The 264703-nt window shown below is 36.7% G+C and overlaps 1 protein-coding gene across 2 annotated transcripts; it reads left to right on the plus strand.

Moving 5' to 3' along the window:
* Positions 1 to 31870: 31870 nt before the first annotated feature.
* Positions 31871 to 227043, plus strand: PTCHD4 (patched domain containing 4). 2 transcript variants are annotated; one of them, XM_030929184.1, is made up of 4 exons: positions 31871 to 32011; positions 32334 to 32745; positions 92503 to 92983; positions 225133 to 226845. In XM_030929184.1, exons 1-4 carry the CDS (start codon positions 32007 to 32009, stop codon positions 226764 to 226766), a joined length of 2532 nt encoding a protein of 843 aa, XP_030785044.1. In that variant the 5' UTR covers positions 31871 to 32006; the 3' UTR covers positions 226767 to 226845. The 2 variants fall into 2 exon arrangements, with proteins under 2 accessions (XP_030785044.1, XP_010360143.1); XM_010361841.1 differs by lacking the exon at positions 31871 to 32011 and having other exon boundaries at positions 32286 to 32745; positions 225133 to 227043.
* The last annotated feature ends 37660 nt before the right edge of the window (positions 227044 to 264703 follow it).

The following is a 264703-nucleotide window of genomic DNA, read 5'->3' on the forward strand; positions in this document are numbered from 1 at the left end:
ATGGGATGAAAGAGTTCTTTTCATCTTTTCCTCAGTACAACAAAATTGCAGGAAAGAATTTAGATGAACTTGGTTTTGATCACGTTACAACAGTTACTGTTGCTTGGGAATTGAGTCACCTTGACTGAAAAGAGAGGTTCTGTTAATGGGAGAATAAGGGAAGAAATTACATTGTAAGGGAAGACATCACATTTTCAGGAGGCCTCACTGATTCTGGGTCAATCTTGTTTACTGTTTAGACATCTTATAATCCATATCCATTATCTTAGTGACTTACATTAACATTTAGTACATATTTGAAGATATACCTATTTTTCTACATATATCTTGATTGGTTTTAGTATCTAGATCCAGTTCCAAATTCTACAGAAACTTCAGCATGGTTCACACCCCCTCATGCACATCCACTCACATCCACCTACCATGTTGATATCACCTGAATTGTAAAAGGTTCATACTGTTTTCAATTTTATGAGATATGTGCCAGTAATTATTTGCTTTCACTATGCTCTTCCTGTCCTGTTACATCTCAATAATAGTAATTTTTTTCTGGATTTGCCTTGCTGTTGAAAATTATCAGCCCAGCATGTGCTGTTGAGTTTCATTAATATGGCAAGTAACTGAAATTGCCTATGGGGAACTTCCAATGAAATTATCTGTAGAAAATCTACTTATAGTACACATTTGCTTGCATAGTAAACATGCACCTAAAAACTCTGGGGTTCATTAAATCTATGCATAAACAAATTCAGTTTTAACTTCTACATCAAAACACCTAATTCAGAAAACTCTATTCGCAGCATAGCCTAGAAGCTCAGGGAGGCCAAGGGGTTTGCTTCAGACATTCAGTGAGCTGTGACAGACTGACCATAGAGATGCTGCATTCTAAACCCCATATCATAATTATTTCCCCTTTGCTACAAATCCACAAGTACATTGCTTGTAGGATCATGAGGAAAATATGACTGAAAGTAAGTTTTTACCTGGATTCTGAAATAATGAGAGAATGTTCCTAGGATTTATATTCTACATCTTCACTTCAAAGGCTTTCTTTTTCAGCAAACCTGTCTCTCATCTGCATCTCATGTTGCTGTTATCCTGTGGAATTAATGTCCTGTACCCAGCTTATGGAGGACAAAAGAAGCAAGCAAATTTGATTATCTTCTATGAGGCAGGAAGTGCAAAGAGCCATGGTACCAAGTTCTAGAACAGAAATTCCTAAAGTGGTTGGATGGCCTGCTTCTTCAAGGCCTGTTACCACCCGTCCAGCATGCTAGCAACTGCTGGCCCTGGAAGCAGGTATTCCTTTAAGGGCTGGAATTGTGCAGGCTGGTGACCACTATCTGGAGATCCTGCAATTTGAAAAGCCCTCTCCAAGTGCACATTAGTAATCTGGATGAGGTCCACACCAGCTCTGCCAACCTCATTACTGCCAGGAAGGAAGCAGCTTCTCAAATGAAAGGAAGATAAATAAGCTTCTTTGTCATAGCAATTCCAGACAAAAATAGCTGAAATGTTATTTATATGAAGCAAATTACTGTAGAGGTTCTGAGCTTGTCATTTTAAGGAATCTGTGTCTAAGTACTTAAGTCTTCAAAAAAAAAAAAAAGTCAGATACAATATGCCGTGTATGGAGCAATTTCAAATGGCCCCGTTTTTTGGTATAATACTTAATTTTACTTTCAATTTTTAATTATAGCTTATATTCGATGATAATTCTTATTTCCATTATTTGAATCTTATTTTACCCATAGCCACTTAAACAGGACAGGGACATCTCTGCAGTTAACAGGACCAAGGAAACATTTTTGTTAAGAAGATTAGTCACTTTCTGCAAGCACTAAGTGGTAATAGATACTACCAAACATAAACATAATGATGGCAACAAAAATATCAATTCCATATTCATGAAACTCCAGGCAGGTGCGGTGGCTCACGCCTGTAATCCCAGTGCTTTGGGAGGCCGAGGTGGGTGGATCACTTGAGGTCAGGAGTTCAAGACCAGCCTGGCCAACATGGTGAAACCCTGCCTCTACTGAAAATACAAAAATTAGCCAGGCGTGGTGGTGAGTGCCTGTAATCCCAGCTACTCAGGAGGCTGAGGTGGGAGAATCACTTGAACCCGGGAGGTGGAGGTTTCAGTGAGCTGAAATCTCGCCACTGCACTCCAGCCCAGGTAACAGAACAAGACTCTGTCAAAAAAAAAAAAAAAAAAAAAAAAAAAAGAAGAAGAAGAAGAAAAGAAAAGAAATTCCAGTTACTTTCTTCCATCCTTGACTTATCTCATTATTTTTTCTTTGAAGTTCAAGTAACTCCTGTGTTTGCTACTTTGCACCTTGCATCAGAACTTCAGTTCTTCTTGTTGCAGTTGTTTTGTGTTGGGAAACCGTGATATTAATGATGCTTGAAGGTATCTTCAGGGGTTGTTTGCTCCTGGGCTTTTCCTGATGTCCAGGAATGCCAGTTTGGGTGGCTGTGACTGGCAAAACTAAAAGGGGATATGGGCCCTTCTTACTGAGGCCATGAGACCTGACAGGTAATCAAGGAACTCAACTACTAATCAAGAACTTAACTGATGGAAGTAACCTAGTCTCTGCTTTCTACTACCTTCTCTTTCTGAAATTGATGTTAAGGGACACCTGTACCCTCTCATTCTTGCTGCAAGGCTTGGCCAGGCTTATCCTATTTAACATACATTCAGAAAGGTGAGCTGTTACTATTTGTAGATGGACTGAACTTAACTTCTGTATTTACGACCGCTTTGATTTTTTCTTCCCCCAGCAAACCTAAACTGTACTATATCCCTCTGTTTGTTCTTACAATAGCTTCCTCTTAAGGGCCTATCTTCTTGTTTATATTATGTCCTCAGAAGACAGGGGCTTTGTCCTTCTCATTTCTAAGATGCTAGACACAGAGTAATTGGTCAGTGAAACCTTGCTGATTTAAACAATTCAAAGACCCAAAGTGCACTTTACAGAGGCATGTTGGATAACACCCCGAAATATTTCTTACTCTATTATTGACCATTCTTAGTGATTTATTAATTGTAAAAAAAAAAAAAAAAATGAGCATACTACTTGGAATTCTTTAGCTTTGCATTTAAATTTCAAATCTATCATTTATCTATGGTATGATCTACACTTCTTGAGTTTCAATCTCCTTGTCTTTCAGATGGGATAATGATGCCTCTTTTAGAAGATTTTCATAAGGATTAAACTAAGTGACATAAAACTGTTAAGCATTATATCTGTCATATACAAGATGAATTTCCCCCTCTTAACAATAAAAAGATTTGTCAATTATTTTTATATTTCTTTAATGTTATATTTTAAGTTAAAAGTATTAATAACCATTACTTTTTAAATTATGCTTGCCTTCTAAAGCACATTTAAATTTTATGAGCCTTTATTCTCCAGGTGAAAGCTAAATTTAGTCAATATTTTTCTAAGAAAAGAATTTTTGATCCATGGTAATACATTAATATTAAACTGTTAAATTAACAAATAAATATAATTATTACTTTACTATTTGTCATGTTTACCTAGATTTACATTGCAAAAATTATTTTAACAAGAAATAAAATTATGGTCATTTTTGGTTTTGTTCCTATATCAATGTTTGTGTATATAACTACAAAATTTTCAGTTGTAACAAATATTTAATCAACGTATTCTTTTTACACTGATTATTCTAGTGTATTAATTCTTACTTGTCTAAGGCAATATATATTTATTCTAGTCTTGTATTGATTATATACTTCAATGCAGAGGAATTCTTGTGGTTCCCTTATGTTTAAATTCTCCAAGGTAGCATAGAAGACCCATCACAATATTGCCCCATGCTGTTGCTGTCTTCAGATTCACCTTTCAACTCCATCTCACATTTAGTTTCTTCTTCAAGCACAATGGCACAATGAATTTCCCTTTCTTTCTTGCTTTCTTGCTTTCGACGTAGTCTTGCTCTCTGTTTTCCAGGCTGGAGTGCAGTGACACCATCTCAGCTCACTGCAACTTCTGCCTCCTGGGTTCAAGTGATTCTCCTGCCTCAGCCTCCTGAGTAGCTGGGATTACAGGTGCCCGCCACCACACCCAGATAATTTTTGTATTTTTAGTAAAGATGGGATTTTACCATGTCGTCCAGGCTGGTCTTGAACTCCTGACCTCAGGTGATCCACCAACCTTGGCCTCCCAAAATACTGGGATTACAGTCATGAGCCCCCACGCCCTGCCATGCACAAGGAATTTCAAGACATCCCCATGTACTGTGTGCCCTTATGTGTCTGTGCCTTCGCCGATTTCTTTTGTATTCAATCTCTACCCTCCTTTCTCTATCTGCTAAACGATTTCTTTTTCAAGAACTAATTGAAATGTCACTTCCTCCACCCTCAGATAATTAGTTCCTTCCTCCTCTGCACTTCTACAGTATTCTTCTCATAAAATTATTATAAAATTTAGGTTATCTTATAATTGATTTGTCTGCCTATCTATTAATATCTATCAGAAGCTTCTAGAGAAGAGACCATATCCTATTCATCATTGCTTCCCCATAGCCTGGCACAGTACCAACAAAAATATTGTAAATATGTCCAAATAAATCTGTCTTTTTTTTAAGTGTGTGAGGTGTGGCATAGATATTTTAACTCTTGTTATTCAGATGATAATATGAGGTTAGGTTCCAAAATCACAGAGTAAATCAAAGCCCTAGCTGACATCAGAGAGCAGGCATCCTGACAATGGATGCATTGTCTTTGGCTCTCTATCTATGAATTTCACTCACACTGTACATTTCATAGAAACACAACAGTTATATTTCTTTTTTATTATTATTTATTTATTTATTTATTTATTTATTTATTTATTTAGAGATGGAGTCTCGCTCTGTCGCCCAGGTTGGAGTGCAGTGGTGCAATGTCGGCTCACTGCAAGCTCCACCTCCTGGATTCACGGCACTCTCCTGCCTCGGCCTCCGGAGTAGCTGGGACTACAGTCTCCCGCCAACACACCACTCCCCGTTACTTTTTTGTGTAGTTTTAGTAGAGTCGGGGTTCACTGTGTTAGCCATGGTGGTCTCGATCTCCTGACCTCGTGAGCTGCCCACCTTGGCCTCCCAAAGTGCTGGGATTACAGGGGTGAGCCACAACGCCTGGCCTATATTTCTTTTTTAAAAGAATATCACTATGGAATAGGTTTTCCTGTTCCACAAGAAGAGGTATCCTGTGTCAGACAGGTATATCTTCGTAGGTCAAATCCAAGGAAGTGTTTGCCAAGACAGCTATATGTTTTCAGTGTAAATGGATTTTCTTTTATACATATTATTTCTTTAAAAAAACTTTATTTAGGTACACTTTATGCATGTGAAGTTATACTTCATAATTGGCATATAAGAAAATGGACATTATCGATAAAGTACATAATTTGGTAAGTTTTGACACATATATACCTCTATGAAATTATCAACACATCAAGATAATGAACATGTCCATAATCCCCCAAAATTTTCTTATGTCCGTTTATAATCTATCCTACATCTTTGTATACTACCCTGTCCCCAAAATGACAGTTCTTGCATTGATGTGTTTTCTGTCTCTATCAGTTTGCTTTTTCTAGAGTTTTACATAAATAGAATCATACAGTGTGTACTCTTATTGTTTGGCTTGCCATTTTTCACTCAATTTAATTATTTTGAGACTCATATATTCTGCTACACATATCAACAATAATCCTTAAAGTCACTTCTTCCTCTAACCTGCTATGATTTCAAGGAAGAGAAACCATATTTATCTGTTATCTTAAAATATCATTATATTTACTCACATTTATCATATTACCCCAGCTCTTCCTTATATTCTTAGTCCATCAATCACATTTCTTTCATTGTATTGTCCTTTGAGATATAATCTTTATTCAATCACATATCTTGGAAAGGAAGGATTTGAAAAGCTATCCTCAAGTATTTACAGAGGGAAAGTCATTTCTTGACTTGTCAAATCCATATATCTTCTAATGTTCTGTCAATGCTGCTCTCAGTTGATTGTATTACGCAGCATTCAGTGGGGCCTTTGCAGACTTCCTTATTTTCTAATTGATCTCAGTGTTTCTTCGTTTTATGTGTAATGTAACCCTATATCCTATTTCTTCCCCTTATCTATCAACCCAGCAGAAAATTATCCTAAAATTGTCCAAACAAGTTCCCTCAACTGGATTCTTCTCATCGTCACTACTCATGATTCATATCTTCATTTCCTTGCATCACTTCTTCACAAATTAGTCCTTTGGTTGCACCATAATACTGTCATTTGTCCCTGTAACTTTCTTTTTTGTGACTTGGTTTTTCAGAGAAAGAAAGAATAGGATGCTACTGGTAGAATACATTCCTTTTTATCTGAAATGCTCTTTCTCTTTCAGTTCCATTTTTACCAACCATTTTTTTTCTAGATTGACTTTGAAAATTTCTTTCTAAATCTTCTGAAATACATCCATTTTAAATATATGTCTCTTTTCTATGTGCTCCCATAACAATTCATATGTACCCCTATTACACATTTTATGTCATTAATTTTGTGGTAGGATGAAGTATGCATAAGACTATTTTCTTGCTTCTTGCAGGCTCTCAAATGACAGCTTTGAATCTTTGAAAATGCCTTGCATTCATGGGATGGTCAATAAATATTATTTCAGCAGCTTCATTGTCATTCTCCCTTCTCAAAGCAGATGTAAAAGCTTCCATGGTGACCTTCCCATCATCCCTATTCATGAACCAGTAGGTCTCTTTATAGTCAATTTCCTTCTTCTCCTCGCCATTGTTTCTTCCTTTAAACTTATAGATAATTAATATATGAAGGGGGAGAAAAGGAGTGACAATGTAGTAAGAGGTGATTATATCTAAGATTAAAAGTAGGCAGAGAGGTGGTCAGATTTAATAAAAATTCTTTTCCAGCAATTTCTCCCGTCCTATACCTTGAAATTACATGAGGAGAAGCAATATTATTTCTTCTGCTTAATGGCAGACTAATTTGATCTATTTTAAATTATCACCCATTCTTGACACATCATTTTACAAATCCACCTCTGTGTAGTCCCCGATACCTTTGTCCTGCTTGCAAAAAAAAAAAAAAAAAAAAAAAAAAAAAAGAAGAAAAGGAAAAGGAAAAACAGTGAACTTTCCCCCAAAGATAGGAAATAAAAGTTAAAAAGTTTAATTTCTATAATACTTTAAAATGCATTCTATGGCTTGGAGTGATTCACCTAACTGTCCTGAATTCACATTTTTAAAAAGAGAACTGCTTGAGCAAGTCACTTTACCTTTTGGGGATTTCAATTCTTCACCTGAAAAATGAAGGGGTTTGAAGTAGATGATCTCTGAAATTCCTTTTATCTTCAAGCATCCATAAATCTGTGACTCTATAATATGTGCCTTGCAGGAATCCTGCAAGAATTAATGCTTTTAAAATAATTTAAGACTCAAGGATGAAAGGTTTTATGCTAGTGCCAAAAACTATTTTTATCAAGTGAAGCATGCCAGGGAAGTCTGTTGTGCCTGGGGATAGCTGCTGTCAGTGGCATCCCCAGCACTGCCTGTGCCCAACACAGCCCCAGATAGTAAAAGAGAATAAAAAGAATTCCACAGATGGAGCCAGAAATCATAGTGAGTAGAGAACACAGACATTCCTAAAATTCAAACAAGATCATGATATGATAACATGATACGCTGATAATATGTTCATGCAGACACTAGTGCTTACAGGGAAGCGTTCATGAAAGGATCTTGCCTTGGTGGCCTCACTAAGACCCATTCCCATGCCAGGGAAGGGGAGTTGGTAACATTCCTGTGTATCTGCTTGCACAGCGTATTCCCCATGACTTTTTGTGCTAAAGCTGTCCTGTCCTGACCCTTTCTGCCCTATCAAAGCAAACCTGTTTGGTACCCCCATTTTGGTTACCTAAGTAACCATCTTATCTTGCCTGAGAGTAGTCGATGAGCTATCAAAAATTATAATTAATACATAGTCCAGAACTGAATAGCAGGTCTATGACTCATAACCAGTAGTTATTTCACCACAGCTTATTATCTTCATATTCTCTTGTCTTAATACCTCTCAATACTGGTTGATGGATGTGTAATGAATCCCCTAGCTGCATATTGAAAAAAGGCTTCAATGTTTAAATGCAAAATATAAAGTAGATAGTTTAACATTTGGCAAGGCCAGTGGAGAAGATATTGTAAATTAACACTGCAAGAGCTGTTATGAATTCCTCCACGCCATCTAGGGATAATAAATAAACCATGGCTAATAGACTTATCTCATCAGTGGATTCCTATTTTAATTTCTGCCTGGATTTCATTTTCCAAATATGGAATGGGAAAATTAGAATTAAAACCACTGAACTCAGAGAATCATTTTTGTTCAGGGTAGATGAACGCCAGCAAATTTAGGACAGAAGACAGATGTATGGAATGTATTAGAGTAAGATGTACTGTGAGATTTTATCTAGGTCTTTATTGTGTGTGTGTGTGTGTGTGTGTGTGTGTGTGTGTGTGTGTGTGTGTGTACTCTTAATCCGGAGATCTTAAAAAATAGAATTTCTCCTGGTGGCTCATGCCTGTAATGCTAGCACTTTGGGAGCCTGAGGCAGACGGATCATCAGAGGTCAGGAGTTCGAGACCAGCCTAACCAACATGGCAAAACCCGTCTCTACTAAAATTACAAAAAAAAAAAAAAAAAAGAAGAAGAAGAAAATTAGCTGGGCATGGTGGCATGGGCCTTTAATCCCAGCTACTTGGGAGGTTAAGGCAGGAGAATCGCTTGAACCCAGGAGTGGAGGTTGCAGTGAGCCAAGATTGTGCCACTACACTCCATCCTGGACAACAAAGCGAGACTCCATCAAAAAGAAAGCGGAAAGAAAGAGAGAGAGAGGGAAGGAGGGAGGGAGGGAGGGAGGGAGGGAGGGAGGAAGGAAGGAAGGAAGGAAGGAAGGAAGGAAGGAAGGAAGGAAGGAAGGAAGGAAGGAAGGAAGGAAGGAAGGAAGGAAGGGAAAACAGAAAAGAAAAAGAAAAGAAAATTTCTGCTTCAAAAGACCTTGAGTGTGGTCCAAGGTTCTGTACTCAGGTGATGCTGATGCTACCAGTCTGAGGACCACATATTAAATAGCAGTGCTCTACCTTTAGCATGCTTCAGAATTACCTGAAGAAATTCTAATTTTGCAGAGATTCTGATTCCGAAGTTCTGGGTGGGGTCTAAGCAACTATCTAACAAGCTCCCATGTATTTGATTGAGGTCCATATTTTGAATACTACTACCCTATACTATGAGCATTCCTTTTATAATTTCATTTTTATTATTACCTTTACTTGCCACTCAACAATGACAATAATGATGCTTTTTGTTTTAGGTTAAGGAGAGTAAAAGTCATAAAAAATTTAAAAGGTTAAAATGAGTGCCTAATATATACTAACACATAATGATTTTTGTTAATCTGTATGTTTCCTCACATTAGTAATCCTAAATGATGATAATTTTGCCAAGGTTTACGTTGCTATTGGTGACCATCAACCCAGAAGATATAAGTTATCAGAAATTGCTTACTGTGAAATTTTCAAATGAAATTTAATAGAAAAAGCGATTATGCTAGACACTCGTTTGTAAGTATGAGCCTGAAAACTTTGCTGCAAATTAAAGTTGTAAAAAATGGACTGTATTTAAATAATGTGGGAGCATGCTCTTTTAAAGGATGACTGAAGATGCTATTGTGAATTTACATCTGTCATGAATGAAGCAATCAAATCAAGACTGAAGTGAAACAGTTGATGAATATTACATGTGACTTCTTTTAATGATTTGAACATTTATGGAGCCCAGCTGCCTACCAATGCGCATTCTACATTATGATATATTGTCTGCATTATTGAATGGCCAGCCCTATGCGTGGTGATTTTAGGGGATTCAGAAGCCCTTCATACCCTGGTTTTCTCGTGGAATATTTATTTTACCCCTTCTGAGATTTTTTTCCCAGCCTAGTGTAGAAAAAAAATCATAGGCTTTGGAATTAGGCAGGTCTCAGTTAAAATCCTGGCACAGATAATGACAGAATAACCTCTATGATTCTGCTGCAAAATGGCACCAAAAATATCTGCCTGACAGTGTTGTTGTGAGCATTAGAAACAATATAAGTTAACTATCCTTTACTTAAATAAAACGCCCAGCAGGTAGCAGCTATTTTCTATGGAGGAGCAATGTTTTCATAAGCTTCCCTGAGAATGACCTTCCCTCCAGACAAATCCAATAATCATATAAAAATGACAAATGTTAATATAAAAATATTGATACAAAATACAGTAGATATGCAGTGACTCTAATAATTGCATGCATTTCTGAATGCATATTTACTTAATTTTTTTATAATTAAATTTCGAATTTCTAACATTAAATGCATCACCTACTCTGAGCTTTAAACAGACAATAATAAATTTTTATAACAGTGTAGATTCTGAATTGACTATATCAGATATTATATTAAGAACTAATACATGCTGCATATTCTACATCTACTGATAAGGACTGAAATTGGAGAAATAGTTCTGAGAAACTATAGAATATAGTGATGAACATTTAAAAACAAAATCAAACTGAGTCTTCAACTAAAAGAGACTTCTGAATCAAACAAGGCAGATGGAAAATATTAAAGAAAGAAAAGAATAGGATTTTTAGAAGAGGCAAAGTAATTACAGTTAGTTCAGAATGTGGACAAATGGCAAGCCCTAATCATTATGGTAGGCATAAGATGAGACACACATGAGACATAAAATTGTGATTCACAACTTTGGGAATAAGAATTTCAAATGCAATTGATAAACGCACTGAATGCTGTCACAATGAATAGGTTTTGCTCAACTGGTTGCGTGAGGTATCAATACTATTTAAAGAGCTGATTAAGTGGATTGGCATTTAAGAACAAAAAGCTACAAAATCATATACAAGATTGCAATTCAATAATGGGTCAATAAAGGTTAAAATTAAAACAATATACATTAGTTTTCAAAAGATTCATCATTGGACTCTAATCATATCTGAATATGATTATTAGTTGTCTTTACAACGACTATATGATTAAATGCATTAACGTGTTAATATTTTATTATTAGTAACTAAAATCTGTTAAAACAAAAATGTCTGTGTGGGTATAGCTATTGTGATTCTTCTTTATCTCATAGAGACAGAATAACAGGATTTCAACCTATTCCACTACTTAATTTGTGATCAAAATTTCCCAGAGTCTCAGAGTTCAATATTATGGAAAGTATTAAATAAAGAATACTTAGATTATTCCCAAAACCTTGTCTGCTTTAGAATAAAGACATTGTAAATTATTCTGCTATCACTACTATTTAATTGCTATTAGTCTTTTGGAAATTTCTGCCCTTGTTACTACTGATCTCACTCCATTATGGCACTGGTATACCTCTGTCTTCAACATGGGAAAGCTTGCATCAGAGTAATGATTACCCCCATTCCTATTTATTTATTTATTTGTTTTGAGATGGAGTTTCACTCTTGTTGTCTAGGCTGGAGTACAGTGGTGTGATTTTTGGCTCACTGCAACCTCCGCCTCCCGGGTTCAAGTGATTCTCTTGCCTCCGCCTCCTGAGTAACCTGTATTACAGGCGCCTGCCAGTACACTTAGCTAATTTTTTGTATTTTTAGGAGAGACACGGTTTCACTAGGTTGGCCAGGCTGCTCTCGAACTCCTGACCTCAGGTAATCCACCTGCCTCGGCCTCCCAGAGTGCTGGGATTACAGGAGTGAGCCACTGCACCGAGCCATCCCCCATTCCTTTAAACTAGAGATTTGGACAAAGTTTATGTGACAGGAGAAAAGAGAGCTAATTTTGACTGTGTGAAACATGTAAATTTTCACTGCACTAAAACCACAGTCTTTTAGTTCATCAAATGCTTAATGGTATTCCTACAAGATTTGTCAGACTTAGCTGGATTTTTGCTGATTTTCATATCACAGCTTTTAAAAGATAAGTCACCTTCAATAACTTTCACATTTACACAATCATCCAAACGTAGGAGCATTCATTTAATGCACAGCTTTTGTTTGCTCTATTCCATAGTCATCTTTAACACTATCGATTGACAGTCATTAAACAGAACCCAAAAGGTCAATTGCTTTTTATGAAGAAAGGAAATACTGTAAACTACAAATCACTTACGCATTTCAGAACTTAGGATTTTCATTAAATAGATTTCCTTAAACCAAATCAACCTATTTGTTGAGCATCTAAATTATGTTAAGAGAGAACAATTAATCAGTTCTGATTTAGGGGACCCACCCTTCCAAATGGGGCACACTAAAATGCTGTTAAATAAGACCTCTAAAAAACACAAAGAATATTGCCTTGTGTTTTATCAGATCAACAAAACACTACATGCTACCTTATAAAACTTACAGGAAATGGCAGGGAATCTATGATCCTGAATTCCCTTGTTGATGTTCTTGTAACCTAGCATGCCCACTCAAAATTTTATTTTGATTTTTGAAATAAAATTATGGCTACAGTCTTACTTTACTGCAGCCAATTGGGTTATATATTTTTAAATAACATTAATATTTTTACTGATAAGTTATTTGTTTTTATGTCAGTATGTTCTGTATACTACATGATTTAACTAAAATCTAACTGCTTAAGGACCACCATATAATAGTTCCATTAAGACTAAATATGCATAGATACAATGATTGACCCATGTCTTACTGGCCTAACTCAAAACTGATAACTGAAGGAAAGGAGAGCTCACACAATAGCAGGTTAATTCTTTTTGATAGGTATGACTTTTTTGATTTGCTTTGTCAGATTCCTATTTAGAATAAATATGCAGGCTTTGAAGAAAGATAATTCTGAATTTGAATCCAGGCTCTGCCATCTAGTGGTTATGAGACCTTAAGAAAATTATTTATCCTCTTGGAGCTTCAATTAGTTTATCTAGAACTCTATAACAATGATTACTGCCCACCTAGGACTTTTTTGAAGATTAAATAAGACAATGTATGCAAGGGTCCTGTCTCTTAGTAAGGGTCCCATGAATGTAAATTAGCATAATTAACATCATTAATATTAATAGCATCATTGTTACATTATAATTCCTTATTAGTAAATTATATAGTAGACAACTTGGTTTATGAAATTTGTTATTTTATTACTTAAAAGCATAAAGGTACTAGTTATAGTTATAGAGGAAAAAACAACTACCAAATATAAGACTCAGAGTGCTGGAGCTGCTGAAGATACTGGATAGACTGAAGATACTGGATAGACTGAAGATACTGGATAGACAAGAGGAGAAAAAAACTGAAAGATGGTCACAAGGAGTTGACATCAAATCCATTTCACATTTTTCTGGTCTGAGGCTAGACCTGTCCTTAAACAAATGCCATTTCACATTACTGCACAGACAAAGACCTAGGCATGGAAAAGAGGGGAGGATTGGTTGGTAGGTGATAGGAGTGGAATCAGCAGCAGTCTCTGTGTCTACCATGTCAGTGTTTTAAGTGCTAGGCTTCTCCAACTCTGCTGAAAGCCTGCTTTGGAACAAACAGTTCTTTTATATTTAATATATAAGTTTGAAAACAATAGTAACTAAAGACAGTATTAACGTGAAAAGATTCTTATTTGTCCATTTAGAAAAGGACAAGAATAACAAAACTGGTAGGACAGATTTTAACACTTGTGGGGTGATTAAAAAATACCTAGCAACCACAGAGCATCAAGGTGGAATTGTTTCATTTCTTTCTATGTATTGGATGTTTTCCTTGATAGACATGCTAACTGTATAACTTTATAAGTCTGAGTCTTTTTCCCCCATGAAAATAAGAAAAGCTAAGGGGGAAAATGCAAATGCCACTTTTTATTGACATAATTCTATTGTCTCCTACTCATAGACACAAAATGTTTAGTTCATTTGTAAGCAGACTTACTCTGAAAAATAAGTGAGTATCTCTTTTTCTTTTTGCCTCCGCAATCCCTGTTCTGCCCTGCTATTTTCCATTGATGTATATTAGGAAAAAAAAAAAAAAAAAAAAAAAAACAGAAATTGGTAATATTTCCTCGTATTTGAATTTTTTTATTTTTATTAAAGAATATTCTTCTAGTGCAGGAGTCTGCCACCTACAGCCCAAAGGCCAGATTCAGACTGCTACCTGTTTATTTATAATTTGTAAACTAAGAATGGGGTTTTCTTCTTTAAATTGTCAAGGTAAGAAAATAAGAAAAGAATAATAATTTTTTGCAAGTGAAAAATGTATGAAATGCAAATGTCAGTGTCCATAATTAAAGTTTTATTAGGACATAACCCTGCTCATTTGTTTATGCATTGTCAATGGCTGCTTTCATACCACTGCAGCAGAGTTGAGTATGTGACACAGACCACATTTTGCACTCTCATTGCTTTGCACTGCTATTTGGTTCACTGTAAATCATAGTGACACAATTACAATTCTACAACATTTCTGATGCTGTGAATATTGCTGTACCACATTTTTAAAATTTGTTGTTACAGGTCATGTCAAAACAAAAAAAAAATTAGACTCTGAATGTTGCAGTCTTATAGTACAATGGAGTGTTGATTATTTCATTGTCAAATTAGATGAAAAAAATTTGTTTTTTAAGCAAATATTATCATTACCAGACTAAGCAAGCATCACATCTCTAACTCAGAGATTAACAGCAATCTGAAAAAAAAAGAAAATTATAAATGGAATATCTTATCATGATAGAATTTCTTCAAAAAATAAAATGCAAAAATGAGGCCGCAACTGAATTTCTCAGCAGCTCACTTATCAGCCAAGCAAGGAAATTCTTTTGCTGATGTTGTATTATAAAATCATGAGTGATTGCAGCAACTGAAGAAATGTAGCTAGAGAAAGTAATTAGGACTATCAACTTTCTGGCAAGAACAGTTTCTCAAAGAACTGAAAGCCCTGTGAGTATATCAATAGTCAGCTAAAAGTGAAAAAGGCAAATGATCTTGAGAGGCTTTTCTTGACTCTTGATGATCAACTCATGTTATCAATACTAGTCAGTTGTTCCTTATTAGAGAAGTCAATGGTAAGTTGGAAGTGACTGGAAAATTAACCTCTATCAATATGCTTATACATGAGAATGTTCTCAAAAAAGCCAAGAAAACACTAATTAAGCACTACCTGAAGTGGAATCTGCTAAGATGTGTTATAACTGATGGTGATAAAAATATGTATGAAGCAGAAAATAACTTAATTTTTATAAATTTACAAAGCTTGTGAAAATGTAAGGTATTTAAACCCCTTGCTATGCATTTATTATTCATTAGCAAGTACTTCGCAGAAAATATTTGAATCTGTTGTGTGCTATAGAACCATATCATCAACAGTAAATTTCCTTCACTCTTGCAGACTTAACTATTGGGTGATTGTGAGCTCAGGGCCCAGACTAAATTTTTTTTTGAATGAGAAGTACTCTCTCTGGGTGCGGTGGTTCACGCCTGTAATCCCAGCACTTTGGGAGGCTGAGGCAGGTGGATTGCATGAGCTCAGGACTTTGAGACCAGCCTGGGCAACATGGTGAAACCCAGTCTCTACTAAGATACAAAAAATCAGTCAGGTGTGGCAGTGTGCACCTGTAGTTTCAGCTACTCAGGAGGCTGAGGCAGGAGAATTGCTTGAACCTGGGAGGTGGAGGTTGCAGTGAGCCAAGATTGTGTGCTGCACTCTGGCCTGGGTGACACTGGGAGACAGAGAGAGACTCCATCTCAAAAAAAAAAAAAAAAGAAGAAGAAGAAGAAGAAGAAGAAGAAGAAGAAGAAGAAGAAGAAGAAGAAGAAGAAGAAGAAGAAGAAGAAGAAGAAGTACTCTCAATCACTATTATAAAACACTGAGTAGTTTTGAAATTAGATTTTCTTATAGAATTAAAAGTGTTTCTTAATGAACATAAGAAACGCCAAATAGTGCTTATCTGTGAAATGTATATTTCAGTAGTCATTTACACAAAAACTGATATTGTTTGAGTCACAAATAATGTCAAATGCTCTATATGCATTGTGCTGCCAAACATTAGGACAATTAACTAGATGAATTGTCCTATTCATCTTACACAAATTAGTAGTGAGCTAAACTACAGTTCTGACCGAAAATACAGTTACAGCAACATTTTTGTGACTATGATGAAAGTGCAAAGGAATTTTCTTATTTCAAAATCCATTTAACTGCAACTGAGGAGTTTCCATCTAACATTCAATTGGAAGTGATTAACTGCAATGTAATCACATGTTAAAAGTCAAATATCAAGAGAAGTATCCAGTAGAATACAGAGATTCCTTTTATTTAAGATATAAAGAAATCCAATTAAATCATATGCTTGTAGATTGTTAACAGTAGTTGGCAGTACCTGTGTGAAAGACATTTCATAGATGAAACACACAAAATTTCATTCCAGGTCAACATTAAGAGACTAATATTTGCAATTAATTTTGATGGTTGAGAATTCTAAATTTGAACCCCGTCATAGGAGGATTTTTTTTTTTTAATACACTGCTATAGCAAATTACCACAAACTTAGTGGCTTACAACTCCCTTTTATTATCTCACAGATATTTAGCTCAAAAGTCTGAGTACAATGTGGCTCCTCTGAGTCCTCTGCTTAGAAGTCTCTTGAAACCAAAATCAAGGTATTAACGTAGCTGTCTTTCTTTCTGGAGACTCTGAGGATAATTCTACTTCTAAACTTGTTCAGATTTTAAATAAATTTGATTTCTTTTGGTTGTGTAACTGAGGCCCCCATTTCCTTGCCGACTGTCAACCAGGGGCTAATCTTGGCTCTTAGATACTCCAGACACCTTCTTTTTCATGCTTTCCATGTGGCCACTCCACCTCTGGCAAGCAAAGTCTCTCTCATGCTTCTAATCTCTCTAACTTATTTTGCTGCATCTCTCTGACTCTAGCTTCAGAAAGTTCTCTGCCTCAAAGTGCCCACCTGAATAATTCTGGCAAATCTTCCATTTTAACCCCCATAACCCTAATTATATCTGCAATGTCCCTTTAGTTATAGCATGTAGTCAAAGGCCACAAGGATTAAGATGTAGACATATGTCTTGGGCTATTATTCTGCCTACTATATCCAACTAAGCAAATGTGATTACTCAAAAAGAATTCCATTCTTCTTCTTAGTAGATTTATGTTACAAATATTATACTGTATTATTACTATTATATTTTGTTAATTAAATTATACTCTACTATTACTATTGGACTTTGTTAATTAAAATGTATGAAAATCTGTTTTTCTCTTGTTATATAGATACCCATATTATATTCTCTATTTTGTCTTTTGGCCCATAAGCCTAAAATATCTAGCTCTTTAGAGAAAAAGCTTGCCAATATCCTATCTAGTGAAAAAGTGTGTGTGTGTGTATATATATATATATATATATGCAGACTTTCTGGAATAAAATTTAAAACTATTTCTCCAAAACTGAAAAACAAAAACAAAAAATACTGTGCAAATATGCCAGTAATTATATTCCTTTTTTTCTCCCCTGGGTAACTATGTATATGCCTATATTTAGTAACAGTTTTATTTTAAATGACATTTACTAAGCATTATTTTAAAAGGCAGAAATACAGAACTAAGCCAAACACGTACCAATAAGAGGATGGTTAAATAAATGAGAGTAAATCTATTCTGCACTAAATTATATTATAATAAATATAAATATTTCATATCACCATTGGTTATATGCATTTCAATGTTTTTAATAATGTCTATTTCTTATATTTTAAGGAGAACTCTAGCTATTTTTATAAATCTAATTGACTTAATTTTGTGGGAACATAAAAGAAGTGATTAAAAACCTTTGGTCTAAAGTAGTTAATCCTGACATCAAGCTCTGTAAATATTGTGTAGGAATATGGAGAAATCCTCAAAAAGAAAGAGCTAAAGAAAATGGCAGGGATTGCATCTTGGGAATATAACTGAAAGTAGGAAGAAGTGGATAAAAGAGTCTTATTTTTAATCACAGGGCATGTGTGCTATTTGAATTATTTTGACAAAAGTATAAAATTACGGAATTATGCATTGTGTGTGGTTTAATCTGTTTAAGAAATATGTGATGAAGGCTGTCCTATCATCAGGAAATCATTCCAGTTCACAGATCAGAAATGACTGAGGAATTGAGAGTAGAGCTAATTACTAAGGTTGCTTCTTTTGACCAAATAGGCCAGAGCTTGAATAAAAGAAACATGGATTGAATGAATTTTTATAAGACCTAAGAAGAATATTTCATAAGCCACATTTTTCATTTTGACTCCCCTGTTCTGATGTCTTCATTCTTCATTTATTTCCTGACTCCTGAACTCTGCTGGCTACAAAAAGCTTTCCCTTCCTGCCCAGAAAAGAGAAATTCTTAAGCCAAACTGTTTTTTTTTTTTTTTTTTTTTTTTTTTTTTTTTTTTTTTTTGTGGCAAATTTGACATAGGCATTGGAATATTTCCCCTGGATTCACGAATAGGCAAGGTAGGAGAAAGTCAAGAAATAGACATTTATTCTTAAAAAGGACATATCCAAAATAGGCCAAGAACACAGAATATTTTTCCACTCCGCAGCCTGAATATCAGAATGAACAGGGCCTCTGGGTGGGCAGGCCTGACTTTAAATTTCAGTTAACTACCAAACTCTGAACCTCAGTCCTAGCATCTGTAATAATGGATAACAATTTCTATGCCACGGGTTTCTTTAGTAATGAATTACACAATAAATACAAGGTAAATAGCCTACTGTTTAGCATACAGTAAACTTTCAACATAGCTAAGTTTCTCTGCTGACTATCATAAATTTCTCACACACAACTACATCCTTCTTAATGTCTACAATCATATAATAGCAAAATATATCTATATACATTTATTTATAGCTATTAAATATAGGTAAAATAATTTCACTCTCCAGCAATTATGTACTTCCTTTGATGTCAGATAAGCATTTTGAAGGCAAGAAGCACATTTAATAATTATTTTATAACTTTGTATAATATGCGTACTAATTCTATTAATATATTTGAATAAATATATTTGATATTTCACTTAATCCTCATGCTAGTCTAAGAGGCGTGAGCTTTTATTATCCCACTTTACAGATGAGGAGGCTAAAGTTTAGAATGGTTAAGTAATCTGACCAACGTAACACCACTAGAAGGTGGCAGAAGATGGATTTGAGGGATTTGAACCTAGATTTGTCTGTATCCAGAGTCCATATATTTACCATGCTGTATTGCCATCATTCCTAAAACAGAGCAGAAATGTCAGTTTCACTGCTTTTATGTTTATTTTTAAAGTGAATTCAGGAGGTATGCTACCTGCTTTTAATGTACATATCCACATTTAATCTATCACCAAATTATATCTATTTTCACTTGTAAGTAACTCTCAAATTCTTTCATTTCACATCATCCTTGTGCTGTTACCTTCATCCAGGCTGTCTAAGTCATTGGCTCAAATAACTGTATTAGCCTCCTAAAAGGTCACTCAGCCTTCATTCTTGCAGTCTTCATTCCTTTCAACACTGTAGCAGAGATATACTATATCCTAAAACTCAAGACTATTCTTGTAACACTTCAGTGACTCCACATTGCTATGAAGAAACTCCCACTCTTCAATTTCACCCAATCCCAGTACTCTCCAATTCTAATACAATGTGTGCTCCATGAAAGTAGCAACCCTCTCCAGCTTCCATAGGAGCGTTTTATACATTTTGGTTTTTCAGTAAATCTTTGGTGAGTGCATTGAACAAATGTGGTTTCCATGCCTCTTTACATTCTTGTATTTGCCCACCATACCTTTGTCTTTTGCTACTTCTGCCCCTGAATTTACACTTCAGCTATAATGAATTTGTTTAGATCCAGAAAATCACCAAGAAGAGAAACAAGTATCAGAAACATACAATGCTAAAAACAAGAAAGATAAGCCCCAGACAATCCATTAATACCGGGATAGCTGAGGCTGGTGACCAGGCAGCTAGGAGGGCCAAACAAAGAGATATTTGGGAGCAAAAGGAGAATGTACACAAGACAAACAGGAATTGAGACCCACTTCATCAGCCACAAGGATCACACCTCAAGATTGAAGTTAGCCTGTTGTATCTTATCCTTAGTGACTTTTATATTTGTTTTATCTACTGTAGTTCTCATCCATACTTCTCTTACACTGGGAAAGCTATTCTAAATAAATTAAGTAGCTATTATGTGATTACGTGTCAGGCATTTTGCTAGAAATTAGGGTACAAGTCTAGAGAGTATTAGGAATTCTCCCCAGGAAGCCTACAGTCTATGTAAGAAGTAGACATGGATTACCTCAATGCAATAGAATGAAGACTACACAGGCCGGGGGCGGTGGCTCAAGCCTGTAATCCCAGCACTTTGGGAGGCTGAGGCGGGCGGATCACAAGGTCAGGAGATCGAGACCATCCTGGCTAACACGGTGAAACCCTGTCTCTACTAAAAAATACAAAAAACTAGCCGGGTGTGGTGGCGGGCGCCTGTAGTCCCAGCTACTCGGGAGGCTGAGGCAGGAGAATGGCGTGAACCTGGGAGGCGGAGCTTGCAGCAGTGAGCTGAGATCCGGCCACTGCACTCCAGCTTGGGCGACAGACCGAGACTCCGTCTCAAAAAAAAAAAAAAAAAAAAAAAAAGAATGAAGAATACACTAAATTTTACAGTTGCTCAGCAAAGAAGGGGCACTTTGCCAAAGATGAGGTCTCACAGAAAGACATTTCATCACAGTTTCTATAAATGTCTATTGATTTTGCCTATGTCAACAAGATAACTAAATCCCCAGATCGTCTCCATGTTTTCTGGAGACATGTCGGTATATATGTGTGGCATGCGAACAGTCATATAAAACTTGGATTTTTACTCATTTTGCTTACATTGCTTTGTTTGGCTAAAAGGCTGAATATATTTGCCAAGGTCATAGTAGAATTCTTCACTTTGTTTGACAGGCTGAAGACTACATTTTTGAATGTCAAACATAGTCTGAGTTTTTTTTATCTAATGTCATTTCGCTTATATTTTCTGAAGAAATTTGTTTTTTTCTAGCAAGAAATCTCTATTGGAAGCAAAGTCATCTGTTGATTCTGCTACACCAGCAGTTAGGCTCTTCAATCTCTTTCCTCTCAATTTCTACATCATTCTGAAGGGGAAAAAAAAAATCATCATAAGGGGCAGGGGTTTGAACTGTATAAGAGCAACCAGTTCTTTCCTATAATAATCCCAAATTGGCTATAAATTCTACCCAAATCTCTTCACCAATATACTATAATATTGAATGGGAAGTTATTCAGAAATCACAGTTGCAGCTCCTAGGAGCAGTGGTATATCAAGGGTTGCAATGGACGAGGAGAGGTGGAAGCACTCCACCCCAGGTATAGGCAATAATAGCATTGACTGTAGGAAAGTTAAAGAAATAATAAAACAGACTAAACACTGGTCTGCTTTTTATTGTCACAATGTATTTTTATTCTAAACAATGTTAGGGGTCAAACACTCCTCCCTACTAGATTAGAACACTCTCTCTGTGCCAAACCCTCCCTACAAAGTCCCCTTCTTACTGCCTATATCTCTCTTTCTCCTCTACCCTACTTGTCAAGGGATGCTATTACCAGAAGTAGGGAATATTGTACTCTTCTGTTGCTGTTCTCTTTACAGTGATATGAATGTTGATATCTGATAATATAATGATAAATACAGAGCCCCATTAAGGGACAACATCCCAATTGGTTCCCCATTAGATGCCTCTTTAATGGTGAGTGTGATGCCCACTTTTGCTCAAAAAAAGGCTTCATAAAATTCTTTAATTTGTCAAACTCTGATGGTAGAACTATCTTGTCAAGGAATGGGATTCATTTTCATGGTTAGGACTATGCAAGGTAATTAATGAGAAACTCATCCTTAGTAAGCAGGTTTCTCTCTGGGTACAGTAACACCACCAAAACCTCAGTTTGGTAACCAACAATCCAATTTTAATGTAAGCACACATTTTGGGGAAAAAATGCAGTTTCATGACAAACATTAAGAGAGAAATATATTCTGGTTCATCCAGAAGAAAGATACACATTTTTAGAGTACTTTGAAGAAGGCCTTGTTAAAAACATTTCAGAAAAAAAAGAGTTTCTGCTGGGAGAAAGGTAAAAAAGGAAGAAAAAAAATGAAAACAGGAATGAAGAAAAAGATGTAGAAAATCCTTCAGCTATGTTATAGATTAAAATTTACCAACTTGTATTACTATTGGATTTAAGAAGAAAATAAATCTAAAAGTGCTTTCAAAAATTTGTTGTACTTCCTCCCAAATTAGAAAACGTTTATTTAAATGATTAAAAATTGAATATGCACAAAGCAGCATGTCATCTTTGTGCATTGATCCAATAAGACTGCACCATACTGTAATTTGGCAAGCAGTATTTAATCTTCAGTCTAGCTATTCCTCTGTGGTCACAATATTCCAAGTATTTTTACGGCTTATATCTTTTTCCAGACCAATACCAAAGCTTGTGTTCTTGAGTGGTGGGCCACTCTCAATCTTTAATGGCTCTGTGTTTGATATTGTGCAAATACGTGAATCACCGGGGAAGACAGACAGAGACCTGGGTAGGGAATCAGAGGCTGCTCTTTGTTAAGATGTGGCAAACCTAGCAAAGGAATCCCAGGAAATCAAAGTCTAGAATATTATAAAATCACAGCTGGAGAAAAGTTAATCATCACCTTGTTAAATTCTATTACAGGCACACTTCGTATTATTGCACTTCACTTTATTGTGCTTTGCAGATATTGTTTTTTTTTTTTTTTTCTACAAACCTTCAATTTGTAGTAACCCTGCATTGAACAAATTTATTGGTGTCATTTTTTAAACAGTGTGTGCTCGCTTTGTGTCTAGATATCACACTTCAAACTTTTAAATTAATATTATATCTGTTATGATGATCTGTGATCAGTGGTCTTTGATGGTTCTATTGTAATTGTTTTGGGATGCCATAAACTGCACCCATACAAGATTGCAAACTTAAATTACTGTGTGTGTTCTGAATGTTCCACCAATGAGCTGATCCTTCATCTCTCTCTCTCTCTCTCTCTCTCTCTCTTTCTCATCAGGTCTGCCTATTCCCCTTAGATACAACAATATTGAAATTAGGCCAATTAATAATAACCCTAAATGGCCTCTAAGTATTCAAGAATGTGAAAGGAAGAGTTGAACATTTCTCACTTTAAATGAAAAGCTAGAAATGATTAAGCTTAGTGTGAAAGGCATGTCAAAAGTTGAGACAGTCAGGAATCTAGGCTGAGAGAAGTGAAGATGCTTCAAATAAAAACCTTGAAACTAGCAGAGGTTGCTTCATGAGGTTGAAGGAAAGAAGCCATCTCCATAAAAATACAAAGTGAATCAGCAAGTGCTAATAAAAAAGCTGTAGTAAGTTATCCAAAGATCTAGCTAAGGTAATGAATACAAGTGGATACACTAAACAACAAATTTTCAATGTAGACACAGCAGCTTTATATTAGAAGAAGATGCCATGTAAGCTAGAGAGGAGAAGTCAATGTCCTGCTTCAAAAGACAGACTGACTCTCTTGTAAGGAGTGGATATGTCTGGTGACACATTGATCATTCCCAAAATCCTAGGGACCTTAAGAATGATGCTAAATCTATTCCACCTGTACTAAATAAATGAAACAACAAAGCCGGGATAACAGCACATCTGTTTACGGCGCACTTTACTGAACATTTTAAGTCAGCTGTTCAGACCTATGATTTAGAAAAGAGTCCTTTCAAAATATTACTACTCACTTGTTAAAGCAGACTAAATATGGCCTGAGAAGGGCTCCATACTTCTATATTTGAGTGCTTGTGGATGAACTGTAACCTAGCTTAATAGACAAAATTGAAAACCTAACTTAATAGTATGCACCCATAACAATAGCTGGGCGTTGGACAATCCCAGCAGCCATACTTCAACCACTCGTAGACTGCTGAGTGTTAAAACTGCATTCAAATAAGGCTAACACAGAGCTGTAACAAATCTTGCTGTTTCCATATGTCACTTCCAATACCTGTATGTCACTTTACCTTTTTTTCTCTATAAATTTGTTCTGAGCACGAGGCATCCCTGGAAAATTTCTGTGAATGTGCCATGATTCTGGGGGCTGCCTAATTCATGAATCATTTATCACTCAATTAAACTCCTTTCAATTCAATTTGGATGAAGTTTTTCTTTTGTCACATTGAAAATGCACCTGGTTGCCCACCAGCTCTGATGGAGTCATACAAGAAGATGATCGTTGTTTTCGTGCCTACTAATACAACATCCATTCTTCAGCCCAGGAATCAAGAAGTAATTTTGACCCTCAAGTCTTATTATTTAAGAAATAAATTTTGTAAGGCCCTTATCTGCCTTAGATACTGATTTCTCTGAGGAATCTCGGCAAAGTAAACTGAAAACCTTCTGAAAAGAATTCACCATTCTGGATGCCATTAGAACATTTACAATTTATGGGAGGAGGGCAAAATATCATTATCAATAGGAGTTTGGAAGAAGTTGATTCCAACCCTTATGGATAACTTTGAGGAATTTAAGACTTCAGTGGAGAAAGCAACAGCAGATGTGGTAGAAATAGCAAAATAATTAGAATTAGAAGTGAAGCCTGAAGATGAGACTGAATTGCTGCGATCTCAATATAAAATTTTAATGGATGAAGAGTTGTTTCTTATAGATGAGCAAAGAAAGTGGTTTATTGAGATGGCATCTACTGGTGAAAGTGCTGTGAATGTAGTTGAAGTGACAACAAAATATTTAGAACATTACATAAATTTAGTTGATAAAGTAGTACAGGGTTTGAGAGGAATGACTCCAATCTTGAAAGAAGTTCCACAGTGGGTGAAATGCGATCAAACAACATTGCATGCTACAGATAAATCTTTCATGAAAGGAAAAGTCAAGAGATGTGGCAAACGTCATTATTGTCTTATTTGAAGAAATTTTTACAACAGCTCTAACCTTCAGCAACCACCACCCTGAGCAGTCAACTGCCATCAACGTCAAGGCACAACCTTCCACCAGCAAAAAGATTACAACTTGCTGAAATCTTAAATGACATTAGCATTTTCAGCATTAAAGGATTTCTTAATTAAGCTAGGTACATTTTTAGATGTAATGCTATTGACAACTAATAGACTACGATACGGAGTAAAGATAATTTTTATATGCACTGGGAAGTCAAAAAATTTGTGTGACTTGCTTTATCACAATAGTTGCTTTATTGTGATGGTCTGGAAATGAACCTGCAATTTTTCTGAGATACAAAACATTAACTGTACTTTGTTTTAGTTTGTACATATGAATCTAAGGTTTATTGACATGTCATGATTTGATCAAGGTGATATAGTGGTTAAGCAGTTAAGTGGTTAAACTAACTAGTAGAAAAAAAAAAAAAAAAAAAAACACAAAACTTGATTGTCTGAAATCTTCTCCAGAACTTCAACTACTTTCCACCATAGAAAAATACTACTTCTAGAGAAAATTCCATACTTATGATTCATTTACAAATGGGACAAAAGTGAGTGTCTACAGCCTTTCTTTTTTTACACTTTTAAACATATAGTTGGATATTTCACCATTAGAATAAGAATGGTGTTTATCGTAGGCTTCAAACAAACAACATGCAACAAAATAACAAGACTGAACCTATGAGTCATCTTTGATGTACCATCTTAAATAGGATGAATTTTAGGTTATCCATTAATGCAAATTCTATCTAAACTTCTTGTCACTTTAAGAAAAGATGTTTGCATGAACTCCTTAGGTCACTGAGTTTCATCTCAAAGATATAGTGAACAGAGATAGAAGATTTTCCAGGTGAATAATATATATGCTTATATTCTATTTAAATAAAGATAATTTAAATAAAGATATGCTTATATCCTATTTAAATAATTTTTTTAATATCAGATATTATTGGACTTCCTTCCTGTACCATTATAAAGCTTTTTAACATACATAAATTAAAAATCAGTAAGGCAATTCGTTTGCCAGATTATAGTTCTATTTTCCATTTAGAAAGCAGTCTCCAGAAGCAAATTTGCTTCATACAGAAAAACTCAGCATCAAGGTTACTGTTAGCTCTCCAAGACCCAAACATCCCCAACATCTTATCATGCTTCTTCCTAAAGAAACTGGTTTAAAATAAAACAAAGCAAAATAAACCCTGCATAAACTCCCCTATGACAATGTGCTCAGAGAGGAGGTTGGCCCCATTCCCAGCACCAGCGTGAGTCCAGATTGGCTTCAGCCAATTACCACATTATCATTCCTCTCACCAGTGATTGATTTAGACATGGGCATGGGAAATGAGACTTAAGAGAAAATCTATTGGAGGCCTTCTGGGAGAAGCTTCTTCACTCTTACAAGACACAAGAGCTGAGGCAGCTTCTTCCTGGGGATCTTGTCTGTCTGCGTGTGTTGCCTGTGGAGCAAGCATGAGCACAGAGCTCAAGCTGCGGGCATGGGCAAGGCCGAGAGGAAAAGGACCCGGGTCCTTAATGACACTCTTGAGTCTCTAAATTAACCGGCTCTATAACTGCTGTTCTTGTGGACATCTTGTTATGTGAGATAAGAAATGTCCTTATTATTCAAGCCAGTTGCAGCTGGATTCATCCAAAATGCTAAAGACCAAAATTGCCTCTAAAATGTAAAATGTTATCTCTCGGATATGCCCTTCTGCATACAAGAGGCCTGAGCCAAGCGATGAGGCTAATCCCTGGCAAACTCCTTAAATCCATCACAGAAGAAGGTCAAAGAGCATTTTCTTAAAACCCACAAGCTAGCATTGCTTGAGATGGCAGTGGCAGAACAAGCCTGATGTAAAATGACAAAAGGGGGTCAGATGATAGCCCTGAACTTATAATCAGGACTGAAGGTAAACAGGGCAAAAAATCCAGAAAGAGAGTGAGAGAGTTTCCTGCCTGATCATCAAGCTCATCTGCCCTTCTCCCTAGGCACACAGTTAAACTGCATGTTTCAGCCTCCCGGGAGGTTAAGTGCGAATCAGAGAGATGCATGAAAAAGTGATGTTTTTCATGCATTTCAGAAGAAGCCATCAAAACCTCCCAGGTGTGCTTCTTTGGGCCCTTTTCCCATTTGCAACTCATAGGCTAGGAAATGACCTCAGGAAGGACTTTGAAGTCATCAGTGGAAGGTGGATGAATGGCTTTGTGGAATCCAGGCCTGAGTTTGATTCCTTTCCTGGATGACCAGAAATATTCACAAGGGACTGCTAACCTTGAACAAGATACAACTTTGTTTTATTCCACTGAGCTTTGGAGGCTTAGCATGTTAGAATGGTTAGAATTCGTAGTTTTACAGCATTAATTAATATGGCAAACTTACTGAGTTTTTGTGAATACTGCTATGAGTGAATTGAACAAGTGAGTAAATGTAATCTATATTTATAAACAAACAGGATCAATTAATTAGGTGTCCTATTTAAAACACCTAGGAAGTAAATTATGGAATTGGCCTAGAGCTCAGCTATTCTGTGTCCAAGTCCTGTTTTCTCTGGCGTCCCATCCTGCAAAATACAAGCTAATAAGTCCCAACTTGATCCTAAGTCTTGAAAACTCATACTGATCAAGATATATCAGAAAATATGAATTCCGTTTGAACTAAATAGAACCAATTAATGTGTTGTTACTAATTGGTCCCTGAATGCACCACTTTTGCTTTATATTAAGCCCTATTTTAAATCAGATTTGCAATAATTACCATGTGATTGATATCCACTGATGTTTTAGTGAAAATTAACCTTCTGTGGGCTAATCTGGAATATTGCTAACATTTCCCTTCTTTGTAGCATATAACTTATCTTTCTAATGAATCCCTAATAGTATTTGGCATTGACTTTTCAGTGTAAAAACTGAGCAAACATGCTTTTCTTCCTTATTTTAAATGATTTTTCTTATAAAAAATGTATATTCTTGTTATAGAAAAACAATTTTTAAATCACTGATAGACCGACTTTTCAATGTAGAAATGGGAGGTTGCAGGAAAACAAGGGAAAGGGGCTACAATAATCTATGTAGCAATAGATGAGAATTGGAGTCATCAAACTCATAGTTAGCTTAATATAGATGCAGCTACTTATATAAAAACCATTACAGATACAAAAGACACACACACATAGATATAGATAAGTATACATCCATGTAATTTCCTTGCTCTGTCAGGAATTAGAAGCAATGATACCTCAAGAGCAACCAGCATATCTGGCACCTAGATCTTTGTTTGTAGTACCATTCTCCAATAAAACAAACAAAGGCTGCTTGGAGAAGTGGCTGATTCTAGGACTGGTATAGGACAGATACACAAGATGAGCCTGCGGCATTTTGTAGTACCAGGAAGTAGTCATACTCCTAGAAAGGAAGAAAATACCCCACAGTAACGGAATATCAAAGGGACACAGGAGGCGACTGAAAGAACGCCTTTCAGTGGCCAAAGCTGGAACAATTTAAGCAAGAAAGTAGTTTCGAATTATAGCCCGAAGTAAAAAAGAAATATCTGGAAATATCCATGAGTCCATGCCACTATAAATAAAAGACTGACTGGATGAATGAATGAATAAATAGAGAAAATAGACAAATATCTTGTGTATAAGATTTGCAAATTACATAGACTTCAACCTTAAGGAGGAAGGAGGTAGAGCATACCTCTCCACGCCTTAAGTGTAAGCTGTACATAGTGACTTCTGTCCAAAAAACACAGTATGGAGGATAGTAAAAAGATTAACTTTACAGTGGAGAAACCTGAAAAATGCTACTTCAGTTGAGTGATCAAGGTTCACATCAACAGTGATAAGTCACTTTGAAAGAGTACACCCTTGATATGATGTGATGAAAATGGCATTTTACCTTTCTGTTCTTCCTCCCAAAAACCTCCTAGCACCAGTCTAATCATGAGAAAAACATCAGACAATTCCCAATTGAGGGACATTCCACCAAATATCTGATCAATACTTCTCAAAACTGTCAAGTTCATCAACAAGGAAAGCCTGAGAAACTGTCATAGTCAAAAGTGTCTTAAAGAGACAAGACATTGAAAAGCAATGTGGTATCCAGGATAGGATCCTGGAACAGAAAAATAACATAAGGTAAAAAGCAAAGAAAACTAAATAAAGTATGAACTCATAATAACAATGTATTAATATTGGTTCATTAATTTTAAAAATTTACCAAATTAATGTAAGATGGTAATAATGGGGGAAACCGAGTGTAGGTTTTAAGGAAATTTTCTATACTATCTGCCAATTTTCTTTCATCTAAAGCTATTCTAAAATTAACAAATGCATTATTTTATAAATTTACCCACAATCCCATCATCTAGCAATAAACAGAAACATTCTAATGCACCCTTCATTTTATTCTCTATTTTTTATTTTGCAAAATGGTTTCATATTGTACATAATTCTTCAGTTAACATTCAGTGAATGTATTTTCATGCCATTATAATTCTACAACATGATTTATATTTATGTCAGAGTGGTTCATCTCAGATATATACCATACATTATTTAGTCAATTATACATTGATATCTTTATTCTTCCCTAATTCTATTAAATTTATTGAAGAAGGAAGTGTAGGAAATGAAGAGAATAAGAAAAAAGACAATAATACTGATGTATTTGTTTGTTGTGAAAAGAGAATAGGCTGCCTGATGCTGCCAAAGGAAATGCAGTGGGCTAAGAAGCAAGATAGCCAGAGACCAGTCTCAGCTTTACAGAGAACTCTGAGAGTGGCCTTGAAGTCACTTAATCTCTGCCATTTCTAGTGTCCTTATTTATAAAATGGACTTGATAAGTTATGCAACAATGTCCATTTCTAAAATCTATTACTGCCTATTTTGCATAAAGGCTATTAAAAATTTTAATGTAGAGGACATAACCAAGTATATTTAATGTAATAAAGAAGGTATAGAAAATGGATGATAGATACATTTCCTCTCTGCTGTACAGCCCAAAATTTCCCATCATGTGGCACTAATGGAATACATTATATAAAGTGATATAAAGATCTGACAGTTGGATGCAAAAGTGGCTCCACTGAAGGAGAGGAAAGACTAGTCTATGAATGTGGCAAAGAGATTGAGTTTGACTGAATAGAAGAAAAGGCAGTCTAACAATAGAATGGGCTTCCTAGAAAAGTTTTTGAATTTGGGAATGTTGTAACATGGGCCAGATGGAGAACTACCAGAGATAATATAGAAGCTATCCCTGCACTCAGTAGAAATTCAGACAGAATGGCCGCCAAAGTCACTTTCAATTTAGAAAGGGTGGAATTTTTATTTAATCTTATATACAACACCTTCTTTTAGACACTTGTCCTTAAGCATTGCCGCTGTTTCTGAGCTCTCTGCTGTGTCATTGGTCTCTTAACTGAAGAATCAATTCCAGTAGAAAAAAAAAATGTATCTATTATGACAAGGAGTCCTTTAGCTTGTTTATATGCATAGATGGGTCCCTTTCTACGTATCTTATGAAGAATGGGCACTTTCACTGTTGTTAAGAAAGTGTGCACAAAACATCTCTTGAAACTCAATCTTTTCTATGAAGTCATTCCAAAAAGAACAGAAACTTTGGAAAGCGAATCTCCAGTTCACAATTGCACTTTAGAGTTTGCCCCCAAAAATTTCTTCATATCCTTTCCAGAACATGAACTTCCAAAAACCCCAATACGTTACACACACACACACACACACACACACACACACACACACACACACTTATTAATATTAAAGTTTGTGAAGTTGATCTGATCTGAAGCTGAGAACTCATCTTCACACTTTTGGATGCTGAAGGAGGAATTGTATCTGGTGGGGGTTTTCTTTCTTATACGGTGAAGGACATTCACTGTTTTCTCCAAGTGACTCCAATAGGTTTCCCTCTACCCACCCAACTCTCTTTTTTTTCAGGCAAAACTACCTGGTGTGTGTCTGGAAGTGTCTGTTTCTGGAATTCGACTCACAGGGGGACAATGAGCCTAAACTAGATGACTTGAAACAGTCCTCATAGGTGAGGGGTGGAAGGAGACACTGGGAAAAGAGGACTGAAATCAGCTTTAGGAACTTTCTATTCTTTAATCTCAAGAATACAGAAAGTGAATGTAACGTGTTATGGGAAACCTCATATTGCCTGTAGATCTTCACTTTCAACACACACATATGCACACGCACACGCACATCCCAAGACACAGGCTACTGCTATTGGCAAATGCCTCCTCTCCAGCCAACAGAGGAAGGAAGGGATCCAGACAGACCCAACGCACCAGGGATAGATGGGGTCTCTGCAGCCCTCAGCTGCAGCGGACTGGGTCTGTGGAATCACAGCGAGGAAGGTGTTGCGAGGAAATCCCTTGCATGCTGCGTGGTGTGTTAAAAATGCAGCATCATCCTCTCTGCTCCTTTTCTTCGCTGAAAAGCAGAATTCGAGGGCACAGGGAAACTGGAGGGGCGAGAAGGTTGCCTCCTGGAGCCCTGGAGCTCTCTCCCTCCACGCCCCACTCCTTGGGCTCTAATTGTCCCTGCTCCAATGGGCCAGCAGCACCTTCACTATTTATTTCCTCTTCCATTCACTCCAGCGGGGAGGGAAGAGGGAACACAAAACTCTAAAAATAACTGTCAGCATCTTAAAAAAAAAAAAAAGCTTATCTGCCCCCCCACCCCCAACGTGCTCCCTCCCTTCTCCCTCCCCTCTCCCCCCGAGGCCCCCCCTTATGGGGCACATGTCTGCTTCTTACAACACCGAGGCACATGGTTCCAGTTAGGCACCGAACCCCACCAGGAGAGAGAGGAAATCCACATCTGTGGGACTCTCCATACGGAACCACCTCTAGCGAGGGGAGGCCAGGGGACTGCAGCACCGAGATGAAGGGCTAGACCCAGGGAACGCTGCTCATGCGGTGAGAGCCAGCGCGGGAGGCGGCGAGGGCGCGGGGAGGCCGGGGAGGGGGTGGACCCCGCGGCGCCCCCGCAGCGCCCGCCGCCCGCCCCCACGCGCGCTGTCGATATTTGCCCGCCTTGCTGCAACTTGCTGCAGTGTTTGAAAGAGTAGTAGGAGCGCATGGAGGTGGGGCCGGGGAAAGACCAGGCTGAGTGGTTGTGGGGTGAGCGCGGAGTGGGTGGGGAGGCGGCGGCGGTGGGGAGGGGGGGCTGGCCCCAGGGGGTGGGATGGGGGAGAGCGGGGTAGCCCGGCGCTTACACATGTCACATGTGCTTTTTAAGACGGCCGGGAGCGCCTGCGAGCTGGATCTGGTGGAGGATGCTGCGGCAGGTGCTTCGCAGAGGGCTCCAGTCGTTCTGCCACAGGCTGGGTTTGTGCGTGAGCCGGCACCCGGTCTTTTTCCTCACCGTGCCCGCAGTCCTGACCATCACCTTCGGCCTCAGCGCGCTCAACCGCTTCCAGCCCGAGGGCGACCTGGAGCGCCTGGTCGCTCCCAGCCACAGCCTGGCCAAGATCGAGCGCAGCCTGGCCAGCAGCCTTTTCCCCCTGGACCAGTCCAAAAGCCAGCTCTATTCGGACTTACACACCCCTGGGAGGTATGGCAGGGTGATCCTCCTCTCCCCACCCGGGGACAATATTTTGCTCCAGGCTGAGGGGATCCTGCAGACCCACCGAGCCGTGCTGGAAATGAAGGTGAACCACAAGGGCTATAATTATACTTTTTCCCATCTGTGTGTGTTGAGAAATCAGGATAAGAAATGCGTGCTGGATGATATTATTTCAGTGCTAGAGGATCTCAGGCAGGCTGCCGTCTCCAATAAGACAACAGCCAGGGTGCAAGTGAGGTATCCCAACACTAAATTAAAGGTATGCTCCTTCTGCATGCTTCTGCCAATTAAAGAGGCAGCACTTCATTTCTTGCCCTAAACAAGCAAAGAAAATGCAGAGGTCTCATCCTTAAGACTCAGAAGCTGATGCTTCTTTCATTTCTGGGGGGGGGAAAGATGGGCAACTGAGTGAAGAAAACAGGCAATGAATGGTATGACTAGATATTAAGAAATTCAAGGCCAAACAAAATAAATGCCAAAAAAGAAAAAAAGAAAAAAAAGAAAAATGAAAAAAAAAAAAAAAGTTGTTTCTGAGACCCTGCAATTACATCTTTGTTCAGGGTTAATAAATCAGTGAATGGAAGGGGGAGGGGGAATCCTGAACAATTTGTGGGATTTCTTTTCATTATGGGGCTCAATGTATTTCTTATTACTGATTACACATCCACCTGGTGTCATATCCACCTATTTACATCTTCAGCCTGGCTTGATGGTTAGCGTGTGGGGAGTTTGTGTTTTGGTGCTGTGTGATCGTGTGTCTGAAAGCAGTGAGTTATGAATGTAGTAGGGATTCCAGGAATGATGTGTAGTGTGTTTGCATAGCAAACGAAGCAGGAATTTTCTGTGTGTAAAAATAGAAATGTGCACCTAACTGATGCACTAGTTAACTGAGTCCAGTGATCTTCCTTTCCCATAAAAAATTCCAAATGAGAGCAAGATTATTACAACAGTTTAATAGCAATAGGAAAGAAAAAATCGCAGTCAGCAAAATTTACAAAAAACGGTCATTTCAGCATTAAATATATTGTGCTGTTTAGACTCTCAATTTAAATTTTGTCGCTCAAATGAGATTTCTAAACTAATTCTACACTGTCAAGATTGAGCTGCTGCAGGCAATGAGGCATGCAGTCTCCAGGTGACTGAAGTTTCAGGGACAAATGTGACTTCCAAAAGAGTCACTGCACCATTTGTCTGCTTGACCCTGTGCATGCCCAGAAGCTGCACAGCCAAGAACTCCCAAGACAGGTGTTTCCCAAGAAGAATAAATTTTTTTAATGTATGTGAGGATATGTGTGTGCATGTGTGGAGATAGTAGAATAAAAAGGACCCCAGTTTCAATAAATGAATGGCCTAATAATCACTCATTTGATATAGTCAGCATCTCTACATAATAAAAATAACTTTTTCAGGAGTTCTGAGAGAAAAACATCTTTTTCCTAAATTGGTGGAGAATTTAATGCACTTAGAAACTAGAAATTCCTCAGGAAACCTTATAACCTGCTTTTTTTTTTTTTTTTTTTTTTTTTTTTTTTTTTTTTTTTTTTTTTTTATTAACATGGTGTCCTCATTTAAATGGATCCAGAGGCTGACAAGGGTTTCAGCTTTACAAAGCTGAGCAACCGCTTGATGTTTAGTGAAACGAAACAGATGATTTACCAGCTTTAAATCTAGGTTAGGGTTTGCCTGCTTCAAACTTATTGATGGGAGCATGATGGATGTGTGGTTAGGCAGCATGCTTTTCATTTCCCGAATCCTTTGCCATCAACATTATTGCTTGCTAAAGAAAAGGATGTGGTGGAGAGGTAATCTTCCCAATCTATACTCTTTTAATTGAGTTATTTCCTATACCAAACACCTGGAGTAAAGAAAGATTTGAAACTTTTGTCATATTTAAGCTTCAGTTTGCTTTTCCTATGGAGTCAACTTTGCAGTTCATTAGTATGCATTATTGGTTGGGTGCTCTAGTGCTTGTATTCAGCAGTATCCTCCAGGTGTAAAATTTTTGTTCAATCAGCCACTGAGGAAATGTTGTTTATCTGGTAATATCATTATGCTATTTACAGTATAAAGTCCCTGAGGTATTCAATTTACTCATTTAATAATCGTTGGTTATGCTCTTATGATTTACTAAATGCTCTTCTAAGCATGTGAGACAGAGTTTGGGGCAAGAAAAGCAAAGTTCTCACTCTTGTGAGGCTTAACAGTAGTAGTCTGGGTGACAGAGGGAGACCCTGTCTCAAAAAAAAAAAAAAAGTAGATGTCAGTGTCCTCACCCAGAGTAACCTGCAAGCAGGAACTCTGCAATCTTTGAGTGCACCATTGATCCAACACCATGCTAGGCCTATAACAGGTGCTCCATGGAAACTTCATGCTATTTGGTGGTTGATATACATCTTAGTAGGAGTCAGAGGGTAATCACAAAAGAAGGAATCATTAATTACAAAAGTTAATATCATAACAGCATAAAAAGAACAGAAGTATTACACATTAGCTAAAGTTCTTATTCTGCAATATTCTAGTATCTATCAATGTTTCCTCAAATGTCTTGTCTTAACTTTCTCTACATGGCATCAGTGGGAGTCTTTCAACTACGTTTGGGTAAATTGGGCTTTTGAGATCTTCCGAGAGCAATGGGCCCTCTCAAGTGTTCAGACACAATCTCACACAATACAAAATGTAATATTTAAAATATAATATTAAGAGTACCATGGATGCCTAGAATCTTGTCAAAGGCTCTCCAGGGGCTCCCAGGATCAGGACTCCCTGGCAGAGAGCAAAATGACATGACCTTTTGTTTTAATTACATGTTATTTAAAAATGATTTTGGTTCCTGTGTTTCAAGGGCTCTCAAAGTATGCCTCAATGATGCTGATACACACTAAAGTGTGAGAACTCCTGGTGCACAAGATTTGAGGAAAATTTTTATATGTATATTTTTTAGCCCTCAAATTCATTTTGCTTTCTCCTGTTCTACTGGGCCACCACTCTTCCCAACTCTAACCAATATGAAAAATTTTAGTACTGAAAATGCTATTGGTAGGCAGAAAATTAGGAAATTGCAGAATAAATAGTGGTGGCTGCATAACATGAGTATGAATTGGCAATTACTTGACATTAAAGAAGCAGGTCAGTGCTTAGGGACAGGCTGAAGATGTGTAAACACTGACTGACAGACAGAAGTGGTCAGAAACCTTTGTTATGACAACAGAAGGTCATCCTCCAAATATTATGAAGACATCCAAAGAGTCCTGGACACAGAGAGGTTTAGAACTTCTGATAAACATGATTATGTTGACAAGGTGATCCAGACAAGCAGGGACACAGAAAGGTGCCTTCTATGGAATTCTAAACAGAGGCTTACATAAAGCTGGTATGAAAAAAGCAGCCATTAACTTAGAATACCACAGAAGAAATGGTACATATACACAATTTCAAAAGCTGTGTAGAAAAGATGCCAAAATCTAAAATCCCTACATCTATATGACATGACCTCTGCAATTATTCCCTTCATTATAATCTTTCTTTTATATTCCTCACTAGGCATACGAATCATATCATATATTGTTTCTGTACTATTCACTTTCCCCACCCCAACCTAATCTAGTTCTATGTAGATAGTATTCACGACAAATAGTCATTGGTTAATTTATTGATTAATTTGCACACTTATACTGCTATATCACAAAATTATCTTCACTTTTTATACTTTTGTGGCTTGCTTTTATTTTAAAGGTATTCTTTGCATTCTCCAGCTGTCTTTAAAGTGCTTTTGATCCAAATATTTAGGGGCTATTTTTTTTTCACCTATTAAAATATACACATCATACTATTGTATACGGTAATAGAAATGGGCAGACTGAATTTTTAAGTAAAATACTTATTATGTTGTTGAAGTCTACCTCTTGATTTAAGTGAGATAGGCATTCAGAATCTTTAAGCAAGGACTGTTCTGGACTCTAAGAAATGTTTTCATTATCGTTCAGGGAGGTCAGGTGCTTACAGGTAATATTTCCCTGTTTTTAGGTAGGCTATCATAACCTCACTTTTCCACCTGGCTAGTTTCATGAAAGCAACAATTCTCATATGTCCTCAGTTTTTTATGTTAGCTGCAGTAAAGACTTAAGTAAATATTTAAGCAGACAAATGTCTTTGGATATGGGTTTGATTCCAAGTCTAGATCCCAACATCCTGGCCAAAGTGAGAGAGAAATAAAACAAATCTATTTCCCTGAATCCTGCCATTCCCATTATATTCCATTAATAACCACACCTCTGAACAGATGTTAAAGTTAAGTCAGTATGTACTTCAATGTACCACATTTGAAATAAGAGCAAAGATAGACTTTCTTACTCCTTAACAGAAGACAATGTTTCTTTGGGTACATTTCGGGTGCATGCTCCAGGTTTGGAAGATGTTGCCATTAATTATTTAGCTCCAATATCAATGGAAAAGTAACTTAAGCCAACATGAAAAGTGAGAACCAGCAATCCTTAGGGAAATTTTCAAGCAAAGTTATGCTATGGACTGCTTTCTCTTATTCTAAAACCATATAAGTTATACATGTCCGGATCTTCTCTGATATTTTGATTTAAGCTTACCTTTCTGACTGAGTAAAACATCATTACCTTACTGAATCTTCAGTTTGTATCCTACATGGTGCTAGGTGTTTTAAACACACATGCTATTTGATTTTTACAAGTTTTTAAGTCAGGGGGATTATTTCTATTCCCATTTTATGAGAAAGAAAACTGAAGACCAGAAGCTTAAGTGACTTCCTTGAAGTCCCCAAGCTAGTCCTTGCTGGAGCTTGGATTTAAATCTAGGTCTGTCTGGTACTGAAGCTCATATTCTTAACCACAATACGTTATTAGATTCCATGACATCCTCCATCATTCTCTGTAACGACAACCCTTTATACTAAGAAAGAAGTAGGGCTCTAACTCCTGTCATCTGAAATCCATGATAAAATACCACTACTAATATTTCACACTATTTCCCTTACTTGCTCAGAGTGCCTGGCTCATAGGAAGGTGACAGAGTGAAGCTTCTAGTTTGGGCAAATTCTTACCATTCCCTTACTGTGGAGAGTTTAGCAAATTCTTCATTGGCACATGATTTCACCTTTAATATCATTTCCTATCAAGTCAGAACAAACCAAGGTAAGGTAAAAATCAGCTAAAAGTAGATTCCTGTAACCTAGCCCAAAGTTTTGAGCCGGTGGCTTATGTGCCAAAGAAGCTTGAGTACTCCTGGCTTCAAATGGCCTGAAAAAGTAAAATTGATGGGATAGCACAATATGCTCTAAATTGAGAAATATTCAGGAGACCTGGGTTCTATGAGACCCAGGTTTCTGTACTGGTTAGAACTCTGGGTTCTAACCTCAGTTCTTTAAGGATCAATTGTGTGACATTTGGCAAGTCTCATCACCGATGTAGGTGTCAGCTTCTTTCTCTGTGAAATGATAGAGTTAGGCCAGGGAGTCTCAGGATTCTTGTCAGCCAATCAAATTCTATGATTCTTAGGTACCATTCTACCACAGAGTAGATAATTATCATTATAGTGGATTTGGGTGTATAGTCTAGTATGTTTTTCTTCTGGAGTTAAGTAGATGTGCTTGCTTCCAGTTGAATAATGCTACTGAAAGACTTTTTTCATAGCACGCAACTGAATTATTGTACATATTTTTCCTGGCCATCCTATTGGGATAAGTTCTTTTATTAAATTTTTCTGAACACCGAAAGTGGGCTAAAGAATTGCTTGGCACTGGGGTCTAGCTTCTCCTCCTTGGTTTCATCAAGACCTTAAAACCAGATTTAAATCTGGTTTTAAATGTTTCATAAGTACTTTTTTAAGCTTCCTTTTATTTTCCTAAGTCAAGGATTAAGAGAGGGTTTAAAAAAAAAAAAAAAAGGACAGAAAAGGGTTCTCTCCATTCTTCTTCCCATTTCCTTATCTTCAGCTTTTCTGATGATAGTTTCCTTTAGTGGCTCAGGACCACTAAGGACTTGGGATGTCGGTGGAGAGTAGAAATCAAAGAGACATACACATCATGATGGAAGTGTATAAGGAGACTAAGATCATCCCCACCCCGCCAAAAATACCATACTTATTTCCCTGTCCTGACACCATAAGCAATAATACGCCCTAACTGTTTTTATTTTCTTAATTTTTTCTACTTTAAAAAATTCTATATTATAACTGAAGCAATATTTGTTTCATTTTTCAAAATATATTGTGTATGGAGAATATTTTGCATTTTAACCCATTAGCGATTACACTGTGATTTGACCACATTGCTTTTAAATCTGTTCTAGAATTGACCAACTTTTGCCCAGACCTGTTTCAGATACATCCAGACATATGCTCAATATAAATATTTTTAAAGAATAAATCTGAAATTTCCAACTGCCTAGATTTGCCCAAGACACCTTTCGATTGGACAGCAGATCTATTTCTTCCCTAACTTAGTTAAACAAATCACTCAAGTCTCCTCCACAGGGTGAAATCATGGACTCATTTCTCTAGAGTGTTTCTGCCAGTGTGCTGGTGGACAAGGGTACATTTATAACAGCTCTGGCATGCAGAAATATTTAGGCAATGGTTCTGACTTAAAAGCATGCCAAATTGCATTGTAAGCCACAAAATTAATTTCAGTTTGTTTTCTAAGACCAAAGTGTTTTGTATAGACCAGCAGCATGAGCACCAACTGGGAACTTCTTTGAAATTAAAACTCCTCAGGTCTTACAAAAGACCTACTTATCAGAATCTGCATTTCAACAAGCTCCCCAGGTGATTAACATGCCCCTTTGGGTTAGTGATTCCCAGATCTAAAACTCAAGGTTGACCTCAGCACTCCTAATTCATGATGTGATTTGGAAGACTCATATATTGTTGAGACTGAATATACCATAAGAAAATATGGTAATTGAGCCTCTCAACATATCATTTTTCATGGTGTTATCTTGGAAACACCAAAGAGATATCTGGAGAATTATCAAGAGGCTGTTCTACACTGAAAAACCCTCATCCCTATCACCTACAGTTGAGCCTGTCACCTGGTTAAGCTTTAAGCTGATTACAGTCGTTCGATATTTTCTAAAATGGTTGAAATTAAATCTAACCATCTCTTTTAAAAAAAAATCAGCAGCATTTTTCTCAAGTCCCTTTGCTGTTATTTCAAAGTAGTGGCAGCATTAAACCCTAGTTACTCTAATTATGTTAATATTATGTGAGAACACAAGATATAGGCACCATACATGGGAGTAAAAGTATTTGGGGGAAAATGAAACACAGAATTACAGAAGAGTGTACCTTTAAAGTGGCATTGTAATTTATGCTTTTTTCGGACAGGATTATTGTGGAAGAGCCTCTCACTGAAATCAACGCTCATTTTCTGTCATTGAGATGAATTCAGGGCCTCTGAAAGGTGCCTGATGAACAGCATTCAAAAATGAATGGGTTGTGTTTAGTTACAGGATTTGTGTTGAAACAGTCAATGTTTATCTTCTGGAGCTCCCCTCCCAACATGCAGAGGCATCACCTGGGATCTTCTAACTTTGCCGTTTCAAAGGCTGAAGGCAGGTCAGGCATGGTGGCTCATGCCTGCAATCCCAACACCTTGGGAGGCTGAGGTGGGCAGATCGTTTGAGTCCAGGAGTTCAAGACCAGCCTGGGCAGCATGGCGAAACCCCATCTCTATGGAAAAAATACAGAAATTAGCCAGGTGTGGAGGTACACACCTGTGGTCACAGCTACTTGAGAGGCAGAGGTAGGAGGATGCCTTCAGCTTGGCAGGCTGAGGTTGCAGTGAGCCTGGGCAAAAGAAGGAAACCCTGTCTCAAAACAAAACAAAAAGACTGAAGACAGAGCATAAGTTCTGGGTTCTAGAAAGCCAAAAAGGTATGTAAAGGGCTCTCATAGTTTCAGAAGGTTCTGAAAGATCAGGTGTTCATGACAGATGGAGGTTTGATTGGATTTTAATGGTTCATCCTCAAAGTTTACTCTTCCCTTTAAATTTGAGCTCCATTCTCTTACCTCAGCAGGTCTTTTAAAGACATGGAGAGTGAGAATGTTCAGTTCTGATTGTCAGTGCAGGTCTTACTAATGTGGGTAAGACAGACATCATGTGGGTAAGATTCAAAAGCCATTCACATACACATTCATTTAGGTAACTATTGAGTCTGCTAAGTCTCAGGCAATGTGTTGACCACGAGAGATTCAGTGAGAAACAAAACAGATGCGGTCCTTGCCCTCTGGGGGCTTGAGTCTTGTTAAAGAAAGCATACACACACAGAACCACATGGATAAATTCATAATTACAAATTATCATGGATGAAAAATACACGATGCTGTGAGAATAAAATACCAAGTTTGGGGGTAAAAAAACAGTTTTCTTGAGAAAGTGACTGTGAGCGGAGGGAGACCTGATGGGTGAGAGGGAGTTAACACACAGGGGTGAGTTAAGGGTAGAGACAAGAAACAATATGATGGAGAGGACGCAGTGCCCTAGAAGCACTGAAGGAAAGACACTGTGGATATAGGTTAAAGAGTGATGGTGGTGAGTGCTGAGGGTCATGTAATGAATTTCTTGAGAGTCAGCATAGGTAGCATCATTTAGGTTAGGATTTGTGCATCCAGATTGTGTTACATCTCAGCTCTACCCCCATTAACTCCATGACTTCAGGTACTTTTTGTTTGTTTGTTTGTTTGTTTGTTTGTTTGTTTGTTTGTTTGAGACAGTCTCACTCTGTTGCCCAGGCTGGAGTGCTGTGGCTCAATCTCAGCTCACTGCAACCTCTGCCTCCCAGGTTCAAACGATTCTCCTGCCTCAGCCTCCCAAGTAGCTGAGACTACAGGCACCCACCACCAAGCCCAGCTAATTTTTGCATTTTTAGTAGAGATGGGGTTTCAGCATGTTGCCCAGGATGGCCTCTATCTCTTGACTTTGTGATCCGCCCACTTTGGCCTCCCAAAGTGCTGGGATTACAGGCATGAGCCACTGCGCCCTGCCCATTTTTTAACTTCTTTGTAACACTTCCCTCATAGTAGCCCTTACCTCACAGTACTGAGTTATTAAATCAACTCATAATACCTTAGGCAGTGCTTCTCATACTCTAATAATCATCTAAGAATCTTATTAAAAATGCAGGTTCTTCTTCAGTAGGTCTGGAGTGGGGTGAGAGTCTGCATTTCAAGCAAGTTCCCGAGTGACACTGATGGTGCTGGTACATGATCCACACTCTGAGTAGGTATTGCCTAAGCAATACCTTAGGCAGTGCTTCTCATACTCTAATAATCATCTAAGAATCTTATTAAAAATGCAGATTCTTCTTCAGTAGGTCTGGAGTGGGGTGAGAGTCTGCATTTCAAGCAAGCTCCCGAGTGACACTGATGGTGCTGGTACATGGTCCACACTTTGAGTAGGAAGATTATAAGGTGCTTAGAACAGCACCTGGTTCATTATACATTCTTAACAAATGCTAGTGCGTCAAGTTATTGAGCATTGACCTTCTGCCCTTATCCGGAAGACATGGAATTACCTTCTTTTGAATTCATGATTAGATTTAAAAATCATTTTTGTTTCAACCCTCAAAGCTGAAAATCTTTCCTATTTTTGGTAGTCCTCATTAATTCCTTAGTAAGTGTAATAAGATGAACATAGACCCTTCTGCCTTTTGCACTGAAGAACTGGAGCTGCCTGCAGGTCATCATTCGGAATGTGACCTCTCTTTGCTAAGGACAGTAAAAAGTAGCAAAGGAAGATCTCTTGGACCCTTGTCTCAGTGTGCACTGCATCCGAAAGTATTTTCAAGGTTGAATTTTTATAGTATTCTCAATAGACCTAGCCTTGACCACTCTCTTCCCTCTTGGTTTTGTGATGTTATGGTTCTTCTATTCCTCTGATGGTTCTCTACCATTTACTGGCTTACTTTCTTTTCTATTCCCATAGGCATATTTTTTAATAAAATATTTTTTCTCAGAATCCATTCTCTTAATATTATCATTCAGGCCAAGCATCTGCTATTTGCTTCCATGTCTGTAACTCTTTCAATGGCATCTCTGTGTTGCTATTAACTCACACTCAGTGTCTCAGTCATCTATGATTAAGTTTCCCCCACTCAGTCAAAACATATAAACAGTAATATCTAATTAATCATTGGACCATAATCATTCTACAGCAGTAGTTCTCAAAGTGTAGTCCTTGGACCAGTAGCATTGACATCACCTGGGAACTTGTTAGAATTGCAGATTCTCGGACCTAATTCAGGATCTGCTGAAACACTGGGGGTAGCGCACCACAAGCCCTACAGGTGACTCTGATTCCAGTTAAAGTGTGATCAGTCTTGGCTGAGTATAGAAATCATTAGTGGAGCTTTAAAAATACTGATTTCATGGATCCCATCTAGAGAAATTCAGATTTAATTAACCTTGGGATGACCCACGCACTGTGACTTTTAAAACAGATTACCAATGCTCAGAACCGAAGTCTCTTTTTCAAACATATTTTCATTTTCATTCTTGACTGTCTCTACCTGAGGCCTTTATTGTCATTTGTCTATTTTATTTAAGTGACAATCTAATTTTTCTCACTATAATTTATCATGCTTAAACCTAGTCTATTTACAAGTTCTTATGAATCTCTTGATTATTCTCCTCCTTAACCAACTCTTACAAGCACTTCCCATTTCGGGAAGAAAAACTACAAACTCCTGACCGTTGAGAACTTCCCTTAGCTCAGCCTCCAAATTCCCTTGTAGTTTCAGTTATCATTACATCAAATGCTGCAACAAACAAAAACAATCACATCCTGAACTTTCCTAGCTTCTTATCATTATTCATACTGTTCCTTTTGCTTGGAATTTGTTGCACAGTCAAAATCATACATATATCTTAAAAGCTGAGGCCTTAAAGCCACTTTTTCCATAGAGCTTCTCTAAGTACTTCCAGAAGTAGAAAGCATTTTCATGTACTTGAGGTAGGTAGTTCCCTTAGTCTCCATCTAACTTGTATTATAAATATACAGTGAATCTCTACTAAAGTATAAGTGTATATGCCTAATGAACTAATAGAGCATTTAGCTTTCTCTGCATAAATTAATTTGCCTGGGAGGATATAACCAACAAGGAAGTCTGCAGGGCAAGTCCTTGAAAGAAGCTGTAAAGGAATCGAATCAAAACCCATTCTAGTCAGTCTGATATCCTATGATTTGTCCAAACCCTGCCTACAGAAGATATTGAAAGCCATTTTTATGAATGGTCCTGAGATACATGAGGCATGAGCAACAGCTTTGGGGTCAGAAAAAAAAAAAAAAAAAGACCACCAGAAGAGGGAGGGAGAGACTTTCTACCCACCTGTACACAGCATCCATGTGGCTTCAGCTAAGGAAAGGTTGCAGAGAGCATAACATGGCTTGGGCACCTGATGGGTTGCCAAATATAGCAAGTAAAAATACAGGACACTCAGTTAAATTTAAATTTCAGATTTTGTTTTAAATAACTTTTTGGTATAAGTATGTAATAAATATTGCATTCTTTACTTATCTGAAATTCAGATTTAACTGGGTGTGCTATATTTGATCTGACAAATATGGCACCATGAGAGTTTGCAGAATCACATCTGGAGACTTCAGCACAGACTTCGGCATCACATGGTCACCAGCACTTGCAGTTCTAACTCACAGCAGTGACCATCAGCCAGAAGGTTAAAGAGGAAGACCATGAAAGTTCTAGTAGATACTGCTGAAGCATATTCTATATTCTAAGGACCCCTAGAAATGCATAGGTGAAGGTTTGCAGGGGTCAGAGCTCCCATCATATTCAATAAGGATGCCAGCAAGTTAAATTTAGGTTACTCTTAATATGACCTCTTTTGTATACTCTGGCCTTGAGAAACCCAAGTTACATTTATTGTTTTAATATATCCAAGAAACTACACTCAATTAAATTTCACTGAATCCAAATGCCTTTTGTTTTATATTTAACTATGAGAAGATAGAAACTATATATACATCAGAAAAATTTGATTACTGAAAATAAGTGACAGGCACATATTAGTGAAAAGTTACAGACTGAAAATATTAACAGGCTAAAACCTGAACCCCTAGACAGTATAGGTTACCCTTTCTATATATGAAAAATTTCATTGAAAACAAAAGTGAAGCATGCTGTTAACATTTGTACTACAGCACTCATAAGTATATGTGTTATTTAGAGCCCTTCTTATTTTCCTCCAAAATTACGAAGCTTTTGAAAGCAGCCTTTTACAAAGCCTTTGAAGATAAGTATTGTATCTCATTTACGTTTATAGCCTTCTCCACATAATTTAAAAACAGTTTTGCATATAAGAAAGCCTTCAGTAAATGACGGATGAAATGAACTAAATGTAAATGTATTTGTTTAGGAAGGGAATTCTCATTTAGTGCTGATTCTGGTTGCCTGAATCTGTTTAATTCAACATTTACCATACTTTTCCACTAAGAGTGGGAAACATTGGATACCATCCTAATATTCCATATGTGGCTCTTGCATAGTACCCTTCCCTTATGGGAAAAGCCTAGCTTGTCATTTCTCCCTTCCTAGGAACTGAGTCTTTCTGTACGATTCAAAGTAGGGGACAATCTCTACAGGGCAAAGATCTGGGTAGGTGAGGCAGAGCCTGCATAACAGGGCATGAGGACAGGGAGAGTAGGGTGCCAGTAAGTGCCCCAGGAGACAGATACTAACCCTGCAAAAATGCCTCAGGGGAATGAGAGAAGTTCAGGGTTTGAACTAGTTTAATGACCCCATTTTATAGATAGAGCATACCTCTCTGAGGGAGTAGCACATAAAACTGATATTAGCAGCTTGGCTTTTATTTTCATTTCATTCTTTCAACCATTTTCACCTTGGGGATTGTTTTTAAGGAATTGGATACTTTCTAGGTTGTGAGTCTTTAGACTATTTTATTAGCTAATCACATCATATCAGAGTATCTCTTCCAAAGCAATGTTCAAATTTATATTTTTAGAGTTAATTTCTCTTAAAAAGTGGTTTATAAACTGATGTTATCTTACTCACTTTCCTCTTGATTGAAAAATATGTTGGTAATTAATAACTAACTTGATAAGAACTTCACACTCCCCATCTTTCCCTCTTAGTTCAATATCCTGTGAATTCATTGACTGGAAATTTATTTCCAATCTTTACCTATAAAATACACAGTCGTCATCATAGGGTGTGTGTCTTTTTTATCCTATTTATTTTTATTGTTTTATCATAAACTTATAAGCATCCATTGACAATCTGACTCACTTAGACTAAAACAACAAATGTTTTTACTGGGTGGATCCTGTTTCTTGACGGATTAATAGGGGAGCCAGTTATTGATCGAGTCTGTCTGTAAAAAAGTTTAAATAATGATGAAGTAATGCATAAGAAACAGACAAATCTATGAATCAAATATCTCCATTTACTTGCTGCATGACTTTGGATGTAACACTTAACATCTTTGTCTCTCAGCTTCTCTGGGTTCAAAAAAATGGTATTGTTAGTATCCACCCTACAGATTTTCAAAAATTTTAACACTAGGTAGTTTTTAAAACAAACTATAGCTAGTTTTTATTAATATAAACTAGAATCATAACATCACTGGAAGATTAGGAAACCATGTGATAAATCACTTACCATTCCCACACTAATTCTATAAAAAAAAATTTCCAGACTTTAACTATAAAATACACAGCTGTCATCATACGGTGCATTTTTTATCCTATTTATTTTCATTGTTTTATCATAAGCATATTTATAATCATTTTACTGGTTGCACAAAAGGTCATCAAGTAGTTGTGACATAATTTACTTAACCATTTATGTTATCTTTAGAATACTTCTGGGGCAGAGTTTTGGTACTGAAATTTACAATCCTTAACAGACATAAGGAAGAAAGTAAAACCTTCTGACTTGCTAATAGAAGCTGTAGGGAAAAATAATTCTTATATGATTTAGAATGTTGCTTTCATAAGTTTAAACTTTCATGTAAACTTAAGAAAGCAAAATATAAATATAGGCCAACAAGTTCCAGGGGAGCAGTTGTCTCAAGAAAAACCTTGGATAGAAATTAGGAGGACCTGAGTTATTTATAGGCCAATGCCAACACGCTGTAAATTGCTTTGTTAAGGACCACATCCAAGATTAAGCTTCTAAGAATACCTTGTGGTTTATCCTATTACGAAGTAATTTTTACTCCTTTTCACTTGGTATAGTTCAATGATTCTTCAAAGAAACACTTCAGGAACTTTCCAATTATGTAATGCCTGGGGCCCCTCTTAAGATCAATTGAATCAAAATATCTGGGGAAAGAACCCGAGCATTGGCATTTTTCAAGATCCTTGAACGATTCCAGTGGATAGCCAAATTGAGAAATACTGAAGAACCTGAAACCGAAGAAAGATCCCCCTATCCTACCTAGCTCTTTTGCAGACAGGATGAGAGGATAACGGAACACTATAAAATAGGACCCATGATGCTTCCCCTGAAACTCAGCTTCAGGCCAAGTTTGGAGTCTCAAGGGAGAGAACATCTGCCCTGACACCAGGCACCACAGTACCATTTTCCTGCCAGGTAAGTTGCCTCTAAGGGAGCTCTGTAGCTAAACGGAACAACTTTATCCTTTCCTGTACTTCCCTAATCTATAAATATTGGCTAGACATATGGTGTCTTAATCAATTTGCTATGCTTCTAAGATGTCCCGGATTGCTTATTATTGGGAAAATATGTCCCTAGACACTTTCAAAGGCATACTCATTTAACACATTAATGCAAGGAGATTCATTTTAAAAAGTAAATATGTAGACTCATGGTAAATATTTGTTATGTTGATGATAGGGTCAAAAGCAATACATTTTCATAGCTTAATGAAGTAAAATGCTAAAACTTAATATAGACTTATGATTTTTATTAAATTGTTATTAGCGCTCTGATTTCCATCAAGATAAACTAAATTCCTACACATACTGAGATGGTCAGTGTTTGTGACTTTGCAACTAATTTATTAATGTTATCTGTTGTTAATCTATACTTTTGAAAAGCATATAGTAAGAGATAAGCATATGTCAAATTAATGAAAGACAAAGTGAAATACTCTTTGACTTTTTAACTATCACATTTTGAATATTAAAAGCATGATATTAAAGAATTTTAATCAGGCTTAGCTTAAACAAGACTTACTTGACATTCTTCAGCCGAATTGCATGTTTTCTGTCTCTTCACCTGTGAACAAAATGTTATACTCTTATTCTAGATGTATTTACTAGTTTTAGCAAATGTGAGATCTCTAATTCATTCATATAAGCATCCTGGCTTTCCCAGTTCAGTGTGGCAAGTCAACTCATATTCAAACAGTACTAATATAATATCTAATTAAAGGAAAAGTATGTTCATTAAAGTGCAATGAATATTTAAAGTAGTTCCAGCTACACAGAAACTGTAATCATCCAAGTGCCCTTCTTGGGTCAGTAGAAAGCTTTTCCATTAGCAGACCAGTGGGTTCACAAATCATTTACTCCCTCTCTTATTATTTTTAAATGGCAATTATGAATCACTTAATACATAAGGTGAAAGGATGTTTTCCCAGTCAATATGAGTGATATAGTATACACCACTGGTCACTGGTAACTGGAAAGTTTACATTACAAAAGGAGAGCCAAACATTTGGTACCCCATCATCACCTTTATATTAAATCTCTATCTTTGATAGAAAGGCAAAAGCACTTTACATAGTTGAATCCGTATCTGCCTTATATTTTGCAATACCATATAAAATAGGGAATTAACTCCTCTTCTATTTACTGTTCTAACACATCTCTAAAGATTTTAACTTAAGCATCATATTTTGTGCATAGAGTTTTACAAGATGCATCTCCAAAAATTGTGGAGGGTTATCTCATCTACGCACTTCAGGAAGCTCTGTTGTATGTAAATTTCCTTACTAAGGATGACTTACTCACTATTTAACGTCTCTCCAGAAGGAAATTTTTTCTCATATCTATTTAAAACAAGTGATTGCTATTTGTTATTCTTCTAGCAAAGAAGAAGAACCTAAGTCATTGCTTTTATTTTCTTGAACTGTCCTTTACCTGTGACCTTGGAAATGATAATTATATTTTCTTAGCTTTCACCTCTCTGACAAAAAAATCTCTCACACATAGATCTCATTATCAACCTCCCACCCTTTTTGTTTTTAGCTCCTGAAACATTAAACTTTTAAGTTCAAGAAATTGATGCATCTCCTAAGTGTTAAACACATATGATGTGTTATTTATAAAGATATCCAGGTGTCTTCTTAACTTTCTCCTCCCTGTATTTGTCTTATTTCAATGAATACTTTTCTCAATAGAGATGTAGTCAATGCTTACATTGTTTCAGACACTGTGCCTGGCACTGGGGTTATAGAGATAAGTCACAGGCTTTCCTTTTCAGAAACGTACCATCTAGTCAGGAAAGAAGGCAGGTAAATAGGAAGTTAGCAACACAGTCAGGTAACTTGAAACTTGAATCTTAAAAGTTAGTCCAAAATGATCTAGAGTTCTAAATAATGCAGAATTGTTGTTACATCAGATTCAACCTCCTCAAGAGTGCTATAATTTTTTTAAAATGGGCTTTACCAGTTGGTGAAAATCTTTCAGAGCTGCTTATTTCAATTGGTAATAAATGTTTTCTTTTTCAAAATTTATTCATTAAAATTGAGGTCAATGGAGAGCTGCTGTCTGCAAGCAGGGAACTATTTTGCTATGATCAGTTACTCTGAAGGTTATGAAGTCAGCATAAAATCCCAATAATGCTATAGACTTAAAAAATGAATACAAAGCAGGAAAATTTTATGGGTATGGACCAAGAAATATCAAGATGAAAAAACCTGAGGGTTATTATTCATCCACAGGACCTGGCCAGAAGATTGTTGGATATTGGAACTTTCCATGACCCCAAAAATTATCTTCCCTTTGGTACTTTTTCCCTAGTGTGTAAGAACTGTTAAGGTAACTATGGGACTATTTAACAAGCAAAAGTGAAGAATATATATATTCTTATTCTTATAAAAGAATATATGACTTCTTTTATAAATCCTGAAGCATCCACAGCTAAGATGGTAAAATTATGAAGTAACTATAGCTAAGATGTTGAGCATTTTTAATAAGGACCAAGAGCAAAGAGTTAATTCCTACTTTTGTATTGGGTAATATCTGATTTAATAAAGATCTCTGACTTCATGCTTACTTGGATGATTTATCAGCATTTTTATTCCCATTAAACAAAGGGGGAGTGATTTTTATACCTTTAACAAAATGTCATGTTAAATCTTTCTGGAACAGGTTGGGTAAAAATAATCAACAAATGTTATCTTGCAGTTTACTGATTGAAAGGTTGTTTGATGTGTGTTCCTGAGAATTGATGTTCATCTACAAACTGTAGGACTCCAAGTCTCAGTGTTAAGAAATATAAAATGAAAATGTGCATTTTTCTCTTTTTTTCTTGAGGATTATTTTGTACTAGCAAAGTGAAGTATAGCATTACACAACTGTCCAATTAATTCAATTATCATTAATAGAAAATCTAGATATTGTTATCTGACTGTGCTAAGACAACACTTTTGTTTTAGTTGTCTCAGTAATTATTTGGCTCTGTATTTTGTTTACTTTAATGCAGACACAATAAGACTTCATGTTGGTAAGTCTCTTTCTTTAAATTTTTTGAAGACAGGGATAGGTCAAGTCTCATCTGATATGGATCTATGGGAGCAGTTCCACCCTGTAATGGTGATGTGTGCTCAATGGACCAAGTGCTCCATGTCATTTGGAACAGGACCTGTTCCAAATAATGTGCATGAATTTATTTGGTTGTCACCAACAGCCCTTAGAGCACTATATTATTCTCATTTTTACAGTAAGAAAACTGAGGCACAGATAGTTAAGTGACTTGTGAAAGTCTACTCAGATTGGATAGATCCAGTATTCTTACTACAACACCTACATTCTTACTCATTCCTAAAGCATTGACCAGCCATGTAGGTCCCTCAGTCTTTAGTTTCATTGTCCATAATATATCTAAAGTTGTTCTTGATCGTTTTCATGGGAAACTCAAGATTAAAAGTGGGAAAGGATTTACTGTGTCATAACATTCATTCTTACTTAGAACTAATGAAAGAATATTCCCCATAGCATTTTTTCCAGAAGCAATTTAGTCAGTTTTATTAAGTTCAATTTATGTGCACCTCATTTAATTGATCGAATTTCTGCCACTTTTCTTGGAATACTCATCTAAAGCTCTAATAAACCTGACTAATATCATGACACTTCTCTATTATAAAACTATTTCTCTTTATTATGATATTCTCTTATTACTTTTTCTATTAACAATGTAGAATGACCTTACATAATTCTTCTTTTTTTAATAAGTCATTTTGATACCTAGTTTTCATTAACAGGCTAGAAATCGAAAAATACAAATTGGCTTTGTAGAATAGAAGCTAACGTAAACAGAAACATATTTGATGTAGTTTTACATTGATGTCTTTCTGCCACAAATTTTGACTGGGGGAAACTGTCAAACTAAAAACCAGTGTTTTAATTATCTTGTTTAATAATGACTACTCTGAGAGTACCCAAAATATTTGAAGATATGGTGAATAAAGTGAATAAACATTTACGGAGTCCTTACTGATAGTAATAGATTGTGTGTTACCAAAGCAGTATGAAATAGTACCTCAACCAGCAAAGAATTTACGATGTAGTTGACATGTCACATATATACAGACAGTCTACAAGGCAGTAAATGCCTAATGAGGGATGCAAGCACTACTTGCTATGGATAGGAGTTTAGAGGAACAATGGATCACCTTTATCTTTCCCCAAGGCTTTTAGGATGAAATGAGATTTGAGCTCATTCCAAAAACAAAGGTGGGAATCAGGTGGAGAAATGCAAGAACACTTTGCACAAAAGAAGAGCCAGTCTTTAGAGCATGCCCACTTGGGTGGTAAATCAACAATTTTATCCTCATTAAACACATGAGTGCATTATTTTACTTTTGAGAGCTAGGCAAGATAGGCTAATTAAAGACACAGAAGGCCATCTTGGAACAGCCCAATGTAGGACCCTCAAGTATTTCAATATTTCAGAGAACTTGAAACATGTCTAAGTTCTCTAGGTCAGGGTTTCTTGATCTTGGCACTATTTGGGGCCAGATGATTCTTTGTTGTGAGATTGTCCTGTGCATTGTGGGATGTTTAGTAGCACTCCTGGCCTCTACTCTCTAGATACTAGTAGCATCCTCCTCCTCCCCCAAGTCGTGAAAAACAAAAATAAAGTCTTCAAACATTGCCAAATGTCCCCTGAGGCACAAAATTGCCTCCTGTTGAGAACCATTGCTCTGGATCTGTGAACATTGAGTGAAATAGTTCTCACAGATTTCTCTGCCCACGAGCCATTAAGAAAATCATCTTTGTACCTCACCTATTTCCTCATAGTGAATGTTGTCAACCACTTTCTTTAGTGGTCTCAGAATGTGTGCCTTCCATGTCAAAAGTACACAGGCCACTTGGCAGGAAGCCAGATTCTACTCTCTGGAGAATTTCTGGGATGCCCAGTGAAAGTCACTAAGAAACGCTCACTAAAATATATTCTCCACTGAGGAAAAACTCTCCAAGCTTGTTCATTTGTGAACATTGTAGTCCTATTTAGATTAGAAACCTATTTCAATTGTAAATCCTGTTGGTCTGGGAAGCTCAGCATTTAGGAGAGAACACAGCTGGTGCTTCCTGGATGTTAAATAATTCATCTTCCTCATTTTGGAGAGTCAGAAACAGCGAGCTGAGATGCTAAATCCTCAGTAATATTGCAAAACCTAGTCACTGGCACGAAGGAGGGAAAAGGCCTACTAAATCACAGAGGCCATTCTCCACAGCCTTAGGGGAAGCTGTAGAAAAAATGTTATTTGCTAACTTGACTTTTCCCCATTTTGGCAACATAGGGAAGATAGGTTGCCCTGAGAGAGTTTTGTGAAATTCAGTTAAACAAAATCAACCTGTTATAGGTATTTTGTATATTGTCAGACCTGTATCTCTCAGCAGACAGTTCATTTTTCAAGTGAAGTATTTTGACCTTTCTAAAAAATATTTTACCCAGAGATTAGAAGATAATCATGGAAAATGGGGAACTACCTGCTCAATTGCAGTTAGTAAAAAATAGATGACATTTGAGTGACTGCTTGATGATAAATATTTCCCATTAAAGTTTCAATTCTCACATTTGGCTATTTATTGCATAATCTATTTTAAGCCAAATTATCCTAGTACCTGCTTTAAGTGCATCTAGCATTTTCATATAACCCTGGAAACCACATTACATTCTCCAAAATGCTCAGCTTCTTCAACAGTGTTTCACAGTAGCTTATTACCCCTTTTTCAGATAACTAGTAATCTTAGAACTTCTATTTCTGTTACAAGAAAGAGATAATTTTTTTTACTAGAATGCTTATTTTATATCTTAAAGACACAATATCCATTTTCATATAAGACAGAATTCATATGTATACTATTACATTTGTATGCTCTTATCTTAGTCACATCAGGCTGCTATAACAAAAATACTCTAGACAGAATGACTTAGACAACAAAGATTTATTTCGCACAGTTGTGGAGTTTGAAAAATCAAGACCAAGGCACTATCAGATTCATGGTCTGGTGTGGGCCCCACTCCCTAGTGCATAGACTGCTCTTTTCTCTCTGTGTCCTTGCATGATAGAAGGGGCAACGGAGCCTTCCAGGGCTCTTTAATAAAAACACTAGTCACATTCGTGAGGACTCCACCCAGATGACCTAGTCACCTCCTAAAGGCCCCACCTTCAGATATCATCGCACTGGGGATTAGGATCCCAATATACTAATTTTGGGGAGAGATAAACAATCCATAGCAGCTCAGTTCAACCAAGTTGCATTGATTATAGGGTTCTCATGAGAATTTACAATGCTGAGTGATCTCAAAAATCATTATGTTTTGATATATGCTGCTTAACTGGTTGACTCCATGTGACATAAACAATCAAACACATTTTTTCATTGGTCCAATTATGTAGTTTTGCATTTAGGTCCACTGAGAGTAAATGCAGAGAAAAGTAAAAGGTAATAATAGAAGTCTACATGCAACCATTGTGGTTATCAAAGCAATGCAAGTTTCTAAGTGATAATTAGAGGGGGATTTTCTTGGGGTATATAAATAGATAAAAATTGAATTTCCTAACTAGAAGCTGGCCAGGACTGGTTTGTAACAGCTATATTCTCTTGAAAAAAACACTATAGTTGTTAGAACAAGAGAAGGGAAGGGAGAGAGTTCTACCAAATAAAATCTCAGTTTGGGTTCATTTATTAAACTTTATTCTCATCTCCTAAGAACAAAGGGGGAAAAAAAAAAAACATTCTGGTGATTGGACCCATGGGCCAGGCAACCCAATATTCAGGCTCTCATAGTGAATCCAAGACATTGCAAGTAATATTCAGTTTATGACAGTGGGGCCAGGGGAGGTGTTATGAGCATCCACACTATTTTTTCCTTCGTGATGTTTTCTTCAGAAAACATTTAGAAGTTAGGAATATAACCTGAGCTAATATAGCTTCTTAATAACACAGATTGCTTTAATATGCCCCAAAGAGGAACACTTAATTCAAACAAGCCTCCATTTTAATATGTTTCAAATATTTCTTCCTTGGGAAATTTTATTTTATGTGTATTTTCTTTCATTGGAAAGTCTACAAGTTGTATCATAAATCAGATGTTATACTGCATGACAAGATATGTATTATTAAACAAGTTGCAGGACCTCTTAAAAGTCAGAACAATTGAGAAAGCTGTTCCAAAATAATATTAGTAAGTTTAGAAGTGTATAGAATAAAAATTAAAATTGCTGAAGAAGTTTAAAATAAGGGTCCTTGGAAGTAATATAGATAATACAGTTCAAGCAGTCGTGTATAACTAACATGGAAAGGTAGAAAATAATCAATCCATCCTATTAATTGAATATATATTCATTCAATTTAAACTGAAATCATGGTGCTGAGACTACAGCACCATGTAGTCTCTAATTCTGTCAGAATCCTATTCAGAGAAGACTGGGAGAATTCACTCAAAAAGCTTCGCGGGAACAGTGCTTCCCCCAAAAGCTACTTCCATCTTCTGTTATTTTGTTTCTATAAAGGAGCAGCTCCAATAGGAATGAGTGATGTAAGAAGACTTAAATGTGGTCAAATGTCTGGGAATCAGTAGCCCAACAATATACAATGAAAAGATCTTAACCATGAAGTAATGGCATTTAAAAATTAGCTAAAGTAAACTCATTCAGACATAGCAAGTTTTAGGATTATTTTGTGATTTATTCTCCTAAGTAACTTACATTCATTTGTCCCCTGGTATTTACTCTCCCATTTTCCATTTTCACTGGATGTCTGAATGTCTAGTTCCAACGAATTGTTAAGTAAACAAGCTGGCACAGTCACAGCTATACCAAGACATGGCAAGTGCTAAGGATATAGCTAATATTCTTGATATGGATTTTAAATACACCTTGTTAAAATTTTGTTTAGCCATTCATTTATTCAACAAACATTTCAGTGAGAGTCCCCCATATACTTGAACCTATGCTGGACCCTGAGGGAATGAAGATGCGTTAAACTCAATCTCTGTCCTCAAAGCTGCAGAGCTGAGTGGGGGGAAAAAAAAAAAAAAAATATATATATATATATATATATATATCTGGAATCAGACCAACTTGGGATTGCATCCTGGCCTTGTTACTTTATAGCTGTGTGATATTGAATAAATGATGTTATCTCCAAGCCTTTGCTTTCTTATTTTAAAATGGGGATAATTATAGGAAATATCCTATACATCACTGGAAGGACTGAAATGAGACACGCTTTTCAGTGTCTACAACAAAATAAGAAATGAGTAAATATTAGCTCTTATGCTCTGAAGGGAAGAACAATAAATAAAAATAAATTCAACAAAACCACAGAGGTCTCTAAAATGGGAGTGCTAGATATCTCTTGTCACCTTAAGAAAAAGAAGAATGAAAATGAGCCATCTTTTGTGGGTAGAGGCATTGCTAGAATAATCAAAACCTGAGACTTTAGAAATCTTACTACTCAAACACTTCTAAATGTGATCAAGGAATTACTGTATTTCTCACCTCTGCTGTTAGAGAAGGGAATGGAATCAAACCACAGTAAAGGATTAGGCCAAAGAAAAATTTTCTGATTCTAAAGGTTGTTAGTAAAAATTAATAATTCCACAAAACATATTTTTAGAAGTACAGCATGCAGTTGTCTCTCCTGGATAATTTAGATGCAGGGCTGACTGGAGCCAGAGGGGTAAAATCTTGAGGATCTTCCTCTCCTCCCGTGATTGGTATAAGGATGATATGCAGAGTTGACAACTTATAATAAACCATTGTGGCAGAGATGGAAAGGCTGTCATAAAAGGTCTGGAGACATAGGTGACAGTTGTATTTCTATAAGAAATGGGGCATATTCTGTAATGTGTGGGATTGCATAATCTTTCAAAGGTTTGATGTGGAAACACTAAGATATAAATTCGGTTTGCAAATTCTGTCTAGAATTGCAACCTCTAAATCTTACGGTGCTATTCCATTGAAGCCCAATGGTATGAATGCTGTTTGACAGGATTTTGAGGACTTCATCATTTGGAATCCATGCCAAAAATATTTGGACATTTAAACCTCAAAATTCCTATCTTACTCATTTCAATAAGAGGAGTCTTAGCATGATAAAAAGTGGCAATGAATAAAATTGGAGCATACCAATACCTGTTTTTCATGCTCTAGGCCAAGTGTCAGTAAACTGCATAGACAAATGAGCATGGCTGTGCGCCATTAAGATTTTATTTAAAAGAAAAAACTGGCAAGGGCCAGGTTTGTTTGGTGGGCTGTACATTGCCAACCCCTGCTTTATATTAAAAAGCACAGTGTCACTCAATCATTTTTTCAAAATGATAGATAATGTTTTTCTTCTACTGAACAACAGATACTCGCAGTTCCAAGTTGGATTGTAAATTTGTTTTCTTTCTGTCTTCAAAATGTTGCATCTACAAATGCACTTTGACTGGAAGACTCAAATCTACAAAGAAAAAATAGACAAATATATTACACATTTCTATTACATACTTGCATTCAATTTGGGAGTAATTTGTGGACACTAAAAGACTGGATGAAGAGAATGTAGTAACAGATAACAGCAGAATACTCTCATGGTGTGTCAAAACTTTCTGACAGGAGGGAGTAGAAAATGTCAGATTCTTTCATAGAAAAAAAATCACCCAGCTCATGAAACTGCCTTAGGATGCAAGTACAAACATTAAAATATTAATGAAAATACACAAAACAGCAGTTTTCAACACCCCCCATCAGTCTCGGGAAATAACTTATAAAATAAGAATTTCACTGGGTCCTGTACTGAGGCTTAATTGGGAAAAACAAGGTTCCCATTTTTATTCCTTTCTCCTATTCTTCCCTTCAAACCTCCATAGTTTTTACGTTCTAATTCTCGTATACTGCAGGGAATTTTACTTTAGATTTTGGATCCAGGGTCTAAACCTGAAAACTCTCTGCTTCTGCCTCCAGGTTAAGTAGTATCTTGTCTTAAGATCTGCTAGAATTCTGTATAACTTTTACAGTGCATCTGATAAGCTTTATCCCCTCCACGAGGCAGACAGCCTCACTTTTATAGATACTTGGCATCTGGAAGCATGCTTTTAATTTTTGAATATTGCAATGAGCTTGGCACCTATTTTTGGTGGCATTTCTTAGAGACATTGTACATAGTCAGAACAGCAAGCACAGGCATTTGAATGTAAGGAGTGATAACATTTTTGGGTTTGAGACTGTATCCACGCTTCCCTGTTACAAAGAAAATGCATTATAGCAAATGACCTAAACTAAAAATAAAGACATTTGCAGAAAGGGCAAATGTACTTAAGGTGAAACTTTGAGACTATGATAAAAAATAGTGAGATAACAGAATCTTAACATCCTAAATTACAGTCTTGATTTTGAAAGTCTAAAAACACTGCCTCTCAGCATAAAAATAATTAGGTATTTTATAGGGAGTGAATAATACTTCTCTAGTAATTCTATGAGGTGTATGTCTCAGATGGACATCTGGATATTACTAATATTATAAATACCAAAGAGCACAGTTTGGAGAAGAAGGTCTGATTTGTTGAAAAACCATTCGGGGAAGTCTTAGAATCAACGTGGAAATTTATTGAAATACTTTTGTGTATTTCTCCATATTAAAGGTATGTTCATACCTTCTAGAAGTGAATACCTTTAATACATGGGTTTGTGTCTGTGTTTGAGCCTTTTTCAAATGCACTGTATTTCTCTCATTTCTCCCAGCTCTAATATTTGTTCCCCCATATTATCAACAGTCACTGATACTGTCTCTCTGTTCTGTACAGAGTGGAAATCCAACAGATTATTTTTGATACATTAGCTGGGGACTAGACCCAAGACCACAAAGATTCACCAGAAATCTGAGCAGACCTTGATTTGGCTCTTTCTTTTTGGCTACTATTCCTAGGGAAAAATTAAGCCAACGAGAGAAGTCAGGTAACTGTCTGAGGTGCTGGATTTTGTTGGCAGTAGTTTCTGATTAATCACTTTATTGATAGATGTAATATTTAGGGATCAGTTTTCAATATCAGATGTCTGCCTAGTGTTTTGACTAAAGCAAGACCTAGAAACTGCAGAATAGAAAGAACTGCAGGGTAGAAAAATAAGAAGAAAACTGCAATGCAGTGGCTTGGGAAAGTTGACCAAAGGATAGGTCAAGCAAACAGCATCTTGAATAACAAAACTGGGTCAGTGTCTTGCTTGGAAAGGGCATTCTGGTCCGTTTCTCTGTTCAGAATGCTGAACTGATATTTCTATCACACCTTTCGGCCTCTGTGAAAGACGTATTTTATTGGGAGCAGGGGACATTTTCACCAGACATAAATTGAAGCTTATGTATCCATTGCATTTCGCATGGAGGTGCACTGTATTATATTGTGTTGTATTGCATTTGCCTTTATATCCTCATTTTGAAGATTAAATAACTAATATTTCTGGAAGAAAGTGATTTCTCCAAGGACACAAAGCTGAGAAAGAATAGGCTTAAACATACATCTTTTGACTGCTTATGGTGTTTGCCTGTCTGCACACTGCCTGATAGAAAGCTATGTAGAAATCACCTGTTTTGGGGCTTGGATTTTGATTAAAAATTGCTCAACATGGGTAGTGACAGGAAGCAAAAGGATTAAAGAAAGGGTGAGGAATGGCACATAATCTTTCTCTTTTCTTGGAGTTAATCAATGTGAAGAGAACAAAGCATTTGTCTCTAACAGTGTATCACTGGCCTTTTGTAATATCTCCCAGCGTTCAGCTTGTGAACTTTAAAAGAGAGGAGGCTAATCTGTTTGTTTTTTGCAGTTATGACCTTGAGCGCCAAGATTCTAATTAATTTGTCAATATGTTTCTGTGCATGTCTTAAACTATAGCAGTCAGCAAAGAAATTTTGCAACGAGCAGCTCTTTCTTCCAGCAGTCCACTTTTAATTTTTTTACTAGTTATATAAACATTTACAAATAATTGCAGATAGCCTTTTAAAAGATAAGAAAATGAGAGTAAAAAAGAAAATAAAGATGTGACTACATGTATTCTAGCAATTATGGTTAAACTTCAAATTCAGATCAGTTTTCTGGATGTTAAGAGATCAAATTTTAAAAAAATGCGTGACCCTCTCAACAGGAAATAAGGGGGCTACTAGTTTGTCTTATTGCTGAATCTTGAAGAGTTGACATACTGGACAATAATCTCAATGACACCATTAGCAAGCACAGAGGAAATTTACATGTAACTGTGGTGATCAGTAACCTATGATAAAAATTGAGAGTGCAGCATTAAAACACTTTAAAGATAGAAGTTCTGTGAGAGGGCTAAATGATATAGTTAGATGTGTAGACCTCTCATGTTCAAACTGGTACTGAGGAGAGATTTTAACATAGTCTAGAGTCAACGGACAACATGTTCCTTAGGTAGTCTTTACCAAGTTTACTTTATTTAGATAAACATTTGGTTAGAGTTGGATTTCAGAGTGTTTGAAGTTGGGTTATTTGATAGGGAACTAAAGAGCTGATGTCCTATATTACTAAGTAAGGGAAGGTGAACATGGTCAGAAACTATAAGAGGTAGTAGCAGGCCTGATGTTTCTTTGTGAAAATTGAGAGTCTAGTTACATTCTCACCTGGGTGGAGGCCTGCTTTCTCTCAATTCTGTGGTCTGAGCCAGTTTGCTCACTCAACTGCACTTGTCACTGCTAAGTTTCTTTAGGAAACAAAGCTTATCTCACTGTAATCCAAAGAAACCAGTGAATATTATACCTAATGAATATTTAGATTTTAGTTAAAACATGATATTCAAAATGCAACTGCCATAATCATCACCATGGATTTATATATATTATGTATATGTCAATGATGCAATTTTGAAGACATCTCTGAATACGATAAAATACTTGGTACTTCAAATCCATGCTTCACCAAAATGAGATTTTACCTCTTTGTAGGTGCTGTACTGTGGCAGTGCGTTGGGTCAATAAGAAGATTAGTCTTGGACGTTAGACCAATCTTCTAGTTGACTTGTAGTCTTAACTCCATCCATTAAGAGATACGTTGCCTTGAACAACCTCTTGACTTCTCTCTGTAAAATGTGAATACTAATAGTATCCATTTCACAGAATTGTTGAGGCATTAAAACATAGGAAAGCACCATCTGGCATATAGTTGACACTTAATATATAGTTTTTACTTTTTCTGTTTCTTAATACCTCTACCATGCTCTAAAGTTGTTCATAAAATCTCCTTGTTTATAATATGGAACCATCCTTTTGGTCCCCAAATTTACAACTGATCATTTTAAACCTTCATTGTGGGAGCTAGAAAATAGGATGCATTAGACTTTTTTTTTTCCTTTCTTTCTGACTCCTCTGAGGCAAAAACTGACTTATAGTAGGTGTGTCACTGAGAGAGGGAGGAAATTGCCTCTGGATCATGGTGACTATACTTCCTGTGGCTCCACTTGTTATAAGGAAAAACCTAGGATGAATGCTTGCCAGGGATTCATTATTGCATTTCACAATAGAAGAAAAAAGTCACTATAAATAAAGATGGAAGAATATCAATAAAGTTGTAACAAGAATATGTAATAAGAGGAAAATCGGCCTTCTTGGATTGATAGACCAACCTTATTACCCAGTGTGGCATGGCCTTAGTAGTATGAGATTAACTCTTGCATGTACCTAAATTAAGAACTAGAATCATAGTGTCATAAAGTTTTAGGATTGGGAATGACCTTAAAAGTTGCCCATTCTCTTGCTGTTCAAAGTGACATCCACTAATTGGCAGCATCAGCATAACCTTGAGTTTTTTGAAATGCAGAGTCTTGGGCCCCGTCTCAGACTTACTGAATCAGAATCTGCATTTCCACAAGGCTCCCAGGTTTTTCTTCTGTACACGAAAGTCTGAGAAGAACTGGCCAGGACTATACTCATCCAATTTTTATATAAGCTTCAAATATGATATGTAAATATCACATATTCATCTGAGTCCTTGATAAAAATTGTTCATGGAAGCAATGAACAAGGTTGGGGACAGAGACCTTCAATATGCCTCTGAAAAACTCAAGCCTAATCTAAGTACATAAGTCCACATATTATTACACATTTCAAATTCATCTAATTGAATATCATCACTCAATGTATTTTTCTTTACCTTTTCCACAGTAATAACATGAGACATTTCCTCTAGCATTTTAATTGTGTAATATATCATACATACAGGAGAATACATAAAAGAAATAGGTATAGTTTAAAGGATAATTATGAAGCAAACACCCATGTAAACACCACCAGGGTTAAAACATAAATCACTGCCAGTAGCTCAGCATCTCTCTGGCATCTGTCCCCAGAAACATACTTTCACCTCCTCTCCAGTGGTAATAACCAAGGAAGTATGACTTTAGTGACCTTCTCTTTCCCTTATTTTCCTTTATAGTTTCTCCATGTAAGCACTGAATCCTAAATAAGATGACCCTGTTTTTCCCATTTTTGAACAATATATAAATGGAATTCTATAGTATGCGTTCCTCGCTGATTGGACTCAGCCTTCTATTTGTGCGATTTATCCATATTGATTTGCTCAGCCTTATTTGTTCCTTTCCTTTTATGTTATAGCATTTCATTGAGGGGTAATTTCACAATTTATCTATTCTAAAGTTTATGGGCATTTGCATTGTCTGCTCTTTGGGGCCATTGTAGATAATACTGCTATAAAAATGTTTGTGCCTGTCTCCTAGTGCACGTGTGCAAAAATTTGTCCAGGCTCCCCAGCTAAGAGAGTAATCCCAGAATCATGGAGTCTCTGCATCTTTACCTTTAATTTGATAATTCCAAAGGTTTCTCAAAGTGGTTCTGCCAATTTATATTCTCACCTACAGAATAAGTAAGAATCTTATCATTGTCAATCACAAACCTTTTCAGATGTTGTCTTGACGAAGTCCAGGTGCACTGGGTTCTCTATAATTCTTTGATAAATCAACCCGTGGCTCTATTTGAAAACAAAGGAAAATAGAAACCAGAGCTCACACCATCTTTTCATTATCCCAGTTTCTTGTGTTAATTTCTTACTCACCACTCTTTGAAATATCATGCCTTAAATCAACATCAATCTTTATAAACCCAGGTGAGAAATTAACTTTTTTTTTTTTTTTTTTTTTTTTTTTTTGGACAGAGTCTTGCTCTGTCGCCCAGGTTGGAATGCAGTGCCGTAATCTTGGCTCAAATGCAGTGCCGTGATCTTGGCTCACTGCAACCTTCGTCTCCCGAGTTCAAGCGATTCTTGTGTTGCAGCCTCCCAAGTAGCTGGGATTGCAGTAGGCACCACCATACCCAGCTATTTTTGTTTTTTTTTTTTTGGTAGAGATGGGGTTTCATCATGCTTGCCAGTCTGGTTTCAAACTTCTGACCTCAAGTGATCTGCCCACCTCAGCCTCCCAAAATGCTGGGATTACAGGCGTGAGCTGCCACACGCAGCCTCTAGAGATTCACTTTCTTCCTTTCCTTATAACCCAAATTACATTTATCCATCCCCAGGGTTCTGGTACTCCTCTGTTTTCTGTGGCTGCATCATCACTGCAGGCAGCTCAGTCTCCTCACATTCTCTTAGAAGAGTGGGTGGTAATTAACCCAGGTCAGGAAACATAGATAATTTAAAAGCATTATTCAACAATATTTTCATCATCTTCTATTCCTTACTCAGCTTCAATTCATTTTTTCCTAAGCTACCCCTTCATTTTCACTGAAAGAGGAAACAGAAACTAAGTACTAGTTTTAATCTTTATTTTTTCTTTTTGGTCAGCCACCAAGAGTGACATTACTAGGCCAAAACAGTGGGCTTATTTCTTGTCTGATTTTTTTTTTAATCTGAACAAAGATAAATCAAACCTCAACAATAACAAATAAAAGGAACTTTATTTTTTCTTTTAGCATTTGGTGGCTCATTTTAAAGTTAGCCTTCTGAACACTATTTTTATGGATTTGTGAAGGTCTTTTAAATTATCTGATTCTTTTTATTATTTTGACCTTCCCTTTTAAAAGTTAAGCTCATTGGAGAATCCTCTGTGCCACCTAATTTTCTATAAGCTCTTCCCCTTTTCTGCCCTCGATGGAATTACTTCTGTTTGCATAGCCTGAGTGATGTTTTTGAGACTTTTCAAATCTGTGATCTTTCTTTTTCTGTGATGAGTTACATGTCATAAATTCTGTCAACTTCTTTTCAACTTTTGAAGTCTTCCTTTCTAAAGTTCACAGTGCATGTCTGACTAAGCCTAAGCTTGATCAAAATGAGATTTAAAAAAGAAGAAAAGACACAAATCTGTGCATACTTCCTTTCTAATAAAACAGAACCTTGGCTTCTAGAGTTTATGTGCCTCTACACGTCTTCAGTGTAGCATGTCGTCTTTAAGTACAGTACTTCCCGCTTATCCACAAGGGATGCATTCCAAGATTCCAGTGGATGCATGAAACGTCAGACAGTACCAAACCCTGTATATACTGTTTTTCCCTACACATACATACATATGATAAAGTTTAATTTATATATGAGGCACAATAATAGATTGACAATAACTAATACTAAAACACAACAATGATAACAATATACTGTAGTAAAAGCTTTGTTAATATGCTCTCTCTCTCTCTCTCAAAATATCTTATACTATACTCATTCTTTTTCTTGTGATGATGTGAGATAATACAATGCCTACATGATGAGATGAAGTGAAGTGAATTGCACAGTTATTGTGACAGAGCCTTAGGCTACTACTGACCTTCTGTATTCCTAAGTCTGCATAACCATACTTTACTTGCAGTGAATGGCTTGGTGTCATTCATCTTCAGGGGATCCCTTGCTGAAGAACAACAAGTTGCCATCAATAGAATGCATTTTCTGTTCATGTCTTCCACTCACAAATTTAATGACTTCTCCATCTTAACTAATCCCTCATCATGCACAGTGGCAGTAACTTAGAGTGTGAGGTGCCACAGCAAAATTAACCTAATTTTCTTCCTTTCTTACAATTTCATGGATAGAAAATTGGTTCTTAACTGTAGATCTTAGAGACCTCAGCATATGACTTTCTTCTTTTCTTATTAAGTTAAGAACTTTCACCTATTCTCTTTAAGAAAGCACTTCGTGGGTTCCTTTTGGCATATTGGAGTTGCCAGCATCCCTACTCTTGTGTTTTGAGATATAATTAAGTAACAGTTCCTTGAACACAAGCACTGTGGTACTAATACAGAATTTCTTATAACTGTGGCAGCTACTAAATGACTAATGGGTAGAAAGTATCTACAGTGTGGTTTCTCTGGACAAAGGGAGGATTCACATCTGGGATTTTATGGTGTAGGACAGCATGAGATTTCATCACACTACTCAGGAGGCTATGCAACGTAAAACTTATGAATTAGTTCTTTCTGGAATGTTCCATTATAATACTTTCAAACCATAGTTGACCACAGGAAACTGAAACTGCACAATGTGAAACTGTGCATGAGGGGCACTACTGTAATTTTCTGCTTCCTCACCTTAGCATTTTTACCTTTTGTCCTGCCTTTGCATGACCTTAGTCTGGCTTGTTAGCATCACCTCTTTCTCTTTGCAAATTGTATTTCTCTTGAAACTCTTCTGTTAAGTATCTCTCTGCTTATACACACATACTTAATTTCTCAAAAATAAAAAAAAATCAAACTTTTTGCCATTTTCCTGGTGTGAAATTTGACCTAATACCACTGAGATGACATTGCAAGCACTGGAGGAAGTTCTAGAAAGGTGATTCTCAAGCTTGAGGTTGTGTCTGTTAAAAAAAAAAAAAAAAAAGTTATTAAATGACACCTTTAAAAAACACAAGGCAAGCTTTATTCAGGAGATGATCTTAGTAGGTACAGGGAGCACTGCAATGGGATTTTTCAGTGGGGGAGAGAGATAAGGCTCAACTCTGCATACAACCAATGAAAGTGGGAAATGGGGATTTATAGATGAGGAGCAGGATGGGCATTTATGTTTAGAAAACTACTAAGAGGAGGCCGGGCGCGGTGGCTCACGCCTGTAATCCCAGGACTTTGGGAGACCGAGGCGGGCAGATCGCGAGGTCAGGAGATGGAGACCATCCCGGCTAACACGGTGAAACACTGTCTCTACTAAAAATATGAAAAATTAGCCAGGCATGGTGGCGGGCACCTGTAGTCCCAGCTACTCCGAAGGCTGAGGCAGGAGAAGGGCGTGAACTTGAGAGACAGAGCTTGCAGTGAGCCGAGATCGCGCCACTGCACTCCAGCCTGAGCAACAGAGCGAGACCCCGTCTCAAAAAAAAAAAAAAAGAAAGAAAGAAAAAAGAAAGAAAATTACTAAGAGGAAACATCAGTGGCAAGGGAGATTCTGGCTAAATTGAACCGACAGAATTCCTGCTGAAGGCAGGCCAGGGTTATTAGATATCAGCTGGAGTATACTGCAGGATGAGGAACCTTATCAGATATTGAAAGTGATCAGATACTAAGGATAAAGGAATCTGTCTAAATTGACCTAGGAGGATTCTTGCTAAAATTGGACAATGCAAACATGAACATGGAAATCCAAAAGCCGAGGCTTGGTTAAAAAAGATCTCAGAAGAGCTTGAGTAGCGTTTCTTCAAGGAGAGAATCTTTGTCAGAACAGACTCAACTGAAAGTTTATTAAAACAGATATTGGTAAACCCTGTCCCCTGTTTCTGATTCATAATTTTTTAATATAATTTCTGATTCATAATTTCTGAATCATAATTCAGAAAACAGACAGTTCTACCAAGTTCTCAGGTGATGTTGAGGCTGTTGGTCCAGGGAAAACACTTTGAAAAACACTGCAATAGAGTGAAATATCAGAATCTTCTGGAAGATTGATTTTCCCAATTCATAGTGACCCAACTCATCTTTGTAATTTGTCATTATTTATAATAATAGAGTTTGAGCTGTTAGATGTATTATCACCTTCCAAGTAAGTGTTTCAATGGTATAGCATATGACTAGGAAAAATCATAATCTCTCAATGTATTTCTCTACAAAATGAAGAGAGCCTTACTCATCTACTACACAAATAATGAAAGCGGAAAATATAATTTCAGCATAAAAGTAAAGAAAAAGCATTTATATTTTGCATTTGATATACATTTTGGTATACAAGGATAATAGAGCATCAGGGTGAAGTGGTTCAACTCCTATGAGAAATATGTTCCCGCCCCTTTTTCGGAAGGGTGAAGTGAAAGCAGAATGTGTGCATCAGAAAATGATTCTGGAAAGGAAGGTACCACCCTGTCCCTGACAAGGTAGCTTAAGCTCAGATACCTGTATCCAGCATTTGATTATTAGTCACTTCTTTAAGACATTTTATCTCTTAATCATTTTTTAGGGAGTGAGGAGATTAAGGAGTGAAAGGTAAAATTTTCATTGACTGCAAAGAGAGTTTATTCTGATAAAATATGGTGCTTGTGGTAATTAGACCTTAAGCAATGGAAGTACTGGCAGATCTGGAAAATTCTGTAGTATGCCAAGGCTCAGGAGTAAAAAAAATAGCAGTGAAACAAAGAAAACCCTGAGTATACTCTGGGTGAATTTAACTCTCATTTAAATATCAACAATACTATCTCCAAGATCCATTTTATTGTTTTTCCACCCTCAGCCTTGTTCTATAAGATATTAACCAAATGGTCCATGGGTAATCTTCATTTTTTTCCAAGGAAATTAAGAGAATGCAGTAACAGTCAACTGCCAATCTTTACATCTAGCCACTAATTCTAATTCTTCATGTCAAGGCCCACACCCAAATGCCCCATTTATCAGGTTCAACCTGAGCAACCACATTTACTCACCCAGTAATGACTGTTCTTAGACATCTCCCTTTATCCAAATGGACCATCACTGAGACCTAAACCTGTCATTTTAAGTCAGTGTACCTGCATTTCTTGTAAAATAAAAATGACTATTATGTTTGTCACACAAAGGACACTGCACAGTTAATTTTAGTCAAAAGCTTATAGTATACCGAAGCATCCTGTTTTTCTCTAATATCCAGTGGCCCAGTATTTTCTACAAAATGTAGTATCCACTAGGGTCATAATTCTTCAAGGGATCCTTATGTTTGACTTTTCAAAATCTGTTTATTTAATGGATGGTTACTTCTGGGACTTGCTGAAGGTGCTTTCCAAGGTAACAGATTATTGCTCTGGACTGCCCTGCTCATGAGAAGCAAACAGCATCCAATTTAATTATTCATTAATTCCCTCCTGAATTAATATTCTTAAGAGTAATTTTCCATAAAATGTTGCTCCCAACCCTATTGTCTAACACAATATCATAGCACCTAATAGTAAAAATTTCAGGCCCGAGTGAGAAACAAACACGGGCTCTTGAACTCAGTGGAAAAGATGTTTGAGAGAAAGCAGAAACTATGTAAAAACACTCAGTGTTGGTCCAACTACCCTTTTGACGTTAAGAAATAATACTGATTACATGAATTTCATCCACCTGCCTGCAAATTTCATGTTTTGCTCTCTTCTATTGTCATGACTGGTATTATAAGTCTCCATGCACCTGGATGTAGAGTTTTCAGTAAGCATAATATTTCTTAATGCCTAGATTCACTGTGAAAAAGGCCAGACATATGGCCTGGGGCATTTTTTTGCAATGTGAGCATCACAAACTCCACATTAAGTTCATAAGAAAAAAGGGGAAAGCCTGTCTCACTCAATGGAGAGGTGCAGCCAGAGTGGCACTCCTGTCACTGAAATTGGATGGAGGCAGATGCTCACATGGTTGTTCTTAACAGTTAGGGATAAAAGAGCACATCAGGCTCCAAAAATTACCAGAAAGGATGAAAAAAGTACAAACTGTCACATTTTTTTCAGAGGTCCAGAGGGCTTCTCACTCTCAGCTTCTTGCAATCTCTACAAAAATAAATGTGAAAAATTCTTTAATTACAATATTCCAGCTCCACACAGTTCAGACTAATGGGATTTCCCATGATACTGGAAGGAGGCTGAGCAAAGTAACCTTTGAGAGATGATTTACTGTAGTGGCTACAAGTTGATTTCAAATTTTTGAGTTTCATGTATAAATTAGACCAATTCTTTTTATCATCATAACCCTGTTCTTTTCTGTTCAGAAAAGACACACAATTCTAAAAGAAATATTTTTAGCTGATAAGATACATACAACTCTTTGTTCAATAAGTAAATTTTGAGAGATACTTTAGTGTAGACAATTGCAAAACAAAGAAAACAAAATCAAACACTCATTCCACCTTCAAGGAGTTTCCAGCAAAAAGGTAGAGAAATAAAAATAATGAAAATACCATTTAATAATGACAAATGTCATTGGAGTGATTCAGAAACTACCTCGAGACATTAAAGGAAAGAGATTTCTTTCAGTTTAATGTTCTTGAAGATTATTATGTCCATTCTGACTTGGTATGCCACAGATAAAAAGTTCCCTTGCAAATAAATTGACAGAAAATTCTGAAATTTTCTCAGAAATACTGTGGCTTTAATGGACTTATTGAACAGCTTAAAAACATGTCCATTTTATTATTACCAGAAAATGTATTAATTTGTCAAAATATTCTTAATACAATATGTTATTGCTTTGTAAATAAGAGCTCATTTTTATAATTTGTTATTACTTAATTTCACTTCTATTTAAAGTGTTGCTGTGCCATATTAAGTTAGAATTTTGGAAATGTCCCTTCCCACTACATAAACACACACACACACACACACACACACACACAGAGAGAGAGAGAGAGAGAGAGAGAGCTATTTTTCTCCTTAAAATATACTGCTAACTCATCTGGCCTTGAATAATCAAGCTACTCTTTACAAATAATTCTTAGCATATTCAATGACCTAACCTAACACCTTTCTTTTTATGACTAGTTCCATCTTTACAGATGCCTGGCTATGAAACAGGAAATTTGTGAGGTCATCTCTAAGGATTTTCTTCATATTGCACACAGCAGAGAAGAATGTTTTTTTTTTTTTTTTTCATACTCACTTTCTTTTAACTAGTTTTTTAATATCTGATATAAATTTTCTACAATGTGTCATTGCTTTATGCTGAGCACATTATCCAAAGAAATGCCTGGTTTTGTGGAGAATAACCAAGTCAAGGACAAAGGGTACATCATTATATTAAAATGCAAATTTACCATTAAAAGGCAAATCCTTCATCTCAAAGGTTGAACAGGATGCAACTTCAACTTGACTGGTGGGAATTCAGTGTTCTAGGCATCGAAAACATATTCCAACTGAAGACTGTTCTTAGGATCTGAATCACTTTCATTTCAACAAATTAGAAAATATGAGTGCATTTTAAGCCCATGTCTTACAAAAAATCATTCTGAGATACTTAAACAAATGTCAGCAAATGGGTTGTCATTCATTAGAATTTCTCCTCTGCTTAATGTACTTTCCCATCCCTTGTTTAACGGATTTTTGGGGAAATGTTTCATCAATGGAGACTATACAAAAGGTGTTACTATTTTGCAGTACTGTTTGCCTCCCTGAATTTTCCCGATTGTGTTTTCCCTATTCCTATGGATTCTCCCCACGGCTTCTATTCTCACATTTTTCATTCTCTCCGGACAGGTATGGCTTTAGCCACGGCCTGTAAGCTGATACCTATGCCGTTTTTATCCTGTTAATGAAAAAATTATTCTTAACACTTGTTAAAGAAAGTAATTATTCTTTACTCAGAGGGGCACTATTATGATAGGTGCAGGGACCACTGCAGTGGGGTCTTGCAGTGGGGGAGAGAGATTGGGCCCAACACTGAGTACAGCATGGGCAGAAGGTAATTTACAGTCAAGGAGCAGGGTGTGGGTCAGTGGATGAAAAATTACTAACAGGCAAAATAGGGATAAGGGGACTTCTGGTTAAACTGATCTGATAGGATTCTTGCTGAAGGCAAACTAGGACGATTAGACATTACCTGGTGAATAGTGGCAGAGGAGAAACCAGATGTGATTAAAATTAGACTAGATATCAAGGGGCGGGAAATGGAGGGGTAATGTAAGGGTCTTGCTAAAACTGAATTTTACAAAGAAGTGCACAAACTAGCCTAGGAGAAGATTCAAGAACCTGACTAAAGTTTCCCTGAGCAAAGAACCTTTGTCAGTTTCCCCTTTTGTTCAAGAAAAGAGACATTCTCCTTTCCTTGGAACAACGTAAGTCCATTATTGTTGTCAGATCGTCTTATCCATTAAAGACTTTCTGAGTCACCTGTTGGGACTTCATAATAGAGAATATTTGCTGGATGATACAAGGAGTCAGCCATTTAATTAGGGATATTCCTATGAAAATAAAGAAAACCAAAGGTTAATAGTTAGAAACCCAGTTTCTGAGTTCAGAGGGCAGTCAGTAGAGAAGATTTCTAGATGTTAGGTTGGTATCACTGCAGTTTTTATCTTGTTAAAGAAAAACCTATTTTATTAGATGGTGGAGGATGATGGAGTGAGGATGCCAGTGACAACCTGAGAAATTTTCTGACTTGCAGTTTGAATTGTTCAGTGATGTTACTGGGTATTCTGGTGAATGTTCTGAGTGGCCTACACAGCAGCAGACATGAAAGTTGCCTACACATGATTTGTGATGGTGATTGACTTGTAGTTTATATCAAGTAATCCAGCTTCAGCTTGCAAAATCCTGGAAAAGAGCTTTTTCATTTTTAGTGGTGCTAAGTCAGGAAGGTAGGTGAAAAATTGGGAAGTTAGTTTCAAGAGTGGTAGCCAGATATTCAAGAAAAGTAGAATTCAGAATCTAGTCCTGTTTGTAGGTAAATAACAAAACCTTAAAGACAGTAAACAGGACTAAAATTTATTATCCGCAAAAGGGTGCTAAATTTTCCATTGAAACATAATTTTTCTCTCTTTAGTCACCCTTGTTTCTATCAAATATGATAAATTACAGTGAGACTAATGTATTTGCAAAATATGTCTTGTCTCATTAAACATGGCCTGATTATTTACATAAATCCAGAATAAGTGATCATTGACTACATAAACCTTTTTTTCTTATTTATTTATTTTTAGTTTGCTTGGTGGGTACTATTCATAAGGGATCTCAGATCAGACATTAAAATCCTCTCAAGGACAGAAAGCCAAGCCAGATTTCACTTATAGTACCTATAGATTTGGGTGACTTCTCTTCCTGAGGTCTCCAAGATGTTCTGACTTTCCTAAGCCTACCGGAAAGTAACATTCCTTACTCACTTGTAATGCTGGAACCCTGTAAGCCAAGTACCTTGGCTTTTCAAGGGACATTGCAAGCATTAGCTTCATAAAGTCAACCTTAGTTTCTTAAAACTCTGTGGTCATGTCTGATTTTAGGCATCATTTTCAAGTACGATATTCTAGTCAAAACCTTGGTAATGTAATCAGTGTTTCCAGTTATGTCCAGAAAAACAGATTCTGCTTGAACTTACGCAAATAACTATATTGCCATGAAAAATAAGGGCACTCAATAAGAGTTTCTGAATTCTGGGAAGATCAGATAGGGAGATAAAGCAATCGTTTCACCTTTTTTCTCAAAGGCATACTTTACTAAATGGCTACAGATTATAGAAACGTAAAAGAAAGGGATTATTTAAATCTAGAAAATTAACATTTAAAAACAACAAAATTTCCAACAGAAAAGTCATAGAAATTATAATCGTCCTCATCAGTTCTTTCAGTTTCGTATGATTAATTTTTGTTCTGCTTGATCTTGGGCTAGCAATTTTATCAATCCATCAGTTTTTTTCATTACTTGTGGAAATTTTTTCTCACTTCAGTGGCATGGTCTCAAAGTTATCAGAGATTTGTCTTTCATAGTACTGTATATGTCAGAGTTTTTTTATAAATCTCTTTGAAGATGAAGCATTTGGCTTAGAATTGATTACAAATGCTTTCAGAGAAAAATCAAAGTAAAAAACTATCTGTAGTGACCACGGATTTAAAATTGTTCAGATTAAGAATCTGATGAGAGTTTATTGATAAGGAAATTTGGTTATTTCTGTGGTGTGTAATATTTAAAATAATAACTGGAATTATGACTGATAGTATTATACCAGCATATATCAAGTTTATAGGAATTTCATGTAACTTCTGGAACACTTATTAATAACATGTACTCATACAAACATCATATAAAGAAGATTTAGCTTTATTCTTATTTGACAGTGCTTCCCATATAATTTATTATAACAAGTAAACTGAATTATTTTTAATATCTCATTTTACAGAGTGAAAGAGTAAATCCTTTGAGATTTTCTGGGGGCCACCTGAGAAATCTCAAAGTTAGTTTGAGGTAAAAAAGAACTTCATTTAGAATTTAATTTTTGGAAAGTTTATCAAAAATGTCAAAAACCTTAAATATTTGATTAGGTAAGTTGTCAGATTACTATGAAACAATATTTGGGTTATCTTAAATAATCAAGAACATGATAAAGGTTGACATAAAGCACAGGAAATTATTTTGCTAAGACACAAAATCTTTATTTTATAGGAAAATTATTTAAAGGGTAAAAAAAGCCCTTTAATTTCTTATTAAGAACAGACCAAAAAAAATCCAAAAATACTCGGTTACTTAGAGAAAAAAACAAATGGTAGTTTTGCACCAGTGCACTTTAGATATTGTCTTTAAAATTTTTTTCTTTCTTTAAACATAAATGAATCCATTTAAATTTTAGCCAGCTTGATCACACATAAATTCCTTTTTCAAGATTTCTTTTCCATAGACCTTCTACAACTTTTTTATATCCACTCAATTTTTGTCCCATATTTTTCCTCTTTATTATTCTTGAACAAGCAGTCATTCTACTTTAAAGCAAAATTACTCTCTTTTAACCTTAGCCAAATCAAATCTTTCATACCTCATAAATTTTCTCATAAAAAAAAAAAACATATCCTAGGCCAATCATGATGACTCATGCCTGTAATCTCAGCACTTTGGGAGGCCAAGATGGGCAGATCCCTTGAGGCTAGGCGTTCGAGACCAGTCTGACTAACAATGCGAAACCCTGTCCCTACAAAAAATTACAAAAATTAACCAGGTATAGTAGTGTGCATCTGTAATCTCAGCTACTGGGGAAGCTAAGGCACGAGAATCACTTGAACCTAGGGGGCTGGGGTTCTAGTGAGCAGAGACCGCACCACTGTACCCCAGTCTGGGCAATAGAGTGAGACTCTGTCTCAAAACAAAACAAAAATTCAGAACAGAAAAAAACACATCCTAGTTTCCTTGCCTGCTTTTTATATACAGTTACTTTCCTTCACCCTTATTATTTCTGGTAGTTTTGATTACACATATTGAGAGAAAATAAGGAAGTAGACAATTGTGAATTGTCTTTCCCATACTAGGAGTCTATAGCAACTTAGCAAATGTTATTAATATACCATTGCAAGTTTCTCATAGTCATACACTTCTTCATAGTACAATTCCTCATGTTTACCTCATGTTTACCAACAGAGCCAAATATATTTATCTTATCTATGCAATACAAAAACAAGGTGCCAAAAGTTTATGAACTTTAATTTATATTCAATAACAAACGTTCCAGTAGTTTATGTTAGGGATGATCTAGATTTATAATAAACATCTATTACTTAACTTAGCATGACTCTAAAGTTGAAAGTTACCAAAGAGATTTTGGAAACTGTTTTAAGGTAGACATATTATAACTTTACACAAAGCTACCCATCATCTCAAGTTATTTTCCTGTTATCTATTTTTAACCTTATTTGCCTAGTAAACCCAAACAGAATAAAAATGTATGTTTATGTTATAGTAATACTGACAATTTAGAAGATGTAATGTTTTCATTAATTCAATAATATTAAGTTAATCTTATTTATCAATATTTTACCAAAGTCATATGAACTGGAAAAACATTTGGGTGAGTTTTCATATTTCTGGAAGTTTGAGGAATATTTAATTTACATATGCACTTACTTATTTCTTAGCCAATTTGAATAGAACTTTCTTAAGGGATTCTATTAATTAATGTCATAATGTTATCTATATATAGAAGAAAACTATTACATGTACATAACATGTATACATACACACATATAAACATACATAAACATATAGACAGATGTAAACAAAAATCATATCACTTTCATTCAAAAATTTTAGCCAGGAATATGTACAACACAGTAATACAAAACTTACTGGTTTGTATAAAATAGTTGGCTCTCATCTTTTCTCCACTTTAGATTTTTATCTGAATTGTGTTTCTTACAAAAAAAAAAGGGGACAAATTGAGGTTATGTACTCAATAAGAGTGAAAGCTTTTTACCAATATTCATAAAGATTTTTAATATTTTCATTTGCCCTGATATGTAATCTTGTGGAGGCTATGGACTACCTTTTAGGCTGAGGGTACATCTAGCAGCTGTCTGGGTATCTCCAAAGCCCATCTGAGTGGATGAAAGATCCAATCTATTTCCAATTAGATGGTTTACTCTTTCAGTCTCAGGTGGTTGTTTTTGAGAGACCCTGAATCCCTTGAGAGCTTCCAGTGGAGCATAGGGGACCGAAAGCTCCAGTGAATGTAGGGAACTAAGGAACCGAAGTGTGAAGGGCAAAGTCTGGCAGGAATTGGCAGAGGAATGGAGGCAGAGATGGGTTTGAAGGGGATATACAGAAGGTGGTAAGAGGAAGGGGAGGAGAGAAGTTAATGGAAAGGGAAAGGACATAGAAGGATAACTCCCAAGAGATCTTAAGTTCCCCAAAGAGGCCACTGAAGTTCCCAACTTTCCCCTGCAAAATCATGTTAACAAGAAGGAGATGGACAAAGTTGCCAAAACATATAGTAAAGATTTGAGACGAAAGGCTTCAGTTGACTGAGAAGCTTCCATGAGGAAACCAGTATCAAATATAGAGAACAAAGAAACCTCACAGCCAGTCAGGAAGAAAGACTTTCAGCCCAGGGAGTCAGGGACTAATTCCCACTCAGAACAAGAAAACAAGAAGCCAGGAAGACTTTCCAGCCCAGGAGGTTTCTTTCAAAAGAAGCTCGCTACCAGAAAGAAATACTGACACACACATCTCATCAGACAGTTTCAAAGATTTTCAATGGTCACTATGCCAAATTCCTTAGGGTGATACACAAGACCTTTCTAATGTCTCCCTCAGGTTCATACTTATTGTCTGTTCTGGATGAGCAGTAGCTGTGAGGTCATGTTCAAATTGCTGTTGGAGAGAATGGTAGGAGTCATTGCCCTTTAAAACGAGGAAGATCTCTTTATTTTTCCAATTGAGTAGCCCTGTCCCTGAGTGCCATTCCATTCCTTCAGAACCTCTCTCAGTATTTTCTTGCAAACAGCTCCAATGAGGTCCAAGCAACCGCCAGCTCCAGTTCTGAGAAAGTATTATTTTGGGGGTGTCTATGTTATTATTGGTATTTTTAACAATGCATTGACACAGCAATACACATTTGAAAAGACTTATCCTAAATACCTGCTTATGTAACAAATTACAGGGCTATTGCTTCAGATAGCCCTGATCTTTCAGTCAAAGCAGACACCCACTTACCAAGTTAATTATTCTTCCACAAAGTACTTTCATGTAAGTGAAGAATGTTAGATTGTTTTCATTACATAATCTCTCTAAAGAAGAGAGTCTTTGCCCTTATTCATATGGTGTGACATAGTCACTTTGAATTCTCTGACTACTTGCAAAATTATAGGAAATTAATCTGTGTTGCAGTAAGGGAGAGTGACAGGCAATATTTTTAAGAACAATGGACCAAATTTTTGTATTTTTGTGCCTGTAGCTTTGTTTTTAACAGGTGCTGTCAAAAAATTAGCTTTTTCTCAAGTGTGTTAAATTGGGAGCAAAGTCTGTACCTTTTATTGTATTTGCATTTCCCACTGTGTATTTTTTTCTTGTCACTTTAACATTATCATGTCATTTTAATTAAGATATCTACTATCCATGGAAGATGAAATACATTGATTTTATCTTAATACTGCACTAGACACAGTGTTCTTGCCATTCTTGAGCAAACATCAGTGATGCCTGTGACATGTTACAGTGTATTATAAAGAATGTTTAATATCTATAGCAAGAATGAAATATTACATTGAAACATATATATTAAAGTTAGAGTTTGCTGCAAATTGTTTTGATGAAATTATATTTCTATGGCAATCCAGTAGAGTGTTCAAATAATGGGGCAGCAAAAACAAAATGAAACCATGTGAGTATAGAATCATGTCTGACTTTTGCATACTACCATTTTATACATGAAATGTAAAGATAGGTGATAAAATAGAGAAGCTTTGAGAAGCTCCTGCATGCCTGGATGCTTTTAATTATAGAAGGATCCTTCAATGGAGAAACTTCTGTACTGTGGAATTAGGAGGTTTGGTTCTTCCTTTCATCTCGCAATCTTGCCCTCAAAGAATGCCACAAAGCTGCAGCCACTCTTTCCACTATGGAGCTTGTCCCATCAGAAGCCCCATCTGTTTTGTGCCTGAAACAAAAGCAGGTGGCAATGCTCACACACGAAGCCTGACTCGAAGTCCCAAGGGATCATAGAATGCCCACAGTGAAGGAGGGTAAATTCTGTGAGCTCAGTTGTCGCAGCAAATTTGCCTTCACAAGGAATTGTTTTCCAGAGTAAAGAAAGCCTATGTCTAGGTGGTCATTTGAAGTATATAAGAAGGAAAATTGAACCAACTCTTTTAGGTTTCTCCTAAAAATACCAGACACAGTCTGCCTTTCAAAACTGTGTTGACTTAGGAGCAAGTTCTAGATTGTATAGAAAGTGGACCTCCTGGACTCGAACAGACACAGTTGGAATCTTTTGTTCATTTTAGCTAAATACACCTTACTTAGAGAGTCCTGGACACTTTCTATATTTATAATGTAAGCTGAGGGTTGATAGAATGTTGTATGTGTCAAGAGCCATGATTTGTTTTTATTTATTTTATTTAAGTTCAGTGAATCATTCAACCATAATTTTGTAATTAGGTAATAACTGTTGATGGAGCCCTACAAAATAACAGACGGGGTGCTATCGCTCATCAAATATCATCAAACATAATTCTTGTAATAAAGCTTATGAGCTAGACAGTCCCATTTTACAGCTGAAGAAAGAGGCTAAGAGAATCTAAGTAATTTTCCAAGGTCACAGCAGTAGTAAGTGCCCAAGTCAGCATGCAAACTCAAGTTCTCTGAACGTTAAAACCAAACCACTATTGCAAGCTACGTTGTCTGTGATGCCAAGGTGGTTTTGCCATCATTGCTATGGTAACCAGGTTATATGACCCTAGCATGAACTGTGGGTCTTTCCTCTGAAGACCTCTGAAGAGATCTCAGTCTATTTCTTAACACTTCATAAGAACAGTTTTGGGAGCATTCTCTATGGTAAAGTTTTGACCTTTTTTAAAAAAGGTAGTTATTTGTGAAGAAAAAATATTGACTGCTAAATTATGAGAAACTGAACTACTGAGACTAGGCCCTATTTGGGAACATTCAGAAGAAAATTAAAACCAACCTAAAAGAAGAGTGCAATTTCCATTGGAAGTCTTATCTCCAAACCCCATGAAATAGGAGGTAGGAGATATCAGAATGGATACAGCTAGGAGGGATATTTATATGTGATCGCAAGAAGCAGCATTCATGTTTATGTAGTGGTGGCAGTTAAACTCCCTAGGGCTGGAATGCGAGTTGTCTTGATTAAAATTGGCCTAATTTTGAATACCAGATTCACAAGTGATGACTGCTTTCATTATAAGGAGACTATCTATCTTAATATTTGTCTCTATTGCATAAAAATTTAAGTAAATCAATTGTCAAGGTCTTTTGGGGTTATCAGTCATATTTTCTTTGCTCATCATAACGTACTACCACCAGACTTATTAAGGTTACCATATTTTCAAAACAAAAATGGAAGGATATGATCAAATGAAAGATTTTAACTGTGAACATTATTAATTTAAAAATCTCACAAAAGTATAAAACTAAAAACACATGTAAAGAAGTCATCCATGATTGATCTCTTTCAAAAAATGAAATGGCATGAAATTTTACCTTCCTTATTAAAGCTGGTCCAAGCATAGTCAACATAGTTTAATGTGCTGCTGACTTATTTCCTTGCTTACAACATATTTAGCTTGATTGGGTCACTTCTCTCCTACATCAGGCAAGTATTTGTAAGTGGAATGCAAGCTAACTTTAACATTAGCCGTAAGACAACTGGAAAGGCAATGCTGTTTTTTCCTTTCAAGAAATTAAAAACAAAGAATTATTTTCTAAGTATATAATGATTTTTGGTTACTTTTTTGTGATAAGTTCAATTATCAGGTGAAACACATACACTTTGCTTTTGAGTTAATTTTTCATTCAGGTACCTTACAAATTTAAAAACAAAATTTAATTTACCTTCCAAAGGCATTGAGGTGCTCCCTTCCTAGGTATCCAAGAGTATGGAATTTAATACAAAGACTAGGCTATGCACTTGACTAAAATAATCACATCAGCCCAGAAAATGTTAACATGCTTACAAAAGCGAGCTGTTGCACCCTCATCTCCTAGTCTGAGAAAAGTAATATTTAACTTCCACATGGAGTGGAAGATAGGAGAGTACTTACTTTCTTGGCTTTATTAAAAGACTTTCAATTATTTTAATATCTTTGAAGCTGAATATCTTGGTTGTAGTAAGGAACAATTGTATGGACCTCATTAGAATGTATATCACACACTGTATTTTCAAAGAATGTCTGTCCTTTTGGGGATTAAAAATAAAAGGTAATTTAGCAAAGATAAAATGGACTTAAGCAAGTGTTATATTCTTTATCGAGTATTTTACTGACATTATTCAATAATTATCCCTCACTGTGGCTTTGAGGTAGTTATCTTTCAAATAAAGGAAGGAGAGAGATGGGAGAGGAAAGAGGAGGAAAACAGGGAGAAAGGGTTAGAGAGAGAAAGAGAGGGAGGGAGAGGGGAAAGAAGAGGAGAGAGAGAAAGGAGACAGAACAATAAAGAGGGAGGGAGGATTTTTCACATACGAAAACAATGAGATATTAAAATCTAAATAATATTCAGTAAAGATACAAGGGTGTCACTTTCGTTTTATCAAAAGATTAAGACACAACTAACTTCACTCCCAAATCTAAAAAAAAGCTACATTATTGATTTCACACTCTTTCTTATGTTCATTCTTGTACATTTCCTTGAGATGTGTGCCCCATATTTGTTTCCTTTGGCTTCAGAAAGGTGCCACCTTCATTCTCTATCTTCAGTGAACTTAGAAGTCTAGTTGGAGAGATAAAAAAGATACACAGAGAACAATAGTAAAAGACAATATGCATTAGTTATCAGAAGATGTTTCTTTGAGAATAAAAATTTGATACAACCTTAGACAGCAAAGCAAAATAGAAAAGTGGACTTCATATATGACAATACTATTTTCAAACTACATAAATCAATGGCGTATTTCCTAGAAGTTGTATTCAACTTCACATTCTAGACTTCTGCAATTACAACTACATGTATAATCCAAGAAAAAAAATAAACTAGCTTTCACTTAGCATGATACTTTATGCATAGCAAATACTCAAAAAATAATTATTGTTTGGTTGGTCAAATGATTTGGCCTTTGATTTGAAATTAAAGAAAACAAATGTGTGAGACGGAAAGGTACAAAGGAAAAGATTAAAAAGAACCTCCTGTGGGCCAGTGCAGAAGTCAATTTCAATACAAGGAGAGTGATATTGAGCCAACAAGGTCCCCATGATCTTTTCTTTGAAAAGAAAGCACCATTTAGCCAAGTGCAAGGCCAGATCAGCTCAGGAGTTAAGTGTGTGTTAGCACTTTTCCCTACCATTAGCAGCCAGGAATCTGTTGGTATTCACTTTTAGCTTCAAGCAAAATACTACTTTTATTATATCTCAATGGGCAAAACCACAGTCTTTCATGAAGCAGAAAAACTTGTTTCTACTGTAGTATGGATAGTATACTATCCATACTAAAGAAAATATAGATTTTTTACTATTTTTAAAAATAAGATTTTTTTTAAAAAAGACAGTACAAAATAACCTAACCAAGAAATCAGAAATGACCTATAATCCTATACCAAAAACAATTCAAGTTCAGTTAGACAGATTGCTTAGAACTTGAGCCTGGGCATAAGGGAATCCTGATTCTTGATCCTTCTTCCTGTCCCATTGCCTAAGTGAAATTTGACTGGACGTTTGGCTGGTCATCCCTCCCATTCCAATTTACCCTTTGTTCAGTTTTCTCAACACACTTTTTATTATTATTATTTTTTTTTTTTTGGTGAGTCAATCAAATTTTATAAAGATAGTATAAAATAACCTAATAAAGAAATCAGAACTGACCTATAATCCTATGCCAGAAACAAGCCAATGTATTTCCTTTGAATATTTATATATACACATTTATTGTTACATAGTGGAGATCATGCTGTAGTGTGTATAGTTTTGCAGGCCCAGCACGTATCTTCACTCTTCAGTAATGCCTTCTGTATTGTAAGTCTCTATGCTGCTTTATTCTCTTGGAATTTTATTTACGTGCTTTGTCTCTAAACAAAAATATAAACTCTTCAAAGAAAAAACTTTATCTTCCCTTTATTTGTCTTTATCTTGGTTTCAACATGCAGGATAGCAATGCACTTTCCCAGATATTCAGTACATGTATTATTAGTTAGGTGCAAAAAGTAATTGTGGTTTTTGCCAATAAAAGTAGCAAAAACCACAATTACTTTTGCAGCAACCTAATATTTGTTTTAATTGATTGAATTCATGAGAATCATTAGAATGAGTAGATCACTTTTAACAACTTTGATAATTTTAGAGAGAAAATTTTTTCCAAGAATCTCTCAGCGCTCTAGAAGCGGTAGTTCTTCGAAAAAAGCCCAGGGGTGGGAAAAATTTATTTTCAGAATAGTGTGCATTCCGTAAGATCTGAAAACCCTCTTTTCTAATCCTCCCATAATCAGTTAGGTAATTCTTGCCTTAGACAAAGCTGTAAGGAAGGAAAAAAAATGATGCCATGCCCTATCTCTAGTGCTCATATCCATCCTCAAGGCACACCTGGAGTTCATTTTTCACATTGCAGCGAAAGAGAGCTTTGGAATAAGCAAATTTCACAATCTTCACTACCAGTCTCCATCTCTGAGAAATCACTCTTCTCTTACCCTCCTTCATTATATGTTCAAGTAATTCTCCAAGTCTCAGGAATACGACATGCTTACTTACACAAAGGTCAGGTCTAGACCTTTGTGTATGCTGTTTCTTCTGCTTAGAAGACCATTTCTTTCCATGTCCACCAACCAAATCTTCCAGCTTTACTCAGAATGATACTTATGCTTCAGGACTCAGCTAAGATAACACCTTCTTTAGAAAGCCCCCTTAGTACCCACTAAGTTAAGTGATTCCTCCTCGGTACTCTCTTGTCATCTTGTGTTAATCACTGACACAGTACTTATATTTTTTTAAAATGCCTGCCTGCTTACTTCTTTCCCTCACCCCACACCATAGGCCCTTTGAAGACAGGCCCTGTAGCTGTCCACCACTCTATCCTCAAAGCAGTCTGGCACAGAGCATGTGCTCACTGAATCTTTCTTTAATGAATAAGCAATTGCCTCTTTCCTTGCCTCTTTCCACCTGTGCTGTGTGTCACATCCTTGGGTACCCCCACATATTCACACACTGGTGCCCCATGAAGGTACCTATAATGCCAAAGGTTCTTATCTTCCCTAACTTTCTTGTTTCCATGAGGATGTTTTGAGCTCTACTCTGAGTTTTGCCTCCGTAGTTTGTCAGTCTGATCTACTTTTCCAGTCAAAGGTGCTAATGTTCCAGATGTCATAGTCCCATAGCCTCCGGTTGTAAACTAGAGCCTTTTTAGAAGAGAATTTCTTAGTCCAAAAGAAAGGCAATAATGGCAGGACTTTTAATCTTTCTACTGAAGGGGGGACACTATACATAGGGATTTACTGCTTTCCTCAAATGCTCCTGTGTTAGTGGTGGCCAACTTCTCTTATGTAGGTCAACATCAGAGCTAAGTGCTGTTTGATATCGGAATGCTTGCTTTTAAGAATCGCTGTGATCTCTTTGTGAAAGCCTCATTCATGTAATAATAGTAATATTGCTTTTTATGGAAACTTTTGGGATAGAATCACTAATATAAGTTACAGAGAAACAAAGGTTATTTTTACATGGCTCACATTTAATGCAGATGTTAACTAGTTCTGCACATTGTTAATAGCTTTGTGCAAAGACTTTACATAAGAGAGAAATTAAAACCTATTTGAACTAGTATTTGATAAGCAAACAGCAGAGAGAATACTAGTAGACATCTGAAGATAAAATGAATTTTACTATCTAAGAAATAATTCATCCGGGCTACAGAGGTGATTTACATTGAGGTAAATTAGAGCAAATTCCTTATCCTTCTCCATTTGAGAAGAATTCTCTCCAGGGATTACTCAAAGACAAGGTAAACACATGACTTGGTCTAGCTTTAGAAGAAGATAAAATGCTTCTTGTTTCTATGGAAATGAACACTCATCAGTTTGTGTTTTCCCTTCCTTTTTATTTCTTTTTTTTTTCTCTTGGTGCAGATTTCTGCAGCATACTATGTAGTGTCTAATGGCTTTACCACCAACGAATCATTAACTATAGGGCAGATAAGACCTTTAGAGATAATATAAGCCACACTTTTTATTTTGGAGATGAGGGTGCTGGCATTCAGAAAAGCCAAACAGCATGTCCTCTGTCACCCGGCTGTATAGTAGCAGAACTAGAACTTGAAACCAGGTGTCTTGGCCCTGTGCCCTGTGTTCTTTCCACCATATTACAAATATTTGCTGGAAAATGTGGAATAATCTTAGCTGCATAAGTGAATAAACAGTATTATTCAAGCATTTTATTTATAACATATATTAATTGAAATAATAGCCAACTGTTTCTGAGCACTATTCTAAATACTTATTATATACCCACATATTCAATTTCTAATGCCTATATAATTCTTATTTAAACCAATAATAAAACTGACACAGAGCAAGCTTAAGACCCTTGCACATCTTGTCAGTGTTGAGTTTGGGACTCTAAGCAAGGCAGTGGACTCTTGGATCTGTGTACATAACCATTATATTGTAGTATCTGTTATTTATATGTATAATATATACATAAATTATCCAAATACATGGACAATTGTGTTAAGAATGTGGAGTCAGACACACGAATCAGGTGATTGGCTGTACTACTTAGTAGCAGTATAATATTTCTTTCATTGTATCCTCTCTCTTGGTCTCAATGTCCTTATTGGTGACTTGAGGCTATTGCAGTATAGCACTTCTTCATAGAGTGATTGGAAGAGTTGCCTAAGATAATGCGAATAGAATTCTTATGTCTTAGAACTGATTCTGCCACATGTGTTAAAAATTTCCACCAAGTCCCAGTTGAGTGATATGCTGGAGTTCTCTTTTAAATTTATTTCATATTCTGGATGGTTAGAATTTTTATTTTATTTTAGCAACACAGAAATCTTGTTTTTTTAATCTTCTCCTTTGAAAAACATGTGAACTACACCATGGCCTTTTCCTAGCTTACTAATGTGACAAAATAAATTGAATTTATTACTTATTTAGGGCATTTTAATGCTTTAAAGTCTTCAATATGAGAATGACTTTTGTTTCTTCTTTTAAAAATTAAATATCTTGAACAAACTAGGTATTTCTCATTTTTTCTCATTTCTACTAAATATGAAGTTCTGGTGTGGAAAATAAAGATAACCAACATTTTCATTTAATCTTAGTTTGTGTATATACTTGACTCTAGTAATAAAACAAAGATATATAAGTTAGAAAATAAATATGAGGAAAAATCTGATTAAAAAAGAAACAATATCATTCCTTTGGAAATGTCACCATCTACAAACACAGGAAGATTTTCTTTTCAGTGATAAGAGACAACTAACCATCTGAAACTTTCCAATAACTTTGCAGTGTCTGCCTCATGGAAAAATCAATGAAATCTGAATTGCAATTGTCTTGGACAAGAGCTATGCTGTCAAATTATCTTGCAGTCACAGAAAGTGTCTGAATGCCAACCTAGTATATAGAAGGAACAAATATTGTACTTTCTCCCCTGTAATTTCAAACCATCATTAAGTAATGTTTTTCTCTGCACTATTGTCTGTGACATTAATGTCTCCATCCTCTCTTATCACTTTAATAATTTTTTAATCTTCTCTCTGAGAGTTTAGTTTTCTCCTCTAGAGATATTGAAAGCTCTGCATTGAGCTTTCAATATCTGTAATTTTTTTTTTTTTTTTTTTTTTTTTTTTTTTTTTTTTTGAGACAGAGTCTTGCTCTGTCACCCAGGCTGGAGTGCAGTGGCCGGATCTCAGCTCACTGCAAGCTCCGCCTCCCGGGTTCACGCCATTCTCCTGCCTCAGCCTCCCGAGTAGCTGGGACTACAGGCGCCCGCCACCTCGCCCGGCTAGTTTTTTGTATTTTTAGTAGAGACGGGGTTTCACCGTGTTAGCCAGGATGGTCTCGATCTCCTGACCTCGTGATCCGCCCGTCTCGGCCTCCCAAAGTGCTGGGATTACAGGCTTGAGCCACCGCGCCCGGCCAATATCTGTAATTTTTAAAGCTACAGAATAGTAACCTGAAACTAAAAAAGAGCTTTCGAACCCAAGATTTTTTTTTCTCTTCAGCATTAGTGCTGCTGGAGAGATAATGTGATGCGATGCTTTGTGACCGTGAGATAGCATCATGACCTGTAATTCCAATGAGTCACCTTGGAACAATTTACCTACTAGAAACTGCCTCAGCTGACATTTTCTTGTGCTGCATCAAAAACCTGAAATACTGCAGGGACGTCCTAACTGAGCTCTTTCCTTTAGAGTCACATTTACTTCCTCTATCATTTTCCACAGTCCGATGAGAGTGAGAACTTTTGAAAGTAAATCATGTCGTTCGCTTGCTTAAGACCCATCAATGGATTTGTATTGAAGGATAATTAAGTCCAACTCCTTAATAAGGCTTTCATCTTTCATGGCCTTTACTGAAGAGGCCTCCTGCCTTCTGTAGCCTCAAATCCTATTACTCCCTTCGGGTCCCTGAGCATCTTACGCTGGCTTTTGCCTGCGGGCCATGATACATGCAAATTCTTTTTGCTTGCACTCCTTAAGTCCCCTTGTCTGTTGACCAGCTTACTGCACATGCTTGGTGTACAGTGAAAATGAAAAAGAAACATATTTGGGGGAAATGCTATACTAGAATAAGCAGATTGAAATAGGGATGTTGTTGTTTCTGTTCTGTATCAGCCTCAAATTTCTACATACGTCTCTTTTCATTTGAGTTCCTACTATTCTCAGGCACTTTGATCTCTTACTTGTCCTGGTCTTAACAAGGTAGCCTCTAAAAAGTAACCTATAATTAGTTATATACATCTTAAAGTGAATTTACTCCACTAATAAATATTATGGAATGTTTATTACACATCAGGCTTTCTCTAGGCACAAGGAAATTATCAGTGAACAAAACAGGAAAGGTGTCAGCTTTCAACAAGCACACATTCTAGCAGAGGACACAGAAAGGAGCAATTAAATGACAAAATAAGATCATTTCAAATAGAAATCATTTGTAGGAAGAAGATAAAAAGGCCTATGCAATAGAATGATTGCAGGGAAAGGCTGGTTTAGGTCTTGTGGGTCAAATGGTTTATTTGAAGCTAAGTCCTCTGTGACCAGGGAGTAGTCCTGGCAGAAGAAAGCATTTCAGGCAGAGGGGACAGCTGATGCAATGGTCATGAGGTGGAAATTAACTTGGTTTCTTCAAGGATTAGGAGGAAAGGTAAAAAATATGTAATTGGAGCAGAGTTCATGAGAAGGGTGATAGGAGATAGGTCTGAGGACTCCTCTAGAAATGGGCTAAGCAGGGCCTTTCAAGCAAGGCAAACAACTAGGAATTTGTTGTATTCCTAGTGCAAGCGGAAGCCAGGGGAGGGTTTTAGGTGTAGGGATGATGCTGTCTCATTTAGAATTGTACAAGTAGACTCTGGCTTCCGTGTGGAGAGTAGATTGAAGAACAGCAGTGGACACAGGGATATGAGCTCGGAACCAAAGTTGTGTACTCTTGATGTCAGTTCAGTGAAGCACTCACATAGGAGAGCATTGAAAACAGCATGTTAGCATCTTATCATATTCTTACTTGTCTTTATTGGGACATAAAGGTGATTTCTACACTTAAAAGAATTTCAGAATTTTTGTAGGAGGTTTTTGGGGAAAAGAAGAAGTTGAATCAGTATACGAGTAGGTGTCATTGCTAGGCAGTTGCTTTAGTGGAGAGGATGACATTGGAAAAGGAGGTCTACAAGTGAAATAAGTTTTAATCATAAAGAACATTTCATGGGGACTAGGAGCCAAACTGGCTTCCCTGAAATCGCTCCCCTAGGATTCTAGAAAGGACTGAACTTGGACTCAGAAGATCTGAGTTTCAACCTTGGAATCATCACTTTAGTAGGTTTACCTTCTCTGAGCTACTAGGTTTGCTCATCTATTAAACAAAAGGGCTTCATCCTGTAATAAGTAAGATCTTTATCAATTATATAAATAATCCATTAATGACTCTATTAGTTATAATGATATCCTTTCTGACATCCAGGCATCTTCAGTGAAACTTTATATGTTGTATTTTCATAGAAAAATAGAGCTGAAAATTACTTAATTATTATGTAAACATTTGTTTATATACTCATAGTTGCTCATTTTATAGATAAGAAAACCAAATAAACTAGGCATGAGCTAACAAATTAGCCATAAACTAAGGAACTTTTCCCATTAATGTGAGCTGTACACTGCAACTCAGTTCACATGATTCCTGTTTAAGTGTTCTTTCCTTATTACTTGTAGTCATCTTATAACTTCAAGGAAGTTCTGTCCGCAGGATAATTACAATATTTCTTACATTCATTCTTTGTCTTTCCTACATAGAAGCATCTATGAGTTGGTTAGTTTGGGAAGTGAATAAACTCTTTTATAATCCCTTACAAAATAGTATAGTTTTCCCATACAAATAATGTACAAAAGTGTATTTCTCAGGACTAAATTAGTTGGATTTTTGGGCCAACTGCAGGTACAATATGTGGACCTTTTAATGGAGCTTTCAATTCCAGAACATCCAAAAACCTTATTTATTTTGTTCTGATGCATGGAGAAAAATATGAGTAAGAAATTCATTCTATCTGTTACATTAAGTTTAAAATAATGGAAAAAGAGGGATAGAAGTGTACCTTTTATAAACTGCTTTTTAAAAAAATGGGAATTAGACAGCTTCAAAAGAGGGGTTAGCAGCTAGCCAAACTCAATGAAGATCTGTTGTTTAAAAACCAATGATGCTAGCTTTCTTTAAAATTTTGTCTTTTGTCCAGATACATTATCGGCACCCCCTTTTATTCACTGTAATCTCCAAATGAGCCCCCAGATATGAATAAATCATTTTGTTGCTGCTAAAGATCTCTAAGAAATCTTTTTGATGACGGAAATAAGTAAAGACAGATAGCTGCACATTCTTAAGTAAATAGATAATGCTTTTAAAAAACTGTCTCTTTCAAATAATCAGAAGTACAAGTCCACATCAAAGTGGGATTTCAAAGGTGTAGAAACAAGGGTGGAACTAAAAATTATACCAGGCTTAAAACAAAAATAAATGAGCCTAACTGGGGAGCAATTATAGTCAATTTAAACAGTAGAAATTTTCCACAGTTTCTCAGTTCTGAGATAAGATCCCCACCTTCTTTCTCAAAGCATGCCTACCTTTCTACTTGCAGCTCATGGTAATATCCCATGACATTTAATCAAGAGAGAGCCTTGGGAACCACAGCCAAAATTTCCATTTGATTCCAAAAGGAAAAAGATGGGAAAATTATAAAGATTACATGGAAATGGGAGACATTCTGAGAAAAAAAATCAAATTTTTATTGGATTGTTCCTTTAGAGTTGGTCACATTGAAATAGAATGATTGTTTTCATTTATTAGGTAGGGAGTGGAGTGACTATGAAATTCCTTTCTTGTTCTGAAATTGAGGGAGTAATTAAGAGCCTACCAACAACAACAACAACAAAAAAAGGCTCAGGACCAGACTGATACACAGCTGAATTCCACCAGAGTTACAAAGAGGAGTTGGTATCATTCCTTCTGAAACTATTCCAAACAATAGAAAAAGAGGGACTCCTCCCTAACTCATTTTATGAGGCCATCATCATCCTAATACCAAAACCTGACAGAGACACAGCAAAAAAGGGGAAATTTCAGGCCAATATCCCTGATGAACATCAATGTTAAAATCCTTAATAAAATACTGCCAAACCAAATCCAGTAGCACATCAAAAAGCTTATCTACCATGATCAAGTCAGCTTCATCCGTGGGATGCAAGGCTAATCCAACATATGCAAATCAATAAATGTAATCCATCACATAAACAGAACCAATGACAAAAACCACATGATTATCTCAATAGATACAGAAAAGGTCTTCAATAAAATTAAACACCCCTTCGTGCTAAAAACTCTCAAAAACTAGGTACTGATGGAACGTATCTCAAAAGAATAAGAGCTATTTATGACAAGTCCACAGCCAACATCATCCTGAATGGGCAAAAACTGGAAGCATTCCCTTTGAAAACTGGCACAACATAAGGATGCCCTCTCTCACCACTCCTATTCAACATAGTATTAGAAGTTCTGGCCAGGGCAATCAGGCAAGAGAAAGAAATAAAAGCGTATTCAAATAGGAAGAGAGGAAATCAAATTGTCTCTGTTTGCAGATGACATGATTGTATATTTAGAAAATCCCACTGTCTCAGTCCCAAATCTCCTTAAACTGATAAGCAACTTTAGCAAAGTCTCAGGATACAAAATCAATGTGCAAAAATCACAAGTGTTCCTATACACCAATAATAGAGAGCCAAATCAGGAGTGAACTCCCATTCACAATGGCTACAAAAAAGAATAAAATACCTAGGAATCCAACTTACAAGGGATGTAAAGGACCCCACCAAAAAGTGGGCAAAAAGTTCCCTTCAAGGAGAACTACAAATCACTGCACAAGGAAATAAGAGAGGACACAAACAAATGGAAAAACATTCCATGCTCATGGATAGGAAGAATCAATATTGTGAAAATGGCCACACTGCCCAAAGTAATTTATAGATTCAATGCTATTCCCATCAAGCTACTACTGACTTTCTTCACAGAATTGGAAAAAAACTGCTTTAAATTCCATATGGAACCAAAAAATAGCCTGTATAGCCAAGACAAACCTAAGCAAAAAGAACAAAGCTGGAGACATCATGCTACCTGACTTCAAACTATACTACAGGCTACAGTAACCAAAACACCATGGTACTGGTACCAAAACAGATATACAGACCAACAGAACAGAACAGAGGCCTCAGAAATAATGACACACATCTACAACCATCTGATCTCTGACAAACCTGACAAAAACAAGCAATGGAGAAAGAATTGCCTATTTAGTAAATGGTGTTGGGAAAACTGTCTAGCTATATGCAGAAAACTGAAACTGGACCCCTTCCTTACACCTTATACAAAAATTAACTCAAGATGGATTAGACTTAAATGTAAGCCATAGAAACATAAAAAACCCTAGAAGAAAACCTAGGCAATACCATTCAGGACGTAGGCATGGGCAAAGACCTCATGACTCAAACACCAAAAGCAATGGCAACAAAAGCCAAAATTGACAAATGGGATCTAATTAAACTAAAGGGCTTCTGCACAGCAAAAGAAACTATCGTCAGAGTGAACAGGCAACCTACAGAGTGGGAGAAAATTTTTGCAATCTATCCATCTGACAAAGGACTAATATCTAGAATCTATAAGGAACTTAATCAAATTTACAAGAAAAAAAAAAACATCAAAAAGTGGGCAAAGGATATGAGCAGACATTTCTCAAAAGGAGACATTTAATGAGGCCAAAAAACATATGAAAAAAAAACCTCATCATCACTGGTCATTAGAGAAATGCAAATCAAAACCACAATGAGATACCATCTCACACCAGTTAGAATGGCGATCATTAAAAAGTCGGGAAACAACAGGTGCTGGAGAGGATGTGGAGAAAGAATGCTTTTACACTGTTGGTGGGAGTGTAAATTAGTTCAACCATTGTGGAAGACAGTGTGGTGATTCTGCAAGGATCTAGAACCAGAAATACCACTTGACCCAGCAATCCCATTATTGGGTATATACCCAAAGGATTATAAATCAATCTGCTGTAAAGACACATGCACACGTATGTTTATTGCAGGACTGTTCACAATAGCAAAGACTTGGAACCAACCCAAGTGCCTATCCATAATGGACTGGATAAAGAAAATGTGGAACATATACACCCTGGAATATGATGCAGCCATAAAAATGGATAAGTTCATGTCCTTTGGATGAAGCTGGAAACCATTGTTCTCAGCAAACTAACACAGGAACGGAAAACCAAACACTCACCCATAAGTGGGAGTTGAACAACAAGAACACATGGACACAGGGAGGGGAACATCACAAACCAGGGCCTGTCAGTGGGTGGTGGGCTAGGAGATGGATAGCATTAGGAGACATACCTAATGTAGATGATGGGTTTATGGGTGCAGCAAACTACATGGCACGTGTATACCTATATAACATTTTTACTCTCTGTAAATATTGTAAACTTTTTGTGTTTGCAACACACTCTCAAGTATTAGGGTTGCTTTGTCGCATGTTAAAAATGCAAATACAAGCAAGTGCCTTAGATATAAGTGTCTGAGCTAAACAAGTCCATAAGAATTAAGACATGTGTCTGCTAGAGTACATAATACCTCCGAGTTCTGTGAAAAACCAGAGTTATCACACTACTGAGTTTGTTGTCTTCTGCCCTACCCACTCTAGGAAGAACTGTTTCTTCTCCTGGTTTTACCCCTTTATATCCTTGTTAGATAAATGCTTTGGCAAGTTCAGTTGACACACAGTCTACTTGTAACATAAACATACCTTAATGCCTGCCTCTCACCTGGTACTTGAGCATACTTTCAATGCTATACTTCATCATGCAACCTGCTACCAGCTTCAGTATTCTGAGAACCATTGCCACTGAAATAAATGATAGTTGTGGCAATAATAAACTTTCCAAATTAATGATAATTTGTTGACAGCTCTTCGAGATTTCATTCTTCATGTTGGGGCACACTGAATGATAATTACTGTTCTCAACCTGTTTTAGTAACTCTTTGGCCACATGTATGTGCCTTAAAGAGGAGTGATTGCTTCTGTTAGCAATTTCCTACTCTCGTGATCTTGCCTACTCTACCTCATCTCAAACTCTGGAAATGAATTGATTTTTGGCAACTCAATCTGAAATTCTTATCAGTCTCATTTAGGGAATTTGTCTACTGTCATCAATAAGAAAAGGTCAACCTATGTCTGAGGCAGGTGTTTTGAGGGAGTATTGTAATGTGTGAATAGGTGTTCACATCATATTTAGGAAATATTTCAATGCCATTAAATTAGTTGTAAGAAACAATATTTTTGTACTGCTCTTCAGTATGCAATTATATTCCCAGAATATAGAGAACATATAAGAATATTCATGTTTGTGTGTATTTGTATGAGTGTTGGCATAGGTATATGAATGAACCCTGGAAAGATTAGTGTATGTTTATAGAACAGATAATTATCTTAACTTTTGAAATATTATTAGTTCATGGCAAGCTTTACTTTTGGCTGAAACTGAATCACAAAGCTTGATCCTGTATTAAGGAGTTGTAATGGATTGTTACCAAAGGAAATGTTGGGAATTGGGATACGAGTGAGATCAAAATATTTATCTACATTTTTCTATGCATGTGGCAATTCTTCTGTAGTTTTGTAATACTTTCGCATATTTTCTGTCCTTGATCATCATGCATGGTATCCCAATGTTGAATGTAAAATTCTCCAAATGTTGAATATAAAATTCTAACTTGCCTCTCCACCCACATCGGTTTCACAATTACTAGCACCTATCTCTGCCTTCCTTGTACTCCTTTCACTTAGAGTAAGAATCTATTCCCTGGAATACAAATCCATTTGGTAATTGAAGTCTCTTCTTTTTCTGTTTTCAAGGATGGGAGGAACAGTTTTATTGGACACCAACTGGGCGGGGTAGTGGAAGTGCCAAACAGCAAAGACCAGCGGGTCAAGTCAGCCAGAGCCATTCAAATCACCTACTACCTCCAGACATATGGCTCTGCCACCCAAGACCTCATAGGGGAGAAGTGGGAGAATGAGTTCTGTAAGCTTATGAGGAAGCTCCAGGAGGAGCATCAAGACCTCCAACTCTACTCTTTAGCATCCTTTAGCCTCTGGAGAGACTTTCATAAGACCAGCATCCTGGCCAGAAGTAAAGTCCTGGTAAGCCTCGTGCTGATCCTGACCACAGCCACCCTCTCCAGCTCCATGAAGGACTGCTTGCGCAGTAAGCCCTTCCTGGGCCTCCTGGGGGTGCTCACAGTATGCATCTCCATCATCACGGCAGCAGGGATCTTCTTCATCACGGATGGAAAGTACAACTCCACCCTGCTGGGAATCCCGTTCTTCGCCATGGGTAACTATCCATCCTTGTGGTAATCGGATTCTTACCGGTTTGGGGCAAGGTAGTATCTTTCTTGAATTCTCAGGTGGAAATCTGTTTTAATTTTGCATTGGTGTGTCTATGTCGTTATGTAAAATTTTACTTGGGGTTGTGTCTGTTTCACCTTAGTGGGCCTTTTGTGAAATTATGGGATGACCAAACCATCTTCTCATTAATTTAATGCTGTCAAATGTTTTTAAGTTATACAACATTGGAATTCTCTACTCAGATCCCTCAAAAATAACAGGTCAGGGATTACAAGAGACAGAGTTAAGGAGATCCAAAACCTACTTTGAGCAAAATTTTGTGGTCCATATTCATGGCAATTCTCAAGTTAATGGGAGTGAAAAGTGAATATCATGAGATGAAAATTTTGAGAACCAATGATGTGTCCTAATCTCAAAGAACTTAAGTAAGCTTTGTTTATTAATTTATTTCAAAGTTTCTGCACAGAGTATACTCCATTCCCCTACCTCTATATAAACTAAAACCTTCCTGCTGCCACTTAGATATATTCTCTAATTTTTTTCATCTTTGGTGAAAAGAATTAATGAATAGCTTTAGTCAAGATTATGTCATCTTGTAAGTTTTCCACCAGCTGTACATAAAAGGTCTAGAAAATAGTGTAGGTGGTGTGTGTGTGTGTGTGTGTGTGCGCGCGCACGCCTATTCCTTCAAAGAGAAGATCAAATCTGGGAATACAGGCAAGTACGTGCTTAGAAACAAGATTGATGTGTCTTTTCAGAAAAGAGATGATGATGGTGATAGCTATTGGTACAGCAAGAGGTTTCTACACATCAGGTGTGATGTAATTCCCTATGTGTTGTGATTTAGAAAATAAGCTATAAAGAGTTTATTGGTGGTGAACAGACATGAGCAAGACAGTCTTCATATTAGACACCTTAGGGCTTGCTAGGGCTTTTGCTAAAACTGCTGGTGAACTAATTAGGTGATGGAAAGATTTATCAGGAAAATAGAAAATTACGTATTCCATACCAATAAAGAGAAGAGCTACCTCTCCTGATGCTGGATTGTAACATAGGTTCTATGAAGCCAGAGAAGTGTTTTCATTGCTTCAACAAAATAATTGTTTCTCACTCTCCAGGTTAAAATCAGTTCTGAATTATAGCTTTATTAGCAAATTTTAAAAGATGCAGGCATGTGGTCAGAAAGTCTTCTAGGTGATGTAGGCCCTTTCTTTTTTGACCTTAGTGAACAGTTTTGAGAATGAAAATATGAAGTGTGTTTATATGATAGATGCTGGGATCTAACTTATTTATCTATAAACTCAATATCGTTGTGGCCATGTTAAGATGCTAAGCTGTTAGTTCATCTTTTTTTTTTTTTTTTTTTTTTTTGAGATGGAGTCTTGCTCTGTCTCCCAGGCTGGAGTGCAGTGGCATGATCTCAACTCACTGCAACCTCTGCCTCCCTGGTTCAAGCGATTCTCTTGCCTCAGCCTCCTGAGTAGCTGGGATTACAGGCCACCACTCCTGGCTAATTTTTTGTATTTTTAGTAGAAACGAGGTTTCACCATGCTGACCAGGCTGATCTCAAACTCCTGATCTCAGGTAATCCACCCACCTCAGCCTCCCAAAGTGCTGGGATTACAGGCGTAAGCCACAGCACCCAGCCAGTTCATCTTCTTAAACCTCAGTTACTTCTCATATAAAATGGGGAGTATAATGATATCATTTTCAAAAACTAGGTTTGAAAAATGTAACAGTATTTAATTAAAGTTCATAGCCTGTAGTAAATGCTAAGTAAATATTGGCAAGTTTTACTCTTTAACCTGATGTTTTAAGTGCAGTGGATTCACTGATGACTAGAAAATATTCCTTGGCTTCAGGAAATTGAGGCTTCCTGGATTTTGCGTATCATCTCTAAATACATATTAATGTTGTTAATAAATGGTATCTTTCTTTTTCCCAAAGAACTTATTCTATAAAAAATTCTTGTCATCAATGACAAAGATGAGTCTAGATTTGAACCACTTACACTTGCTATATTTTTTTGAATTAAGTCTCATCCCTTGAAATAGTAAGATTTATAAGAACCATACAGCATGATTTACAAATGAAACATATTTCATTGGAGGTTAACAAATTGGACACCTTACTGCTTTCAAGGGTTCCTTTCTAAAACTGCTTTCTAAAATTAATTAGGTCATGAAATGACTTACCAGAAAAATATACAATTACATATTCCGTACAAACAAAGAGAAAAACTACCTCTACTGATGCTGGATTGTAACCTAGACTCTACAAAGCCTGAGAGGTATTTCCCTTCCTTAAACAAATAACTGGAATGCTAAAAGCCACAGTGAGGGAAAAGTCTAGACCCTTCAACACACACTTTGCACCTCTCCCAGTGACCTTTATATTCATACATAAACCCTGGACAGTGTAGGTGCAGACTTTAGGAAGACTGCTTAATAGTCCCTCTGAAGTATTTCTGCAATTCAAGTCCTTAAAATCTTCTGAAGGGAACATTTCTGCTATTTCTGAAAACATACCAACAAAAGACCTAAGAACATATACTTCAAGATTTTTGCTCCATGAAGGGGGCATTTGTTTTGTTGTGTTTTGTTTTATTTTTAAAATGATTGTAGTAGAAAAGAGGCAAAGATTGAGAACTGGTGAAATAAAAGGAACACTCTGCTGGGTTTTCATCCCAGTTTTTCTACTAACTCTGTGAGTTACATTGGGCAGTTCTGTGAAGTCCCTTTGCCCTAAGTCCTTCATATATAAAATAAAGGATTTGGAATCTTCAGCCTTACAATGTGAAGATTTCAAAATACAATTTGTTTCATCTTTGAAGTTAGTATTCAATCCTTTATTAAAAACCTTTAAAGTATATGTTATCCTCAAATCTCTAATCTATAGTCTCCTTTGTTGCCTTCTAATGTTAGAGATAGAGAGAAAGACAGAGAGAGACAGAGGCTTTAGAATAAAAAAATCACAGCTTTGCATACAGAGCCTCAGATGCACAAAGCTGCGAGACATAAAAGCACATTGCTATGAAGGTGGTGAGGTAGAATGTGATGTTGAGCATAAATATGTATGTTTGCCACATATATATCTGCTGATGGTACACACAACGATGGTTGAAACCAGTTTTTGATGAATTACAGTTGACATGGTGTCAAAACTGCATAGTCCCTAAGTTAGTTGGGTATAAGGGAAAGAAGCCCAACTCTTCTGGTAAACCTCTATTTCTATTCCTATCTCCCTATAATGACTTATTTGAGTTAGTGAATATTTATTTACTCCATTATGTGTCAATACTCAAACTATTCATGCTTGTCAGTATCGTCCCTGAAGCTGGGTGTGTCGCCAATACTGTTTGTTCCTCACACTGAACTGGCTCAGCTATCTTCTCTTTGACTGCCTATCTCCCATCTGTACTGCATCTCCTTGTTCTTTTTAGCTGATCATTCATTCACTTAGTATTCTTATGGTCATTTCAGAGGCATATATACTGTACCTAAATATCCTACATTTTTTAAGCCAGTGACAATTTTTATACTTTGTCCTGGTGTTCTCATAATAAAATTACATGTGTCAAATTGTATGTCTCAGATTTGGGTTTAGAAAAAAAGATTATTAGAGGTGCATGCAGTCTCTCTGGCGAAGCATTCGGAAAACAATTCCAGAATTCTAATACTTTTTTTTTTTCTTTTGAGATGGAGTCTCTCTCTATCACCCAGGCTGGACTGCAGTGGCATGATCTCGGCTCACTGCAACCTCCACCTCCCAGGTTCAAGTGATTCTCCTGCCTCAGCCTCCCAAGTAGCTGGGACTATAGGCGTGTGCCACCACACCCAGCTAATTTTTTGTATTTTTAGTAGAGATGGTGTTTCACCATGTTAGCCAGGTTAGTCTCAAACTTCTGACCTCTCAGGTGATCCATCTGCCTCGGCCTCCAAAACTGAGCTGGAATTATAGGCATGAGCCACCGTGCCCGGCCATAATTTTTTTTTTTTTTTTTTTTTTTTTTTTTTTTTTTTTTTTTTTTGATACAGTCTTGCTCTGTCACCCAGGCTGGAGTGCAGTGGGGTGATCTCCACTCACTGCAAGCTCCACCTCCCAGGTTCACGCCATTCTCCTGCCTCAGCCTCCCAAGTAGCTGAGACCACAGGCGCCCGCCACCACGCCCAGCTAATTTTTTGTATTTTTAGTAGAGACAGGGTTTCACCATATTAGCCAGGATGGTCTCGGTCTCCTGACCTCATGATCTGCCCACCTCGGTCTCCCAAAGTGCTGGGATTACAGGCGAGAGCCACCACGCACCCAGTCCATAATTTTTTTAAAAAAATACTTGAAAGGACCTCATTTAGCGCTAGCCTAACATCCTTTCTCTCTCTAAGCACATACCAATGAGAATGGCACTCATTTAATTTATAACTCATTGTCCGCCTTTTTTTTTCCACCTCATTTGCTTTATGTGGATGTGTTTCCTCTTTCTGGAATGAGAAATATGGGCTAATATCACACACAGACGCCAAGCTGGCTCATTCTGTATTTTGCTGATATTCTATGGATAGTTGCCAGGGACAGTAGTAGCCTCGGATCACTATTATTATTATTATTTATTTATTTTGTCCATTCTGAGTCTGTGTTATGTGTAGAAGTCTCACTTCAGTCAGCTCGACACCACAGGACACAGTGATGACTTGTTTTTTGCAAGTTAAAACAAGCCTTTCAGATACAGATTTTCACTCATTTTTTCCAAGCTGAGACTCATATTCAATTATTTATTAATTTTCAAATATTTATTGAGCATCTACTATGATCAAGGAATTTTGGTTTCTGGAGTCAAAGACATTGAATAGAATTGAATAAGTTGTCACCCTCATGAACCTTACATTTTAGGACTGCAGAAAGGATGAATAGAACAGCTAAATAAAGAAGTATAAACTATGTTATATGGTTCTTAAGTGATATAAAGAAAACAAATAAACCAGAATAAGAGGTAAAGAGCCTAAGTGGTCAGAAAAAATGTCTTTCTAAAGAGTAAAACTGAAGCAGAGAGCTAAACGAAGCACCTGAGATGAGTGGCTCTGGCAGACAGAAATATACGTGCCAAGTCTTTAATATAGGACCTTGCTTGGTGAAGCTGAACAAGAGCAAGAAAGTGAATATGTCTGGATCAGAGTCTGATCTGAGTGTGAGTGTCATGAGAAGGGGTCTAAGAGGTAGTATTGGGTCAGGTCATACAGGACACTGAGAATTAATCTTCGGGTGAAATGAAAGCTGTTTGAAGGGTTCTGAGACAAGAGTGTGTGGCCCAACATACTTTATAAAGACATTTTTGTTTCTACACTACATAAATTAATCTGCAATGGGGCAAGAATAATTCTACAGAGACTATTTGACAGGTTATTGCAAATTCTGCATGAGATATAATGGTGATGTGAAATAGCATGGGAGCAGGGATGGTGATAAAAAGGAATTAGACTCAGGGTAAATATTTGAAAATAGAATTGACAGGACTCAGTTAGGGACTAGATATGGTGTATAAGAGGAAAAGAATTGTTAAGAATGACCTCAAGTTTAGAGGACCAAGTAAGTGATTGAATGTGTTTGCCATTTACTGCAGTAGTGAAGACATGAGAGGAATTCACTGTGGGGGGAAAATCGAAACCAAGTGGCAAATGTAGAGTCAGTAATATAAGACAATACATAGATCAGGTTCGGAGGAAATCTGTAAATCAGAGCTGAAGATACAAATTTGAGATTCATCACAGCATAGCTAATATTGAAAACCATATAATCCAATGAGAACAACTATAAAGATAAATATAAATGAAAAAATAAGACATCCAAGATTTGAGCCCCGGAGCATTTTAATGGTTAGAAATTGGGACGATGAGGGATTCAGAAAATGATGCTAAGAAGGATCAGGCAGAAAACTAGCATGAGAAGCAAGAGAGAATAACTAACCAGCAGCAGAGTAAAGAGTTTTATGAAGGAACAAGAGATTGATTGTTCCAAAAGCGGCTAAGAAATTGTGTCCACTGAGAACTGAGAAGTAGTCATCTGATTTAGCAAAATAGAAATCATTGGTGACTTTGAAAAGAGCTGCTTGGGGGAATGCTGAAAATGAAAGGGTAATTTCAAGAGATTCAATACAGATTGGAGGAAATGAAGTGAAGATAGTGAATATAGACAATTCTTTTGAGGGATTTTGCATTAAAAAGAAATTAATGTTTGCATGCTGATAGGAACACACAGGTGAGAAAGAAAACTTTATAGGAAAGCAGAGAGAGGAAGAAATTGCAGAAGCAATGCCACTGAGTAGGAAAGAAGCGACTAGATTCAGAGCATAAGTGGAGTCATTGCACAGACAGTTCACCTACTGTAGGAAAAGGAAAGGCCTAATACATGGACAGATCCAGATAACTCAGTGTATATGGGGATGACAGCATGTGGAAATTCTCCTCTGTGCCTTCAGCTTTGTCAGCAAATATGAAGTCAGTCATCAGCTGAGAACAAACTTGGGGAAGGAGGCATTGATTTGTGGAAAATGAAAGGAATTTGAGTCACCTTGGGAAACTGGAGACTGAATTAGAGAAGAAAATTCAGAAAGATAACTAGAAAACTCTAAAGGCCCACTTGAAGTTTGTATTCATGAATTTTTTAAAAAAGAAATAAGTAAACATGGTTTCTGTTTTTTTAACCCCTAGGCACATATAGCTGTGTAGAAGACTTAGGTAGGTGTTGAGTTGAATTTAATCAGAAAACAAAAAATGAGGTTTACAGTATACACAAAGGTGTGACTATAATGACAGATCATGAATATTGTGCAGGCCAGGGTCAGCTAGACTAGACCATGTTGCGATAACAAATAATGCCTTAATTATGTTAACATAACAAAGATGTATTTCTTGCTCGTCTCACAGTTTGGTGTGAGTCAGGAAGATCTCTTTGCCATCTCTCTTCCAACAGAGACTCAGGGATCCACGATGCCTCCATCTTGTAACCTTGCATCCTCAGAGTTTGTGCTCAAGGCCATGTAGGCAAAAGAGAAAAGAGAGAACTCACACCTATTGGTAACTGCCTTACCTCAGAAGTGATGCAGTTACTTCTTATACATTCTATTGGCTAGCCAACAGCAAGGAGTATAGAAAACGCTGATGAGCAAATGGATTGTTTTATAAACATCACTTGTCTCTTTCATATAAACTAAGCCAAGCTATAAAGGAAGTGGCAATATTATTCCCTATCATCACTATGATAAGAAATTGGTAAGTTGAAATATTATGGTTCTTTCTGGGTCAGATAATTGTTTTAGGTTGGAGTCTGTTCTAGTTATCTATGGCTAGATATCTAGTTAACTATGTTGGAGATTTCTAGTTATCTATGACAAACACCACAAAATTTAGTAGGACACAATAACCACTTTATTATGTTCATGGATTCTATGGGACAGTAGTTTTGAGAAGACACAGCTCTTCTCACCTCTGCGTTGTGCACTTCTGTTTCCCAAAGCGTGAACCAGCAGAGGGTTTAGGATATAGTGGGCCTACTAAGACTTAATGCTTGGCTAAAGTTCTTTACAATGATTATTTTACAGTATTAGAAATGTCTCTAATATGTTGCCACAAGGCTTATTTTACTCAGGATGATCAAAAACATCAAAATCCTTCCTAAAATAATTCCTTTTGCTGTAAGAGAAAGGACCTTATTATGACACTCGGAATGTTTAGTTGGAGCTATTTCTTAACCTTACTAATTGTAGTCATGCTGTGCTTTGGTGATAGTCGCCTCCTTTGAAAAACACTGGTCAATGATGTGAAAATATTCCCATGCTTGTGCTTAGAGGCTTAGAGTCAGAAGACTTGGAGTCCAGTCCAGCTCCTGCCTCTTACCTGCTGGATGTCTTCTCCCTGGATCTCCTTCATCTTACTTTCTCATTAGATGAGGAAGAACTCATTGTTCTTTAACATCTCTTCCACTTTAGCTCTTTAATCAGTGAATCATTTATTTGACACTCATTCTGTATGTCATCACTTCTAGAGATTTGACTCACTGGGGGATAGAACTGTGTCTCCTTGGCATCTTTGCCATTGTCTGAAGTACCCATAGTCAGCATTTTTAAACATTGACTTATTGGTGGCTTTTATGACTGCTAGAGTTCTTCGAGCAAGAAAAGTCTTAACTTTTGGTTGTTTTTAGCTTAGATATTTTAATGTGCCTATTTTTATATATGTAATTCTTTAGTTTTAGCTTTCTTGCCTATTTATTTCCTTCTCTGTCCTTCTTTTAGAGCTTTGACATGGACCTACTGTGTCAGAGCTTTCTAATGAAGTGAGACATTGTCTCACTAACTGGTTTTGCTAGACCTTTTAAAGGAAGTGGAAAAGAAAGCTATCTTGGCATAAGAAGTAAGAGGTGAATTTTATGTCAAACATTTGAGGTAGCATTGACTAGTGTGTACTTTTTATTATATAGCACTGTCCAACACTGCTAGTAATTTTTCTGACTCCTTAAAGTTCTACATCTTCTTTGGAATCCACCTCCGTCTCTTGCACTTTTTACTGCAAATGAGCTTCCTCAAGTGGTTACTGAAGTTTAGGAATGAGAAAGAGTACTGTTACATAACAATTTTACTGAGGGTGAGATGCATATGGACCCATTTTAGTAATCTTGTTTATCTTGAGGGTAGCTGATATGCTAGTTTAGATTTTTTAAATGGAAAGATTTGTAAATATGCCTCCTGTTGTTCAATATGTGCTGCTCTTGCTTTTTATTTCTTGAGTCAGATAGTGAATCAGGATTGAATAGCTAAGCAGGGAGGGACATGAGAGTGACATCAATTTATCCAGCATGTGGTACAATAATTAATATGTCAGGTACTTCCGTTTCTCCAGCATCTAAGCCATCCTCAAATACATGTCTATCAAAAGCAACCTTAACACTCCTCATTAATTGAAGTCCACTTTACTGTCGTGTCAGAATGTCCCAAGAAAAAATATTCCTGGTGCAGGACAGCTGCAATTGCCAACCAGAATAGGATATTTTTTCTGCAGTACTGCATCAAGCAAGGTAAATGCTGCAGTTAATACTCTGGAAACTTGTAGGGTGCAAATGCATTAAGGGTTATGCCATTGTTTTTCTGAAGAAAAATGTATTGAGAAACTGGAGATATACTTCCTGGATTCAATTATCTTTTAAGCCAGTATTATCATACCTAGTGATCTAACAAAAAAGAAAATTGGCAGAGAAAGATGAGATACATTCTATGTTTATTTGGTGGTCCCAGAGGCCAACCTTAGGCTTCCAAGAATTGAGGAACACCTGTGGGCTGATTCCCACCTGCCTTCCTGGAACATGGTGGCTTATGTTTACAACAAGTGTTTGTGTATCATAGTTGTCGGCTTCTTTGTTAATGATTGAGTAATGCCTTAACCCAGACCAAGACAAAATTCTAATATTCAAGACTTTGCATACAGATGTCACTGTGTACCCTTAGCAAATCACTCTGAGTACAATCCTAAGTTTGAGTGTAATATAAAGAAGATGCTGCTGTTTGTTTTGCTGCTTCCACACATTGACTTAGTCTAAATAGAAATAAGAGTAGGTCCAGGCCAGTGATACCTGCAGTGATTGTTTCCCTTTTAGGTGTAACATTCTAAACTCAATATTCTATTTAATGATATAAAGTAAGATAGTATGTTAGTAAAGAATATTTATTAATAGTATTTGAGGTGACATAATAAAAGACACAAATAATATAGCCATATTAGTAAATGATAAAAGCCAAATAATGAAGGAAAATGAGATAATTTTACCAGAAAGAATTGGGGATAAGATTAGGTTAAACTACTTTATAGCACAAAAAAAAAAAAAAAAAAAAAGCAAGAAAAAGGAAAAGAGGAAGAGGGTTAAATGGCTCACTTCATCGCATGAAAACCAAATAAAATCACACAAAAGAGATCACTGAAAGGCACCTAACATGTAAGGTTTGGGGTGAGACTGATGAACATAATCAGGACTCACTGTAATACTTAGCAGTAAATTAATGGCTTCACTCTTTATAATTCTATTACCTTCCTCCTCCTTTACACTGCCATGATCAAGAGTCGAGGCAAGGTTATATACTTCACTGTGTTGTCACAATGTGGGGCAAATAATAAGTGGTGTGCTCAGTAATTATTTCTTGAATGAATGACTTGTGATTTTACTAGCTCACAGCAAAGATAAAGGTTATTCTTTTAGAAAAAATGGTATAAACCTGAGTAAAATTACATGTTCTTTTAAAACATTTAAATCAATGGCTCTTAAACAAAGCCATTGAATGTGATTGGCTGATGAGGGGATTTGGGGGTTTCAAATGTAAGTTTAGTTTAAAAGTTGTACCTTTTTGTGTTTGTGTGGAGCTTCATGCACTTAAAAGTATTCAATGGCCATTTTTAAATGAATATGGATTCCTTATTTGCTAAGAGGTAAGTAGGACAGCTGTTTCTATTAAATAAGAAAGTAAAGTCATCAGAACCATTCTCAAGACTGTGTGGAGTCAGGATTAGAACCTACGTTTCTTGACTTTGCCTCGAGGGCTCCTTGGCTCTGCTACCTGTTCTCAAACTGAGCCCAGGGCTTCTGGGGTGCAGAGGGTACTGCAGGGCCTGAGAATAGTTGAGCCAACAGGAATCTCACTTACTCTGTATCCCAGGCTGGAGGGTAGTGCTGCAATCTTGGCTCACTTCAACGCCCGCCTCCTGCATTCAAGCGATTCTCCTGTCTCAGCCACCCAAGTACCTAAGATTACAGGCATGTGCCACCACACCTAGCTAATTCTTGAATTTTTATTAATGGTAGAGATGGGGTTTCACCATGTTGGCTAGGCTGATCTCCAACTCCTGACCTCAAGTGATCCGCTCTCCTCGGCCTCCCCAAAGTGCTAGGATTACAGGCGTGAGCCACCGTGCCCAGCCACTCTCTCCTGATTCTGACCCTGCACTTTGCTCTAAATATTTCACATGACAAGTTTCCATAAAGACTTAATTTGAATAAAAAATTACTATGAACTAAAAAAGTATATAAAAGTTTGAAATCATCTGTGCAACAAACCCCTGTGACATGAATTTACCTATATAACAAACCTGCACATGTACCCTTAAAATAAAATTAAAAGTTAAAATAAAAGTTAAAAAAAGTTTGAAAACTGCCATTCCTCTACCATTCGGCAGTGCCTCCTTCATAATATAATGGAAGATAGAATTTATACTGGAGATGAACTAAATGTGTTTCATAGCATGGGTGGCTGCACTTCCATCAAATATTTTATCCATGTACTTCCTGGAGTGATTTTATTGAAGTGTTCCTGGAGGTATGATTTTTACGTAACACCTTAACTTTCTCTCTTGTAGACAAGTTAACCCAATCTCAAAGACTGGAAGCAATGGTGGTTTATGGTTGCCAGGAAAAATTAACTCAGATGCCAAGACATTCAACGATAGAATTACCTGTAATTTTATTGTATTACAGGGGAAGAACTTCTGTCTTATAGGTCAAGAAATTGTTTTATAAAGGCACAGTGGCAAACCAAACTCTCAACGAAGCAATCCCATTCAGCATGTTGACAAGAGATAAATAAGTGAGTGAGAATCTCTGTCTGGTAACCTCTCCAAAAAAGTGGCTTACATATATCTTCTAATTAGGCTTCACTTTCTCCAGATATGTAAAAAGACCAACTATTATTCAGAAGGCTTTGTGATGAGCATAAATTAAAGCAGTGATAACCTGATGAATTTCTTTGTTCCTTTCAAAGAATGCTGTCCCAATGCCTCTCAGATGCCATCCCATTTCTCCCTGGATAGTTCTGTGTATGTAAAACAGATGTTCACCTTGCTGGCCCCGACCATTCTATGTTGGCCACCTCCTTTGTTGATAAACTTTTGCCAGCATGAATCAATATCACTGACTATGTAAGTAAATGAACTAAGTAAACAGTGTTTCTCATGGGACTATCACACACTCTTTCTCCTTTCTATATTTATCTATTATAAATATTTTACTTATATATGTCAATAAATAGGTCAAATGAGACTAACTCTATCTATCTAGATCAAATGAGTTGAATCCCCAGAAAGTGACCATCTTTTTATGATTTCTGGTTCTTCCCTACTGTTCCCTCCTGTAAACTTCCTAGAACACCTTTCTTTTTGGTTATTTATTTCAGTCTATTTATCCCTTTGCCCGTTCTAATTCTTCTTAACCTTTTCCTGAAAAATGAAAATCCTAAAGCAGAAGTAGGTATGTTCTTGTATTCCCCCACCCTATCCAAATGCCATGATCAACATGCCATCTATATGTACTCAGCTCAGCACTACTGAGTTTCCGCAGCATTTCAGCCAAGGCAGAGAAGTCCCTCCAAGGTAACTCATGGTTTTAGTGTCTGAATAGCTTCGAATTCTAAGCAAAACCAAGCTGGTATCTGTCCGAATACACAAAGCTGTTTCATATCTTGTGATGTTTCTTTTTCTAGAAATTACCTTCCACCACTCACTTGTAATTTACAAGATTCAAGTGTTCTTTGTCCTATGGCATTTTTTACTGACCTCCAAATTTAAGAATCACTGATTGGTTTCCTCTTTTGCCTTCTCTGTATACTTGTTTACATGCCTATTCTCACTTCCCATGCTAGGCTGCAAAGCCTTCATTAAAAGATTAAGACTTGCTATTTTTGTGTCCCAGGCACCTAGTAAAGGGCCTAGGGCAATATAGGAGGTAAGTTTAAATTATTTTTGGACTGACTGAATGAAAGATGCTCTGTCATATTGACCCACTTTGCATAATGGCTTTTACCTTGGGTGCCTTGCATGGGGTTTGTGCTGGTCTCTCTGTTTTCCCTCTCCATTGCCACCATATTTTCTTCCCACTTCTCTCTTTTCTGATCTTTGCTCTGGACAGATGATTCCTATGGACTGGATCACTCAGTATCCCTTGTCCTCTGGATTTTGGTTGGGTTTGGCCAATAAAAGTCACCACCAGAAGATAGTAGGGTAGAAGGAAAAACAGGTCAAAGTCTTTCTTACCTGCTCCCTCCTTCCCTGATCTGGTAACAACTTCAGTCTCTAGCAGGTAGCCTCTGCTCCATATCTACAGCCATCATCAGGCACTGGTAATACTATTTTGTCTCTTATACTTTAAAAGTGATAACAACTTCCTGCTCTTTATAGTCTGAGTATCTCAACATAATGTTTGTTGTTCTGTTTTGTTTATCCATTGCCTCTGCCCATATCTCTGTAAGTAGTCTTTTAATTAAGTTCTTTTTATTTCTACCATCTCAGAGATTTCCACATCCTGCTAAGCCTCTCAATTTCTTACTAGATATGAAACAGCATCCCCATGTCCTGCTGAATCTGAAGTCCTGCCATAAGGTCCACCAACTTGTTTTAATTCATTGCCTAACTCTTGCCAACCAACCATGTTCAAGGGAAATTGATTCTACTCTACCAACCCAGTTGCTGGCCATCAGTAGACTTAGGAGCAGTCTGCATTGTCCACCTGACTTTGAATATCAACTAACACCTGGACATCTGCTGCCATATTCCACCTGCTACTTTGACATCTCAAGTTCACAAAGTCCTTAATATATTGTGCATTGCATCTCCTTTCAGAGGCCAGGCAACTGTCAAGTTTCATTTTACCTACTTTTATAATTCCTAGAGTCTGCTTTCTCCAAGTGGAAGTCTTGAGGGCAAATCTTCCTGTGTAGAATTACTTTAGTATCTGTCTTAGCTATTGTGATATGTCGGCTTTGAGAAGGAGCCTAAAGAAAATTCTTCTAACATACATGTTTTTACCATCATCATTGGCAAAATCTGAGGCTGGCATTAAAAGAGGTTATGCTCTCTTAAAAGCAAGAATAGAAAAATTATTGCATTGGTGACTTCCATATCCCCATTATCATTTTTAGGTCATGGTGGCTATTTTTTTCCATGTACTTAGTTTAAGCTAAAAGTAGTTTGACATAAAATTGTTGCCTTACAGTCAGACTTTCCAAATATATATAAAAGAGGCTGCCTGTCCTTGTTTTGTGCCATGGTGCATGTGCTTTTGCAGCTGAAAATAGCATTGGCGTTCATTCCTGGCACATTACACTGCAGGCTTCTATCTAATTTGCTGTCCACACTCACCCTAAAGTCCTTTTCAGCACTGCTGCTTTCCAAGTATTCCCTTCTCATTGAGTATCTGTGTCTCATACAGTGCTATTCATTTTTCATTTTCAAGGTTGTCACACATCTTTCTACCAATCTCTCTTCACTCTATTCTGGGTAGTAATAGTGGGTGTCTGTGTTTAATTCATGTTTTTCTTATTACAAAAGCAATGTAGCATATTTATTATAGGAAAACATTAAAAGAAAAAGAAAGTATCAAACCACCATCCAGAGACTATTAGTAATAAAAAATGTGTACATAATTTTATTACATCTATACTTAGATAAATATATAAATATATGGAGATATCAAACAAAAGTAAGACGACTGTATATATGTTATTAGGCATTCTGCTTTTTAATTTAATAATAATCAAGAATTTCCATAAGTACAGAAACTGTATAAAACCTGCATGTGTACTATTTTTACTAATAGCTATATGTTGACATGTGTGAAGACTGCTCAAAGGAAGAAATAGAACATTACCAGCATTCCAGAAACCTCCTGAGCACGTTTTCTTAATTAAAACTCCCTCCCTCATCTTTTGTGATAACATGTAAGTCAGAAGGAATTCTTCTGGTAATCAATTTTTAGCTTTTCTTCAGTTTCACCACATATGTTATTACATATGTGCATATGTATGTGTATATATATGTATATATATGTGCGTGTGTGTATATATATATATATATACACAATTATATTATCTTGGTGAATTAAATATTTTATCAGAATGAAGTGGTGTTCCATCTCTAGAAATAGTTTTCTGTTTTAAAGTCTATTTTCTAATATTACTATAGCTTCATCAGAATATTTTGTTCATATTTGTCATTTCTCCACTGTTTTTGTAATAACCTGTTTTCTTACATTTTCCGTATATGTCTTGTAAATTGTGTATAGTCGAATGTGGAGATTCTTCCAGACTAATCATTTTTTGTCTCTTAGTGGAGGAATTTAGTCCCTTTATTTCCTTCAAAATAATTTTGGATATGGTTGAATTTAAATCTATTGTCTTATTTTTGCTTTCTAGTTGTCTCATATGTCTATATGTTGTTATTGTTCTTTTTTTATTAAACATCTTTTGGATTGGATTAATATAATTCATCACTCATTTTTCCCTTTTGCAAATTTGAAACTTAAAAGTTTGATTTTGATTTTGTGATTGTTATACAAATTACAGTACTCATATTTTAAAAATCTAAAATTAATCAAAACCTTCCTTTTCCTTTTATACATAATAAATAGCTTAGATCATTTAAGCTCCATTTAGACTTCCTCCCGACTTACATGATATTACTGTCTAGCACTTTAAGTCTATTGTCAGTTGTTGTTTTTTTAAACTTCATTAGACCTTATTATTTCTTTTCGATATAGCTCATAATCTTTTGCATTTACTAATGCATATCTTTACCACTGTTTAACAATTGTTATTTCTTCTTACATCTCTGACCTTCCATCTGGGATCAGTCTTCTTTCTAAAGAACATTATTTAGTTCTTTAGAAATGTCCTGTTGGTGCAAACCTCTCTCCATTTTTTGTTTGTTTGTTTTACTAAGAATGTCTTTTTGGTCCTTACACTAAAAGCTGTTTTTACTGGGTACAAAATTCCTTTACTATATTGAAAATAACCATTCTCTATCATCTTTATCCCATTGTCTTTTTCTCTGACTGCTTATAAGATTCTTCTTTGTCTGGTTTTCTGCAGTTCGGCTGTGATATATCTAGATGTGACTTCCTTTGATTGATTTATTCTATTTGTTTTGCTTTGAATTTGTCTCACTGGGGATTAATTGAACCTCTTGATTTCATGGTTCATGATTTTTACAAAATCTAAAAAGCTATCACCTTTATCTATTCAAGTATTATTTTTATATTATTCTTTCCCTTCCCTCTTGTACTCCAATCAAACATATATTAGAATTTTTTATGTCTCTTATACTTCCTTTTGTATTTTCCCCTTGTCTGTGTGCTACATTCTGAAAGATTTCTTCTTTCTGATGGAACAGTTTACTAATTTTCTTCTTTGTAGCATCTAGACAAAAGAGAATACGTAGCTAATATGAATATGTAGCTAAATATATTCATTAAATTTTAAAATATTTATTAATGGATTTTTATTTCTACAAGTTTTAGTTCTTCTTTGAGTTGCCTATGTCCGTACCTGTTTCTTGTCATCTGAAGATACTTTTTCAAGGTTATATTTGTTTTTATTAAGGTAAGCACATGTATTAGTTCATTTTCATGCTGCTGATAAAGACATACCTGAGACTGGGAAGAGAAAGAGTTTTAATTGGACTTACAGTTCCACATGGCTGGGGAGGCCTCAGAATCATGGTGAGAGGCAAAAGGTACTTCTTATATGGTGGTGGCAAGAGAAAATGAGAAGTATGAAAAAGCAGAAACCCCCAACAAAACCATCAGATCTCATGAGACTTATTCACTACCACGAGAACAGTATGGAGGAAACTGCCCCCATGATTCAAATCATCTCCCACCAGTTCCCTCCCACAACATGTGGGAATTACGGTTTGGATCTGTGTCCCCACCCAGATCTCAGCAATTCAAGATGAGATCTGGGTGGTGACACAGATCCAAACTACATCATTCTGCCCCTGGCCTCTCCAAATCTCATGCCCTCACATTTCAAAACCAATCATGCCTTCCCAACAGTCCCCTAAAGTCTTAACTCATTTCAGCATTCACCCAAACGTCCATAGTCCAAAGTCTCATCTGAGACGAGGCAAGTCCCTTCTGCCCATGAACCTGAAAAATCAAAAGCAAGCTAGTTACTTTCTAGATACAATGAGGGTACAGGTATTGGGTAAATACAGCCATTCCAAAGGGGAGAAATTGGACAAAACAAAGCGGTCTGAAATCCACCAGGGCAGTCAAACTTTCAAGCTCCCAAATTATCTCTTTGACTCCAGGTCTCACATTGAGGTCACACTGATGCAAGAGATGGGTTCCCATGGTCTTGGCAGCTCCACCCCTGTGACTTTGCAGGGTAGAGTCCCCCTCCTGGTTGCTTTTGTGGACTGACATTGAGTGTTTGTGGCTTTTCTAGGTGCATAGTACAAGCTGTTGGTGGATCTACCATTCTGGGGTCTGGAGGACAGTGGCCCTCTTCTCACAGATCACTAGGTAGTGCCCCAGTAGGGCCTCTCTGTGGGGTCTCCGACCCCACATTTCCCTTCTGCACTGCACTAACAGAGTTTCTTCATGAGGGCCTCGCCTCTGCAGGAAACTTTTGTCTGGGCATCTAGGTGTTTCCATACATCTTCTGAAACCTAGGCAGAGGCTCCCAAACCTCAATTCTTGACTTCTGTGCACCTGCAGGCTCAACACCATGTGGAAGCTGCCAAGGCTTGGGGCCTCCACCTTCTGAAGCAACAGCCTGAGCTGTACCTTGGCCCCTTTTAGTCACAGCTGGAGTGGCTGGGATGCAGGGAACCAAGTCCCTAGACTTCACACAGCATGGGGTATCAAGGGAAAACCCCACACCCGATATTTATCATGGGTTCTTTTCTATTTCCCTAAGTGTCTCAGCTGTTTTGAGAAATAAAGGGAAAGAGAACAAGAGGGAGAAATTTTAAAGCTGGGTGTCTGGGGGAGCCATCACACCTCAGCAGGTTCCGTGATGCTTCCGGAGCTGTAAAACCAGCAAGTTTTTATTAGTGATTTTCAAAAGGGGAGGGAGTGCACAAATAAGGTGTGGGTCACAGAGATCACATACTTCACAAGGTAATAAAATATCACAAAGCAAATGGAGGCAGGGCAAGATAACAGGACCACCAGATGGGGCAAAATTAAAATTGCTAGTGAAGTTTCAGGCACCCATTGTCATTGACAACATCTTATCAGGAAACAGGGTTTGAGAGCACCAACCTGTCCGACCAAAATTTAGTAGGTGGGAATTTCCTCGTCCTAATAAGCCTGGGAGCACTACAGGAGACCAGGGTTTATTTCATCCCTTCAGTTTTGACCTTAAAAGGCGGCCATCTCAAGGGGGCCAGCTATACACCTACCCTCAGGGCGCATTCTCTTTCTCAGGAATGTTTCTTGCTGAGAAAAAGAATTCAGCAATATTTCTCCTATTTGCCTTTGAAATAAGAGAAAGATGGTTCTGTTCCATCCAGCTCACTGACAGTCAGAGGTCTTATCTCTCTTGTTCCCTGTACATTGCTGTTATCCTGTTCTTTTTTCAAGATGCCCAGATTTCATATTTTTCAAACACACATGCTCTACAAGCAATTGGTGCAGTTAATGTAATCATCACAGGGTTCTGAGGCAACATATATCCTCCTCAGTTTACAAAGAAGATGATGGGATTAAGAGATTAAAGTAAAGACAGGCATAGGAAATCACAAGGGTATTGATTGGGGAAGTGATAAGTATCCATGAAATCTTCACAGTTTATGTTCAGAGATTGCAGTAAAGACAGGTGTAAGAAATTATAAAAGTATTAATTTGGGGAACTAATAAATGTCCATGAAATCTTCACAATTTATGTTCTTCTGCCGCGTCTTCAGCAGGTCCCTCCATTCAGAGTCCCTGACTTACCGCAAAAACAGGGACCCTGGACCCCACCCATGAAACCACTTTTTCCTTCTAAGCCTCTGGGCCTATGATAGGAGAGGCTACCGTGAAGACCTCTGACATGCCCTGGAGACGTTTTCCCCATTGTCTTGGGGATTAGCATTTGCTCCTCGTTACTTATGCAAATTTCTAGAGCTGGCTGGAATTCCTCTTCAGAAAATGTGTTTTTCTTTTCTATCCCATTGTCAGGCTGCAAACTTTCCGAACTTTTATGCTCTGCTTCTCTTCTAAAACTGAATGCCTTTAACAAAACCCAAGTCACCTCTTGAAGGCTCTACTGCTTGGAAATTTCTTCCAATACCCTAAATCATCTTTCTCACATTCAAAGTTCCACAAATCTCTAGTGCAGGGGCAAAATGCTGCCACTCTGTTTGCTAAAACGTAACGAGAGTCACCTTTGCTCCAGTTTCCAGCAAGTTCTTCATCTCCATCTGAGACCACCTCAGACTGAAACTTATTGTCCATATCACTATCAGGCTTTTGGGAAAAACCATTCAACAAGTCTCTAGGAAGTTCCAAACTTTCCCACATTTTCCTGTCTTTTCTGAACCCTCCAAACTTTTCCAACCTCTGCCTGTTACCCAGTGGCAAAGTCGCTTCCACATTTTTGGGTATCTTTTCAGCAGTGCCCCACTCTACTGGTACCAATTTACTATATTAGTCCATTTTCACACTGCTGATAAAGACATAACTGAGACTGGGAAGAAAAAGAGGTTTAATTGGGTTTATAGTTCCACATGGCTAGGGAGGCCTCACAGTCATGATGGGAGATGAAAGGCACTTTTCACATGGCAGCAGCAAGAGCAAATGAGGAGGATGCAAAAGCAGAAACCCCTGATAGACCATCAGATTTCATGAGACTTATTCACTACCCCAAGGACAGTATGGGGGAAACTGCCCCCACGATTCAAATGATCTCCCACAGGTCCCTCCCACAATACATGGGATTATGGGAGTACTATTCAAGATGAGATTTTGGTGGGGACACAGAGCCAAACCATATCATCACAGTCTTCTAAGATTTTTATAATTAGTTCATTGCCTGAGGTTTCTGTGGCTCTACTGCTGCTTGTCATTGGTATAGGTTTCTTAAGTCAATCACCCTGTTTCTTTGTGTTCTGGTTATCTATGAGTATGTGATAGTCACTATTTTTGCAAAAAAAAAAAAAAAAAAAAAAAAATGTGAGTGTTTTCAGATTCCTAGAATGGTGTTGTCTCTTCCAAAGTGGCTATGTGTTTGTATCAGCCTAGAACTTGAGAGCACTACTAATTGGAAAACATTTCAAATCTAGTCACAGCTTTAGGTTCCCTGTCCAATGTATAAATGTATTCAAAGACCCAGCTATAATACAACTTCTTCTTCTTTTTTTTTTCTTTTAATATTTATTTTCCTCCTCTGCTTAGCACAGAGACAAGCTTCTATAAAATGTTATGTGACTGGGGCCAGGGACAGTGGCTCACACCTGTAAACCCAACACCTTGGGAGGCCAAGATGGGCAGATCACCTGAAGTCAGGAGTTTGAGACCAGTCTGGCCAACATGGTGAAACCCCATCTCTACTAAAAATACAAAAATTAGCCAGGGCATGGTGATGCACACCTATAGACTGAGCAACTTGGGAGGCTGAGGCTGGAGAATCACTGGAACCTGGAGGCAGAGATTGCAGTAAGCTGAGATCACACCACTGCACTCCAGCCTGGGCAACAGAGCAAGACTCTATCTCAAAAAAAAACGAATGTTATGTGACTGAGAGTAAGACATGGGGATTAGTTTTCATGTGACATTTTTTCTAAAGCTATGGCTTTTGAGATCCAAGCTTGAATTGAAGAAGGTATCTCAATAAGATTTCTCATCTTGAGCAACCCTTGGAATTAAATTTCTGAGCTCTCTTATTCCTTCAGGCCAGCAGCCTCAGGGAATGAGGGCATTCAGAAATGACCCTTAAGTGTATCTATGTGTTTCTTTTTTATCCAGCATTTAACATTTTTTTTGTTATTTTTAACTAAAGGGGTAATACAAATGACATAATCTTGGAATATTAAGACTCACAAGCAGCTGCACCATCACTTTAAATGGCTGGATATTTAGTCTTGTTTTTAAGCCTTCACCATTTGTCTTTTTCAAATATGCATGTGTATGTACTTAATGTTAATATTTACTGCCTCTAACCCAATTTTTCTCTTCGTGTAATTTCCTAGTTGACAATTTATTCATTATCTTCAATTTTAATCCACTAGATAATATTCAAATGCAAACTTTTTCAAACTTGCTTTTACTGTAGACCAATTATTACATTTTTTTAATACCCTGGTATCTCCTTCTCAAAAGAAAGGTTTTGCCACTATGAGAAGTTTCAAAATACAAGGTGCAGCAAAATGACTTTATCCAGAGTATGACACCACACTACCACCAGCGTTGTGTGTGATATCAAGCAGGTATTTCCCCTGGGCAGTGACATACCCATAACTGGAATGTTGAGTGGATACAAAGCAGTATATTACCAGACTATATCACTAGTAATCTTATTCTACAACTTGATATATGTACATTATGGGAGAAAAAAGAAAGGTATTCATGGTGATTCTTACAATTTACTATTCAAAAATATTATTTGAAGTACTCTGGGGTGGAGTTTGATTACACCAAATTGATAGAAAATGTAATACAGCTCCACTAGACAGAATAGATTCAATGATTTGATGACAGTAAGATATAAAGAATCTTTTATAAAGCAGTTGAAGACAGGTAGAAGCGGCCACATATATCCCCATATCAAAAGATTCTTAATTTAAATACCTCAGGAGGCAGGCTACCAACATATTGTCCTGAAATTATACAGGACAATAGGGAATGTTGGGATTTGTACACTGGTGAATATATATGCTGCTTAAAAGCATTCAGATTTAATTTTTGCAAATGTACCACCTGTCCAAGACTCTTCTGCAGGCCAGATCTTGTGGTTAAGAAGCCAGAGTAATAACAATGAAGGTTTAATCATGATTAAAATATATCGAGCATTTATAATGTCCCAGTGATGAACGCTTTCCAGGTGTTAATTGACTTAATTCTCACAATAATCCAAAATGTAGGAATGATTGTCATAAATAAGGACAATGTTACATAGAGAATTTTAATAATTGGCTGAAGGTCATATCAGATAACATGCAATAAAGCTAGAATACAAACACAAGAGCTCCACCTAAGTTCTTCTACTAAGCACATTATCCCTCCATATCTTCATAAATAGCTATTCATTTAGACAAAATTTCTACAAACGGGGGTCATACTGTCTACAGATTTTCTAAAAATTCAGACACACTTCTTATCTCATAAAAGGGATACATTTTATATGTAAATGATATTGTATTGTTATTATATGAATACAATTATATACATATATATGCTTTTATACACAAATATTCAGTTCAATATAGACTGAAAGTTTTCATGAAGAAGATTTGCTTTGGCCTCTATTCAAAAATAATTTGGATGTTGAAAAATCAAACAAGTCAAAAAGAGCAAACAAAATTTTAGAAAGAAATTTTACTTCACTATAAGATCAGATCATCAGAAGTTTTCCTCACAATGCACATTCCATGGATATTGAAAAAAAAAAAAAAGGAATGCTTTTAAATGAAAATCTTCATGCTGAAATGACAACCTTTCTTTTCCTTAAATGAACAGTGAAAAATAGGGCATGGCAATAAAAAATTGTCTGAATATGGATATATAATGCAAAAGCAATTGAATCAGCATGAATTTTATTTAATTAAAACTAATTCTTTCAACATCCACTAAATGAAGACATTTTTCTGCAAAACAAGAAAATTAAATAGGAATATTTATATCATAAATTGTTCTTCCTCTACTTTTTTACATATTTCCAACTAGCAATCTTAAAAATATTTTGTCTGTATAAATGACTTTCATACAGTCTTGCTATCTATGCATATGCTTTGCTACTGCAAATAATGTTATTACCATGTGAAAATATTAGATTATCCTAGCTAGTTACTTCATAAAATTGCATCTGTGTCCTAAAATTTGTCCTTGTACCACTTACAGGTTTAACATATTCTTCATGTTGTGCTGTGTGGCCTTTTTTTCAATATTTATTTAAGTCATAGAGAATCAATTCTATCAGCATGATGATTTTTATTCAACTATGTCAGCTTAAAAGAGTAGTAAGAATGGGAGCTATACATAGAGAAGGCAGGAGTCAGTAAGAAGTTAGCTTCTTAGAATAATTCCAAGGAATCACATGAAAAGATACATTACATTTGATGCATAAAAATCAGTTCTCATAAGTAAATGAAAATGTGTTGGAATGGTCATAATTATATTTGAAATTCCCATATTTGGAATTCCCAATGCATTTCACTGCAGAGAACTGAGCTAACTTTATACTCATTATAAAGTCACACAGAAAAATCTTAATAAATAGAATATATAAAAATTTGTCTTCAGGATTTACATAAAATCCTGACTTATAAATTACCTAATTGCTTTTTGTACCTTTGGATTTCTCCCAGCCAAGTTATATTATATGCATATTTATTTTATTTTAGATCATAAGTGCAATTATGACAAATTACCTGAACATTAAATTAATTAAACCATATTTATAGTTTTATAATACTAAAACTTATTTTTCTTTCTGGTGCATTATCTTCTGAAACTGTTCCCATGGGTGTACTTAGATATTCTCCAAGTATTTATCTGCACTGAGCCTTTATATGAAATAGAGGCTTTCTTATTTAAAAGAATCATTTTTAATGCAAACACCAATAAATAATTGTATTAAGATGATATGGTTTGGCTGTGTCATCACCCAGATCACATCAACAATTGTAATCTGAATTTTAATCCCCACATGTCAAGGGAGGGACCTGGTGGAAGGTAAATGAATTACGGGGGTGGTTCCCCCTTGATGTTCTGATGATATTGAATGAGTTCTCATGAGATCTGATGGTTTTATAAGGCAGTTTTCCATGCACTTGCTCGCTCTCTCTCTCCTGTCACCATGCAAGATGTGCCTGCTTCCCCTTCTGCCGTGATTGTAAGTTTCCTGAGTCCTACCCAGCCATGAGGAACTGTGAGTCAATTATACCTCTTTCCTTTATAAATTACCCAGTTTCAGGTAGTATCTTTGTAGCAGCGTGAGAACAGTCTAATACATTAGATTTAGTTTAATGTCTAACAAAATAGAGAATCTTTGAATTGTTTTTAAATAATTATGAAATCAATAACTGCCAATTTATAAATATACTTATTTATATAGAAGTATTACTAATGCAATAATAAAACACTTATTGATGATGTTTGTCACAAAGCATTTACAGCACATTATTTCTAACACAGTATATTTAAATATTGGACTACGATGAGAGAAGAAGAATGAAATCAACATATATCCATCTCGTTAGATTTATGTCAGGCTGGAGATATTTTGACAGTTAAATGTCACAATTCTGAGAAGTGTGCACACCATCTTTTTAACAGAGGGATGAGATACAATGGGAATGAAATATGTTATTGTATTTGTTTCAATATTACATATGTATGTTGTCATGAATTTACATAACATTGGGTTAAATACCATTTGGTTTACTGACAAATGTTTGATATTTATGATTCATAGCATTTTGTAAACGCAAAAATCTAGAATTATCCTGTTTTACTGGGTTCTAACACTTGACTGACAGATTAGCCTAGACTACCATAATATTTAGAGGTTTTTACAACTTGAACTTCATAAGTGTTTAAGCTGTTTGCATATTTTGCTAAGGTCATCGGTAATTTACTATCTTCTTTATTCTTCCCAAGTATGTTAAGATAACTTTAGGTTAGGCATTTACCATCATTTTATCCTTTTACACACAAAGACTGAGTTTTGTCATATGGTTGCACTATAAAAAACTAAACTTGGAAATTTTAGTTATTTGCCCTTCAAATCTTGAAATACCAAATGTACCTTCCTAAATAGAAAAAACAATCTTTCTTTCAAAACTGTTTTAATGTCATGCCTTTAAAATGTTCTCAGAATGTTTGTCTGAACAGTAAGAAAGTGAAACATTTAAACCACTGAGAACTAAACGTTTGTCTTGTGAAATTCAAAAACATAGTTTGAACCATGCATAAATTCAACATTGGCATTACAAGACACCATTAAAACTTTTTTAGATTATACTGAACCATGCATAAATTCAACATTGGCATTACAAGACACCATTAAAACTTTTTTAGATTATACTTTTTAATATGCTGAAATTCATTTTTCTACTGCAGGAACAAAAAAAAAAAGCAACAAAAAGCCCTCATATACTTTAGTACCCAATTTTCTTTCCTTCCTCCAATTTATCTCCAACATAGTTTTCTTCCCTTCAGCTTGACATTTATTTGACTTTTTGATGTCTATTTTTAATTTTACCCTAACTTGCAGAAATATGTAATCAACATAAGTAATCCTCCAAAAGTATCTCCATTATCTCTTTAATTTAATTAATTTCTCAAGGTATTTAGGGCTTATTTACTTTCTGCTTTGTCATGTACATCGTATATATGATTTTATATCCTTTTTAAAAAGTTTTAAGGTTATTTACCTTGGCATACATTGGATGCCTGCCAAGATAACTTAATTGGAAGTCATCTTGTACTATATTCATAAGTTAATTCATTACTTCATTCAAAATTCTTATTGAGCACCTATTATCTGCTAGGTGTTGTGCTGGGTAGAGGGGATAAAGAGATAAAACAGACGACCGGGCACAGTGGGTCATGCCTGTGATCCCAGCACTTTGGGAGGCCGAGGATCACGAGGTCAGGAGATCGAGACCACCCTGGCTAACACGGTGAAACCCCATCTCTACTAAAAATACAAAAAAAATAGCTGAGCGTGGTGGTGGGTGCCTGTAGTCCCAGTTACTCGGGAGGCTGAGGCAGGAGAATGGGGTGAACCCGGGAGGCGGAGCTTGCAGTGAGCCAAGATTGCACCACTGCACTCCAGCCTGGGCGACAGAGCGAGACTCCGTCTCAAAAAAGAAAAAAAAAAAAAAGATAAAACAGATTGTTGTGATACCTTCATTTATTGAGGTTAAGATTTTATTTTTACACATATGAACAAATAAGGACTGTTTAGGCCATAATCAGGCACAGAGATAAAATATTAAGTACAGTGAAGGGCCCAGAGAAAAAGATAGAGCAGGTTGTGATGGATTTGTTGGAGAAAATCCAAAGGAAGATGGGACTTGATATCAGCCTAACAGGTAAGCAATGCTTCTAATTAAAGATGCTGCTATGGATATTTTTAATAGCTTCCCTCCTTTACAAATTACAGAAAGCAAGCAGGGAAAGAGTCACAACCCCAAACTATAAATTGTGAAGAATACCTACTATATTGGACTATGATGAGAGAAGAAGAATGAAATCAACATATATCCATCTCGTTAGATTTATGTCAGGCTGGAGATATTTTGACAGTTAAATGTCACAATTCTGAGAAGTGTGCACACCATCTTTTTAACAGAGGGGTGAGATGCAGAAGTCACAGCAAGTCTTGGGAGAGTCAGGGGAATGTCCCAAGAGAACCTTATCTACTACCATAACACGTTAGGAAAAGCTGAGCAAAACAGGAGTAATCTTTTCTCACAAAAGTGAACCTGGATGAGGGCTGGAAATGCAGCGGTATGGAGTACCTCCTAATCTAGGGAACTGCCACCTAAGAAGGGTCTCCACAAACCAGTCATGTCCTCCTGAATGCCAAAAGCCAAGAGAAGATGCACAGAGTAGAGTAACAAGCAGATTTAGTGATGGGGATTTTAAGACCGCTTGAGGATAAGCCCACCTCACTTCTGCAACCACCTCCTGAGGGTTCAGCAAACAGCTACCCCAGATAACATTACCTCTATTTAGTAAAGAGAGGCACTAGCACACAAAAGTAAGAAAAGAACATAAGCAAAATACAGATGATAAAATTCTACCGAAAGATCAGATTTTTCAATTTTCCCCCAAAATAGAAAAATCTCAATGCATGTTCCACAAAAATACAAACACCATGACACCTCTAGGAATTACAAAAATGTGAAAAATGACCACAAAGCAAACAGAAAAACCGAAGAGACAGCAAAAAGAGAGGAAAAACAAGCTGGCAGAACTCAGAAAAAAATAGAAAGAAATAATAAAGCCTTTATTAGAGAAACTAGCTGCTTTGGAAGCAACAAAATACAAAATAAACAAGAGCGCAAACATATTTAGAAACATGGAGGAGAGACTTGAGGAAATTACACAAAATGAAACAAAAAGAACAAAAATAGGAAAGCAATTAGAGAAGAGATGATTAAGATGGAGACAAAGGCATCAACGTAGTGATAAAATGTGACTCTGAAGAAAAATTAGAAATATGGAATAGGCATAAAATATTCATCATTATCCAAGTTGTTGTTCAAACATGAGGGCTAAAGATAGGTGATCTCCTGCTTGCAGTAACTACAGGAATACAGCACACATGACCCTTTCCTGAAAAAGAACCTCCTTTCCAAAATGCAGTCAGAAAAAGAAGCATCGAAGTAAAAGCTCAATGGAGTAAACATGATAAAGCTACTTACATACAGAAGCAAAGTCTTCAATTCTGAGAATTGCAGATATGAAACAGAATGCAACTATTATAAATATTAAAATGTTAAATATATATTTATTTGACCAATTTGGGGAGAAGAAAAAACTGTGTATTGCTTGTCTTTCACAGTAGGGAATATATAGATAGTGCTTAGTGTTGAAACATGAAGTTAAAAAATATTCTATTATTTTAATTTTTCATAACTTTTAACTATTTTCATTTAAAATAATTACTTTGAAACTTTACCATTATAAATAAAATGTCATGCGAAGTTTAGTCGTTTATTTTGAAGAACTTATTTAAAGAAAAGGATGTGATAACATTTAAGTTATCAAAAGAATTCAATAACTATCATTGATATTAGACAAATGTATATAAAATGTGATTTGAAAACATGATTTATATAATCAAAATCCATTTCTTTGAAAATCTATGGAAGGATAGAGGGAATTGTTAAGGGTTTACATAAGATGACAGCTATAGAGAAACAAATGATGAGAACGGGAAAAAATTAGATTAACAACACAGAGAAAGAAGAAAGGTGTATGAAGACGTGATGAGCAATGAATGAAACTGTCCAAGTACAACGTGGAGTAGATTTTTCCATGACTAAATAAAAATTGTAGCATATAAACATATGACTATAAAATGTGGTTTTTGTGGCCTAAAGTGCATGAATTTACCCTTGTTATATAAGAACCCTGGGAAATCCTCTTTCTTCAGGTTTTAGTTTTCTTACACATAAAAATAGAATCATTTCTCTTCCATGCTTAAAAAACTGTGTTTGATTTTAAAGTTATTGCAGGGAAACATTTTTTACTCTATGCATGAAATAAATTGAATATAAACAAATATTCTTGTTTGTCAAGTCCTAGAGGTGTCAAGGTGTCCATATTGATGAATCCTAAAAATATGGTTTATTTTAAAATTCATTAGAAATAAGATTGTTGTTTTTAAAAACAGTATTGCTTTCCAGGTAGAGCAGATTTAGTAAGTAAAAATGCACTTGTTCTATGACCATCAAAAATACAGCAAAAAGAATTACATGAATGAGCAGTGGTTGATTTTATGAACTTGCAGGAAATATGAACTTAGAAGATTCCAGATCTCTATAATGCTTTGCCTAAGGATAGTACTCTCCTCTCCAAAATTTTAGTACAATTTTCTCTGATATATGGGTACCTGGGAAATCAAAAATGGATTTAAAAGTATGGCATATCGAATTGGATATTAGGCACTAATTGAATATTAATATTAGACATAATTAAGCATCTAATATAATTTGCTTGCTAATAAAGAATTAGAAAATTTCTGTCATTTAAGAGCTTAATTTTTCCTACATGTTATTATAAACAATTTAAAACATAACCAAAAAGGCTGAAAGAATTGTATCTACCATCTAGATTTTACAATCAACATTGACTACACTTTTTTTTTATCATATGGCTATTCGTCTATCCATCCTCTACCTACTGATCAACCATCTTAATTTTTATCCATTTTAACTTTCACCCCTAAACACATCGGTGTGCATGTCATTTACTAGAGTTCAATATTTGTTTAGTTCTTTTTTCATTTATGTAAAATTTATATATAATAAATGCAGAAGTCTTAATTGTATCATTCATTGACTTTTGATAAAAATACATACCTTTGTAACCCAAACCTCATCAAAATATAAAACATTCCATCATCCCAGGATGTTCCTTTATGCACCTTTTCAGTCAATCCCTATCCCCACAACCATCCCTCAAAGGCAACCACTGTTCAGACTATATGTCACCATTGATTAGTTTTGCCTTTTCTAGAACTTCATAGAAATAGACTCACATGGTAAGCTTTGGTAGAAGGTTTCTTTCACCGGGTGATAAGATTTTTAACTATCATTCACTAAGTGTTTTTTTTTTATGTCAATGAACTCAATATTTCAATGAAAGCATAAGAATGAATAGAATATTTATTCTGGTTCTGGTTATATGTCTAAGTTTAATTGAATCTTGGTATAACACAAGAAACAGGATGAGTCTGTGTACTTTCTGAAATCTTTTTATCAGTGGTATATGTCTCACATTTTGAAGAAACATGGAAAAATTCAGTTTTGAATCCTGACTTTACTCTCCCATTATTCTGTTGGTAGATGAGTTACTTCACTTTACTTGACCTCAGTTTGCTTAACCATCATTAGGATAGTAAGATCTGTCTCATGGAGTTATTGTGCAGAATAAATGAGAAAACTTATGCAAAGTGCTTAATGTATTACCTGGAGCATAGGAAGAATGCAATAACTGATAGCAATTCTTATCATAATTAGAAACCTATGACTTAGTTCTTATGTCTGTTCTAAGCAAATTAACACATTTAATACAAAAACTATGAGGTAGTCACTGTTACTATCTCCATTTTTATATTATGAAACTAAGATATAGAGAGCTTTATTTTTCCAGAATATACACTAAGTGATAGAGCAAGTTTCACACTGAAGCAGAGTTCTCCAGACCTCTAAGTCATACCGCCTCTTGGCAGCTCAAGAGCGCTCTGTAATAAACTGGTGTGGGGAGTATTAGTAGAGTAAGAACTGTGAGTATCAGTAATAGTAGTCGTGTTGGACTAATATTAGGAGAAATGGAAAGAATCAGAAGGACACTAAATCTCAGAGTGAAGTAAGACGGAGACGATAAACAAAAGGAAATCCCAAAAGAATGAAGAGAAGGAGGAAGAGAAAGAAGTGAAGGAGGAGAAGAAACATAAATGAGAAGGGGAGAAAGGATGAGGGGGAGGAATAGGGAAGCGATAAGGATGATTTGCTCATTGCCCTGTTTCTATTTCTATCAATAAAATTCATTCCTCAGGAACAACTAGTGTTGGAAATTCCCTAGATCACAGGATAAAGTCTTCCTGGAGCTGTCAGGCTAAAGCAACTTTACCTCCATAGGCTTCAACATGTTATTCAAGGGGGCACGGAAATTCTAAAATTATCCGCTAAAAGAAATAGATATTTGTTGATTTATCTACAACTTTCTTTTGTCTTCTAATGTAGTTTTTCGATTGTAAAAATAGAGTGTGCTATTTATAGAAAAACTTCAAGATATGGAATAAAACAAGTTGAAAAATGTCATTCTTATATTGTCAGAAGAAATACTTTAATTATTTTATAAATACATATGTTTTAGTTATCTATTGCAACATAACAAATTATCCTATATTTACTTACATAAAACAATAGCAATTATAATCTAAAGTTTCTAGAGACTGGGAACCTGGGCATGGCCATAATGAGTCCTTTGTTTCAGGATCTCTCACAAGGCTGGAATCAAATTTCAACTGGGGCAGGATCCTTTCCAAGCTCACTCAGTGGTTGTTGACAGGGTTAGTTCCTCGCAGTCTGTTGGAGTGAGGACCTCAACTCCTCATGAGCTGTTGGCCAGAACTTACCCTCAATTCCTTGTCACAGGGAACTCTTCAATATGCCAGCTTGCTTCATCAAAGCCCTAAAGAGAATTTACAAGTAAGATGGAAGGAAGTCACAGCTTTTTGTAAGCTAATCACAGAAGTGAAATTCCACCACTTTTGCTGATTATTATTTATTAAAAGTGAGTCACTAAGTCTAGCTCACGTACAAGGGCAGTGGATTTAAAAAGAGAATAAATACTAGCAGGTGTGGAGATCATTGCGAGTCACCTTGAAAGACTGCCCACCTTATATATAAACATTACTTAACTTCTGTGTCTTCATTGGTAAAATGGAGTACATAATTAGAGAGGTGAGTTTCTTCATTGGTAAAATGGAGTACACAATTAGAGAGGTGAGCATACAGTTTTACTCGCCTCTCTAATTATTCCCTTATGATAAACTCCTAAAAGTGAAATTGCTAAGCCACAGAATACATGCTCTTTTAATAACATCCTCAAATTACTTTTCAACAAAGTTATGTTACTTTATCTTCTCATCAGGGAATGACAGTGTCTCTTTCCTCAAACCCTCACCAATCCTTAACAATATCATCTTAATAACTGATGATAACTTGAAAATCAAGAAGCATTGCATTTGCATTTAAATTTATATATTCCTATTGTTGATGCTGAACTTTTAAAATATCCATATTGATAATATAAATTAATTTTTCTTCTATAAATTATCTATATTCTTTCCCATTTTTAAGAGGGACATATTCTTTGAATCATTGCTTTGTAATTATTTATTTATTTATGTATTTATTTTGATATGGAGTCTTGCTCTTGTGGCCCAGGCTGGAGTATAGTGGTGCAATCTTGTCTCACTGCAACCTCCGCCTCCCGGGTTCAAGCAGTTCTCCTGCCTAAGCCACCTGAGTAACTGGGATTACAGGTGCATACCACCATACTCGGCTAAGTTTTGTATTTTTAGTAGAGATGGAGGTTTCACCATGTTGGCCAGGCTGGTCTCGAACTCCTGACCTTGTCATCCCCCCGCTTCGGCCTCCCAAAGTGCTGGGATTACAGGCATGAGCCACCATGCTCGGCTGGTAATTATATATTTCTGTCAATGCCTCTGGAAATATTACTGCATTAAGATTTTAGCGGACTTTCAGCAGATTCAGAGAATTTATTCCCCATATGAGAACAGGATGCTGAGAAAACTAAGGAATTCATTCTTTCTCTCTGGAAAGATAAAATTGTGCACTTGACCCCATTCTTGAAAGGCAGACAGGGAAGTATTGATTTTCTGCCCACTAAACCATACCTAATGAGGGCTTTTCAAGGGTTTTGGGGCTCCAGCAACAAGCTGTGTGAAGAGCATCAACGCCTTAGCAGTCTCAGGAAGTTCTTTACCAAAGCAGAAAACATAAGCAATTGGAGAATGATGTAGTCTGTAAATGCCTGAAAAAGGTATTGCCAACCAGAAAGGACAAGACAGATGAAACATCTGAGAGCTAAAATGATGTTCAAAGGGGGCAGAAATGGGATCAAAGCATAGATAAGTGGAATATTTGTTTAAGAACCCATCTCAGAAATATGACCCCTCTTTTAACATTCACCTTGTGTACAAATGACCTAGAAAGTGTTTATAAAGTTGAAGAAGCATGTGACACGCTGCACTTTCCAAGAACAAGAGCTTCTCTGTTCATCTTTATATGCAGAGTGCTAAGTACAATGCCAAACTGATTAATAGGTGCTAAAGAAATATTAGTAGTTTAACTAGTTTAACTAAAGAATTAAAGTAATAGCACTGTCAGAAAGAGGCACAGGTGGGTGCAGTAGTGACACATGGATGCATGGCAGAAGGAAGACAGAGTAATTATTGGTGAAGAAGTGGCTCTCAAGGTCAACCTTACAATGCAAGACAAGATTAGTAACTAGCAAACTTCCAGTTGAAAAATCCATGAACCAAGAAGGTTAGGGTTGATAAGTGCAGCAAACTACCATGGCACACATTGACCTATGTAACAGACCTGCACATTCTACACATGTATCCTGGAACTTAAAGTAAAATATAATATTTTTTTAAAATGTTAAAAAGGAAGATTAGGAAAACAGATGCTGAGAAACAATAAAGGGATACCTTGGTATTTGAATAAACACCTGCTTCAGCCAGAATGAGTCATAAATTTTAGAATCCATGACAGGAAGCATTTTTCGAGTGGATTAGTCATTCATTTACTTATTCAATAACTATACATTGAGCAGCCAGTATGTGATGCTACTCACCGGGCGTATGATGATGAACAAAGCACATGCTATGACTTCAAGACACAAACAATCACAATGGGGCTTAAAGGCCATGATGAGATAAGGAGATGATTTTAAAGGAGTTCCAGGAAGGAAGCCCAACCCAGCCTTGAAGGTGATGAAGGCTTCCCAGAGGAGATGAGTCAATTGTTTTTTTTTCGCCCATGGAATCTCCAGTACCTAGGAGGGTTCCTAGTAAATAAATAGTCATTGAATGAAAATAAATGAACGAATGATGGTGATGCTGCTGTAGTTTGATTATAAATTATAGTTTAGTGTGAAACGTTTTAAACTCCAGATTGGTTTCTGGCTGATATTTGTGTATCTATTGGCCAACTTCCTTGCTTGCCAATAATTTGTGGTCAGCAAATAAAAATCAGTGTTAATATTAGCGTATGTTAAACACAATTAACAAGGAAAATCAGCAAGACATAACAATGTTATGCCTTCCAAAATCAAATGTTTTTCTTATATTCGTACAGCATCCTCAACCAGGGGCAATTTTGCCTCCCAGGGGATATTTGGCAATGCCTGAAAACATTTTTGATTGTTGGGACGGGAGGAATTCTATAGACATCTGGTGGGTAGAGACCAAGAATGCTTTAAACACACTACAATGCACAGGACAGCCCCCACAACAACAACAAAAGCCCAGCTCCAAATGTCAGTACTGTTAAGGTTGACAAATCATGGATTTTCAGAAATCAGGGTTTGTGCTTATTTGGTACAGACCATCAAAAGATGGTTCTATCTTTGAACTCATAAAACACTTCTAGCTCTCAAAGTCCATGTTTAATTACAACGAATGTACTTGGCTCCTTAATAGAACAAAATACAGTAGGAAGCATAAAGGAGAAAATGGGAGTTTGGCTCTGGGACAAAGGACATACGGAAGGTTAGCCATTTCCCTGCTGCTAAAATGAGATGAAATAGTAGAGCCAACTTTTCTCTTGTTTTCTTTCCAGAATGAAGCCTGGGAAAAATTAACAAGTAGAAAGTGGTTGTCTCTGGCATTTCTCCTGACTTACCCCTCATTATTTGTACTCATTCCCATATTCTTTATGTCTTCTCTTCATGTGCAGTAAACTCATATATAAAGGGCCCAATTACTTGTATTGCCTTGTCGTCCCCTACTCTTTCAAAATTGCCTATCTCTGGGTGTCCTGTTCTTAACCATTTGAGAGAGACTCACATCAGTGGCAATTGCTGGCAATAGCTTTGATGTTACTACTTGATAACTGGATTTTCATTTTTAAAACGATGGTATGTGCTTAACCCAAAGTAATTGATTAATAATGGTAGGATTTCAAGCAGTGATTTACAAGAGCATGGCTTTAACTTTGCTTTGTTCTTTAGGATTGAATTTGTATGTAAACTCTAACTCTATAAACCTAAGGTACTATAACTAAGGTTGGTCTTCATTCTTGGCAACAGTACTGGCTGCAGTTAACCACTAGTATTGGTTAAAGTACTAAAATATTTCCATACTTATAGATCTACAGCTACTGCCCTAAACCTCCTGAATGTGCAGAATTATCCCTGTTGACCCAGCCCCACTGCACACCTTTCTCCATCTGCCCACAATATAGCCACTACAGGGTAAATGCATGCCCCTGTTGGTGTCTTCCAGCTCCAGCAGCTTCTGCTCTGATTCACAGATTCCCGGTTGTTAAGTTGTTTCAACAGTGCCTTGATTACATCTCCAGCTACAATCATTGTAGCATTGTTTTTATTGTCATTATTGTTGGTGAAGGTGGAGCTTATCTTCTTAGACTCCATTAAGTGAAAGTAAGTGAAACCTTCTTTTCCTTGATATTTGGGTACTTGTTTGAATATTTTCAAGGGAAACAGAAAATCTTAGGTATGAACCAAATTTTGGCGTTTCACAATAATTCTCCTTAAAGGTTTAAGAATTAAATAATGAAACATATGCACATGTATCTTTGTTCAGGAAAAGTAATTATAGTTAAATATCCATTGCAAAATATGTGGCCATTCTGTTTGTGTCTCTTTCAAATGTGAAATATATACATAATGGTATAAGTTAAGCACACATTTCTGGCTCATAATAATAAGAAATACAATGTAGTAATGTGTACATGAAGAAAAAATAACAAATGAGGAAATGAGGAACATGAAACAAGTAGTTTAATTCTAAGAGTACTAAAAACATATAATGAGAGCTTATATATAGAAGCATGATAAAGGGGGAATGACATCATTCAACTTGCAAGCCATAAAATTCATTTAAAAATAGGTCTTCAATTTCGAGACTCTAAACATACTTTAATATGAATATCATTATTATTAAACAATTCTAATAAATATGAAAAGTAAAAGACAAGTGTAAAAAATAATTCCCAGTCTCATCACTTAGAAGCATCATCATTAACATTAGGTGAAGCTCATTCTAGATGTTGCTCAATTAGTACCTATGCAGACAAAAGGATAGATGGATAAATGGTTTAGATATATAAGATAGGTGATAGACTGATACCTATTTTTGATTGTTGGGAGCATATTAAATTTTGTTTAAATAATTATATGGTATTTACTTTAGATTTTTAAAAAGCAAAAGAATTTTTGAAGCTAAAAGACTTTGCTAAACTTTATACAATGTTCAAAAAATTTGAGGGCTATCCATTTCTAGAATTTCTATGGATAAGGGAATAAGATCATGCAAAACATTAGGAGACTGCACAGTTTTAAAAAAAATATTTGTTTCCCTTTTTCTGGCCACCCTATTTCTTCCTTATAAAATATTTTGAAATTAGTATACTTTTTCTAGCTCCATTTCCCAGTTCCTGATCTTTGTTAGTTATTATGTAACTTTCTGACATAACCATTATCTTCCCACTTGCCTAATTTAAGTTCTACCTTTAAATGGAGTCCGCATCAATGTTCAGCTTTTTCAGTAAATTCATATACAATTATTCTGCTGTTTTGTGATTGATTTAACAACTGTACATCATATATTGACTTCCTATAATGAATTGCAAAGATTTAGCCCACTTTTACCACTTCTGCCATGCGTGTTTCTCTCCCTACATCCTTTCATTATGGTTTTACCATCATTTGTTAAATCAGTGTTCAGTGCTCACCTTAATATGACTATGTAAATATTTTTTCAAAACTGGGCTATTATTACATTTCTTTCCCATTCAGTTTATTTTCTTAAGTTAGTAATTGCCTTGCTTTTCTGTTAATAACCCTCATTCTTCCCAAATTCAGTATCAGTTTCCATGTCAAGTACTTGGTTAGGTCCATTTCTTCCTCCCAGAACAGTCACTACTGGAGCCCTCTGGTCTCTTGAGCCAATCATCTAGTCACTCTCTAAGTCTGTTGCAGCATCTTCTACCTTGAAATTTCCTATAGATTTGATTCTGAGGATCCTCTTTTTCTATGACCAGTGATGGTGGCCTTCTTTCCCAAATCTCGAGTCTTCTTATTTACATGGAGTACATTCTGAGGAAGGGAGCACAGGAGGTACATTTTTAAGATCCATGTATCTGAAAATGTTTTTATTCCATCCTCACACCTTAAAGATCATTTGGCCTAGCATCAGTTAGAAACTTCTTTCTAATGTGGCCCATATACACCATGGAATACTATGCAGCCATAAAAAAGGATGAGTTAATGTCCTTTGTAGGGACATAGATGCAGCTGGAAACCATCATTCTCAGCAAACTATCGCAAGAACAGAAAACCAAATACTACATGTTCTCACTCACAGGTGGGAATTGAACAATGAGATCACTTGGACACAGAAAGGGGAACATCACACACCAGGTCCTATTGTGGGGAGGGGGAAGAGGGGAGGGCTAGCATTAGGAGATATACCTAATGTAAATGACGAGTTAATGGGTGCAGCACACCAACATGGCACACGTATACATATGTAACAAACCTGCACATTGTGCACATGTACCCTGGAACTTAAAGTATAATTTAAAAAAAAAAGAAACTTATTTCTGAAATTTGGAGGCATTTACCCATTATCTCCCAGGTTCCATAGTTTAGCTGCTGTAGTACCAGGTGCCAATTTGATTCTCCAGGCTTTATAGGTAACTTTTTCCTACCTCTCTTAAACCCTAGTGTTCTGAAACTTCAGGTACTGACTTGGTGCAGGTATTTTTTCATTCTTCTGCTGGGTACACAGTATACAGTGGGCCACTTCAGTTTGGACGACCTTCACATATAACTCTTCTAGAGGGATATTTTTTTAATTTCAGCAATCATACTTTCCATTTCCAAAGAGCTCTTTCTTGTTTCTTATTGTTCCTTTTTTTTTTAATTGTCTGATCTGGTTTTATGAATTCACTCTCTTTTCTTAACTTTCTGAAGTTGTCAATTATAGTTTTTATATTCTTTCTGTACTTTTCAAAGTCACACTTTTCTCTGTGTCCTTTTTCCCATTTGTTTGGGTTTCAGTGTTCCGACTTCAAGGCTCTCCTTGAAAATCTTGTGATTCCTTGGTGTCTGGTATTTTGAAAGCATATTGGAAGCTGTGTGCTATGGGTGTAACTGGCTGGCAGCCTTCATGGTAGAGTGAAGTAGTTGACACCGTATCTCTTGGGCTAATCAGTTTTTCTAGAGCAGTGGTTCTCAAATCTGAGTTTGATATTCACACCTGAGTGCTTCAGAATCACTTGGATGTCCTGTTAAAACAAAAATTGCTAGGCCTCACACTTGGATGTTTTCAGTCAGTACAGAGTCTGAAAATTTGCATTTGTAATAAGTTTCGGGTGATACTGGTGTTGCTGGGCCTGGGGTCACTATCAAGAACCACTTGTCTAGAGAAAACTCAATCCCATTTTCTGCCTAGTGGGAATACATCTGTTACCAAGAGCAAAAAACAAAGCAATCAGACTGGGGATCTCACTCTTCAGTACTGTGTTTCCTCTAAAACCTTCAGTTTTAAGAAGATTGTCATTTCAGACCTCCATTGTACCTCATGTCCTGCAAATCACAGGTCTCTAGTAATTTCATCAGAGTAGAAACCTCATCCTACCCATGGGTCTAACTGCTTCTTAAGAAGATTTCAACCAGGCCTGGTCTTCTCAGGCAAGCCTCACACTCTTACCTCCTGCGATACAGCTTGCCGCCAACTCTTGCATTTTTCTACAATTCTGCAACTTGAATCCTTATTGACATCCTTCTGTTCAGGCTCTCAGGTTTCATCTTTCCCCATGCTTAGTCAATTACCGCTCTTCCACCTGCTTTCTATTTCCCCACTTTGTTAACAGTTATCTAGTATTGTCTCTTATTTCCACTTTCTTTTGAATAAAGTTTGTTCTTTTTTGAAAGCTACATTATCTTAATGGGGCTCCAGAAAGGAACAGACTTAAATGCATGTGCTCAGTATATTCTGTATTATTAGAAATCTCCTTTCTCTTCTTGTCTTTCCCTTCTCTTCTTGTAGCTTCCTTTGACTACAAGAAAACTAAGTCATAAACAACAGACGTAGCCACAGGTGTCTCTTTTATGGGAACAGCCCTCTCTTATTCCACCTACATCCATATGCTCAGCTAGTCCTCTCACCTTTAGGAACTAATGCGACTTCCTTAACGTTTTGAAAAGAGTTATGGATCACCTTTTACGGCCCCTTTATTTACTTTGGTTTATATTTGATGGTATTTGATTCATAGTTTATTATTTGCATTGTGGATATGCTCATATTTCATTGAGGTTACTTTTTTTCTGTAATTTTCATTTGCTGTCAATATGGTAAATTTCAAGAAAAAAGACTGGAGTCTAAATTGTATTCTGCCATCTGTAATTGAAATTTTCTTTTCAAAGAATTTTAAATGCCCTGAAGTTTTATTTATGCCAGCTTGAGGTAAAATGAAAATTAAGTACTGAGAAATTCTTCAAGCCCCCTAAAAGAGTATTTCCTCCTAATCGTTATGCAATTTTATTTTTGGGGGAGGGGGGTCATTTTTAAAATAATTTTATGCCAGCAAAATTTAACCTGAACCATATTAACCAAATATACCACTTTGATATTTAAGTTTACTCATTGTTGAGTTTAAATATAATTTTACTTTCTATGGGAACATATATATGATAGGTAGTAGCTATAAATTTAAAAAAAAATCTTTATAAGGATATGCCAGTAAAAATACAACAAATAATTTTTCAGATTTTCTCACGCGATGCCTGCTAGCATTAGATATTAGAAGATACTATCTAAACCAACGAATGAAAAATGGATTTCAACAAATAAATGCATACTTGATAGGTTTGTTGCCCCATTTGTGCTCTGTCACCATAATCAGGTGACTAGTAGGAGTACACAAGAGGAAAATACAAGTATGTGAAAATGAAGCAGGCTCCTAATGTACTGCTGAAATCCTGAAGTTTAGGGGATGAAGAGATGATCAGTAACTCCATTTTTAAAAACTTTTGTCTACATTTAAGCTGTAGTTCTTTCTCTGTTGTGTATTATTTTCCTCAAGAGCCAGTGAAGTTTTTTAAAGCAAGACTTTCAGCAACGTCAAGTGGAATTCAAGCCATGAGAAATAAATAGTTCTGGATTATTATAACGTTTATGCAATATATCAGAAACTATATTTTTACTAATAGGGACTTTGCAAGTTAAGCAGTAAAGGAATTTAACAAAGAAATAAATTACTGCAAATTTAGAATAAGAAGTAGAGAAATCAGTGAATAATATACAGCCAATTATTTGGAATGAATAGGTTGGGTACTTTCATATAATATTTATCATCATATAGCATTTTCCTCTTTCCCTCTCATTTTCATTATGTTTTCCTTGACTGGGTCTTAGAGCCTTGTTTGTATTTATAGAGGACCTTTATCTTCTTTGAGGTTTCTGAGACATATTTTCCTGTCCACCTTCCTACCATCTCAAAGTTATTTTTAAAAAAATACTATTTGAGACTGTTTTCAAACGATTCAAAAGGGAGGGTATGAAAAGTAAATGATTCGGGAAAGCACTTAGTTCATTAGGCTAGAGAACGACCAAAGTCTTATCTACAAATCTAGGAATATCTTGTTTTATTGTGCTTCAAGTCATCACACTTAGCAGATGTTCTGTTTTTTACAGACTGAAGGATTGTGACAACTGCACCCAGCAAGTATATCAGTGCCATTTTCCAAAAGCATGTGTTCATTTCATGTATCTGTGTTATAATTTGTTAATTCTCACACTATTTCAAAACTTTTCATTATTTTTGTATCGGTTGTGGTGATTTGTGATCTTTGATGTTACTATTGTAATTGTTTTGAGGTACCACAAACCACGTCCATGTAAGACATCAAACTTAATAAATATAGTCGGTGTTCTGACTGCCCTGTTGACCAGCCTTTCTCTCATCTCCCTCCCTCTCCTTGGTTCTCCATATTCCTGACCTACAGTAACATTAAAGTTAAGCCAGTTAATAACCTTGCAATGACCTCTATGCATTCAGTAAAAAGAAGAGTCACATGTCTCTGTCTCTTTTTTTTTTTTTTTTTTTTTTTTTGAGACGGAGTCTCGCTCTGTAGACCAGGCTGGAGTGCAGTGGCGCAATCTCGGCTCACTGCAAGCTCCGCCTCCTGGTTCACGGCATTCTCCTGCCTCAGCCTCCCGAGTAGCTGGCACTACAGGTGCCCGCCACCACACCTGGCTAATTTTTTGTATTTTTAGTAGACACGGGGTTTCACCATGTTAGCCAGGATGGTCTTGATCTCCTGACCTCGTGATCTACCCTCCTTGGCCTCCCAAAGTGTTGGGATTACAGGCATGAGCCACCGTACCTGGCCATGTCTCTCATTTTAAGCCAAAAGCCAGAAATGACTAAGCTTAGTAAGGAAGGCACAACAAAATGAGAGGTAGGGCAAAAGCTAGGCATCTTGCACCAGCTAGCCAAGTTGTAAATGCAAAGGAAAGGTTCTTAGAGGAGAGTAAAAGTGCTACTCCAGTGACCTCATGACAGTGAAACAGCCTAATTGCTGATGTGGAGAACATTTTAGTGGTCTGTATAGAAGATCAAACCAGGCCGGGCGCAGTGGCTCAAGCCTGTAATCCCAGCACTTTGGGAGGCCGAGATGGGTGGATCACGAGGTCAGGAGATCGAGACCATCCTGGCTAACCCGGTGAAACCCCGTCTCTACTAAAAAATACAAAAAATTAGCCGGGCGAGGTGGCGGGCACCTGTAGTCCCAGCTACTGGGGAGGCTGAGGCAGGAGAATGGCGTAAACCTGGGAGGCGGATCTTGCAGTGATCTGAGATCTGGCCACTGCACTCCAGCCTGGGCAACAGAGCGAGACTCCATCTCAAAAAAAAAAAAAAAAAAAAGATCAAACCAGCCACAACATTCCTTTAATCCAAAGCCTAATTCAGAGCAAGGCCCTAAATTTTTCATTTTCGGAAGGCTAAGAGAGGTGAGGAAGGTGCAAAGAAAAGTTTGAAGCTAGCAAAAGTTGATTAATGAAGTTTAGGGAAGGAAGATGTCTCCATAACATAAAAGTGCAAGATGAAGCAACAAGTGCTGTTAGCAAGTGCAATCACAAGTGCTGCAGCAAGTTATCCAGAAAATCTGGCTAATATGATGGATGAAGGTGGCTATACTAAACAACAAGTTTTCAATGCAGATGAAACACCCTTATATTGGGATAAGATACCATCTAGGACTTTCATAGCTAGAGAGGAAAAGTCAATGACTGGCTCTAAAGCTTCAAAGGACAGGCTGACTCCTGTTAAGGGCTGATATTGCTGGTGACTTTAAATTGAAGCCAGTGCTCATTGATTATTCCAAATATCCTAGGGCCCTTAAGAATTATGCTAAATCTACTCTGTCCATGCTCTATAAAGGTAACAACAAAGCCTGGATAACAGCATATCTGTTTATGACACAGTTTACTGAACATTTTAAGCCCACTGTTGAAATCCACAGCTTAGACAAAGTTAGACAAAGAGTCCATTCAAAATATTATTGCAAATCGACAATGTATCTGGTTACCCAAGAGCTCTAATGGAGATGATTATTGTTTTTATGCTTGCTAACACAATATCCATTCTGACCCTATGGATCAGAGTCATTTTGACTTTCAAGTCTTATTATTAAGAAATACATTTTGTAAGGCTCTAGCTGCTATAGATAGTGATTCCTCTAATGAATCTGGCCAAAGTAAATTGAAAACCTTCTAGAAAGGATTCACCACTCTAGATGCCATTACAATCATCCATGATTCATGGGAGAAGTTATCAACATTAACAAGATTTTAGAAGAAGCTGATTCCAGCACTCATGGATGACTTTGAAGGGCTCAAAACGTCCGTGGAGGAAGCAAGTGCAGATGTGGTGGAAATAGCAAGAGAACTAGAATTAGAAGTGGAGCCTGAAGATGGGACTGAATTGCTTCAAACTCATGATAAATATTCAACAGATGAGGAGTTGCTTCTTATGAATGAGCAACAAAAAAAATGGTTTATTGATATGGAATCTACTCCCGGTTAGGATGTTCTGAACGTTGTTGAAATGACAACAAAGGATTTAGGATATTACATAAACTAAGTAGAGAAAGCAGTGGAAAGGTTTAAGAGGACTGGCTTCAATTTTGAAAGAACTTCTACTGTGGATAAAATGCTTTCAAACAACATCACATGCTACAAAGAAATATTTCGTGGAAAGATGGGTCACTTTCACTGTTGTCTTATTTTAAGAAATTGCGACAATCACGCCAATCTTCCACAACCACCACACTGATCAGTCAGCACCATCAACATTGAGGCAAGGCCCTTCACTCATCAAAGAGATTATAAACCACAAGGCTCAGAAAATCATTAGCACTTTTTACCAAAAAAAAAAAAATTTAATTAAGGTATGTACGTTCTCAGACATAATGCTACTGCATACTTAATATACTATAGTATAATGCAAAGATATTTTTATATGCACTAAAACAGCAAAAAATGCGTGACTTTATTGTGATGCTCAGTTCATTGTGGTGGTCTGGAACTGAACCTACTATATAATCAAAGTATACCTATATGACCAAATGAATCTTTCACATTTCTTTCTGTAAACAGAGCCAAATATTTCTTGCTACTAAATTCTAGATGCTGAAAAGTCTTGAAACCAAGAAACAGTGTTATCATTCATTCTGAAATATGCCATCTAGGTCTTACTTGTATTTTCTCCATATTTTATTCCCCAATGCACTTATATCAAATGGGAACTTCTTAGAACCAAGAGATTTTGTTTGTTTGTTTGTGTTGTTTTTTTGTTTTGTTTTGTTTTTGAGATGGAGTCTCGCTCTGTAGCCCAAGCTGAAGTGCAGTGACACGATCCCAGCTCACTGCAAGCTCTGCCTCCCGGTCCAAGCCATTCTCCTGCCTCAGCCTCCCGAATAGCTGGTACTACAGGTATCTGCCATCACACCCGGCTAATTTTTTGTATTTTTAATAGAGATGGGGTTTCACTATGTTAGCCAAGATGGTCTCAATTTCCTGACCTCGTGATCCACCCTCCTTGGCCTCCCAAAGTGTTGGAATTAAAGGCGTGAGCCACCGTGCCAGGCCAGAACCAAGAGTTCTTGATTTTCCTATTAAGCAATAGATTTTGCATTTAAATTAGTATTATTACTAAGATCTGCATCATGATTTACAGATAACAGACCCCTAGTAAATGTTAGTTTTCTTTTCAAAATGTCTTTCATTAATTAAAATCATTAAACTCCCATTAAAACAAGGAAATCATTCTGTCTGTAATATTTTGAGTTTGTCTGAGATCTTTTTAAGGAGAATATTTTGGAAATATTTCTCAAGATCTTTTAAAAAGTACACAGTTGCTTTCAAAACTTCAAGAACAACAGAGTTACAAAGTGCAATTTCAAGTCGTCACATCTACAAATGGTATTTTTGCAACTTTGTCATGAAAACTTATCTATCTTTAAATATATTCTATTTAGTTTCAGTTAAAAATAAACCCAATTTAATAGATGCTCAGGGCATTCAAATTTGCTTACTGAAGCACTAAGACTAAGGGAAATTACACTGAGGAATTTTTTCTATTTGAAAACATTTTTCCCATTAGTACCCAATTAAAAATGCACAAAATGGTAAGAGGAAAAATAAATATGGCTCACGAGAAACCTGAATGAAGGCCAGGTATTTTCCAGATAACAACCGGCAGGAATCTTTTTATAAATACAAATATGGAATGGCATGGCTGTTATCAATATTGTACCGTCATACCCCAGAAAGTATTTTAGTGCCAAAAAACCCACTTATGTTGTTTTTTCAATCATTAAAATACTCTCCAACAGAGCAATGACATACTTCATAGAAAATAAAATGTTATTTCAACTAAACTTTACTGCTGTAGTAGAGTATCTTCAGCTAATTATTGCAAAGTAATAACAGCTCTGAAGCAAGCAAATACACTATTAAACAGAATGTGAAACTTATGGTTTTGACATAGCTGTAATGGATTAAACTACTCATTATTAAGATGAAACTACTTTATGCAAAAGTGCTGTTGCAAGTACCAACACTTAGACAACTGGTGCATAGTTCAGAAATACATTTGAGACATTTACAATTGCAAGCCTGTACTTTTTTCTAAAAGGAAAAAAAATAAAAGTCTTCTAAGTAGTAGCATTTAATTATTATTGTCAGTCTCTGGTAGATATTTGTACTTATGCAATTTCCAGCCTCTAATAGTTAGGCAGGTCTATATGAGGTTCTGACTAATAAATATGAGCAAAAGGGATCTGTGTGTCACTTATAGGTTGAAACTGTGGAAGCTTACATGTGATTCTCTAGTCTTGCTCTTGTTCTGCTGCAACAGATGTAGAGTTCTTAGTGCCTCAATACAACCTCCTTTAAAAAAAATGTAGTAATAACACTTAACATGAGATGTATCCTCCTAACAAATGTTTATGTGCATAATACACTATCATTAATAGGCACAATATGTTGTACAGCAGATCTCAAGAAATTATTCATCTTGCATAGCTGAAACTTCATACCCATTGAACAGCATCTTCTCATTTCCCATTCCTCTCTTCCAGTACCTGTCAATCACCATTCTACTCTCTGCTTCTATGAGTTTGACTATTTTTGATAATGCTTATAAGTGGAATCATGAAGTATTTATCTTCATGCAACAGTATTATCCTTTATGGAACAGCACGTTGGCATAAAGTAGTTTCATCTTGATAATGAGTGGTTTAATCCTATTACAGTTATGTCAAAACCATTAAGTTCCACATTCTGTTTAATAGGGTATTTGCTTGCTTGAGAGCCGCAATGACTTTGCAATAATTAGCAGAAGATACCCTACTACAGCAGTAAAGTTCAGTTGAAATAACATTTTATTTTTTATGAAGTATGTCATTGCTCTGTTGGACAGTATTGTAACGATTAAAAAAACACACTCGAGTGGGATTTTTTGGCAATAAAGTGGCTTGTTTCATTTAGATAATGTTCTCCAGGTTAACCCATATTGTCACACATGGCAGAATTCCCTTCTTTTTCAAGGCTGAATAGTATATCATTGTGTATATGTACACAATGAGTTTTTTTATCCACGCATCTGTCCACAGACATTTACTTTGCTTCCAACTTTTGGCTATTGTGAATAATGCTACAATGAACATGGGAGTGCAGATATCTCTTGGAGATACTGATTTCATTTTCTTTGGATATGTATTCAGAAAGTGGGATTCCTGGATCACATAGTAGTTCTATTTTTAATTTTTAGGAGTCTCCATACAGTTTTCATACCAGCTACGCCATTTTATTTATCCACCAATAGTGTACAAAGGTTCCAATTTCTCCATATTCTTACCAAGACTTATCATTTAATTTATTACTTCTTTTTTAATAACAGGCATCCTAACAGATGTGAGGTGATATCTCATAGTAGTTTTGTTTAGTGATTTAGTGATTATTGAGCATCTTTTTATATATTTGTTGGCATGTGTTTATTCTTTGTAGGAATGTCTATTTAAGTCTTACTCCTTTTTTTATGTCTATTTAAGTCTTATTCCTTTTTTTTTTTTTTTTTTTTGAGACGGAGTCTTGCTCTGTCACTCAGGCTGGAGTACAGTGGCACGATCTCGGCTCACTACAACCTCTGCCTCCTGGGTTCAAGCAATTCTCCTGCCTCAGCATCCTGAGTAGCTGAGAGTACAGGCGCATGCCGCCACACCCGGCTAATGTTTTATGTTTTAGTAGAGGCGCAGTTTCACCTTGTTGCCCAGACTGGTCTTGAACTCCTGAACTCAGGCAATCAGCCAGCCTCAGCCTCCCAAAGTTCTAGGATTACAGGCGTGAGCCACCACACCTGGCATGCCTATTTTTCATTCAGGTTATTTGTTATCTTGTTTTTGTTTTTGTTTTTGTTTTGCTAAGTTGTAGAAATCCTTATATATTTTGGATGTCCACTCCTCATTGGATATATGGTGCATTAGTCCATTTTCATACTACTATAGAGAACTGCCTGAGACTGGTAATTTATACAGAAAAGAGGTTTAATTGACTCACAGTTCAGCAGGACTGAGGAGGCATCAGGAAACTTACAATCATGGCGGAAGGCCAAGGGGAAGCAAGGCACCTTCTTCATAAGGAGGCAGGGAGGAGAAGTGCTGAGTGAAGGGGGAAGAGCCCCTTAAAATCTCAGGAGATTCTCAGATCTTGTGAGAACTTGCTCACTATCACAAGAGCAGCATGGGGTCACCACCCCATGATTCAATTGTCTCCACCTGGTCTCTCCTTGACATGTGGAGATTATGGGGATTACAATTCAAGATGAGATTTGGGTAGGGACACAATACCAAACCATATCATATGGTTTGAGAATATTTTCTCCCCTTCTGTAGCTTGACTTGTGACTTTGTGATTGTTTCATTTGCTGTGCAGAAGCTTCATAGCCTGAATGCCTAATCATTAAGCATAGCCAAGTTCCCCTTAATCTGCAAAGGCCATATAGATTGAACAAGAATGAAATCTTGACTTTGTTAAGTCACTGGAATTTTTTTGTAGTATAAATTATTCAAGAAATTCTTTCATTTTATATAAAATGTCTGATTTATCACATGAAGTTTTTCATAATATTCGATTAGATTAAATATCTGTAGATCTGTAATGATGTCACCTCTTTCATTCCTGAGATTGATTTTTGCCTTCTTTCTTTTTCCTAATAAATCTGGTTAGATCTGAATTAATTTTCTTCTGTCTTCTTGAAGAACCAGCTTTTGTTTTCATGATGCTTCTGCATTCTTTTCTAATGTTCTATTTAGTTTATTTCTACTCCAGATTATTGTTTCCTTTCTTCTGCTTATTCTATTTTCATTTTATTTTTCTAGCTTCCTAAAATGGAAACTGAGATGTCTGATTTAAGATCTTTCTTCTTTTCTAAAATAAGTATTTAGTGCGGTAAATTTCCCCCTAAGTATTCTTTTAGTGGCACAAATTTTGGTAGTGTGTTTAATTTTTATTCAGTTTAAAATAATTTCTTTTTTAAAAAAATATTTCTTTGAGCCAGGAGCATATTGACCAAGGAATGATTAGTAAATGACCTTTATTACTATCCCTGATAGTATTCTTTACATTGAAATTTACTTTGTTAGGCAGGCACGGTGGCTCATACCTGTAATATCAGCATTTTGGGAGGCTGAGGTGGGTGGATCCCTTGAGGCCAGGTGTTTGAGACCAGCCTGGCCAACATGGTGAAACTGCACCTCTACTAAAACACAAAAAATTAGCTGGGTGTGGCTGCTAATTAAAAAGAGAGAGAGAGAGAGAGAGATAGTGTCTTGCTTTGTTGCCCAGGCTGGAGTGTTAGCTTACATTTATGGAGCAAACAACAGCAGAATTTACAGAGCTCACTTATAGCAACATACCACATACTAGGCCATCAAACAGTCTTAAAAAATTTTTTTAAATTTCAGGTTCTACAAAGTATATTCTCTAAAATATGATTAGATTAGAAATCAGTAACAAACATTTTTGAACTGTTTTCAAAAATTCGGAAACTACATAATGTACTTTTAAATAATGTACTTACAAAAGTGAAATCGTTTGTATTAATATTTAACAAAGTAAATTTCCTTCTTTTTTTTTCCTTTCTTGAGACGGAATCTCGCTCTGTTACCCAGGCTGGAGTCAGTGGTGCGATCTTGGCTCACTGCAACCTCCACCTCCCAGGTTCAAGTGATTCTCATGCCTCAGCTTCCCAAGTAGCTGGGATTACAGGGGCAATTATACGTTTAAAAAAAAAAAAAAAAAAAAAAAAAAAAAGACTGCTAAGTCAAGACAGTTGATAGTAGTTTCCTAGTCATCTATCACCCTGCTGATTTTTTGTCTCTTGTTTTATCAATTAGTGAAAGAAGAGAATTAAAATTTCTGACTATACTTGTGAATTTGTATTTATCTCTTTGCAGTTCTTTTTTTCTTTCATATATTTTGAAGCTCTGTTATTAGGTACATAAGCATATTATTTTGTCTTTCTAATTATTGTTAGAATTAGTAATTCTAAATACTAGTCCTTCTAATGTTTCATTAGGATCTAGTTATTATTAGGAGGATTATTATGTCTTTCTAATATATTATATTGCAAGAATAATTATGAAATAACCTTCATTATTCCTGGTGGTATTCTTTACATTGAAATTTACTTTGTTCAGTATTAATATGGTCATTCCACCCTTCTTTTGGTTAACGTCAGCATGATATAATTTTTCTCTTTTTCTTTAAAGATACCCATATGTTTATATTTAAAGTGAGTTTCTTGTAGACATAATACAGTTAGGTCTTGCTTTTTATCAGATATGAAAACTTTTGTCTTTTAATTGGAGCATTTAAACCACTTGCATTTTACGTTATTTTAATGGTTTGATTTCAGTCTATCTGCCTGTTTACCTGTATTTGTCCCATCTTTTCTTTGTTCCCCTTTTCATCTTTTCTATTAGCATATATATAAAGTGTTTTTGTTATTCCGTCTTATCTCCTGGGTTAGCTATTAGCTATAATTCTTTGACTATGTTTTACATATTTAGTATAAGAACTTTACATAGCATACTTCCATTTCTCACTTGTTGGTCTTGTCATTGTTATCACATATTATTATTATTGTCATGTATTTTACATATGTCATTAACCATATACTATATTGTTAATATTTTTTAAAGTCAACTATCTCCTTAAAAAATTAAATAAGAAGAAAAACTCTGGGTTTTTTCTTTTCCTATAACATTTGTATTCTTCATTCCTATTTAGAGAACGATATTTTCATCTTTTTTTTTCTATTTGGAAGACTCCTTTTAACATTTCTTGTCTTTTTTCTCCTCATCTCTGACATTTTCTATAAATGTGGAATTCTAGATTGACAGATATTTGTCTTCAATATTTTAAAGAGGTTGTTCCATGATCTTCTCACTTTTGTTTCTTCTGATCGAAAATTTTCTTTAATTCTTATCTTTGTTTCTGTGTATGTAATATGTCCTACTGCCTTGGCTACTCCTACGATTTTCTCTTTATTCCTGGTTTTGAGCACTTTGAAGATGATGTACCTTACTGTAATTTTCATCATGTTTCTTTCACTTGAGTTTCTTGTGTTTATGGGTTTATAATTTTCCTCAAATTAAAAAACCTTTGGTCACTATATTTTCAAATATTTTTCTGCTCCCCCATTCCTATCCAGGGATTCCAATTTTATATATATTAGACTGCTTGAAGTGATTCCACTGCTCACTGATATTCTGGGTTCCTTTTTAAACTTTTTTGTCTCAGCTTGATTCATTATTGTTAGTTCCTATTATATGTCTTCCAGTTTACTAATCTTTCTTCTGCAATGTCTAATCTGCCCTTAATCCCATACAGTCTATTTTTATCCCAGAAATTGTCATTTTTATTTCAAGAAGTTTCCTTTAGATCATTTTGTACATCATGCCTGTTTAACTTCTTGAGCATACAAAATACAGTTATAATAACTGGTTGATGTCCTTATCTGCTAATTCTAGCATCCATGTCTCTTCTGGTTTAGTTTAAACGGATTGATTTTGCTCAATATTATGGATCATATTTTCCTGCTTCTTTTACAAATTGGAAATTTGTATCAGATGCTAAAGATTGTGAATTTTAACATGTTGAAATCTATGTATTTTTGTATGTCTATGATTATTATTGAGACTTATATTAGAAACAGTTTTCTTTCTTGGAAACTGATCCTTTCAGTTTAACATTAAAGTGTTGTTAAGTGAAACCAGAGCAATGCTAATCTAGAGCTAATCATTCCCTACTACTGATGGAAGACCCTTCTGTACATAGTACCAATGCCACACGAGATTTTTTTCCAGTCTGACTAATGGTAACAGGCATTATTCCACGCCCTGTTTGAACACCAGGTCCTGTTTCCTCTGAATGTTGTTTATCTTCCCCTGTAATTTAGGGTAGTTTTGTCACACATACGCTAATCAGTATTCCTCTGAATTCTTGAAGTGGACTCTTCACAGATCTGCAGAGTTCTTGCTCCTGTAGCTACTTCTTCTCCAGTATTCTATTCTGTGAACTCTATCCACTTGAGTATTCTCACACCCTCAGCTCCATCTCAACTCAAGGAGTACACCAGGTGCTGCCCAGGGTTCCCCTTCCATTATCATGGCCTGGAAACTCTCTCAAGGCAATAAGCTGGAAGTAATGGCAGGGTTCATGTCATTTGTTTCCCGTTCTCAGGGATCACTGTCTTTAGTTGTCTGATGCCCATATTTTGAAAACCATTATTTCATATAGTTTATCCAGTTCTTGGTTGTTTTAGGTGTGGTCTTATCTTTTAGGTGTTGTCTTGTGGTCTTGTTCTTGTCTTGGTTGTTTCAAGTGTGGAGAAGAATGGTAAACCTGATCTCTGTTACTCTATCTTGACCAGGAGTAGAAGTCCAGGTCACTGGAAATTTAAGATTAATTTGTTACTACAATATAATGTAGTCTATGCTGATTAATACACATATATTTCCCCAACATTAGACAGACTACAACCAGAGGGTATTTGGCGTTGAAATAAAAACAAAACCCACAGTAATTTAAGACACTAAAACCTTGTCCATATTTGTTAAAAATAAAAGGCATCACGTTTTCTATCAGTAGCTAAAGAGTAGACTTTCTTAAATACTGAGAATTCTACCTAATGTACTTTTGAAAAATGAGTGGAATTGATTTTCTTTTGCCTCCAATGGATAGACTGTACTTAGCATTGATGTGTATATATCTTAAAAATTTAGTCTTATGGCTGGGCACAGTGGTTCACGCCTGTAATCCCAGCACTTTGGGAGGCCGAGGAGGGTGGATCATGAGATAAGGAGATTGAAACCATCCTGGCTAACAAGGTGAAACCCTGTCTCTACTAAAAACACAAAAAATTAGCCAGGTGTGGCAGCGGGCACCTGTAGTCCCAGCTACGTGGGAGGCTGAGGCAGAAGAATGGTGTGAACCCTGGAGGCAGAGCTTGCAGTGAGCTGAGATTGCACCACTGCACTCCGCCTGGGTGATGGAGTGAGATTCTGTCTAAAAAAAAAAAAAAAAAAAAAAAAAAAAAAAATTGTCTTATATTTGAATATAATATTTCTTGGGTTGGAGGGAGTAGGATAGGAATGTAGGATAACTAATTCAGATTAAACTTTATAAAAGATGCACCATATGTCAATTGGTCTGAAAATCCATAGCAGAAATAGAAAGTACATCTTTAGCAATAGTATTTCTGAATGGTCTTACAAATAATGGAAATTTACCTACAGTAACATATGTAGCTTAAGTAATAAGTCTCAAAGTGGGATTTGATCATTTGTATTCTGTACAATCAACTACACTCTTTCTTGAATGAACCTATATATATTTTTTACTCTTAACCATCATACTCTTTGAATTTTATATCTGTTTAAAAATATTTAATATATTAAAGGCAATTTTTTTTTTTTTTTTTTGAAACAGAGTCTCACTCTGTCACCCAGGCTGGAATGCAGTGGCATGATCTTGGCTTACTGCAACCTTCGCCTCCCAGGTTCAAGTGATTCTCATGCCTCAGCCTCCCCGAGTAGCTTGGATTACAGGCACCCAGCACCAAAGCCACCTAATTTTTGTATTTTTAGTAGAGACAGGGTTTCACCATGTTGGCCAGGCTGGTCTCGAACTCCTGACCTCAAGTGAGCTGCCCGCCTGGCTTCCCAAAGGGCTGGGAGTACAGGCATGAGCTACCACGCCCAACCAAAGGCAATTTTTTAAATGATAGAAAACGTAGGTATTCTCACTGGTCCAAGACAATTATCTTCAAATGATTTTATCTTCCAGTCCTTATCTGCATATGTATGGACAGTTTAAACCAAAAAGTACATAGAATAGCGTTTAAAAACCATACTCTCTGGCTTCAAACACTTGCCCTGTCATTGTCTAGCTCTTTAATCCTGAGCAAGTTATTATATCTCTGTGCCTCATCCATATAATATTACCTATCTTGTGAGGAAGTTTGGAGGATCTAATGCAAAATATTTCTGAAGTACTTAAAACAGAAGTTGGCACATAATAAGCACTCACTTAATATTAGCTATTGTTATAGGTATTTGTATAGTCAGGATTTTCCAGAGACGCAGAAGAAGTAGAAACAGATTGGTAAGCTTACTCTTCACTCATCTGTAATATCTCTCAATGAAAAGAAAATCTCACTTGATGAAAAGGATATTCCAGTGCTGTTCTACTCATTCATTCAGAAACAACATAAATGGGAGTTGAGCATAAAAAGAACTAGAAATACTTTCCTAGATGTCAAGAACCAATATATAATGAAATTAATATATAACAAAAAACTTCATTTATCTATTCATTAAAATAAATCATAACAAAAGTTCAATTTAGGTAAAAGCTATAAGAAAGGGAAAGATGGCTCTATACCATGGGACTCAGAAAGGAACAGGACAGGCCTCCTGCCCGCAAATCCAGGCTTATCTCTTACTATACTCTTAAATGCGCACACTCCCAGTGTTTTTCACACATTTTTTATAGTACAACACAATTATTCTGTTACATAAAATGGCCCAGGTTATACATTTATGTAACCACAAGTAAACATTTCACAATATAAGCCTTACTCTTGCTAAATAAAATGCACTTTTATATTTTTTATAATATTCTATTCTGGTCCATTAAAAAAAGTCTGATTTTCCGATTTGATTTCATGTCTCACTAGTTTTCTAATTCCATTTTGAAAGTCTACCTACACTCCAGGAAAACTGGACTACTTGCTGTTGTCCAAAACCAGCCATAACGGTCAATCATCTCTGGATTTACTCAAACTTTTCTTTTGTTATGAATGTCCTTGCTGTTTCTCTTCTTCACATGCCAGCCCCACCACTGTCAGCTTATACTATTTCCCTTTTTAAAATCATACTCATAATTCAAGAGCCTTTGACAATATCCATTTTGTTTACTTTTTTCTCTTTCTCTGATTCTTCTCATCTGCCCAAGTAAGATCTCTCCAGCTGTAACTCTATCAATTTATTTATTTCTATATTATATGGTTCCTTACATTACAAATACTTTTACACATGCTCCTATTAATGCCTTATACTAATTTTTCTTATTGTTCCAGTTATCTATTACTGCATGATAAGCTTCCTGAAAACTTAATGGCTTAAGACAATGGAATTTATCTTGGTCACAAATTTGCAATGTAGGTATGTCTTAATAGATATAATTCACCTCTGCTCCACTCAGAGTCAGCTGGGATGGCTCAGAGACTGAATGGGAATCATTTGATAGTCATGCCTATTTTTGGCTAGTTGTTGCTGAGACTTTGGCCAGGGCTGGAGGTCAAAACACTTACCCCTTCCATGGGGCTTGGACTTCCTCACAACATAGTGGCTGGTCTGAGAGCAAGTTGGCTGGAAGCCATATTACTTTTTTATAACCTAATCTCAAAATCACACACTGTCACTTCTGCTGCATTCTATACTTTGAGTCAGTCTTAAAGGCCCACCTACCACCAAGGGATGGGTAAATAAACTACACTTACAGATAGGGGAGTAGCAAAGTTCTGGAAAAACATATAGGAGGAATATTCCCTTGAACACTTTTGGAAAATACAGTATACTACACTAATGCTACAACAATTTTATTAATACTACAAAATAGCTGTAATGGCATATATTATAACTGCAATACCAGCACTAACGCTGCAACACTTAAAGCATGCCTCTAATGTCAGCTACCTCACTTTAGTGTACTTCATGTTCATGTCCATCTATCACTAGACACTGACTTCATAAGAACAGGATTTGTATCTTAGTCATTTTATTTCAAAACCTTAGCAGGAGGTTTAGCACAGAACGGGCACTTAATATATGTTTGCTGTATGAAGGAACAGTTTAGGATCATCACATCTTCAAAAACAGATAAATTATGTCCTTTTTATTTTTTGTTTCTTTGTTTGTTTGAGACAGTCTCACTCTGTTGCCCATGCTGGAGTGCAGTGGTGCAATCTCAGCTCACTGCAACTCCTACCTCCCAAGTTCAAGTGATTCTTGTGCCTCAGCCTCCAGGGTAGCTGGGATTACAGATGTGCACCACCATGCCTGGCTGATTTTTGTGTTTTTAGTAGAGATGGGGTTTCACTATGTTGGCCAGGCTGGTCTTTAATTCTTGACCTCAAGTGATCCACCCTCCTCAACCTCCCAAAGTGCTGGGATTATAGGTGTGAGCCACCGCGCAGACCTAATTATGTTCTTCTTAAGCAATTCTAATTCATTAGTAAATTTCTAGTCTCTAGCTTCACTTCAGTAGTAAAGTGGAAGAGATTATGTCAAAATAAGAAACGTTTAAGTAGTTAAAAAATATGCTGCCCCTTAAAAATTGAATTAGGATATAAGGATTTGCCACAGGAAACGTTAGGGGAAAAAAGTTACACATTCAGAAGATATTATGAGATGTAGCGTTTGTTCCTGCAATTCATTTTGGCAGACAGCATTCAAAATTAAAGGAAGATTCCATCTTAAAACAGATAGTGATTTATGTCATCATTTAAGTCAATGTTTTCCTGGGAAATTATTTCATAGTCCTCAGTCACATCAATACATCACCCAAATACTCTTTTTCTTAATGGAATATTTTCACATGCAAAGCACTTTGGACCAAGATATACATGGCTTCATTTTGCTTCTCTATTAAAGCATTTTATGTGCTTCATTCTTTATAATCTGATTTTAATTTTCCAATGACTATGTTGATTTTAACCTAAATCAATGTAACATCATCTTATGTTCATATTAGAACCTATGGGGATATCTCAAAGCATTTAGCCTAATGGAATTCCCTCTGAGATGTACAGTTCAGGAGTGATATTATAGTCTAAGTAGGACACTGATGTGTACATAGATGACTTCTTGATTAAAATCTCATCTAAACTCAGAGATAAATCTAGCACTTTCATGTAGGTAGATTTCCCAAAATCATTTTCCCCACAAAGCAAGGTGGTTAACTTTTTAAAAAATCAGACCATTATAAAATGCTGATGAAAGATAAGGACCTCACCTTCAGATTGAAAGCAAACAAACATAATTATATAGTCACACTTTTTTGCATACAATTGTCAAAATTGTCATAAACTCTCAGGAGAACATCCATTATTCAGAAGTTAAGGGGGGAACTCCTTTGTTCTAGAGCGTACATTCTGTCATTTACAGTGTCATCAGCAGCAGCAGCAGCAGCATCCTCAACGTTTCACAATTATGCGTTGTTTCTACAGTAGTTTAGTGTTTTTCAATGTACATGAATCGGTATCATTTGATTTTAAAGAATAATTGTGTGTATATATGTATATGTGCATATATGTATATGAAATATACTGCATATATATGTGATATATTTTCTACTCTATTTGTATGTGTATAGTATATATACTAGAGTCATATGTAGTCAAGAGTCATCTAACGACAGAGAAATGTTCTGAGAAATGCATCATTAGATGATTTTGTCACTGTGCAAACACCATACAGTGCACTTACACAAAACTAAATGATATAGCCTATTACTACACACTTAGGCTATATGCTATAGCCTATTGCTCCTAAACTACAAATCTGTATAGAATGTTCCTGTACTGAATACTGTAGGCAATTACATTACAGTGATAATCATTTGCATATCTAAATATAGAAAGGTATAGAAAGGTATAACAAAAATACAGTGTTGTAATCTTATGGAACCACTGTGGTATAATGCGGTTTGTCGTTGACTGAAATGTTGTTATGCAGCACATTATTGTATCTATGTGTGTGTGGTGGTGGGGGGGTATATACTTATTCTACAGTTAATTTAGCAAACATTTACCACTGAGTATATACTTTGTGCCACGTAGTCTCATAGACACTAATAATTAAAGGCATAAAAAGTCCTCTGAAGGAACTCATATCTTTTGGTGTTGATAGACTGACAACAAAAAATTACAGAGTAATTGGAGTGCTAAGCCAAGAGAACTATAGCTGAGATAGATAAGAAAATATTTCAGCAGCTCAGGAGACAATTAATTCTTCCTTTGGGGAACTCTATTATAAAAGCTTACATTAAATAGACATGGACTAAAATAAGCTCAAATTACCTTACCACTACCACCAGTCATTTCCATTGTCCCCTTTTCTGTAATATTTATTTCTGTCCAGTTCATTCCAATTTTTCTTCTAATCCATGCACACATCCAGCCTCTCTGAGCTGTCCTCTCCTATACTTGACTAACAGGATTAAAAATCTTTTGCCATAGCATAATCGGGAATGAAATATGCCTTTGTCGCTCTTCTAAACAATAGCTTGGATGTGCAGTGTATTTTCTACTCTAGAACTTTGTGGTAACTTTAGCCATTGATATATTATCTTGGTATGTTATATAATATCTCTATCCTGCTTTTTTTTCTTTTCTATCTTGGGAAACTTTCTAAAGATTATTGTAATATATTCATATGCAAATTAATCTATTTTTATTTTGTGCAGATTGTCTTTGACATTTATCTCCTTAATACTCTTCTATTCTTCTGTTTTCTGGCAAGCTGATGTCTGGTCAAATATTTTTCTAAGATGTAAAAAGGGGTCTTTGTATAGAGGTGGAAGGTTCATTTAGGAACCAAAAGAAATACAAAAATATCCAACCTTCCTTGTTTGGGGCATGGCCTGTCTTCAGTTATTCAATAAATGATTTCTGAGTATAGAACTGGCCGCATCATTTCCACATCCTACTGCCAAATAAACACCTGGGTCCCCTTGTGTGTAAATGGCTTCAGTGATATATTTTTGTTGTAGTATGTTAATATAATAACTTGACTGAGTAACCTAGATAGTGCCCAGCACTAGTCACACATCCTCCAATTCTGTGTGATATAACTCTGTGAATGATAAATACACAATGTCTTAGAGTTATCTAGGCTGATATCAAACCCCACTCAGGATCCAGGAGCCACTTCTCCCAGTGCCCCTTTGGGCTAGGAGTGATAAATGCTCCCTACATACGAGCCCTGAAATAATGAGCTACTACTAGAACTGTGGTTTCCCTACATCCTGCCCATACTTAATTTCTAGAAAAATTACTTGAGTTTTCAAGGACAAGAATTAGATTAACACACAGGCAAAGAGGATCATGCCACAATATCTCCTATTTAAAAAGAAAATTCTCTTGACTTTCATCCCCTTGCAAAAATCACATGTTATTCTTTTGCTCCCATTTACAGCAAAATCCTTGAATTTTTTTCATTTGAACTCACTCCGATCAAGCTTTTACTCATCTCACTCCACCAACATTAGCGACAAGGTCACCAACGAACTCAGTCTTCCCACATTCTATCAATTCACACATTGACTATTCCGTTCTTAATCTGACCTCCAGAATCCCGACTCACTTGAGTTTTTAATCCTAACCAGGTTGCTACTTCTTATTCCCTTTTTATGGTTTTTCTTCATCTTCCCAACTTTTAAAAGCCAATCCTTTCTCTATCTATTCACTCCCTAGGTGACCTCATAGAGTCCCATAGCTTCAAATCCCATCTGTACTCTGTTATCCCCCACATTTACAGCTCTGTAAACTACCTCCCCTTCTTCCATTCATCTACATATAATTTCTTAATGGACATTCCATTTAGATGTCTAATAAGCATCGCAAAACTAACTTCCCCAAAATGGAAATCTTTTTTTTTTAACCTCACTGAAAATCTGCTTCGTTTCTTAGGTAACTCCCACTACTCTCTCCTTTGCTTTGGCCAAAAATTTCAGAGCCCTTGGATTCTTTATCCTCATCTTTCTCATCCAGTGTCTATGTAAGCCTTTTCATCTCTGCCTTCAAAATGTATCCAAATCCAGCTGCTTCTTTCTACCTACACAGTTCCTCACTAGCAAGATTATAATTATTGCTCATCTGAGCCTCTGCAATGCCCTCTTAAGTATTGTCCTGAGTCTTGCTCTCACCCAGCTTCTATTTTCCATGTGGGAGGTAGAGTGCTCTTTAAGGTATAATTTATATCACGCAACTTTCTTCCTTCAAACCCTCCAGGAGCTTTCCAAGTAAAACAATCCAAGTTCCTTACTGAATTAGTTAGGACCTCTAAAGGAAAGAAACAGAACATTCAAACTGGGGTTGTATGGAAGACTTTGATAAAGGGACTGTTTACAAACTATGAGCAGAATGTGGGGGAAAACGCGGCTTATAGATCATCACCCCAAGGCTAGTAAGGAGGAGAGATTGTATCACTGTTTGTTCTGAAGGATCAAAGAAAGGAGGAGTTGGAAATGTGAGGAGAAAAAAAAGAGAGAGAGAGACAGTTGCAAGGAGAGAGCTGCTTGATAGTATCTGCGACCTTGAGTCAAGGACACAGACAGCCATAGCAACCCCTCAAGCAGAGAATCAGTACAATAAATTCCCAACTGCCTTCTCCCTCCTGCAGATTTCCTGCTTGTGGCTTTGCATTTCCTGCCAGGGAGCCTATGGATGCAACCTACACAGATCAGACTTCAGGGCAGAGACCAGGTGGCAAAGGTTTCAGAGGACACAGAGAGATATTGAAGACACTAATCAAGGCCACAAAGACCCTTTCTTCCCCACCTGGTCATATCTCTTAATGCTTTCCCCTTGCTCTGTTCCAGCCCCATAAGTAAGTCTGCCAGGTGTCCAGCAAGCTTGATCTGACGTAGGGCCTATATACTTACATTTCCCTCAAACCTTCCCATGGATGCTTCCAACTCATCAACCCAATCAGTCCTTGGCTAGCCCTTTCCTACATAGGCCTGTCCTAACAACCTTATCTAAACCACGCACAGGCCAATCCATCCCCGTCACTTTGACATCCCTAGCCCCCACATTATCTTCATACCCTCTTCGTGATCTAAGAAATATGCATTTATATGTTTGTTTAGTTGTGTATTCATTTATTTTTCCAACTTGTTTATTATTTGTCTCGATGAACAGCATTTAATTTTCAGAAATGAAGATAATTGCCTTGACAGTTTACTATTGGTTCCTAGAGCCTTCAAGTATATGCTCAATAATGTTTTGTTGAATAAGTGAGCTGCAAGTAATTCAATAAAAATGGAAAGAGGGTAGGGAGGGGACAGTGGTGAGAAGCACAACTGGATAAATATAAAGTTCCAGGGCTAAGCAAGATCTGGAGTTCAGACTGGACCCCAAGGCTGAGTGAAGCCACTGAAAGGTGTAAACAGAGCTGCTCCACATTCAGATATACCATGTTAAAAGATCCTATGGGCTGCAGTGTGCAGAATGGATTAGAAGGAAGTCAGATTAAAGGTAAGAGACCAGTTAGAAGAATAGTATAGAAATCCAGACAAAGACAAACAAATGGAGAGAACAGAAGAAATTTCAGCTTCCTCTCTTATAATGATGCATTCTGTTTCTCATTTTAAAGTTTATAAAATCAGATATAGTAGCAAAAATAAATAAGCTAAAAAAGTATATTTGGTGGACAAACTCTGTGGTAGTCCTCGTAACTCCCAACCTCTGATGTTCATGTCCTTCTGTGACCTTTCCCATTGAGGGTGGGTGGGGCTTGCAACTTGTTTTAAAACAACAGAGTACAGTAACAATGGTGGGATGCCACTTCTGTGATTATACTATATGAGACTGTGACCTCTGTCTTGCAAGGAGCCTCTCATCATTGCTGGCTTTGATAAAGAAAGAGCCATGGTTGGAAAGCCCACAGGGCAAGGAGCTCAGGGTAGCCTCTAGGAGCTGAGGGCACTCCCCAGTTGTCAACTAGCACTAAACAGAGACCCCAATACTACAACAACAAGAACTGAATCCACTGACAACTATGTGAGCTTGGAAATGGACCCTTCCCTAGTCCAACCTTGAGCTAAGACCACAGCTCCAGCTCTGAAGCAGAGGACCCAGTTAAGTTATGCCTGGACTCCTCACCCATACAAATTTTTTGAAGGAAGAAATTTCTGAGAAATGAAGCTGAAGAAATTATTGAACACTGCACTTAGAAACAAAGAAATAAAAATTATGAAAGAGAGGCTAAGGGACATACAGGACAAAGTGAGATAATTTAACACACCTTTAATCATAGTCCCAGATGGAAAGAACAGAAACAATAGTGGAAAAATAATATTGGAAAACAAAACTAAGACTATTCCAGAATTTATAAACGACTCAATTTCTCAGAATCAGAAGGTCCAAAGGAATTCAAGCAGTTGAAATAGAAAGATATCCATATCCAAATATTTATATTGAAATTATAAAACACTAAAGACAAAGAAAATAGTTTAAAAGCAGCTAGAAAGGAAAATAACACACAATGGAACAAAATTTAAAGTGATATTTCAACAACTATGTGTAGTAGAGTACAATTATCTTTAATGCACTGAAGTTAAAAAAAAACTGTCAACATGGAATTCTATACCCATAAAAAAAAAAAAAAAACTCTTTTGAATAAGGGTAAAATAGTGACATTTTAGACCAAAATTATAATGAGTTTAGTAAATATGAATTAATACTAAAGGAGGAGCTAATGAATGTAATTCAACAAGAAAAAAAAATGACCTCAAAAGGAAGATGTGAGATACTAAAAGAAACATGAAAAAAAGAGAATATAAACTCTGAAAATACTAAATAATCACAGATTATATAAAAAAATCTAATGATAGGGTAAATGTGTCAAGATTGAGCTAAAAGATTGAGCAAAGTTAGTATATATGTGGAAAGTAGCATTATCAATATAAAATTTTCTTTACTTGTTTGGGGAAAAGGTGAAAATACTGATAAACTTCAAGCTTTTCTGAGTTAAATATGCACATAAACATTTCTAGAGTACCCATTAAAAACAAAGAAATAAGGCCAAGTATGGTGGCTAACACCTATAATCCCAGCATTTAGAGAGGCCAAGACAGGAGGATCACTTGATGTCAGGAGTCTCAGATCAGCCTAGACAACATAGCAAGACCTCAACTCTACAAAATAAAAAAATTAGCTGGACATGGTGGTACACGCCTGTAGTCCTCAGGGGGCTGAAGTGGGAGGATTGCTTGAACCCACGAGTTCAAGGTTGCAATGAGCTACGATCATGGCACTGCACTCTACCCTAGGTGACAGAGCAAGACCTTGTCTCTGAAAAAAATAAAAACTAAAAAGAAATAGAATAGAAATTGTGCACATAATTTCAAACTAAGAAATATTTGAAGAAAATTCATTACTGAACAAGGCAAAAAGGAGTAATAAAAATGAAACATTAAAAGCAATATAAGTTAAAGCACAAAATAAGAGGATACAAATAATCCAAATATATTAGGAATCACAATCAATGTAAATTCACTGAACTGTTCAGTTAAAATAGCCAGATTGCATTTTTAAAATACAAGTATATGCTGTTTATAAGATATACATCCTAAACATAAAGATAGACAAAGGATGAATTTAAACTAATAGAAACATACAAGTCAGCCAATAATAACCAAAGGCAGGTGAAACTACATCGATATCAGGGAACAAAAGACATCAAGTCAAAGGCTTTACTAAGAGATAAAGAGGATCATTACACGTTAACAAAAGGCTCAAGATATCAGAAAGATGCAATAATTCTAATATATTCTTAATAGCATAACTTCAAAATATATAAAGAGAAAATTGGCAGAAATATGAAAACAAATTGAAAATTTACTATTACAGTGAAAGATTTGAACTTCTCTTAATAATTGATAAATGTAGCAGGAAAAAGCAGTAATAATAGGGAATATTTCAACAGCACAATGAACAAATTTATTCTAATAGGGATCATGCATTGAGAGTGAGAATATACACATTTTTTTTTTTTTTTTATTTTGAGACAGAGTCTGGCTCTGTTGCCCAGGCTGGAGTGCAGTGGCACGATCTCGGCTCACTGCAAGCTCCTCCTCCCGGGTTCACGCTATTCTCCTGCCTCAGCCTCCTGAGTAGCTGGGATTACAGGCACCTGCCACCACGTCCGGCTAATTTTTTTTGTATTTTTAGTAGAGACGGAGTTTCACCATGTTAGCCAGGATGGTCTTGATCTCCTAACCTCGTGATCCACCCGCCTCGGCCTCCCAAAGTGCTGGGATTACAGGCGTGAGCCACCGTACCCAGCCCATACACATATTTTTGAGCTCAAACGAAACATTGATGGAAATTGACCATTATCTGGACCTTATAGCAAGATTCAACAAATTTCAAAGAATCAGTATCATATTTACCACATTCTCTAACATCAATGCTATTAAGTTAGAAATGAATAAGAAAAATCTCATTTGTTTGTAATTAAAAGTGTACTTCTAAATAATTGTGGGTCAAAGAAAAAATTATAATTAAATTTTTAAAGTATATATTATTCACTAACAAAATACTGCTTAAGAAAGCATGAACAATGAAGCTAAAGTGGTAATATTTCCATGGAGCTAAAATATAAGGTAACTAGGAATATCCTGACAAAAGATTATAAGACCTTTATGAAGAAAATTATAACAATTTATATTTAAAAGGCAGTAAAGGGGATCTAATTAAATTAATAATTTATAATTTTCATAGATGGGAAAATACAATATCAAATAAATGTCCACTTTTCCAAAACTGAGCCATATGAAGGTGGTAAAAAAAATCAGTGCAAGTAAATAAACTTCAGCTTCATCATTCAACCTGGGTTGATCTCAAAAAAACATCTTTTGCACAAAAGAAAATCAGATCTTAGAAAATAACATGCAGAATGATTACATTTATAAAAAGTGCAAAAATAAGCAAAACTAAACAATATATTGTTTAGGCATTACTTAGAAATGAGGTAACATTTTAAATAACAAAATGATTGATTTAAAATTTAAGAGAGAGTTTACCTCTGGGCGGGGGAGAATTTAAGAAAGGATATTTGTAATGTATTTCTTAAGCTGGTTAGGTGTACACAGGTGTTAGTTGTGTTTCGTTTTTCACTAAAATAAACAAGTATATTATACATGCCAGTAATATCTGTTAAGATTATACTTCTCAAATTGAATAACTGAATTCTGTTCTGGGAGGGATGGATTTTCAGAGAGAGTAAACCCGGTGAATTCTTGAGGCATTCATCCTACTTAAGATGTTTAAAATGTTTTAACATTATCAGTGTGAATAATGTTAAAAAATGTTAAAAAGCATTGTACCTAATGATTATAGTAAAATTTTCCTTCTCGGTTTCCATGGCAAACACATTATTCCTTGCCAATTACCCATTGTATGTCATTGCCTTGCAGACATAAATGGATTCTGTCACCTTTAGATTTGGCATTTTATTTTTATCACCTGCTTAGCATCTACTTTTACTGATGATTTCTCCTGGATGCATGACTCTACATTTATCCACATTTTCAAATGGATCCTTTCCTACAGGATTCTATATTCCCCTACATCCATTAGCATATCATACTTTATTATAATTTCTCAATGCTTCTCTTCACCTACTAAACCACAGGCATTGTAAAGTGAGGAGTAAGTTTACTTTATTCTCCATTGTATTTCTGGCACGCAGCTCAGTGTTTGGCAAAGAGTACGTCTTCAACAAATGCTTGTTGAACAAATGAATGGACAAGAAAGATGCTCCCAAGTTTCATTGCAAACAGAGGTGTAATTACAGCAGCCTAAAGAATAACATGATGACTATTCCTCTTTGTTTCCCTGTTTTTCAATTCCTCTACCCTTGGCACTGTACCTGTTATTTAAATGAAGGTTTTCTAGTAGAGCTATTAATGTAGATATGTCCAGTCCATTCTCAGGTTTAAAGCCCCTGTTAAAGCTTTAACTATATGTCTCAATGAATCACTCAGACTATATAATTTGAAGGAATAATTATTGCCATCTACTCTGCTGTTGATATTTTGTATTTTATTATTTAAGGGCAATTTTTACAACATATTCACCTGCTAGAATCTGATAAATGTTTCAAAAATGGGTTGTGAATGCTGCCAAGCTATTTTCATTGATGTTTTCTGAAATTTCTTTGAATAATTTGTTATTGTTTAGGGGTTATCCTTACTTGTGAAAAATAAAATTTGCAATACTTGAATTTTTGATGGTGCAGTTGTAGGCAGGTTAGTCTCAATCTTTCATTGATTTCCAGAAACCACTGTGCAGTGTGTTTTCTCCAGCTGCAGCACTATATTTAATTTTAGACCATGCCATTTTTATTATAGAAACATAGAACAGTGAGATATTGGAATAGGAAGATTCTTTCAAAGTCATCTACTTCTGCCCTCTCATTTTATTTATTACTACCCAGTCTGCCATTCCCTTTCTGAAATGATGCATGCAAAACTACACTCTATTCCTGAAGACTGATCATTTCTGGAGATGGAGGTTTTCAGTCCAGCATTAAAAACAAAAAAAGTTTTTAAAAAGAAATTTATAGAAAATATTTACTACTAATAAAATAGTAACCTAGGATATTATGACACTGAAATTTTGACAAAATAAGATGGAAGGGCCTTTGTAGCCAGATGGAACTGTGTTCAAATGCCTGATTTGCAATAATACTAACCTAAACTAGGGGGGAGAAACTTCCCTGAAGGGGCAGATTGTGGATATTTTAGGCTTTACAATGCCTCTTTTTCTAGGTGCTCAGCTCTGTATTTGCAGCTGAAAGTAACTGTAGGCAATATATAAATAAATGAGTTTGGCTATGTTCCAATAAAACTTTGTTTATGAAAACAAGCAGCAGGGGGGATTTGGCTGACCACTGATAAACTGTAATTTTCCAGGCACAAGAGCTTGAGAAATGTATTTAAACTTGAAGCACTGTAATTGACTCTTACTTGATCATTAATACATTAACTTTCCAACCTTCACTCCCTCCCCACAACACATGTAAATTTTTCCTCTCTGGATTTAAATTTTCTCTATCGCCAGTAGCACAGTGCCAAGCCCTAGTAGGTATTCATCAATGTCTATTGAATTACTGAATGACAAATAAATAAGGGTATTCTCAGGAAAGCACAATAAAATCATAAATATAAAATAATCTTAAGTTTTGTGCACAATCATCAAAGCATTTTAAAAACCTAAAGCCCCTTTCTTTCTTTACAAATTTTACATAAAACATGCACAACATTGTACATGTTCAAATATGTGACTCTCAGATTTGCATTTATAAGAATTTCAAAAAAAAAAAAAAAGAGGTTTTCTCAGTGCTTAATCTGATATTTTTCCCCAAATGAATAGGATTAGGAAATTGGGCATGTTCTAAAGAACCATCCTGATAAATTACTGATATCTGCAATCAGCTGGATTGAAATAGACTAATTAACTAGAACAAGTTTCTCGTGAAACTGTATACAGAAGGGTTATACCATAAGAAAGTTCCAAACTACTGTTGCAGGCTACAGAATTGCCACAGAATGTTTTCTGATATAAACACCTGGAAAAATATTTTTTAGGTTACCTGACATATTCTTGCTGAATTTCTCAACTGATGAGTGAAACGCTTAGAAACCAGAGGGAATAGTTTTGTACCTGAGAGAACAAACAAGACAGAGATTATTTTTTCCTCTTTCTCCCCTGGGTGGCATCTGCCAAGAACAAAAAGTGTACTTCACTTTGCAAAACTGAGCAATGTCTGCTAGGAAAAGCATAGAATGTCAAATATGAGGTTGCTACAGTAAGAGGAGGTCTGCTTATTTGTTGTTGTTGTTTGCTTTTTGAGACAGGGTCTTGCTCTGTCACTGAAAAGACCTGCTTTGTGAAACCAAATTCTCCCAAACTTGAACTTTCAGCTGTCTGTGCCTAACAGGGCAACCTTGGCAACCTTCACCAGCTGTGACAAGAACAATAGCAATAGAGAGAGATCCTGCAGCTTATACTTTTTGTCCTTGAAGCTGTCTATGTTATTTTTTTTAGTTGTGTTTTGCTATTCTTTATTCTGCAATCCCTGAGAATTTATGAAGGACAACCCTCACATACTCATGGGTTTTTATAAACCAGGAAAATTATTTTTTTTAAATGCATCAACTAAAGAGTTCTATCCTTTTCAAAATAGTTATTCTGAGACCATAAGCTTATGCCAGTGATGGTGTCATTGTCTAGGATGTATTTGCAACTCCTCAGTTGGAATCCCTTTGGATTCTCTGCAATGCTATTTTGAACATCTTTGAAAGTAGCAGTGCTTCATCCTTTGAGAGTGTGTTTGATTTTGGATAAGCAGCCCTAAATCATTCAGAGTTAAAGCACATGAACAAGGTGAATGGCCAAGTTGCATAATACAGACAGAAATACTGGGGCTTGGGAGCTTCCTGCACTGGGAAAAAGAATATTCCAAAATGTGCAATTGCTGATTTTCCAATGTGACTGCTAGATTCACATTCAACACAACTTCAAAAATGACCACATTCTAGTAATGCTTGGAGCATTGGAATCTTCTCTAGTTTGACGCTGATTTTCTTAAAAACAGACCACTTTTAAGGAAATATCAAAATGTGTATTTCTTTTAATTAATTTTTAAAATTAATTTTTCTTTAGAAAAAAAATCTTAGTAGTAACCATATATCAGCCTCTATTCTATGCATTTTACAAACATTAGTTCATTAAACCACATAACAACCCTATAAGGTAGGTACTATCATTAACTTCATTTTACAAATGAGCAAACTGAAATCAAGTAACTTCCTCAAAGTCAAATAGCTAATTAGTATTGAGTTTGACTTAACCCCTACTCAGTTCAACTTGAGAGTATTTTGCATCTTTCTAGATGGTATCAATTTTGCTACTTCATGCCTCTGTCTCCTGATAAACTGGTCTATACCATGTGGATTCATGGGGATAACTTCTGTCTCCCAACTCATCTCCTCCCACCTAATCTAACTATGTCAGGTTCTATCAAGGAGAATGGTATTTCACTCTAGATCGATATAGTATAGGAAACTGGGAGCTTCAAGACCATTAGAAGGGATAGAGGATAAAGGACAGAGAAGTTCTCCCCAAGCTTTCAGAAATTCAGGAGTTGCTGACCTGCAGGGCATGCCAGCAGCTTCCACAACTCCCTCTATACTCTAAGATTCACTTCTACCATGGTACACGTCTTTTGCTTTTTCTGGAAGAACACAAGTATGTCTTCTGCTTTTCTTCAATGTCCCAAAAGTTTCAAAAGTGTCTTTCATTGGTGGACTTTAATCAGAAACCCAGCTAGCAAGAATTCTGGAAAACATAGTTTCCATGTGTACAGCCCTTGCCTTACAAGGAAGTATGGAGGCGGGCTGAGTTGCCAACAGACAGGCATGCTGGAAGCTAAGGAAGGTTTGTTTCAAAACAATTGATATGGTGACTGTGTAGGCAGGTCAAATAATAAAAGGTCTGGAAGTGAAACTCCGTGTCAGGAAGTCGAGATTTATTAGTTACCTGCTGTGGATCAGCATCGGAATGGTGCTATAGGAGATATTAAGTTTACCACCCCCTTTCACATTTTAATATTGATTTGACTGTTAGCTTGAGATGGCCTATTGCTCCCTCTTTAAATGGATTAAGAATAGCACAACTCCTGATGTTAAGAAGGAGTGAGTAATTAGAAGGAAAAGAAAAATGGAAACATCTAAATTGGTTTTTCCCTTCCCTTATACTCTGGGTGATTTTCTTATTAAGTCACATTTTTTGAAATGATATTTCTTACATAAATAAGCACAGTAAGTGGTGAAGGGAAATGTCTATTTTCACAAGCTTTTACAGGGTTGTGAAAGTTAAGGCTTTAACTATTTATGGTTTTAATTTTAGGCTCAGATGCAGTACAATGACCTAGAAAGACTAATGCTTTATGGTATAAAGTTTAAAACATATTCAGCTGAATGACTCTGGGGAACTCCCTTTGGAGATGAAAAACAAAATCATTAGTTAAATTGCTTCCCACTCTCTCTCTTTTTTTAATAATTTTTTTAGGAAAGTCATCCACTGCAGGGCGGGGGAAATATATGGACAACATGGAACCCAAGCTTTGGTGAGCAGCCCCTAATACCTCTTCTTAATTATACTGCATGGGGCATAATGCAGGAAACATAATCTAGATAATTTAAACTCAGTGTACAGGCTAGTTACAGTGGTTACATTATCCAGTGAAATTATAGTGGCATTGAAGATGTAGGAGAACTATTTCTATTTATTTCTCCTGTAGTTTCATTTTTATTATCTTTGTGGTCATGTATAAGATTCAAGATAAAAAGATCACAAAAACGCTGTGGTTAAATCCATTCCCATCACTGGATAAGGGACCTTTGCAGAAAACAATAATGATCATAATTATAGTTTACAATACTTTCATGTTATGTCAATGTCCTTTACAACATTGCTAGTTCAAAGCAATGAATGTCTAAATCACCAAAAGTTCCCTTTGTCATGGGGAGTCAGATCTTAAAATTCCAAATAATATTGTGGAAAGTATAGAGTTCACCATCAAGCCAGAGGTAAAAGACCAGTTTCAGGGCAACACAGGGAGTTTCAGGAGAACTCATTTAAACAAAGAACGTGCTCTTTCTATAAGAATTTATTATTTGTTTAATAAATAACAGGTACAACTGTGGTGAGATTAGTGAGCATCATGTCTCAAAACTGTAATAAGCACTTTAACATTTTTAACTCATACATCCTCCCCACAACCTCAGGATTTGGGGTAACAAAAGCCCTACTTTAGAGATGAGGAAACAGATACACAAAGGTAACCAACTGGTCCAAGGTCACATTGCACATAAGGGACAGACACAGAAACCAGCCTGATTTCAGAAGCTTGAATCACTGACACAGAGCAGAAGTGTAAGACAAAAGTTTGCATTGCATTATCATCACATTATGATCTCCACAACACCTCATTGAAACCGTTCTCTACCCGCCTCTGGGTTACTCCTCCTCTTGTTTTTGGCAATTTTAGCTCCAGCCTCAGTGTCCCTCTCTTCCATATTATTCCTCTCCTCATTACTAGTGACTTTAATGTACCTGCAGGCCATGTTTTCCAAATGTAGTCTCCAACCAGAGACATCAATATCACCTAATCCTCAGGCCCCTCTCCAGACCAACTGAATTAGAATACTGGTAGTAGGGTTTAGTAATCTGAGTTTTAGTAACTCTTCATGGGATTTTGATTCAGCTAAAGTTGGGAACCACTGCTATGGATAATCCACTTCCTTGGTGTCTTAGTTCTTGGACCTCCTCTTCTCCAAAGAACTTATCCTCAACTCAGGCTCAGCCACTTGTTCCTACACCCATAACCTATGCCTTCCCCATTGGCCCCCTGTAACTTTGTGTAATGCGTGCCCTCTCTGAACACTACCTGCAACTTTCCAACTCACTCCTTCTTGTATCCTGAACTCTCTTTCTGCTCCACTGTGACCTTCAGTACATTGATTCTGACTGTTTTCATTGCCCCTCACCCTCTTCATGGTCTCTGTTTTCTCCTTATCTAGCTTAAACTTCATTGTTAATTATTTTAATCACTCTCTTGGGAAGATTCTCAACACTCTGACCCTCTCTCATGTTCCTGATGTTCCCAAATAAAACTAAAATTATAGTTAATTTTAATTCTGCCTCCCTGCACCTGTACTTGTGTAGCAGAATATGGCTGAAGAAAAACACACAAGCATACTACTATTCTCACTATAAATTCATTACCACATACCTGAATTTTCCCTGATGCGATGATTCCCGGCAATTATGTTCTGCATCCCCAGTCCATTCACTACCCGCTTGCCTAGTACTATGTTGCAGTCCTCTCCCATCGCCTTTAGCTTAAGGTCTTGTTTTATATTTCAGTGAGAAAATAGAAGCATTCAGGAGAAATTTGCATAGGATCACAATCTACTTTTTTAGCATCTGTAGTCACAGGCTCTCCCTTTTCTTCCCACGCTTCGATCTAATCCCTTTGCTTCTCCGTTAGATTGTTGGTGCCTAGATGTGTTCTATAGACCAGCAACATTGGAATCATCTGAAAAATTGTCAGACATACAGAATCACAAGCCCCTTCATTCCACCAGATAATTCATGTCCAGTTCCCATTGACCTCCATACTGCTAAATTCAATGATTAATCTTCAGTCCTCATCTTTCTTGACCTACTAGCAACATCTTACAGTTGATCAGTCCCTCCTCTCTGAAATACTTTCTTTTTTTTTATTATTTTTTTTATTTTTTAAGAGGGAGTCTCTGTCTGTCATCCAGGATGGAGTGCAGTGGTGCAATATTGGCTCACTGCAATCTCTGCCTCCCAGGTTCAAGCAATTCTCCTGCCTCAGCCTCCTGAGTAGCTGGGACTACAGGTGCGTGCCACCAAGCCCCACTAATTTTTGTATTTTTAGTAGAGATAGGGTTTCACCACATTGGTCAGACTGGTCTCCAACTCCTGACCTCAGGTGATCCATCCACCTTGGCCTTCCAAAGTGCTGCGATTACAGGTGTGAGCCAGCCCGCCTAGCTGAAATATTTTCTTTACTTGCCTATCAAATCTCTTTCTTAGTTTTATTCCAATGTAGTTGCTTCTTCCAAGTCTCCATTGCAGATTCCCTCTGTTCTTCCTACCCTCTTTCAGTTGAAGTGCCTAGACTCAGTTCTTGGTCATCTTTTTCATATCCATTCATCTCCACAATGGTATCATCCAGTGCCCTGGCATTGAATACCAAGTATGCGCTGACAACTCCAAACGTATGCCTCCAACCCAAATCTCTATCCTGAACCTCAAGTGTGTCTTGATGCTCATACACCCAATAGCCATTTGATCTGTAACGGACATAGGAAACCTAGAATGTCTAAATCAAAACTCCTAAAACTTCCTCACAAACCTCCTTTACCCATAGCCTTTCCTGTGTAAGTTAGCTGCATACTCCAACCAGTTATATAACCAAAAATATGGAATAATCCTTACCAGCTCTCTTTTCTTCACACAGTCCATAAGGAAATAATTTGATTTTATCTTCGAAACGTGGCCACACCCTCACCTCTTCTCACCATCTCCACTGTTACCTTACTGGTCCAGGTCAACATCATTTTTCATGGTGATACTACAGTACTTTCCTAACTAGTCTCTCTACTTCTACTCTTGCCCTGTTACAGTTTATTATTGAAAAGCAGCCAGTCATTTCCTTAAAACACCAGTCATAGCATGCTTTTCCATGACTCAGAACTTCATAGTTGATTCTGATTTTACCCAGATGGAAGACCAAAGGCCTCACAGTGGCCTGCAAAGGGTTACATGATCTGACCCCATTGTCAATCTGACCTTTCTTACGACTCCTTCTGTTGCTTACTCTGCCCTAGCCACATGGGCTTTCTTGCTATTCTTGGAACACAGCAGACTTGCTATTGCCTGCAGCCTTCACACTAGCTGTTCCCTCTACCTAGAATGCTCTCCAGCTTAATTCAGTCACCTTTTCTAACCTACCTTGACCACCTCTAGGTTAAGATGGCAGTGTTTTTGGATCAATTCTCTTTATCCTACTCTACGTTTTTCTATTGTACTCACCACAGGCTAACATACTATATATTTTACTTATTTATCATATTTATTATTTCTCACCCTTTTTGTGTGTATTAGAATGTAAACTGTAAAAGGGCCGGGGTCTTTGGTTGATTGATGTATCCCAACTGCTTAGAACAATGCCTGGCACATCACAATAGATGTTTAAAAAATGAACAAGGACTAAGTAAAGGGATAAATGGTGTGTTTGTGTCTTATAGGTAGAACGTCACTGGGATGTAGGAAAAAGAACATTGGATTGGAAGCCAAAAGACCTGGTTTGAAATTTTGAAGTTGCTATGACTATGTTGGACAAGTCACTGAAACTTTCTCAGCTTCAGATTTTTTGTCAATCAAGAGAGAATAATAATGGTATCAGAGATTTTTGAGATTATGTTTGAGGAAATGTTTTTGAAAGTACAAAGTGCTTAATAAAGAAGGGACCATAAAATTTATCATCTAAACTGAAACACTTTTGAAAGTGAAAGAAAGAACTCTTTCTAATTATCCAGGAGGTGTCCAATGTAAACCAGGACAAAGAGTCATCCTGTATGTATCAAATCATAGTGGATAGAACTTCAGTATATGTCTCTAGAATCTTGTAATTCTCATCACGTCCACCAACACTGCCCTAGTCCAAGCCACCACCTTCTTTCACCTAGTCAACTGCAATAGCCTCCTGTTTTGTCCCCTCTTGTTGCCTATAGTGTTTTCTCCACCTCACCCTGAATGATGCACAATTATATGTAAATCAGACCAAGTCACTGCTGTGTTTCCAAAGATTCACAAGCTCTCCCTTTCACTCAGGACAAGACTCAACTACTTTGAATGGCCTACAAGGCCCATTGTATCTCTGACATTCTCTCCTCTGCTTAAATGTCACCTTATCACCCTCTGTGATAAAATACCAAGTCCTTCCTATCAATCATACTGCCACTGGCACTCTCTACTCTCCTTATCTGCCTCATTAGTTTTACTTTTCTCCATACTACTCGTCATCACCTAAAATTATATGCTTTGTGTAAATGTATTCATTGACTGTCTCACTCATCAGAATGTATCGATGAGAGCAAGAATGCTTCCTTTTCTGTTGCTGTATACCAGCATCTAAAATAATGTCTGGCACCTAATCAGTAATCTATATATTTGTTGAATAAATGAATATATAACAGAAATTGAAAGCATAATTAAATCCATACCAGATACAAATGAATGTGTTTAAAGCAATAACAAGTAAAGGAGGATATGTATGTGTATTTGGTACCGATGAATTCTTCCCAAAATGCTTTCTTGGTGTTTGAGGCCTCCCTTGATGCTGTTTGGTATCTGAGAAAAAGAATATTAAGTCAGCCTTAGTGGTGATGTAAAGGAGAGCTGGCAGAAAGCACGAGATGAGTCAGGTGGTGTTACATCTCTTGAATTCTTGCAGACATCTGAACAATGCAAAGTGACCCATGACATGTCCTCTTTTTAAAAGACTCCAACATATTAATTTTTCCCCTAATTGAGACTCACCATATGAACAAGCCTCTAAATACAGTTCAAAGCCACAAATTAAGAGGTAGCATAGGGATGATAGACTTCCCAATTGATCTTATAGTTTAATTAATTAATTTAACCCAAGAACAAAATCAGATCTAGTGTGTAAGGTTGTGTGCAATATGTGAGAACAAAATAAAGAAGAATGACTCTAATTTTATAACAAGAGTCCTTAAAAATATCCAATTTATAAATCTATGACTACATCTCACAAACACAACTTACTGGAAATTAAATAATATTCACTCTAAAACAATACCAAGAAAAAGAAACAAGTTACATAAGATCTTTTTCAACCCTATTTATTTTGCTGTGTGAACATAGACTCATTTAATTTCAGGCATGAGTGAAATAAAATATTTTAAAACTTAATTTAATACTACTGTGCACATCCCATATATAAATTGGTTTACAAAGTCCCAGAAGTTTGAAATTTTATTTAAAATCTCTCTTCTCAAAATTGACATGGGTTTTATAGTCATATACAAATAATATCTGTATTTTCACAAATATTTCTCACCTAGAGATGAAGATAACGGAATCAAAGTGGGTGAGGAAGTGAGTAAATATATAAATTGAAGGTATTTTGGGGAGTGATTTATTGAAGAGCTGCTACTTCATTTCAGACCCAAATGCTTTATTTTAAAATAAATACAGTTTTAGGAGTTTAAGGAAAATGTTTAATAAGAAAGAATTTTGAAAAGTGAACCAAAAGTCATACCAGTCAAATTTAACTGTTTCTTATATATTTTTGCAACTAAGTCACACATATATATTTTTATGCAACTAGATTACATTCCTAGATTTAGATCTGTAAGATGTGCTGGAAAGCAAGCATTATACTTTTTTTTTTTTTTTTTCTTGGCTTAATATCTAGAAAATTTCCATATATAATAGTGTTGCAGGACTTTTTCCTAGTTCAGCTAAAGATGGGGTTATTTTGTTCCATGACCACAAAAATTCAGGCTTGCAGATGATTTGAATGGTGAGTAAGACAGGGTTTTATTGGGTGACAAGGAAGAAAAAGGGGAAACAGGAACTCTCTCAGGGCCAGAGTCCCTGGAGAGCGCTACTCGCCTGCAACTTGAATCCCAGGTTCCACACATGAAGAGGAAGGACCAGGCTCCTCCCTGCTGCAAACTTCCTGAGGCTCCACCTCAGTGGGCAAGCTGGTTGGAGTTTCTCCAGGGACTCCCTCCCACCTGGCTGTCCCATTATAGTTCAATGGAATAGTTTCACGAGGAATTTGGTGATATGTATATACATGTACATTATATATACAGTAAAGTTTTAAACTGTGAACAGATGACCCTGCTGTTCTACCAAGACGGTATAAAGATAACATCTGAAGCATAATAATCAAATGAAACTTAAATTAATAATTAATAATTTGATGTTTTTATTAAGAAATAATTTGTTTTATAATTCATAGTAATCAAAATAAATGGCTAGCAGTTTAAAAATAATATAATCAGGTAAATGTAGTTATGGTTTAAAACAAAGAAGAAAGAAGCTGTCATTAATCTTGTAAATATAGATAAAGTATTTTTCTATTGTAAATGAAGATTGGCCTTAATAAATAACTGATACGCATGATTCTCAAAAGAAAGAACTTGTATCAACTAATCTTATACTAAATCCATGATTTTCCAATATTTATTTGACTTGTGTCTTACTGCCCTACCTATCAGGCCAAAACTCAGTTTTCGAGAAGTATATTTGAATCCAGTTCATCTTACAGGATTCATTAGGAATCTGTAGCACTTAAAATGTTTTTGGTTCCTTATTGAGATTTATAGTCAGGATGGATAAATATTTATAATCACTTTGAAATTTCTTTAGACTAAAATTATTTCAGTCAAGATCTCTCCAGTGCACAAAATGTGGGCCCTTGAAGAGCTACGTGTATCTTAGTGGACACAGAACTCTTTCTTGAAAAATCTTTGAATTCTCTCACAGGAGAATCTGGCAGAATATCTAGTAATGACTATTATTTGTTTTCATGCTCACTCTTAGAAAATGCATCTGAAGTCATTGAAAGCACCCGTGGAGCTCACAGTAGGGAAATGACCTCTCATTCACCATTTGTTCAATTGGGTTCCTGAGTTCTCATTTCAGATGTCAACCTAGCCTTCCACTGGGCTGAATATTAGAGTGTATGGTTCCTCCTCTAATCAGCCATATCAAATTCCTGCAGGCTAGGAACTTGCAGAAAGTGTGACCTTGAACTCTCACTACTTGACTGTGATCACAAGTGAAGCAGCAAGAAATATGGTTTATTGTATGTGTGGCCTACATTATATGTCCACTTTCTTCTAGATATTCTGTACTCTCTTCCTTTGATTAATAATACAAAAAACTTTATACCAGTGCACTACTCCAAGTCTTCCCATATACCAACTAATTTAGCCTCATAATAAAACTATGAGGTTGAATGATTTTATTACCCTCACTTTATAGATAGAGCCAGGGAAATGAAGTAATTTGTCCAATGGCACATAGCCAGGAAGTGGCAAAGTTGGGCTCCCAACTCAGGCCTGCTGTCCGCAGCCCGTGCTCCTGACCCTCACACTGTACCACACAGAACTAGCCTTGTACTTGCTCCAGAATATGTAGGTTGCCCTTCAAAACTGTGCCTTTCTGTAGCTTTGCTTTGGCATTGAGCCACCTATTGTATTGTAGGCCATTCGAAGATGTAGCCTGAAAAACCTCATCATTAGACTCACTGAAAAATAGTACTCTGAACATAGTTTACTGAATCACACCATGTACCTTTTAGGAAATTTCTCTCTAATATGTCAGAAACAAATAAAAACGTATGCTCCTTATCGTATGGATGCCATTAGTCTCATTCTCATAATCTGTTGTGTTTATCTCGTTATCCAGCCACTGGTAGAAGCTCCAAACCTAATTTTTGTTCCACCTCTAGCCCCCATCTTTGCTCTTGACAAACATTCTTTCCTTTGACTGAACTTGAGTCAGCCTCCTCTGAACTCACTTTTTACACGCCTTACTCAGCACAGTGCTAAATCCTCCTAGCAATCCCTGAGGTCACAACTATTATAATCCCCTTTTAGATATGAGGACCAAGTGAGGATAGATTACTTATGTGCAGTCTCCTGGATAGTGAAGGTGGAAATCAGCTGGCTACAGAGTTGATGTTCTCAACTGCCACACCCTGGGGATTCTGCAGTGGAGAGCAGAGAATGCAAGCTAAGCAGGATTGTTTCTAGAAAGAGGAAATTCCTGTGTACAGAATAATGTCAAAGGTTAGGTAGAAGCAGTCCCCATGATGCATACAAGTTGAGGCCCACTCTTAGGTTTTGAAGCATTATATGGATTTTGATAGTGTCCAGGGTGTCCCAGAGAAGCACTTTAGTCCTTGGGTCACTTCACCTGTGAATCTCAATTTTCTCACCACTAAAATGACTATAATTCTGGTTGCTGTTTATCTCCCTACAGGAACTTTGGGAGGATACATGACACACCACCGTCTAGGAAAACTTCCTGGCCCCTAAGAGATGAGCATAATCATTACCCCTGCTATTGTGTGCCATTATTATGCTAATAATACCGTTATTGGCTTCAGGCCAAAGGAAGAATCTATATGTTTATTCAAAGAGCATACAGCCTAAATGAAAATGGGAACTTGCTTCTTCATATTTATTTTTAAGCGTATTCACATTTGGAGATTATGTTTTAAAAGTACATCACATTTTAACAGCAAGTAAAGGAATCATTTCATTGCTCCTCAGTCAAACAGCAATGATTATACAATTACTGTTTTTCTCCATCTGAAATTACCACTACAAATGCGCTCCTTTATTCATGCATTTAATTCTTAGCTTTTCAGCTGCCCTTTGAAACACTTGGATTTTGCTATGCGTTCACAATGCTGTGTTCGTCCATCTAGAATTACTTCTTTTTCCAAAACTGGGAAAACTTGTCCAAAAAAAAAACATTGCCAGGGACACATACGTAACTCTGATTGGACTCTCATGATATTTGCATGTCTGGTGATAAGACCAAAAAGTCACTTAATGACCAGGAACAAGGACTAGAGTAAGACTGGTGATCATTGGAGACCTGGCTGCAGCCCCCTCCTGTTGGTGGTGAATGGGGAGTGCTAAGCAGGATGCTGCCAGGCCCCTCATTCAGGAACCTTGTGGGTGGATTGATGAACCTTCTGGGAAGGATGCTGTCTTACATAAAGTCAGCGTCAAATAAAACACGATGCTTGCCAGGCGCAGTGGGTCGTGCCTGTAATCCCAGCACTTTGGGAGACCAAGGCACGTAGATTCCCTGAGGTCAGGAGTTTGAGACCAGCTTAGCCAGCATGGTGAAACCCCATCTCCACTAAAAATACAAAATTGGTTGGGTGTGGTGGTGCACGCCTGTAATCGCAGCTACTCGGGAGGCTGAGGCAGGAGAATCACTTGAACCCGAGAGGCAGAGGTTGTAGTGGGCCAAGATCGTGCCATTGCACTCCAGCCTGGGCAACAAGAGCAAAACTCTATCTGGAAAAAAAAAAAAAAAAAGCTCTTCATAAATCATGTGAAGTAAGGATGCCACCATTTCCAGTAACGTGCAGGGTGAAATCATCAAATGTTCAAAGAACTCTCGGGCTTGCCTCTCTCCTCTTTTTTTCGGCCTTTTTGATTCTGGCCCTTTGACTTCCCTCCTTCTCCTTGATTGAAGTTATGATACCTAACTCCTTCCCCCATATTTCTTCCAAATACGCACACTGTGAAGGACCTGGTAACCTCATATTTATAGACTAATAGACCCAATTAAATTTGGACTAAAATCAATTCATACCAGAGTGTTATCTCAGCTTCAATTCAAGTTCCCTGAAGAAATCCCTGTAACACACTTCCACATCTTAAAAGGTATATTTTTCTAGGTAACTGCGAAGAGGTAGATATCTTGGGAAAATGGTATGTAGAAATCTGATATTAGGGAACACACACTAGAAGGCCACCCCCCAAAGAAAATCTGATTGACAATTTATGAATGACAAAGACGGATGGCTGGATGGTCACAATCAAACTAGCAGCACTTAGAGACACGGTGCTCTCCCAGGAATCCAGTCTAGACTCTTGCGACTGAGGAATAATTACGTTTCAAAAATTGCAAAGAATGAAAGAGCCTATTCTATTGATTTGTCCTTCTCCCACCCCCACCCCCATGCCTCAGAACCAGATCCTGCCTTGCCCATAGCAAAAGAGTAGCTTATGCTCCTTCCCCCATCACAGCTAACCTCTTTGCTCCCTCTGTCAGCTTTCCACATCATAGATAATGAATACTTTTTAATATTGCATATTTATCGTGTTTATGATTGTGTTTTGGGGACTGAACTCCCTTTCTCTAATAATAGGAAATAGAACCTAATGACATCAACATTTCATATCTACCTGCTGTATGGAAGTTTATGAGAAGAAAGAATGTTCCCACAAAGAGTATTTTTCTGCTGAATAGGAGTATTATTAAAAATACCCCCATTATTAGGTTTATTGAGCAATTCTGTCCAGCTGTGTAAGGGACTCAAAGACAGATAAAAGGCAGGGTTCCTTTCCTCAAAGAATTCACAGTTTTGAGAATACTGTTCAGCCCACCAGAGATGACAAGTAAATACTATCAGCTAGTTATCTTCAAAGACATGATCCATTTAAGAGAAAGAGGAAGATGGGTGTCAGTGTACCCAAGGAAAAGAAAAAAAGGTCAAAATGCATTTGCATTTGCCTGAATTCTCTGAATGATGCAAACCAGAACAGAGTGTGTCTTGAGTTATCCAAGTAATTGCTACTTTAGGTCTCTGAATGTTTAACCATTTTTAAACAATTGGAATAAAAAATAATATAGACATCTATATCCAGGCATAAATCTGGGGTTTTTTTTTATGGCAAACATATTCTCACACAAATAGCTAAAAGGAAGACTGGAGAGTATAATATACATTTCAGGCCAGGTGTGGTGGTTCATGTTTGTAATCCCCGCACTTTGGGAGGCCGAGGTGGGAGGATTACCTGAGGTCAGGAGTTCAAGACCAGCCTAGCCAAAATGACAAAACCCCGTCCCTACTAAAAACACAAAAATTAGCCAAGCATGGTGGCATGCACCTGTAATCCAAGCTACTCGGGAGGCTGAGGCAGGAGAATCATTTGAACCTGGAAGGCAGAGGTTGCAGTGAGCTGAGATCACGCCACTGCACTCCAGTCTGGACAACAGAGCAAGACTCCGTCTCAAAAAATAATAATAAACAAAATATACTTCATGAGTACATATGTGTAACTTCTTCATAATACCAATATTTATAATATGAAAGGAGACAATATTTCCTGGACATTGCCTATGTAATGTAAAGTTGCTGACTCACTCAAATTCCAAGCTGGTCCAGAACTATCACTTGGAATATACATTTTCCTAGAACTCTGTGTACCTTCTAAGCATACATAGTTCTCATGAATTTTATTTTTTTAGGTTTTCTGGAACGTAAATCTCCTAAAATTATTTTCTTTAATGTGTGTCATGGATCCTTGGGAATATGTGCCTAGAAATACATAGAAACATAGTGATCTTGTAGACACAGATAGCTAAGGTTTTGCTACAAGAATTGATGTTGTAGAGTCTCAGAGTAACCTTATTTTAGGAAATTATATTTTAAAAATCCATGTCTCTTTTACAGACTTTATATCAGATCCTAAACATCTGTATACAAAACAAAATTTTCATCCAATTACCTGAACATATTTAGAATGGATCTCTGGAATTATTTAATGTACCTGAATGCTAAGGCGTAAGACATTGTTATATGTCTGTAAAATATCCACCTTTTTACCCTTTCAAAGAGCTTTGTGCTTACCCCAGTGTGCTGCTTCTCCTCCCACTCCTTCTCTTTCCTTTCTTTTACATCCACTTTAGAAAAAAATACACTATTTTCGAATAGTTGATTGAAGGCCACTGACCCAGCTTTAACCACAGGGCATGGAGGTCAATAGAACTGGCAAAACAAGCTTGAGAGGAGGACTGCAGAACAAGTTTCTTACTTCAGACTCTACACATTTGGTCATGTAAAAAGTGAATCCGAGAAGCTGTAGAAAAGCTGTAGAACGAAAAGCAGGTGTCACTGCTTCTGTCTAGCATGGTCTCTGATTCACTGAATTGTGAGCGGCGTAGAATGCTCCCACCAGGGTGAAATGAAAAGTGAAAAGGGCCAGAAAGAGGGCCACATTCAACAGCAAATAATACCTGGCAGTGAGTAGGATGGTCAGGATGGCTTGTGTTGGCACACAGTCGTTGCACACTCAGCAGATATCCACAAATCACCTGTGAAACAGCACCAGCGCATGTAAGAGCCTGCTTCTCAGGCAATGATTCAAACTCTTTAGAGCAGCCTGGAGTTCCTCTCTGGAAAATCACGATTTCACATCTATAGACATATACGACACTGTAGTGTCACAAACTAAAATGTAATGGTGATTTGTCAGAGTGTACAACTTTTTTACCTACTGCAAGATGAAAGGATTAAAGTTATGTTCTCTTCAAAATAGGCAGCATCTTAAAATGCGCACAAGTTTCAGGGGGGAAGAATTGCAGTGCTACAGAAGCATCCCTTTGGGCTTATCAGATACCCTTCTCCACTATGATTTATATTAAATATAAATGTAAAGGTTAAAAAATAACTGGCCACCTGGGTGCAAGTAGGCTCTTGATATTCAGTGACCTATTTAATGCTTTTTAAGTAGAACTTTTTACTTCTGCTAAATCTTCTGAGCTTAAATCTTTAGTTCAAATGAACGTTTTCATTTTGGTATGTAAATTATCTTTTCCATGTGGATTATTTTACTTGCTCAGCCAATTTTTTTTTCATTTGATACTGCTTCTAAGACAGATTTTACATATCAAGTCACTTACATAATATTTGATAGGATGTCTGGTTATTAAAATGAAATATTAGATACCAATGCATGATTTATATAATAATAGCCTCATTCTAAATGCAGCTCCATTTAGAGTCACACAATTTGAAAACATTCTCTATACCTCAGATGTGGCTAGCATCAGCTCGAATCTTGTTTTAGATTAGAAATTTCCACTGTAATATGGAAAATCCATGATTGCTTATAATACTTCTCCTCACAAGCACCATTATAATAGGTTCTTTACATATTAGTGCATTGCATATTATTATAACTCATTCATTCAGCATTAAAAACACATTTATTGAGTATCATCGACACCAAGTACTAACTTAGTCCCTGGGAGACAAAGATGATCAAGACATGTTTCTTATCCTCATGGAACTCACAATGGAGTAGGCAAAAATATAAATAGGAATTGCTACAAAATAATATAAAGGCTATAATGTAACATATATCTGAATATAATACAATAGCATATAGCTATATACAAAGCATGGTGCTATAACAAAGACAGATCAATTCTTCATGGTTGGGAGTACATAAGGAAGTAATATTATTCAAGATGAATTCTTACAAAAAGAATGTGAGTTCAACGGTAGGCCTGTTATCTGTTGATGTCATTTAATAAAAATCACTGAAGACTAAAGAAAATGCTAAAAGTAACTTCAGTCATTTTATTTCCTCACTAATTTAGGGAGACTTTTTTGGAATCTCATCCCCTGTCCTAGGCCGCTGCCTTTGATCCACTATAACACAGCATTCCTTTAGATCTCCTGGTTCCATTCTCACTGACTTTCCTATTTATAGAAATAATTGTCAGTGCCAGTTGTAGAAACTATTTCCTGCTAAAGTTGGAATGACAATATTTCACTCATCTTAGGTAAGGGATGCTCCTTTCCAAATTATTTAGATAGGCTTTTTTTAATGCCTTAGGCGCAATTTTTTAAAACTGAGCCTACTGGAAATCTTCAAGGAGGTGTGAGCTTGGGAAAAGCAATAGTGCAGAAAAACAAAGTCACTGGATGAAGGAATCCCTCCACACCTCACGTGGGCCATATAGTGTTTATATGGAGAAAGAGAAAACTGTCACCATTTATTTTATGTGGTTTAAAACTTTATGTGAAAGATGATGATGCAATCTACCAAACTTTTATAAAAATCTTTGGGTTTTTCATCTTGGTGCATATGCGATCAAAAAATAAGAAATAGGATGAGTACAGTGGCTCATGCCTGTAATCCCAGCACTTTAGGAGGCTGAGACAGATGGATCACTTGAGACCACAAGTTCAAGACCAGCCTTGGTAACATGACAAAACCTTGTCTCTACAAAAACAAGAATGAAAAATAAATAAATAAATAAATAAATAAATAAACCATTGACTTTTAAAAAATGGAAAAATAATTTAATCCAGTATTCTCATATTTAAAAATAGAAAATACAAACCCAGATTGATAAAATGTCCTGGAAGAGATGACCCAGATAATTGTATGTATGGAATTAGAGAGAGAATTAGACCTCAAGTCCTAAGTTTTAGTAGAATGTTATTTCTCCCTCTCCTTTTTAACATAAGATCCAGTTCTGATCCCTTCATCACGTCTTGCATCACTTAAATTAAAAGGTGATTGTTTTTTCCCATTCTTCATTGTGTGCCCAAATAATATTGTTTGGCAAAGGGCTCAAGCAAAAATTGGTTGCATCCCTGAAAGCAAGCTGCAACGCATGGATGACAGGACCAGCAGGGAATGAGTGCCCTGTTATTTCAGCATCTTGCAGAAAGGCTACAGAGGGACTACTTGACCTGAGGCAACATGTTTATCCCCACTATCACTCACATTCTCCCTCTATCAATGGCAAGCAACAAGAGGCAAGCCCCACAGAGATTTAGTCTCCTTGTAGATCTCTCTTTTTAATAGAGCAAGTATGAGGTAGGGGATAGAGGGCACATAAGCATATCTAGTTCAGGCTCCAAGTAGCTGAGCTCAGGTGCTGACTCTTTTGGGTAGTCCTGAGAAATGATGGCTTCCAATGCTTGGAGAACTTAGGGGATCCCCAGTCCCATGAGAAGTTGAGTGGGTACAGCCTCTTCCCTAGGAGGCAAAGGACTCATCCAGTCCTAGGGAGCTCACCAGAGGACAATCTAAAAGGAATTCATCAGACAATGCTACTGGCCTCCCACTAAATGAACTTCAAATGAGTGCAAGAGTTTCAATAATCCCGTAACTGTATAGATTTCAATGAGAAAATGATAATAGTTATCAGGTTTTAGTGTCAGATATTGTGTGTGCTAATACTTTACATATACAGTATAACCTTTAATCCTCACATCTACCCTGAAGGCAGATGTTGCTTCCTCCACGTTACAGATCAGAAAACTGAGGTTATTTGCCCAAAGATTACTAGTAATGTAGCTGAAATTCAAATTCAGATCTATGTTCTTTCTACTACAGGCTATTTGTTTGCATTTACAATAATATCTTATTTTACCTATGAAATAAAATAACAGAATCTCAAAATATTAGCTCTGAAATCAGTACTTTCAAGCCTATAATGTGCTTTTGAATCAAGTGAACACAAATTACAATACAGATGCTGATTCAACAGATCTTGGATGGGGCCTGAGAGTCTGCATTTCTAACACATTCCCAGGTCAAGCTGATGCTGCTTATCCAGACAACACACTTTGAGTAGCAATGCATAAAGTATTTTATGCATCACCGACTCCTTTTCATCCTATGGGATTTTAAATTACAGAAAATCAGACATATTATAGTTAAGAAAATAAAAAAATAGTATCCTAGTTCTATCAAACAAATAGCATCTTTTCTCAGAAGCAGTCCTATCCCATTAGAATAATATCGTGTACACCATTAAGCTCTTTGGAGAAAATATATAAGTATAAAAGTGTCAAGGGAGACATCTTCTCATTGGCCATTGTCAACCTAGAGCACTCACCTTTGCTCCTCATCTCCAGGAGAGACTTTTACTCCAACACCCTGTCAAGATTGTGACAATTGCATTTACAACGTTGAGGTGAGGATGCTCTTCACATGTCCTTTGATAACACAGATAAGTTGAGCTACAATATCTTTGAGTGCAGTTGTATTTTGTGTTTATTGGGCTCAACAGAAGAGGAAAATGAACAAGAGTCTCATTTGCGAGAGTCTTGGAAGCTTCGCCTGCCAACCCCCAGCCTCAGCCTCTGCACAGCAAATTGCTCATAATGTGAGGAGCTCCAATAATCAATCCCCAGAACCTGTTCTATACTCAGCTGAAGAATGATGAGATAAAGGAAGCATATGTAACTGGAAGCAAGTGGGAAGCAAGCCCTGATAAATTGCACTGAGACTGAAACAGAATAAACAGAATACTGCATCTGACCAGAAGGGAAGAAAGGGCCATGCAAATTCATTGGGAAGCAAAGAATAACTAAAAGCAAGCCAACAAAGAAAGTCACAGACCCCTGTGGAGTCCCACCTTTGTGATTGTCATCACAGGTCATGTGTGAGATGAGACAGGCAAAAATTTAAGGAGTTGTGTTGTTTCTGTGCTTCTTTTAGGATTGCAGCAAGTCATAAAGAAACCCGTCAGGTCCTCTGGGAACTCTTTGCTTTGATGGTATGAGTTGGTGCCACTCTTCTCTAAGACAGAAGAACTTTTATGGTCAATTGAACTAAGCATACTAGGAAAATACCCTGCCAGTGAGATGTGTAACTCTCTCTGTAGGTGGCTGCAGATAGTCACCATAATAAATGCCATATATTCATAAACATGAAATAGGAATATCAACAAATATTCATGAATGCCTTCTTTGTCCCAGACATTTTTCTGAGTACTAGAGATACAGCAACAAACCAAAAACAAACATTTTCCTTGATGAAGCTTAGATGCTGGAGGAGGAAGAGACAACCACCAGCAGTAACAAAAAACATATACATACACACTCACACACACACACATAATATACACATACAAACATATATACATATATAAAAAGCATATATGTATATATAAAATGTATACATATGTATATGCTTTTTTATATATAAATATATACAATGGTTGTAAGCACTATACATATGCATATATATTAAAAGCATATATACATGTATACATTTTATATATATGTATATGCTTTTTATATATATAAAATATCTGGCTATAAGTGCTATGAAGAAAACAAATCAAGATAAGAAGAAAGAAACTGATGGGAAATGCTCTTTTATATAAGGTGTCTGGGGAGGGGGTCTTCGTGAGGAAGCAACATTTGATTAGAGGCTTGAATTAATTGAGTAAAAGGAGAGAAAAAAGTTAGACTCAAAGGATTGTATTTGCATTCTTAAAAACACATTACAACCTGCTCTCAACTGGTTTTGAACAAAGTCTCAGCGAAAATTGCTTAGAAGCCCAAGGCCAAAGTTCTTGAACCTGTTGTTTTGAGCTACTAGTTACAGAATGCCTGTTACCGGTGGAGCACTGTGATAAGTGCATCACATACCTCATGTCTCTAATCCACACAAGTCTATAAGGGAGATATTATGTTTCCCATTTTACAAATGAGATAACTGAGACTCACAGAGTTTAAGGAATCAGCCCACGATACTCGAAACAAAGTGACAAGCTTGGATTCACTCTGGGGTCTTTACCCACTTGCCCTTAACCTCCACACCTACTCCCTCATTTTGAATGCCTCTGTGCCACTGAGTTTCAAAGTCATCTTAATCTTCACTTTGATAATAACCCGAAATAACCTGTTAGACATCCTTCTCTTTCTCTCTCCTCCTTCATGTTCGCTCTAAAGTGAATCTCGACTCTGAGCTTTTCCACGTATTCGTGACTCGGTTACACTGGGCAGCAGCAGGACAGTGCCGGCCAGCAACGGCCTGGATCAAGTTTCTGGCCGAGCAGGAGAGACAGCAGCTCAGGAGAAGGGTGAGGCTCATAAGAACCAGCTGGCAACATTGACCAAGATAGTGAATTCCATGTAGAAATAAATCAGGGAATAAAGGATGTAGCCGGCAAGATGCAAAGCCCAGACAGGTAGAAATATTTAGGGCAGTGTCAGTAAGTACTGGAAATGTCAAGGGGAGTGCTGACCATCCAGAGTTACTTTTTGTTCCCCATTCATATTTTGTGAGTATTGTTAGCCTCAGCCAAGCGCTGTGAAGTGTCACTCAGAAAGCAGAGGATTTTACGGAATCACTTCCCCTAGCTGGGACAAGAAGCACGTGCCAAGAGAACTGAGGTGACATTCATCATTCACCTGAGCTGATTCCAGAGAACCTCTTTAACCTATGCAACTAAGCATTCTTACATGTTCAAACTCATTTTTATGTCCAACAAATAAAAGTTCAGATGAGAAAAACCTAACAAGGAGCCTATACCATTTACAGTGGTTTTATAGTCACCATTGTCATTGACATGAAATATAAATCACCAACTTGACATCATACATGCTCTTTGCATTTGGAACAAGAAAAGAAATCAAATGAAGGGCACAGAAATCACCCTGTAAGCTTATATCAAGTGGGGAAAACAATAATAACATCAGTTTTATTCTTAACCTTAAAGACATCTGGTTGGAAACGACACGGAGGTCTAAGCAACATTGATCTGTTCAACTTAAGTTTCTTTTTATATGTGAGGACTCTGGAAAAATAAAATATAAAAAGTGCTTAGTGCTATAACTCGAGTAAGACCAAGAGATCTTTGATTGTGTTAGTGGAAACAGTAATCAGACTATAAGAACTCCTAATGAAATATAGTATATAATATACTTCCAAATTCCAGAAATTAGAAAAAAGAAAGCCTGTAAAGAAAATGAGACTGCACTGCCTAAAACACATAGGGAAGTCTTTTTATCAAGTATTTTGATTTTCTCTTTTATACTTTAAATTTGAAGAATATTTTAAATGTTATTTTTATAATAACATATTTACCTAATGACTGACAGAAGAGTCAGTATATTTGATGAATTTTCCAGCTATAATAATTTCTCTGATATCATTTTCTCTCTATACTCCTGTCCAGCACTAGTCAGTAAGACATCAGCACAAAAGAAAACTGAGAACTCAGATGATAAGAATGAAATATGTACCAAGCGCTTCAAAAAGCAAAATAAATATCCAGATAGACAAGCTTTGGTAACTTCTACCAAAAACAGTGTCAGCAATAAAGATATATGCATTCAGCAATGGAATCCCAGTAGGACTCAGCAGTAATTGGGAACCAGGCATGTGAAAAGAGTCCATTTTTAGGCAAGGAAAACCAGTAACAAAAATAATACTCGATACTGAATCCAAGGGACTGAGCTCCAGGGAACCCTTATATGTTTCCTTGTATCACAGAGTCCTGTTGTAGATGAGCTGAGCCTACTGATGAATAACCAGCCAGCTGTGAACATGCACATAGAGTTCATTGAACAAGGGCACCCAGCCAAGGGAATGAAAGGGATTAAAGCCAGCCCAGATTTCACCTGCCAAGTCACATGTTCTGTGTGGCTCTGGATGCACCTGGAGGAAGGGATACCTTTATCTGGTCCCCACAATCAGCCCTCTCACCAAGTCGTGAACTGATGGAACTGCAGCCACTTAAAGAATCGCCTCTTCTTTTGAGAAATGTCTGTTCATATCCTTTGCCCACTTTTTGATGGGGTTGTTTTTTTTCTTGTATATTTGTTTGAATTCTTTGTAGATTCTGGATATTAGCCCTTTGTCAGATGAGTACATTGCAAAAATTTTCTCCCATTCTGTAGGTTGCCTGTTCACTCTGATGGTAGTTTCTTTTGCTGTGCAGAAGCTCTTTAGTTTAATGAGATCCCATTTGTCAATTTTGGCTTTTGCTGCCGTTGCTTTTGGTGTTTTAGACATGAAGTCCTTGCCCATGCCTATGTCCTGAATGGTACTATCTAGGTTTTCTTCTAGGGTTTTTATGGTATTAGGTCTAACATTTAAGTCTCTAATCCATCTTGAATTAATCTTCATATAAGGAGTAAGGAAAGGATCCAGTTTCAGCTTTCTACTTATGGCTAGCCAATTTTCCCAGCACCATTTATTAAATAGGGAATCCTTTCCCCATTTCTTGTTTCTCTCAGGTTTGTCAAAGATCAGATGGCTGTAGATGTGTGGTATTATTTCTGAGGACTCTGTTCTGTTCCATTGGTCTATATCTCTGTTTTGGTACCAGTACCATGCTGTTTTGGTTACTGTAGCCTTGTAGTATAGTTTGAAGTCAGGTAGCGTGACGCCTCCAGCTTTGTCCTTTTGACTTAGGATTGTCTTGGCAATGCGGGCTCTTTTTTGGTTCCATACGAACTTTAAAGCAGTTTTTTCCAATTCTGTGAAGAAACTCATTGGTAGCTTGATGGGGATGGCATTGAATCTATAAATAACCTTGGGCAGTATGGCCATTTTCACGATATTGATTCTTCCTATCCATTATTGATTCTTCCTATCCATCATTTCTCAAAAGAAGACATTCATACAGCCAACAGACACATGAAAAAATGCTCATCATCACTTGCCATCAGAGAAATGCAAATCAAAACCACAATGAGATACCATCTCACACCAGTTAGAATGGCAATCATTAAAAAGTCAGGAAACAACAGGTGTTGGAGAGGATGTGGAGAAATAGGAACACTTTTACACTGTTGGTGGGATTGTAAACTAGTTCAACCATTATGGAAAACAGTATGGCGATTCCTCAAGGATCTAGAACTAGATGTACCATATGACCCAGCCATCCCACTACTGGGTATATACCCAAAGGATTATAAATCATGCTGCTATAAAGACACATGCACATGTATGTTTGTTGCGGCACTATTCACAATAGCAAAGACTTGGAATCAACCCAAATGTCCATCTGTGACAGACTGGATTAAGAAAATGTGGCACATATACACCATGGAATACTATGCAGCCATAAAAAAGGATGAGTTTGTGTCCTTTGTAGGGACATGGATGCAGCTGGAAACCATCATTCTTAGCAAACTGTCACAAGAACAGAAAACCAAACACCGCATGTTCTCACTCATAGGTGGGAACTGAACAATGAGATCACTTGGACTCGGGAAGGGGAACATCACACACTGGGGCCTATCATGGGGAGGGGGATGGGGTGAGGGATTGCATTGGGAGTTATACCTGATATAAATGATGAATTGATGGGTGCTGACAAGTTGATGGGTGCAGCACACCAACATGGCACAAGTATACATATGTAACAAACCTGCACGTTATGCACATGTACCCTAGAACTTAAAGTATAATAATAATAATAAAAAAATTAAAAAAAAAAAAGAATCGCCTCTTTCTAATTCCCACAAAGGAGCCAGTTGGGCCGGCAGGGGGCTGTTAAAGGAAACCAGATATTCATATCCACAATGGAAAGGTGGTGGTAAAGAGGGAAAGGAATGGAGATGGGATAAAAGGAAAGAGTCAGAGGGAAGAGTGAAGTCAAGATATTAAATGTAGAATTTAATAAAATAAGTTTACTTCATGATTTCTTCTAGCAACTACCTTGTATTCAAGGAGTCTCTTAAAACTGGTGTTCAGTTGAAAATGAAAATTTGAATTTAATAACTACATTAGTTAAAAATTAAGCTTAGCTATGAGTAACAGAAATCTACAAAATAGTAACTTTTTTTTATTTTTATTTTTTTAAAGACAGGGTCTTACTCTGTGGCCAGGCTGAAGTGCAGTGATGCAATCCTACGTCACTGCAGCCTCACACTCCTGGGCTCAAGCAATCCTCCCACCTCAGCCCCCCAAGTAACTGGGGCTCAGACATGCACCACCATGCCTGGCTAGTTTCTTTTCTTTCTTTCTTTCTTTTTTTTTTTAGACAAGGTGTCTTGCTATGCTGCGCAGGTTGGTCTCAAATTCCTGGTCTCCACCTCGGCCTCCCAAAGTGCCGGGATTATAGGCATGAGCCTATTTTGCTGCCAGAATAGCAACTTAAACAAAATAAAAATATATTCTTCCCTCAAGTAAAAGTTTGAATGTGGACAGACCAAGGTTGGCATAGTGACTCCTCTTCTGAAACCCAGTGTGATTCTTGGCAGCCAGCTACAGAAGATGTCCTTGTCTTCATGGTCCAAGAAGGGGATGAAGTCATTGTGTTCCTATTTTAAGGACAGGAATAAAAGGAGTGGTAAAGGGCTCATGCCACTGTCTCTTAAAGAAATTTCCCAGAAGTTGCTATACTATGTTTCAATTAATAGGGCATTGTCTAGGGCTTAGTCACATGGCCACACCTAGCTGCAAAAGAGGATGGGAAATATTGTCTTATTTCAAGTGGCCTTAAGTACAGCTGAAAATTAAGGGTAGCAAGAGGGAGAGACTGGATATTTGGGTAGGAGATTAATAGTCTTTAATAGAGAGACAAAAGCTGATTTTTAAAAACAAAGTCAAAGGATAAGATCATTTAATTAACAAAAGATAAATATAAGTGGATAGCAAATAGGAGGGTGAATGTGTAATGCACTATTAACCAAAAGTGTAAAACAAAGAAAAGAAATGGCTCTTTCTCCTATCAAATTAACTCTTAAAAAGAAAAAAATGCTGAATAATTTATAGAAAAGTGTCAGAGTTAATAATAACTATCTTGAAGCAGTGGTATTACAAATTTATTTTTGTCATAAGAGCATATTTTATATTTAGAGTAGTGACAATACTGTTTTCTTTAAATGTTAGCCAGTTGTTTTGCTTTGTTTTTTTTGTTGTTGTTGTTTTTTGTTGTTTTTTTTTTTTAATCGATGTCTCTTTGTTTAGCTGTTGTTGCAGACAGCTTCAGTCCTTGTCTCAGCAGCCTAAACTGACAGTGTGGTAAATGGAATTAGACTTCAATGATCACCTTTTCTTCCTTCCTCTTTCTATAATCTCAGCAATAATCAGCAGAATCTATTTAGCTGTTCTCAAGAGGTTCCCAATTTCCTTATCTCATCCTTTTCTTTAACACTTGGGTGGCAGCCATCATTCTCTTAAGAATGGAATTTTACCTTTTTTAAACCTATATGTCTATCCATGAGCTAATTCTTTACACAATGTGTACTTGTTTGTCCAGACTTATCTCTTTCTGACATTCTTCTCTAATACAACTGTATGGGTAGATCTTTGTAAGTGTTGTGGAGCAAAGCAGTAGACATTGGTAAGGGATAGGCATGTTTATGAGAAACAACCAATTCTGTGGACAGGATCGTGAATGCAAATGTTGGTTGAATCCATATCCAATATTAGATGATAATTTCAACTTTGATCTTGAACTCTTCTTTCTCTTCTGGGATACAGATTCATGCATCCAACATTTTCATTTGATGGAAATTAAGTATCTCAGAATGTATCCAATTCAGAATACAATGCTTAATTTCCCTCACTCTGCATATAATTGCTAATTCCCAGGTTTCCGCATCTGGACCCCCACCCTACAGTTAATGAAATCACAAGCCACACAATCAACTCAGGTAAAAATCTAAATCACCATCGTATATACAAACACATTTTCTGCCTTCGCTAGCTCCATCCTATCCTCAGTAAGTTATAATTGACCCACTTTCAAATTATATCCCAAATCCAATCTCTTCGTATGTGTCTTGTGCTACCTTTGGTCCAAGCCACTATCATTTCTTGTTCAGTTACCTCACTAGCAGTCTGTTAGTCAGCTTAGGCTGACTGCTGAAACAATCAATATTTGAACTTCCAGCTTAACACAGTAAAGGATTATTTCTAACAGGGAGGCTCTGCTCCATACATTCATTCAGGGACCGGGTTCCTTCAAGCAGTGACACCACCATCACCTAAGTCCTCAAAGTGCAGCACAATCACATGTAGGGTTGAGGTCCTATAGTGGCCTCCCTCATTTCCACCCACATTCCTTTGGCCAGAAGTCAATCCCGTGACTCTACCTAATTGCAAGGCAAACTCAACAACATAGCCTTTCTGTCTGACCAGGAGGAAAATAAAACATGTTTTGGTGAAAATCCAGCATTGTTTTTGTCAGACATATATCCTGTTTCGACAACAGAATGTCTTTTGGAAAAATTAAAAATCACAACCTAACACTGCCCTGTTTAAAGCCTTTTAATAGTTGTCTTCTGCGATTACACAAAATGCAAACTTCTTACCCTGATTACAAAATCCTACATGATCTGACACTTCCTTTTATTTATAATTTTCTCCCCTGTCTAAGAACACTCATGGCCCGGGGCTTTGGTAAAAACCAGTCTCTCTGCTAGAACTCTCTTCTTTCATATCTTTAGATATTTAAACTCCTTCTTATCATTCTGATTTCCTAATTGTCAGCTCCTCAAAGAGGCTGTCCATAATCAACTGATTGAAAGTACTCTCCTTACATAATCAATGGCTCACTCTCTAATTACTATATTTTGTTTATAGCATTTATTATTATGAAACTATCTTATATATTGTTTTATTTTTATTATTTTCTGAAGCCCTTCACTCTGTTAAGAGCAGGGATCTGCTATGTTTTGTTTTCCATCAAATTCTTCATTAGAACAGTGACTGATATATGACAGGCTTAAAATTATCAGTTCAATTTGTTGAATGATTGAATACCTATTTTAGTTGAATGTGAGTTTGGGTTCAATGTCTCTAAAAGAACCCAAAATAATGGTGCTTATGATCAAAGCTTATTTCTCTCTCAAGTAAATAATTTGGGTATAAGAAGCCCAAATTCAAGCAGTCCCAGGCAATTATACTGTCTTCACAGGGCCAAACTCCCAGATCCCTTCAACCTCATTGCTTGGCTATCACTAGGGGTTTGGTCTAATCTAACTAGTTCACTATGGTTCACACCTCATCCGCATTCCAGCCAGCAGGTGGGAGAAAATAGGATCCAAACTTCTTTATCCAGGACTCAGAAGCCGAACACATCATTTTCTCTTACATCTCATTGCCCAGAATTTAGTCATGTGATTACACCTAGCAGTTAGAGTACATGAAAATTTCAAAGTTAACCTATGTAACCATTTTAGCATTGTACCAAGATAAAAACTGGAGTTCTGTTATTGTAGAAGAAGGAATGATATACTGGGAGAAAACTAACAGTCTCTTCCATAGTATTTGAAGTGATTTTTTTTCTACTTAGAATTTTATAAGAGAAAAAGTCCATTGAAAAGAATTGAATCCACAGTAATGAACGACCACCATAGCATCTGGAATAGCTAAATATGTCTATAGCTAGCCAACTGCAAATATTGTGCAAATATTCTAACAATACCAATCCTTTTCTTTTAATTATCCATAATATCCTAGCAAAAATGGCATAGGGCAATATCTGACTTATTTCTTACTCAACTTTTTTGGTACTTGATTGTCCTGGTTCTTGCCTCTTACTCCAAGATCCCACACCATTTTATTTCCCCAGGTTGATCTGGATTTTTTTTCCCTAGTTTAGAGTTAATAGACTAATTGCAAAGAACTCAATTTCAGGTTGGATCTTTAAAATGCACAAGCATTCTATCTTTACTATATTAACTTTACCAATAGCATTTCTATTGATTTAGCTGTTCTTGTTCTCCTTAGAAATATACTAATATGCACAAAATGAAAATTCAAAAAGGGTGGCTTTCTAGTGCAAACATGAAATTTCTTAGGTCCAAATGTCTGTGAATGCCCTCTGTAGCTGCTATTGGAGGTTTAAAAAAATTCCTAGGATTTTGTGTGGAAAATATAACATCTGTGTTGAGTGTAAGATAGAAAACATGTACTTAGAAGCCCTTTCTTCTACTGATTTTTCCCCTCTCCTCTTGGCAGATCATCTTCCTAGAGCCATCCATACCCCAACCACCTCTAGGCTCTACTGCTTCACCAACTTAAGTTTGACGTTATGCCTGGAGATGAAATTCTGCTCAACTGCAGTTTAATTTTTTCTATTTTTTGTACACTTTTTCATGGTTACAACTATATGATTCATCATCTTGCTACTGGGATTTTTTTTCTGTGAGGGTCTTTAGCACTATCAGGATAGAAATCAATTGCGGGTATGTCTGTCTTCAAGAAAGTATGATGAAATCCCCAGAAATATTTCAAACTTCCAGTAACTCTACATAAGAGACATATATACTGTACATTCATTTGGCAATTGTAAGATTTCAAATCTTTTTTCTCCAGCGAATGTCTCAATTTATTTGAGTTTGAGGAAATTTATAAAAGTATGTGCATAGTAGAATCAAGTGTTTTCTTCAAGATGGTTCATGAGCTAAAAGGGTTATGGGATACTTAAAGAAGGAATAGTAAAGAAAACATTTCAAGACTAGCATGAGGTGGTTGATAGTGTCTTTGTGTTTTTGAGCATCTACCTATTTAGTAATACACATGCTTTGTATATGTGAGAGCCATTGTCCATTTCACTGATCATGCATGTTCATCACCCTGACTTTTGTTATTTAGACTGTGTAGGGTGACTGATGATGCTTTCAATTCTAAACCAGTTTAAAACATGACCTTGAGCAATTTACTTACCTTCTTTGTGGCACGGGAATTTTGAAAGGAATGACTGATTCTTTTACTCTGATTCTTTCAAAACATAGTGGTTGTTTTGCCCAAAAGTAGTGTTATTGAAAAAAATATAAATTAAATTTTGAAAAATATAATTATGTTTTAGATACAAAAATATAATCAGATTTTGCTTTGCCCAAAAGTAGTATTAGTGGAAAAAAGATACGAATTAAATTTTGAAAAATATAATCATGTTTAGATACAAAGTTAACCACTATATGTTACTTTATATTATAGTTGTAGTTTAGAGAATGGATCTCTAAAAGACAAATAAACAACTTGATTTTTTTTTTTTTTTTTTTTTTTGAGACGGAGTCTCACTCTGTCGCCCAGGCTGGAGTGCAGTGGCCGGATCTCAGCTCACTGCAAGCTCCGCCTCCTGGGTTTACGCCATTCTCCCGCCTCAGCCTCTCGGGTAGCTGGGACTACAGGCGCCCGCCACCTCGCCCAGCTAGTTTTTTGCATTTTTTTAGTAGAGACGAGGTTTCACCATGTTCGCCAGGATGGTCTCGATCTCCTGACCTCGTGATCCGCCCGTCTCGGCCTCCCAAAGTGCTGGGATTACAGGCTTGAGCCACCGCGCCCGGCCAACAACTTGATTTTATTTAAATGAAGATCTTATTAAACCAGAGAATTCCTTTAAAAGAATAACTGAGAAGTACCATCCCAGGAAGATGTAAATATAAAGTTGTTTTATTTTTCTCTAATTATTTTCTCCAACTCAAGCTTTAACATCTTGGACAGATTCTATAACTTCAGGTGAAAAACTTTTTAGTTATTACAATTCAGCCTGTTTCACAATAAGTCGTCAATTTCCTGGTCCATTAGCCATTATCAACTAGCCTTGTAGGCAGAGGCATGTTATATTCCTCCGGTTCTAACACCTTAGAGTGTATGTGTGTGTGTGTTTGTGTGTGTGTGCATGTGTGTGTGTGAACTGGGGGTGGGAAAGAAAGTTTGGTTCAGGGCTTCCTGTTTCTGCCCCCTCTTCTAGGTCTAGCTCTTTCATAATTGGGAATGGAGATAAGAGGGGCAGATCTTCCTAATCAACTGCTTATTTATAGGTGGTGGGGAGAGAGCCTTTTCTTGCTCTGGCTCAGAATGGTCCATCCTGCTGCTGGAAGCCTCAGCAGTTGTGGTAGTCTTCGCCTGGATGACAGGAGTGGTTTGCTGAGGATTCCTTCAAAAAGGGTCAGCAATGCCAATGCTTGGATTCTGGGGTAGGGTATAACCTCATTTGGCCAGTTTCCACCTAGGCAATATGTGTCCTGCCTCCTCCATTAACATTTCTGCTCCTTCACTGAAACTAGAGGGACTGCTAAGGTCCTTTCCCATCTACTGAGAGAGCCACAGGGACCCAGAGGAGAATATCAGCATCCTCTTATCCTGAGCCACACTACACAGTCCCTTCTCACTCTGCCAATGTCAGGTCTCCAGCAGCCTTCAGCACTTTCTGGGACTGGCAGACCAGAAGCAGCCATCAGTCTTTGTTCACACTCACAGCGTCAGGGCATGCACACACACCACACTCTCTCAAGAAAACTCTCACCATGCACTGGATGATAACACTGAAACAGAATTCAGATTCTGCAGCTCAGAAATCTTTCAGCAGTGTGTATAAAGGATTCTTACAGTATCACCACCCAGTCCACCTTCACTCCCCCAAAATTCCTCACTTTCTTTTTTGCGCTGAGACACTCAATGGTTTCTTTCAGCCTTTGTTACTGATTTTATGAAGTTAGGGGTGTTCTCAGGTACTTTGTGCTTCTTTGTCCCAGTAAGGGGCAATGCTGAGGCAATGCAAAAAGTCCTAGTCTATGTTTATAATAAAGATGGTAATTATAAATGTCAAGCACTGTAATTTATTATCAAATGTATTACAAATGAAATAGCATTACGAAGAAACTAATTTCCAGGTGTGTCTTTTAGTTTTCATTCTTTTTCAGCTTCGGTGTTCTTATATGGAAAAAAAAAAAAAATCTGTCTTCTATATTCTATGAGTCTCTTCTACCACCTGAGAGCCTTTTGGAACTTTCCACCATTTTCTTCCGAGTTGATGTAACCACCATTAATCTGTGAAAGATGCTTAGGACTTTCAATGCCAACCAATAATTTTTCTCTCTACCCAGGAATTGTCAGCATCTTGAAGTGATCTCCATAAAGAATTTTCTTATACTTTGTCATAAACTTGAATTCTGACTACACCTCAATAATGGTTAATATTACAATATAAACCTAATACATAAATCAACATACCTTGCAATGTAAAAAAAATGCTGATGAAATAAATATGTCACTTTCTTAAATAAATAAGTGCTTAAAGATTTAACATCAGCTTTTACAATCCATATTGACAAGCATTTTGGAGAGCCTGAGGCAACCCTCTTTATGGCTTTACTTTTTAAAGCAGAGAAGTAGTAAAAAGCCTGTGACATTTAATTAGGTTTCTTTTCCATGGAATTACCACTGTAGACCTCTCAACATGCATGGTTAATCACTACCTCAGGCAGACATATTTTATTGCCCCAAATTTGAAATGAATTCTAATAAAGTTTCAGGAAGTAGCTTTGGAGAAATTTGAAAAAGTTGATGAAAGAGGAGAGGAGAAAGAACATTATGATAAATAATGTATTATTTTCATGCTCCCTTTTGACTGATTTACACAGTACTCGCTCTTTCATTTCTTCTTTCTTTATTGATTTACTTGACTGTATTAATCAAGGTTCTCCAGAAGAAAAGAACCAATAGGAGATGGTACAAATATAGATAGATACATACATACATACATACACACATAGACTCTATTATATATAAAAATCTTTTTATATATTTTAATTATAATAACATTATATTAATACTAATTAGAGAGAGAAAGATTAACTATAAAGAACTTCTCACATGATCCTGGAGATTGAGAGGTCCCATAGTATGTCTTCTGGAAGATGAATACCTAGGAGGGACAATGGTGTAAGTTGAAGTCCAAGTATAGGAGAAAATGATGTCCAAGCTCAAAAACATTCAGTCAGAGAGAGCAAATTCTCCCTTCCCTTGCCTTTTGTTTTACTCTCACCTCTACCGGGTTGGATAAGACCCATCCATGTTGAGGAGAGCAATATGCTGTACTCAGTATACTAATTCAAATGCGAGTCTCATCCAGAATCACCTTCACAGACATGCCCAGAACAACATTTAACCAAACACCTGCACATCCTGCAGCCTAGTCAAGTTGACACATGAAGTTAATTGCCACAATAACAGTAAGAAAACACTTAAATGGCTGCTAAAACAAACACAAAACATACTGGTAAAGAAAACAAAAAGATTCTATCATCCATGCAGGTATTTTGTGTACATAATACCAAACATAAGGATAGTTGAATGTATTTTGCAAATTAACTAAATTTTCCCACTGTTATTCATATTTTTGGTATGGCATAGCCAGATCATTGGACAATAACAAACATGAGAGAAAAAAAATCACTATTATGTTAACACTTGTGCATCACATATATTCAGAAATAGAGTCCAGCAGTCTGGATACAGTGTGCCAATATCTACCTCAGAGATAACCTGCATCAGAATTGCCTAGATGCTTGTTAAAAGAGCAAGTTTCTGAACTCCAACTCGATCTACAGAAAAATGTCTGGAGAAGGGACATGAGAATCTACATTTTAACAACCTCTGCAGCATCAGCCTCCTCCAGCATTCTTCAGTTTCAGCATCTCTGCTCATAGACTTTTTCTTTGAAATAACTGGAGCCTTGAAATGAGAAGTGGTTAGAAAATAATTTGGGCTCTCTTTGTTTTTGTTCACTGGCCCCACTACTTACAGTGATAGTGCTTTTCAAAGGGGTTTCAACTTCTACTTTTACCTACACCAATCTAACCCAGAATATATACTATTTTCCCTATTGTGAATCAATGACTTTATCTTACCAAGCACTAGTTTGCCCCAAAAGTGCAAAACCTTTACTCAAAATTCAATCATTTTCTTTCTCTGAGTTTTTACCAGAGTGAAAAAATAAGTTATGACATAAAAGAGAAACACATTGTTTCAGTTTCTGGAAATGAGGATTGGGATTGCAAGTCACCCAAATCAAAAGAAGTTAGTGTGAGATACTTGTCCTCATTAGAGGAAATAAATACGACTTTTTCTTGGCGTGCAAAGTGATATTCCGTGAAACTCATTTTATAGTGCTCCCCATTGGGATACTGTCATTATAAACAGAATATTATTTAATCCTCATGAAAACACTATGAGATTAGTACTACTGTTGAATTCCCAGTTTACAGATGAGGAAAACTGAAGCATAGAAAGCTAAGTGCCCGGCACAAAGTGACACAACCAATATGAGGTAGGGCCAGGACTGGACCCAGCACCCAAACAGAATGACAGAAACTCAAGTTTTTAACAAATCCAAACTGTAAAATTGGGGATAAATTAGCTTTTAGCAGTGATGGTCACTCAGAACTAGAGATGACTGTCTAAGATGACTTTAAGAGAGATTCTCAGTCTCATCTTGAGCAATCACATGGGGAAGCGAGGCAAAAGATAGAAAAGCTAGACGAAAAAGAACATTTTAAAGATTATTCGGAGGAAGAGGAGGGAGAAATAGGAGTTGCTCAGCATTTCCACTGAAATTCAAGTCACCAAAATTTCTCATTTTGCGCTCTGTGCTGTTCTTGGAACAAAGCCTTGCAGATAATATTTTTTAATGTATGGTTCAATGAATTACATTATTTTACAAGACGAAGGGTTTATTTTACCTCATATTATCTCCCTACTATTATTACAGTTCATCAATTATTGATCCCAATAATAATGTCACTAATTCTTATTCATTTGAATTATTAAATGTCTGAAAAAGAAAACATTCAAGGAAGGTATGAAGAAAGGTAATCGTGAAACTGAGGAAATGGAAATATGGTTGGTAACAATGAAAAGCATGTAGAGAGGAGAGCATTAAAAAGCAAGTGTAACTATTTTGGCATTTAGGTTTGGGGGAAGCAATGGTCAAAGATACCAAAAGTCTTGTAATGCATTGGCAGAGTCTGGTTTTACAGAATTTTCCCACTCAAAATGTCATAACCTGTCCAACTGAGAACTTCTGGCCCGGAATTACAGGACAAGCCATCGTAGGTTTTTCTAATTTCAGAAACTTACCCTCCACTGGGATGGGATTTGGTGGGGGATGGAATGGGGGTGTGAATTGCTTCTTTTTCTAGATCAAGAAAGTGTCTATTGTCTAGTTGAGTGAAGGATTTGTTTTCTGCTTTGGTTTTCCAGATCTACTGCCTTTTGTCCCTTGAGCAAAACCCCACTACCATCATCACAGATGCTGCAGGGCAGTGGCTAATAACTCTAATCAAATCATCAATTCTCTATTCTCTTCTTTATCAGCCTCAGAGCAACATTTGACACAATTGATCATTCCCTCCACTTGAAACACTTGTGTCACTTGACTTCTTGTTGCCACATTTTTCCAATTATTTTTCTACCTCCCTGGATGCTGCTTCTCAGTCTGCTTCATTGAATCCTCCTCCACTATCCACCTTCTAAATATTGAATTGCTCCAAGGTTTAGTCCAAGGGTCTCTTTGACATTTCTCAGCATTTACTCCCTAGATCTCATCCAGTCTCCTGGCTGTCTATACATTAATGATTCCTAGAATTCATCTCTAGCCCTGTCTTCCTGGGGCTCTGGAAACACATGTTTAAATGCCTACTTGACATCAGAACTTAGATGTCAACTCTACTGGGCATCTCAAATTTAACATGTGCAAAATAAAATTATTGGTTCCTGACATCCTCAGAGCCCTTTCCATGACTATTCCTCATAAAGTCTTTACCAACTCAGTCAATGTCATCACTGCCCATGGAGTTGCCAAGGCTCAAAACCTGGCATCCCTTACTCCCTTCCTCCAACTTCATTGCACTGTGTCACACAAAGTCCTATATGGAAAAAGAATCCACAGTAAATGACCCAAAAGAAGAGTTGTGATGTAAAGAAATAGTAATAAAGGAGTTGGAAGAAGCAGCATAGAGATTAGAAACAAATAGGAAATTGCTAAAACTTTAGTGCTTGAGGGAGAAAGTGAGACAGCCTCACCAGAGCCCAAGAGCTGCCCTTGGGTAAGGAGTAGTAGATTTACATAGTGGCTTATGTACAGAAGATAGGTGGCTTATCTAGAAGAGATGCAGCCATTGTAGGATACACTGCCTGAAAAAGGAAGAAGGGAAAATAAATACTCTGGATTTTTTTTTCTCCCCTTGCTCTCCAGTCTCCTGTTAGTTCTTCCCTTTGACATTTAGGTTTGGGGGACGCAATGGTCAAGGATACCAAAAGTCTTGTAACGCATTGGCAGAGTCCGGTTTTACAGAATTCTCCTACTCAAAATGTCATAACCTGTCCAACTGGACATAACCTGTCCAAAGCTAGCTGGGGACCAGAGTGCAAGGAACCTTTGGGAATATATTTTCCAGGGGAGAAACTGGGAATGGATCCAAGAACAGTAAGCAAGTGTCGACCACAAGCACTAATCATTCTTTGACTTTATTTTTATAAACAGATACTTGCTGTTATTGTTGATGATGTTGAATATTTGTCTTCTCTATTAGGTCATGAGCTTTACTAAGAAGATGTGTTTTGCCAATTTTGTTCTCTCCTGTATGTCTGGTGCCTAAAACAGTGCCCAACACACTGCACTGTGAATAAATATTTATAAGTGAGGAGCAGGAGAAGGGGTAGATTTTAACCAAAAATATTTAGAACATATTCTTCTATCCAAAGTCTCAGTGAGGATGTTATTGCTTTTCAAAACCCCTTAATATCTTAAAATCATATGGTTATATCTTACCAAGAGAGGAGACTACACATCTCTTAGAATGATGGATATTTAGGGAGTGGATACTAAGATTCAGGAGGGAGGGCTATAAATGATGCCATACAAGAGAGTTAAAAAAAAAATGTAGACTCACAAGGAGTCAGTAGCTTACAAAGGCTATCATGATTTAAAGAACCAAAAGAGTTTCTAGCAGAACTGAAAGAATGTATTTTTCTAACACATTCTCTTTATTATTTATATGGCAATGTATAGCAAGAAAAAATTAGCTTAAACTGGAAAACTGTTTCTAAAGGGTTTCATCAAGGTGATTCCATTATTTAGGGGAAGATAGGAAAAAAAATGAACACTCAAATGAGAAATAAGACTCTGCTTTTATGAACAGAAATATACAACATAATATGCCCTCCCTCTGTGCTGTGTTTGTTCAAGTTACAGAGGGCTAACAGACACAGGTTTGAACTAAACTAATGAATTCTCCATCCTGTGGAGGTGTTTTGAGTAGCTCCATATGGCAATGGACACCTTGAGTAGGTGAAGCAAGAGGTAAACAGTGTCTCTTCTGCTGGTCCATTATATCACAAAGTGAATAAATGATAAAAACAAAACACCAAAATATTAGCTAATAAAGGAAGATGACATTATATCAATGTCTACAACCAGGAAAGTCCTAGAGGAGAAAGAAGTGCTTTACACATCCAGTGAAGAGCAATGGCGGTAGTGCCAAGATCCTGATTATCTCCTACTAAACTCACTGCTTTTGGTCAGATTTTATAAATGTTAATCAGTTATTAATGACCTCCTAAAAACAGCTGAAAACAAACACATTTATATAAATTTAATAGCAAGTTATTACAAATTCCTCCCCAAAACATTGGAGATATTAACTTTAGATACCAGCCCTGACATTTCTCATGCCAAACCATAGCCAAGGGCTATGATGTATAATGTTGTAATGTCATGAATTACAAGAGAAGGTCAGAAGGGAGCGAGGAAGAAAGGAAAAAAGGAAGGATGGACTTTGTCAAGAAAATCTAAAAGAAGCCAAAAGAAAAAAAAATAAGACCAGGTATGGTGGCTCATGCCTGTAATCCCAACATTTTGGAGGCCGAGACAGAAGGAGCACCTGAGGCCAGAAGTTTGCAACCAGCCTGGGCAACATAGTGATACCCTGTCCCTACAAAAAAATAAAAATAAAAAAATTATCCAGGGTGTGGTAGTCCTAGCTATTCAAGAGGCCAAGAGAGAAGGACCGCTTGAACCAGGAGGTCAAGGATACAGTGAGCTATGATCACACTGCTGCACTCCAGCCTGGGCAACAGAGCAAGACGCTGTCTCACAAAAAGGAAAAAAGAAAGACTGAAAGAAAGAAGAGGAAGACAAAAACAAAATTGGGAAGAGATAGAAGAATGAAATGGATTGCAGAAGGAAATCAGACCAATGAAGAAAGAAATGAATGAGATTAAGATGTCTGAGTTCTATCTGCAGTTGGTTGATGGTGTGAGATTTAGAGTGGGAGGAGAAAATGGCTAGCGTTCTTCCACTGAAGTCTTTAAACACAGTGATTGTTGATGTGGCAGAGTGAGCTTGTTACTGACAATCCAGTTGTTTCTAATCCAAAGAATGCCAGAAATGAATCCCGTGCCTCTGGTTTTATTTGTTTATTGTTTTCTGAGGTGATCATGGAATAGCCTGTCCTAAAGAAAAGATGTTACAAATATTTGGGATCAGAAAACCAGGTGCTATTCAGTTTCCTTTGTTCTACTTAGCTTCCAGGACTTACTTTCAAACAGAATACATACTTTGAGGGAAAGATAAAGATAAGATAAAGCTGAAAGATAAATAAAAATTTGATTAACACAGAAGGAGAATAGCTCCTTGAAATGAAAAAGAGTGTATAACTCCACGCACCAACCAAGTTATAAGTGCCTGACTAAAATTTGGAATGAGTCTATATGTCTTCACATGGCCTGTGTATGTACATCCAAGCCTATGCAATACATGTCAATGTGTGACTGTGCAATTCGCTTGACCTCACCCTGACTTTTTAGCTACTCCTGTAGCCTCACTGTCAAGATCTCAATAGGTCCCTCTACTCAAAGGAAGAAATCCTCAAAACAAAGAAAGCTGTTATTTTCTGGTGTTAGATCAGAGAAGTTAATACTAGGTAAGATCTTACAAACCATTTAATGTAAAATTCCAGATATAAAAATTGAAGGTCAAAAAAGTTAAGTAACTGCTTCTTTCCCATTTGGCCAGAAGGAAGTAGATCATTTTTTCTTGGAGGAGATATTGAGCCAGATCCTCCCATTGCAATAGCTGTGTTTCCCATGTGGAGAGATGACCCACTATTTATATTCTAAGGAATAGTGTGTATTTTTGGTTCTGATGTGATAAATGCAATGCCTGCCAGTGCTACAAGGCAGCCAACACCAGAACCTAGCAGGGTTAAGGTTTACAGAGTTCAGTTACTCATCTATATTGCCACTGTTAACCTCTTGGCCCAGTCAGTTCATTGTTAGTGCTTGTTTATTCATCTATAAAAAAGGGGGGAGATAGTATCACTGGCTCATTTCAAGGAATCCAAGACATGAAATAATAAAGAATGAAAATGGCATAGTAATTGAGTTTGAACTATAAGCTAATGAATCATCATTAGACAATTGAGGGTAACAAAAATATTTGTCATATGGCTTATAGTAATTATTTTCTTAGTTAGTTTTAAAATCCTGACATCAAAATCAAAGAAAGTACTGCATCTTAATACTAGAAAAATTAAAATCTTTGAATTTTTATTCAATATTAATAGTGTTTTGAGCATATAACTTTTGTCTCTACTTTAGATATATTAAGAAAATGTGCATTGCATTCTTAGTGGTTTATGATGATATCATGTGAACAAAACCTTTCAATTTCCCCATTTTAGGTTAGCATTTGGTATTTATATACTAATCTACATCATATCATATGAAGAAAATATTTAACCTAACATTTCTCAGAGATTGGAGAACTGGCATGACTTTGCAGAATCTATAGTCTCTAGGTGTTTGATGTGTATTCTCTCTGGTATTTAAACTACCTCAAACTACAATAATAACTTTTATCTCAGGATTACAGCTCACTTCTAGATTTCTTTTGACCATCCTGACTAAAGTAGCATTAAGTCCATATATTAGTGTGAACAAATCATTCAAAACATCATTTGTGGTTTTAATTTTAGTAAATATATATTATTACCCACTGTATACCTGGTAACCTGTTAAGTAGTTTGATATTTCATTTATCCAATATTCCTGAGAGAGAGGCTTTTTAAATGAGCAAACCGTTATGTCTTTTCTATTTACATAATTATTATTATTTCATTATTCCATAACGTAATCTCTTCAAACGAATCATTAGCCACCTACAGTTTTACATCTACTCTCAAAGAAGAATTTTATTAAAATGAATATTTCACAATTGTAGTTAGTAGGAAAGATATGGGCCCTAGGTAGCTGAATTTATAGTCATGGCATAATTAGATACAACCAAAAGATTTGGTGACTTACATTTGTCATTTCTGCTAAAAACCATGACATTCCTTAAGAAAACATTGGTAGAAACCATGATGAAATCTCAATAAGATGCGTTAGTGAGAGGGGGTGACTTCCAGCCCAAAATAGATTGACAAAGAGTGGCATGAGGGAAACTGACTTAGCTCTCAGGCTCCTTTGGGCATTATGTTCAGAAGGACCCCCACAATGGGGTAATATCATATTTATATCAGCTGATCCATTCACTAGAGTCCATTCATTGCAGAGGCCATGTGGAGCAGAATCAGCTCTCTTTCCTGGAGGCATTAGTCAATGCACATGACACTTGAGTTGGAATCATGACTTTGAGTTCTAAGCAGGGAAAGGGAGACAAAATCCCAGTTCATGGGCAAGAACTGGAGGGTGAGGGACAGACTGAGAATTGATTGACGGCCATTGGAGAGTTCAGTGCTCACCCCAATAGTAATAGTAACTGAGCATTTGGAGCACCATGTTGTAAGACCATGTTATAGATCCTAGTTTTCTTTTAGCTGAGTCCCTCTATAGACTCATCATGGAGGTTCCGGTCTGCCTTTTGGGGCTATGGTTCCAGTGACAACTCAGTTTTCACAGCCTTTGCAGTGTTTTGGGGTCTGCTTTGTGTGTGGGCTACTCAGAGGCCAATCCATAGCTTGGGCAGTATTCTATACTGTAACTCTTCTCAAATGTTTTACAGTGTTAATTCTAATCAATTTCATGTAAGGGTTACTAAGCATCGACCCATATAAAGGTTTAAAAAAACCCTTTCTCCAGCTTACTCCTCTCCAAAATCCTCCCCTTCTAACTAGTTGGGAGTCCAGGTTTCCCCTACAGTCTGCTGACACCATCCTGGCTACAGGGGATTCTGAAAGCTGTGTGCTACCTTGCCACGGGTGAAATTAGAAGTCCAGGCTCCCTGCTCAACCTTTTTTAGCAGCAGAGGGGAATAGAGGCAGGCATGTTTTTTTTTCATGATGTTTGGCTGGAATACAGTGACTGTTGTCAAAAATATTGGTATCCTGCTGGACCAGTTATTTTCTGGTCCTTTGGTGATAGAGAGCAAACTTTTAACAGGACTTTTTGGCTGTGCCTTTTGGCAATTCTAAGTCATGGGCTTCTCCAGTACCGAGCCTAGGGGGTATGGAAGGCAAAAAGAAAACAGGGCATTCATCCTGTGCTCCTTAGTCTCTCTACTCTCTTCATTCCTCCTTTCACAGTTTCTTCTTCTTGTCTCTCGTATTATGGCCAGGGTTTTATAATTATATTTAGTGGGAGATAGAGAATGAAATGAGTCTTTTCCATCTTGCATAAAACCAGAAGTCTCACACTATTTATTATAATCATTAACAAAGCGCATTCTACACAGTGGTTGTGCGTCTGGGACCCTGGACTAATGTAAAATAATACCAAGACCATTTGGCTGCAGAATCTCAGGAAATTTTACTGGCCTCATGAGGAGGCAAACAGTCTTCTACTGAGAAAAGTTTTCTCTGTTCCAAGGTACAGTCATTTCCAAAATCCCTTCCCACCAGTTCCACTTGGCCACTAGAGACTTGTAGCTCCATCCAAGATTTGAAAATAGGTTTGTTTCAGACGGTGTTCTATGTGGAAAGAACAAAATGCAGGCATTCTGCTGATGTATATCATTTAAAATGGTCCTACTTTGGAAAACAAAGATGGGAGGAAGCATGTCAGAGTTGACATTTCCTGTCTGTTTACTAAACTGACTTATGATTAAGTTTCTGCATGAGTAATAATTATATCTCAATAAACAATAATACAGTAAATTCAAAATAACTCTATAAGTGGTGTCCTAAAAAGTGAAGATCTCACTACTGTAAAGTTAGTGAAATGATGAGAGTGAGACTTCTGTGGAAAACTGCCAATCCCCTTATATCCAAAATGTGCAAAATACAGAAATGTCACTGCAGGGATTTCACCATAACTACCACTTATCTAACACCAATATTGTGTCAAGATATACACTAAGGATTTTATCCTGGGAAGAAGATTTTGCTATTCACCTTCTATAAATGGAGAAATTGGGTTTTAGGGAAACTAAGAAATCTGCCCACATCGTGTAGTCTGAATATAGAGGTGCAAAAAGAGAAAATGAGAAGATCTAGCTTCCAAACACTTTAATCAGTACTCCATCCTGCACCACCCCTCAAAAGAACCAGAGTATATGGCTCATGGTCTAATACGAGGCTCCATCTCTTGAATATGTGTAAAGTTTGCAATATGGCTCATGCTGAGTGAGACTGATCAGACAAGTGGAAATGATTCCAGCTTGGAGGGCAAGGAAAAGACTGAGGCTTGGCAGACTCTCTCTCTAGCAGCAGGAAAACACCCTTGAATAGTCTTCACTGTGTGCAATGACAGCTGTGAACTGGCCTAACTGAAACTACACCACAGCTTGCTTTTTATTTTTTGATTTAACTAATATTCATTAAACTTTTAGTGTGTGTAGTCACTCTTGGAATGGCTGGGACTCCACAGCTCTCATAGAGATCCAACCTGAATTGAATAAGACAGGGTACATTTGTGAGATCCTGGACTTCTGTGAAGTATTTCAACTTTATTTGGAATCTTCATTTCTTATTCTTGGCTTCTTTTCACACTGTGAAGCCAGGCACAGATTGACAGATAGGAGAAAAATTGACGGACCCCCAGGGACCCAACACACAACAAGCAACAAGCAACAAGCAATAGAGTCCAGCAAGCTGCTAGCTTAGTGGGGGACACAGTTGTCCTGACAGGCTGTCTGATCATGGCCTCAGGAGGGACTGGTGGCAAGCCATAGACCGACTGCTAGCAACAAGGAAAAGTGTAGAAAGGAGCTCAGGTTGAGAGATGCAGTTACAGAAATTACTGTGCTTGGAAACAATTAGACAAGAGTTCAGTGACGTGATCGAGGACATTATTCCAGTATTTCCCAAGCCTTTACCATGTGTGATGTGTCTATGTATTAATAGTGCACATTGGGGATACAGTAATAACTAAATTTCCTCAGCAATCAAGCTAATAGAAAATTTCCTTCCTTTGGGCTCCACTAGTTCCAAGTAATCATATAGAATTTATAATTTATCATAGTAGGCTACATGTAACAAGTATTTGCATACTTTTCTTACTCTTCAGAGCTAGCTTATTGAAAGCACAGGCAGTTTTCATTTCTCTTTGCTACTCCCAATATAGAACCAAGAATAATATTTAGTTCATAGTAACAATAAAGTTTGCTGAATTAAACTATAGACACAAACTTAGTCTAAGCAACCATCATCATCTCTCTACTAAGCCACTGCAAACCAGCTCTTGACTAGTCAGTCCCTGGACGTCAATTAGTGGCCCATTTCAATTCATACTCTTTACTGCAGCCAGAAATGGTATATAACAGGTAAAACCTACCATGTTTTTGCCTATATCCTTCAATGACTTTGACTTACGATAAAATTAAAACACCTTCACATGATCTACAAAGCCCAGTATTTTTCAAACAACTCATCATCTCCAGCCACATTCTATGACTGTTTCCACATTGCTGTCAAAAGTCTATCCATTCATTTATGCGTGTGTGTGTGTGTGATGGCTGCATTTTCTTCCTAGTTCTTCTACTTCAAATTCTCTATTTTACCACCTTTTCACATCATTTCTTGTGCATGAAATAATTCTTCCCCATCTTCTCACCACTTCACGTCTTAACTCAAATGGCATTTCCATTGGCCTCCCCTAATGTAAATTATTTTCCTTGTTTTCTCACCATTGAACTCTAAGCCTTTTCTTCACAGCATTTAGATCTTTTGTAATTTATACTTACTAAGGGTTTATGTATTTGCTATCTCTCTAGCACATTAAACTTTGAAATGAAAACACTGGTAAATGTTTTCAAAGAATATTAATTGAGTGAACATATGAATGATATTCATTATCTCTTATTAAAAACTAATCATATTTTCATACTGTACCATTCACTAGAACCCAGAAATAATCCTCTCTACCTTCTGCAAAGTTTGTACACAATCGTAATGGTTTGCTCCTGTGCTATTTTGCATATAGGAGATAGCTTTACTGCTATAATCCTCTTTCCAGGACATCTAAGTCAGAGGTGGGCAAACTTTTTCTGTGAAGAGCCAGATACTAAATATTTTCAACTTTGCTAGGCATATGGTCTATGTCACAACTGGTCAACTCTGCTATTGTAGGGGGAAAGCAGCCATAGGCAATATGTAAATGAATGAGTGTGACCATGTTCCAATAAAATGTATTTCCAAAACAGTCCACAAGCTGGTTTTGGCCCACAGACTCTAGTTTGCCAACCTTTGCACTAAATGCCTAGAGACACAGCTTTAGATAACACATCTATGATGCCTGGGTTATCCTAACTGGCACTGACTCTTCATCACTTTTATCCCTGCCTTCTATTCTCATGATAGCGACCAAGGTGATCTTATCTAATGGCCTCCCATCTTACTCCATGCAAAATCGAAGGTCCTTGCTATGATTTACAAGGCTCCGTCTGCCTCTCACCATTATCTCTCTGAGCTCATCTCCTATCAATCCCCCCTTCTTTCAGTCCACTCCAGCCACACTGGCTTTCGGCCGCTCCTTGAACATTTCAGGCAGGCTCCTGCCTCAGTGCCTTTGCCCTTGAGGTTTTTTCTATCAGGAATATGCTTCTTCTGAAGACATTATAGCCAGTTTCCTCCCTTCTTTCAGGCCATCTTACAAAAGTGATCTTCATGGTGAGACCTTTCTTGGCTGCCCTATCAAAAATCCACCACTCACACCCCAGATGCTTCTAACCCCTCTGTTCTGCTTTGGTTTCAAAATTCATCAACATATAACATATTAAATACTGTGCTTATTTATCTTATTTATACTTTGTCTTTTTCACTAGAATGTAAGTCCCATGAGGGCAGGGACTTGCTCTGTCTTGATTATTGCTGTATTCTTAATGCCTAAAATTGTGCCTGACACATAGTATACATTCAATAAATATATATTGAATGAAATAATGAATGAATGGGCCAGGCATGGTGACTTACACGTGTAATCCCAGCACCTTGGGAGGCCAAGGCAGCCAGATTGCTTGGGTCCAGGAGTTTGAGACCAGCCTAGGCAACATTTCAAAACTCCATCTCTATAAAAAATACAAGAAAGTCTGGCACGGTTATGCATGCCTAGAGTCCCAACTACTTGGGAGGCTGAGGTGAGAGGATCACTTGAGCAGGGAGGTTGAGGCTGCAGTGAACTGAGATTGTGCCACTGCACTCCAACCTGGGTGACAGAGGGAGATCCTGTCTCGAAAAAACAAAAAGAAAAACATGAATGAATGAATGAATGAATGAACAGATAATCTCCCCCTATAGACACTTCTGTACCTGAAACAAGATACTATCACAAGTAGTTTTTTCTTTTCTTTCTCTTTTAATATTCAAGAAACTAGTCAAGCTACAAAAAAGTTTGTACACATTGTACTCATCTTTGTGCTCAAAATAAGAATACTTCAGAGTGCATTTTGGCCACTTCTTTCCTTCTAAACTATCTCTCTCCATTGACAGGATAGATTTGAAGGGAAGGAAATTAAGTTACAAAACAAAGACAAGATGTACCTTTTTCCCTCAAATAAACGCATGCACAAAAATTTGATATTGAGAAGTTTTGCTTAAATTATCTGTGCTGACCAGACCTTCAGTCCTGGGTCATCATGATACCAAAAGCTCTTTTTAGAGAGCTCCAAGACAATTTGTTTCATAATTTTGAAAGGAAGCTATTATATGAATGTATGTTTATACTTCGGAACAAGGAAAACCATCAAAATTTTTAATATTCAAAAGTGTACATGGGTTATTTATGGGCATACAAAATTGGCTCAAGGTAAGACGTATTTTACAATGACCCCTCCATGGAAAAAGAAAGATTAGAATGTGAATTCATTTATATGTAATTAAAAGGAGACCACAGTAGTTGAAATTTTTTAAATTGGTTGCTTTGTTTGAAATGGAAGTGAAAACTATTGCTAATTAATCTTCTAATTGAACTTTTCACTAAATGTCTCCCATTTCGTTATTAATTTAAATCCTTTTCATCTTTCTGGGTTCTAGAATCATTTCCCTTACACGAACTTTCACATTTATGTATTTCCCTGAGTTCTTATAGTTACAGATACCAAATTTCCTGTTTTAAAGTGCCTTCAAAGTATCTTGAATTCTTATTTAAGTATTGCTTGAATATATACGTTCACCCAGTGAGACTGTAAACTCCTCAAAATAGAATGTATCTGAACCTCCTTCTCTGTAATTCCTCAAAACCCAGAGCATATGAGTACTGAGTAAATACCTGTTTAACTTAATTTTTTAAAAAGAAATATTGATATGTATCAAACATTTAAGAATTAAAATAATGTAATTTTATAGTATTTAAAATGGAGTACATTCATAAAGTCTAGTATTGTGAGAGGGACATGAAGATGTTGATTTACCCAGAATCAGATAGGTTATTAGGTTATTACGTGGTTGCTGTTGTTGTTGATGATGATGATAACTCTTCGGTTCCCCAGTGTTTGTACTATGCTAAGTGGGAAATATGAGTTAGGCTAGAAATATAACATTACTCTTGTTACTGACTTGCTCATACTATTTTTTAAGGCATCAGTGGGTTTTCTCCCCTGAATTTACCTCAAGCTAGAAACAAATTTAGTTTGGAAGAAAAAAAGGAGAGAACATGGGAGAGAAAAAACTAGAGAGAAGGAGAAAAATGTCACATTTGGAAGATTATATTTTAAGACTCCCTAGAGTACAATAAAATCATCATCATCATCATCATCATCATCACCACCACTACCATCAGAGCAATCCGAAAGTTTAATCTAAGACACTATCTCTCTGTTTTTTTGGAGGATAAGTATCCTCCAGATATTTCTTTCCTCCCTGTGCTTAACAGCTGTGTGTCTGTAACGCACACTGTCTTTTCTATCTCCCACCTGGCTCCTCTAATGGGAAACTAAATTGATTTAAATCATATGGAAGCATTATAAGTACTATTTAGTGATGAGAATAAATTGATTCAAATCATGTAGGCACTTTCCTAAATACTGACTGATGAGGAAGTTTAGATGTGTTGTAATTTATAAATAAAATGAAGGAGGTTACCTGGCAAGATGTGAGAGGGAGGAACAATTATTGTATTCGAGATTTAAAGGAAAGAGTGATGAACACTTCCCAAATAATTCTATGAGATAACTATTACCCTGATACTAAAACCAGACAAAAACATCACAAAGAAGGAAAACTACAGGTTAATATCTCGATGAACTTGAGTGTAAAAATTCTCAAAAAATACTAGCAAGCCAAATTCAATGAACAAATGAGGTTTATTTTATAAATGCAAGAGTAGTTTAACATTTGAAAATCAATTAATATAATATACCATCAATAGAATTAAGGCCAAAAACCACATGATCATCTCAATAGAAACAGAAAGAGCATTTGACAAACTCTAACATCCTTTTATGACAACAAAATAACTCTCAACAAACTAGTAATGGAAGGGAACTTGCTTAATCTGATACAGGTATCCATAAAAACCCAAAGCTTATCTCATATTTAATGGAGAAAGAATGAATTTAAAACGTTTGTACTTCAATGAATACCATCAAGAAAGTGAAAAAACAACTCACAGAATGGGAGAAAATATTTTCAAATTATCTATCTGATAAGAGACTTGTATCCAGAATATTTAAAGAACTATTACAGCTTAATAATAAAAAGACAACTCAAATTCAAAGTGGACAGAGGATTCGAATACACATTTATTCTAAGAAGATAAACAAGTGGACAAAAGTATATTAAAAATACTCAAAATAATGAGTTATTAGAGAAATGCAAATCAAAACCACATTGAGCACATCATATCCATTAGGATGACTAAAATCAAGAAGTAAGGCAATAACAAGTATTGATGAATTAGGATTGGAACCCTTTACACCTTGCTGATGAAAATGCAAATGACGCAGCTCTTTTGGAAAATAGTCTGACAGTTCCTAAAAATGCTAAACTTAGTGTTACCATTTTGATTCAGTAATTGCACTGCTAGGTATATACTCAAGAGAAATGAAAATATTTACCCACATAAAATTGTACAAGTGTTCATAGAAACATTATTCATAATGGCAAAAGGTAGACACAATCCAAATGTCCATCATCTGATGAATGAAAACATAAAAAGTGGTATATGCATACAATGGAATATTATTCAGCCATATAAAGGAAAGAAGTACTGATACATGCTCCAACATGGATGAACATTGAAAAGATTTTGATAAGTGAAAGAAGTCATGAAAATGTACATAATTGCATGATTCCATATATATGAAATGTTCAGAGTAGGCAAATATATAGAGACAGGAAGTAGATGAGTATTTGCCGAGGATTGGTGGGTTAGGGGATGAAGCCAGGAAATAGAGTCACTGATAATGACACAAAAATTATTTCAGGGTGATGAAGTATTCTGAAATTGATTATAGCAATCATTGCACAACTCTGTAGTATACTAGAAACTTAAATTGTTCACTTTTAATGGATGAATTGCTTGGCATCATATCACAATAAAGCTGTTAAAAACAAAAGGAAGGGGTTTGCCTTCCATTACCTTTTTCTACTTCATTTGCAAACCTTATTAGGACAACATATGAAGTTACTTCAGCAAATACTTGCTCGCTAGACTCATTTTCTGTCCCCAATAAAATGAATTCAAACTCAAGAATCTTCAACAGCTGTACAACATTGCACCTATGTTATGGAGCACAATAGAGGATTACTGTTCCCACAGCCATCTCACAAATACTGTCTCATTCGGTGTCCGTCAGGGGAAATATTTGTATTCAATCTGTCAAAAACATGTCCTAAGCACCTATGATAATCACAGTACAGTGAAAGCTCAGGTGTTTGGGAAAAAAAGAGACATCAGACGTTATTTCATGGAGTTGGCAAAATAAGTGAAATGGCAAGACCAAGATAGGAGCAACTAAGAAATATCTAACTATGCATTACATGGGAAAATTCCTGTGAGAATCCCAGGATTTGTGGTGGATGTGATATTTTATAGCCTTGCTGTTGAAAGAAGAGTTTCTCCTAGACCTGTATCTGCTTTAGTATCTATCCCTTGCCTCTGGTAGGAGCAAATACTTTTCCACTTATGGATACTTCTAGTCTTCTCCCTGAAGAAAGAGTGTAAGAGGAAAGCCTTCCATTTCTTCATGAAAACCAATCACTGGATTTTTCTCCAGGGAGAGCATGACCCCTTTCATTGGAGAAACAGAGAGAATCTGATACTCAATGTCCCCAAAACCAGCGGGGACTTAAAAAGAAAGGACACTTGCTTCTCTTCCTCCTCTCTCTTTTCTTCTTTCCCCTTCTCTCTCTTTCCTTTGTTCTTATACCTCTTCATTTTCTCACTGGTGGCATGACCTCTCTCCTCTTGCAAGGGATGCATCTCTCTCTGAAGTGACTTTGATTTTAAATACTAGTCATCTACATCAGGTTGGGGGGTAGAAGTATACTCCTATCTAGTTTTACCACAAGCAAACTGATCAATTCGCTGCTGCTTAGCTCAGGTCTTTGTGTTTACTTTATTTACAGGAATCCTTGAAAAAATGTGAGTGGTAGCATGTACACATTAAATTGTTGCTGAATTTCCAGCATTACTCATAAGATTGTCTTTTGCTGGCCCCATGCTTTCATTCTTGTTCAATGAGTAAAGTTCCTAAACACAGTATATGTTTTATAGTTTTGACTAATTACTGTGTAGGGGAAATCACTGAGAAGCACAGGATCAGGTCTAATAATGGGAGAGGTGCTTTTTTATGCAGAAATTTAAAAATTAATATTACACCAGAAGTCTCTGGAGGTTACCTACAATTTTAGATATGGGATTATGATAGTTTAAAATGCAGTTTTTAAAATATAGAATGATGTTTTGAAAGGATGAATTGATGGCTGGGTGCAGTGACTCACGCCTGTAATCCCAGCACTTTGAGAGGTCGAGGCAGGCAGATCACGAGGTCAGGAGATCGAGACCATCCTGGCTACCATGGTGAAACCCTGTCTCTACTAAAAATACAAAAAATTAGCCAGGCATGGTGGCAGGCACCTGTAGTCCCAGCTACTCAAGAGGGTGAGGTAGGAGAATCGCTTGAACCCAAGAAGCAGAGGGTGCAGAGTGCCACTGCACTCCAGCCTGGGCAACAGAGCGAGACTCTGTCTCAAAAAAAAAAAGAAAAGAAAAGAAAGGATGAAATGATAACAGATATAGAATAAAAAACTGTAGCTTCAGTGTGGTATATTTATGGCATGTCTATGAAGTTAGAGATGTACTCTCACTAGTCATCGCATAAATAATGTGTGGCAATCTGTCATCTCAATCAATCAACTATCCTCCTTGCTGGGCTTTTTGTAGTAGAGAATACACCAAAGAAGCTAAATAAGAGTCAAGCTGTCATCCTTATAAATAAAAGCACAGTGTTTCCCAGAGTCCTTGGAAAAGCTGGAATCGAGACCTTATTTGGGACCAGAAGCCAATGTAGGAATCTCCACCTAACAAATCCAAAATCTAGATTTTCTTTCCTCACCTGAAGGGAGAATTAGGTCTTAATGGCATCTCCCTCCCCAGGAATTACTTAGCAGCCAAGTACATGGAGGACTGTGGTTTGCCTCATAAATTCAGTTGCTGTTGGAAACAGAATGCCAGAGACCAATGTTAAGAGACGGGTGACTGGCATCCTTTCACAACATAGGGCCAGGACTGCCTCACGCATGGAATGAGAAAGCTGAGAGCAAGTCTTGGCACTTCTTACTTGTCTGTTATTCAAGTAATGCAGGAGACAGAAATGAGATTCCACTTACTTACTGTTTTAGAGGAATAGCAGCCAACCTATTGATAAATTGCGGCAAGGGGTTATCAGACTCTCATCATCAGATCAGTGGTTTCCAGTGCTTGGAGAAGAATAGTTGAAAAGTGAAAAGAAGGAGTAGAAATGTACTCCTTAGCACTACCCAAATGAAACTGGAGCAGGGAGTACCCTCTTCGTGGAAACACAGGAATTAGAGAACAATCATCTTGATCTAAAAATTCTCGAACACCAGAAAACATGGGAGCTCAGAGGCACACATTCATTCTGCAATTTTACAAAAAAAAATTTATATTTACTGAGTGCCAAGTACTGACGTAAGAAAAGATGATACAGGAATGATGGCAAGACACAGTCATTGCCCTCAAGACTGATCCTCAAGGAGATCAGTCCCCTTACACTGGAGTAAGAGTCTGATGATTTGGGTTTTGGTTCTGTCTACCAAAAGAACTCTGTACATTTTCATGTCTCTGATTCTTCTGAGCCTCCATTTCTTAACCATTAAATGAGAGGACAGCATAATATGCCTGCCTCACAGGGAGTTAATGGGATTCAGATACAGCAGTGTTCCCCAGGATCCCTTTGTGTACATCTCCCCACTTAGTCGGTTCTTCCTTTGTACCTAGCCTACTTTATCAATACCTTAGGAAAGAATATGAAAAACCCGTTCATCAAAAGAAATAAAAAACTACTGTGCTTGTAAAATGAGTCTTCCCAGGAGTATTTACATTTTCATAGAAGATTAACTCCTAAAATTGAATATGGAAATAATTTCCACATATACACTTCCATGTAGTAACATCTTTTCTTAGCATTAAAGTGGCAGGCAACTCCGCTAACAAATCAAACTAACGCTTCTTCATGGAAAACAATGATCTGGTAGAGAAAACCTATTTTTTAAAGCATTTATTAGTTCATTCATAGACTTGGTAAACTTATTCAAAAGGTATTATTAGGATACTCTGCCTCATAAGAGAGAAACGGGTTTCTTTTCTTTGAGGATCTCCACTGTTGGTGAAGACAGAATTTGTGCAGTACTGACTGGACCACATCAGTTGCAGAAATCATCTCAATCATCGCATTAGAAGAGAGTGTCACTACCCACTACAGTACAGAAGATGAAAGAAGTATAACAATTTGCAGCATGTAAATGTTCATCTCTGTGTCATCTTCCTTAACTGTAGTTAAGAGATGATCACAAGGTTATCATCGGCTACTCCCCAAAACCTCAGTCTGCTTTTGAGCTTAGCAAGTTTATCTACAAAACATCTTAGCACTAGATTCAAAAATATTTATTTAGTACCCGTTATCCCCATGACACTGCTAGGTACTGAAGGGCAAACGAAAGACACAGGCTTTGGTTTCAAGGCACTTTCACTGCTATATGACACTCCAAGTGGAATCCTATGCAGACGGCATCTGAGTAAAAGTTAAAGTAATGAGACGATTGACCTGGAGTAGACGGAACATACCATGCTACTATCTCCAGTATCTGAAGTATGGATATGTGGCAAAATACTTGGCATACAAGGATACAACTGGGAGCAAATTTTGGAAATTTCGTGACGAATTCCAATTCTAAATACGGAAGAACTTTCCAAATTCTAGAAAATACCTGTGCAGCTTATGTACTTGTTGGGCACGTGGAAGGAGGTTACATATGTTAGGGAAAAAGTTGACTGTTTCTCAGGTAGCACCATGATTTGCATATGGCAGGTGCTTAATTAGTATCTGCTGATTTGTTGTTTGATTTCTTTGAAAGGCAGGCTATCTTATTGAAGTTCCCATGTCAATGTTAAATAATCTACCTCTTGAGAAATCTCAAGGAGTATCAAAGAGAAAGTTTACAAGCTGCTAACATGCTTTTATCGGCTCTTTATTTAACATTTCTCAACACTAGGTTGTTGTCAGTTAATTATAAGTGAATATGGTCTGAAAAGAAACAATGTGGACCTGTTTTGTTTTGTTCTGTAACTACTGGAAAAACCCTAGAGTTTTTTATAGTTTTAGAAGCCTTCAGATCATTTGTCTAAACTTTCTGGTAGTCACGTGGCCAAGCTCATCTTTCCCTAAGATCCAGTTAGCTATTTTATAGTCATAGCTGTATGGGTGGGTCTTCATTTGACTGTTTCTTATTACTGTTTCTTTTTTTTTTCTTCTTTTTTGAGACAGTCTCACTTTGTCGCCAAGGCTGTAGCACAGTGGCACAATCTGAGCTCACTGCAACCTCCATCTCACAGGTTCAAGCGATTCCCCTGCCTCAGCCTCCCCCAGTAGCTGGGATTACAGGCATGCACCACCACGCCCAGCTAATTTTTTTGTATTTTTAGTGGAGTCGAGGTTTCACCATGTTGGCCAGGCTGGTCTCGAACTCTCGACCTCAGATTATCTACCTGCCTCAGCCTCCCAAAGTGCTGCGATTACAGGCGTGAGCCACCACACCCAGCCCTTATTATTGTTTCTTGATGAATCTTTGCCTAATGCAAATGAGCAGGACAAAGTCCATGGACATTATCAAGATGGAAAGAAAGAATAAAATTTATCACAAGAGAGCAATAAATATTCTGGCATGTTATCATGATTGACTTCATTTCTACTGATAACTTCAAGAATGAATCCTAGAAGTGTATTTTGATATACTGTGAGTATATAGCTAAGATCCCAAATTAATGTTCATCCATAAATAAAAATGACAGCTAACATTTATTGAATGTTTAGTAAGTGCCAAGGGCACTTTATACAGATGATCTCATTTACTACTCTCAGCAACACAGTAAGATAGGAGTTTGCATTCTTTGTCCTGCATATGAGGAAGACTACATGGAGCAGTTTCTTGTTGAAGGTTATCTAGTTGGGAAGTAATGCAGATGGGGACTGAACCAGGCATAAAAACCAGAACTGGTGCTCCCGACCTCTCTGCCATGCTGCTATCTTCCCCACCCCCTATCCTCAATTCCCTGACTTCAAGAATTAACACCAAATATTTTTTGAAAGAACTTCTGTTTATAAATTTATGTTGTAATAAGGCCAAAGCTAAGCTGTGGACTGCTGAAAGGGGACTGATTGCAGCAAACCGTGGTGAGAAGAGGGCCTTTTCCGTTTGAAAGGAAGCCTGGACTGTACTCGTCAGGAATAAGTTCAATTGACTCCTGCTCCTGTCACTTCTAAGAGAGTCCTCTGGCAAAGGTCTCTCTGCCCCATGGGCTGATAGAACTCAGCTGGCTGCCCAGCAGCTCGACTGTGTTCTCCTTCTGAGTGTGACTGGTTTGCTGTTATTTGCAGAATAAATTAGAGACAAGAAAGCTCTTTCAGCTTCTCCCTACTAAATGAAACCAACTCTATTAGCTTATTCTGAATAAGAACATACATATAAGGAATGCCTCAATTAGTTTAATCCAGTTAACTAAATCCTTTGTTAATGAGCATTTTTCCACAATTAACTTCTGAGGACAAAAAAGGCAAATTTCAAAATAATCAGAGAAGAAAACTTTAAAACTCTGCTCTAGGCCTGATACACATTCAACTTAAATCCCTATGCTGCTACAACTATATAATATTACTCACTAATAGTTAACATTTAAGGGAGCACAGTAATTGTGTACCAGATATTTGTACAGGGACTCATGTATCTGTGTTTCCTTTAACACAGCAAGTCTTTGAAGCAGACACTGTTATTCTCTCCATTTTGCAGGTTAGCAAATCAAGCCATGGAGTAGTTCATTTGCCCATCTAATAGATGATAGAGAAGAAACTTAAACCCACATAGCCTGATGCCTTGACCCGTATACCACATTGCCTCTTGATTATTAATGCATGAGAGAATGATGACTCCAAAATATATTATTCAATATATGGAGCCAGAACTGGGAACAAAATGCCTGACTCCACAGTGCATCTTTTTAATTGCTACACATACAACCTTTTCTTTTTCATTTTGTCAGGACTAGATACAGAAGAGGAACAAAAGTCTAATGCATTTTACAAAGATCTCTAATAGCCTGGCCGTGGTGGCTCACGCCTGTAATCCCAATACTTTGGGAGGCTGAGGTGGGCGGATCATGAGGTCAAGAGATAGAAACCATCCTTCCCAACATGGTGAAATCCTGTCTCTACTAAAAGGACAAAAATTAGCTGGGTGTGATGGCACACGCCTGTAGTCCCAGCTACTTGGGAGACTGAGGCAGGAAAATCACTTGAACCCGGGAGGCGGAGGTTGTAGTGAGCCAAGATTGCACCACTGCACTCCACCCTGGTGACAGAGCGAGACTCTATCTCAAAAAAAAAAAAAAAAAAAAAAAAAAAAAGGGCTGGGCGCGGTGGCTCACGCCTATAATCCCAGCACTTTGGGAGGCCGAGGCGGGTGGATCACGAGGTCAGGAGATCGAGACCATCCTGCCTAACACAGTGAAACCCTGTCTCTGCTAAAAATACAAAAAAAAAAAAAAAAAAAAAAAAAAAAACTAGCCAGGCGTAGTGGCGGGCGCCTGTAGTCCCAGCTACTCTGGAGGTTGAGACAGGAGAATGGTGTGAACCCGCGAGGCGGAGCTTGCAGTGAGCGGAGATCGCGCCACTGCACTCCAGCCTGGGCGATGAGCAAGACTCCATCTCAAAAAAAAAAAAAAAAAAAAAAAAAAAAAATAGATCTCTGGTAGAGTTAATCAACCAATCAGAGTTAAATCAAAAAGGAAGTTCTGGTTGATTAATTTAATGATTCTTCCAATGATCACAATCATTTCTGAACTTTTGGTTTAATTGGTTTTCCATTGGCTTCAGGGCATTCTGTTCAGAAAAAAATCCAGCTGTGGAATGTTTTTATTTCATCTTCATTAGTAAGAAAGGCCACAAAACATTCAGAGATGCTCGTAAAAAACTTGTCCTCTGAAGTATTATGCTTTTATCAAGCATCTGTGCTACAACTTTGAAGATTTTTCTCTTGAATCATATTTAGCAGAAATCAAAACTGTGCATAATCTAAGTTTACAAAGTCAGATTCCTTCCATTTCATAAATACATCCTAATGACTGAATCAGACATTTTAAAAACATTCTCCAGCTCTTCATATTGTAAAAATTCTAAGTCAGCATCCGTTTTACTCTTTATAGGATAAAAGATTTCCAGAGCTTATAATTAATGAACTGTTAAATTCGGGCATATGGATGTGATATGGTTTTCAAATGGGACAAAAAGAAGTTATTAAACTTCAAAGTGATGACATTTTACCATATATTACTGGGCAGCATTCAGGAAATGTCCTTCAGATGAAAGAATTAATTTTTATTCCTTAAATGTGTATAGTTCAACAAATGCTAAGATTGTCATAATTGTTATTTCTGCAAGTTCTTATATTTATTATTTTCTTTTTTATTCTAGGTCTTAATTTTTTTAAGTATATGCTTGTATTTAGTTTATAAACTACCAATTCCTTCCTCTTGACAGTTGTAAGATTTTCAACCCCACTCCAGATTATTCCATTAATTGCTCTTCTCTGCCTAAAGCAATGAATTTTTAGTTCCACATGGCTCTTCCTCCCTTCTTCTATGTTAATGTTCATGTTATCATCTTAGAATATCTTCCCACTTCTCATATGCCCAACTGGCATTCTCTTTTCAGTGATAACACAACTAACATATTACCAGGAAGCCACCCCTTTTAAGTGGTGGCATGGTTTGGATATTCAAATCCTTCTGGGCTTAATTCTCACCCAATGTTCCTGTTATAACTCCTGTACTCAAATGAAACGTACTTATAAATCAGCAATGATAACAAAAGTTTTAGTGCATTTTATTTTCCAAAAATATTTGTTATAAAATACCAGCATCCTTCAGCCAGACCACCAAGAATACTACTATCATTGAACATATTTAGGTGTATTGACTAATTACAATGAGGAAAAACCCACACCATCAGGGACCATGGAGTATTTTAGGAAGAAGGTGTTAAAATGGACTTAAATGATTGTTGCAAATGTTAGATGTTTTGGAAGAGAATTCAAGGGAGCATGGTTGTTTACTGTCAAGAAGAGAGGGTAGTTCTGTGACTGATTATCTTAATCATAGTTATCTTAGTAATTATTATACCTAGATGGAGAGAATACTAGAGTAAGGGTAAGCTGTGATTGGTAAAGAACTGGCAGTTACTACTATCACTTTTGACAGGAAGAGATTTGGTCCATTTTAAGTTTTGGACAATGTTTGTGTTTTGTTCAGGCTTGGTTCTGATTATGGAGGGGTCTTGTTTTGTCTCGGTTCATCCTGGTCATAGAATGGCCTTGTCTGATGCTGTTTTGTGAGGTCGTCTGTGGTCGAGAAGATCACACTCAACACAGCTGGGAATGCCAGAACAACTCCTGGCAGCACCATGCCCTGCTTGACAGCACCCAGCCCTCAGAGGCTGCATTTCCTTCCTCAATCTTATTTTATTTATTTATTTATTTTTTTGAGACAGAGTCTCACTCTGTTGTCACCTAGGCTGGAGTGCAGTGGCATGATCTCAGCTCACTGCAACCCCCGCCTCCCAGGTTCAAGCAGTCCTCCCACTTCAGCCTCCCAAGTAGCTGGGATTATAGGCATGCGTAACCACATGTAATTAAAAGTTAATTTTTTGTACTTTTTTTTTTTTTTTTTCAGTAGAGACAAGATCTCACCATGTTGGCCAGGCTGGTCTCAAACTCCTGACCTCAAGTGATCCACCAGCCTCAGCCTCCCAAAATGCTGGGATTACAGGTGTGAGTCACTGCACCTGGCCCCGTATATTCATTTTCTAAAACTTGAAAAGCATGGAAGGTACAGAGAAGAAAATTAAAAACTTCCTGATAGTGGCTGTTTACCAGGGAAGGAGAGAGAGCAGGAAAGCAAGCCATCCTGTGTGTGCTGGCTCCGCAGTGGTGCTTCATCTTTTGGCAGCGCCAAGGCCCTGCAGCAAGGAAAGCTGAAAAGAGAGCTCCGGGAATCTCCCCCCAAAAAGCCAACTCAGCTGGGGCAGTAAAGACATCAGTAACCAAGCTGCATTCAGAAGCTGGCATTCCAAGTCCAACAATTTGGAACGTTCTCCATAGCAATTGTCCTGCAGTTGCCAGCACTGTGGTTTTCCATTCAATGTAGCACTTACTGTGTTCCAAGCACATGTACTAACTTATCTAAAATGCCTAACAATCCCATGAAGTACATCTCACTGTCACCCTTTCTTACAGATGAGGAAACAGATACATGGAGGCTTACAGAAATTGCCCAAGGTCACAGATCTAGGAAGTAGGAGATATGGGATTTAAACTCAAGCAGTCTGTTCTGGGGGAATGTGCTACTAACTACAATATCAAATAGTGTTAATTACCAAGTTTTGCCCACTTTGAGTATGAAAATCTTGACTGTAATTGTCAACAAGTTTTAGGACATCCCCATCTCCCATCTCTATTGCCATTTCTCTTCTCTCTTTTTCTCTCTCTTCATATATATATAGATACAGATATGAGCAGTCTCGGCTCACTGCAAGCTTTGCCTCCCGGGTTCACCCCATTCTCCTGCCTTAGCCTCCCAAGTAGCTGGGACTACAGGCACCCACCACCACGCCTGGCTAATTTTTTGTATTTTTAGTAGAGACAGGGTTTCACCGTGTTAGCCAGGATGGTCTTGATCTCCTGACCTTGTGATCTGCCTGCCTCGGCCTCCCAGAGTACTGGGATTACAGGCATGAGCCACCGCGCCCGGCTCTATTCTCTGTGCTTTACTCTGACCCATTTTGTACTGGGATGGGAATATTTCAAGAAAAGTCACTTCCTGTTTAAGGACAAGATGAAGCGAGGACCTCCCTCATTGAACAACATTATCAAACGTTTCCAGGTAAAACCATCATATATATCCCTGGCAGTAGCAACTTAGAGAATTCCTGTTGAACACCCTCTACCCTTTGTGGGCTATATAAGAACCAAGAGGTAGACGCTTTGGCCATTGTCTGAATTGAGCAAACTTTGGGGCTTGATAAGCATCTATTTACTTTAGATGATATTAAATTAGAAGCAGTCAGTATACAAATACACACTGATCATCACCTCAAGACCTAGACATTATGGGGATGAGAAAATATCTAAAGAGTTCATCATCTTTTAGGCAAATGTCTTATGAACCCGTTTCTACCCTGTCAAAGAACAACATAGAACAAGTAATTTCATTTCCTATTCCATTCTCTGTTAGACAACCATAGTCCTGAACCAGCCAAATTAATGAATAATATGCTAATTTCCCAATTAGGTATAATTGACATCTATTGCCACCTCTACCAACGTGAACTGAACAGAGGAGGAAATGGAAGAAAAATTCAGAATCATTGGGTGACACTCAGCAAGTTTCCTTCTCAGTAAAATGAGGCAAATAATATCTATTTCACAAAACCCATTGCAGAATATAGGGCTGTTAATAATAATTATTGTAACAACTAATGATAAATAGTAACATTTATTATTATTAAAGTTATAATGTATATTTAATTACTCAATAAATTTTATAAACAGGTTATATAAAATATATAATTCTATTAAAATGTAGAGTAAATATTAATTTCATAAAATATAATAAATATAAATTAATATATTTATATCATTATACCTGTTATTGTTAAGCTAGTATCATTACAGTAACTATTACAAGAAGAATGTTTTCAAATATCTTTAAAATTCCTACATGTAGATCATGGCCAATTCAGTTTTAAAAACATTTATTGAGGGTTTACCATAAGCCAATAATTAATATACAAAAGTGAAAAAGGCAAGTGCCTAACCTGGCCAGTGAGGAGTTTCTGGACCTGATAAAAGATGGGCCCACCAATGGGCAATCTCAGTCTAGTGTATAGTAAGTACTGTGATTTGGGTTGGAATACAGAGGAGAGACGTCTAAGCTGGTGGAATGGGGGTGAATAGGGCAAGCGGAAAGTATTAGAGATGACACATGTTCGAGTGGTGAGATTATGTTTGAGATCATGCTAAGTAGGAATCAGCTAGCTAAAGAGAAGGAACAATGGATAAATGATCCCACATAATGCCAAAGAAGTGAACAATAACTTAAAATACTGATGCATTATCCAGACTTTTTTTCATCCGCTTTGCTGGACTGAGTTTTCAGTTGACTGTGATTTTATTTTTTCATTCATTATTCATTCATTTAGTTGGTGCTGGGATGTCATAATCAGGGGTGATTTTCACAAACACAATTATTGAAACTGTAGCTGACCAAATGCAGAAATAACTGCTAAGGGAAAGTAGTAAGATTTCTTTGGAACAGGTCATAAAAAGGAGTATTTTTTTTAACCTCTATTTCTTTACGTCTCTGATATCGGTGTCAAGTTTTCACATCTTGATTAACATGTTCAAGTGAAAAGAGATATCCACTAGTATGTCTTCGGAAGGCAAATGTAGAGAATTCTAATTCTGCTGATTAAAATAAACTAGAAATCACAGATCATGCTTATTAAAGCAGTATAGCAAAGAAAAACTCAGTAGAGAGCATTAATTGAGTCAGTTACAACTAATTTCAATGGAATTTGATCCTTGTTAAAAGTATTTTCTTTGGAATTGTAGGTTTTGGAGAGGTTGAGTGTAGGATTAAAATAGCAACTGTAAAAATTATATTGGATTTATAGAATAACATTGCTCTGGAAAAAAACTTGCCAGCACCATGGCTCGCACCTATAATCCCAGCACTTTGGGAGGCCAAGGCAGTGGATTACTTGAGGTCGGGAGTTTGAGACCAGCCTGGCCAATGTGGTGAAACCCATCTCTACTGAAAATACAAAAATCAGCCAGGTGTGGGGGCGGGTGCCATAATCTCAGTTACTCAGGAGGCTGAGGCAGAAGAATTGCTTGAACCTGGGAGGCAGAGGTTGCAGGGAGCTGAGATCTCGCCACTGCACTATGGCCTGAATAAAAAAGTCAGACTCCGTCTCAAAAAAAAAAAAGAAAAAAGAAAAACTTCTCTTTAGGCCTAACTATGTCACCAGAGAGTTTTCCTACAGCAACATTAGATGCAATTACAACATGGAAGCTTACATTAGAAGAGTAGGAGTTTGGAAAAATGTTCTTACAGGTAGGCTGGAGCTGGTTCTCAGAGAAGATCCATCTTACTTTAGAAGTCATCTTTATTTGTCGGAGAATGATTACTAGAGGTTCAAATGGAATTATAACCAGTTCTGAGTGCTCCCCACCTCAATAAAGACTGATATCAGTTTTGTTTGGTAACAATAATTTTTTAAATTTAAAACATTTAAATATTCACTCTGGCAGACCTGCACTACCATGACCATGAAGAACTTTCATGATCTTTATCTTTTTCATATGGCTCAATTGCAAATAGCAGAACTTACCAAATAATTGTTAAATGGGGATATGTTAGCAAGCTGCCATGTATGTTTTCCTTATTGTTACACAATGCTTCCAATTGCTTTCATTTGGAAAGAGGTCTCCCCATCAGCATCCCATCAGACTTGTGGAGCATTCAACACACACACACACACACACACACACACACACACACACCCCTATTATTTCTATTCATCTCCCTTCTTGAATTTTTCTCCCAGTTTTTCCTCTATCAAACTCTTTTTTACCCTTAGGAATTCCCTCTTTTATTTCAAAAAACTGTGCCAAAGGAAATATTAGTCATCTAATAATGTCCCGAGTGAGTTACTTATTATATTATTCTAATACAGTATGCAAATATATACTAATATAATTCAGGGAAATCATGACCAAGTGTGGCAGTCAGATTTTGGAACTTTAAGTTAAAAATGTACTTTGGACAATAGTATACCAGCTCCCTATACCAGCGAGCTAATCTCTACTGAAGGAAAAAAATAGCAATTATAAACTTTAAATACACACCTACCTCTTCGTAGTTCACAGGAGTTTCTGTCTCTATTCATGTTATCTCATCAGCCTAGACTGTCATTAACATCATCCTCTGCCTAAACCTTTTGAAGCTTTCCCTGATCCCTCAGAAAGAATCAGCTGCATTTTCACAGTACACAGCATACAGCGCTACTTAGTAAGAACAAAATTCCTCTTTGTGTGTTAGCTAACTGCATGTAAAACGAGTCCAGAACTTGAATGGAGTTGTTCTTAAAATAAGCAGTGGCCTCAGGTGAGAATTAAAGATTTTGGTGGGAAAATGATAGAGATGCAAAGAACAGTTAGGACTGGGTACTGGGAAATAATATAATGTAGTTCTAATCATCATTCAGTGGGGCATGTCACATTTACATCTGATCCATGCATCGCCTGAAATGGTGGGCCACCAGTGTCTTTGGGGTGGACACTGGTGTATCAGTTTGAGGTGGATGACTTGAATTAGATTAAGACTCTCTGAGTAAGGGTGGAACTTCAGGGAGTAAAATACTATTCGAAAAAGCTACAGAGAAAGTTGGGACTTCTTTCAAGAGAGCAGATGCTCAAAAAATGGTTCCAGCCTCAGAATGGAAACCAAAGTGAAAAGTAAGAAACCAAGACAGAAAACACCACAGAGATTGGAAAACAGGTTCTCCATGGTTGACTGGCCTCTGAACAGAGTGGCAAGAGTAATCCTAAATCCCACTTTTTGGTTGGTAGCAATCCAGTTCTTTGAATTAGTTATATAGGTAGTTACCTATCTGAATAGATGGCTAGATAGATACACAGATAAATATATACATACACACACATACAAACATACAGAAGCTTGGAAGATAATAAACAAATGACTGGAATAAATACTTGAAGTTGTTAACAGCAGTTTTCTGTGTCGTGGGATTATGGAATAATTTGTTTCACCACTATTTTTCATCTTTCCCAAATTTTCCTTGGAAATGTGTCCTGATTTTATAATCAGAAACAGATAAGTATGTGTGTGTGTGAGTGAGTATACTATTTCTTTTTTCTTTTGACTAAACCAGTAATTTTCAACTGAGGCCAAATTTGCCTCACAGACAGCATTTGACAATATCTGAAGAAATATTTGGTTGTTGCAACTGTGGGGTGTACAACTGGCATCTAGTAGGTAATGGAATGGTGCTAAACATCCTCCAAAGTTCGTGACAGTCCCTGACAACAAAGAATGATCCAGTCCAAAGAGTCAATAGTGCCAGGTTGGGAAACCTGGATTAAACAAATGAAACTTTTATTAAACTTTTATCTCTCCATACAATTAATTCCATTGATACTACACACAGTTATTTCATATTAATTAAGGTTATTTTTAAATCTAAAATCCTAACAATATCTAGCATTTTGACAAATATAGACATTCTATATGCATTAGCAAGAGCTTAAAATAAATAAGCTGTTTTCACAACAGTATATTTTCTCATTATATGACAATATAAGTAATATCTACAAAAAGAAAAATCACTCTGACATATTCTCTTCTTAACTCATGCTCTTGCTTCTTTATTTTTAGGGAAGTATTGATGGTTTTGTTACAAGTGCCAATATAATTTTTTAGGCATATATCCCTATTTTAAAAGCAGTTGCATTAGAAGCTATAATATTGGTCTCAGAATTAAGTGAAAATGACTTCCTGGACAGACAGTTGTTGAAAAGATTGTGTTTCTTGTTTACCTCTATATCTTATATATCAACTAGCAAAAGTTCTTACATAACAAACTCTAAATAAATATATATTGGATTGAATGAAAGTAAATAGTGTATAGCTCTTCTGGATACAGTCGATATTTATATAGGTAAAAAGATGTAGAATAAATTTTAGAATAAGTAATAAAAATATTCATTTTTTGACCCATCTAGAATCAAGAATTACAGTTTATTTAATTCAATAAGAAGTTAATGATCATCTTTGGGGCATCTATCACTTTACCAGATGTCCTGCAGAGTATAAAAGTAAGATAAAATGCATTCTCTAGCCATGAAGAATTTGCAATCCAACCAAGAGATAGAACATATCTTGAGAAAACCATTTAATTCCAGAGGAAAACAGCACATGGTTGAGGGCCAAAAAGGTGACTAATTAGCGCAATAAAAATTTAAGGAATATATATATCTGACTGGAATCATTAGAAATAGATTCACAGCAAAGAAGAGAATTGAACTGACCCTTAACAGACCAATGAATAGAATTTTAATATGACCAGAATTGAGGAAAGTATTTTAAGGGACAGAAAATATCATAAACGAAGCTAAGAAGATAAGACTAATCAGGAACATGCACACAGGGCAGTGAAAGACAATTACCTTGGCTGGAGCAGGCAATAAATTTGAACTGCTAGTAAATGGGCAGATTATTGTGACAGTCAAATGAGTGAATATCAATAGGAAAATCCTATAAAATCCTATAAAATATCAAAACATATGAGTAGAATGAAACATACCATCTCCAAACAAGTTTGGAAATTGTATTTTCAGTCTCGACCACATTTAAAGTGGTTACCTAATCTAATATGGTTTAGTATCATCTTCCTACACCTACGGGCCTTTGTACTACATAAAGCAAAAATCTGGCCTACATAATGTACCTAATGTTCCATAAAAATGACCACTATCAAAGGTAAGCCAAATTTAGCTGTAGCTCTATGTAGCCTTTCCCCACCTTGTGACTACAAAGATAGCAGGAGTCCTCATTTCTGAGGAGAGGTGCTCTCGTTAAATAATTATTTTAATTACCTTAACCCTTATTCTAACATTGTGTTTTAGTCAAGGGAATAATAGAGCAAGTACTGTATTCTGTCTTTTCAAGGAGTTTTGCCGAAGATAGGAATGAACAATTAACATTGTTAAGAATCATTAGACTAAATTTAATACACATATGTTGAGATCATGATAAAATGCAAGAAGGAACAGTTCATTACCTCCAAATGAAAAAAATAAATGCCTTTTACCTAAATGCAGTTTACACAAACCTTTCTACTTGCTATGATAAACTTATGTTTCTTGATTGGAGACCCATAAGAGACAGCTTTGAAGAATAAATAGGCTTTACATTTGAGGTAAAAAGAATTCCAATGCCTAGCTTCCTTTAGTAACTATTAATAATTAATAAAAACTACCAAAAGTTTGGCCAATGTGTCTTTAAAAATCAAACATTGCATTAAATACACTTAAGTCTGTAAATACTACAGCTATGCAGCAAGAATTCTTAGATCATCTTAAAAGAGGTTTTTGGTAAATGTTAGCTGACCTACGAAACGTTGTTGGTTAGTAATGGATTCAGCAGCAAGTAACAGCCTTACCTACAATGGCTTAGTCAAATGGAGATTTGGTTTTCTTAAAAGAGAATTCCAAAAGGAGGCAGACAAGAACTCTTACTAGTGGCTTCATTATACTATTTCAAACAAGGTGTCCTCTGGTTTTCTAACAAGCATCCTTAGATGACTTTCAGTTACATTGCATTGTCCAGAACTATGTCACATGAACCACCTCTAGTTGAAAACTAGGCTGGGAAATAATATTTTTAAGGACGTACATTGTAGTCTGAAATAAAAGAAAGAGAAGAATTATGTAGGTCAGTTAGCAAAAGCTATCGGCAGTGCAAATTCAGAGCGATTGCAGTAAGACCCCAGCTATTGTATCTTTATTAGAGCACTACTAAGTAAATTAAGTTTGTAACACCTAACTCAATATCTAAGTGCCACACAGAAATCCATGTTCCAGGTTTTCATAAACTAAGTCATTTTGTGCCTTTCAGGTATGTCTTTGTCTAATGGATTTCTTGGAGAACAGCCCAAGCACAGCTTGTATCCATTCACAGAAAAGGTTCCTAGGTAGTATTGCTATGCCCACAAGGGCAAGAGTGATCTATGAAGATTTCCACTCACTCAGAAAGCTACCAATGGATATATTGTAGATGGTCCTTGATAGGTCCAATTCAGGGAAGTGAAAAAAGGGAAAATTGCAGATATGGTATAATACCTTTATTTACCCAGCTGCTTTCTTCTTTTGCTAGTAAGAAAATGGTAGCATCTTAAGAGCTGTGAAATTCCTCAAAATTACAGCTCAGTAGCCACTAGAGTCTGATACACAGTGGGTGTTCAAGTAATATTTGTTGACTAAGCCTTTTGCCTACTTACTCTTATCAAAAGACATGCAAACATTAGTTTAAAACAAGCATTCTTCATTTACTTTAATGAAACAGTCAGAATTATTTAGTCAGTATCCATCTCACGTGAATCAGAGCTCTATGAGGAGCTCAAAGGAAGTGCTTGCTAAGATTTTTCACCCCGAAGGTCTTGCCCTGACGTGGCAGATTTTTTTTTCTTTACTTTTTACTCACATCCGGAGCTAATTAATCAAGTCTGTGGAAATTGGTTTCTAAGCCATTTGGCCACCAAGGAGATTATCAACATTATTATTATTATTATATATTATTATTATTATTATTATAGAGCCATTTTTAAGTGTTTAACATCCTTTTAAATCAGCATATAAATCAGCTTGAAACAAAAGTTAGGAACTGTCAGTCAATGAATCAGCTAACCAAGCACTTGACATGATGTTAAGGGTCATTTGAAGGCACACAAATAACAGCCCCTGCCCTTGACAACTTACTGTCTATTTAGGAAGAAAATATGCGTTCAGGGGAAAAACTCATGTAATAATGTAACATTATATTTACAATTTGTCATATTAATAGAACAGACAGTACATGTTTCATTTTTCCCAGAATATCAATAAATTTGGGCTTTGCTCAAGTGAAATGAGGACCGAATGTATCCTGTCCATAACTCAGCTTTTGAGGTCCTGATAGGAGGATCACAGCCCTTTGAAGATTAGAGTATAAAGTGCTGTTTAGCATAGATAAACTATAAGGAATTCACTTGAGCCATAGGAGGAAATAAAAATAATTATTATTTTCTTTTTCTAAAACATTAGGTCATGGAACTAAAGGAGTGTTTGAACTTCTGTCTGGATGGCGGAGAACCAAAGAGAACTTGCCCTTCAAAGACAGGATAGCAGATGCCTATTCTGATGTGATGGTCACCTATACCATGACCAGCTCCCTGTACTTCATCACTTTTGGCATGGGTGCCAGCCCATTCACAAACATAGAGGCTGTGAAGGTCTTCTGTCAAAACATGTGTGTCTCCATTCTGTTGAACTACTTCTACATTTTCTCCTTCTTTGGCTCCTGTCTGGTCTTTGCTGGCCAACTAGAGCAAAACCGCTACCACAGCATCTTTTGCTGTAAGATCCCTTCTGCAGAATACCTGGATCGCAAACCTGTGTGGTTCCAGACAGTGATGAGTGATGGGCATCAACAGACGTCCCATCATGAGACGAACCCCTACCAGCACCACTTCATTCAGCACTTCCTCCGTGAACATTATAATGAATGGATTACCAATATATATGTGAAGCCATTTGTTGTCATCCTCTATCTCATTTATGCCTCCTTCTCCTTCATGGGGTGCTTACAGATCAGTGACGGAGTCAACATCATCAATCTACTAGCCAGTGATTCGCCCAGTGTTTCCTATGCCATGGTTCAGCAGAAATATTTCAGCAACTATAGCCCTGTGATAGGATTCTATGTCTATGAGCCCCTAGAGTACTGGAACAGCAGCGTCCAGGAGGACCTAAGAAGACTCTGTAGTGGATTCACTGCAGTGTCCTGGGTGGAGCAGTACTACCAGTTCCTGAAAGTCAGCAACATCAGTGCCAATAACAAAAGTGACTTCATCAGTGTCCTGCAAAGCTCATTTTTAAAAAAGCCAGAATTCCAGCATTTTCGAAATGATATCATCTTCTCCAAGGCAGGGGATGAAAGCAATATTATTGCTTCTCGCTTGTATCTGGTGGCCAGGACTAGCAGAGACAAGCAGAAAGAAGTCATAGAAGTGTTGGAAAAGCTGAGGCCCCTATCCCTCTCAAAGAGCATCCGATTCATCGTGTTCAACCCCTCCTTTGTCTTCATGGACCATTACAGCTTGTCTGTCACAGTGCCTGTTCTGATTGCAGGCTTTGGTGTACTCCTGGTGTTAATCCTGACTTTTTTCCTAGTGATCCACCCTCTGGGAAACTTCTGGCTAATTCTTAGCGTCACCTCAATTGAGCTGGGCGTTCTGGGCTTAATGACATTATGGAACGTCGACATGGATTGCATTTCTATCTTGTGCCTTATCTACACCTTGAATTTCGCCATTGACCACTGTGCACCACTGCTTTACACATTTGTACTAGCAACTGAGCACACCCGAACACAATGTATAAAAAGCTCCCTACAAGAGCATGGGACAGCCATTTTGCAAAATGTTACTTCTTTTCTTATTGGGTTAGTCCCCCTTCTATTTGTGCCTTCGAACCTGACCTTCACACTGTTCAAATGCTTGCTGCTCACTGGGGGTTGCACACTTCTGCACTGTTTTGTTATTTTACCTGTGTTCCTAACGTTTTTCCCCCCTTCCAAAAAGCACCACAAGAAAAAGAAACGTGCCAAGCGAAAGGAAAGAGAGGAAATTGAATGCATAGAAATTCAAGAGAACCCAGATCACATCACCACAGTCTGAGGGGTATACAACAATGGATTATTTTTCTTTTCCAGTATTGCACAATGATGCAGGGCAAGTAAAGCTCAGACCTCAGCTGCTTGGGCTGGCCAGGGGTAACAAGGCAAGTCAGATCAAGAGTGCATTATTCATGACACTTCAAGGTGTCTGCTTCTTGGGGGGGAAGGGGGAATAAAAAAAAGAGGAAAAAGTTATTTGCAACCTTGTTCTCCTCTAAAAACAAGTTTCTGGATGTAATCTGAGAGCTCTTCCAAGGAATGGATGAATCAATGGAGTGTTAAGATAGAAGGCCAAAAGAACCAGCTGCTTTTAAAACTAAAATGCTTAGGAGTGATGGAGAAGCAAGGAAAGGTGTCCTTCAAATAGGGGGAAAGACACAGGAAATGTGCCATGGCACTTTTCATGCTTGTATTTTTAACAGGTTGGTCAAAGGAAACCTATGCACTTGGGAAGTACATATTTAATACTGTCTAAACCAAAGGACTTCCCAATCCATTTTATGTGTACATATATATGTATATATCCCATATATACATATACTTAGACTTGTCTTTAGTGTACATTGACGTTTACGTGGAGGGAGGTATCATTTGCAGATAGGCTGGCCTTTCCCTAGAAAGTCAAATCAACCTTAGCCAAATATATAGATTCATTAATAGCCATTCTAAATCAATCCAAGTGTCTCAGCAGTAAGAGTGCCATTCAACTGTGAGATAAGCAAAATAAACAGAGATGTGAGTTCATTAGATTATGCATATCGTGTCAGCAGTCATCTAGACTTTTGCTTTCGATGACTTTGCAAAAAAAACCACAAAAGGCATTTGAATTAATAACCACATGGACAAGGTTTACAGTTTTATATTAGAAATAAATAGCTGATATGGATTTTCATTGGCTTTTACTGTGTTTGGAAGGCTGATATGACTGCTTTCAGTGAGCTCACCCAACTGCAAATGAGCACTTACACAGATTATCCATACATGTGTCTAAGGGTGCACAAGTATGTGTATGTGAGTTGGGATACTCCATAGTTACACTGTTCTTATTTTAAATAGGGAAAACAACTGCCGTGGAATATAGTTAATTAACACAGGAGAAAGGAGACATAACTAGGAAACTCATAGAGTGAAATAGAATAAAATGGACCATACCCACTCATCACACGCCATTTACTGGTTCTTAGTGTAAGGAAACTATTCTAATCCTATAAACTCTAGTGAATTCCTTGCATTAGTATTTGGAACATAACCCAGGCCATGATCACTACAGTGGTGGTCACTATACCTACTGCAGTATCATTTGTAGCTTCTTGCAATAGCGTTGCTCTTGTTACCTGGAAAGTGCTCCTCAGTTGGCCCACCTCCTAGGGTGATCACAGCTCTCCACGGGTGGCATATGAATTGTAACCGCTGCTGAATTCTTTCTCAAACAAAAGTACTGAAGTAAAGGTTTTCATTAAGTTAAATTTTAAAACTACTTCCAAGCAGATGGACTCAGCCTGTTGGGTGCTTACTTGGACTAATGCTGTGCTTCCTGTCACAGAAGATTACTAGAAAATGCCTTTTCCCATGCCAAGCAGTAACATAATTTATTTCCAGGTAGGATAGAATAAATGTCCAATGATTATAAAATCTGCTAGTAAGCTCTTTTACCTAGAAGAAGGCTACTGTTTCCCATAAACTTTGATTCTATGTTTTAATCAAATTAATAATAATATCTAAAATAACGAAACTCCTTGACTCAATTATGCTCAGAAAAAAGATACAAACAATTCCATTCTTGTTATAGTCTCTGGAAATGAAGTTGAGAGACTAATGAAGCAACAAAACAAGTGTACTTAGACATATAGCTTTCCAGGATATAAAGGGGAAAAGGAATAGACCCCAAAATGAAAACATTTAAGTAATATTTCATTTATTAAATGGAGTTTGTTTTGTTTTACCTTGAGGTAATTGGGTTTCAACAGGAAATGATCTATGTCTTCTCCATTGTGTCAATTTCAGTGCAATATCTATAGATTTAAGTATGGAAAATTATTACCCATAACCATAGGGTTGTTGCTTTTACATTATTTGTAAAGTCATGTTACAAATACTCCTAGCCTTTTGCCTCATGAACTGCTGTACTAGAATGAACTGGTATTTCATACGAGTAGCCTCCAGACCATTATCTCATATCCGAAGTAGAAGTTTCTGAGGAGGTTTTTGGCTTAGGTTTCGATTTTTTGTTTGAGTGGGGGTTTTGTGGTAGGGGTGCAGGGAGGAGGAGAATTCCTCTTACAGATTGCCCATCATTTGTAAAGATTTTTATTTTTTGGCATCCCTTTCAAAATATAGGAGATAATCACTGAGAAAGTTAATTAACTATCACTCCTTCCCATTATGTGCCATGCTCCACTCATTCACATATGTTTTAAAAGACTGGCTATTGGGGTTGGTTTTTTCTTGGTTCCTATAGACATTCTACATGCAAAGAAGATTGGCAGGCTGATTTACAGAGAAAGAAGCAAGCACGCCAGTTGTCAAATGCACATGGAGGAAATGGCATATGCTGCCAAACGGCCAGGGCAGATCTAATATTATGTCTCCATCCAGATAATCTGTTTGGATAGGGAAGAACAGTTCTTCTTTTTTAGTTTATGTCTTAAAGAATCAAAGTGTCTAAGACAAATATGAATTTCTCATTGGTCGAGTGACTAGAGGGCATTTTGGAAGGAATGTTATCTTTTCCAGGACACCGTAGTACTCTTTAGAGAACTGTAGCAATAATTTACTGAAATGGAATTATTTGCTCTGGAAGAGTTAATATACCACCTAAAATGTCTTATCTCAGTACTAGGAAGTAATTTAATCCTAAGAAGCATCTAACAGAGCATCATCTGACCTCCCAACCTCACTGTGAAACAGATGTTTCCAAGAATTCCATTTCCTGAATACTAAGATACATCCTAAGATATGAGATCATGATTGGCAAGTCACCCCCAACCCCAACCTTTTTTGGTAGCTTGTGTGCACCTCTCCCTAGTTTTTCAAGTTTACACTCATTGTTTTGTTCATTTGTGAGGTACTAATGCCATTCAAATTAGGAACTTATCTCTTGTCAGCAGATGACCAGTTAACTCCTAGAAGAGAAGAAATTTGTGGGAAATATGTCAACTTTGTGTAATATTTTATTTAATTGAAACATGTATGCCCTTAAAGTAAGATGTTATAAAGTTTGAAAAAACTACTACTTTTCTATATTTAAACTGGAATGTGGATTTATTTCCTTCCATCAGAATTTAAATTTGAATTAGAAAATGCCATGTGAACTCCACTCTCTTTGATGTTAATAAACTTCAAAGAGGTACTCACCTAAATTACAGAAAGAGATCAGCTAAAAGTTAGATTCTTAACCGCTTATGGTTAAAGGTAACCATACCTTAGAGATCTGATTCTTTAGAACAGGCTTAATTCTTTTTAATGAAAGCGATGCTTAGATGTCTTCCCAGGAATTCTTGCAGTGACTATGAACCTCTTTGAAGGTTGTGCATGAGTATTCCGTGAAAGAACTATTCTCCTCTGTTGTTGTATCATGTAAGTGGCTCTTTCCTATTTGATTCCCATTTATTTCCACAGAATTTAGGTTTTTACCTTGTGAGGTGAGAAGAATAATGATGACAAATGAAGTTTTATGATGTTATTACAGTTATTCTTGAATGTTGAATTCAAGAGAGTAAAAGCTTTGTCCATTTTGTAATTATCTATTGCACTTTCCCATAATAAGCTAATCCTTCTAGGCTTGTGGTTAGAGCTAGGGATTAACTATTGCCATTCAGAATTACATGGATTTTTATAAGTTGACTGTAAATATCATAATTACAGTCACATATTTTTATGACCAAATAGTTATGGATGCACGGCACCATGCATGCATTGTTATTAATAGTACGTAGGTTATTAAAGACACTATTTTCAGGGTTATTACAACTTTTATTAAAATTTCTTACATCAACTATTCATAAATGCCTCATGGCTTTTGGTCTTAAGGGCCTAAAGCCTACAGAAAGTTCCATCCCCAGGTAAGCAATTTAAGAATTGCCTTCCCTGGGTATCAGTAACAGCCACCTCTTCTAGAATGACCTTTGGAAAATCTCAGAAGCAAAATCTGGCTTCCAGGTAAAGGGCCTAGCATATTCTGTATTGGTTAGTAAATAAACATAATTTTATGTCTTGTGTTTGCTAATCTTATGGTGAAGCAGAAAATACAATGCCATGAGACTGGCATTGAGATACTGTCTCTTAGAGATTGGAGAAGTCAACAATTTGCTTGGCATCCTACCACAGGGATCTTTCTGTTCAGTCTGGTTTGTTGGTGTCTGTGAATGATATTGGCAATCTTTGCAAAAGTGAATCTGAAAACTGTTACTTACTCCAAAAGAGTCTCAGAGGCACTTTTCTTCCCTTTAAAAACAAAAAAACAAACAAACAAAAAAGGGTTTTAGCTCTTTCTGGATTACCAAAATTTTGTGACAATTTTATGACATTGACTCGAAACATATTTATGGCTGAATTGGTATGCCCTTGCTATTTCCCCATCTTCAATCTCAATATAAATTTGAATATCATCACTGTGGTGCGGACCTTTATGCTCATATTTTAAATCAATGATCTGCAGATATATTGTATAGGGGAAAATCAAGTTTTACTGCTTTGTCTACAAAATAACTGCAATGTTATTGACTCAAGTGAAAGCAGCAAAATCATAAGTGAAGGCAACAAAGACACATTGCATGAGATCCAGCAGAGGAGGGACTGTGTATGGGTATAGTAGCAGTAAATTACCTTGATTTCTGAACTAAAGGACCAAGATTAATCCACCATCACCTTTTACTTAGAGAGCACAAGAGGTGGTGTTCTGTGTTTGAAGTGTTGTGGAGTTAGATCTGGTGACATTTGAAATGACACTAGAAGGATATTGAGAGATGAGCCCACATCTCAGAAATCAAGATGTCTGTAAGTAGGTGTGATAGAACAAGTGGAATAATACCACATATTCTGTGATTTAGAATACAGCAGAGAGAATCATGTGGTGTTGCACAACTATAGATTCTCAACTGCTAGCAAACTTGATCATAGGCAAATACATCGCACTTGAAGACTGGGTTCTCACTTGTCAGATTCATAACCTAATCCTTGCAGTGGGAGTTGCTCCTGAATTTCCAAGCACAAAGGAAGAGCCATAGACCCTTTGTTAGTGAAAGTAAAAAGCTAGGGAGACTCTTTGTAAAGAAGCTTAATGTAAGCACCGAGATAAGCTTCATTCATTCCCAGAGTGGCTCTCATCATTGACTGGATTTTGTGAGTCTTTGAGTCATAATGAACACTTTTTATGATACTTAATTTCTAATTTTCTTTTTCATACTTAATGAGGACCTCTCTATTGCTGATAGAGAAGCCACTTGCTTTTCTCATAAAATGGAAAACAATTCAAAAGAGCAATGTATGGGGTTAAGAATATATATATAGTATAGCTTGCTAGTCTACAAATCACATTTTATGTCTTCTGCATCTCTAAAGATGTCAAAATTAAATTGGAGTGTACCTTAAACTGAAAACCTCTGTAAGGTAGATATTTTTAATATAATGAAGTATTTATAAAGAAAACCATCACTGATTTTGCACTACCTTAAATTACAGAAAGCCAGCTTCTACTATTTTTCCCCAGTTGAAAATTTCCCTTAAGAAAGGTCTCACAAGTCATGGTAATTATAAAATCTTAATAATCAGAAATAAACTGTAGGAACAGAGTAGGAATCATCCACTGATGGTGTGTGATTCCTGTTGTGTATGTTTTGATTGAACTTATCTGAGTTGAGGTTTTTAGAAGTCATTTGCAACTGAGCTCTGGTTTCCCAACAGCGAATGGCACGGTCCAATAGAGGAGCATTATGGTTTTCTTTCCCTCTGTTGCCACAGTTCGTAGAGTAAGCACATTACCCACAGGGCTCTGTCAAACCAGTGGGGGAAAAAAATCTACTGCTTTGGAAGATTGCATTGAAGAATTTCCTAGGAATTTCCATGAGAGACTCTCATGGATGAAAGATTAGTGATGTTTAATAAAAATGTATAATTTTCAGTGCTATATAAATTTAGCTTATATTCTCAGTAGAGGCAGTCTACAGTATGTTATGGGGAGCATTTAAATTATCTAATGTAATATGGTTACTAGATTCTCTCCCTGGACACTGAAATACCTTCTATCATTTTATCTGATGAATTCGCTGCTTGTTGCTAGCAACACTGATAGAGCTGGGGGGTAAAAAAAGAACAGGCCATCATATTCTTGCATCTCCTGATACAGTCTGTAGCATCTATTTTCAAGCAGAATAAGGAAATCTGGCATCTTTTCTTCACAAACATAAATGTGCTACAAACTGATAAATTAGACCTTAAACTGGTCAATGCAAATATCCCAAAGTTTTAGTAGAGTTTAAGCAACAACTTTATTATACTTTCCTGTTAATTGTGCATATTTTTCAGCAATAGACTTTTTTGCTCTTAACTAGGAAATCTGTCACAGATTGAAAAGGGCAGAGATCTCTCCAAGCTACCTCATAAGGGTATTTAAAGACAAAATGGCATGCAATCTTTGATTAAATGGCAATATAGTAAAGCCACAAAGCAATATTATGTATCATCTTTCCTTGCTGCTTATTCACTTTATCAAATTAGACAAGGCAAAATGTAAAATGAGCACTGCTATATGCAGTCCCACTTACACATTCTGGTTAACGTAATATTCATTAATATGAAATCTCTCAGGGCAGTTGTTAGTTGTTTCTCTACAGATATCCCAGAGCACAAAAATTGACTCAGAAAGAGAGTGATCTGACTTTGATTAGAGGCAGCGGTCTACCTAGTAAGATGCACAAATAATCTGTGAATAATTTCAGAAAAATTCCAAGTGCATTTCACTTATCACTTTTCTTGGAGGAAAAAAATCTGTTTGTTTGTGTGTTTATTTGTTTGTTTAATTATTCTAGGCAAATAGAAAGAGAAAAAGTTACCATTATTTGGCATTTTAAGTTTTCTTTTCCTCTGGAAGGCATTGCTATTATTTTCTACCAAATTAGGGTTTTTAAAACACAAGTCACTTCCGGAAACATTAGCATCAATGAAAAGAAAACTCGTAGGGAGAAACAGTCTTCACCCATGCATAGACAAATTGTAGAAATGAGAGTAAAAGTCGAGCATTTTTATTTTTTTTCCTAAAACAAAAACCTACTTGTTCTTAATCCTAGCTAGATGGAATACCAATTTCTACAGCAAAGAAGGATGACTAAATGTATGAAACTATGAAACTTTGATGTATTAACACTACAAACCTCATAGCAAATCACCAATTCCAGATGTCTTTACCCATAAGAATATTCTTTCTAAAATACTCTATTACATATAGCTTCATCTCATTCATGAAAACTGCCTCATTTATCACTCCCAAAATAGTACAAACAAAGCCATTATACGTTTCTGCTCTGTAGTTCTGTACCTTGGGCTCTACAACTAAAGCTACCTTACTGAGGAAAGCTTAAAAACAAACTGTGAATGGAAATGTCAAATCTAAAAAACATTACCCAAGTTGTATTTCCATCCAAAAATATCTCCTGTGAAATAGAAAACTGCTGTGTGGCCATTTTAGATCTCACAAAGAAGAAAATATTTTAAAAGTACTTATTTTAGATCTTACTAAGAACCCAAACCAAAAGTCCTTCCAAAGTTTCCAATTCACCTGAATTTGGTCCATTATCAAAATTTACCTCTACTTTGATCAGTGAAAAAATAATTTGCAAACCAGATTTTTCTCAACTATATAAATAAAGAACAAGTTATTTCTCATAGATTTGCATGTGTAAACACACATTTAATAATTAAATGAATCTCATAGCTCAGTCAAGGAAAATTATGTTACAAATATTTCCTTGTTCGGTTCTTCAGTTCATCATTATTTTCATATTTTGGACACACTGAAATACAGTAATTTTAGTTAAATTGCTCAGAATTTCTCTGCATAACAAATCTATTATCTAAAGCTTAAAGGTAAAAATTTTAAGAAAAGTAACAATTAAATCTTAGCTACTTGGAAAAGAAAAGTCATCAAAATTGTATTTACTACAGTGCCTCAGGCAAAGTTAAACAGAGTATTTCTGGCTATCTTGACTTTTTGTTTTAACAACAACAAAAGAAATCTAGTTCCATTAGTAACAATAATAGAAATAATGTATACATTAAAATAGCGATAAATTATACAGGTGTATATTCTATAGTTCTTAGGGTCAAATACAAGGTCTTTTAAAATCACAATCACAAATGCTGTAAAAGCTAGGCTATTCTTAAATTCACCAGACTTTTCTTCATTTTTTATTGTCAGTATTAAATGTCCTACAGAATATCATAATATGCAACTTTTTCCTCTAACCTCAGTGAGAACTTCGAGCGTGCTACCTTTTCGGGAAAGATTTTTCTAGGCTAAGAATTAAACTTCCTAAACAAAACATCTTATAGCATCACAATGTAAAGTAACATAATCTATGCTTTTTTTAGTCTTTTCTTGAATCACAAGTTCTAAAACTTATAATGTAATTTTTTATCCTTTAAACATTCAAGAATACATACATTAAAAGTAATACTGCAATAATATATGTCAATTATCTCTCCATGATTAAGATAAAAGATTCTGAAGCAAATACAAAATGTCTTGGCATTCCTGAGAGATATTTTTATGAATCCCTAAGTTCACAAGTATCTCTAAAACACACAAATTACTAAAGTGTTACTAAAAGATTCAGATAGCACTTTAACACCCCTTAATAATTATGTTACCTTCAAATCTAAAGCAATTTATAATCGGGTCAAATAAATTCTACCTAAAATTTATCACTGCATTACATTGCATTATTGTAGCAACATTAACTATAAAAATACTTGAACCAACATTTTTCTCGCCATATGAGAGCTACAGAAGATGGAGACAATGAGTAAGCCAGTGGCTCCTCAGTAGTACCCAGAGATTACTCACCAAGCACATCCCTTTGGCTGCACGCTGTGCAGTTCCAAGCCAGGGCAAAATTGTTCATGCGCTGTCAGCACCACTTCGAAGTCACTAAAACCAATCATGTTAAATATTGAAATATCCAAGTCCACTGTATTTTGACGAATAATGTGGTGGCATTATACATAATGCATAGATAACCAACTTTCAAAATATTTAAGGTCACTTGATGCCAAAATTATACTTAAACAATTTAATATTCCACAACCCACTTCAAAAGCTTTATCTTTGCAAAGTTCTCCTCATTATTGATGTATAATGAGGAGACGAAAGAAGTCTTAGCAATATTTCCATTTATATAGTTTGCCATATGCTTTCTTAAAAACAAGGATGCCTTTATGTCTTTCATGGAAATGTTTGGACTTATTCAATAGCCATTTTTCTGTCAACTTTAGTATTTTAATTATTAATTTTACTCTGCTTTTTTCCTTTGTTTAAATATGTTCAACTTTCATCATTTCTAAAATAATTTTTCTTTAGAGTAATTAAAACATGTTTTCTCCTTTACGTAAAAATAAGCATGGCTAGAAAGGAATTAAATAAGAATTTAGCAAAATTAAGTTGGACATGTGGAACCTATTTGCAAATACTAAGTAAAGTTTGCAAAAGTACTATTTATTGTCATTCATATGTGCTTCAAGTTGAAATTCTCCACTGATTTTATTTTAAAAATGGCAACTGACATGGCAAACTATGAAGCACATAATGTCTGTTTTGCAGATGTTCAATAATTATCTACTCAATGAAGAAAAATATAAAAGACTTTTCCAGCATCTCAGTTGCCTGCTCATGACCTAATGAAAAGGAAGTTATTTAATAATTTCAATCTTTGAGAGCCCATATTCAGAAGCTTTTGTTGTTTTGTTTCATTTTCTAGAATTTTCCTATATAGCCAGTTACATAAGAATAAGGCCCCATATAAAGGAAGAATTTAAGATTTGTTGATAATAACTGTCCTTTCCTATAAGTTGAAATGCTAGAGCCTAGAGCTATACATATCTTGATAGTAAAATAAGGGAGAATGTGATCTGACATGAAGAAAAAATTAAGACAAAGGTCAGTGAGAACAGATCTAACACTGTTGAAGAAGGAACTAAACAACTGAACTAACACCTTTTTGTTTTATTTGGTTTCTGTTCATCAGTTTACTCTGGCTTTTAAAAAAAGAAACACATTGGAAAGTTTCAGAAAAATCCTGTCATATCTAAGTCTCCGAAAGTTTGTTACTCTTTAAAAAGATAGAACTAGAAATTCAGTACCATTTTAGAATCAAGAGTTGATGTAGTTGGGTTTCTGAAGTACCCCTAGATGGCTTGGGATTGTACCTATTTACTCACCACATATTTAGGAGCACCTATATTGGTCTCTGTGCTAGGCTCAGAAGAAAATATCACTAAACTCTTCATAGCTCCTGACTTTGAGCTATGTATGATCTATTGACGAAATTTGCAGCTGGATTATTCAAGGAAAGTGAGGAAGGAATTATGAACTAATCCACGTTGAAGAGTGGGTAAGATTCTAATAGATGGAGATGGAGGATGGGCACAGCAGTTAGGAAGAAAAAGTAAAATATACAAGGGCAGGAAAGCAGGTTGTCCAGGATGAAGGCTATAGCAGATGAGATGATAGGAACCCAGAGGAGACTGGTTACAGATGGGAATAAAAAGGAAGCACCTATTGTGAGTGGTATAATAAAGGATTGTCAGGATATGGGGAGTTATTTGGAGTTGGGAGAGGGGTCATAAAGAAAAAGCTCTTTTTATGATGTATTCTTGGGCTTAAATGCAGTGAATCATTTACAACATGTAAATACACAGTCTCCATTTTTGAATTTTATCTGTTAAAATCAAGGATCCCAAAACTCAGCAATATCACATAAATTTATAATCTCTCTTGCTTGGAAATGTAGTGGTTTCAAGAGCCAGTTTAGGGCATGAGTTTGAGTCTCCTGATGATGGAACACTGTCCATGTTCTGGCACAGAAGCCCACGGCCATCTGGCCACCTCGTATATACCTGGTGTCCCTCAAAGTGCTGAGAGTAAGAGACTGAGACGGATTACTTGGAACCCAAACTCTCCAGAACACACATCTCAAACTAATACACTCCAATTAACTATCTCTGTTAACATTATTTTAATTAACAATTCAAATAATACTTTCCTAAGCATAGGTATTATTGCCTCTGATTTATAGATTGCTTCAAGAAAGAAAACATTGTAAACACGTACTATGTCCCTATAGTACAATATATCATCTTTTCATCATAAATCAGTAAGAAAGGTGCATGTACAGAGAAGTCCAAATGCAAACTATATGTGATGAAAAATAACTGCATAGATTTTCTCCCTTCCAATCCTTTTCTAAATGTAAATTTTAAGACAATGCATTTGTCAAAATGCTTAAAACTATTTTTTAAATTCACTTCCTTATGATTCACTTATGCTTTCTTTGAAGACCACATAAGGTATATATGGACTTAGTTTTTAAGCATAAACCTTACCGATTTATACACTAACCGTGTCCTTTTCAATAGTTAAAGTTTTAATTATAATAGTGGTGCTCCCCAAACCCAGCAATCAGATTACAAGGATGTTTGGAGGAATATATTTTAATCTTTAAACCTGAAAAAGCATTTCCTAATTATGCTATTTAGAGTTATAGATAAGGTTGGAGTTAGCCTGGGAAGGCCCCATTTTCCAACTGGTTCGTGAGAAGGACATCTGTTCACAGAAGTAGAATGGAGATAAATCCACCAACCAAGTGGGCATAGGAGACTATGGCCGACAAACACTACTCTAAGAGACATTTTGGATAACCCTAAGAGTAACAAAACTAGTGGTCCTCAAAATTTGCTGTGCTTTGGAATGACCTAGAGAGATGTTTAAAGTCTCAATGCCCAGACTTCATGCCAGACTACTTAAATCAATATATGCTGTAGTGAGACCCAACCTCAGTACTTCTGGGAGCTCCCCTAGTGATTTCAATGTGTGGCTCAATTTGAAAAACAGTGTCTTAGACAACCAACTCAACACATTTAATCCAATAAACACTGATAGAGTCTTTTATTAAGTGAAGTTTTTAAAAGTCAGAAGACAAAAGCATCTATGATATCTATAACTAGAATATAAGCCAGAACTTGTACAGAGTCCAAAAGGGGGTATCCAGAGGGTAGAGAGATGGTTTCTAGTAGAGCCAAACCTGGTAGAAGTGCGTTGCATTAAGATAGCACTTAAGATGAGGTAAGATTATTGGCCTGAGCACCCCATGGGACATGACCAACCTGAGCAAAGCCATAATATGGAACAAAAGCACAGATTATGTGCCTGGGTCAATGAACTCAATTCAGCTTGAGTGTACATTTCCAGTATAGGAGTTGAATTTGTACAAACAGAAAGTTTGATAAAAGGACCTGCAAACATCGTGCTAAAGAATGTGTGTTTGATTTAATGGACTCAAATTACTTTTTATTATTATTATTATTAGATTAAAAATTTAGAAGTATTAATCTGCAGTGTTTTAAGTGTAGGTTAGACTGGAGATGAGAGACCTGAACCAAAGAATTAAGTTAGGAGACTGTTGTTATCATCAGCAATGAAGGTAATATTGGCTTGAAATAGAGTTGTGGCACTGAATATAAAAAGGAAGAAATAAATACATTTCACAAAACTTATATCCGTAAGATGTCCTGAACACCCAAGAACTTCTGAGTGTCTAAAACACAATGATATGGTACCCTATAATTGAATATTTACATTAGTGAATTTAATGTGGTATAACAGTAACCAGTTATTAACTCTGTGTGATCTATTTACTACAATACTCTAGTGTATAATTTAACCATCACATTCCTGTGGTTTTGACATGCAGCGTAGCCCATTTTTATAACATTTATAAAGCTTTACCACAAATCTTCAGGAAATCTCTTTATCTTTACAGAATGGTTGATTTGTTTTCTGCATATCTAACTTGGGGAAAAATGGTTTATATTGCATTATTTAAATTCAGTAAATAAAAGATGAGTCAAAGAGGAAGAGACAAATGTCTTAGGAACATAAATAGGTAGTCTAATCTTTTGTACTTTTCTCCATGTAAGATTGCTGGATACTGGTATATATAACTCTTATCTACATGCATGTATTATAGCTAGAGACACTATGATAATATCTAGATTAATCTACATGTATAAACATCAATTTAATTAGCAAATAATTCTTGAGATGTATTTGCATTTCAGGGAATTTAGCAGTTCAGGTGATTTATGCTTAGAAACAAGATCACTGTTCCTCCCACAATCAGATATCTGGTCTGCAGTCATCTTCTATGAAAGTTTTGTATAAGGCACATGCTTTTATTCTACCACAAAGGTGTAGTATTGCAATGTTATACCAGCACTGGGCAATGATGGATATATATGTAAAATGTAATTTTCACAACATATCCTTACCCATAGTTACACATACATTGGATGGCCAGTCTCTAATTCAATACTTTTCCTACGAAATAATTTTCCTGTCAAATATTTCACACATACATATTTTTTAACATTAGCATTAAAATGACCCGTGAAAATAATCCATACGAATTCTTTGTATTCTTCTACAGTCATATAACTAAAATACGTGAGGATGAGGAAGCAGATAACAACTTGAGAAAATGTAAAAGAGTTGGAACTTGGAGCCACAGTGCCATGCAATGGGGCCACACAGTAGCTTGATCATCTGCATAGCTTTATGCGATGCCCTTTGGGTCATGGCTTTCACCAGGTAGCTTACTAAAAAAAAAAAAAATGTAATTATCTATTAACCCCTTTATTCACCAAATCTTTCATTCAAGAAGAATTTTAAACATCTTCTATGTGCCAGACACAAAGAGTGTAAATGCAAAGAGAAATGAGAGGCAGCCACCACCCATCAAGGATTTTAGCAAAGCAAACCAGTAGGTGAAATAGCTCTCTCTATATATAAGACAAAAATAATGGGTGTCATTTGTAGAGCAGTGATTCTCACACTTAAGCATGTATCAAAATCACCTGCAGGGCTTGTCAAAGCACAGCCTGCATATCCCCACCTCCAGAGGTTCTGATTCAGTAGATCTGGAGTAAGCCCTGAAAATTTACATTTCTAACAAGTTTTCAGGTGATGCTAATGCTACTAGTCTGAGGAACCACACTTAGACTTTGAAAATCTCTGAAATACAAGTTTATGAACAGCAGCAGGCATTCTGAGAGTAGTTGGATTAAATCTGTTCAGGGAAGAAGGTGAGGACAAAGGTCAGCTTCTCTCCACTAGACCTGAAACGCTGCATAGTTGAAGAGTGCAAAGACATTCCAGGTTGAAGAAAAGAAATTACTGAACTAAGGCCATACCTGACAAGTCTACCCGTTGGTAGAACTCATCCAGAAGAATTTTTAACCTCTTGAAGGGATGGCCTTAGTAATCTGTATTTGTAATAAGTTGCTCTAGACAGTCTTTTCGAGAAGAAAACTTAGGAAAATGGAACGGAGGCATAGAGTATAAAAGAATGTATCATTTTCAGAGAAGTCCTGTTATAGACTGGTTTAACTAGAACCACTGTATACTAGAACTAGCACTCCATACTAGAACTGGATTCATATAGGACACGAGTTAAATTTGAATTTCCAATAATCAGTGAATGAAATTTTTAGTACAAGTATGTTTCATGCAGTATTTGGAATCTACTATACTAAAAATACTTGTTTCTCTGAAATTCAAATTTAACTGGGCATCTTACATTTTTACTTGCTAAGTCTCACAACCCTAAGAATGTAGGGTATGTGTCAGGTGGAGAAAAGAACCAGAAATAATGAGACTGAAACAATAATATATTATTAGGCTAAATAACAGTAAAGTGCTATTTTTCTTGAGGGATATGCAAATGTAGCATGTAGCTAATGAAGCTCAAATTTCTGAGCCCATTGCTTATGTAAAGTCTTTTGAAGGCCCTACGACAGTCTTTAGCAGTATGTTCTCATCTTATGTTTATATAAAGTTTTCAAATGTATGATATTTTTGTATTATTCTCCTTGAAAAGGGACTCCAAAAACGTATACACTTCAGGCTCAACAGAATTTTGATCTGCCCCTGCATGTGGGACCACATGAGTATCAAATACAACACAAAAATGATATTGATAAATACCAACTCTTAAGTAAAAAGTTAAGTACAATGAATACCCAGAGAATTTGAAGATCTTTTTGTTCCTATATCATCACGAAATGCTACTTGAAGTTCAAATGGCTTCAACACTGGCAAAATGAAGCCTATTCTTTGAATTACCTCGATGTGTGAAAATAATGTTCCAGTAGCATAAAGACAGTATTTCATTTCCCAGATATAATTGACCATGGGACATTATGTTCATGGGGCATCTTAAAGAACTAGTGCTCCAGGGAGCAAACATTGATAATGTTGTGTTAGAGAAGCCTGTCTTTGTTACTGAAGTGTAGATGAGTATTACATTTCCAAAGGAAACAGTATTAATGGGTCTGTGTGGAAATGAGTTCCTATTTTCTAAACAATATTGCTGATTTCTAGCTAATCGAGTAATTTATAACCTAATAGAAGAATAGAATACTTAAGGAAAAATGATTCATCAACATGAATTTCAATTAAAATAACACAGAACTAATTTTTCCCTTCTGTCCCAGTACAAATTCGGGGAATGAGAAGTAAGTAAATGGAAACCAAGTTAAAGTAGATCATAAATAATAAAATATGAAGAAAAAAAATGTCAAATGGCCAAGAAGTCAAATAAATACACAGGTTGATATTTTATTTTTCATTCTTTTGAAAAATGATATAGCATTCTAGAATAATTGAAAAATTTTGACGTTGAATAAAAGACTTGAGGAAGGTTATTTCTTGGAGAACTTTAATGAAGGGAAAAGGGGGAAACAGCCTACAAAAAAAAATTTAGTGTGTGTTGAAAATGGTTGTAAGCAGATCTTTGGTCCCAACAGCACAGCTATTAAACTATGATATATGCCAGACCCAAGATATTAAAAAAAGGGGGGGGGCATGATGCAACAAAAGTAATGATTGGCAAAACCAATAATTTATTAAAAATCTATCAGGCCTCCTAAAGGCCAACTTGGTCATACCTATACAATAAAGAGGTGTTGAAACTCCAATCAGAGTTATGCACAATATGCAAGTCAAATATCTCTTACCAAATATTCCAATAGATTTTCTTTTTGTATTAGATTCAAATACTTAAGAGTACTGGGTTATGTTCAATAATAGGAAGTCAAAGCTAAAAGTCGACAAAGAGAATAATTGATTGGAAGAACTTTTTCAATAACAGGAAATATGGGCAGTTACCTAGGAACTAGGAAAATAAAATGACCTGATGAACTAGCCATATCGTTCATTCATTAATCCATCCAACAAACATGGATTAAGAACCTACAAGGTGCCAACTGATGTACAAAGTCCTGTGTGAGGGACAAAGAAGTTCAAATTGCTCAGCAGAATATCTTAATGTCTCATAAAAAGAAAAAGGTATTTGCTTTCCCTGAAACATTTGTTACGAGACATTGGCAAAACTAGTTATTATTTGCCTGCTATTAACCTAATTAATCTGCTATTAATCTAAAAATTGTTCAAGATTCTTAGTTAACATGTTTTCCATAACAAATAGAAGTTGCTATACTAATTTTTTTGTTTGTTGGACACAAATGTCAATGAGTACTAGATGTGTTTTGGATAAAATGGTAAGATAGGAAGGCAAGGATGCCTAATGATTGATTAGCGTATTAAACACAGAAGATGCAGCCTTGAGGGTATACACTTAAACAAATTAGTGAATGTAATGTAAACAGGTTCCCAAACTCATAATTTTACCCAAAGAAATAAATACTAGTAAATAGAATAGTCAGGCAAGAATTGAGACACTAATAACATTTTTTAAAAAATAGTTTTATGAAAGAACATCAGCAAAGAGTGTTAATGAGTCATTTTCTACCCTGTTGCCACCTCTTCTATTTAGCATGGCAATGACTAACACATATTTAGAAGGATGGCCTAAAGAAAAGAAAAATCATAACTAACTAGTTTAGGTAAAAAGAAGAATTCATCTACAGATGGAGAAAAACAATCTTGCTCCTTCTTCACACCAAGTTCCAACATGTTTGAAATTTAGCACTGAAGGGATTGGGAGATCTCAATAATTAGACTGAGATTGAAATGTTCCACTAAAATAATGATTTGAGAGGCATCCAGGGGCACCTTCTTTTCTTCTTCACTCAACCTCAGCATGGAGCACATCAACTTTGTTTCTTAGTTGAAGTATACTACCTTAGATACAGAACTGATTTTAAAAAGCATATGAAATTATTTCAAGTCTAAAAATCATAAAGAATTTATTTCAGGATAAATAATTTTATGCAAGTATTTTATCGTCAGTTCATTTGTAACCTAATTACCTTGCTTAAGTAGATAAATCCCAAGCAATGGGTGAAATAAACTAGTAGACTAGTGGGTTTTTAACCCTCTAGCTATGTCTCTCAAATGTTTATAATCTGTGCTCCACTAATAGCCCTGGCCCTGCCAGGTAACAATACCATAGGAAATTGGAGATATGAGTTTAGAGAAAAAAAACATCATAAATGAAGATAGACATTGTGGAGAATGGGCAGTAGTGCTAATATAAAGAAAGAAAGAAGGCTGCATGGATGTGGTACATTACATTACATTTTCTGCAGGACAGGAAGAACATATCTACAGATGTATAGGTATAATCTCTAAGTTGGGATAAGCAATGATGTAGATTACTAAACAAAATCAGATCATGTGTCTTATCCAGAGTTCCACCTTAATGTTTTTGTTTTCATGGCTATATTCTCAAAATTAACTGAATTTATTTTTAGAGTCATATATTTCTTTGTTTTTTCTTAATTGACAGTTTTATATATTTCTTTCATTTCTTTCTAGATTACCTTGAGTTTAATATCATGTGCTATATGGAATGAAGAAAAAGCATGATGTATTTTCTACCTTTAAATTGCTTGCAATCTATTTAAAGATGCTGACAGAGGAAATAGTCACTCACAATAAAGCACGAGAAATGATTGCATGATTCATACTTTAGAGTTAAGAGAACCTAGGTGTAGGGAACTATTGGCATTAAACGGGAATACTTCAAGAAGAAAATGCAGCTTCAAATAGGCCTTGAAGAAGGCATTCTATCTGCCTAAACAAAAGATCCATCTCTTCAGACATTAACTTGGGTGGGAGATTCATGAAAGAGAGGAAGCCCTACCCAGTCTGCCCCCCTGCCTCCTCTCTGACCACTTCTCCAGCCACTGCCCCCTTTCTTCTCTCTGCATCGACCATGCACCCACTTTGATCTTTTGTCATTGCTGTTCCCACTATGCTGAATGCTTTTCTTCCCTCAGTTAGCCACAGATCTTCCTCCCTCACTTCTTTTTGGTTTCTTCTTAAATATTACATAAGTATGCATTAGAGAGACCTTTCATGATCATCCCATGAAAATACAGTAAATCTCCTCCCTTCTTTCCTATTTGTCGTGGGATTTGTTTATTGTCTGTCTGTCCCCAGTAAATTGAAAGCTCTAAAGGGGGCAGCAATTTTTTTTTTCCTGCTCTGTAAACTGCTATAAGCCCAGCACCCTGGAAGAGTTCCAGGCACATGTTAGGCATTCAATAAATATTTGACAAAGGAAGGAAGGAAAGGAGGGAGGCAGGGAAGAAATTAGTTCAAAGTGTCGACCAGTTTCAGGTGGACCTTGAAAGCTTCAAGTGTTTCAGTTGCAAACTGATATTAGATGTATCTCATTATCTAGTAAGTCATTTTAAGGTAGACTTACTGATACCTTTGAAAGTTGTTTGCCTGTGAGTTCTTTGCTAGGTAATATTAACATCTACTCCTGCACTCACTTAAATATTTATCAGTAGCTTAAACTTTAACAAAAGCCATGGTTTCCTTTGGTAGAGCAGGGACTTTGCTCATATCCTAGCTTGTCAATGGAAAGAAAAAGAAATACAGCTGAACAAGTGAAGAATTATCATGGCAGCCACATCTTTAAATGGGAGCAATTGCTAGGTTGCTGCTTCTCAGGCTTAAAGAAGTAAAAGATACTGCCCCAAGTCATTTTCAGCTGGAATTGTAAGAGTATGCACACAAATACACAAAGCTACCCTGACATAAGCATGATTATCTGATGCTCAGGAACATTTCCTTCTTCCCTCAAAATGAATACTTTATTGGTTTTCTACCTGCTGTTTTCAAGCTCACATTAATGATTCATTGATTAGTCTCAAAAACAGATGCTTTTAATTAAATCATAGGTTCTGTAAGATCATTAACTGGTTCTCTAATGACTGAAAGAATTAAGGAGAAATGGGGTAGTTTAAATACATAGATTCAAGAAGGATTATAGGAAGCATTTTCTGTACAAATGTGACATTTGCTGTATTGTTTTCCTTTCTGATAGAAATTTCTCACCTTCTAAATTTTCATTTGTATGGAACTTGTTTTAGTTTTCTTAACATCAGCAGTTTTATTATTTATCCCACCCACAGAAATTCTGACTCAGATGGCTAGTGGAGTGTAGCCTTATTACTTGTGTTCAGATTTCTTATTGCTTTTTGTTTTATGCCTTAGTTTATCCTTATTAGACTCTCTCCAAAATAATGGATAATTTATGTTGGTCAAGTAACATTCCATTATCTGTGGAAAAAAAAAAAAAAAAAAACGCTTTATTAATTATACCACATAGGTTTCAGCATGTGCAAAGTCTTCTGAAAGTATTGTAAATGATAGTTGTTTGGGAGATGTGATAACTTTTATTTCCATTAATGTTTACATTTCTGCCTCATTCTCAGCTGAAATTGTTACTTATAGTTTTATCCACTTGAATCTTGAAGTTAAGGTAAGCTGAATATATCTAATTGTCTTTCACACACATTACTTTGTTCTACATAAGAAATTTATTTATGGAGTAAGGTGAATATGAGAAACTCAAATCAGATTTTCTTCTTATGTCTGCCTCTGAATCCAAAATTGGGGGTGCCTGCTGCAAAACCAAGTATGTTTATGAAAACCTTCCCTCTCCTATAATTGCTGAGTATTCATTCAGAGCTCTCACTTGCTGTATAATTTCTAACCAAACACTTTCCAGGGAATGTACAACAAGGAAGTACGTGGGCAACACTCAAATTCAAATGTCCATAGATGGTGGAATTTTGCCACTCTTTAGCTTACAAGCTAAATCCACTGAAATGGTTCAGAAATGTTTGTGTTTGGGATTTGGGTTTGAGAGGTGAAACAAATGACATCCTTAAACATGTTATGGTTAGTCTTCAAGGTACATTTGAGTACCTTGATATAGAATTATTTATAATTACAGTTTGCTCAAAAACTATTATAATGAAATTAACTTTGGGATGTAGATGTTAAAGTACCAGCTTGTAAAAAGAATGTTGAATGGCAACCATTTGTATGTTTAATACCTGTGTGCTCAATGTAGTGTCATCTTTGCTAGATGATTTACTTCACAATGTTTTCATTCCTGTTCCCCAAATGAAAATAAGTAGTCTATTAACTAGTTTACAGCTCTTAGTTTTGGATACTATTGCAGAGACACAGGAGCACTTTTAACTCAAACACTATGGCTTACCATAGTTTTGTGGTGGTATGAAATTGAGTTAGCACTGCAATGCAATATTGAAAAAAATCAGAATGCAATAAAGAAATGTAGATATCACATGTGACTACTTCATATAGTACCCAGACTCCTCATTTATTGTTTGAACACAAGGGTTAGTTTTTTATATTGCCGAAAGGACACGGTCAGGAAGTCAGTGTGACACCATCTTGCTGCAGGGCAGAAGTTTTAAGAAGCAAGATATTTTTTAATAATGTACTATTACAGGATAGAAGTTATCCCCCACATGAAACTACATATTCACAGAGACTTTGTATTGTCAATGTGCATCTGTTCTTACTAGTCTGGAGAGAAAAAGATAAGATTTCCAGTTTTCTGCTGACCCAACACCATTTCCCATAGGCAGCACAATACACCAGCACACAGTTAGCAGCACTTTGAGACAAAACTGTTGAAAGAAACAGTGATTATTCTGAAAACATGTAAAGCAACACTGATCATAAGTAATTTTTGTTAGGTGGGACAATACTATCTCCTATGATTTCTTGTGTCTAAGTTTTCTCTAAAAGATTCTTTGGGCTGGGTCAAGAAGGCTCAAATTTCCCTAAGCAACCTTGATCATCAATGTTGTCCTGCTTCAGCTTTTGGCAGTTTTGATTCATTACTAATTATTAATATTATTATTTAAATATGAATATTGTCCCTTCCCATTATGAAAAGCTATGACAAACATATATGGATTTATATAAAGGTTGACGACTATATGCTTTTTTATATTAGAAAATCACGTGAAAACAAAAGTAATCTGATGAATGCTCTTAATTATTTTAACTTTTTTATTAGGTATAAAATGTTCATAAAATTACTCTCTCTATAACTTACCAAGATTTATTAGCTTGTGTAATTTTTATAATCAGAGGAGTCTGGTTTTCTAATTAAAGTTTTGTCAAAGAAAATGAATTGTGTGTCTCTTTCCTTCCTTGGAAGCACACAGTAAAAATGCCAAAAACGCAATCCAGGTTTTCTCTCCTCCTCTCTGTGGTATGCAAATGAAATTGTATGCGGCCAACATACCTGGATCTGGGGCGAGTTTCAATTCCCACTACTGGCCTGAAGTAGGGTGATGCGGTGGTAGAAAAAAAAACTTTATGCATATCTGAATACCATTAAAACAATTTAAAAACAGGAAATTCATGTATTTAAAAGCTGATTATACTGGGGTCCTAATCATGCTTTCTTAAAAGTCACTTTTCCTGTCTACTTTCAATTTGAGAGAAAGTGCTAACATGATGTCCTAAACATTATCAGCTTTCCTCCAGGAAGAGCTGTCAAGTCTCTGAGCCTCATAAGCCTTAATTATGCCATTTCAAATGCCAAATGAAAAACACTACTATTACTGAAAATATAATCACTGAATCTCAAAACCCTGATATCCTAGGAAATAATGACAAGAACAATCAGGGGAAAAGCACTAAATCACATACAATGTCACTGCCATTGCTGAGTTACCTAAAAAATGACAACCAAAAAGAAAAATATTATCAGAAATAGCTATTATTTGAAACTTTTATTCTCAAAAGAGCCCACCTTACCAATTTGCTGGACGCCAATTGTATGGGATAAATTAAAAGAGTGACAAGCAAGAAAACTATCTCCAAAAATATCAACTTCAGGGCCATATTTCATTGTCATTTCACTCCTTGGATCTTGAAAGCTTACTAGTTCCCTTAAGAGTTCCCTGTCAAGACGCAAAGGTCTCTTGAAAAAGTAATATGGTAGGTCTATAGTTGTGAATCCTAACAGCTCAGTTATCATTTATTCATTAACAATTTAGCAGGGATTAGAAAAAATGGGAGCTGGCTTTTCTTCCTCTGAGGGATGATTTGTTATGCTCTAATTGGGAAAAAAAAAAAAAAAAAAAAAAAAGGAAGGAAAGAAAAGAAAGTTTAGGATGAGAAAAATTTTACTTCCTCCTTAATTTACCAAAACCCAGAATTTCTTTAAAAAAAAAAAAAAGTCAATCGAATGTACAAAATTTTAACACAAGGGTCACGTGTCTCAAAATACCCAAAACTGCATGGTAATGCTACAACAGGCCGTCAGGTAGATATTTTACTATAAATAACACTATTCAAGCTATTATGTACTATTACCCGCCATACCTAAGCATGGAACTGTCCATATGGGCTTATAACCTCAGTTTATAACCTCTGAGTCTATGCATCATGCCTTATACATTAAATAGTCCACACATCACCAACAGTCTAGGTATGAATGCTAATCTTGGCTAAACTAGGCTCTCTGTATCCTAATAATTCAGGATGAATGGAATGTTTGCCATAGAAAGGAGGTAGCTGTATCTTCCTTCTGTATTGTACAGTGATTCCTTGTGTATTGTACAGCAGTCAGTCTGCAGCTGAAGTTCTGTGACCAGTTCAGGGCAAGCTGCTTCCAGAGTGTCACTGATGAGCTGGAGCATGTTCAAACAGGATAACCAGCATAATGAGGTGTCTGGAGATTGCGTCATCTGAGCAGTTGTTGAAAGGGCAGGAAATTTTCTTTTCTTGCATTTTTTTTTTCTATAAGACAGGAGTCCTCAGGGGAACAAGTGAGCTCTCTTCAAATATTTGAGGAACTGCTTTGTAAAAAATGAGTGAGATTTATTCTGATTAGACTAAAAAGTAGACATAGATATCAGATCAATATAGGGAGGAATTTTTTTATTGTACATAATTGCTGTACAATACAAAAGGGAATAAAAGTGGCCTATTGGGCAAAAAGGACCTTCATAATTGTCATGTGGTAAACAGGCAGTTACAGTTTGTTGAAATATGAATCGAATAGTAAAGAGAAACCAGTAAATATCCATGTCATGTCAAAAGGATGTGATGAGGACTACACGTTACTAAAAATTCAAGTCAGCGTGGGAGAGAAAATGAATATATAAGCAATATGCCCACATAGTTAGGCTTTCAGAACGCATTTGAGATAATATTATCAAAATCTTACTTGCAAATTGCTCAGGCTATACATGTTCCCATGGTTGAAAGGCTGACAGTATCAACAAATGAATAGAAATGAATCTTGCTGAAGGAAGGTGTCATCTGCAGCCCCTGGAGTCAAACATTGTTTTACATCTTCATTATTGATTCACAACAACAGATAAATGAAATCTGCAGCTGATAATAAAGCAGGCAAAGTCCCCAAACCTCACAGGAGAGGAAAATCAGAAAATACAAGCATAAAGATGTTAAAGATGCAAGCGTTAGAAGGACCTCAAATGAATTTGGCTCAGAAACACACTGGGAAATTTACCAGAAACTCGGATTTGGAGGTGCAGTTAGGAGAAACACACACAAAAAAAATAGTTAGGCTAACAGAGCTGAACAAAGACACGAGAAAGCAAGCTGAGAGTGCATTTGTAATATTTATAAGAAATAAATAGGCCAATGTTATTTGGGATGACTTGCAGTATAAAACTGAGAGATGAAAATAGTTTTTAGATACCACTGAAATGGAGAGGGTTGGCCATTTTTAATCCCAGAAGGGTTTGAGGCAAATTGGGAAGATCAATAGTGAGAGCAAAGATTGGAAGCAGTTAGGTTAATACACATACAAAAATAGGCTGCGGCTCAGGAAAAATAGAGCAGTGACACACAGTGGCGATGCAAGTCAGGAGCAAAATAATAAATCTCAACCTGGGCTCAAAATCAGTGAGCCCAAGATATGCAGCACTTCTTCAGCCTGTTAGGTTATCATGGTGATAGGTGCTCGAAGAAGCAACTGACAGCATTTCTCAAGGCAGAGAACAAGTGCCATTGTCCCACTACCATGAAAACTACAGGCGATAGAAGGGCATGCTATTTGGTATAAACCAGTGTTTCTGAATTTTCAGCTGCAGAGCCTATCTCCAAAGGCCAATGCAGAAATCAAACATTTACAATAGATGAGCACAACAGCTCTGAGCTCATGAGCCTATCCCTCAGGCTCCCTGGATAATTTTGAAAATCAATGATAAGTGAAAGGGCAGAGGATCTCTTTTATTATCTCCTTTGTTTCAAGCACCTCCAAGTGGCTGAAGACAACAGTTAGGCTTGTCTACAAAATGAATGAATTCAATTAATGACATCTCAGGTTCCTTCCTTCCTTCTCTGGTCACAGGAGGTATGGCCTCTGCAAATTTAGCAAATGAAAGTCATGATATCCCAACTGGTACTAACTGAACTATGACAGAAAACCAGACCTTCTTCCTAGGCCAGCTTCCACTTGCACTCCAATATTTACTGCCCAGCCTTCTATCCAAGCTGCAAACATCTAGTTTCTGCTTGCACACATCTTATAGTGGGAGGTTGACTCCCTTGTGAGGCAACATATTGTTTTTAGACAATTCTTAGTAAATTCCTCCCTACTTTGATCTGATATCTAAGTCTACTCTTTAGTCTAAACAGAATACAACTCACTCATTTTTCACAAAGCAGTTCCTCAAATATTTGAAGAGAGCTCACTTGTTCCCCTGAAGACTCTTGCCTTATAGAAAAAAACTAAAAGAAAAGAAAATTTTCTGCCCTTTCAACAATTGTTCAGATGACACGATCTCCAGACAGCTCATTATACTGGTTATCCTGTTGGAACATGCTCTTGATCATCAGTGACACTCTGAAAAGCAGCTTGCCCTGAACTGGACATAGAACTTCAGCTACCAGCGGATTGCTGTACAATACTGAAGGAACATTTATTACCTCCTTCCTGCAGCCTAAGGTCATATTAGCTGTCTCTGCAGCCACTTCACACTGTTGCCACAAGCAGGATACCATCATCACACAAGGAGAGGATTATTACTTCTCAGCCACTCTTCTGCTGTCTTCTTACTGAGTAGACATCGAGAACTCAATCCTTTGTGATGTACTAATATGAAACAGGAAAGGAAAATCCCTAGGTGTCCATGATACAGTCAGTGCCTACGTTTTCAAGAAACCAGCACCAGTGCAGGAGAGAAGTTATTTTTTGCCAGCTTCCCTGACTCGAGCCCTAGGTAACATCCTCCAAAAATTTGATCCAAAAGCAATTTCAGAGTCCACTGCTCTATCAGGAGTAACTCGCTTATTTACTCAGGCAGTCAATGTTTATTGGCATCCCCATCTATCCTTTCATATTTGGGGAGTTAATTCCTAATTTGGACAACAGTTTATCATTTCTAGGCTGTGGAAGAGAATGAGCGCTAGGCAAATCCCACCTTCCTTCTATTTTTATTTACAAAATTTTGTGTACAAAATTGCAGTGCATTCAATCAGTTCTCTTTAAAGCAGTACTGGATGCTCCCCTTCCTTCACAGGAAAAATTATTACTCATCATACCTGCTGCATCTAAAACATAAAAGGTATGTTCTAAAGTGCTTTGTCCTCGATACCAGAAGTCATTTTCCATCTCACCTGTGAAGATGATGCCCATGATGCCACTGGCTTTCTGGAAGCCAGGTTAGTCTTCTGAGTCTCCCAAACCTCTGTGCATATACTAAATGTGTAATTTTCAAGCCATGGAATATTTGGCAAGTTGTCTAACTTCTCTGATTTTATCTGTGAGGATAAAATCAGATAAAAATTTTATCCTCACAGATAAAAATACGTTTTATCATAATCAAGTGGCCAAAACTCATTATATGTTTACTTCTTTCTTTTCTTCTTCTACCTGTAATTTTCTGAGTGTGGTCTAACCAGGTGACATACAGGTGTCCGCAGTACAGTCTTCACAGCTGAAAGGCACTAGCTATTATGGAATTTCAGGTGTTTCCTTCACAGGCCTTCTGCAGCCTTTCCTCACCCCATGGGCTGTAGAACATGGAGAAACACTTCAGCCAAAAGAAGGCCAGCTTCCAGGACTACTCATTCTTTCCTAAGTCTAGAATGCTTCCAGGTTGAAATGTTTGTTCAGTCTTTCATTCAGTCATCCACATGCATCAATGATTACTTGAGCAATTAGTCCATAATGGTCTCCAGGATAAGCACAGGAGATATGAACACTCTGCCAAACAGCGTGTACTTTAGCAGGTGAAGGCCAACGTGGTTTTGAAAAGTGCTACATGAAATCATATGTTATTTGTTCAGATTGGAAGGAGATTTAAACGTACAGATAAAAAAGTTTTATGCTAAAACTTCCATAACATATAACGGTGATGCCCTACGCACTATATTTCTTCTCCCAAGTTCCTGTTAGTGCTGGATATCTAGAGTTTTCTTTCTCAGCCATTTCCCACGGTGGTTTGCACATAAAAGTTTTGCCTTCTTTAGAGTCCTTTCAACATTTTGCTCTTCCTTCCTAGAGAGCTTTAATTTATCCCTGTGCCAGGTCCTCCAAATTCACCTGCAAAAGAACCTTCCAGCTACCAGGCTCCACTCATGTCGGAAGACAATTGGAAGTTGTACACAAAGTCCATACAAAGTATGAAAGAGCGCAAAGGAAAGAATATTTACTTCTAAGTAAGTGGAAATAGAGTGAGAATAAGAAAGATGTCATAGAAAACATTTGTAAAGTAGATCACAAATCTCTCTGTGAGGAGAGAGACCTATTTGCTTATTTGCTGTTGTTCTCCTTGGAGCTTAACAGGGTCAATTAAGTGTTCAGATACTAAAGAAGATCGAGACATAAACTTTGTCTACATTTTCAGGCAAAGAGAAAAGAGAAAGACTCTTACCCAGAAGACAAGGAGTTCATGACTCTTCTCACAGGAAAGGTCAGGGAAATTTGCTGCATTCAGAGTCTAGTTAGAATAAATTTTATGTAGCCCCTGACACTTGTCCCACATTGCTTGACCCCCCACTACCTTGGCCCTTGGTAGAGTGGACTTCTCAAGAGTTAAAGTTTTGTTTGGTGAGCTTGGATTTAAAAGTTAAAACAAATGTCTGTTCATATCCTTTGCCCACTTTTTGATGGGGTTGTTTGTTTTTTTCTTATAAATTTGTTTGAGTTCTTTGTAGGTTCTGGATATTAGCCCTTCGTCAGATGAGTAGATTGCAAAAATTTTCTCCCATTCTGTAGGTTGCCTCTTCACTCTGATGGTAGTTTCTTTTGCTGTGCAGAAGCTCTTTAGTTTAATTAGATCCCATTTGTCAATTTTGGCTTTTGCTGCCATTGCTTTTGGTGTTTTAGACATGAAGTCCTTGCCCATGCCTAAGGACATGGATGCAGCTGGAAACCATCATTCTTAGCAAACTATCACAAGAACAGAAAACCAAACACCGCATGTTCTCACTCATAGGTGGGAACTGAACAATGAGATCACTTGGGCTCAAGAAGGGGAACATCACACACTGGGGCCTATCATGGGGAGGGGGGAGGGGGGAGGGATTGCATTGGGAGTTATTCCTGATGTAAATGACGACTTGATGGGTGCTGACGAGTTGATGGGTGCAGCACACCAACATGGCACAAGTACACATATGTAACAAACCTGCACATTATGCACATGCACCCTAGAACTTAAAGTATAATAATAATAATATTTAAAAATTGTTTTTAATTAAAAAATAATAATAAAAGTTAAGACATTATGTGGTCTTAAGGATGCTTCCCTCAGGCTATAATGGAATACAGTGGGCCGTCATCTGTCACTCAAAGTAAAGCAAATTATTACTTGGATTTAAGCTGTCCTTGCATGCATCTTTTGTTCTCACTGACACCAAGTTTGAAGTAGAGCTCAGCACATCTTTCCATTTGTCAGAAGAGAAAAAAAACAAATCTGCTCACATCCAGAACGTTAGTGAATGTAGGATTACAGGGAGATTTAGGAATGGAGATGAAAAGGTTTTATGCTCAAAGTTTCTTTTTTAAAACTTTTTATTTCCATAGGTTTTTGGGGAACAGGTGGTATTTGGTTACATAAGTAAGTTCTTTAGTGGTGATTTGTGAAGTTTTGGTGCACCCATCACCCAAGAAGTATACACTGCACCCAGTTTGCAGTCTTTTATGTTCAAACTTTCATAGCAAATAACTGTGATGCCCTCAGTAATGTGTTTCTCCTCCCAAGTCCCTGTTAGTGCTGGACACATGGAGTTTTCTTTCTCAGCCATTTCCCACAGTGGTTCCCATCTAAACATCTTGTCTTCTTAAGAGTTCTTTCAATCTTTTGCTCCTCCTTCCTAGAGAGCTATAATTTATCCCTGTGCCATGTCCTCCAAATTCACCTGTTCTTGCTCAAGCCCAGATGTAAAAAAGAATCTTCTAGCTACCAAGGCCCACCCACCTTAGAAGGCAACTGAAGGTTATACATAATATTCACAAGAAATGTATATTTATTTCATCACACACTACTAAACAGTATTGAAAGTTTGTTTGACAAAACTTTCTTCTTTCGGTATTTCTCATTTCCACATTTCCGATATTCATTATTTTACACTATGGAGCTTGAAATTTGAAATATCTGGATTTATTTCAAATCTTATATCTGCTTCTCACCTACTTGAATGTGACCTTGAGAAAGATATTTAACCTCTTTTTAAAATTTTTTTTCCCAAGGCAGTGTCTTACTCTGTTGCCCAGGCTGGAGTACAGTGGTACCATCTCAGCTCACTTCAACCTCCGCCTCCTGGGTTCAAGCAATTCTTCTGCCTCAGCCTCCAGAGTAGCTGGGACTACAGGCATGTGCCATGATTCCCGGCTAGTTTTTGTATTTTTAAGAGAGACCAGGTTTCACCATGTTGGCCAGGCTGATCTCGAACTCCTGCTTCGTAATCCACTCGCCTTAGCCTCCCACATTGCTGGGATTATAGGCGTGAGCCACCATGCCTGGCCATATTTAACCTCTTAATGTCTTGGTTTCCTAATCTCTTAAAAGTGTAAATGTATTGATTCTATGAATGTTGTTGAGAGATTACTATCTACTATTTGTGCACTTGTTCATTCACAAAATATTCGTTCTATTTATTCATATTAGTGCTTATCGGTTTGTATGAAATAATTAATGTAAAACTCTTAATATAGAGTTTATTGTGTTGAGTAAACCATTACCATTATTACTACTATCATTTTTTCATTTTTGAGAAAAAGTCTAGAAAAATTTCATCTACTTGCAAAATGTATTCCTTTTGATCTTTGAACTTGTATTCGTCCAGCAATTGCCTTCTGTTTTTCCCTCCATTTATTTCTGCCTCAACTTTGAGGAAACCAGGTATGTTGAGTTTTTTGACTGCTTGAATCTATTACTCATCTCATATTTTCAAAGAATTGGAAGATAATGACCTTTGTTTAACATCAACACTGTATTAATTATAAAGCACTCTTTCTTCAATACCTTAAAAGTATAAGCCAAACTCTTGTTATCACTGAGTTGGGGATGTATGGGAGTTGAGGTATCATGATCAAGTTCCAAATTGGCTGATTTTATTGTCCATCAATAGAATGAAGAAATAAAGTATTTTACCAGTTTTTATAATGAGTAATAATTTAAATAACTCTTAAAAATTCAGTTTGTGTTTTCCTTTCTTACAACTTAATCTTCTCATACTCATCAAGTCAACCCAGATGATGTTGGCTAAAACAGAATTAGCTTTCCCTGCACATCCAAGCCCAGATAGCAAATCCCTGAAATAAATAAAGTATTGTGGTTTTAAACCACTAAGTTTTAGGGTGGCTGTTATGCAGTAATAGATAACCAGAACACTACTATACTATAATATCTAAAATCATGAAAGGCAGAGTATCAGGACTGGAAAACACTCTGGAGGTTAGCAACAGAAATCTTTTTACCTTTCATAAATGACCTTAGTAGACTCAAAGAAGTAAAATGACTTGCCTATGGTCAAAGAGAGAGAATTTACACAACCAGAACATACATAATTTGCCTTTCCTTTCCATTATTTAGGGCTTCCTCCTGGGCTGTCTTTATTTTTCATGTCCTCCTTTTTTTCTGGAATCACTATTACTTATTTGAAATATTTTTCTTTCTAAAATAATTCATGACTTATTTTGATTCACGTTAAACATTTATAAAGGGATAATATACTTGGCATATTTCTTTTATGGTTTTCTTTAACTTCAGTGATCCGTAGTTACAACTTGTTCTCCATCACCTATATCAAAGCCAAAACTTGTAAAAGGAAGTTTTTTTTACATAGTTTCAAGGCATTACTTTTTTACCCTTAAAGCGGAGCCATGAAGCTGAATATTCCCAAGAAGGAATTTATGACAAAAAGGAAATGCCCCACCAGAGAGTGAAAAGCTCTTTCTGGGCCAATTGAAGTGCAGAGACAGGCAAAGGTAGAAATGTACAGGAAACATGTCCCAGCTTCCCTTCATTGTGCCAAAATCCCAGTTATAGAAAGCCATTTTGTATATGTTAGGGAAAAACTGAAAGTGAAGGAGTTTTTCCTTTGTTCTGCCTTGAAATTTTGGGAAGAGCATGCTGGGATAATAGGCTCAAATTCAACATGGAGCACTTTAGCACAATGACACAGCTAGGGAAAATGACCAGAAATAAATGCCTTTCTCTTCTCAACCTTCATAGGGAGTGCAGGGACAAAGAACCTGCTGGGCCTTTAGAATGGAACCAAGGGACACTGAAGGAGCCAGTAGGTTGATGGGACCTGGAAATCAGGCCCAAATGACAGAGAATTCACTACTGATAGCAATAGGCAGGACCACAGCCTTCAGCAATCTGTGTCAGATGGGACAATTTGTACCTCAACAGTCACCAGTTCAAGGGCCAAACCATACCATCCATCCCATAACAAAGACCCTAGAGGATCCAGAGAAGACTGAATGAATCTGAAAGCTCCTCCACTCTCCCCTTTATGTATTTAGAAGCCTTATTGCCAGAAAGGAGAAAAGGAATCATCTGCAAGACTGAGTACATAACCCAAAAAAACCTGATTATCTCAAAGACTATTTAAACCAACACTGATAGTGAGTTCCATTTACTGATCGTTTCACTGAAATCAGCTGTATCAACCGCAAGAGACTGATACATCAAGCCTAAGTGTTCTGCTTTAGAGTGAGGCACCAACTCATGAAGAACACTGGCAAAACTAAAAGACCACACTGCAGATCAGCATAGTGGTTTGCCTCTTATTCCTCATGAAAACTAAAAACAAACAAACAAGCCATTTAAGGTATACAGATGGCATATGCCCACAACAGCAAATACGACCAGACATGCAACAGCAGATAAGAGATGTTAACAACATGTTGGAAACTTGAAAGCAGATGGACATTTAGTGACTGGTCTAGAAGACTAAATAAGACTGAAAACTAAGACTGCAAGGAAGCAACTACTGAGAAGCACACCAATTTTCACCACAGAATACCAGAAAGTTTCTGAGATTGAATGAGCAGGTTATCTGGAAGCTGGTGGTATGAGTGGATCAAAAAGCAAGAGTTAAATTACTCACCAAACCCAATCATCCTCCAGCAGACCAGCATGGGGCCAGTGGAAACTGAAACAGATGAGGGGCCTAAGTTCACAAGACTCCACATAGGGTTTACATGCTTTTTGTCTTGCGGGAAAGAAGGCCATTGGAGGTGGGAACAACTAGAAGAGTGGGAAGAGATGAAAAGGTGAAAAAGAGAGGACTGTGAGGAAGTCATGAGGACTGAAAGGAACACAGAAGAGGGGAGTGTGGAGATTCATGCAAGACACCCTCCAAGGACCTACTTAACAAGGTCCTGTATACTTGTGTGGGGGAAAAACAAGGTATAAGATAGCTATACCAGGCACCATCCCCAGGCTTTTGATTTTGCAGTGTTTCAAAGCACTGGTTGAGCATCCCTAATCCAGAAATTCAAAATCTGAAATGCTTCAAAGTCCTAGACCTTCTGAGCACCAATGTGATGCTCAAAGAAATGTTCATTAGAACATTTTGGATTTGAGATCTTCTAATTAGGATACTCAACTGATAAGTATAATGCAAATATTCCAAAATTTGAAAAAATCCAAAATCTTAAACACTTCTTCTCCCAAGCATTTTGAATAAGGGATATGCAACCTGTATTAGCTTGAACCACATGGTAAAATAATGTATTAAACCTCCACTGGGTCCAGAGATAAACTGTCTTTGGTAGATGGAAGCAGCTCACTAACCCCAAACTCTGTAGTTGCCACACTGACCCTGGCCCACCCCATTACAAAGTGGAAGAAAAGGAATAGCACTAAAGAGCAAACAACTACAAGTTCAAAACCTTGAGTTCAGTTCTTTTGACAAATCCCCAGGTTGCTAACATCTTCCCCTGCAGATCAGAAAGAAAAGTCTCTGATCCAATAATTGTACTATTAAAGTTATGATAGTGGAGTAGTTAAATACAAACACAGAGATTGGAATCCCTAAACATGGTTTTAATCTCCCCCAATACTACCTATTCATTTATTTACCCAGCAAATATTTAATGAGCATCTATTACATGCCAAGCATTGTTCTAGGCACTCAGAATGCATCAGTGAAAAGATAGACAAGGTTCTTGCTCTCATCAAGCTTACATTCAAAGAGAGACAATTAATGAGGAAATATATTTTGAAGAAAAAGACAGTCCTAATTATCGTTAGAATGGAAATAGAGTAGTGTGAAAGAGAAACTTAGAAACAAGCCAGAAAAGTTCTCTTTATGAGGATAACAATTGACCTGACCCCTGAGGAAGCCAGTCACACAAAATATCTGAGAAGAGAAGAGAATGGCAAGAAGAGACAATAGCAGGAGCAAAGGCTGTGATGCAGGAAAATCACGAGGAAGGCCAGCATTGCTAGGGTCCAGTGAGCAAAAGAAAAGTGGTATGAGAAATATTGGAGAACAAGGTAAATGAAAAACTTGAATATTGTTCTAAATACAGTGAAAGTCCATTAAGGGTCTTATGTTCATGGTTGACATGCTCTTAAAAAAAAAGAAAAATCAAATGATTTTTTAAAATATCAATTGGTTAAAGAAGGAGTTGCCAGCAAAGGAAAATAAAAAGAAATGAACAGTGAGATGCATGGAAAACTTGGAGAGTCAGGTGTCAAAAGACAAAGCCAAGAGAAGAAAGGAAAAAAAATGACTCTCTTGGTATAATGCAAATTAAAATCTTGAATGGAATGAGAAAAGAAACATATGCATTAAATTTTGAAAGATGGGAGTCATTGGCAAATACGAAAATAGCATCTTGAGTGGAGTGGGAGAAAGCAGCCAGACTGCGGGGGCTTGAAGTGAGCTTGAAGAATGACTGGGAAATGAGGAAGTGGAGACAATGAGGGGAGACAACCCTTTCAAAATGTTTTGCCTTGGCCAAGAGCCAAGAGATGAGGTGGTAGCTCAAGGCGCTGTAGAATCCTGGAGGGAGGAAAAAGAATGTCAAGTTGTATGCTAGTGGGAACTTCCAGTTGAGAGGGAGAGGCTGATGATGCTCAAGAAGAAATGTAGACCTTAAAAATATGCAATAAAAAAATAAGAAAAAGAATGGAAGAGGGTGTATGACTGCAGCTGCACATTGTTGAGAAGAGAATGGACTCAGCATATTTCATACATTGTAAAGGTGGGGGGAATGACTGAGAACATGTATATATGTGCATATATAAATACGTAAGTGTGAATCTGGCTCAAAATATAAGGAAGTCTTTCTCTATTCCTTTACATTTCTCAATTAAGAATGTACAAAAGGAGATGGGAGAGGGGAAAGTTTGAGGAGAGAGAAGAAACTATTAAGTAGACTTTTTTAAAAGTGGGGAAGTGCATAAGGCAGGTACCAATCTTATCTCACAACATCATTGTACAGCAAATGTAACTTTCTATAATCTTTTATAATGGAGCATAATCTGCAAAACTTCACTAGGTGATGGAAGCTTAATGTTAGCCAATTTGGGAGCTCACTCTTTTCTTAAAGATTATATTTGATTTCTAGTGTTGGCTGGGGGCTTAAATAGTGCCTGGGCATGAGGGTTGTGATGTAGAGGTTATCAAAACCACTCTGGCATCCACCAAGATGGCTTTGTTCCTATTCTGTCTTGACTCTTGAACTCACAGAGGTCATCTTAAAGTTGTCCCTGGTCTCCAGTTACAAAGCTCTTTCAAAGCCAGTTTACCCTTAGCTAACTTTGTTCCACTATGAAACAGTAGATTATTCCACTGCCAGAAGTAAGGATTTTAGAAGTATTAATGTCAGGGATTAGGAAAAGGGACAGATAAAAGGTCATCTGATGTGTGGATATTAAAGGACTGATAGTTTAGGCTGTTAACTGGCTCATTTATATGGATATTACAGTTATCATAAGTGATGACAGAACTAGAGATAGAGAGGAAGACAAAATGTCAGGAGTCAAAGTCTTAAAGGAAAGAATGCAGGACGGGAGGCCAGTAGTCAGCAGCAAGGTTAAGAAAAAATGATAAAAGAGTTGAAAGCACCAAGTTTCAAAGGACCTGCATTTTTGCTTTGGGGTTTTTGTTTATTTATTTGTTCTGAGACGGGAAAGAAGAGACATGGTTTGGAAGCAACAGTTGAGAGCCAGGGATATGCCTACACCATTTTCTGGCCTTGAAGTTTATGAGATGTGAGAAAAAAACAGGGACTTTATTTGAGAGAGTCGTGAGAGAAGCCTCATCATCAAAGGAAATCCAGGTTAGAGAAAAGGCAAATATGTAGAGGGAGCATTCAGAGAGCTATTTGAAGATACAGAGAAATCAGCAAATTGCAGTGGAGAGAGGAGGCTAGAGGTTGGATAAATCTACAAGTTGCACAGAGTAGGGGAAGATGAGCATCAGGTGTTCTATGGTTTGAATGTTCATGCCCCTCCAAAATGCATATGTTGAAACCTAGCCCTCAAGGTGGTAGAATTAAGAGTTGGGACCTTTGAAAGGCTTCTAGGTCATGAGAGCTCCTACTCAAAAGGGATTAGCGCTTTTATAAAAGAAGCTTATTGTCTCCTTGCACCATGTGAGGACACAGTAAGAAGATGCCATCTATGAGGAAGAAGGTCCTCACCACACACTGAGTCTGCCAGTGCCTTTATCTTGGACTTTCCAGCCTCCAGAACTGTGAGCAATAAATTTCTGTTGCTTATAAGCTGCAACGTCTAAGATATTCTGTGACAGTAGCCCAAATGGACAAAGACACAGTTGATAAAAGATGACAGGAAAGGCATGGATATATGACCATCCCAGAATTCTTCAACTCCCTGATCCTGAACTACTTCTGTGTAAATTACTCTACTATGGAAATTACTTCTGTACATATACTTTTCATTACACATAGAGTAATAAAATGTATATGTACGTAGAGTAGATGTAAAAATTAAAGTACTGGGGAATATTTATATGCTCAAGCCTGTGAAGAGGGGCATAGAATCAAATATGGACACCCCAATCACCAAAATCAGAACAATCTAAGAAAAATGTCAAGATAGAATAAATGTTAAATCTCAGATGTCCAAGGATGTGGACTTTCAGTGGGAAGAGTGGACAGGAAGAGCTTTGATGTATACTGCCCGAAGGCTCCTGAAAGGTGGAAACTTACCTGGGTCTAGAAGCCTAGGTGGAATTAATACAGCGAGAAGAGAGAATATTCCAGGTACACCAATGTTTAATTTTTTTTTAATTCCCTTGTCGCTCCCTTTTGAGGAATAATGCTAAGCCTGCAGGTTCTCTTACATGTGGTTCTTTCCCCTGAGTATCTTGGAATGATGCTCCCTTTTATCATCCCCACATTTTCTCAAGATCTACTCTCCAGATCTACTTAGTTCAACACTTCAAAGCCAAAGAGGCTTCTCTCCATGATCTTTCAATATCCTAACATCTACAAGAAGAGTTATCTTTCACATATCATCTTTTCAACATACCCCTCATTTTATTTTTTATTTTTTCTCTTTAGATAAGCATTTTCTATTAATGCTTTCATAGAGTTTGATACTGAATTTATTATAAAAGGCAGGTGGTACCAAGTTATAAAACAACAGGGGCTATACAGGAAGAAATAAAAATCTTTGAATATTCTTTTCAGAACTTGAGAGTCTTTTCATTTTTCTCTTTTTATAGCATGCAATTAAAAATAACTGCCTCCTGTTTAGAGCTCACTATGTGCCAACCACTTACCTAAATACTTTCTATATCTTATCTCACTTAATCTGCTCATAAACTCCAATGAGGCAAATATTACCTGTATCCCTATGTCCCTGATAAGAAATTGAGGTTAGGTTCAGAGAGGTTAACTAACTTGCCCAAGATCACAAACCTAGGAAAGCGTGGAGCTGAGGCTTGAATCAAGAGCTTAACCATGACCATTTAGTGTCACTACCTGTTGTGAAATATGAACCCCTCTTTGACACCTATGAGTTAAGTGAATCTAGGCACAGGCTCTTGAATCTATAGACAACCAACATCAGTTTTCCAGATCTTCAAGGCTCTGTACTCCAGGCCACAAAAGATGACTAGAATTATTGAAGGATTCATTGAGGAAAGTTCATGGAGAAGCCACTAGTCTTATGAATACAAGGGGCAATATGTCACTCAAACAATTGCCATGAAGATAAAAAGCATTGGCCCCTCTCATAATTTTTCTAACTCTGAAGCTAGTTGGAAGGAAACACCTAAAATTAAAATTACCAACAAAATTTTAGGAGGAACATTTGAGCTCGGCATCTGAACTCATGCTTTCAAAGGCATTGCTGTTATAGCATTAGACTCATTCTTATTAGCAGAATTTTTTAAAAAAATCTAGCTATAACAGGCCCCAAAACTTTTGGATCTCCTCTCTGGCAGGCAGTTTTGCTTTCTTAAGCATTTTGATAGGTCAACTTTGCTCTCCTGCCAAAAAGCCTCTGCTGAGAACACCCCGTTATTAGTACAAATCTAAGGAGCTGTCACCCTGTCCTATTTTCAATTGAACTTGACCTTGGAGAAATAGTAAAAATGACTTGTTTAGAAAAGAGAAGAAGAGAATTACTTCATTCTCCTGCCTCTGTCAGCTCTTCCTAATCAGAGAAATTTCACACCAAGAGGAACCTGTAACATAATGAATTACTAAAGTGTGAAATCTACCAGAGGAGGTGTGCTGCTGCTCCACCATGATGGGCCTGAAAATGTACTACTGTAAATAGATTTTTATAAGACATCCCCTGTCATTTTGCCAAGTGAGATGAAGTAATTTCGCCACCACTGAATCTTTAGATTTGGACTTAGGAGGAAAGCAAGAAAATGCTTGGTTCTATTTTTAAGAAAAATTTGTTATTATAGTTCACCTTCAATTTGATCTTCAAATT

The sequence above is a fragment of the Rhinopithecus roxellana genome, chromosome 4, assembly GCF_007565055.1.
Source record: "Rhinopithecus roxellana isolate Shanxi Qingling chromosome 4, ASM756505v1, whole genome shotgun sequence".
Classification (NCBI taxonomy): Eukaryota; Metazoa; Chordata; class Mammalia; order Primates; family Cercopithecidae; genus Rhinopithecus; species Rhinopithecus roxellana.

What these genes read in the sequence shown, in the direction of transcription:
- PTCHD4 (XM_010361841.1), top strand. Translation starts at nt 32,320, where the DNA reads ATGTGCTTTTTAAGACGGCCGGGAGCGCCTGCGAGCTGGATCTGGTGG. An exon ending in GAGCCGTGCTGGAAATGAAG is followed by an intron (nt 32,746 to 92,502) that starts GTGAACCACAAG and finishes TCTGTTTTCAAG; the next exon opens with GATGGGAGGAACAGTTTTAT. An exon ending in AATCCCGTTCTTCGCCATGG is followed by an intron (nt 92,984 to 225,132) that starts GTAACTATCCAT and finishes CTAAAACATTAG; the next exon opens with GTCATGGAACTAAAGGAGTG.